The sequence below is a fragment of the Balaenoptera musculus genome, chromosome 3 (genome assembly GCF_009873245.2).
Source record: "Balaenoptera musculus isolate JJ_BM4_2016_0621 chromosome 3, mBalMus1.pri.v3, whole genome shotgun sequence".
NCBI classification, from domain to species: Eukaryota; Metazoa; Chordata; class Mammalia; order Artiodactyla; family Balaenopteridae; genus Balaenoptera; species Balaenoptera musculus.
This window is the reverse complement of record NC_045787.1, coordinates 61,864,779-62,153,136: the sequence shown is the minus strand read 5'-3', so window position 1 is coordinate 62,153,136 and position 288,358 is coordinate 61,864,779. Positions and strand designations below refer to the sequence as shown.

Genomic DNA, 288,358 nt, shown 5'->3' with positions numbered 1-288,358 from the left:
AAGGGAAATACCCAGCTCCAGCCCACTCTAGCCACTCTCTCTCACCTAAGTGAGGAGAAACAAACCCTGAGTAACACTTAAATTTCCCATAGGCTCACTAAAAGACTGAGACCTAATCCTAGGACTATAGAATGCTTCCCCTCTTCCCATACCTCATCACAACATTACTAAAATCCTGTTTACAGCAGTTGGCTTCACCTTGTACATCATGTCCAGCTAGCAAAAAGAAAAAAGAAAAATAGTGCGAGGCATATTAAAAGACAAAAAACACAATTTGAAGAGACAGAGCAAGCCTCAAAACCAGACATGGCAGGGATGTTGGATGTTGGAATTATCAGACCAGGAATTCAAAACAAATATGATTAATATGCTGTCTCCAATGGATGAAGTAGACAGCATGAAAGAACAGATGGACAATACAAGTAGAGAGATGCAAATCCTAAGAAAGAACCAAAAAGAAATGGTAGAGATCAAAAACACTAAAACAAAAATGAAGAATGCTTTTGATAGGCTTATTAGTAGATAAGCAGATGGACATTGCTAAGCAAAGAATCTCTGAGTTTGAGGATATCTCAATAGAAACCTTCCGAACTGAAAAGCAAAGAGAACAATATTTTGTATTTTGGGACAACTACAAAAAGTGTAACATACACGTAATGGAAATACCAAAAGGAGATGAAAGGGAGAAAGGAAAAGAAGAAAAATTTGAAATAATAATGATTGAGAATTTCACCAGATTAATGTCAGACACCAAACGACAGATTGGGGAAGCTCAGAAAACACAAAGTAGCATAAATGAAGAAAAATACACTGAGGCATATCATTTTCAAACTACAGAAAATCAAAGATAAAGAAAAAAATCCTGAAAGAAGCTAGAGGGGAAAAATATCTTACCTATGGAACAACAAAGATAACAGTTAATCTGACTTCTCCTCAGAAACCATGCAAGCAAGAAGAGAGTGAAATGAAATATTTAAATTATTGAGAGAAAAAAATCCCACCAATCTAGAATTCTGTTCTCAGAGAAATTATCCTTCAAAAGTGAAGGAGAAATAAAGACTGAGACAAACAAAAATTGAAGGAATATGTCGCCAGTAGACCTGACTTGCAAGAAATTTTAAAAGAAATTCTTTAGAGAGAAGGAAAGTGATATAAACGTAGATCTACATTAAAAAAAGAAGAGCACTGAAGAAGGAATAAGTGAAGGTAAAAGAGCACTGAAGAAGGAATAAGTGAAGGTAAAATAAAAACTTTTATTTCCTTATTCCTTTTTTTTGAATTTTCTTTTATTTTTTTAATACAGCAGGTTCTTATTAGTTATCTATTTTATACATACTAGGGTATACATGTCAATCTCAATCTCCCAATTCATCCCACCACGACCACCCTCCTCTCACCACTTTCCCCCCTTGGTGTCCATATGTTTGCTCTCTACATCTGTGTCTCTACTTCTGCCTTGCAAACAGGTTCATCTGTACCATTTTTCTAGGTTCCACATATATGCGTTAATACAGGATATTTGTTTTTCTCTTTCTGACTTACTTCACTCTGTATGACAGTCTCTAGGTCCATCCACGTCTCTACAAATGACCCAATTTCGTTCCTTTTTATGGCTGAGTAATATTCCATTGTATATATGTACCACATCTTCTTTATCCATTCGTCTGTCGATGGGCATTTAGGTTGCTTCCATGACCTGTAAATAGTGCTGCAATGAACATTGGGGTGCATATGTCTTTTTGAATCATGGCTTTCTCTGGGTATATGCCCAGTAGTGGGATTGCTGGATCATATGGTAATTCTATTACTTTTTTAAGGAACCTCCATACTGTTCTCCATAGTGGCTGTATCCATTTACATTCCCACCAACAGTGCAAGAGGGTTCCCTTTTCTCCACACCCTCTTCAGCATTTGTTGTTTGTAGATTTTCTGATGATGCCTATTCTAACCGGTGTGAGGTGATACCTCATTGTACTTTTGATTTGCATTTCTCTAATAATTAGTGATGTTGTTGAGCACCTTTTCATGTGCTTCTTGGCCATCTGTATGTCTTCTTTGGAGAAATGTCTATTTAGGCCTTCTGCCCATTTTTGGATTGTGATATTTGTTTTTTTTAATATTGAGCTGCATGAGCTGTTTATATATTTTGGAGATTAATCCTTTGTCCATTGATTCATTTCCAAATATTTTCTCCCATTCTGAGGGTTGTCTTTTAGTCTTGTTTATGGTTTCCTTTGCTGTGCAAAAGCTTTTAAGTTTCATTAGATCCCATTTGTTTATTTTTGTTTTTATTTCCATTACTCTAGGAGGTGGATCAAAAAAGATCTTGTTGTGATCTATGTCAAAGCGTGTTCTTCCTCTTTTCCTCTAAGAGTTTTATAGTTTCTGGTTTTACATTTAGGTCTTTAATACATTTTGAGATTATTTTTGTGTATGGTGTTAGGGAGTGTTCTAATTTCATTCTTTTACATGTAGCTGTCCAGTTTTCCCAGCACCACTTATTGAAGAGACTGTCCTTTCTCCATTGCATATCCTTGCCTCCTTTGTCATAGATTAGTTGACCTAGGTGGGTGGGTTTATCTCTGGGCTTTCTATCCTGTTCCATTGATCTATATATCTGTTTTTGTGCCAGTACCATATTGTCTTGATTACTGTAGCTTTGTAGTATAGTCTGAAGTCAGGGAGTCTGATTCCTCTAGCTCTGTTTTTTTTCCCTCAAGATTGCTTTGGCTATTTGGGGTCTTTTGTGTCTCCATACAAATTTTCAGATTTTTTTGTTCTAGTTCTGTAAAAAAAATGCCATTGATAATTTGATAGGGATTGCACTGAATCTGTAGATTGCTTTGGGTAGTATAGTCATTTTTACAAAATAGATTTTTCCAATCCACAAACATGGTATATCTCTCCATCTGTTTGTGTCATCTTTGATTTCTTTCATCAGTGTCTTATAGTTTTCTGAGTACAGGTCTTTTACCTCCTTAGGTAGGTTTATTCCTATGTATTTTATTCTTTTTGTTGTAATGGTGAATGGGATTGTTTCCTTAATTTCTTTCCGATCTTTCGTTGTTAGTGTATAGGAAAGCAAGAGATTTCTGTGCATTAATTTTGTATCCTGCAACTTTACCAAATTCACTGACTAGCTCTAGTAGTTTTCTGGTGGCATCTTTAGGATTCTCTATGTATACTATCATGTCATCTGCAAACAGTGACAGTTTTACTTCTTCTTTTCCAATTTGTATTCCTTTTATTTCTTTTTCTTCTCTGATTGCTGTGGCTAGGACTTCCAAAACTATGTGAATAAGAGTGACGAGAGTGAACATCCTTGTCTTGTTCCTGATCTTAGAGGAAATGCTTTCAGTTTTTCACCATTGAGAATGATGTTTGCTGTGGGTTTGTTGTATATGGCCTTTATTATGTTAAGGTAGGTTCCCTCTATGCCCACCTTCTGGAGAGTTTTTATCACAGATGGGGGTTGAATTTTGTCAAAAGCTTTTTCTGCATCTATTGAGATGATCATATGGTTTTTATTCTTCCATTTGTTAATATGGTGTATCACATTGATTGATTTGCATATATTGAAGAATCCTTGCATCCCTGGGATAAATCCCACTTGATCATGGTGTATGATCCTTTTAATGTGTTGTTGGATTCTGTCTGCTAGTATTTTGTTGAGGATTTTTGCATCTATATTCATCAGTGATACTGGTCTGTAATTTTCTTTTTTTGTAATATGTTTGTCTGGTTTTGGTATCAGGGTGATGGTGGCCTCATAGAATGAGTTTGGGAGTGTTCCTTCCTCTGCAATTTTTTGGAAGAGTTTGAGAAGGATAGGTGTTATCTCTTCTCTAAACGTTTGATAGAATTCACCTGTGAAGCCATCTGGTCCTGGACTTTTGTTTGTTGGAAGATTTTTAATCACAGTTTCAATTTCGTTACTTGTGATTGGCCTGTTCATATTTTCTTCTTCCTGGTTCAGTCTTGGAAGGTTATACCTTTCTAAGAATTTGCCCATTTCTTCCAGGTTGTCCATTTTATTGGCATAGAGTTGCTTGTAATAGTCTCTTAGGATGCTTTGTATTTCTGCAGTTCCCGTTGTAACTTCTCCTTTTTCATTTCTAATTTTATTGATTTGAGTCCCCTCCCTCTTTTTCTTGATGAGTCTGGCTAAAGGTTTATCAATTTTGTTTATCTTCTCAGAGAACTACCTTTTAGTTTTATTGATATTTGCTATTGTTTTCTTTGTTTCTATTTCATTTATTTCTGCTCTTATTTTTATGATTTCTTCCCTTTTACTAACTCTGGGTTTTGCTTGTTCTTCTTTCTCTAATTGCTTTAGATGTAAGCTTAGATTGTTTATTTGAGATTTTTCTTGTTTCTTGAGGTAGGATTTTATTGCTATATACTTCCCGTTTAGAACTGCTTTTGCTGCATCCCATAGGTTTTGGATCATCGTGTTTTTGTTGTCATTTGTTTCTAAGTATTTTTGATTTCCTCTTTCATTTCTTCAGTGATCTCTTGGTTATTTAGTAATGTATTGTTATCCTCCATGTGTTTGTGTTTTTTACATTTTATTCCCTATAATTTATTTCTAATCTCATAGCATTGTGGTTGGAAAAGATGCTGGATCTGATTTCAATTTTCTTAAATATACTGAGGCTTGATTTGTGACCCAAGATGTGATCAGTTCTGGAGAATGTTCCGTGTGCACTTGAGAAGAAAGTGTAATCTGCTGTTTTTGGATGGAATGTCCTATATATATCAATTAAATGTATCTGGTCTATTGTGTCATTTAAAGCTTGTGTTTCCTTATTAAGGTTTCATCTGGATAATCTGTCCATTGGTGTAAGTGAGGTGTTAAAGTTCCCCACTATTGTTGTGTTACTGTCGATTTCCTCTTTTATAGCTGTTAGCAGTTGCCTTATGTATTGAGGTGCTGCTATGTTGGGTGCATATATATTTATAATTGTTATATCTTCTTCTTGGATTTATCCCTTGATCATTATGTAGTGTCCCTTCTTGACTCCTGTAACAATCTTTATTTTAAAGTCTATTTTATCTGATATGAGTATTGCTACTCCAGCTTTCTTTTGATTTCCATTTGCATAGAGTATCCTTTTCCATCCCCTCACTTTCAGTCTGTATCTATCCCTAGGTCTGAAGTGGGTCTCCTGTAGACAGCATATATATGGGTCTTGTTTTTGTATCCATTCAGCGAGCCTGTGTCTTTTGGTTGGAGCATTTAATCCATTCACACTTAAGGTAATTATCGATATGTATGTTCCTATTACCATTTTCTTAATTGTTTTGGGTTTGTTTTTGTAGGTCCTTTCCTTCTCTTGTGTTTCCCACTTAGAGAAGTTCCTTTAGAATATGTTGTAGAGTTTTTTTGGTGGTGCTGAATTCTCCTAGCTTTGGCTTGTTTGTAAAGCTTTTGATTTCTCTGTCGAATCTGAATAAGATCCTTGTTGGGTAGAGTAATCTTGGTTGTAGGTTCTTCCCTTTCATCACTTTAAGTATATCATGCCACTCCCTTCTGGCTTGTAGAGTTTCTACTGAGAAATCAGCTGTTAATCTTGTGGAAGTTCCCTTGTATGTTATTTGTCATTTTTCCTTTGTTGCTTTTAATAATTTTTCTCTGTCTTTAATTTTTGTCGATTTGATTACTATGTGTCTCGGCGTGTTTCTCCTTGGGTTTATCCTGCCTGGGACTCTGCACTTCCTGGACTTGGGTGGATATTTCCTTTCCCATGTTAGGGAAGTGTTCTACTATAATCTCTTCAAATATTTTCTCAGGTCCTTTCTCTCTCTCTTCTCCTTCTCGGACCCCTCTAATGCGAATGTTGTTGTGTTTAATGTTGTTCCAGAGGTCTCTTAGGCTGTCTTCATTTCTTTTCATTCTTTTTTCTTTATTCTGTTCCACGGCAGTGAATTCCACCATTCTGTCTTCCAGGTCACTTATCCATTCTTCTGCCTCAGTTATTCTTCTATTGATTCCTTCTAGTGTATTTTTCATTTCAGTTATTGTATTGTTCATCTCTATTTGTTTGTTCTTTAATTGTTCTAGGTGTTTGTTCTTTAATTCTTCTAGGTCTTTATTAGGCGTTTCTTGCATCTTCTCAATCTTTGCCTCCATTCTTTTTTCGAGGTCGTGGATCGTCTTCACTGTCATTATTCTGAATTCTTTTTCTGGAAGGTTGCCTATTTCAGCTTCATTTAGTTGTTTTTCTGGGGTTTTATCTTCTTCCTTCATCTGGTACATAGTCCTCTGCCTTTTCATTTTGTCTATCTTTTGGTGAATGTGGTTTTCGTTCCACAGGCTGCAGGACCATAGTTCTTCTTGCTTCTGCTGTCTGCCCTCTGGTGGATGAGGCTATCTAAGAGGCTTGTGCAAGCTTCCTGATGGGAGGGACTGGTGGTGGGTAGAGCTGGATGTTGCTGTGTTGGGTAGAGCTCAGTAAAACTTTAATCTCCTTGTCTGCTGATGGGTGGGGCTGAGTTCCCTCCCTGTTGGTTATTTGGCCTGAGACAACCCAGCACTGGAGGTTACAGGCTCTTTGCTGGGGCTAATGGCAGACTCTGGGAGGGCTCACACCAAGGAGTACTTTCCAGAAATTCTGCTTCCAGTCACCTAGTCCCCGTGGTGAACCACAAACACCCCCCCACCTCTGCAGGAGACCCTCCAACAGTAGCAGGTAGCTCTGGTTTAGTCTCCTATGGGGTCACTTCTCCTTCCCCCTGTGTGCTGATGTGCATACTACTTTGTGTGTGCCCTCCAAGAGTGGAGTCTTTGTTTCCCCCAGTCCTGTCAAAGTCCTGCAATCAAATCCCTCTACCTTTCAAAGTCTGATTCTCTGGGAATTCCTCCTCCCATTGCCGGACACTCAGGTTGGGAAGCCTGACGTGGGGCTCAGGATCTTCATTCCAGTGGGTGGACTTCTGGGGTATAATTGTTCTCCAGTTTGTGAGTCACCCACTCAGTGGTTATGGGATTTTATTTTATTGTGATTGCACCCCTCCTACCATCTCATTGTGGCTTCTCCTTTGTCTTTGGATGTGGGGTATCTTTTTTTGTGAGTTCCAGTGTCTTCCTGTCAATGATTGTTCAGCAGTTAGTTGTGATTCTGGTGCTCTCGCAAGAGGGAGTGAGCACATGTCCTTCTACTCTGCCATCTTGAACCAATCTCTTATTTTCTTATTCTTAATTGATCTAACAGAAAACAGTTTGTTCAAAATAATAATAGCAACAATGTATTCAACTATGTATGCTTTTATATTTATATCTTATGTGCCTATATATATAATATATATATATATATAAATGAAATGAATGACAGCAACATAAGGGACAGGAGAAAGGAGTTAGAATTATTTTGTTATTAAAAGGTATGTACACTACCCATGAGGCCTTATAGGGTTTTTAAAAAGTGGACTTGGATTAGTTGTAAATGTATATTGTAAACACTAAGACCACCATTAAAAAAAGTAAAAAAAAAAAATTATAGCTGATATGCTAAGAAAGGAGAGAAAAATGGAATCATACAAAATGCTCAATTAAAATTACAAAAGGCAGAAAAAAATTACAAAAGGCAGTAAAAGAGTGGAGGACAAAAACAGGAACAAAGAACAAGGGCAACCAGTAGAAAACAGTAACATATATGGTAGATTTTAATCTAACAATATCGAAAATCACTATGAATGTCAATGGTCTAAATGCACCAATTTAAAAACAGGGATGCAGAAACAGATACACAGATGTAGAGAACAAACATATGGACACCAAGGGGAGAAAGTGGGGCTGGGTCGTGGTGGTGGGATGAATTGGGAGATTGGGATTGACATATATACACTAATATGTATAAAATTGATAACTAATAAGAACCTGCTGTATAAAAATAAATAAATTAATTACTTAAAAATAAAAAAACCAGGCACTGTCAGAGTGTATCAAAGAACAAGATCTGACTATATGTTGCATACAATAAACTCACTTTCAACATAAAGACTCATATAGATCAAAAGTAAATGGATGGAGAAAAATATAACATGCTAACATTTCAAAATTTCAGAAGAAGACAGGAGTAGCTATATTAATTTCAGACAATGTAGACTTCAAAACAAGAAATGTTATCAGGGATAAAGAAAGGCTTTACATAATGATAAAGGGGACTATTCGCCAAGAAAACATAACAATCTTTAACATGTGTGTGTCTAACAATAAAGTACCAAACTACATGAGGCAAAAACGGATAGAAATGCAAGGAGAAATAGATGAATCCACTATAATAATTCGAGACTTCGGGCTTCCCTGGTGGCGCAGTGGTTGAGAGTCTGCCTGCCGATGCAGGGGACACGGGTTCGAGCCCTGGTCTAGGAGGATCCCACATGCCGCGGAGCGACTGGGCCCGTGAGCCACAAGTGCTGAGCCTGAGAGTCTGGAGCCTGCGTTCCGCAACAAGAGAGGCCGCGATAGTGAGAGGCCCGCGCACCATGATGAAGAGTGGCCCCCGCTCGCCGCAACTAGAGAAAGCCCTCGCACAGAAACGAAGATCCAACACAGCCAAAAATAAATTAATTAATTAATTAATTTTAAAAAAAAATTAAAAAAAAAAAAATAATTCGAGACTTCAACACTCCTGTAGCAGAAATGGACAAATCCAACAGACAGAAATTGAGGAAGGATATATTGTACTCAACAACACCATTAATCAATTAGATATAATTTATATCTATAGTCTACTTCATCCAACAATAGCAGAATAGCATTCTTCTCAAGGTAACATGGAACATCCATCAAAATTGACTATATTCTGGGCCATAAAACACACTTTAATGAATTTAAAAGAGTAGAAATTATACAATGTCTCCTCCTAGACCACAGTGGAATTAAACCAGAAATCAATAACAGAAAGATAACTGGAAAATGGCCAAATGAGTGGAGAGTAAATACACACTTCCTAATAATGCCTGGGTCAAAGAAGACATTTCAAGAGAAATTTTAAAATATTTTGAATTAAATGAAAAATGAAAACACAACTTATCAAAATTTGTGGGAGGCAGCAAAAGTAGTGCTTAGACGGAAATTTACAGCACTGAATACATATATTAGAACAGAAGAGAGACCTAAAATCAATAATCTAAGTTTACACCTTAGGAAACTAGAAAACGAAGAGCAAATTAAATCAAAAGTAAGCAGAAAGAAAGAAATAATAATGATTAGAGCAGAAATCAATGAAATTGAAAATAGGAGAAAATCAACAAAACCAAAAGCTAGTTCTTTGGAAAAAATTAGCGTACAGAAAACCTTGCTTGTTTTTCATCTCTCAGTAGAGAGAATCAACAAAACCAAAGCTAGTTCTTTGTGGGGGGGGGGGAAGCAATAAAATTAATAAGCTCTATCCAGACTAACTGAGAAAAAAAGAGAATACAAATTACTAATATATGAAATGAAGGAGGGAAGATCACTACACATCCCACAGACATTAAAAGAATAATAATGGAATACTCTGAACTACTCTATGCCCCTTGATTTGATAGCTTAGATGAAATGGACCAATTCTTTGAAAGATACAATCTACCAAAACTCACACAAGAAGAAATATACAATCTGAATAAGCCTACATCTACTAAAGAAATTGCATGATAATTAATGACCTCCAAACCAGAAAGTACAAGGCCCAGAAGGTTCACTGGTGAATTCTACCAAACATTTAAGGAAGAAATTATACCAATTCTCTACAATCTCTTTCAGAGGATAGAAGCAGGGAATACTTCCTAATTCAGTCAAAGAGAACAGCATTAGCCTGATACCAAAACCACACAAACACATTTTAAGAAAACTACAGACCAATATCTCTCATGATCATAAATGCAAAAGTCCTCAACAAAATATTAGCAAATCAAATTCAAAAAACATATAAGAAAAATTATACACCACAACCAAGTGGGATTTATCCTAGGTATGCAAATCTGGTTCAACATTCAAAAATCAATTAATGTAATCATCATATCAATAGGCTAAAAGAGAAAAATTATGTGATCATATCAATAGATGCAAAAAAAAAAAGCATTTAACAACATCCAACACCCACTCATGATAAAAACTCCTCAGTAAACTAGGAATAGAGGGGAACCTACTCAACTTGATAGACTACAAAAAAACCTACAGCTAACATCATACTTAGTGGTGAGAAACTCGAAGCCTTCTCACTAAGATCAGGTACGAGGCAAGGGTATACCCTTTCACCACTTCTTTTCAACATTGTACTGGAATTTCTCACAATGCAATAAGAAAAGAATAAGAAATTTATACGAATTGGGAAGAAAGAAGTAAAACTGTCTTTGTTCATAGATGACATAATTGTCCATGTAGCAAATCTGAAAGAATCAACAACAACAACAAAAAACTCCTGGAATTAATACGTGCTTACAGCAAGGTTGCAGAATACAAAGTTAATATAAAAAAGTTAATTGTTTTCCTATATACTACCAATGAAAAAGGGAATTTGAAATTAAAAGCACAATACCATTTATATTAGCATTACAAAAATGAAATACTTAGGTATAAATCTAACAAAATACGTACAAGATTTATGTAAGGAAAAGCACAAACTCTGATAAATGAAATCAAAGAAGAACTAAATAAATAGGGAGATATTTCATGCTCAGGGATAGGAAGAATCAATACGTCAAGATGTTAGTTCTTCCCAACTTAATCTATAGATTTAGTGCAATTCCAGTGAAAACCCCAGAAGTTATTTTGTGGATACTGACATACTGATTCTAAAGTTTATTTGTAGAGGCAAAAGACCCAGAATAGCCCACAAACCATTGAAGAAGAAGAATAAAATTGGAAGACTAATACTACTAGACTTCAAGACTATACTATAAAGCTACAGTAATCAAGACAGTGTGGTATTGGTGAAAAAATAGACAAATAGACTAATAGAACAGAAAAGAGAGCCCAGAAATAGACCCACATAAATATAGTCAAATGATCTTGACAAAAGGTAATACAATGGAGCAAAGGTAACACAATGGAGCAAAGATAGTCTTTTCAACAAATGACATTGAAACAACTGGACATCCACATGAACAACAACAACAAAAAAACATAGACTTTTAACTCAAAATGATCATAGACCTAAATGTAAAACAAAACTGTAAAACTTTTAGAAGATAAAATAGGAGAAGACTTATATGGCCTTGAATATGTTGATAACTTTCTAGATACAACAACAGTATAATCTATGAAAGAAATAATTGATAAGCTGGACTTCATTAAAATAGAAAACTTATGCTCTGAAAAATATAATGCCAAAATAATGAGAAGACAAGCCACAGAGAAAATATTTGCAAAAGACACATCTGATAAAGGACTGTCATTCTAAATATACAAAGAACTCTTAAAATTCAACAATAAGAAAGTGAAGAACCCAATTAAAAAATGGACAAAAGACCTAAACAGACACCTCACCAATGAAGATATACAAATGGCAAATAGCATATGGAAAAGATGCTCCACATCAGATGTCAGCAGGGAAATACAAATTAAGACAACAATGAGATACAATCACGCACCTATTAGAATAGCCCAAAATCCAGAACACTGACGATAAAATACTGGCAACAGATGAGAGCTCCCGTTGCTCTCTAATTCATTGCTGGTGGAGATGAAATTACGTAGTCATTTTGGAGGACAGTTTGGCAGTTTCTTACAAAACTAAACATACTCCTACTATATGATCCAGTAATCACACTCCTTGGTATTTATCCAAAGGTGGTGAAACTTATGTCCACACAAAAACCTGCAAACAGATGTTTATAGCAGCTTAATTCATTCATAACTGCCCAAACTTGGAAGCAACCAAGATATCCTTCAGTAGGTGAATGGATAAACAAACTGTAATATATCCAGATAGTGGATTATTATTCAGCACTAAAAAGAAATTAGTGCTTAAGCCATGAAAAGAGACGGAGGAAACATAAATGCATATAAACAAGGGAAAGAAGTCAATCTGAAAATGCTATACACTCTGTGATTCTAACTATTTGATATCCTGGAAAAGGCAAAACCTTTGAAACGGTAAAAGATCAGTGGTTGCCAGAGGTTGGTGGGGGGTGGTGGAGAGGGATAAGCAGAGGATTTTATTCATCTCTGTGAAGACCACAGAGGATTATTAGGGCAGTGAAAATACTCTGTATACTATAATGGTAGATACATGTCATTATACCTTTGTCCAAATGTATAGAATGTACAACACCAAGAGTGAACCCTAAGATAAACTATGGACTTTGGGTGGTTAAGATAAGTCAATGTAGGTTTATCAATTGTAATAAATGTTCTACTTTGGTGGGGATGTTGATAATGGGAGAGGGGGGTATATGAGATATCTCTACACCTTCCTCTCAATTTTTCTATGAACCTTAAACTGCTGTAAAAAAAAAAAAAGTCTAAAATAAATTCAAACAATAATAAAGTGAAAATCACCTGTAATTCCCCCTCATGAATAGAACAATTGCTAGTATTTGTACACTCACACAATTAAAATGGGAATGATATGAATGCTTTTTTGCTACTTATTTTCTTATTCAGCAATGTGTTGTAGCCAAAAATAATATGGATCAACATCTTAATTTTTAATGGTTGTATATTATTCTGTATGTGGGGAATATACCATAATCTGTTTTAACTATCTACTAATAGATATGTTGCCTCTATGTATGTATATGGATGTGAGTGTGTGTAGATATGTGTGTGTATATACGTATATGTATACTTGTCTGATTATCAACATATTATAAATTTCTGGAAATGGAATTAGTGAAAGGGAATGCCCATGCACCATTTTAATACATAATGCCAAATTTCCCACCAGAAAGTTTTTGCTAATTTACACATCCAACACTGTTAATAAGAGAGTTCACTTTTCCAATACTAGGTATTGGAAATCTTTTTTATCTTTGCCAATCTTTTAGGTAAAGAAATGATACCTCATTATTTTTTTTTCCTTTCCAAAGACTAGTAGCTCTACCTGCTAGTTCTCTCTTTTATTGTTATTTTGTTTTGTAAAATATATCTCAGTATTTTAAACTGGCATTTTTTTGTTTCCAGAAATGTTGCACCTATTTCCATGTGTATATACGCCATTTGTGTTATCTCTTTTAAAATGTTCTTGTCTGTGTGCTCTGTCATTTTTTTCTGTAGGGATTTTAGTCTTTTCTCACTGATTTATTAAAACTCTTTGTAGGTTGGGAATATTGATTCTTTCTCCTGAATAGTGCACAATGATCTCATTTAAATATAATTTTCAGGAAGTTGGTCTATAACTTTATTTATTCTCTTCCCACTAGGTTTGTTCAATCCTGGAACATTCTATGCAAGCTCTGTAAAATGCCTGTTGCTCGCTGCCCTGGGCATATTTTCCTTCTGTGTATAGTATTGTGTTCTATATCTTTAAGTTTGCCTACATTCCTCAGTGATGAGAAGGAATTTATGTACTTAGGCTTTTTGGTGAAGAGAGATCATCTTCCAGTTTTATAATTATCTGGAAAAAAATTCCATTCCCTACCTGTGCTCTAAGCCCTACACTCTCATCACATTATTAGTCTTGATGGCATAGCCAGCCTCCATCCTGAGCCATCTTGTTGGTGTAAATTTAGTTGTGGCCCGAGGGGCCCACCATGAATAACAGAGACACTTCTATTCCTAGGAAAATTCCAAAAATTTAGAGGTTGTCTTCCAGGAACTAGGGAGAAAGGCCAGCCACATTTTTTTATTATATAACAATGGTAATGATGACGATGATATAATTTCTAGTGTACCCTACTTCTCCCATTTCAAGAAACATAATGCCCTAGCCCAGTGAAACTCCTATCTTTTAAGAGAATGCTTAAGAAGTAAGTCTCACGGGGAAATCTGAGGTACAAGTGTGGATCTGCATTTCAATTCCTGCTTTGGTATAGAAGAGATTCATGGCCTCAGCTTCAGGTAAGAGGCTTACTGTTGGTTGATGCTCCCTAGCACGTACTCTGAAATCTCATCAAACTGTTAATTTCCTTTCCTGTGAACACTTTTCTTGTTAACCAGCCCCTGGGCACTTTCCAATGGAAAATGGAGTTGTTGGCTTTCTCTGGCTCCTGTTTATAGTCCAGTGAATTGAAAGATGGATCAAGTAATTACCGTATTCCATACTGATAGAATACAGATGGAGGACTGAAAACAGGAGAATGTCATGTAGTCCATTTGGGTCCATTGGGGCCAGTGGAGGGAAAGAAAACTGAAAAGGAGAAATACGCTGAGACAGAAACAGCAGAAGACACAACATTTAAATAGCAGCCGTCTTAATGAGACTGTGTCACCTCAGAGCCAACAGATGTCAGCAGATGGGATGCACCTGTCCCTTGAGAAACTCACAAAGCAAAGTCAAGTACCAGAGCCCAAAATGGAAACAGGAAAACCAAATCACACTCCCAGATATGTGTTAGCAAATAAAGTCTCGGCTCCCCAAACAACAGGTGTTGCTCAGAGGGGGTGCATCTAACATTCCTGCACACCTCTACAGCGTCTGAGAGAAGAGCACTCTTCAGGGAATTTTAGAGCCTGCTTCTTTGGTCATTCTTAGAGTGATCGATTTTCACCATCAACACTCGCTCATCTGTAAAAATTAAGTCAGGTTGCTTTGGCTATAAAGAGCAGCTGGAGTTAGACCAGCCCAAGTCTCTGGGGTCTGTTTTGCAAGAGGATAATTTTAACTCAGGTGATGAATTCACTAGGATTTTGGAGGATGGCAAGAGGAAATCGGGTAGAGTTTTTTTTCCAACTGTTGTTAAAGACGGGACCCTGGAGCTCTTGGAACAAAGGAGAATCAGGAGATGGGTTGGCTGGTATTTCACAGCGTCCATGTTAGCCTAACTTAACCCCCAGTGTGCAGTGCAAATACTTACTGAGCTTTTGCTAACTGAGGAGGATGGTTGGTGGAGGAGAGGTCTCTACATGAGGCTGCTAACCTGATCATTCAGGCCTCTCCCTTCCTCCCCAGTACGTTCGTGTTAATTCTCTACTTGTACCAGGGAGGAGCATTTTGGAGGCCTTCATGATACCCGTTGTGGCTCACTCTCCACTCCCCTCTTGCAGAATCGCTGCTCCTGGGGCTGTGTACAGACATGAAGGGAAAGGTTATTCCAGAAATATTCCATTTCAGCTTCTAAAGGATGACGTTCCAGGGACAGGTTTACACTTTCTGAGTTGCTGCTCATCGAGACAGAAGCCAATATTGACTTAAGGAGAGAAGCTGAACCATAATAATAAGCAGAGGCCAAAATCAGAGTGAAGGGTTGGGGCAGGCTTCCCACTCAGTTTCTAACTCCTTTCACTCCAACTGGGCGAGGGCCTTGCCTTTGTTGATATCTTTGTAGCTACAACAAAGGCTTTCCTTTCCCCACCACTCCCCCCATCTCCACATTCCCCTCCCTGCAAAGATGTGGCACCTCTTATAAACCCCGGGATCGTGCTTTAGTCCCCCAAGAGATCTCAAAATTACCGTAAGGGGAGGCACACTGTTCCTTGGCTTTTCAGGTTGATGTTTAGTCGCAAAGATCAATGCTATGAAGAAACAACAACAAAAATAAGTGTGGCGGCGTTGGGGAAGTGGGCCTTCAGACTGTGTTGATGTTCCCCGGGGTTGGGTGGGGTGGGTGTGCAGTGGGGTGGCAGAGACACATTTGAAAGCAAGTAATGGAAAGGATGGGAAGGACATTTTGGTATCCTTAAGAGTGTCCTGGGTGGAGAGCCTCAGGCCTTCAGGCCAGATCAGCCCCAGGAAAAGATGTGAAGGAAGCAGCCTGACCTCCATGGCTCCCTGTTCCCCATGCGATTTCCTTCCTTTTTCCAAAACTTATTCCAGTGCTGAATCGTGTGACCCATGGTGCTTGCTGATTACCCCTCCCAGAAGTACTTGGGTATGATCCTTTCATTAAAAAAAAAGTATTTCTAGCCTTTGCATTTTCAGTTTCATTGGGTGATGAGGACATATTTGAGGGCAGGCTACGAGGAACGGGGATGTTTAACCACTTGTTCATTCAACAAATAATTATTGAGTACCTGTTATGTTCTGGACCCTGGCAGGAGCAAGATGGAGGGCCCTTCATGCCCAACATCAATACCATGGCTGGTTTCCTCCTAAATTACCCAAGGGCAGTATTCACCACAGTGAATATTGATTTTCTTTTAAAGTCAACATATTCTGTTCTCAATGAGGAAAGCATTAAGGTTTTAAGAAACATTTGACCTTTCCTGGGTCAAATTGTATTGCAAGGGTCCCAAACTTAGGTGAGAATGGCTCTATATGAGTCATGTGCAGTCGGCTCCAAATTTAAATTTCTAGATTTCTCTTGAGTTCCATACACATACCTCCATTTGCTTGTTAATCAGCTCTGTTCATTTTTCCTACAGGCACCTCAAATTCCACATGTCCAGAGTCAAACACCCTGTCTTCCTGAGAAACTTGCTCTCCTCCTCCTATGACCCCTGTATCACTGAACATCTTCTTCCCCTACTGGTTACCCAAGCCGGCAGCCTGGGCATCATTCCTGAAGATTCTTCTTTGCCCAATCTTTCAAACCAATCACCAAGTCCTGACTATCCTACCACTTACAGAAGAACAACGCTTTGTCATGTATTTAGATCAGAATTGGCCGAAGGCATGTTTTAATTTCAAGCAATTTGCAGGGAGAAGACTAAACTAAGCAGTCAGGTGCTTTCTGTCTAATATAATACATTGAGTGGTAGATTAATAAGTATCAATATGATTACTGAGATCACTTACAACTTAAGCAAGTAAATTCACTTTTCCATAACAAACACACTTGTGACTTAAATAATTTCTTAAAAGAATGCATTTTCCTCTGAGGTCATCACAAGACTTTAATGGTTATTCTGAGAAAATAAATAAGAGCTTTGTAAATAGTTGTGGATCTTGGCAAAACCCTTTCTCTTTCTTACTGAAAATCTTAACCATAGAGAGGAACTGGCATCATGATTCAAGATGCAGAACATGTACATTTTAATCCTATTTCAGACCTTTGCCCCACATGGGTTATTTTTTAATTATACTCGTGTTGTCACTAGAATGTAAATATGGAATATTCTGTAAACTTTTCTTCCTTATTTTGTGGAGAAGGGCAATAAATAACACAGCACTTAATTTCTTAAAGTACTTATGTCAACAATATGAGTTTTTTCTTGTCTTAGTCTGTTTGGGCTGCTATAACAGAATACCATAGACTTGGTGGCTTAAACAACAAACATTTGTTCCTTACAGTTCTGAGAAGTCCAAGATCAAGGCACTGGAAAATTCAGTGTCTGGTGAGGGCCCACTTCCTGGTTTATAAATGGCCGCATTTTCCCTGTTTCCTCACATGGTGGAAGTGGGGAGGAAGCTCTCTGGGGTCTCTTATAATCCCATGCATGAGGGCTCTACCCTCATGACCTGATCACCTCCCAATGGCCCCACCTCCAAATACCATCACACTGAGGATTAGGTTTCAACATATGAATATTGGGGGGACACAAACATTTAGCATTTCTCTTTACAGAGCTTCTCAGAAAATATCATGGTGACCTAAGTCTTCAATTTTAGCTGTGGTTAATCAATGTTTGAGACATAATTTTTCACACCATATTCTTAAAATTCTCTTGTACCTATCCTCTACCTCACCATCTCTACTGTCATCACCTGAGTTTAGGCCCCATCATAATTTGCTTGGAGGACCAACCAACAATCCCTAATGGGTACCCTCTTTCTAGCCTTGATGTCTTCCCACCTATTCCCTAGACTGAATGATGTTTCCAAACTGTGCAGATATGCCCTTGTAATTCTTCTGTTTAAAACTATTTATGGGCTTCCCTTTGCTTATGGATTAAATAGAAACTATTTACAGTGGTATAATAGGCCCTGTATAGAAAATAAATGAAGATCTGTGATATTGTGATTTATAATAAGAAATATATATTTGGTCTTTGTCCCTGTTTCTGGCACAGAGCTCCTAAAACCCTTGGAATTTTCTAAATGATAAGAGCAATAAAGGTGTCTTGATATTCATAACAAACTCCTTTCAACCACACCTGAGTTTATGGTAACAAAGGTGACTTTTGGAAAGCAGGAAGGATGGGGCTGGTTGCCAGGGGAACCAACCCTGTGATTGAAGGGTTGGAACTTTCAGTCCGACCCCTGACCTCTGAGGGAAAGGGAGAGGGGCAGGAGGCAGAATCAATCACCAATGGCCAAGGATTTGATCAATCATGCCTAGGTTATGAAGCCTCCATAAAACCCCAAAAGAACCAGTTCTGACAGGTTCTGGTTGGTGAACACGTGGAGATTTCACACGTGAGGATTTGGGGAGAGTGGCATGCTCAGAGAGGGCATGGAAGTTCTGCACTCCTTCTCACTTACTATACTTTGCCCTTTTCATCTCTTCTATCTGGCTGTTCCTGAGTCATATTCTCTTACAAGAAACTGGTAAACCTAAGTAAAGTGTTTTTCTGAGTTCTGTGAGCTGCTCTAGCAAATTAATTGAACCCAAGGCAAGGGTTGTGAGAACCTTCGATCTACAGCAGTTGGTAAGCCCAGGTGACAACATGAACTTGTGATTAATGTCTGAAGGTGGGGGTGGGGAGTCTCGTAGGACTGAGCCCTTAACTTGTGAGATTCGATGCTATCTTCATGTAGATAGTGTCAGAATTGAGTTCATTTCTTGGTGATGTGGAAAAACACACACACACAAGATTCCTCCCTGAAATATCCCCTTCATTCAGTCAGTATTCAAAAAGAATAAAAGAAACCACTGTAGATCTTTTATGCAGAAGAGGATTGGTATGGAAAATAGGTGTTTACTAAAGTGTTGGGAGAGCTTTGGGTATAACCAGATCTCCAAGAATGCCATCACAACTGACCTGCCAGGGAGACGGTACCTTTGCCAAAATTGGGAAGGTAGGGAATCAGAACACACTATAATGGCTACAATCCATGTGCTAGGAAACTGCTACCACCACCAAGACAACTGACCAAGCATGAAGCTATCAACTAGGCACTGGAACACTGCTGTGGAAAAGCTCCACAACTTCAACAGAAATCAGCCAAGAGCATCAAGACTATGTAGCCTCTGTCTCAGCTCTAAACCTTCTAAATCTTGAGTAGTACATGGAATTTCTGGAACCTAATTTGCATCCAGACCTCTGGTTGCAAGGGAATCTTGGAAAAGAAGTTTTTAGCTGTCCAGGAAGACAAATAGAACAGAAAGAAGGAATGGGCACTAAGTGCCCATTGACCACACCCAACACACCATTCTCTTGCCTTCTGTTATGACACAATATTCTGGTTTTCTCCATAACCCTGTGATGCCTTATCTTCTACCTGTTTCTTACATGTTGCTGTTACTCAGGACTCAGACCTATCCTTTTCTCACTCTATATTCCCCTTCTGGGCAATTTCATGCACTCAGTATGTAAGGATTCCAAAATCATCATCTCCAGTCAGGTTTCTTTCACACATGGTACCCACATCTCCAGCTGCCTACTGGATCTCTGCCTAGATATGTCACAGGCATTTCAAGCTGAACATATCCAAAATTAAACTGATCATGTCCTCCTTCCTCAGACCTGTTCTGTCTCCTGATGTCCCTATCTCAGTAAATGGCAAGATAAACTATCTCACTTCCCAAGCAAGACACCTAGGAGTCATCCTTGACTCCTCCTCTTTACCTTCCATGTCTAATTTATCCCCAAGTGTTGGGAATTGTACATATTAAATATCTCTCACAGCTACCCATTTCTACTATCATCTCCAACCCGAACTCTGGCAAGGGTGTCTCAACTGGTTTCCTTGTCTCCAGTCTTGCCTTCCTTCAACCTGTCCTCCAACTGTATTCAGCAAGCTTTGTCAAAATCATGCATCAGATCTCTTAAAGCCCTTGTAGCTCTCCATACCCTTAGGATAGAGTCCAGAGCCATTAATATGGCTTTCAAGGTCCCAAGGCTAATATACAGCTGGTGTTTACCTGTACAACTAGTTATCCTGGCTTTTTTTTTTTTTTTCTGGCTGAGTTGGCTCTTCGTTGCTGCACACAGGCTTTCTCTAGATGCGGCAAGCAAGGGCTAGTCTTTGTTGCGGTGCACGGGCTTCTCATTGTGGTGGCTTCTCTTGTGGAGCACGGGGTCTAGGCACTCAGGTTTCAGTAGTTGCAGCACGCAGCCTCAGTAGTTGTGGTATGTAGGCCCTAGAGCATGCGGGCTTCTGTAGTTGTGGTGCGCGGGCTCAGTAGTTGTGGCACACGGGCTTAGTTGCTCCGCAGCATGTGGGATCTTCCTGGACCAGGGCTAGAACCTGTGTCCCTTGCATTGGCAGGTGGATTCTTAACCACTGCACTAAGGGAAGTCCCTTGGCTGTTTAAATATTGAAATTCTCCCATACTTTGAACCTATCTCCCCTACCTCTGCACTATCCATCAACAGAGTTAATGCTGAATCTGTTCTAATTAGTTGATGCTTATGCCAGTCAGTACCCCACAAAGTACAGACTACTGGGCACTGCCATTGGCTTCCACCATAAGAGGGTTGATACAGGTCTGTGTCTTGGTGCTCCCTTCCCCTCAACCCCTGGTAGGTGTTGCTTAGGGATCATTCTGGTTTTCTTCAGCACACCAATCCAATATGCTTCCCAAGCTCCTTTCCTTGTCCCAGTGAAGTCCTCTACCAGAGTGTTCCCAAGAACACTCCATGGTCAGGGGATGGTGTTGGTCTTGGTGGACATGCTGGCACCCCAGGTCTCTCTGAGACTGTGGCCAACTACCACAGGCCAATGCTCCCTCAGACTCACCTTCACCTGGCCACATGTGGGAACTTCAGCCTCTGTTGGACTTGAGTTCCCAGAGAATGGGATGAAAAGTGGGAGAGCAGATGGGTAGGTGGTTAAAGATTCCTACAGCTCACTGTTTGGCACCAGGCAGAGTTTCTTCAGGAATGATGAACACTCCTGAGAAAGGTGGGCACCCATAGGGATGGTTTGGGGACTAGTGTGAAATTCATCTCTGTTAAATTCCTCTTTTATTTATTGGAAGGACTTGGTTAAAACCCACCTGATGCCCATGTGTCTTGGGAATTTACAATATTAATTTTATTACTAAATATGGGAACTAATGAGTGTATAGTACCAGCTCTGTTCCACTCTAAATGTATATTAATTCACTTGAGGACTATGGATGTGATAATCTCCATTTTCTGGATGAGAAAACTGAAGTACAGAGAGGTTATTTAAAACCTAAGTGGCTGGGCTTCCCTGGTGGCGCAGTGGTTGAGAATCTGCCTGCCAATGCAGGGGACACGGGTTCGAGCCCTGGTCTGGGAAGATCCCACATGCCGCGGAGCAACTAGGCCCGTGAGCCACAATTACTGAGCCTGCGCGTCTGGAGCCTGTGCTCCGCAACAAGAGAGGCCGCGATAGTGAGAGGCCCGCGCACCGCGATGAAGAGTGGCCCCCGCTCGCCGCAACTAGAGAAAGCCCGTGTGCCGCAACGAAGACCCAACGCAGCCAAAAATAAACAAATTAATTAATTAATTTAAAAGCCTTAAAAAAAAAAAAAAAAAAACCTAAGTGGCTGAGCCAGGATTTCAACTAATGGTTCAGTATTTATCTACCAACTAGAGCCTCTCATCTAGTCTGAAGGATTAGGTGAGACCAAAGTATGTCACTCCAATAGACAATTTTCATAATTAAGTCAATATAGAGATATTGAATAGATAAAAATCTAAAACAGTATTATATGAGCTAAGAAATTTTGTCAACGTAATTGCTGTTGATTCTACAAATGCCGAGAGAAAATTTAGTGTCTTGAAAAATATCACTGAAGTTAAGTGAATTCTCCTCTTACTGAGTCTACATGTTACTTAATGTCCTGCAATTTAATGGGAAAATCTTTGGAAAAGTTTTATCTTGACTCAGGGGCATCATTTATCTAGTGGCAGGTACACCAAACACAAAAATTACATCTTTGAACAATTTGTACCGTTACTTAAGTCTCTTAGTAAGCAAGAGAATAATATCTATAGTTTCTCATATTTAGAGAATAAATTAGGATATATTTTTAAAATGGAATATATTTTATAAATGGATTTATTTTATAAATGGGGTACATTTTAAAAATTAGAGTTATGTAATTATTGACTAATTTATATTCATGTCTCAGTTGTTAAATGTTTTTATCTTACTCCCACAAGGCCTGCACATTCTAGACCCTGCCTTCTTTTATAATTCTTCCTCTCACTCTGTGTTCCAGCAATTCTGGAATCTTCAGTTCCTTGGAGTCCTCCCCTCTTCTTGGAACCTTCTCCTCCTGACAATCTCAATTCTGAGCAACAGCTTAAGAATCAATTCCTCTGGGAGTTCTTCCCTGCCCTCTGGGGTCCCCTGGTTATACATTAGCAGAACCAGCTAGAATTCCCCCAGCAAAACCTCTTCAGCTGTTACTGTGATCACTTATTCTGGCCTGTCCTTCTTGCCAGGCTACAAGCCCAGTGAGGGCAGGGCTGCCTGCTGCATCTCCAAGGTCTACCAGATGGCCCTAAACATCATAGCTACTCAACAGCTATTTGTTGAATGAATGAACATCTGTATGTGGTCCCTCAAAGCAGTTTGCATTTACCTTTAAGGTAACAGATGACATAGATGTTTATTTTTAAATTGACTACTGAAATTTTGCAGAAAGTTAAATTCAAAGTAACTTCTAAGGGGGTTAAATTGGGATTGAGAGGTTTCTGACTGCCAGGAGTCTTTCTCTAGGGCTGGTTGTTTAATTGACTGAGCAAGACCTCTCATTATTCTTAGATTTTCCTTTGTTGTCCAGGGTACCTCTACCCACAACTCACCACCTTCAGAACCTCCAAATGTAAGCCTGGGCATGCCCCTCATGTTGGTTTGACTTGGATGGCATTTTGACCACTAGACCTTTGTTTGCTGTGTTTTTTGTTTTTTGTTTTTAACATGCAAATATTATGTTTGGTTGATCTGGTTAAACACTTCTTGAAAGTCTCAGACCTCAGCTTCTTGGTGATCTCATAAAGTTTCCACAGACTGTGTGTCACTCACAACCTAAGTATCTGGAAGGAAACCCAACTTTAAAATGCAGTTCCCTGAAAGGTGATATGTCTGTTTTTCTAACATCTCCAAGTCACTGGAATGTGCATTGGCAATATTTCTAGACCAGATTTCTGGGGAACTGGCTCACTTGTCTAAGAGACACAGTTAATTTAAAGACACTAAAATCTCAACAAGCCTCTTGGCTACTCCATTGCAACTACACAGATGGCTGAGTTGGAGACTAGCATATATATTAGCTGAGACAAACAGGCATTTGTCCTGAAAGAAGAGTATTGTCCATTCTAAGAATGCCATTGAGAAGATCATAAATGCTGTATGTGGTCAGACCATTGGTTGATAAAGCTCAACATTCCTTCCTTCATTCATTCACTCATTCATTCAACATGTACTTTCTGCATAGGGCCTATGGGCCAGGCTCTGTGCTAAGCCCACATGAAATAGACACAATATCTGTCCAGTTGGATAAACAATTACAGTGCACTGTGGAGTTGTTCCCCTGGTGGAAGAGTGACCAGCCTTGCCCTGGAGGAGTTGGGGGGACTTCCTAGAAGAGGCTCCACTTGAATTGGGTCTGGAAGTGGTAGTTTTCCAGTCTTAGAAGAGAGTGGCAGGAGAACCTCAAGAAAGTAAGTGTGACAAAGGCATGGCAATAGAGAAAGAGCAGTCTCTGTTCTTAGGAACTTGGTGAGCCCAGAACACGGGCACCAGGAACATTTCTGTGGGAACACGGTGACTTGGTCTTCATAGGTTGACCTTCACAACATTTCTATCTAATATCCAGGAATTTATCTGACCTCTTCTTGGATCCATTTTTAATTTTCATCTTGAACACCTTATGGGGGTAACATGTTCCATTTATAGGCCACAGGTTGTTAAAGATATACTTCCTTTTATTTGTCCTAAAATACTTCTCTGAATGATCACCAGCAGGGTCAATTTTTTCTCTTTTTATAATTGTAGCACGTTGGTACTCCTACCTAATCTCCAGGAGTCACACAGATAAAGAATGGATTTGAAAGGCACTGTTGAAATCCTGACTGGGGTAACTGGGGCCACCTAAAAGCCAAAATCCACCCTCCTCACCTTCCACATCACACCCACACAGGCTACATGTTGCTTTTTTTGTAACACTTCCCCTCTTTGATGACCTCCCTCGATGTTAATGTTCTTTTATTTGTTTTGAAAATAAAACCAGAACACCAATTTATTAATGGCAATGAGAACTAGATCTGCTGAGTGACTTATGGTAGCCAGAGCAGGACGTTCTCCCTGTGCAGCTGGGAGGAATCTGAGCCTGGGCTGATGGTTGGAAGGATCTAGATGCTGAAGGGCACCAGGTGCTGATAGTCTGTGGTGTCCATCTCCACAATAAAGACTCACCTGGGCTACACTGGCCAAGTCTGAGGCCTGGGATGGGCCCTCCCAAGGTGAGACTCTGGAGAGCCACTTGCTTCTGTTACCATAAGGATAAAAATGTTCCCGGAAGGGAAAAGTCCTTATAAATGGAATAAAAGATGGCTTTGTGAACAATGTTCCTCCATACCCCAGCACCCTTTGGGATGCTGTCCTGAAACAGGATGCTATTATCCGGAGCCATTCTGGAATTTTAAAAGGAAGGGACGGAATTCTAGTCTTGAACAATCCCTGGAGTAAATTGTTAGCTCCTTGTGTGTGACTCTTCTCCTTCTACTGAGAAAACCAAACTTGTACAGCTCTGCCCTGGACCCTTTCCCCTTGGTTTCTCTTTGCTTCTTGCTCAGCTTACCTCAGCCTTCTCACCCTCCCTGTGTAATGTCACCCACTCTCACGGCAGCCAGTAGAACTGAGGGGCTGGATAAGGAGCACAACGCCAGTCTGAACCTAAGTGAAGGAGAGAGGGGAGGAAGGGCGGGTGGAAGCATCTCGAGCCACCAGCAATCTAAGGAAGTTTGACAAGCCTGCGGGGGTATCCTCGAGCCAAACTGCCACCAGAAGCGTCCTGGCCTCCAAGGAACAGGCTGCCTTAACACCCCTGCCATGCTCAGTCACTGGCCGGAAGTGCATGTGGTAAGCATGGCCTTGGTGCATGGTGATAGATTTCAGAGAGCAGCAGCTGGACCTTGGGCAGTTAAGTTCCCTGAACTTGGAGGTCTGTGAGACTTATGCTTATGGCTGCCATACTTGGAGTCCTCCTCACCTTGTCCCCACCCACCCAGCTTCTGCCACCCTTCAGATCTTAGTTGAAACATCATTTCCTCAGGGAAGTCATCTCAAACCCTTGGATTGGCCAGGCTTCCTTGCTCTCTGCTCCCACAACACATAACTTTTCTATAAGTTCCTGTTCAATTACCTGACTCCCCAGATGCACTCTGAACTCAGAAGGGCTGGAACTGTGTCTATATTGTTCCCCACTGAATCCACACTACGTGGCAACACCTGGCCCCTGGAAGACAATAAGTGTTTGTTGAATGAACGAATGACTAGTCGCTGATGCAGCTGAGATAGCTCAAATTGTGTGACAATCTTCGTTTCAGGGAATATGCTTATGAAATTGCTCGTTCTCAATAAAAGCTTCACATTTATGTGGTATTTTCAATTTTCAGGCTGAGCTTTCAGAACAATTTAAGAAACCCCTTGAGGGAAACATTTCAAGTTAGAGCAATGCTCCTGAGTCACGGTGGCTATTTCCCAATTCCATCTTGGAATAGAGTCTGGGGCAAAAAGAGATGGAGACAACAGGTTTCAGGAGAAACCTAAATCCTCATACTGATTTGATCACTAACAGGATCTTAAGTTTCTTCTCTGGAAACTTGTGATCATACTTCTTTTCCTTCTTGGGTTAGTAAGAGCCCTAAAAGACATAATTGATGTAAGAATGTGTTGGCTAGTTCTGATGCCAGCCCAACCTGGATTGTATTACTACTGCTATTCTTTATGGACTATAGGTCAGCGTGACGGGAGTACGGAGGTGAGCGAGTGAAGGGGAGGGAAGGTGTAGATCAGGATATCAAGACTCCCCAAAATATTTGGGGGATAATTTGTGCCTTGGAAAATAACACGGGGGTTCAGAGAAGACAGAGTTTCCTGAAAGGACACCAGACCTGTCTGAAAAGTAAGGAGGGATGTATAAGCCATGGAGACCCATTCACATGACTGTGCATTGGGTGTAAAAATAGGACCCTGAGGTTGCCAGACTCTGAAATGATTGCCTTAGTTCTAACTAATACTCTTAACTGGGAAAAATGTGGGCAGTTCCGTGGTATGAAGCAGCACTTCCTGACAAAGAAGTCTGTCGATCCATTTAAGATGTTCCGAACAGTGTCCCTCAAGATGTCTAAAATGCCTCAGCCAAGTTGGCCAGAGCCTTAGGAAACATTACATGCTGCTGAGAACCACGTCGGTTGGCAGAAGCTGCTCTGTGCACAGACCAGTTCATCCTCAGCCCACCAGGGATGAGCCACTGGGGCCCCTCCCTGCTCCCAGAGCACCCAGTGGAAGCACCTAGGGATACGAACCCCTTTCTGGTTGTTCCTGAAGTTGCATGGCATGCTTGGAATGAATACTGGCATCAGAGAACCCAGAGATCTGGGTTCAAGCCTTGAGGTCACCAAATCAGCTCTAGGACCTTGGGCTATCTCCTTGATGATGACTTTTTCATCTATAAAATGGAGCTATAGTAGCAGCCTTCCTCACAGATTTGGTATAAGAATTTCATATAATGTATGTCAAGTATCTGGCACACAGTAAATGTTCAGTAAATGAGAATTATTCTTATTTAACTTAGTCAGGAGTGGAAAACAGACCTGATTTGGACACTGGTTTTGCTATTTACTAGCTGTGTGATCTTGGGCAGGTTACTTAACCTCTGTGAGCCTCGTTATTTTCCTTATTTGTAAATTGGGAAAATACTACTTAACCTGCCATGGTGTTGTAACAATTAGAGTTAATTTAAGAAAGATGCCTAACTAAGTACCTGGCACATAGTAGTAGTACTCAATAAAAGTTATTTGTTAGGATTATTTGTAGATCAAAGAAAGAATAAAAATTCTTGATTTGGTTTGTACAGAGCAAGTATGTGTAAGGATAACAAGCCAATTTGAATTGTTCTGTGGAAACAAATTGTCTTCTAAGACAGGCTGCCTTATTTCCTCAGGTTGGACCAGTTCTGAACCTGTGGGCAACAGAGGCAGAGGCTGGGGACTGGCCCCAGGGCCTGGAAGGGTCAGACCCCAGCCCCCTCCTATGGGGGCCTCCTTCATCTGTCAATTTTCCAGGAAACATTCTCGCCTCCAGCCGCAGGTGCCCTGAGGAGAGGTGGAGCATTAGGTCACCATTACTTATACTGCCACAGAATTTTCAGACCATGACACTCCTATCTCTCCTCAGGCTGGGCTGGCCCATCCCCAAGAAGGAAGGAAGCCAGGAGGTGGATGCGGTTACAAAACCATTTTATATCTGTTCTGTTTTTAATTGATTTCACAGTGTGGGAAGAAAAATCGGAATCCTTCTTACATTACCTTTCAATGCAGGAGTCCTCCTCTGGTTAGGAAACCCATCTGGGAAAGAGCTGGACTTGGTCTTTTTGTGGTCAGCGTTCCTCCCTGCAGCCTGCAAGCCCGGGCAGCGCCAGCCCTGCTCCCATCAGTGGGTCCCCAGTGCGCCACCCCCTTTACACGCTGGTTTGGAGAGAGGGGGAGCCCTGCCTCTGCCCTGGGCTCCAGAAGGGCCCAACTCTTTTCCACTTAGTGTAGCCTCCCTGTCAGCTGGGACCTCCCAGACCCTTATATCCAGGTACCACAGGCTCTGTGGAAGCCTAAGTCCTCCTGGGATTTTCATGGATTCCTGGGGGGATGCAGGGGTGACTAACTTTTTACAATTATCTTTGGCCTCGCAGATTTTTTGCACCTTGTGGCAAGAAAGTTCTCCCCTCCCCAGCACCCCTGCAAATGGTGTGTGATGTGTTCTTTGTCAGGATTTGATGGTTTTAAGGAGTGGTCACATAATGAGCTACAGAGAAATCAGTGAACACATGCATGTTTCAGACTTCCATTCTTATAAGGCTGTTCAGCCATCCAGCCATGCATGTGGGAGGACGGGGATACATCTGCATTTATTAACTATTTTTTAATATAAACTCTGCCTTTATGGAGGGAAACTAAGTGACTGAAGAACAAGGAGGTGGGAGATTTTGCATATCTTTTAAACTTTTTAAATTTTGTACCATTTATATGTACAACTATTGTGTGCCTACATGAGCACACACATACACACACACACACACCAGACTAACCACACACACACACACACACACACACACCCATCCCACATCCCTCATTCTTTCTCCCTATGCCATCTAAAATGCTCTAGCCCCTTCTCTCTACAGAGCTAATCCTTCAAGGGCTGATTTCAGAAAGTCTTCTTTTCCCAACTACTCAAGTCCTCAGTAGTCCCTTTTACCCTCTCTGAACCCTGAATTTCCAGTCAGTCTTGCTAAGGTTGGGACCTACTGCACAAACCATCTCATAATGTAAGAGTGTAACATAGTGTCAGTTTCCTGAGAGCTGTGCTTATCTCTAGTCAATTCCTTCAAGGTAGAGACCAGCCACAGCTTAGTTTCTCTGGATCTCTCACAGCACATAGCTGAACAAATGAACTAGAGGCAAAGGCAAAACTAGACAATTCTGAAGGAAAAAGGCATGGCTAAACCAAAATGCCCTTTGGAACCTCTATCATGTGCCTGGTATTAGCTCTTACTGCTCCCAGAACCAGTGGGGATGATGGAAGTGAGAAGCTGCTGTCACTGGACCCTGTCTCTGTTCCGTCGCAATGAGAACAGTTGGGTCTTTTCAAGGGGATGTGTTTTGGATGAACGTCCCCATATAGGAACATACATGCTTATACAACATATACCTCAGCAGGTAGTAATGTTTTTGCTGATAGAGGGTCTTGCTTCGATGTTGATTGCTGCTGACTGATCACGGTGCTGGTTGCTGAAGGTTGGGATGGCTGTGGCCATTTCTTAAAATATGACAACAATGAAGTTTGCTACACTGATCGACTCTTTCTTCCATGAATGATTTCTCTGTAGCATGCAATGCTGTGTGATAGAATTTTACCTATAGTAGAGCTTATTTCAAAATTGGAGTCAATCTTTTCAAACCCTGCCACTGCTTTATCAACTAAGTTTATGTAATATTCTAAATCCTTTGTTGTCATTTCAACAATCTTCACGTCTTCACCAGGAGTAGATTTCATCTCAAGAAACTACTTTCTTTTCTTATCCATAAGAAGCAATTCCTCATCTGTCAATTCAATTTTTATCATGAGATTGCAGCAATTCAGTCACATCTTCAGGCTCCACATCTAATTCTAACTCTCTTAGTATTTCCACCACATCTACAGTGACTTTCTTCACTGAAGTCTTGAATCCCTCAAAGTCATCCATGAGGCTGGAATCAACTTTTTCCAAACTCTTAATGTTGATATTTTGAGATTTCCCCATGAATCATGAATGTTCTTAATGACAACTAGAAAGGTGAATCCTTTCCAGAAGGTTTTCAATTACCCTTCTCAGATCCATCAGAGGAATCACTACCTATGGCAACGATAGCCTTGCAAAATGTAATTCTTAAATAATAAGACTTGAAAGTTGAAATGACTCCTTGATCCGTGGGTTACAGAATGGTTGTTGTGTTAGCAGGCATGAAAAAAACATTAAACTCATTGTCTCCATCACAGCTCTTGGGTGACCAGGTGCATTGTCAACAAGTACTAATATTTTGAAAGGAATCTTTTTTTTTCAGAGTAATAGTTCTCAACAGGGGGCTTAAAATATTCAGTAAACCATGTTGTTAACAGATGTGCTGTCATCTGGGCTTTGTTTATCCATTTATAGAGCACAGGCAGAGTAGATTTAACATAATTCTTAAGGGCCCTAAGATTTTCAGAATGGTAAATGAGCATTGGCTTCAACTTAAAGTCACCAGGTAAGGGCTTCCCTGGTGGTGCAGTAGTTAAGAATCTGCCCGCTGGTGCAGGGGACACAGGTTTGAGCCCTGGTCCGGGAAGATTCCACATGCCATGGAGCAACTAAGCCCATGTGCCACAACTACTGAGCCTGTGTTCTCAAGCCCACAAGCCATAACTACTGAGCCCGCATGCCACAACTACTAAAGCCCACACAGCTAGAGCCTGTGCTCTGCAACAAGTGAAGCCACCGCAATAAGAAGCCTGCACACCACAATGAAGAGTAGCCCCGGCTCACCACAACTAGAGAAAGCCCGCATGCAGCAATGAAGACCCAACGCAGACAAAAATAAATAAATAAATAAATAAATTTAATAAAAATAAAAAGGTCACCAGGTGCACTAACCCCCAGCAAGAGAGTCAGGCTGTCCTCCGATGCTTTGAAGCCAGGCATTGACTTCTCCTCTCTAGCTATGAAAGTCCTAGATGGCATCTTCCAATAGAAGGCTACTTTGCCTACACTGAAAATTTGTTTAGTGTTGCCACATTCGTTAATTATCTTAGCTAGATCTTCTGGATAACTTGCTGCAGCTTCTACATCAGCATTTGCTGCTTCACGTTGCACTTTGTTGTTAATGGAGATGCCTTCCTTCCTTCAACCTCTGCTAGCTTCAAACGTTTCTTCTGCAGCTTCCTCACCTCTCTCAGCCTTCATAGAATTGAAGAGAGCTGGGGCCTTAAGCTTTGGCTTAAGGGAATGTTGTGGCTGGTTTGATCTTCTTTCCAGATCAAGGAAACTTTCTCCTTATCAGCAATAAGGCTCTTTCATTTTCTTATTTTTCATGTATTTACTGGAGTAGTAATTTAATATCCCTCGGGAACTTTTCCCCTTTGTGTTCACAACGTGGCCAACTGTTTGGTGCAAGAAGCCTAGCTTTCCCCCTATCTTTGCTTTCAACATGTCTTCCTCACTAAGTTTAATGATTTCTAGCTTCTGATTTAAAGTGAGAGATGATGTAAGACTCTTACTTTCACTTGAAATCTTAGAAGCCATTATAGGGTTATTAACTGGTCTAATTTCAATATTATTGTGTCTCAGGGAATAGGGAGGCCTCAGGAGAGATGGGGGAAGGCTGGTTGGTGGAGCAGTCAGAGCACACACATTTTGATTACTTTTGCTGTCTTATTTCTCCAAAGAAGACATACAGATGGCCAATAGGCACATGAAAAGATGCTCAACATGGCTAATTATTAGAGAAATGCAAATCAAAACTATAATGAGGTACCAACTCACACCAGTCAGAATGGCTGTCATTAAAAGTATAAATAACAAATGCTAGAGAGGGTGCGGAGAAAAGGGAACCTTCCTACACTGTTGGTGGGAATGTGCATTGGTGCAGCCACTGTGGAAAACATATGGAAATTCCTCAGAAAACTAAAAATAGAATTACTTATATGACCCAGCAATCCCACTCCTGGGCATTTATCTGGACAAAACTATAATTCAAAGGACACATGCAACTCTATGTTCATAGCAGCACTATTCACAATAGCCAAGACATGGAAACAACCTAAATGTTCATCAACAGATGAATGGATAAAAAAGGTGTGGTCCATATATACAGTGGAATACTACTCAGCCATAAAAAGAACAAAATAATACCATTTGCAGCAATATAGATGGGTCTCAAGATTTTCATACTAAGTAAAGTAAGCCAGACAGAGAAAGACAAATACCATATGATATCACTTATATGTGGAATCAAAAATATGACACAAATGAACTTATCTATGAAAGAGAAACAGAATCATGGACATAGAGCACAGACTGGTGGTTGCCAAGGGGTAGGGGGTTGGGGGATGGATGGAGTGGGAGATTGGGGTTAGCAGGTGTAAGCTTTTATATATAGAATGGGTAAATAACAAGGTCCTACTGTATAGCACAGAGAACTATATTCAATATCTTATGATAAACCATAATGGAAAAGAATATTTTTAAAAATGTATATATATATGTGTGTGTGTATAACTGAATCACTTTGCTGTACAGCAGTAATTAACACAACATTGTATATCAACTATACATCAATTTTTAAAAAGGTTTGCTATCTTATCTAGTTGTAGTTTGTGGCACCTCAAAATAATCGTAACATCAAAGATCACTGATCACAGATCACCTTAACAAATATAATAATAATGAAAAAGTTGGAAATATTGTGAGAATTACCAAAATGTGACACAGAGAAAAACGTTGTTGGAAAAATGGCACTGACAGACTTCCTCGATGCAGGGTTACCACAAACCTTCAGTTTGTAAAAAATGCAGTTATCTGCGAAGCACAATAAAGTGAAGTGCAATAAAACGAGCTATGTCTGTATAGACTATGTTTTTCCCTATAAATACATACTATGTATAAAAAACTCATAAAGTTTAATTCATAAATTAAGCACAGTAAGAGAATTTCTGAATTGGCAGCATCACTCCACTTGTCCTCCGAGGCCATTATCAAGTAAAATAAGGGTGACTCGAACGCAAGCACTGCAATATCGCGACAGTTGATCCGATAACCCAGATGAACGCTAAGTGACTAATGGCAGGATATGCTGGACAAAGGGATGATTCACTTCCCAGGCTGGATGGAGTGGGATGGCACAAAATGTTGTCATGCTACATAGAATGGCCCACAATTTAAAACTTATGAACTATTTCTGGAATTTTCCACTCCATATTTTTGGACAAGTTGACCATAGGTAACTGAAACAGGGGTAAGTGGGGACTACTGTACTCCTCACTTTTGAAAATGGAACCCGAACAGAAGAATGCCTCCCTCCTACAGCTGACCCCCACTCCCCAGGAGGGACGGGGAGGAGTAAGGAGGTCCCACCACGCAAAGCCCTAGAGGCTCTTACAGTGCTCCTTCCCCTCCCCTGTTTAGCATGAATGGTGATGACCCTCAGCTGGTGCTCCCTCAGGGAGCAGCCAATCCCAGGAAGCTCCAACCCAACAGACCCAGGCCTGCGGGCCCTGCCACAGTTCCTCCGGGGCAGTCACAGTTCCATAAAACTCCAGGCACAGAAGGCAAAAGCCTTCATCCTCCTTGCCTCAGGCTTTCCAGAAATGCCTCTCCCAGGGACCAAGACTCCGCTGCCCTCTGCGATGCAGCTAAATGCCAGAATTAGCCAGACTCCTCTCCCGCCATCACCTTCCACAGCCCCTTCATCTCTAAAGCCTGAAACTCGGACGTCTGCTTTGGGAGCCCAAAATAAAGTCTCATTTCCTTTCAAGTTCAAACTGCATCTGCCTGGGATTAGCAGAACAGCTAGTCTGCCACGCGGTGTCTCCCTCCATTTCTGGAAATCCCTGAAATATGCAGCCCGGTAAGCGCTTGTCTCTCCATCTGCCACTTGTGGTGCCACCATGGCAGTCTGAGCCCCCGGTTCACCTCACGCCCTCTTGTAACTCATTTCTCCAGGATGAGCTCTTTTACACATGTAGACTCACTGCAAGTAGGCGCAGGACACCTCCCCCACCCCAGCCGCCCCCCTTGATCCCACACAATTTAACTCCCCAGTCGAGGACAGAAGGCAGTCGAGGACAGAATATTCAGTTTCCTGAATATTTGGGAGCTAAGAAAAGTGGATAACTGTGTTCTTCCTGGAGCTCACAGGCCCAAAAGCTCCAACCTCTAGGCCATGTACAGCTCCCAACAGGCTCTCCCACCCTCAAGAATCTTTAGATCAACACTGAGTCTAGATCCCCTAAGACCCCTTTCCAGAGAGCAGGGGGCATTGTCCCCTTCTCCTGGCCTATGGCCGACTCATGCTGCACCAGCACAACTGGCCCTGGGGACCTCCATTTCCTTCAAGAGAAGCCCCATCTCTGATTCCCCAGGGCCCAGATAAGACAGCTGCACTACTCAACCTTGCATTGCCTGTGTTACACTAACTTAATGTGAAGTATGGTATGCAGTATAATGGCCACCTCCCTCTACCAAAGATATACACATTTTAATCCCCAGGACCTACGAATACTGCTGGTTACTTGGCAAAGGGGAATTAAGGTTTCAGACAGAACTGTTTGCCAATCAGCTGACCTTGAGATAGGGCGATTACCTGCAGTGCTGGCTTGGACGCTGGAGGAAGGGGCCATGAGCCAAGGAATGTGGGTGGCTTTGGAAGCAGAGAAAAGAGCTCTACAGCCTCCAGAAAGGAACACAGCTCTGCCAGCACCTTGATTTTAACCACGTGAGAACCATGTCAGATTCTGACTTAGAATACTATAAAATCATATAAATTTGTTTTAAGCTGCTAAGTTTGTGGTAGTTTATTATGGCAGCAACTAGGAAACCAATACATGGAGGATACCAAGAATTCAGTCTAAATTCTAACTTCAGGAAAAACTGTTCTAACTCTTCACCACTTAGCATCTAAATCTGCAGCTGTCATACTCAGATTCATGATGTCTTCACCATTTGCTTCAAGAATAACTTGCTTTACTTTGGTGTAAATAGACAGTTTATCCTGGTGACTTCCTTGAAAACAAGAGAATCTGTTCCAAAGTTTCAAGAGCCCGTCTCCAGAAACCCAAATGGCAGTTCTCTTTTACAATCCTCAAATGGCATTTCCCTTACTAAAATATAACATACTTTAAGTTCTTCTTCTCTTGGAATCCTGATACGTAAATCACAGGTATCTAAGTCATCTTCCCTCCATTTCAATTGCTATTAGTGAGGTTCAAGGCCAGCTCTATCGCTTGCTTGAAACACTGTGAAGGCCTCACTCCACCCCCATTCTATTACTCAACACTACAGTGGAGGGATCTTTCTAGAATCTGATCATCCTCCTGCTGATAAACCTTCCATGGCTCCCCATTGCTCTCAGAAAACCACACATGGCTTCCAAGCACATGACTGGCCCCTGCCCATGTTCCTGGCCTCATTTCCAGCACATGTAGAACCAGCACCAGGGTGGTTCTATCAAATGTGTAGTCACAGAGCACTGAGCGTCAACCTATGGAATGGACTGTGCAAAGCAGATCCCCACACTTTCACGGCATCGAGCTTGTACCACACAGCTGTGGCTATGATGGTTTGAACTGTGTCTTCCCCAAACTCATGTCTTGAAGTCCCAGCTTCCAGGACCTCAGAATGTGACCTTAGTTGGAAGTAGGGTTTTTACAGCTGTAATCAGTTAAAATGAGGTTATACTGCAGAAGGGTGGGCCCCTGTTCCAACATGACTGGGGATTCTTATAAAAAGGGGCAAGTGGACATAAGCACACATGCAGGGAGCGTGCCATGTGAAGATTGGAGGTACGTGGCCAGGAGCCAAGGAACCACCAGCAGCTAGGAGAGAGGTCTGGAGCAGATTCTTCCCTGGTACCTTCCGAGGGAGCATGGCCCCAATGACACCTTGATTTTGGAATTCTAACCAATTGAACTGTGAGGCAATAAACTTCAGTTGTTCTAAGCCACCTAAGTAGTGGTATTTTATTACAACAGTCCTAGGAAGCTAATATAGTGGCCCCACCGGCTCCTCAGCTTCAGACTTCTCCAGCATTTGCCAGCAGTGCCCATGGCTCTCTGTGTGGAAATGTGGACACACAGTAGGACTGTGAAGTAGTGAAGGTCACATTTTCAAAGATCCACAAAACTCATTACTACAAAAACTGAGAGGCCCCTGCCCTTTACTCTCTCACTGCTTCTCAACTTCGTGGAAACCAGTGGCTAAGAAGAATTCATTAAAGGAGAGCATTAGTCAGTTTGCCTGCAGTGGCTTGGTTTTGTTCTCTTCCTCCTTAGAGATAATGAGGAGTCACGAACAATTCAATATTCTCAAAACATCAAATGTTCTGGTGAGATCAAAGCATGGCTTTCATCTCTTACCTTTGTTCCTGTTTCTTACTTCCACACAGTTTACTCCAAACCTTGTGTTCTCTTATTTTTTTTAATACATTTATTTATTTATTTATTTATGGCTGTGTTGGGTCTTTGTTGCTGTGCGCTGGCTTTCTCTAGTTGCAGCTAGCGGGGGCTACTCTTCGTTGCAGTGCGCAGGCTTCTTATTGTGGTGGCTTCTCTTGTTGCAGAGCACGGGCTCTAGGCGTGCGGGCTTCAGTAATTGTGGCATGCAGGCTCAGTAGTTGTGACTCACGGGGTCTAGAGTGCAGGCTCAGCAGTTGTGGCACATGGGCTTAGTTGCTCCACGGCATGTGGGATCTTCCCAGACCATGTATCGAACCCGCGTCCCCTACATTGGCAGGCAGATTCTTAACCACTGGGCCAGCAGGGAAGTCCCCATTGTGTTCTCTTAACTAAAACCAAAATGGACTTGACTTTTCAGTCCCAGTTAATAAGAAATTCCAGAAACTGCTCCGAACAAGATGTACACGCAAGAGAAGACTGTGCCAGGGAAGAGCAAACACAGTAAGTCACCGCCCCTTCCTGGCAGGACTACTGTCTTCTGTGTGGGACCCAGGAGGCTGATTCTCAGGTAGGTCCCACCATCTCTGGGAAGAAGACTAACTGGACACAAGGGCCCTACTTGGAGTGGGTGAGGCTGGAACAAGGGGCCAGAAAGTAGGTTGGGGACTCACGCCAGATTTGCTCCTAATCTCTAGGTGGAGAAATGTCCATAGGCAAGGGTGAGGAGGTGAAGGCCAGGCTTGAGGAGGAGGAGGAGAGGGAGAAAGGAGAAAAAGAAAGGAGAAGGAAGGACTAAAAGGAGGGAGGGAGAAACTGAAAAGAAAATGGTTTCAGGGCTGATGGAGGGAGAGAGCCTGTGTCCTGTGGTCAGGCCCAGAGACTGTCTGTAGGTTACTTGGCCCAGTCCTTGTCAACTTGGCCCACCAGAGGTGAGCCTGTGCCCCAGGCAAGGCTGCCTTCCCACACAGGAGGACCATGCAGTGCCATGTAAAGGGCATCCGTAAAGGCCTACCCACCCCCAAATGTCTTCCCCATAAGCCTGACATTTGCCTCAGATTTCTTTGCCATTTGTCCCTGTGGATTAAATCTTTGTCTTGAAGCAAATAACTAAAGCTAAGACTTCTTGAGTGTTTACATCCTCCAGGCACTGTTCTAAGTGTCGTATATGTATCAGCTGACTTCACCTGTAAAATAGCTTCCCAAGGTAGGTGCCATGATAGTCATCACTCTCTCCACATTTCAGATGAGAAAACTGAGGCACAAACTAGTGGAGCAACTTACACAATGTCATCAAGCTGGTAAGCGGTAGAGCCAGGATTTGAACCCAGTCTGGCTGGTTCCAGAGTCCACATTCTTCTCATTGCACTACACTTATTCCCAAAATGAAAACCATCAGGAACTCTCCCACCATGGCTTTCAAAGCCATGTGTTGCTCCTTAATTGGGTTTTTTAGGATGAGAGATTGTTTTGAAGATAATTAATGAGAAACATTTGGAACCATGGCCTCTGAGCACCTCTCTGTAGTCCTCCAGCTGGGTTCACTAACAATTACTGTTCACAGCCTCGTGCCTTCCCCCCCACACACCCCTGAGCTATGACTGGAAAGCAATAGACAGGCTCCACAAATCATAAAACTCAGCCTCATTACCTCATAATATCATGTGTAAAGGCAGGTCATCAGGCTGGCAAAGCTGTTACATCAAGTAGCATTACTTAATTTTTGGAAGCCAAATGACAACACTGGATGATAGAAAAACAAGTCTGCTTGTCATTTGAGTTTATTGACACTTTGCTCTCAAGAAAAATACAACCTAAGCTTCTAAAGGCAGTGAGATTATGTAACAGTATTATTATCAAAAACAACAATAACAACCATCACAAAAATAGTCCTCTTAGGCAAATTTATCCATTAGAATGGAATGGTAGATCTGAAAATTACCTGATTTTACAGTTGAGAACACTGAGGCACAAAAGGTATACAGGTTTCAATGATTTACTGAAGGTCACATGTAAGTCAGTAGTTTTTAATCCTAACAGTACAGCAAAATCACCTACAGAAGCATCTAAATATGCAGCTACTTGGGAACCACTCCAGACTTGCTGAGTCAGGACCTCAGATGGGTGGCATCAAAGGGCAGCTGGACAGGTTTATTAGTGACAAGAACCAGGAGCCAAGGGTCCTGACCCCCACACATTCTCTCCCCCACCCCCTGTTGTCTGCTTTCCCACTCTCATTATTCCCAGAATATATAAAAGAGAAAGACATACACACAGGCATCTCTGTTTCATACACATACACAAAACCTTTAAGCAACATTTCCCTGTAATTGCACAGCACCTACCTCTATTTTGGTACTTATCATAGTGCATTAAAAGTATCCCCTGGGGCTTCCCTAGTGGCGCAGTGGTTGAGAATCTGCCTGCCAATGCAGGGGACATGAGTTTGGGCCCTGGTCTGGGAAGATCCCACATGCCGCGGAGCAACTAGGCCCATGAACCACAACTACTGAGCCTGCGCATCTGGAGCCTGTGTTCCGCAACAAGAGAGGCCGTGACAGTGAGAGGCCCATGCACCACGATGAAGAGTGGCCCCCACTCGCCACAACTAGAGAAAGCCCTCGCACAGAAATGAAGACCCAACACAGCCAAAAATAAATAAAATAAATTAAAAAAGAAAAAGTATCCCCTGACCCTGTGCCATAGAGAGTGATGTCTGACAAGGAAGTGCCTTCATTTTCTTAAGTTTTTTATATCCTGATAACAATATAAAGGAATAAAAATGAGGACATGTGGAAAGCACTGAGTGTGTACGTGAATAGGGACAATTAGAATCTTTTACTTCATGAGGTCCAAGATATTCTGAGAATAAGTATGTGACAGGAAAGGACATGTGTCAGAATTACTTAAAGACCATGAGGAAATCTTGGTCAGCAGCACAGATTGAACCAATGTGGGAAGTTTCTCATTACGCTCCAAGCCCACATAAATTCTGGGTAAAATATAACAACAAAATGTTATTGTTGTTGTCATCATTATTACTGTCATTTCATAGCCAAACTCAAAACTAAGCAAGGAAAATTCCCAGGTACCAGGAAGGAAGTAGAAACTCAAACTCATAAAGTTGAGCAGGGGCTAAAAGCAAACTGTCCACAGGGACATGAGAAACAGGTGCTGGCAGAGAAGATGTGCGTTAACAGCCATGGGAACAGAATTAGGCTTCAGGCCAGCAGGTGGTAAGAAGTAGAAACTGACCTCTTTGAATAAAGCTAAAAGCCAGAAAGAGATGTTCCTTCCATGAAATAAGGACTAGAAGACTCTGCCCACTGGTCTAAGGAACAGCAGGAAGCTGACCATCTGCCCAACATTGTGGGTGGTGAAAGAGTAGACCTATAGAAATCAAACTTCCAAAATTGTACCATGTGTAGGTGTTAGTCAGAATTTCTCCAAACCATAACCAAAGGAAGTTATACTCAAAAAATAAACATAAAAAGTATCCAGGAATGAACTCTGCAAAGGCAAATGCGAACCAAGTGATACAGATGCCTGCACAATACAAGTTCACAGAGCTCTAACAGGAAACTTTACCTACTGAAGATGAATTCATGGTAAATATGTCTAATTCTAGGAAGAAAGGAACTATCTTGAAATATAGTCAACAGATGAGATAGTTGGGAAAATTTGTACCCCAATAAACTACACATAATGGAATAATATGAAAAGATTTTTTAAATGAGTATGTCTAAAATATTCAAAAAGAGTAAAAGATACAAAGTAACATGAAAAAGACACATGTTACTTTTTCGTAATATCAGGGCGTTACGAAAAAGTAACATGCAAATACAAGAAAGCAGTATTTTCTGATATTATTATATATACCTGAAAAATATAAGCAAATGAATGGGAAACAATAATGGGACACAGTAAGGTGGTTAGGACAAGGTTAATAGAGAAATCAATGATCTTCCTATATAAAAGCAATAGCCCCTTAGAACATAATAACAAAAGATCACATTGATAATAAACACAATAACCAAAACATAAAATACCTAGAAATAAATATGAAATATTTAAGATCTATATGAAGAAAACTTTAAAATACTACTGAGATATGCAAAAGATGACTTGATAAAATGTAAAGACAAACCTTACTTGTGCATAGGAAGATGTGATATCAAAGAATGTTAAATATCCCTAAATTTAATCTATTCTTGCTTATTTATTTTTCAGAAATAGAATTTGAAGGAATAATGGCTAAAATTTTCCCAAACTTAGTAAAAACTATATACCCACAGGTCCAAGAAGATCAGCAAAATCCAAGCAAGTTAAAGACAAACCACACAAAAATGTATCATAATCAAATTGCTGGAAACAAGAAACAAAGATAAAATTTTAAAGGCAGTCAGACTAAAATAAAGCAAAAGACATTACACATAGGAGAACAAAATTTAAAATTCAATTAACTGAGCATTAGAAACAATGGAAGCGAAAAGAAAAGAAAATGACATCTTTAAAATGCTGAAAGAAAAAAAAACCCAAAACTATTAGTCTAGAATTTATATCCAGCAAAAATATTCTTAAAAAGCAAAGGTAAAATAAAAACATTTTCAGGCAAACAAAAGCTAGGTGAATTCATTGCCAGCAGACTTGCACTAAAAGAAATAAAAGAGGATATTTTTCAAGCTGAAATACCAGACAGAAATTTGCATCTGTACAAAGGAATAAAGAAAAATGGTAAATATTTAATATAAAGTAATTAAATATAAAATACTTCTAATTTTTAAACTTCTTTAAAAAGACATTTGGTTGTTTAAAGCAAAAATAATTTATCGTGGGGTTTACAACATATGTAGAGGTAAAATGTGTGACAAGGATAATACAAAGGTTGGAAGAGAGAAGTAGAAACATACAGATGCCATGTGATATAATATGTGAAGACAGGTTGTGATAAGGTGAAGATAGATATTGTGAATTCTACAACAACCACTATGAAAATAAGTTAACAAAAGGAAGAGCTATAGTCAATAAACCAATAGAGGAGGTAAAATAGAATATAAAAAACACTCAAAAAATTCAAAAGAGGATAGGACAAGATGAAAAGAAGGAACGGAGATCAATTGGGACAAATAGAAAACAAATAGCAGGTGGGGCTAATGGTGGACTCTGGGAGGGCTCACGCCAAGGAGTACTTCCCAGAATTTCTGTGCCAGTGTCCTGTCCTCACGGTGAGACACAGCCACCCCATGCCTCTGCAGGAGACCCTCCAACACTAGCAGGTCACTGGAAGAATGCCAAGGAGAGGGCAGACAGCAGAAGCAAGAATTACAATCCTGCAGCTTGTGGAACAAAAACCATATTCACCGAAAGACAGACAAGATGAAAAGGCAGAGGACTATGTACCAGATGAAGGAACAAGATAAAACCCCAGAAAAACAACTAAATGAAGTGGAGATAGGCAACCTTCCAGAAAAAGAATTCAGAATAATGATAGTGAAGATGATACAGGACCTCAGAAAAAGAACGGAGGCAAAGTTTGAGAAGTTGCAAGAAATGTTTAACAAACATCTAGAAGAATTAAAGAACAAACAGAGATGAACAATACAATAACTGAAATGAAAAATACACTAGAAGGAATCAACAGCAGAATAACTGAGGCAGAAGAACGAATAAGTGACCTGGAAGACAGAATGGTGGAATTCACTGCTGCGGAACCGAAAAAAGAAAAAAGAATGAAAAGAAATGAAGACAGCCTAAGAGACCTCTGGGACAACATTAAATGCAACAACATTCGCATTATAGGGGTCCCAGAAGGAGAAGAGAGAGAGAAAGGACCAGAGAAAATATTTGAAGAGATTATAATCGAAAACTTCCCGAACATGGGAAAGGAAATAGCCACCCAAGTCCAGGAAGCGCAGAGAGTCCCATACAGGATAAATCCAAGGAGAAATATGCTGAGACACAAAGTAATCAAATTGGCAAAAACGTGTATTGAAAGCAGCAAGAGGAAAACGACAAATAAGATACAAGGGAACTCCCATAAGGTTAAGAGCTGATTTCTCAGCAGAAATTCTACAAGACAGAAGGGAGTGGCATGACATATTTAAAGTGATGAAAGGGAAGAACCTACAACCAAGATTACTCTACCTGGCAAGGATCTCATTCAGATCCGATGGAGAAATCAAAAGTTTTACAGACAAACAAAAGCTAAGAGATTTCAGCACCATCAAAGCAGCTCTACAACAAATGCTAAAGGAACTTCTCTAAGTGGGAAACACAAGAGAAGAAAAGGACCTACAAAAACAAACCCAAAATAATTAAGAAAATGGTCATAGGAACATACATATCAATAATTACCTTAAACGTAAATGGATTAAATGCTCCAACCAAAAGACACAGGCTTGCTGAATGGATACAAAAACAAGACCCGTGCTTCCCTGGTGGCGCAGTGGTTGAGAATCTGCCTGCCAATGCAGGGGACACGGGTTCGAGCCCTGGTCTGGGAAGATCCCTCATGCTGCAGAGCAACTAGGCCCGTGTGCCACAATTACTCAGCCTGCGCATCTGGAGCCTGTGCTCCGCAACAAGAGAGGCTGCGATAATGAGAGGCCCACGCACCACGATGAAGAATGACCCCCGCTTGCCACAACTAGAGAAAGCCCTCACACAGAAACAAAGACCCAACACAGCCATAAATAAATAAAATAAATAAATAAAGATACATGAAATTGCTAAAATTAAAAAAAAAAAAACAAGACCCATCTATATGCTGTCTACGAGAGACCCACTTCAGACCTAGGGACACATTCCGACTGAAAGTGAGGGGATGGAAAAAGATATTCCATGCAAATGGAAATCAAAAGAAAGCTGGAGTAGCAATACTCTTATCAGATAAAATAGACTTTAAAATAAAAAATGTTACAAGAGACAGGGAAGGACACTACATAATGATCAAGGGATCAATCCAAGAAGAAGATATAACAATTATAAATATATATGCACCCAACATAGGAGCACCTCAATACATAAGGCAACTGCTAACAGCTATAAAAGAGGAAATTGACAGTAACAAAATCATAGTGGGGGACTTTAACACCTCACTTACACCAATGGACAGATCATCCAAAATGAAAATAAATAAAGAAACAGAAACTTTAAATGACACAATAGACCAGATAGATTTAATTGATATTTATAGGACAGTCCATCCCAAAACAGCAGATCAAACTTTCTTCTCAAGTGCGCATGGAACATTCTCCAGAATTCATCACATCTTGGGTCACAAATCAAGCCTCAGTAAATTTAAGAAAATTGAAATCAGATCAAGCAACTTTTCTGACCACAACACTATGAGATTAGAAATGAATTACAGGGAAGAAAACGTAAAAAACACAAACACATGGAGGCTAAACAAAACGTTATTGAATAACAAAGAGATCACTGAAGAAATCAAAGTGGAAATCAAAAAATACCTAGAGACAAATGACAATGAAAACATGACGATCCAAAACCGATGGGATGCAGCAAAAGCAGTTCTAAGAGGAAAGTTTACAGCAATACAATCCTACCTCAAGAAACAGCAAACATCGCAAATATACAATCTAACTTTACACCTAAAAGAACTAGAGAAAGAAAAACAAACAAAACCCAAAGTTACTAGATGGAAAGAAATCATAAAGATCAGAGCAGAAATAAATGAAATAGAAACAAAGAAAACAATAGCAAAGATCAATAAAACTAAAAGCTGGTTCTTTGAGAAGATAAACAAAATTGACAAACCATTAGCCAGACTCATCAAGAAAAAGAGGGAGAGGACTCAAATCATTAAAATTAGAAATGAAAAAGGAGAAATTACAACAGACACCGCAGAAATACAAAGCATCCTAAGAGACTATTACAAGCAACTCTATGCCAATAAAATGGAAAATCTGGAAGAAATGGACAAATTCTTAGAAAGGTATAACCTTCCAAGACTGAACCAGGAAGAAATAGAAAATATGAACAGACCTATCACAAGTAATGAAATTGAAACTGTGATTAAAAATCTTCCAACAAACAAAAGTCCAGGACCAGAGGTCTTCACAGGTGAATTCTATCAAAGATTTAGAGAAGAGCTAATACCCATCCTTCTCAAACTCTTCCAAAAAATTGCAGAGGAAGGAACACTCCCAAACTCATTCTATGAGGCCACCATCACCCTGATACCAAAACCAGACAAACATACTACAAAAAAAGAAAATTACAGACCAATATCACTGATGAATATAGATGCAAAAATGCTCAACAAAATACTAGCAGACAGAATCCAACAACACATTAAAAGGATCATACACCATGATCAAGTGGGATTTATCCCAGGGATGCAAGGATTCTTCAAGATACGCAAAACAATCAATGTGATACACCATATTAACAAATGGAAGAATAAAAACCATATGATCATCTCAATGATGCAGAAAAAGCTTTTGACAAAATTCAACACCCATTTATGATAAAAAAACTCTCCAGAAAGTGGGCACAGAGGGAACCTACCTCAACATAATAAAGGCCATATATGACAAACCCACAGTAAACATCATTCTCAATGGTGAAAAACTGAAAGCATTTCCTCTAAGATCAGGAACAAGACAAGGATGTCCACTCTCGCCACTATTATTCAACATAGTTTTGGAAGTCCTAAGGCATAGCAATCAGAGAAGAAAAAGAAATAAAAGGAATACAAATTGGAAAAGAAGAAGTAAAACTGTCACTGTTTGCAGATGACAAGATACTATACATAGAGAATCCTAAAGATGCCACAAGAAAACTACTAGAGCTAATCAATGAATTTGGTAAAGTTGCAGGATACAAAATTAATGCACAGAAATCTCTTGCATTCTTATACACTAATGATGAAAAATCTGAAAGTGAAATTAAGGAAACACTCCCATTTACCATTGCAACAAAAAGAATAAAATATCTAGGAATAAACCTACCTAGGGAGACAAAAGACCTGTACTCAGAAAACTATAAGACACTGATGAAAGAAATTAAAGATGATACCAACAGATGGAGAGATATACCATGTTCTTGGATTGGAAGAATCAATACTGTGAATATGACTCTACTACCCAAAGCAATCTACAGATTCAATGCAGTCCCTATCCAATTACCAATGGCCTTTTTTTACAGAATTAGAACAAAAAATCTGAAAATTTGTATGGAGACACAAAAGACCCCGAATAACCAAAGCAGTCTTGAGGGGAAAAAACGGAGCTGGAAGAATCAGGCTCCCGGACTTCAGAATATACTACAGAGCTACAGTATTCAAGACAATATGGTACTGGCACAAAAACAGAAATACAGATCAATGGAATAGGATAGAAAGCCCAGAGATAAACCCATGCACCTATGGTCAACTAATCTATGACAAAGGAGGCAAGGATATATAATGGAGAAAAGACTGTTTCTTCAATAAGTGGTGCTGGGAGAACTGGACAGCTACATGTAAAAGAGTGAAATTAGAACACTCCCTAACACCATACACAAAAATAAACTCAAAATTGATCAGAGACCTAAATGTAAGACCAGACACTATAAAACTCTTAGAGGAAAACGTAGGAAGAACACTCTTTGACATAAATTCAGCAAGATCTTTTTTGATCCACCTCCTAGAGTAATGGAAATAAAAACAAAAATAAACAAATGGGACCTAATGAAACTTCAAAGCTTTTGCATAGCAAACAAAACCATAAACAAGATGAAAAGACAACCCTCAGAATGGGAGAAAATATTTGCAAACGAATCAACGGACAAAGGATTAATCTCCAAAATATATAAACAGCTCATGCAGCTCAATATTAAAAAAAAGAACAACTCAATTCAAAAGTGGGCAGAAGACCTAAATAGACATTTCTCCAAAGAAGACATACAGATGGCCAAGAAGCACATGAAAAGCTGCTCAACATCACTAATTATTAGAGAAATGCAAATCAAAACTACAATGAGGTATCACCTCACACCAGTTAGAATGGGCATCATCAGAAAATCTACAAACAACAAATGCTGGAGAGGGTGTGGAGAAAAGGGAACCCTCTTGCACTGTTGGTGGGAATGTAAATTGATACAGCCACTATGGAGAACAATATGGAGGTTCCTTAAAAAACTAAAAATAGAATTACCATATGACCCAGCAATCCCACTACTGGGCATATACCCAGAGAAAACCATAATTCACAAAGACACATGCACCCCAATGTTCATTGCAGCACTATTTACAATAGCCAGGACACTGAAGCAACTTCATGCCCATTGATAGATGAATGGATAAAGAAGATGTGGCACATATATACAATGGAATATTACTCAGCCATAAAAAAGAACGAAATTGGGTCATTTGTTGAGACGTGGATGGATCTAGAGACTGTCATACAGAGTGAAGTCAGTCAGCAAGAGAAAAACAAATATCGTATATTAACGCATATATGTGGGACCTAGAAAAATTGTACAGATGAACTGGTTTGCAGGGCAGAAATTGAGACACAGATGCAGAGAACAAACGTATGGACCCCAAGGGGGGAAAATGGTGGGGGGTGGTGGTGGGATGAATTGGGAGAGTGGGATTGACATATATACACCAATATGTATAAAATGGATAACTAATAAGAACCTGCTGTATAAAAAATAAATAAAATAAAGTTTTTTTCAAAAGAAAAAAAAACCAAACAGCAAACTATTATATTTAAACCCAAGTGTATCAATAATTACATTAAATATAAATTGTCAAATACTCAAAATAAAAGTCAGAAACTGACAAATTCGATAAGCCCAACAAGTGTTATCTTCAAGAAAACCCACTTTATTTTTTTCAACTTTTTAAAAATTTATCTATTTTATTTATTTATTTTTGGCCCCATTGGGTCTTCATTGCTGCGTGCCGGCTTTCTCTAGTTGTGGCGAGCTGGGGCTACTCTTTGTTGTGGTGTGTGGGCTTCTCATTGCGGTGGCTTTTCTTGTTGTGGAGCACAGGCTCTAGGCATGTGGTCTTCGGTAGGTGTGGCAATGAGGGCTCAGTAGTTGTGGCTCTTGGGCTCGAGAGCACAGGCTCAGTAGTTGTGGCACAAGGGCTTAGTTGCTCTGTGGCATGTGGGATCTTCCCATACCAGGGCTCGATCCCACGTCCCCTGCATTGGCAGGCGGATTCTTAACCACTGCACCACCAGGGAAGCCCCAAGAAAACCCACTTTAAATACAAACACTCAGAAAAGTTAAAGGCTGGGATGGGAAAAGATATACTGGTAAAACAATCGTAAGGAAACTGGAATGGCTATATTTATATCAGATGAAACGGATTTCAAGACAATGATTATTGTCAAAGGCAAGAGATATTCTGAAATAATAAAGTGGTCAAATCCTCAAGAAGACATAATCCTACATGTGTACACATCCAAAAACAGATCTTAAAAAAATACAAAAAGCAAAAACTAACAAAACTGCAACAAACTTTTAAGACTTTTTTCAGTTATTGATAGAACAAGTAAATAGAAAATCAGTAGAGATATAGATCAGAACCACACTTGGCCTAATTAACATTTACACTTGACCCTTAAACATCGTGGGTTTGAACTGCATGGGTCCACTTATACATGGATTTTTTTTTCAGTAAATATCTACTACAAAATTAGTGCAGCCACTGTGGAAAATGGTATGGAGGTCTCTCAAAAAACTAAAAATAGAACTACCATATGACCCAGCAATTACACTCCTGGGTATATACCTGAATGAAACTAAAACACTAATTTGAAAAGATACGTGCATCCCAATGTTCATAGCAGCATTATTTACAATTGCGAAGACATGGAAACAACCTAAGAGTCCATCAACAGATGAATGGATAAGAAGTTGTGAGATACACACACACACACACACACACACACATACATACAATGTACACATACACATACAATGGAATACTACTCAGCCATAAAAAAGAACAAAATTTTGCCATTTGCAGCAACATGGATGGACTTGGAGGGCATTAGGCTAAGTGAAGTAAGTCAGACAGAAAGATAAATACTGTATGATATCACTTACATGTGGAATCTAAAAAAAAATACAACAAACTAGTGACTATAATGTAAAAGAAGCAGACTCGTGGATACAGAGAACAAACTAGTGGTCACTAGTGAGGAGTGGGGTGAGGGGCGATATAGGGGTGGGGGACTGGGAGGTACAAACTATTGGGTGTAAGATAGGTTCAAGGGTATATTGTACAACATGGGGAAGAGAACCAATATTTTGTAATAACTGTAAATGGAAGGCAACCTTTAAAAATAGTATTAAAAAGAAGAAAAAACCTACTACAGTCCTACACAGTCCACAGTTAGTGGAATCCTCAGATGTGGAATGGGGGATAAGGAGGGCCAACTGTAAAGTTATCCGCAGATTTCTGACTGCACGAGTGTTGGTGTCCCTAACCTCCGTGTTGTTCAAAGGTCAACTATACAGACCATCACACCCCAAAAAAGCAGAATAACATCTTTTCTTTTTTCTTTTTTGATATTTCATGCTGGTGATTTTTCTTTTTTAAAATGTAAGCCACTAAGTTTTTAAGAAAAAATTTTAAACCAAAAGTTGCATATTAATATTATACACGAACTGAAACATAAGTGACTTTTAGCACAGTATATTCATGCTTACATAAACTCAAATATTTATACGTTTAAAACAATTTCCATTCAACATATGAAATTTCTGAAATACATAAAAGCATTAATACTTTCTATAAAACTACAATTAAAACATCAATTTGCTATCAAGTGCTTTCTCGGAGTTTCAAGTCACCTCTTTAAAACGAGATCTTGCTTGCATATAGAGTCTTTCTTCAATAATCAGTGTGAACTTTTTTTTTCCCCAGGAGGTTTATTTTCCAGGTACATTATAAGCTCAAGAAAACGGGCCCAACAATTATGCAATGTAATTATGTCATAACAACTTAATTGTACATAATGCTTTAAAGTAGGTTTGGATGAAGTTCTCAAACTCTTTGGTATATGTCCTTCAGGGACTTCTATTAGAAAAAGCAGGAATTATAAGTCCCTTCAATCCACATTTTGCTTTAAAGTGGACAAGTCTTTGGTTAAAGTTCTACGTTTTGGGCATTTATTATTAATTAAAATGGTCCCCATACCAATAAATGGGGCTGATGTATTATTAGTTCACAAGACTTCATTTAACTTGTTCCTGATGCAGTGGGAGGCTATAGATATTCATTTATTATAACATGTCATTGATAGTTTCAATCTTTCACTTTTAAGCAGAGAAATCAATAGGTTTAGTCAGTATTTCTCGTTCATTTTCTGTTATAATCTAAACGAAACAGAAGTTTGCAGTAACTATAGATACTGTTCCACAGTATATGTGATTATGATTGGAAAGATGTATAGAATTAAATTTAGAGTTACTCAGAATAAGTCAATATTAGACTGTTCAGTAATTCTGCATTAACTGTAGTAGGTTGTCAGGTAATGCTTATTTTAAAACCCCAAACTATTCCATTTACAAGAGAAATTGTTGCAAGTGTATAAAACAGCAGGTATACAAGGAGAACACCAAACATACTTTATTTTGCACAAAAAAAGCAGCCATAACAAGGCACAGCAAGCAGAAACATACATTAGCAGTCAAAGGGTTAGTGTTGCATACAAATGTGTTTTTGTGTGTGTGGTCTTGGCGATAGCCATTGGGATGTAAAGTAACCTTCTGTAGCAGCAGGTAAGGAAACTAAGGAGCACTCACCAGTGGTACAGAGCATGTTAACAAAAAGACACAAGAATGGATTCGACTACTTTCATGCAAAATGTCTAGGACGAACAGTAAATTCAGTTCAATACTAAGAAGCAAACACTAGAACTTGGTATTACTTCCAAAATGGCTCACTCAAGTAGTATTGCATACTATTCTAAGTGACAAAAAGGTGCTAAGTAAAGTTATTTATAGATACAATGGTTGTACAGTTAACTTAAAACACATTGGGAATAGCTGCTGTGTGATTTTTTAAGTTGACATGTGCAGTCGAATCACAGATTCATTAAAGTTGAATCTTTTTCTATGCCTGTGATGACTCTGTGAACCATGAAGGAAATGAGACTAGAAGATTCCCAAACAAGTCAGATGATAACTACAGTGGTTGCTGATTGTTGAGATTATTGCTAAACTGTAATTCATAATTTGGATGGCAGTATTTATCTCTCTGCTGTAAACCCTCATAGCTGAATTGCTTAAGTACAAGTTATAGAATTTCAGCACACTTAATTTTTAATAGAATAACATCTTTTCAAGCATACATAATCAATTTATAGACAATGGCTCTAGGCCATGAAACACGCCTCAAGGCATTTAACAGGATTGAAATTATACTTAATGTGTTCTGTGATGACGTAAGAATTAAGCTAGAAATCACTAACAAAAAATATATAGGCAGGGGCTTCCCTGGTGGCGCAGTGGTTGAGAATCTGCCTGCCAATGCAGGGGACATGGGTTTGAGCCCTGGTCTGGGAAGATCCCACATGCCGTGGAGCAACTAGGCCCGTGAGCCACAACTACTGAGCCTGCGCGTCTGGAGCCTGTGCTCTGCAACAAGAGAGGCCGCAATGGTGAGAGGCCCGTGCACCGCGATGAAGAGTGGCCCCCACTTGCCGCAACTAGAGACAGCCCTCGCAGAGGAACGAAGACCCAACACAGCCAAAAATAAAATAAATAAATAAATAAATTTATAAAATTGTTGCCGTTCTTACTTTAAAAAAAAAAAATGTATATATAGAGAGAGAGAGAGAGAGAGGCAGAGCCTCTAAATATTTAGAAATTAAACAATGCACTTCTAACTATCCCATGGGTCAAAAAGGAAATCACACAGAAAATTAGAAAATATTTTGAACTGAAATATTATGGAGATACATCATATTAAAATTTGTGGGATGCAACTAAAGCAGTACTTAGAGGGAAATTTATAGCTTTAAATGATTATACTAGAAAAGAAAAAAGCCTCAAATCAATTATCTAAGCTTTCATCTTAAGAAGCTAGAAAATGAAGAGAAAATCCAACCAAACACGGGAGAAAACAGACATGGGCCAAGATGGAGTGAGATGATTACACTGACAGGCTGTTACACTGATATAAACTAAAATACTGGACAAAATACTAAGGGAACTACCTGAGAACTCTGAAAAGTAAGGAAAAACAGGCAGATTGAGGAGTCAAAATATGAAGAAGCAACCTACATGGGGGTGAGTTTCCAGGGTCCCCCCGCCCCCTTGTTTTGCTTGTGCTTTTGACCCAAGGGTGGGCTGTAGTCATGGTACCCATGGAGTCTCCAGTCATTAAGGAAAATCAAAAGAGTTCTAAAAGAAATGCTAAAGGAAGTTCTTCAGGCAGAAGGAAGATGTTATCAGAAGAAAACTTGGAACTTCGGGAATGAGGAAGAGCATCAGATATGGTAAATATCTGTACTAATAAAAACTATTTCTCTCCCCCTTAAGATATGTATGACTATTGAAAACAAAAATCATAAGATTGTATGGTTCACATTTCCATGTATGTAGGTGTAGTACATTTGACAGTTATAACATAGAGAGGGGAAAGTAAAGACCAATAGGATTTTAAGTTTTCTACATGTTACTTGAAGCAGTAAAATATTACCTCCAAGTAGACAAAATTTATATATATAGTATATCCTAAAGCACCACTAAAACTAAAACAAACAAACAAAAAAAACCCCACAAAAAAACAGAAAAATTGAAATGGAATACTTATAATTCAAATAGAAATTAATCAATAATATTAAATGTCTAAATAATCTAAAAGAAGGTGTGAAATAGAAAACAGAGGAACAAAAATTAGAGTGGAAATCAAGACATAAGAAATCCACTGCAAACATAAAAAAAGAGATAGGTCACAAGTAAAAAGATGGAGAAAAATATACCATGCTGGATTGGCTATACTATTAACAGACAAAGCAGATTTCAGAGCAAGGGCTATTTCATAGATAAAGAGGGGCATTTCATAAAAATAAAGAGCTCAATTCTCCAAGAAGACATAGCAATTTTAAATGTGTATGCCCCTAACAACAGAATTTCAAAATATGTGAAGCACAAACTTAAAGAACTGAAAAGATAGACAGATCCATAATTATAGTTGGAGATTTCAACACTCTTCTCTCAGTAATCAATAGAACGAGTAGACAGAAGATCAGCAAGCATATAGAAGACATGAACAACAAGATCAACAGCCTTGACCTGAATGATATTTATATGGAACACTTTACCCAACAGCAGCGGAATACACATTCTTTTCAAGTGCACGTGGAACATTCACCACAATAGATCATATTCTGTGCCATAAAGAAAACTTAGCAAATGTAAAATAATTGAAAGCAAGCTCTATTCTCTGAACATAATAGAATTAATCTAGAAATCATTAACAGAAAGATATTTGGAAAATGCTAATATTTTTAATCAGCAGAGCATCTGTATGTTTACATATTACTTTTCTGTTTTGTATACTTAAAAATTTCACAGTAAGAATGTAAACTAAAACTTTAAATGTTTAAACTAGTACAGAAGGATAGCTTGGTGAGAGTTAAAATAATGAGAGCCCCTCCTTATGACTAGATTGTTCTCAGAGACTCTGATAAAACTCGAAGGAGGGAGTGGGGTGGATGGAAGAAAAGTAAAGACCCCTCCTAAACTACAAGGAAAAATCCGTAATAATCAAGAACACCGTAGAGTTGTCAATAGCAAATGAAATCTGCAATGTAAATTGTTAAATTGTGAAATGTAAGCCGTGGTTTTGTTTATTCTGTGACATTTGGTAAAGGTAGAAAATAAGATTCAGAACCTGCTGTCCCTCCAGTAGCCTCTATTTGCCACGCCTCCCTTTGTCGGCCTCCCTTGTCTGCCACCACCAACTCTTTTCAACTTCAGAATCCCAGGCAGAGATTAGACAGAGTCACAGCCTTTGGGTTTCATGAGCGATGTCGATTCAGGCCATGGAGAACACCCCACTCCTCTCCCCTCAACATAAAATAGTTTGGTCAAGCTCCACCTAAGCTTAGCAGACACCACTATTTCCAGGACGTGGCAATGAGAAGACCCTGAGTCTCAACTGTGGGAATTTGGGCATGCCACCTGACTGCCTAGCCTTGGTTTCCTTATCTGGGAACTAGAGGTAATTAACCCACCTCACAGGAGCTGTGAGGATGAAATAAGATAATTGGTGTGAAAGTGCTTTGTCAGCAGGAAAAGCGCCTCTCAAATGATTTACTGCTAAAGACACCAGCCTCAGGATCTGGAGGTGATGCTCACCTGGGGTAGTGATCAGTTTCTCTCATCCTCCTAGAAATGGTGTGACCTGAGTCAGTGAATCATCCTGTCGTACTTACTAGAGGGAAGGCAGAGATGGCCAGCTGACCACTCAAATCCCTGCTCCCCCTCCCAGGGTGCAGAGTTGGCGCTAGAAAGTGGCTGACCGGCCAGAAACTGCATTTCCCAGTGCCCTTGGCATCCATGTGAGACCTTGCCCCTGGAATGTGAGTCACAGCTTTACGAAGCAGAAGTGCTTTCTTGTTGCTTTTTTCTCTCCTTGCAGCTAGCTAGACGTGTAGGAAAACGATCAGACCCAGCTAAAAGGCAGCCACAAGGCAGAAAGAACCCGAGTCCTGAATCAACACATGGAAGAAGAGAGGCATCCAGTCGCAAGAAACACCTGCCTGGGGCCATTACATGAGAATGAAATAAAGATCTATGATGGATGTTTAAGCAATCATACATTTTTGGAATATGTGATAAAGCAGTTGGCATAACCTTAACAAGGAGGGTACATAATGCTTCTAGGTTTAATTCCTTGCTCTGTCAAGCTTTTGTGACCATGGCCATGGTCACCTGCTACCTATACTCTTTATACCTCAGTTACCTCACCAATAAAATATGGGTGATAATAGTTCTTAATGTGAACTCTGGGTTGTTGTGAACGTTAATTGATGTCACGCACACAAGGTGACAATAATGATAAATGTTCAATAAATGTTGGCCACTATTATTATTAAACAGCGTAGAATTACCCAGCCTTTTTTGAAAGTTCATTCATTCCAGAAAAAAAATTCTAACTGTAGCTTGTCTCCAGGTGACTGTGGCCATTACACGCATATCAAATATTTTCCAAAGAAATTTTTTCAGGGCCTTAGCATTTTTCCTGGACAGTTTTTAATCTTTATTTGAACACAGTTAACTGGCAAATCTCCAAGACTAAAGCTTAAGGCTCAGCTTATACCTGAAGGGTCATGTGTATTGACTTAATGATAGTTTGTGACTTGACCAACAACTTCTTAGAAGCCTCACGGACCTGCCCTCTCCAGGGTGCGGTCAAGAAGCCAAGGATGCAGTTGCCTTACAGCTGCAGGTCCGACTGTAACCAGCAGAGGGCAGTGCTGCATACACACCGCTGCAACTTTTGAAGATGCCCGGGGCCTTTCCATTATGAAGTATTTTTTCTCCCCATTTTCATTCCTTGCCTTTAGAACAATGACCATGATATTTCAAAAAAATCTTGTTATCCTCGGTTGAGCTCAGTTTTTATAGATCTTCTGAGTCTCTTGTGTGGTCACTGGCACTGGTGTGGTTGGGAGAGGCGTATTCCCTGAATGTAACAACAGGAGACCCCGTGCTCTCCCGGATCTGCCGGCCCAGCCACCTGTGCTCCTTGTCCTCCTTTCCTGAGTCACTTGACGCCCACCGGTTTCTGCAAATGATTCCCCCCCATCCTCTCCCACCCATGGCAGATTCCAGGACTCCAGCCTGTCACCTCAGTCATTCTCAACTGTGTGTTGGAGAGGGGGTGGGAGGTTATGATGCATTTCAGAGTCTCCTATATGAAGTGTTCTGAAAACACACGTGCCCGGGTCTCACTCCAGAGCTCCTGAATCCGAGGCTGGGGTGGGTGAGGCTTTGAAGCAGCTCCTGGGGTGATCAAGGTCTGACAAGCACTCCCACTGCCACCCGGCATGCCGCTGGCGTAGTTAATAAGGACCCAGATGAGGCAAATGGCAGGCGAGGGAGAGGAGGGCCCAGCTGGGGGTGGAGTTGGCATGACTCAGTGATTGATTGGTGCTCTTACTCTCCCCATTTTTCCCCAGAGGGAAAATCTGAAACCCACTCCCTCCCAACAGGTGATTCACCTCTTTCTTAACTGAGAAAATTAAAGCTCTCCAACAGTTCTGCCCTCCTCATTAACACTCCGAGTTCTCATCCACATTCTCCATCCTTCCTCCCCACTGGGTGCTCAGCCTGTCTTGGCCTCCGCAGGTGTCTGGAGCCTGCCCACCTTCCCTTGGCTCTCTGGGGACCCCTCTACTCCATTATCTGCACCCCACCTGCACCTTTGGTTCTCCCTCTCCGGGGCTCCTTTCCTCCCTCCACAGCCCCATCGCCTGTGCTCAGAGCTTCCCTGTTACTCGCGCTCTCATCCAATCATCACCAGTTCTATGAGTTCTCCCTGCTTCTCATGATCCTTCCACTTCATCCCCTCTTCCCTGTCCTTGTGCTGACCTCTGTCACTCCTTCCCCATGACAACAACACATCCACTGAACTGGCCCGTCTCCACAAAGCTCACTCCCCAGACTGATTCCAGAGAGATTCTTGTAACATGCTAATCAAACATACTTTGCCCTGACTGCAAACTTTCACTCTCCCCGCCCACCACCACTGGACAAACCCCCCCCCCCCACCTCACACACCACACAGGCCCTTCTCCATTTGCCCTTCCCCACCCCTGCACTTCTCACTATGCACCCGCCAGCCTCTTAAGGAATCTTTGCCTTTGCTTAGTACTCCTTTCCCCATTTGGCTTCCTGAAGCAAACTCCCATTCATCCTACAAAACCCAGCTCGGTACCATCTCACATGAAGAGCTCCCTGATACCCTTGGAGAGATTTCATCCTTCTCTCTTGAAAGATAACTCTGAGCTAATATCAGGCTCTCACTGGTGCCCCTTCCCTCTCTTCAACGTTGGAGTCATTAAGTATTCCTTCTCTGCATACTCCATTCATTCACAATTCTCTCTTCCTTTCCAAGCTGTCAGCTTCTTGAGGGCATAGGCTGAGAATGACTCATTTCAGCCCTCCTAGTGCCTAGCACAGCGCCTCTCTCAGTAATTGTGGGGATGGGTTAGAGCTAGCCTCTCTGCTTCCTTTCACAGATCAAGTTCTTTAAAATATCAAATCCCTGCCTCTTCGGTATTTCCACTCCCACTCACCCCTGCACCCCCTAAAATCTGTTCTCCTCCCATGTTTCTGATCTTTTAAAGAAACTAATGACTCAGCCACGTGTCTAAAGTACACTGTGCCCATTCCCTTCCCACCTTCTTTGACCTCTGGGTCTTCTGACCCTGGTGACTACCACCCGCTTTGACATTCTTCCCTTGGTTTGTGTAGTGGAGTGTCATTGTTTTGGCTGTATCCATTCTATCTCCCTCTGGGAACAACGCCCCAATCCCCCTCTAGTCAACTGTCCCTCCTTCATTCTCAGTCCATGTGGTTTGGATGCCTCCATTCGTAACTCGAGATGGATGTTGACTTAATTCTAAACAACAGAGCATGACATCCCATTGGCTTAGAAATGGGCATATAATGGGCTACACCAGAGTCAGACTCATTCAGAGAACTTCACTGAAACTGTCTGGAGGAGAATTGCTCTTCCTGATGGAGAAGATAGAATGGAGCTCCTGGCAGCTGTTTTGTCATCATAAGGACAAGGTTCCTGGGCCAACATAGGGAAGAATAAGGTGAAAAGAGTAAAAACAAGTCCCCAAATCACTGAGCCCCTGAATACATCTGAGCCTGGACTACCTTGGGCTTACCTGTTACATGAGTCAATATACTCTTTTATTATTATTAAACCAATTTGAATTGAGTTTCCTATCACTTGTAAAAAAAAAAAATCCTATACACTACTATATATAAAAGAGATAACCAACAAGGACCTACTGTATAGCACAGGAAACTCAATATTTTGTAATAATCTATAAGGAAAAAGAATCTGAAAAAGAATATATATATATACATATATATAAGTGAATCACTTGGCTGTACACCTGAAACTAACACAACATTGTAAATCAACTATACATCAATTTTTAAAAATCCTGACTAATTATGGTTATTATGATCTGTAGTATATGAGGCCTCCCACTACATTCTCTTTTTCCTTCACTGGTTTCTCGTTTTCCTCCTATCTCACACATGTAATCCTGATGCTAACAGAAATTTTCATTTGCAGAAGGTTTACAGCTCACAAGCCACCTGGACAGAGCCCTCCCCAGCTTTCACACACACTCTCCCTGTTGAACACACCAATTCTGTAGCTCCGGTTTCCCTATCTGTAAGATGACCCAAATTCTCATCTCCAATTCCAACTTCTCCACAGAACCCCCAGCCTCACTGTTCTAACCACCTGCCATTCATTAGCATCCCACCAATTCCTCTGAATTGCCTGAAACCCAATTCTTCCTTTCCAATTTCTCTTTTTCCAAAACGAGTGCTCTTTCTGATTATCTTTTTTTTCTTTTTTTTAATTGAAGTATAATGGATTTACAATGCTGTGCCAATCTCTGCTGTACAGCAAAGCGACTCTGCTTTACACATATAGACATTTAAAAAATATATTCTTTTCCAGTATGGTTTATCCCAGAAGACTGGATATAGTTCCCTGCGATTATCTTAATTTTGGTCAAGGTATTAAACTTTTCCAGTTTCCCCTAGTCTGAAACCCAGAAGTTATCCTTCATTATTCCTTCCCTCTTAGCTTGGGAATCAGCCCTGACTCAAGCTGGGCTAAAGAGAGTGCCCAAGACTAGTAGGAAAAAGATGCTCTCTCCTTCCTGAGTTCCAGGCTGGCAGGAGCTTTGAGTTGCGGGGGTCACCGTGCCTGCCTGAGGATGAAGCCAAGCCTGACGGAAGCAGGGCTGAGAGAGGGAGAGGGCAGAAGACTCCCAATGGTGCCATCTGAACCCCTACACCCCGCCTTGATTGAAGCCAGACCTAAGCCCTGGACATTTCAGTTATATGAGCTATTAAATTACCTTTTTTGCTTCAGCCAGGTTGCCTGTTTTCTCTTATAACCCTCTTGTAATACTGACACAGACTTTGTCTGTTGCTTGTCTCAAGGATGCCAGAGCTGACTGCAGATATTTAAGAAAGGTCAGACAACCACTGGCTAGTTAAGGCTCTCATGAGGGATCTGGACGGGATGGCCTTAGATGTCCTTCCAGACTCGGGGAACCAGCGCTGGGTTCACTTGCGAACCTTCTCCCTTTTGGGAACACAGCCCCTCCCTTCCCAATTCTTTCCTGCAGGCAAGTCTCACGTTCCGCCCTTCATCAGAGCTGCTATTGCTGCCTTTTCCTGTCTTCCCTATTAATGCAGGACCTCTTTGAGGGGATGTGGAGGCTGTGAGCTTTTCTTCTTAGTTTGGTCAGTGTTTACGGGAAAGAAGGGAGGGAGGAAAGGAGAGAACGGTACAAAGGGAAGGGAAAGGAAGGCAAGAAATCTACGGTTCACAGTATTCTAAGCACTTAATTGTGAAGCTCCATCTAGTCTCTTAATTATTGATTCAAAATCCCTCCTTGTTGTATTTGCTACTTTTTAAAATCTGAAATGTTCCTTTATGCTTTCAGGTCGATTTAAAAAATACAATCCATAGAGGACAGTGCTATGTAGCAAAGACATCTGCAGCAAAGACACTTTCATTCTAAACTCCAGTGTCACCCTCTCTTGACCTCGTCTTCTTGCTCACCTCTCTTTTTTCTTGTGATTTTCTTAGTTTCCTTCTTTATCAGAATGAAGTGCCCGGACCCACAGCTGATACACTGGCTCATAATGGTGTATGGGGCATAGTTGCCAAGGATCCTTCCAGAGATATTTAGACAAGTGACACTATTGTCTAACTTGTCAAAGGAAAACTAGATAATGAGATAATCCTCCCCAGCAAGTTACAGAAGCAAATAATCTAAGATATGTCCTCTCTGTTTTCATTATCAGAGGTTTGACACCTCCCACCAAAAAAAAAAAAAAAAAAAGGAAGAAAGAAACACCCTAGACACCTTCTACTTTCCATTGTCTGGGAAGTTTTTCCATCCAGACATTTCTTAAGTGGTTAGAATGGCGCTGAGTGTAATTGTGGTGATGGGTCCAGCTGGCCCAGACTTCCCTACAAGGACCTCTGCATTGCAGTATGTTTACAATAATAGTCACTGCCTCAAGTGGATGAGATTTCTAAGCGAATGTTACTGTTTCTCTATGCACCCAAGAATTCATATTTAAATGCTTACTGAGAACCCACTGTGTACTGCACTCTGTTAAACTGAGGGAGGAGATGCCAAAACAGGGAGGCACTGTCCTCGCTCCCTGGGTGTCTATCATCTAATTAGAGACAGGCTACATCCCCACACCTACAGATTTCACTTCAGCTGAGAACCTGAATCCAGGGGTTCTCAACCCTGGCCGCACATTAGTGTCACCTGAGAAGCTTTATGAGCACTGTTGATGCCGTGCCTCATGCTAAACAATTAAATGAGCGATACCTGGGTAGAGCCCAGGCATGTGAATATTGTTAACCCCTGCCTCGCCCACCCTCTCCCCACCTCCCGGCAAGTCTAAGGTGCAGTCAGATTTGAGAAACTTTGGCCTAAATGCTACCTCTTCTTAAACACAGAGATCAGTTTGTCCTCCCTGACTGCCCCAGCCAGAAGGAATAAATATTACTGATTCTCAAAAGTCCAAGTGTTTCCATCAAAGAAACACTCAGGAAACTTCAGGCCAAGTCCTCTTTTCCAGAAGGCACAGGAGGAGGAGGAGGTGGCAGGACAGTCGACATGCTGTAGCCCTTGCCCGCACTTGGAAGGTTTCTTTGCTCAGTACTAACAAAAGGCAGGGCCAATAAGCCAGCCTGGGAGATCATGGAGGTCAATCCAAATACATCCCAACTCCTGGACTAACCGTATATTTCTTTGCAGCCACTTGACTTGCTGGAAGGTGCCTACATTCATAAACTCGGGGTCTGGCAGTTCTCTGGACCAAATGAGCAGTATATTTCAAATCATAAAACTGGAATCTTCAGAGGCAACAGAGATTGACCTAGATTTTTCTCCTCCTAGGCCTCCATCTCTGACCACATTCCTGGCCAGTGCAGGTGCAGCGTCCCAGCTAACAGAAGCAGGCCGGGCCTTAGTGTCCCAGAACAGACATTCTTAGGCCCTGACTACAGCTGCCTGGCTGGGAGATACGACTTAGCCTTGATTAAAGTAGTCTTTTATTTCCCCTGAGTGAGCCCATTCAGCCAACATGAATCCATTTGTCCAACTGATTCTAACCTAATCGCCAGCACAGCAGCCAAAACCTCTAAGGCCCTGACCTCTCTCTGTAATTGCTCTGACCAACATGTCTGCGTCCTCTCGCTGACAGTTCAGACGAGCTGGGCTCCAAGCTCTACCTCAGAATGTGATTCATCCAGAACATCAGAGCACGGGAGACACAGACTGGAAAATTTTATGTTCTACGGGCAAAAATAAAGCGAGACTGAGCAATGGAGATGTAAGCTTCCATTTTTATAATTGTTTCTTAAGGGTATGGGTAGGATGCTTTGTTCAGAAGGTGGAAAGTTTTACAAGGCTCCAGAGGGGCTCCTACTGCCGAGGAGGAAACAAGAGCTTTCTCACCAGTAGGAAAATCCAGCCTTGAGCCCACTTGGACACCCAGTGTCAGGGTGGTCCGGGCCTCCCAGAAGAAGACTGGCATCATAAAATCTCACTTGATCACAAGCTGTGGTTTCTGGGAAGCAGTGACACCTGTGGCTCTGGTCCCTCAAGTGCCTCCCCCAAATGTTGGCCCTGCCCTGAGGGGTAAGATCAGGCCATTTGACCCCCTTTGGCCCTCAGCCCTCCTGCGTCCGAGTCTCCAAGTATCACGATCATAAATGTCACCTCAAGACCATCTCTAGTCAATTCTCTTCTTCCCAGCCCTTATTTTGAATGAGCTTGGAGGGAGAGTGGAAATGCCCACCTCGAGCCTGTGTTCACAGAGGGCATTTCTGCAACAACAGCAACAGGAGGTGGGACCTGCTTTCCTGGGGGAGGCCCCTCACAGCACCAGCTGCATTCTAATGGTTCATTCTACCAACATTCACTCTGTTTCTACTACATGCCAGGTAAGAGATAAGCTGCACACTATACAGGATGCAAAGCTGAGCACAGAGTAGCCCCCAGGGAGCTTCTTCTCTAACAGAGAGAAGGGAGGCTAGTGCTGCTCCGGATTCCTGGGGAGGGGCAGCAACATCAGGTGCTGTGATACTGATGTTGATCTAAAATGATATCTCATAGCTTCATTCAGGCCACTTACAAAAGGGGAAATTCCTCATCCTGATTCCATCTCAGAAGGAATTTGGAAACGTATCCCCTGTTGTCTCAGAGCTCCTCACTGAGACACTGTTGCTAATTTTCTGCTGTCCTGGCTGGGCACCTCCACAGGTGATTCATGTGGATTTCTGTATGGCTGTCCTGTTCATCACTGGTCATTGTTCTTCTTAAGAAGAGAGCAGCCTTAAGTATTCTACATAAGAATACGTGTGTTCCCTTCTGAACTTATTCTATGAGGCCAGCATCACCCTGATACCAAAACCAGACAAAGATGTCACAAAGAAAGAAAACTAAAGGCCAATATCACTGATAAACATGGATGCAAAAATCCCCAACAAATAATTAGCAAACCAAATCCAACAATACATTAAAAGAATCATACACCATGATCAAGTGGGATTTATCCCAGGGATACAAGGATTTTTCAGTATCTGCAGATCAATTAATGTGATATACCACATTAACAAACTGAAGAATAAAAACCATATGATCATCTCAATAGATGCAGAAAAGGCTTTGACAAAATTCAAAATCCATTTATGATAAAAACTCTCCAGAAAGTGGGCTTAAAGAGAACCTACCTCAACATAATGAAGGCCATATATGACAAACCCACAGCTAACATCATACTCAATGGTGAAAAGCTGAAAGCATTTCTACTAAGATCAGACAAGGATGCCCACTCTTGCCACTTTTGTTTAACACAGTTTTAGAAGTTCTAGCCACATTAATCAGATTAGAAAAAGAAATAAAAGGAATACAAATTGGAAAGGAAGAAGTAAAACTGTCACTGTTTGCACATGACATGATACTACACGTAGGAAATCCTAAAGATGCCACTGGAAAAATTACTAGAGCTCGTCAATGAATTCAGTAAAGTTGCAGGATACAAAATTAATATACAGAAATCTGTTGCATTTTTATATTAACAGTGAACTGTCAGAAAGAGAAATTAAGGAAACAGTCCCATTTATCATCACATCAAAAAGGATGAAATACCTAGGAATAAACCTACCTAAGGAGGTAGAAGACCTGTACTTGGAAAACTATAAGATGCTGATGAAGGAACTTGAAGATGGCACAAACAGATGGAAAGATATACCCTGTTCTTAGATTGGAAGAATTAACATTGTTAAAATGACTATACTTCCCAAGGCAATCTACATATTCAGTGCAATCCCTGTCAAAATACCAATGGCATTTTTCACAGAACAAGAACAAATAATTTTAAAATTTGTATGGAAATACAAAAAACCCTGAATAGCCAAAACAACCTTGAGAAAGAAGCACAGAGCTGGAGGAATCACATTACCTGACATCAGACTATACTACAAAGCTACAGTAATAAAAACAGTATGGTACTGGCACAAAAACAGACACATGGATCGATGGAAGAGAATAGAGAGCCCAGAAATAAACCCATGCACTTATGGTCAATTAATCTATGACAAAGGAGGCAAGAATATACAATGGAGAAAAGACAGTCGCTTCAATAAGTGGTGCTAGGAAAACTGAACATCTACATGTAAAATAATGAAATTACAACATTCTCTAATATCATAAACAAAAATAAACTCAAAATGGATTAAAGACCTGAATGTAAGACCGGATACCATAAAACTCCTAGAGGAAAACATAGACAGAACACTCTTTGACACAAATTGTAGCAGTATTTTTTTGTAACCTGTCTCCTCAAACAAAGGAAATAAAAGCAAAAATAAACAAATGGGACCTAATTAAACTTAAAAACTTTTGCACAGCAAAGGAAACCATCAACAAATTGAAAAGACAACCTACTGAATGGGAGAAAATATTTGCAAATGATATGACCAATAATGGGTTAGCATCCAACATATATAAATAGCTCATGCAACTCAACATCAAAAAAAATCAAACAACCTGATTTTAAAATGGGCAGAAGAACTGAATAGACATTTTTCCAAAGAGACGATGCAGATGGCCAACAGGCACATGGAAAGATGCTCAACATCACTCAACCTCAGGGAAATGCAAATCAAATCCACAATGAAATATCACTTCACACCTGTCAGAATGGCTATCATCAAAAAGAACACAAATGACAAATGTTGGCGAGGATGTGGAGAAAAGGGAACCCTCATACCCTGTTGGTGGTAACAGAAACTGGTGCAGCCTCTGTGGAAAACAGTATGGAGGTTTCTCAAAAAGCTAAAAACAGAACTACCATGTGAACCAGCAATTCCACCCCTGGGTATATATCCAATAAAAACAAAAACACTAATTCAAAAAGATACATGCACCCCAATGTCCATAGCCACATTATTTATAATTGCCAAGATATGGAAGCAACCTAAGTGTCCATCGACAGATGAATGGATAAAGAAGATGGGGTATATATACACAATGGAATATTACTCAACCATAATAAAGAACAAAATCTTGCCATTTGCAGCAACATGGATGGACTTGGAGGGCATTATGCTAAGTAAAATAAGTCAAACAGAGAAAGACAAATACTGTATGATATCACTTATATGTGGAAACTAAAAATACAACAAACTAGTGAACATAATAAAAAAGAAGCAGACTCACAGATATAGAGAGCAAACTAGTGATTACCAGTGGGGAGAAGGAAGTGGGGTGGGGCAATATAGGGGTATGGGATTAAGAGATACAAACTATTAGGTATAAGATAAGCTACAAGAATATATCATACAACACAGGGAATATAGCCAATATTTTATACTAACTATAAATGGAGTATAAGCTTTAAAATTTGTGAATCACTAAATTGTACACCTGTAACTTATATAATATTATACATCAAATATACTTCAATTTAAAAAAACTAAAAACCAATTTTTAAAAATGGCAACCGGGCTTCCCTGGTGGCGCAGTGGTTGAGAATCTGCCTGCCAATGCAGGGGACACGGGTTCGAGCCCTGGTCTGGGAAGATCCCACATGCCGCAGAGCAACTAGGCCCGTGAGCCACAACTACTGAGCCTGCGCGTCTGGAGCCTATGCTCCGCAACAAGAGAGGCCGTGACAGTGAGAGGCACACACACCGCAATGAAGAGTGGCCCCCACTTGCCGCAACTAGAGAAAGCCCTCGCACAGAAACGAAGACCCAACACAGCCAAAAATAAATAAATAAATTAATTAATTTAAAAAAAAATGGCAACCATTAGCAACAACAGGGATGGACCCTGAGGGCATTATGCTAAGTAAAATAAGTCAGACAGAAAAAGACAAATACTGCATGTTCACAATAGATACCTATACCAAATCATTATATTGTACACCTAAAACTAACTCAATGTTATATGTCAATTATATCTCAATAAAAAGATAATTTAAAAAATTTAAACAAAACAAAAAAGAGTACATGTGTTCCCTCAGCTAATTCTCCCCACCCGTAACGCAGAGCGAGGCAAAGAACCACATGAATTGGGGGATATAGTACCCTTCTCCCAGCGCTCAAAATAGTTCATTTGGAATAAAGATTAATTAAGGTAAAAGTGGGGAAAGTGTTCTTACATTCAGCTCTCCAGCAAAGTCCCATGGCAGTTCAACCAGAGAGAGCGCGGTGTCTTCAACCACGACAGGCCCTGCCCTGCATTCTGACCTCTTGAATCACCCCCAGCTTTTGTTCTCAATCTCTTTTCCAGGAGAAGGTTTTGCGTGGCCATCCCCCATCTCATTGCAGCTATTTCGGTACATCTTCCTTTCCTAAGTCAGCCTTTTTGGGACACCTCTCTTAAACCGGGCTTCTTAACCTTGGCAGGGGGCTTTAAGTACTGATGCCTGAGCACAGCCCCAGGGTTCTGACTGGGTTGGTGTGGGGTGGGGGCCAGGCATTGTGCGTTTCAAGCGCCCCAGGTGATTCTCATGTGTTCTTAAAGGGCTGTGCCTTTGGTTTTCTCTTGCCAGGCTTTTTCTTACACTTTGTATTCTATGTGCTCATTGTTATAAAGAGAGGGCTGAAGCCAGGGCAATAGCTCGGTTCTGGAAGTTCAACATTACACCACTGAAGGAACTTACCTCCCTTGTCTTTGGCCAGAGCTAAGAGGCCTCTGGTTCCGGGGTCTTTAGAAATTTTATCCTCAATGTCACCAGTTCCCAGGAGAAGTACTCCCCATATTTCTGCTTGTATTTGTGGAAACCTAACCACATCTTTATAACCTAAAAAGCCACACAATGGGGCTGTGACTCCATATAAGTCGTGGCCATGTGTGGCACTCTGAGTGTCTTTTTCCATTTCTTTTTGTCTCTACTTTCCTCTGCCCCTCAGTTTTTTCACCTTTAAAAAAATCTTTGAATTATTATAAAATATAACTAAAATCCTTAATTTTTTCATGTTTATCTGAGACAAATTTTTGACCTTCATTCTTATTTGTTTTAAGATACATTTCTCTCTGAAAGAAAAATAAATGCATTGCTACTTAGGTGGCCTCCCTCCAGTTTGTAAAGGCCGGATGGGGTGGGCAGAGCACTGTCCAGGGGTGACTAGAAGGCCCAAGCTTGCCTCCATCATTCACTAGCTACGTACCCTGAGATGCAAGCCACCAAAACATTCCTCTCTTCTCTCAGCCAGAAAATGTAGGATAACATCTTCACGGTCCATATCCACAGCCCACAACCACGGGTCTTTATGAGAATCAAATGAGCCAGTATTTGTGAATAGTCTGAGGGGGAGGAAATGATTCCTTTTCATCAGGTATACTGTGAGCTCGAATCTTTCCGCAAGAGAAATTTTCCATGCTCATTTCGATTTCTTTGGAAACCTTGCATTCAATCGTGTGATCAGAGCCCTTGCTGGTCTATAGGAGGCTCTTCTTTTTCTGGGAAGGCTGATCTGCAGTCTGTCTGCTGTTTTCTGGAAGTTCCATTTCAGAAGGCAGCCCTGGGGAGGCTCCATCTCGACATCTGCAAATCACATCCACGGGGAAAATGTGACTCACTTGAGTGACTGTGTTAAGTTTTCATGGGTATTGTTCAGGGAGTAGGTGTTGTCTTTGGGCCAAATCACTTGAAACCATCAATGACATCAGCCCCATCACTGAAAAACCGACTGTGCCTGCACAGGAAGCAGAGAAAAATGTGGAGGCTGGGAAGCAATGTTACTCTAAGAAGAGTCGCTTTCCCAGCCCTCTGAAGTATTAGAGATAAGGCAGTCAACAAACACAACAGAGCACCCTGGGTACAGTAGGAGAGCAGTAAAGCGTGACCAGCCAGTTCCGGCCCTCTCATAAATAACCCAGTACAAACTGAAACAGCTAAGGTGACTCAACTCCCGTGAACGAGGAGAGACGCAAACAAACCACAGTTGAAGCTGCACGGGTGATGCGTATATAAAACTCCCACTCCCCACTCCCTTTTTTGGCTACATCTGACGTCACTAATTGGTCATCACATTGTCTGCAGGTGACCCTCGATGCAACTCCAGAATCCTTCTCGACTCAGTTTCAACAGCTGCTACCAGTCAATCCAGGATGTCAATTGCTATGAAACTGTTGGACGTTCCCAGTGAAAAGGTTTCAATTACCAAATCAATTCATGCGTGTCACTAGGTCGGACACTCAGATCCCAGCTTCCTCCTTCTCATCTTCATCATCAATATCATCACTGTACCTATCACCGTAAAGCGGATGAGAAGAATAGCCCCCTGAGGGGCCTGCAGGGTTTCTGGCCTGCAAACAAACAGGGGACCCAGCCCCCCCCTCCTCTGGTGCAGGCTCTCCTAAGGCAGCTTAGCAGGCTCTGATAATGCAGCTGTCAAAGCTGGTGGTCCAGAGACATGGCCACCTGCCCTCCTGAAGAAGATTCATGGGCATCTCTTTCCACTGCAGCCAGATGAAGACTTCTACCCTAGGGTCATCCCAAGGCTTCTCCAGTATATAAGCTGGAAGAGAATATGTTGTTAAGGTATAGGTGGAGGGTGAATGTAGGACAAGATGAAACTTTAAAAAAATTACTTTTAAAGAAATAGAATAAAAGCCCTAGATTGTTTGTAAGTCATCACTTAGAATTACCCTTGAATTCAGTGCTGGAGAGATATAATGACCCAGTCAAATTAGAGAAACCCAAGAGGCCTTAATTCATCAGGAAACACAGACTCCTGTATGGAAATGAATGAACTCACCACTGAGCCCTCCAGCCACTCCCACTGGGTAGCCAGGCTAAAGTGCAGCTGAAGCATCAGGGGCACCAACCACATGTGCTGTGGGTGTGTGATCACATGGGGGGCAGCTTGGTCGAACACACACCTGAGGGAACAGTACAAGGCTCTTATTCAGACACACCTGTCATCGCCTGGTCTCAGCAATCACTGTGGGAAACAAAAGATTCCCAGGGCAGTGAGTCACAAAGGCCAGAAAAATCAGAGAGAACAGAAGTTACCCAATTTCAAGACTGACCAAGGAGCAGGCTGTGAGTAGACTCCCACTGAATATCCAAGGTCCTTCCCCTAGAACCTGAAAGATGGATGTGAAGGAGGGGTTGGAAGTCCTGAGCTTGCTCAAGAGCTGCCCAGTGAGGGTAGATATGGACATCAGACTGAAATCCTAGGCCAAAAGGCATTAGGACCCCCATTTCCAGCTTCACCGGGCTCTATGTTCTAGATGTGATGGAAATCAAGGCTTGAGGTGTGATAAGAAAGGAACTGAAATGATCACCTGTCTTGTGATGGGTCAAGATCCTTACTTATATTTATGTTTTTAGAGGTGGGAAAGAGGAATGTAGGATACAGATGGGAGGGATGAAGCTGATGAGAAGGGAGTAGAAATGCCATTAACCTTTCCTCATTCTGGAGCAAAGGGAGTTTGGCGCTGTAAATAGCTTTTTTACCCCCAGTAAAACCAGTCATCACACCCCAACTCAGCCTGGGCCTATAATTTCCCAGGATAGTGTTACACCGTATATGACACTGTCATCCTCTGTTAATTCCTCAGCAACGCTACGGCACCAAGGTAGGTAGATACCCCCACCTCTTAAGGAAATACTTGTCTCAGTCTCCCTGACCAGGACTGGGTGCATCATTTGACGTCCTGTCTTAAAGGAAGCCTTCCCTGATTTCACCGCATCCTCCCTCTTACCCTCTAGCCGATATGCCTCTCATTGGTACTCCACAATATCTTGCCCACTGTGTCTCCATCCCATTAGAATGTGAGATTACCGAGGGCTGAAGCTCTATCATATTCCTGATACGTCCACAGGGTCATATTACGGTCCATTAAATGTTTCTGGAAGAGAAAAGGGGGATCAACTGACCAACTTGCCCAGGTTTGCTGGGACCTTCCTGATTTTAGCATTGTAAGTCCTGTGTCCTGGGAAACCCCTCAGACTTGGGCAAACCGAACAATTGGTCACCCTGCCAGAAGGGAAAAAGGGAGGGAGGGAGGAAGGAAGCCAAGAAAGAGGGAGGAAGGAGTGGGCCCGGGGCAGGAGCCTGGGTGTGCTGACTTGCTGGCATGGGAGTGGCCCGCCCTCCTGCCCAGGAGGTGTCAGCTGGGTAGCAGGTGAGCTGCTGGGGGTTGCGGGCCACTCCATGAGCTCAATCCTGTAAAGGAGCAAAGGGACAAGGGGCCAGCCGTGATCCAGTCATAACTAAATTCTGAAAATAGACCTATTATATTCCCTCAGGGAGCATCTGTTGAGCACCAACCCTTTGTCAGGTTCCAGACGCTGAGAATATGGAAGAAGTAAGGACAGGCCCTGCCCGCCGGAAGCCAGAGGAGGCCGGACACGCTGAGGGAACGTGCTGTGCGAGTCCTGTTTCATCCCGTGGGTAGAGCTCTGCACACACAGCTGATGCACACAGTCACAGTGGGCAGTGTGTCTGCCAGGTTGGCAGACACACTGTCTACCTTGGGAATCCTAGCGGACACTGTTACCACCTCTAGAACAGAACTTCACCACGCATTCCCTCGTCTGTAAAACCCACAGTGTAAGAGGGCTATTGGCTGCTTGGTTTTTAAGCAACATGCAGGTCTTCTCAGAGGGTTGTTAAGAGGATCACCAGGCCCCTCGCTTAAATTAGACTTGATGTCACGGCCAACAGACATGAGGTTGCCAGGACCAGCTGGGGGCCAGGCACTGCGAGGAGGCCCAGGGAACAGAAGGATGCGGGTTTCTGCTGAGCTCAGGGCTGATGGCGCTAATCCCCAGGTATCAGCCCCGCCTGCTCCTTCGGCCGCCCTCCAGTGAGCAGCCCCGGGGCCAGTGGCCAGGCAGCTGCCTCCGAGCCCAGAGACATGGCACAACCAGGCCTGTGGAACTGGACACAATGTCCTGCCCTCTTTTTCTTTACTCCTGATTTTACGTTCTCAGTCCCAGGTTGTGGACCAAGAGGACTATTGCGGTGACTTTCTATCACGGCCCACGGAAGAGAGACACGGCAAATGTAGAGTGCAGCTAACCATCTATCTCTTGGTTGGTCTCCACCCTATCCTGAGCATCGACCTCCACAGATCTGGCACTGTGTCTATTTGGCTCTTAATAACAGATGAATGATTTTTGTCCCCGAACTCCCGCCCCACCCTGATCCCCTACAGTGCATTCTGAGAATGGATTGGTTTATGGAAAAAGAAATATCACCTCTCTGAGTTGTTTCAGAACTCAGAAACATTGTGCAAGGCATTTTGTTTTACAAATCAGAGGGAAACAGACATGGAATAAGTCTTGGAATTAAGATAAAATCACCAAGCCAATAAATGATTTCTTTCCCTCTCCTCTTATCTGTTTATAGAATTTCTCTTCCTTCCTTCCCTCCCTTGTTTCTGGCCATGAGCTGGGTGTATAACAGGAAAACTGGACATGTTTTTCTGCCTTCTGGGAATTCACATGTAATTGGAGTTTATTACTATCACAAGGCAAAGACTTGGAGTTCAGCTCCTTAACAAGCAGGGTCATAGATGAAGCCCTCCCTCAATCTCCTGCCCATTGCATTTATGTTAATAAAGTATTTAAACACAGTATGCTCAGCAAAGAGGGATTAACTGGTAGGGCCGGAGGGGAGAGAGGAAGGAGTAATCAGAAAGGCTTCACAGAGGAGTTGACATTCAAGTTGAGATTTGGGGGATGAATAGGAGTGTATTATGCAGTTAAACTCAAACACAAATTCTCAGCAATCCATGATTAGGATAAGTCAAAAACATGAAAAAGGAAGTTCATAAGCAGAGATTTTGCTTTCAGGATAAACAAGGGGGTTCTATGTATATTTCACCCAGGCTGGGACACCTCCTTCCACAGACTCTCCAGCGTGCAATTGGTGTTCATGTCCAGACTGCTGCCCTTTCAGGTGCTGTAAGATCCCATGTTCCCCATCTGTAATGGAGATAAGAAAGTGAACTAACACTCTGTAGAAAGCATTTCTAAATTACGGGTTAAGACAAAGATTTTGGCTCCATTTGTATTTAACTAGAAACTTCCATTAACCAAAATGTGCCATTCCGCAGGCCAGCTGGCTAATGGAGGTTGTGGCATTTCTCTCTTTGTTTTGCTTTCTTCCTTCTGCTGGCTCCGAGGCCCTTCCCTTCACTCTGGGTTCCTGTGCTCCTGTCTCTGCAGCAGCATCTTCTTCCCTTCCTCTCTCCTCTCCGCCCTCTCACTTGTCAGTGCCTGACTCAGCGGAGATGTGTGGGATCGGGTGGGGAGTGAATCAGTGAGTTGAGATGCGGAAGGAGATTCACTGTGCATTTACTCTTCACTTGCTAAGGTACACCTAGTGCCTCCCCAGCTGACCACTCTCGGTGAAGCTATCTTTGTGGGCGAGGCCATAATCCCAGACTCCAGACTAAGTATAAAAAAGCAAAGCTCATGGGATGGATGGTCAGAGAGATTTATGCTTCCGAGGGAGGAGACTGGAACCCTGACAAGACACAGCTGGCTGAGGGAGTGAGCTGGAAGACTCCGCCCTGGGGTGAGGCAGAAGAGGGGGGCGGGGGGTCTTTAAATAGCAGGTGGCTTCACTGTTTCTATAAGTGAAAACAGTATGTTTTCACTGAACACTGATTACGAAAATGGTCTTTTATTAGATAGCTGCCTCAACCCAAAGGACAGCCCTGGAGGTGCTGGCTGGGGAACCTTCCCTGCAGTTCATAAACATGGTTGACTGCACCTCACCATGGCGCCAGGAGTGTTTGTTATTTCTTTCTGCTCAAGGACTCTGCACAGGCCAGGAATGAGGGACCCGTGAGGGTATACAGGCAGTAATAGTCCAGGGCTTTGCTTCAAGCGCCTGCCAGATGTAATTAGCCTTGCCATTTGTGTATTTATCTGAGAGTCATTCATCCTTCTTTTGAGGAGATTGAAAAAGAGACCCACATGTTCTGCCTTGGGGCCTGGGGGAGGGCAGGGAGGAGGGTGCTGGGAAGAGCAAAGCTTGTAACGACACCACTGAGTCTTCTCTCCACAAGACAGAGCTGAATGTAATTGGTCTCTCCTCTCTTTAATTAACCGAAAAAGCCCTTCTGAAATGGCAGAGTTGGCAAGAGACTGAGGAGCACTGAGTAAATTACCTCTGAGTAAATCACCTGCCTTCTAGCCTCCTTGCTTTGAGGAAGCTGACCCCAATGTCTCATGGCAGGTTGGGGAAGCCCACTCCACTTGCCAACTCCTGGGAAAAACATGGCGGTCCAAGTGGTCGAGAAACCACAGTCAGGGATGAGTCCAGACCTCACCACCAAGTCCCCATGCTAAGCCAGGGGGTCTGCTGGTATTTCCCAAGAAGGAGTGAATAATAACAGCTGACATTTATTGAGCACATACTATGCGCCAGGCACAGTGCTAGATGTTTTATATCCAGGAACTCATTTCATTCTAACAACTCCATGAAGCAAGCTCTATGTTCAGATGAAGCTGCCAAGAAGAGAGGAAAGGACCTGCTCACAGAGACACAGCTGGTTAGTGGCAGAGCCAGGATGCACACCCAGGTTGGTCAGAAGCTTAACGCTCTTAACTACCCCACTACACTGCCTCTCTTCATGCTGCATAGGGAAGCTCAGAATATGCCACCCCCAAACAGGCCACTCTGGCACATTGACTATTTTGAGGTAAAGGCACTTGAAAAACAAGTACAAGAAAAACACTCTGACCGTCCTTCTTTTTCTTAGAAGCTGGAGATGAAATTCTCGCGTGAAAGATGTCTTCGCCATAGAAAACAAACTTACGGCTACCAAAGGGGAAAGGAGGGGAAGGATAAATTAGGAGCTTGGGATTAACAGATACACACTACTACATGCAAAATAGATAACCAACAAGGACCTACTGGTATAGTACAGGAACTCTGCTCAATAGTTTGTGATAACCTGTAAGGGAAAAGAATGTGAAAATGAATAGATATGCCTAACTGAATCGCTTTGCTGTACACCTGAAACTAACATGACATTATAAATCAACTACACTTTAATAAAATAAAAAAATAAATAATAAAAGAAGAAAGATGTCTCCCCTATACCAGAAGGAAAGTAACATTCATATCACCAAGGATAAGTTGAGATCGAGAGAACTCTATGCGAACAGACCTCGTTCAAAGAATTCCTATCTTCCTTTTGACTCCCCACGTAGTTTAGTCACTTTACAATTGCCTCTCTTTGCTCAACCTAATATAAAAGCAAGTAGGCTGCACCATTTCTTCGGTCTTCATTTCCTTATGAGGGCTCCCATGTCACATAAAACTCGTATTAAGTAAATGTGTATGTTGTTCTCCCGTTGATCTGCCTTCTGTCCATTTAATTCATAGGCCCAGCCAAAAAGAACCCTAAGAGGGTAAAGGTCAAAATTTGCCTGCCCCACAGCTGTTCCCTTCCAAATTCACCCTGTTCTCCCGCCCTCATTTTATCTACTCATCTGTCTTCCCAGACTTTCCTAGGGACAGGTGGCATTGCAGTGGGGACTCTGTAAATGTCAGGTTTCCTTGGGCAGGTTTGCTTAGTGCGGGACTTTCTGCCGAGATATAGCAGGGATATTACCACTTTGGATAATGCAAGCAGAAGTTGTGTGCGACCCATGTGTTAGGTGATGAAAAGAAATGCTGAAAGGCTACCTGGTCGAACCTCCCTCTTTAGAATCCTGAGAGGACAAGGAGGCCATAAGTGGAGTCAAGACCCCGTCGAATCTAAGCCCTTCCAAGAGAGAGCATTGTCCAGAGGCACATGATTCAAGAATATCCTACAGAATGAAGGCCTCTCTCAAACGTACATGTTGTAAAGCCATTTCAGCCAAGTGAGGAAGACTGATTTCTCAACATGGAAATGTAGTTTTGACAGCAGCCCTGGAAAAAACACTGGGTCTCGGACACTCAATTAAATAAATTAACTTGGAGGCTCAGCTGGATTCCCCAAGCAAAGAGCGTGCAGCTTTGAAAACCCTTCTTCTCCCCCTCAGAGGGACGGTAAGCAAACAGACACCCAAACGTTCCAGGAGCAGGCCTCGCAGGCCTCTTGTGGCGTGTCCGGTCCCCAGGGGGTGCAGAAGGCAGCTCATCTACTTCCCAGATGGCGTGTTTTGACAGGGGCTGGCTCTTTCCCAAGCCCTTTCCTGATTGCCTGACTTTGGCTTAGGGACAAGGGTGGAGGCTGCGGCTCTGAGAAATGCATTTGCTCTTCAGTTGCAAAACATCTCCGAGTGACTGATGAACCAGCCCCAGGGAAGAAGAAATAAGTCACCAGCACCTGAAAGACAGCCGCCGCTAGAAGAAAATATTTCATCCTTTCAGGAAGCCCCCAATCCACATGGACATGAATTAGAACAGAAATGAAAGAGGATCAGATTCCGCTGCAGTTGTAGGGGCGATGGGCAGGCAAACAGAGGAGCCGTGGTCCTCGTAAGAAGATGAGAAATGTAATCACTATAAACCGTGACCTTTGTTTTCCCCTTTGGCTAAACGTCCCTAGTATCAGATCCAGCCTCCCACGGGGTCTATAACTCTTTCTCACCAGATGCTGTCAGCCAGCCCTAGGAAACCAGTCTGCATGTGGAAAGGTGGCAGACCCTACTGGCCAAGGGCACAGGGCTGGCTCGGGGCAGAGCTGAGTTCAGAGCTCTTCCCTCAAGGAAACCACCAGCCTTGTTCAGGACAGATCACCAAACTTGGTGTCCTCATTGTGTGACCTTGTGACAGCAAAGTCACCTCTCTGGGCCTTTGATTCTTCTTGTATAAAAGGTAGGGATCAGACTAGAGATGTGTTTTCACACCTTTATGAGCAGTGGAACCCATTTTATAGACTAAATACTATAAGACACCCAATAACACATAAAACAAATGCAAACAGAGCTTCTTCAAGGTTGGTGTCATGTGATGGTGAGGAGTTTTATCATTCACGTTTCAGCTCTGTCACTTACTAGTTGTGTGACCTTGAGCAAGTTGCTTATCTGCCAAGCCTTAGTCTTCTCATCCGTAACATAGGAATTATAATAATACCTACTTCATAGAGTGATTATAAGGATTGTTGAGATAATGCATGTACAGCACTTCCCATAGAAGGGTTGGCTAAGCATTTGTGACTACTATTCACCATTATCAGATTGTAGTGGGTGGCGAGGTCTCAAGTTTCATCCATTCAATCCTTCCCCTTCATTTGCCTGCATCCTTCTGTAGCTCCAAAGAAGTGTTGAGAGACCTCGGGGCTCTGTGGAGCTCAGCCCAAAAACCACTGGATGGAGAGATAAGTGTTTCCCTGACTTTCTGAGATCGGTGTCTCCAGAGGTGCTTACCAGATACCTAGGGGACCAGACTTCAGGAGGTATGTGCAAGTCCCAGGGCTGTGTGCTTAACCTGCACACAAGGTGCTTCTTATGTTCAAGTTCTCTAGGGGAACACCAGAGGATGATCCCAAGAGTCCCTTCAGCTCTAGTACGCCCGGATTCCACTTTGTTCTTTGCCTCTACCAGGCTGGTTGGGAATGGCCTGAGCCCAGCTCTGGGGCACCTGCTAGAAGAGATGGGGCTCACCCTCTCACTGACCTCCAGGACTCTGGCCTCTCACTCTAAACCCGTGGCCCTTGCCCGTCCTCTCAGCCTCAGCTGACTTTCCTGGCCCTCACATGTGCCTGCCCAGAACCAAGGTCTCTGCTTGACCTCCCCTTGGCCTGCCCTGTTCCGTTATTGCCAGCATCCTGGTGGGACAATTTCACGGGTGGAATCAGACTGCATTACATAAGAAATTACAAGAGATGCTATTTTCTGCCTAATCTGTTTTCTCTCCATGGGTCAATTTGGTTGCACTTTTATTTTGAAATAAAAGAACCTAGAAACAAATGAGCAAACACCTTATTATTGAGAACCATCTGCAGAAAATCCCACGGAGCAGCTCCAAGGTCAAAGCTTATCTGTTCTGCTTCATACACAAAACAGCCAGCAGGCAGGCAGGATGGGAAATCATAGTATCGTAAGAAGTCTGGGTAAAAGCAAGTATCTTCTTTTCATTTGAATGTAAAAGTAAGAGTTCTCTCTGCAATCCAAATCTTGAAACTAAGAGCTTCACAGAAACAACAATGATCCTACTGAGTTGGCTGGGGGGTGGGGGTGGGGGTCAGGGAAAAATCCACAGCAGCCCTAAGACTCACGCTTGGCTCTTTCCTTCTCTTTGATCTCAGATTTTCATTTTTTTTAAAAGTGCCATCTGTTCTTTCTGTCACTTTCACATTGAAGAAAAATAATTTCAATTCTTGAAATTGTGTATCTTCTGACTTTCTTTCCCCCAGGCTGGTTCCCTCTTTCGGCATAGGTAAAGGTAAGGGAGGGCATCAGAACTGAGTTTCTATTAATAGTATGTGTGACTAACTCCCACCAGAAAGGACGAGCCCTGTAAAGCCAGGCTAGTGAGCAGTGTTCCGAGTAGACACACAGTAGGGTTGGCTTGGCTTTGCCTAATGATGGAAACATTCTATATCTGCACTGGTCTGTAGAGTGGCCACTAGCCACATCTGGCTCATGAGCTCTTGAAATGTGCCTAGTGCAACTGAGGAACTGAATTTTAAAATTTATTTCATTTAAATTAATTTAAATCTGAAGTTAAATATTTAGATATGTGACACAGTTTAGGGGATTCGTTTTGTGTGTGTGTGTGTGTGTGTGTGTGTGTGTGTGTGTGTGTTTATTAGGGGAGTCTTTAGGGGAGGTAAGCCATGCTAGGATGCTACAGCGGCAGGCCTTCACCCCTTCTGTCCTCTCTTGGTCTTCTCTTGGTCCATGGCCCTCCCATGCACCACCACCAATTGCCCCCCAAAATATGGCTGACTTGGAGGTGCATTTATTAGGTTGTTATTGAGTTATTATGGTTCATAGGACTTCTCTGTTACCAGTAGGCTTGGGGAAACTGGGTTACACAGTCATAAACAGAAACACAAAAGTCTGCAATTAATTTTAAAATGTGATCTCAGCTTTTACAAAGGATCCTTCCCTGCTCAGGCAATGTGGTCAGACCTGCAGTATGATTTGAGGCAGAAGAAAGCCAGTGAAGGAAGTAAAACAAAGCACAGCACTTTTACAAAATGCTCACCTGTTTGCAGAAAAATATGTTTTCAAAGTGAAGGGGGAAAAAAAAAGAAAGAAAACACCTGGGTGTCTTAGTAGTGAGCCAAGAAGAGACCCTGGAGGAGCAGGTATGGCTACCAGCAACAACAACTAGCCCAGATCAGACCTCGTGCCCTTGTGGGGCACAGCGAGGCCAGGGGGTCTGGCCTCACTGCGTCTAGGGAGGCTTGCAGGCCTCCAAACACAGGATGCTCAACAAATACTCGTTAGCTGACTACCTAACTTTAAACTCTCAGGCACTTACATTTTTCAAGGAAATTTGGCAAAGGAAACCAAGTAACTATTTTTGGTTTCGCTTTAGGTTACACTTTATTCTGCACAATTTTGAGCCAATACAGTAAGAATATATAATTACATATGGGGTAGCTTTAGCAACTTTACAGAAGATGAACTTCCTGCCACTGGTATTTATGTTCTGGTGCAGAAGACATCAAAAGGAGGTGTTAGTGAACAGTTCACAGTTCTAGACATTTTACCCTCAATCTATATTCTCTTTTCACCCATTTCCATGTCTTCTTTTCCTGTGAGAGTGGGGCTGAGGGTTGGGAGCACAGCCCAGCAAGATCGAGGGCTCTAGAACATTCCTTTCCTTCAGGGCCTCTCGTATAGGGAGGGTGAACCAAGGAGCAGGGTCAGCACAATCCAGGCCTGTGGGGCAACGTCCAGGACAAGGAGGGAAAGAGGGGCTCTTGACTTCCTGTCACCTGGCTCCTCACCCCCCAAAATAAATGGCACCCCTTGAAGTGCTGGCCACTTCCAGGGAGAAGCTGTGTCCACAGGAAATCGCCTGATCTGTGTCTTCCTCATCCCCTTTGTCTTTCACCCAACTCTAAATTTTAAAACTCTTCATTTTCACTCTATCCTACCTATGTATATTTTAATTTTATATAGTGTTTACAAGTCCCATGTTATCATTAGCTTCACTTACTAACATGTTTTAAAATTCTCACCTCATGGCTTTTGGGTTTGATTTTAATCATGTATCATTTCGTTTTTTATGTTTGTAATCCACTATTGGAGTTCAGCCATTTGTCTTATTTTAAATCTCGTCTAGTTGGAGTGCCTCTTCTGGAAAAAAAAACCTTAATATTCTTTTATCAGAATTATAACTTTTCTTCCAATTTCCTAGACACAAACTTTCTTAAATCTTATTTTATGAACTTGAAGACTTATTTCTCTCATTTTTAAACAATTTATTTTAATTATTTCTTCTTCCTTTATGTATTTTGAAATTTCAAAGCGCTTATTTTTAAACTTATTTTGACATAACTTTGTGTTTAATATGTTTGATTTTAAGCCCGTCTTAATATTTTAGTCTTCCTTTGTCTTTTGAAATTAAATCCTCAGAAAGGTCATAACCTTTCTGTTCTTCATATATATAATATGTATATATGTGTATATATATATGCATGTGTATATGCATATATATGTGTGTATATATATATATTTTTTATTTTACATGATTTGTTTTCCAAATGGACAGCAGAAGTTGTAGCCCCAGGAGTGTTAATAGCGGGGAGTTCCCCATAGACAGGTTGGAGGTCACCTTCGCTCCTGCTGCCCCTGAAGGCTCCCCTCTCTTAACAGAGGAACCGCCCCAGTTCAGTGCTGTTTGACAAAGACCCTCTCCTCAACCAGCTGGAGAGCTCTAAATGTTAAAGCCCACCAGCCCTCAGGCAGTAAACCTCATTGTACAGATGGAACCTTAGGAAAAATAATCCTGTGGGCCTCCATCCATTTCTGCCTCTCTTGTGCTCTGAGGATCTTCGGGGCCTGCCTAAGATCTGTGTGTCTGACTCGAAGCTTCCCCACTCTTCTCTGCTCTGCCATGGGGAACAGGATGCCATTCCGAGGAGATTAGCAGACATCAGCATGCCCAGGATGCCTGGGTCAACTCTCAGAGCCCCACTGGATTGATGAGATGCTGACACTATGTAATTTGCCTCCAAATCCCCTTGGAGTCCCGTTGGAGGAGCCCCCAAGGGGGGCCGTCTTCCCAAGATGGGGTCTGCCCCACTACTGCATACTCCGCAAACTGTGTTCCCGCCTATTTGGTGAAGGGTATCTTCCTTACACCTTCCCTGACAGAGATTGGCCATCCCAACTGCCCTTCTCTCCTGTCCCTGATGGTGCCGTCCCTAGTGGTGCCCCTTGAGAATGCTCCGCTGGCTCTGTTACTGGTGAGCTACCCCAGTGTAGAAGACATGGCTCAGAGAGCCTGCGAGCCCCTTAATTCCAGAAGGTGTCTAAACATAAACTCTCGTAGCTTGGAGGAGTTTGGCCCACCAGATCTGATGAGCCGTCTTACCAGGAAAAGCCCAACCAAATTCCACTCTAAAAAGCTGGACCTAAAGTCTCTGAGTATCAATTAAGAGAATCAGGTGGAGAAGCAGGTAAAGAATTCAGTGTGATTTGGGTATATTTAGGCCCAAATTTAGGCTGTGGAATTCTCTACTTAACCTGCGTAAAAATTGTCCTGTTGAGGAATATTCACAGGATCCACTTTGTTTGGGTACATTATTCTCTGGGGAACCAAGAGCTGAAAAAAAGGGTTTTTTTCCCCAGGAAATATGCCAGGTTTGCATTCGCCACAGTCCAATCTGCTTCTTTCTGTAGTTCTGTACCCAGAAAAGTCTCCTGCCTGTACCCAAGGAGTGAGCAGATGGGTCGGGGTGGGGTGGGGATCCGTGGAACTGGTGCCATAAAAAGCTCTCGACAGGAATAAAACCTTGTCTTTCCTACCGCACTTAATACTGCCTTTCCTGCGGCGGATGCTTATTAAAATGTGTTGCATGGCACCAAACCCAGGCCACAGGCTTCCCTTGCTGCCTCTGGGATGGCTAGATGGAGACCTCCACATGAGTGGTGCTTCCTGGCCTCCAGAGGAAGCTCAAGGTTCCTCCAATCCTGAGCCCTGGGGTAGAGAGAGGAGAGAAGGCGGTGCGGGGAGGAGCCTCAAGCAGCGTGCTTGAGGCATCAGGACAGCGCTTGGCCCACCAGCTCCCTGGGCAGTGCTTGGCCGTGGTGCCACCTTGCCACCGGAGCTGTGAGTGTGGACAGAGGGGAAAGGAGCTGTGGATGCCCGAGGCCAGTCGGGGGTGCCTCTCTCCCCCAGGTACTAGGTGGGGTGTGGCAGCAAAGGTCTGTGGCAACAGGGAACCTGCATGTGCTCATCCTTGTCCTGTGTACTTGTTCTGCTTCTCCCAGGAGACTCTGGGCTGGCCTGGGAGGGAGGGAGGGAGGGAAAGACGGAGGAAAAAGAGTGACAGGATAAGCACTGAGGACTGACAATCTTCAAACTCAGAAAAAGACCATCCACCTGATGACAGTGACCTATAATATTCAACGCTACTGGCTACGCTGAAGGATGAGCGCTCTGACGATACTAATGAAGGCTAAGTTGGATAACCTTTTTGAAGGACAATATGATCACAGGAAACCAATGCTTTTAAAAAGTGAATATCCTGAATTTGTGGACCAACCCTTAAGGGGTGAAAAATCATATTTGGAGCAAAGACTTAGGTACAAGGAAGTTTATCACAACATTATCTACAATCCTAAAAAAACAAAGCAAACCAAAAAACCCCACAACTTAAATGCCAAGGGGTAGAGCTTAGTTAAATACATTCTAGTACATTCAGATGATGGACTATTTTGCAGTCATTATCAGTCAGATCCTCACTACCTATTGACACAGAAAGTTGCTCTAGTATAATCCCTATCTTTAAAAAACAACAAAAATTTGCCATATTTCCTCATTTTTAAGATACTAACAACTGAATGAGGCACCAGAGGCTTAACAAAAGTCTTTTAGGGAGAAACAATAATAGGACACTAAACATATATCAACTGTAAAATACATCCCAATTTAAGGAACATCAGAAAGTGAGAAATATATGCCTTAGAATAGAAGAAATATATCTCTGGGATTACTGCTGATTTTTATTTTATTCTTTATACTTTTTTTGTATTTTCCAAATCTTTAACAGTAAACATAATTGGGCTGTAGGAACGCCTGGACCCATGTCTGATGTTTTCTGCCATGTGAAGGCAAGTACCACTGCAGTTTCTCCCTGCCCTGACTCCCTCCATTCAGGGAGACCAAAGGAGTCACCAGATTGGTGGGTTTAGAAGGGACACTGAACTTCCCAGCTCCTGCCAATCACCTTCCTTCATGGAGCCCACCTACCAGCCCAGAGCACATCCTCTAGATCGCCCCAGCTCTTGGGAGGAAGGTTGGAGGGGCTGTCATTTGGGGGTTCAGTTCAGCTCTGGGAGTCAATATTAGGAAGCCCACTTGCCTGCAGATATAAGCCCCATTCTCTAATATCAACTTTATCAGTGAACTGGTCATATTTTTTTGTCTTTTGCCTACTTTTTTGTCTTATTTCTCAGTTCAAAACCGAAGCATGGAAGACGGGTGCTATACTGAACCCTCTCAAAACTTCCAACAAACAGGCTGAATTTTATAGTCAGATAAGATCATTGAGCAAAGAAGAAATCCAGTTAAGCATAGCCAAGCCCCTTGAGGAATGATGTTTCCCGCACAGTGAGTTCTGCGTGGGCTCTAGGGAGGGGACAGGGACCAGGGCATTCAGGGCAGGCCTCTCTGGAGACCAGCGAACAAGCGGGAACCCTAGGTCAGAGGTGCCTCTTCTCTTTGTGCTTCCGCATCTCAGTTACAAGATGCCACTGAGAGAAGAATCTTCTTTTCCTCTCCTTGCAGCATCTCTTGGTTGCTAAGCAGATCCCTTGGGTAACTATGTGGGCACAAAACCTTTGCAGAACTGCCAGGAATCTGCTTCACCCAATTGTCAAAGTGAAAAATGAAATCATTCCTCTCACCTGTCACTACTTTGCACAAAGCTTCCATTATTGAATGGTGATGGCCCAGAATGTTATTCTCACCTACTTGTGGGAATATAAATGAGTTTTGCATATTTTACCCCCAAGAGAGTGGGAGGGGAGGAAGGGGGTGTTGGGATCTCTCAAGTTGATACTCTTGTGAGTTAATGATCGCAGAGAAGCAGGTGGAACAAATCAGCAGTGTCCTCTGCCCTTGGAAAAATGGTGCTTCAGGCAGGTGAATACTATTCTGATTTAGAGGATGCTCTCCTTAGACCCAGAGATGCTCATGAACCCCTCTGATGACCTCCTGAATTAGAGTCAGAATCTCTGAAGAGGAGGACAAGAAATTTCTGCATTTTAAAGAAATTCCTTAGATGATCCTTATGTGCATGGTGCACTTTAAAGTTTGAAAACCACTGCTTTCTCTAACATGGATATGTATACAAACAAGTGCATTAAGAGGTGTTATGATAAATGTATGTCCTGGAAGGAGTGAGACACTATCGGAGGGAGGGTCCATTTTAACCGAGTGCAAGGAAAGTGTTGTTTTGAGTCTTGAGCAATGAGTACACGTTGTCCAGGTAGAGGAGGAAGGGGAAAAGGACATCTTAGGCAGAGGAGAAATGCTAGCAAAGATACAGCTGCCTGAGGCTGGCCTGATGAGCTAAGAGTAATAAAAGCTTGAATGCACAGTGTTAGGAGGGGAACCACAAGCAAGGGGATGACGGAGGGGAGGATCTGGAGGTTAAGGAGTTTGGAATTTAACCTGTGGCCTGTGAGTTGCCCCCAAGAGTGGTATGTTCAGATTTGCATCTTAGAAAAGTCACTCTGAAGACTGGCACAGAAGATGGGTTGGGAGGGGCAAAACAGGAGGCGGGAAGACCACTAGAGGCTGTCCTAGCAGCCCGAGCCATGCCCAGGCTGGGTATGAGGGTGGCAGCAATGAAGCCACTTTTCTTCCTTGGCCCTGATCCACTCAGCCACCAAGTGTACAGCACCAAACTTGAACCACAACACTGCTCAAATACCCTACCTATGTATTGGAATAATCAAAACATACGGAAGTATTGTTTAAGCACCAAATATGATGATGATACCGCTTTCCAAATACTTAAAAATACAATTTTAAATCCTCTCCTGAAACAAGCTGTAATTCTTAGGCAAGTCGATTAATCCGGTGCTTCTCAAACCAGGGTATGATGGTGCTAAGGGTTACCAGAAGCCCCAAGGTCAAAAGAGTGTATCTTCTAGGAGCATACAACTTCTTTGAAGATTGAGGGGCATTATTTTTTATTAGTTCAAATGCAAACATACTATACTGTGGCGCACCAGTTTGGACTCTGATGGCTCATTCTTCTCAGCTATTGGCACATCTGTAAAATGCAGGGTTTGGTTTCCATGACCTCTAAAGTCTTTTCACGCTCCAATATGTAATTATTTTTTTCCTAACTAGTTAACATCGTCATCCTTTCCCTCTAGATCTCAGAGATAGGTCATTTTTTCCTATTTCTGTAAGGTCACCCTCCTTAATTCGTACTCCTGCTGTTGGCAGCTCTTCACCCAGTTCTCAGATCCTTTTAAGCATGAGGTGGGGCCTCTCACCCTCCGCCCCTGCAACGCTTGCTCAGCCAGAGTTTCTTGATCTCCCTCCATCTATCTTCTCTAGAGTTTGTCACCTTCCTCATCTCTAATTTAAAAAAGGAGGAGTGGGGGAGGCAATAAAGACAGAGTAGCCCTTTCTTCTGCACAGGGAGACTTCCATCCTCCTTTTGACCTTTCCCTCAATTACTGCTGGTTTGACATTTTTTCCCTTTCATTCTAAGAAGTCCCTCCTGAACTCTCATTTGGAGTTTGAATTATTTTGCATTCAATGACTTTTTCAGGTTTCGGTTTAACATTTAACAACTTTGCCTGTCAACCTCCCTTCTTTTTCCTCCAAAATGCTGAAATGCAGTAAAAGAGCAGAAAGGACTTTCCCTCACTTACAGTCATCACATCACTTAGAGTAGAATTTGGCTGAAACTTGAACCAAAATGTGATTGGTTTCATCAAGCAAGGAGTTAAGGATGTAAACCTGATGTCGCTAAGTTCATAATCTGCATTTTCCCAAACTTTTGATGTAATCACACACACACACACACACACACACACACACACACACACACACACCTCACTCCTAAAAACTGTATTTTTAGGGATTTGGTTGGAGATTGGAAAATACTGTCATGAAGAGAACACTGGTTTAAGACAGAAAACAAAGGCTAGGGATAAGTAAATTGATCTTTCAATGGAGAAGGAACCACAATAAAGTTTCTAGGGAACACTCATTTAAATTTTAAAAATTAAATGTACAGTAAGAAACACTTACGAAACCTCCAGCTTTCAGAAGTCTTTTCAGGTTATTAAATGATAATCTGATTAGGGCAAACCACAGAGTGGTCTCTCAATGATAGATGAATGGACGAGAACCTTGATAAAAGATCAGGGAGAAAAAGTGTTCAGTTATATATTTAGGGAGAAAGAATTTAAATTATACCTGTAAAACAATATCTGAATTTTCTATTATGTCCCAGAAAGTGTACAACATCATAAAGAAATGCAAATTAAAACCACAGTGCAGGGGGGCTTCCCTGGTGGCGCAGTGGTTGAGAATCTGCCTGCCAATGCAGGGGACACGGGTTCGAGCCCTGGTCTGGGAAGATCCCACATGCCGCAGAGCAACTAGGCTCGTGAGCCACGATTACTGAGCCTGCGCGTCTGGAGCCTGTGCTCCGCAACAAGAGAGGCCGCGATAGTGAGAGGCCCGCGCACCGTGATGAAGAGTGGCCCCCGCTTGCTGCAACTAGAGAAAGCCCTCGCAGAGAAACGAAGACCCAACACAGTCAAAAATAAATAAATAAATAAATAAATAAATAAATTTTAAAAACCACAGTGCAATAACTCAGTACATGAACTATGCTAGTCAATATGGAACCTAGGAGTCATCGTAGGTTTATTAAAGAAATTAACCTGGTTCAATTGCTGGGGCTGAAACTAGAGTGAATGCTTTTGTATATTTAATGAGGATGTTGGAAACCAGAGTATGTGTGCGATAATGACAATGACAATAGTAGTGATGATGACAGCAACAATAAAGGGTAGAAGAAGCTACTCTTTATTGTGCATACATATGTGCCAAAGAAGGCATATTAGGAATTGAAACAATGGGGCAAAAAAACACTAAATAATTTTTTGAAGTTTCTGGATAGGGAAGAAACAGAAAAATCAAGACTTCTCAGTTTAAAGAGACAAAGACCAATGGGATTTTATTAGTTTGCCAAACACTGATAGCGCTAATTCCAACTAACTCCAATTGATCTAATTGCATAGTTTCCAATCAATCTTCCAATAATAATTTGGCTTTCCACATGGATTTGCCTATAGAAATATAAGTGCTGCTCCTGTGACCCGGCCTCTCCAGACCCTTGCCCTGTTCCAGCTTTGGGACTGGCCAACTGCAGGACCAAGTTCAATCATTGATTCTTTCAGGGATGCTTTCCCATCATCTATAAAATGAATGAGGTCTGAAAGGAGGAAATAGTTCTTTAAGCACTCTGAACTCTTGCAAATGAAGGTGCCATATACATGTAGGTAGAACTTAATATAATTTATCCTCCAAACTGGAATACTTTTGAAAGCACTATTAATAATTAGGCTGGGCAACAGGTATACATAAAGACTATCATTCTGCACCACCATTGTGAGCAAGGACATGGTTTCCAAATGCTAGCTCAATGACCAGGGGAAATTTCCATTATCCTACTGCAAAATCAGAGAAATGAGGGTCTGAAATAAGTTTTTCTTAAATATTACAAAATATTTCATGCAAACAAAGAAGATTTGCAATTTATGTGTAAGGCATAAAGAATAAAATAACAGATGAAGTCTTTATAAATTTCTTCTCAATCACATTCCTCTCCCTCTTCCCTAGATTTTATCATTATTCTGAATTTGTTTATCCTGAATCTTGAATTTGTGTTATCATTCCCTTGATTTTCTTTATAGCATTACTAGATACATGTGTATCTCTAAAAATATTTAGTTTGTAGGGTTTTTTAACATTATGTAAATGGAATAATCATTTGGTAGGTATTTTTATAGGATTTTTTTTTCCTAACATCTTATGTGTCAGGAAGAACACGGCATCACTTCTGCAGTATTCCTACCAAAAAATCTCAACCTGAATCAAATCATAAGGAGACATCAAGGAACCCAAATTGATTATTCTACAAATGACTTGCCTATAATTTTCAAAAGAGTCAAGATTATGAAAGTCAAGAAAAGACTGAGGAATTGTTCCAGATTGATGAAAACTAAAGAGACACAACTAAATGCAACGTGTGATTCAGAACCATATACTTTTGCTATAAAGGACATTTTGGGGACAATTAATGAAACTTGAATGGGGATCTGAGAATTAGATGATAGTAATGTATCAGTACTAACTTTCTGATTTTGGTAGTTTTATCATGGTTATATAGGCTATCATTCTTGTTTGTAGAAAGTATAAATAAGAAATTTGTAGTATCTAATTTTTTTCCCAATAGCTAAATGTTCCAGTACCATTTATTGAATAGGTATCCTTTCCACACTAATATCAGTGCTAGTTCTATGGCATTTCAAGTTTCCATACATACTGGGTCAGTATCTGGGCACTCAAGTCCATTCCATTGGCCTTTCTGTCTGTCCCTGAGCCATAGAATCATGTTCATTTTTCCTGAAGAACATTTGGTATAAAAAAATTAAAATCCACTTACAATCAATTTTTACTATGATGGGGCCACCAGTCTGAATTGCTTCCCCCAGCCCCTCCCCCCCACCTTATATCTCACATGCCAGCCACTAAGAGGCTGCTGGCTTTCTGTTTCTCGCACACACACCAAGCCTGTGAACCTGGACGCCATTTCTGGAGGAGCAGCCCCAAGCCCTTGGCTTCACCCCACGCCTTGGCGCCTGCCTGTAGCTTTTTTGATTGTGATGCCTCCATTGCTTGGTTCTGGACACCACCCTCCTCCCCCAACCCCGGACATTCTATGCTTGGAAATGAAACACCAGAGATTTATTTTTTCAGCATCTTTGGAAAGCAACGGTGTGCTTTGGAAAGAAGTAGCCCTCAGTTAAAATAGGGCTCACTGATCAGCTCGGTGCTTTGTGTTCACCTAGAGGGGTGGGATAAGGAGGGTGGGAGGGAGACGCAAGAGGGAGGACATATGGGGATGTATGTATATGTATAGCTGATTCACTTTGTTATATAGCAGAAACTAACACACCATTGTAAAGCAATTATACTCCAATAAAGATGTTTAAAAAAAAAAAATAGTGCTCACTGATGAGGAAAGCATGCGAGCAAGGAAAACAGGTTATGAAGGCCTCTTCCACATGGGAGCTGTTAGGCCCCAGCTCACAAACGAGGCTCTTCCTTTTGGAGCCCTACAACAGCCTCAGGCAGCGGCTCTCAAAGTGTGGTCTCCTGATCATCAGCACCACCACCACCTAGGAACTTGTTAAAAATGCCTCTTCTCAGGACCCACCCTTGACCTAACTGAATCAGAAACACTGGGCTTTAGGAAACCCTCCAGTAATTCTGATGCACTCAAGTTTGAAATCACTGGCCTAATGAATCTTCAGCCTGGACAAAAGTCTCTTCCCCCAGCTCTTGGGGTTACACAGGTGTGCTCAAATGTATAAAATCACTTTCTGCAGCAGAGCCCCAAGAAATCATCTGTCCGCACAATCAGCAAATGACTCATTGCACAAGTCTTGTCTCCTGAGCCAAGCTCAGGTTTCTAAGCACCTGCTGGGAACCTTCCCCACAGCTGTCCTCCTGGGATGTCAGGCTCAGTGTTTCTTCTCCCTTAACCATCGCCAGCTCCTGTGTAGATAAATGGCACTACTATTCCCTAGCCTAGAAACCTTGATACTTTCTTCAAATCCTCCCTCATCCTTGCTGTTCACATGCAATTACCAAATCCTATAGATTCTAAAGTCTCTGCTTTTCCATGTATAAGGGCTTTCTAGGTGTACTGCTTTTTGCTAAGCATTTTACGTGTTACTTTATTTAGTCCCCACAACAAACCATGGAAGATAATACTACGATTATCATCCCCATCTTACATGGAGGAAACTGAGGTTTAGAGAGGAAGAGGAACTTCTCCAGAATCATCCAGCTATAATATTTCAAAGGCAGATATTTGAAAGGCAGATATGTCTGTCATACAACTCAACAACAAAAAAACAGACAACCCAATTGAAAAATGGGCAGAAGACCTAAAGAGACATTTCTCCAAAGAAGAAATACAGATGGCCTATAGGCACATGAAAAGCTGCTCAACATGGCTAATTATTAGAAAGACGCAAATCAAAACTACAGTGAGGTACCACCTCATACCAGTCAGAATGGCCATCATTAAAAAGTCTACAAATAACAAATGCTGGACAGGGTGTGGAGAAAAGGGAACCCTCCTACACTGTTGGTGGGAAGGTACATTGGTAGAGCCACTATGGAAAACAGTATGGAGGTTCCGCAGAAAACTAAAAATAGAATTATCATATGATCCAGCAATCCCATTCCTGGGCATATATCCAGACAAAACTAAATTTCAAAAAGAGACATGCACTCCTATGTTCATAGTAACACTATTCACAATAGCCAAAACATGGAAATAACCTAAATGTCCATCAACAGATGAATGGATAAAGAAGATGTGGTACATATATACAATGGAATACTACTCAGCCATAAAAAAGAACGAAATAATGCCATTTGCAGCAACATGGATGCAACTAGAGATTATCACTACTAAGTGAAGTAAGTCAGAAAGAGAAAGACAAATACTATATGGTATCGTTTATACATGGAATCTAAAATATGACACAAATGAACCTATCTATGAAACAGAAGCAGACTCAGACATAGAGAACAGTCTCGTGGCTGCCAAGAGGTAGGGGGTTGGGGGAGGGATGGAGTGGGAGGTTGGGGTTAGCAGATGTAAGCTATTATATATGGAATGGATAAAATACAAGGTCCTACAGTATAGCCCAGAGAACTATATTCAATATCTTATGATAAACCATAATGGAAAAGAATATTTTAAAAAGAATGTATATATATATATATATATATATATATATATATATGTATAACTGTATATATGTACACTTTGCTGTACAGCAGAAATTAACACAACATTGTAAATCCACTATACTTTAATTAAAATAAGTAAATAAGTAAGTAAATAAAAAATAAATAATAAGTAATAAATAAATAAATAAATAAGAAAGGCAAATATGTCTGAAACTGAAATTAAATTCTGGATTTTAACCACCCTTATCTCCTTTTTCCCAAAAGAGCTCTAAAATCATCATTACTCTCCTAGTGATGGTTTCTAACTGGTACCTGGTCTTCAATTAACCCTTAATAACGCCTTCAGGGATCTTTCTAGGAAGAGGGGGCATCCCATCACTCAAATCTTCCATGGAACTTCACTGCCTAAAGAATAATTCTAAACCCCCTAGTGCCTAAGGCCCTCCACACCCAGGCTCCACCTTCTTCCCCAAGCTTGCCTCCCACCCCCATTCCTCCAACCTAAATTACATCCTGAACTTTGCATCTATTGCTGCTCAATTCAGGCAACCTGAAAGACCTTTAACCATCCAGGCAGTGGTACTTATCACTCAGATTCTCCCACTGTTTCAAAGGCATATAAACGTCCCACCAGTACGTGTAAGTTAAGGTGGTAATTTTACAACAAAATTGAGAAATAACTCCCTCAGTGACCAAATGTGGCAGATTGTATTATTTTCCACAATTATCTCATACTATTCCCTGGGGGAGGATTATCTTTTCCCTGTACCACCGACAGCAGACTTGGCCATATGACTGACTTTGGCCAGTGGAATTGTAGTGGAAGAGCCTTAGATGACTTCCAAGCAGAAGTTTGAAAAGCTAACAGGTGGTTCACTGAACTCCCCAGCAGGAAATAGTAATGTTCTAGTTAGGGCCTACTGCATCAGCCTCAGTCCCAGAGTAGAGATAAGATGGGACAGAGCCACAGCCAACTCACAATAGACATACAGCAAAAGCAAGAAATCAAACTTTGGTTTATAAGCTATGGAGCTTTCCAGGGTGTTGTTGTTGAGGCACCGTCCTGACTAAAGAAACAGAGATTTTTTTTTCTGTCTTCTTTCAATGGAACCGATTAGCTCTAGTCTGCATCCCTGACATCAAAAGAAGTAGAACTTGGCCAATAGGGTGGGTGTGTTCTGTGTAATAAGAAGATGCTTGACCTGACTGTCTTGGCCTTTCCCTGGGGCAAGTGAATAGATAGAAACTCAGCCCAGCTGCACCACAATCTAGATGGGTAATTACTATCCCACCCCCTAGTGCCACATATAGGAGATGAGCATCAGCTGCGAAAATGCCCTAACATAGGGGAGGGTGGAAGAGGAGAGCTGTGTCTATGTTCCCCACTTCCAACAGGCTCCTGCTTGAGGAACCTCAGTGTCAAGAACTCAAAGCCATTGGCTCAGGTGGCTCAGCAGTTGGAAAGAATTGGGATGCACCCCTTCCTCAACCTGAGCCAGTTCATCCCAGAAAGGTCAGACTCAATGCTGAACCAGATTAAAGCCAGGGGACCAAGAAGAACCTCCCGGTCACCCCACACACCTGTCTTGGTTGATGAGGCCCTATACACAGACTGGGATTAAGCTCAGGACAGACTGGAAGACTCCTCCTGGCTTGGGGGCAGCTTATATGCTGCCTTCCTCAGGAGTGACCACTGTGCTTTTCACCTCTGATCCAGTGATCTCCTCTGCCCTTTCTGTAATAACTAACCCAGGGTTGCCTGTGACAACATTGGACTTGTTCCTGAAGGTCAGCTCTGATGACACTTCCTCCACAAAGCCTTTCTGCCTCTGACTGTCAACTCTCTCCTCATTCTGGAAAGCGGTGGGTACTGTGCCAGACTGATTGAATTCTACATCCCATCGTCCACAGCAACATCCTTGAGTAGTCACAATATTTATCATAAGGGAGCAAGAACACCCCACACATTCTCTCTTATTTTTTAAGCCTAGCATTGATTGACCAAAACCAATATAACAAACAATTTCAAATGAAGCATGACATTGGCTTTAAGATTAGTTGCTAAGAGATGACCTCATTGTAAGTTCAAAATCCACAATCTCATATTAACCTGCTTGATTCAATGTAAACTTTGTACCCTTAAGAGAGAGACAATCATCACTAAGACTCAGGCTTATAATCAGTGTTTAGGGAGTGAAGAGTGAGAATAATTGTACTTCAATCACTTTTTAAAAGTATTTATCTGCTGACACGAAACCACATACAGTACTGAACCCTGTATATACTATGCTTCTTCCTATACAGACACACCTATGATAACGTTTAATTTATAAATTAGGCATGAAAAAGAATATCTGAATTGCCTGCATCACTATTCTTGCACTTTGGGCCGTTATTAAATAAAGTATTACCTTGACAGTTGATCTGATCGTTGTCACGGGAGGGATAGAACAGGATGGCATGAGATTTCCTCATACTATGCATAATGGCATGCAATTTAAAATTTATGAATTGTTTATTTTTGGAATTTTCCATTTAACATTTTCAGACCGCAGGTGACCGTGGGTAACTGAAACCACAGAAAGCAAAAACCGCGGATAAGGGGGAGACTGCTATATACTTATTCCTAAATCACACATTTAAAGATTGTTACGACTGTAAATGTATGTTATATGCTTTTCACCAAAATTTTTAAAAAGTTAAAGTCCAACTAGATCTACATAATGTGCCTTGGAAGGTCTCAGCGCCTCTGAATCCCCCCCCCCCCCCCCCGTATGTGACGAGGGTAAGTCAAGCTGTAAGGGAATGCTATAGGCAAGAACCATTCTGTAGCTAAGTGCAGTTCTGTCTTTGCTCCACCCGCATATTTGCTCAGATCTCCTGTGTCACTCACCACAGCAGGGGTGCTTTAAGCCCCACGGCCTGCGCATGAATGTCCTGGGGCTGCCATAGCAAATTCCCACACACTGGGAGACTTAAAACAACAGGACTGTGTTCTCTCACAGGCTGGAGGGCAGAAGTCTGAAACCAGGGTGTCAGCAGGGCCTTGCTCCCTCCTAAGCTCTAGAGGAGAATTTCTCCTTGCCTCTTCTGAGCACCCGGTGGTTGCTGGTTGCCAGCAATCCTTGGCACATCTTGACTTTTAGATGCACCACTCCAACCCCTGCCTGCGTCTTCACATGGGCCTCTTCCCTGTGGGTGAATCTCTCCACTCACTGGATTTAGGGCCCACCCGACTTCAGTTGACAACATCTGCAAAGACTCTATTCCCAAATAAGGTCATGTTCATAGGCACCAGGCTTAGGACGTCAACGTACATTTTTGAGACACAAGTCAACCTACAACAGTCTGAAACTATTTTTTTCTTCAAATTTCTTTGGCCAAGACAAAAATCTTTCTAAAGGGACATTATGAAGAAAGTAAACACAAACAAACAATAGCAACAATAACAGTACAACAGAAAGTACAAAGGCATGAAAATGGAGATGTTTATTCAAAGATTGTTGAAGTCTGGCCATGGTTTGACTTGTCTGTCAGAACGCATGAAGCCCCCTGGGGAAACCCTCCCCAAAGCATCCATTTCCTTCTCTTCCTTTTAGGGTTCCAACTCCTACAGGCCCAGGTGCCTTCCCAGATGGTCAGTGGAGGTGGATGAGCCCCTCCTGAAAGGTATACTCGCCTCCAGTTCCTCCGGGAGCTCTCAGGCTGCCCCATCACCTTCCTCAGTCAGAAATGTAAAAGAACAGTTTCCTCCCCAGTGCTTATAATTATTACCCAACCACCATTGTTTTAGATCCAGCACAAACCACACAAGGGCCCTTCCTTTGGGGCCAGGCAGATTTCTCTGGGCCAGCCCAGGAGGCAGCGGCAGACTTGCAAGTGTTAGAGGGTCAGGCACTGTCGCTGTGGCTTACATTCCAGCCGGCCCTTCTCAGCCGTCCAAATCTACTCACAAAGACCCTGTTCCTGAACCTTAAGGGATACAGTTTTGACTTTGCTTGGAAGAATAAATCCCCACCTTTGTGAAGGTAAGTCAGAGCCCTCCCACTAAACCCTGCATCACCATGGCACCCGAGAGTCCCCTTCTCTAATTCAGAAGGGTCTCTTTTGTGAAACTCTGCAGAAATAGCCATGGTGGCACCTTTGGCTCAGTCTGCTAGGTCTGAGCAGAGGTGACTACAATTAGTGTGCAGTCTTTCTAAGTCTTTCATAATCCCTTTAGAGTGGGAACTCCACCTCCCCTGATGCTGCTTCTCCTTTCCTCCATCTCTCCTTTCCTCGAAGAATTGTGGGCTACGGTATTCAGGAGCAGTTTCCTACCACCACCTCTCCCTTCCCCCCGCCAATCAAGTCCTCCATGCCTCCAAAACACCGTATTATGTCCATGCCATTCCTGCATCCTCTATAGCCTACGAAAGAAAAGAAAATGGCAACAGCAAAATAAAGGAAAAAAGGACTCTATGAACTGAAAGAGACAGCAGGGATACTGTTATGAATATAAGGACTACCTGCTCCCATTGCTTGCATTCTAAGCTTCAAGTACTAGAAATAAATAGGCAGGCTTTTATGTTGAAATTTTTTTGTATCCCCAGACAGCCAATCTCACATTTAGGGCAAGTAATTTCCAATCTGCTGAATTCTATTGTCATTAGGAAGGTAAATAGTAGAAAAAAATCAGTGAAATTTATTAGAAAAAAAGTTAAATAAATACATTTGTATTTTAAAGGTGGTATTATCAGCTTCTCTACTGCAGGATTACAGTACTTTAAAAGCACATTGTCCACATGCTTCTTTTTTCAGGTTGTGTTTAACTCTATGTTGATTTGGCAGTATCTATCAAAAGGCTTTAAAAATTTGTACATTTTAACTCATAATTCCATTTCTAGAACTTACTGAAAGAAAATAATGAGATGTATGTGCAAATATTTATAGACAAGGATACTCATTTTAGAATCATTTACAATAACTACAAGTTGGAAACAAATGTCCAACATCAGATTATTGGTTAAATAGATGATGCTACATCATTATAATGGAATATTTACCACATATTAAAAATTATACTCAATGAATATTTAAGGATATGAAGGAAAATATTGCATACACACTCATACACATACATCAGATGGGATTCTCTGGCTGCTGGTAACAACAAAAAACAATTTGAAATGGCTTAAGCTGACAAAGGTGACTTTGCAGTGCATTGGGGAAGGGATGATACTTCATGAATGGGACTGGATCAATTCTTTGTCCATGAGGGAAAAACTGCATTTTGATTTCTACCTTATAGCATATATGAAAAATCAGTATCTATATATGTAACCTAAATGTGAAAGCTAGAATAAAACAGGAAAACTTTTAAAAAGAAACATACGAAAATCTCTCTATGACTACAGGGGTAAGGTAGGCAAAGCTTTCTTATACTGAACACAAAAACTAATGGTAAAGAAAAAAAGATAAATTGAATTTTACTAAAATAAACTTTGGTTTATCAAAAATCACTAAGAGAGTGAAAAATTAAGCTACAAAACGTTGGGGGGCTTGCAAAATATATATCCAGCAAAGAACTCATATTCAGAATATATACAGGAATCCTACCAAACAAGCAGACAGACAACATAATAGAAAAGTGGGCAAAAGATTTGAACAGAAATTTAAAAAGATACCCAAATGGCCAATAAATCAATAAATATATACAAAGATATTCATCTTCTATAGCCATCAGGGAAATGCAAATTTAAACCATAATGTGGTACCACTATATAACCAACAGTTAAAGAGAAATAGACAAATAATACCAAGTGGTAACAAAGATATGAAACAACTGAAACTCTCACACAGTGCTGGTTGGAACTCAACTTTGGAAACATTTTGGCAGTGTCTACTGAAGCTGAACATAGGCATGCCACAACCCAGCAATTCTGTTCCTAGGTATTTACCCAGCAGAAAGGGTAAACATACTCACTAAAAGATAGGTACCAGAATGTTCATAGCAGTACCATTAGTAATAGCCCCAAACTGGAAACAACTCAAATGTCCACCAACAGCAGATGAATAAATAAATTAGTGCATTTATAAATTGTACTACTGTATAGCAAAGAGAATGAACAAATAATGCTACAAACAACAGCATGGATAAATCTCACAAATATAATGTTGAGCAGAAGAAGCCAAAAACAAAGAAAAAAATATTATGATTCCATTCACATGAAGTTGAAAAAACTAATTTATGGTTACTTGCAGATACTGGTTACCTAAGGAAGTGGGAGTGACTGGGAATCAATTATTGTAATGGTCTTTTTCTTGATATACATATATTAGATGTCTACACATGGATTAATAGCATACATGACTATACGCATATCGGCTTTGAAAAAAATTCATCATGCTGTAAACTTGTGATTCATTTTCTGAATGTACTTCAAAATGAAAGCTATTTTAATGGCTTAAAAGGGTAGAGGTTTATTTAACTCAAGCCACACAAAGTTTAGAAGTAGGCACTAAAGAATGGGAATGTTGTCTCAACAATGTTGTTGAGGATCCCGGCTCCCATTTTTATGCTCCTTCATGCTCAGCATGTGAATTTCATCCTCAAGGTTGCAAGATGCCTGTGATACCTCTAGGCATTGCATCTGCATTTGAGGAAGGCAGAAGGCAAAAGGCCCAAAATCAAAGAACCTACCAACTGAGTCTAGATCTGTGGAATTGTGCATACTGTTTATTTTAGTCATCATTTTCCATAGTTTCCAAAAGTTCCACAGTGATAAGTATTAAGGTTATTTTTAAAAAGAAAGCTCTATACATGTAAAAGAATGAAATTAGAACACTCCCTAACACCATACACAAAAATAAACTCAAAATGGATTAGAGACCTAAATGTAAGACCGGACACTATAAAACTCTTAGAGGAAAACAGAGGAAGAACATTCTTTGACATAAATCACAGCAAGATCTTTTTTGATCCACCTCCTAGAGTAATGGAAATAAAAACAAAAATAAACAAATGGGACCTAATGAAACTTCAAAGCTTTTGCACAGCAAAGGAAACCATAAACAAGACGAAAAGACAACCCTCAGAATGGGAGAAAATATTTGCAAACGAATCAACAAAGGATTAATTTCCAAAATATATAAACAGCTCATTCAGCTCAATATTAAAGAAACAAACACCCCAATCCAAAAATGGGCAGAAGACCTAAATAGACATTTCTCCAAAGAAGACATACAGACGGCCACGAAGCACATGAAAAGCTGCTCAACATCACTAATTATTAGAGAAATGCAAATCAAAACTACAATGAGGTATCACCTCACACCAGTTAGAATGGGCATCATCAGAAAATCTACAAACAACAAATGCTAGAGAGGGTGCGGAGAAAAGGAAACACTCTTGCACTGTTGGTGGGAATGTAAATTGATACAGCCACTGTGGAGAACAGTATGGAGGTTCCTTAAAAAACTAAAAATAGAATTACCGTATGATACAGCAATCCCACTACTGGGCATATACCCAGAGAAAACTGTAATTCAAAAAGACACATGTGCCCCAATGTTCATTGCAGCACTATTTACAATAGCCAGGTCATGGAAGCAACCTGAATGCCCATCGACAGATGAATGGATAAAGAAGATGTGGTACATATATACAATGGAATATTACTCAGCCATAAAAAGGAACGAAATTGGGTCATTTGTTGAGACGTGGATGGATCTAGAGACTGTCATACAGAGTGAAGTAAGTCAGCAAGAGAAAAACAAATATCGTATATTAACGCATATATGTGGAACCTAGAAAAATGGTACAGATGAACCGGTTTGCAGGGCAGAAACAGAGACACAGATGTAGAGAACAAACGTATGGACACCAAGGGGGGGGAAAGGCGCGGGGGGGTGGTGGTGGTCGTGGGATGAATTGGGAGATTGGGATTGACATGTATACACTGATGTGTATAAAATTGATGACTAATAGGGACCTGCTATATAAAAAAATAAATTAAATAAATTTAAAAATTAAAAAAATAAAATAAAAAGAAAGCTCTAATTGAATGGGAACAAACCAAAAATAATTTTCCGATTTTGAACTTCAAGCCCCGTAGAGGTAACTCACAGGGTTTCCCATTGGGCTGAATAACTAGAGACTCATTTCTATGCCTATAGAGGCAAAAAAGTAGCCCCGAACTTATTCTTGGGAGAGTGCAGAACAATGCACAGCTCCCCACTTCTCACATCATAAGGTGCACGCAAAGACTTTGTGTGGGGGCCCCCTAAATGCTACTCTTTGGGAGCAGAGGTGTTTCTGACCTGAAATGACTTGGGGAAAATGGCAGCATCCCACACAGCCAGGGCTGGTGTGTAGGTGTCTGCTGCTGCTGTTCAACGCTCAAATGCATATTTTATCCATTTTCTGGAGCTCTGCAGGGTAGAACTTAGCTCAGAATAATTAAGGAGAAATGCAGATCAAGAAATAAGCTTAGTTATAGTTTAATTCACTGAAAGAAGACAAGTAAAAAGCATTATAAATATTTCAACAGAGGTGATTTCCTGAAAAATGCCGTTGATCAACATTTTTTCCTTAGAGAACGACCTTTGAAATAGCTTGTGTTTTGAACGAGTCAGGTTTATTCTCCCTATCTGGGTGATAATGCTTGACCTTGAGGTTTCAATCCTTCACTCACCTCCAGTCATTGAGAAAACTAGGTGACCGGCAAACAGACTCTGTTTGGAGCTTCTGCTTGAAGAACCCAAACGTTTTTCTCCTTCTGACTTACAATCCAAGGACTGTTTGGAGACAGCCCTCAAATTTTCAGGTGGAGAGAAGTAGGAAGTTGACACACAGTGATTCTGAATGGTGAGAAGGGAAATTGTGTTAAAGAAGAACCAAAACTCTATATGATTTTCAGACTTCACTTTCAACATTTATTTACCACCCGATTTGTACGGGGCCCTAAGCTAAAACCTAGGGTCTTCAGAGACAATCTCTCCCCCACAGGAGCCCTCCACTGCCATGCCCTAGAGTCATCCCCAAAGCCACTCCTTCTGCCTCCCTCCTTCCCCCCATCCCCAAGAGCTACACTGATCTTTGAGTCCCTCTCAGGCATCAGGCTATTTCTCACCTCCTCACCTTTACTCTATGTCAGGCACACTCTCCTCTCCCCTCCTCTTGCCTCCATAACCCACTCCCTTCAATCTGGCCAACTCCTATTCAGCCATCAGGTCTTAGCGCAGGCATTTCTTGTAAGAAAGCCCACCTAAGCCCTCCCAAGTTCCTCTGCCTACACTTTCACTTAGAACTTCTTTCCACTGAATAAATTTAAAAAGGCACAAGGAGACAAAAATAAAATATCTTTTATGACTATACCTCTGGAGTCTTGCTTATTCAACACTCTAGTGTGTAAAACTAATATTACTTGGTCACAAGATATGTTCTCTCCCTGCTCTGTACCCCATGATTCTTCAGCCTATATGCTCATTAGATCCTTGTGCTCCTGCCCTGGCCTCCTTGAAGGTGGGGATTGCGTCTTACTCATCTTCGTTCCCAGCAGGAATCAGTATGGTATCTTGATATGGTAGATGTTAAAAAATACATACTCAAATTGAATATAGTTAAATGTAATATATTGAATTGACTCTAAATAAAGCTGGGCACTAAGCTTGCACCATCAAGGAGTCTCTATTCAGTCTTCCCAACTGGGTTTATACAAACTGGTTCAAGTTCACAGTAAATATGGAAACAATACACAATTTCCCGTGACAAATTCAAGAAAAACTCTAGGCCACATAGTGAAGTTGGTGCCTTTAAAACCAGACTTTTATAGAAATGAAAACTTGGAGGTCTATTGAATACCTATCAATAATGAACTGGTTGAGTAGTCTATGATCCATCTTTCCAGTGGACTACATTTGGGCATTAAAATAGTGATGTGAATCTGTTTGTTGATGTGAGAAGATGTTCATGACATAGCTTTAAGTAACAAGAGCAGACTATGTAACAGTGATTTTATTTACATTTTTTAAAGCGTGTGTGTGTGTGTGTGTGTGTATGCGTGCGTGTATGCGTGTGCACACGCGCGTACGAGGGAAAAAAGAGAAGAGCCTAGGAGGACACACACCAAATGTTAACGTTGCTTCCCTCTGAGTGGTGAAATTAAGGATAATTTATCTTTTGCTCTAAATACTTTCCCTGAATGTTTGCAATGAGTAAAAACAGGAAAATATTAAACTTTCATTGGAGATACAATGGCCATGCATAGTATGCCATGGAGAGCATGCCAAGGTGTGTGTGAGGACACTCTGCTTTTCTGAGGGGTACACTAGGCTCTTTGATTGTAGTAAGTCCCTGCATTATAGCTGAATTAATAACAGCTAAAATCTTTGCTATTGACATATGCCGGCACTCTGCTAAGAATTTTACATACGTTAATTCTTTCATTTACATGACACAACAACCGTTCCCTGGTTTAATTTTTTTTATAGCACTTATCACTTTCTGATACTAAACAGTTTACTTATTTATCTTCTTTATTGTGTGTTGTTCCTCTCACTAGAATGTGAACTTCCTGTGGGCAGGGCTATTTGTTTTGCTCACTGCTGGATCCCTATTACCTATGGCAGTGCCTGGCAACTTAATTAGTACTCAAATAAATGAATGAATAAATGAACAACCTTACGACATAATAACTAGTACTGTTCCTTCCTTACAATGAGGACTCTAAAGGAGGCTAAACAATTTGCCCAAAGTCACACACTGTGAAGGAGCAGAGCCATGTCTCTCTCAACACAGATCTACATGATGATCTGTGTTCTAACCCACTCTCATCAGTTACAACAAATCCTTCAATGAGTGTCCTCCTCCTCCCCCCACATGCAGTCAGTCCACAGGAGAGACAGTGAGATGTCACATAACAACTTTCAAGTGTGGTTTCCTTCTGACTATTAAATTGGTAAGATCTTGACATAATAGAAGATGTTCTATCATTTGCAATGGTCATCTAACAGGCATGATATTTTTTCAGATCAAAAGCAGGAGGAACAGGGCCTAGAAATCTAATCAAGTATTCACCAAATGAAAAAAAAAAAACACTAGAGCCTGGAAAATGCCCTTAAGGCATCTTCTTTTTTTTTTAAATTGTGAGTATAAGAATTTGGACTGAATAGATAAAACCCCCAAAGGACAAGGATTTTCTCAGGGAAAAATCCTCAGGGATGATGCAAGGAGAAAGTACTTGGAGCAGCAAACCCAAATATTTGGGCCCATGGCTGGTCATGGCAGTTTAATAATGCTGACCATTAAGATCTTGCACATAACTTGCCTTGCTTTCCACATAACCAAACAATCTTTTGACTTACACAGAGCTTCCCATGTAAAAATCTGTCAGTTCTCCTGAACATGTGGGATTTGAGAGGTAAAGAGCCACAGGTAATATGTGCAGCCCAACACTGACCATGGTGGGTACCCGCAGGTCTTAGAGCTCAGGGGCCTAGAGAGAGAATCCTCTGACCAGAGATGTATGTTCTCCAGCCCCTTTGGCAATTTGATTTCTCACTATAGATTAAGCAATTGGCATCCTAAATTATCAATCAGTCTTCTGTGGGCTTGATTAATGTGGGTGAATCCCTGTGGACCTGACAACCTTTGGGAGCTCTGACCAATCCAGTTCCTAGATCTTCAGTGGGAAAACCAGCCCTGAATTGTAATGACAATTCTAACCTGGGAAAACCAGGCCCTTCCCCCCATACACACACATGCCCACACACACATACACACACATATGAAATATGCACAACATACAGATGCACACACAAACACACTCACATACACACTTATATACACACCTGTGAGGCCCTGTTTGAGGCCCCGTTTGGCCAGGTAACTCCCTGGATGACGTCATTATCTCATTTCCCTGTAACTGCAAATTCATGCAGCTGAAAAGACATAAAACATTTCCTTCAAATTTGCTTGTATTTCTCCATCTTTGGTGGTTGCCAACTTTTCATTGAGGGTAAACAGACTCAGGTCAACACAAAGTCAGCCTAGGTACAATAGCAGTTTTTCCCCACAGTTCTGCACGAGGCTGGTTCTAAAGGCAGCTAGTCAGCAGGGCTGCTCCCCTAGAAGCAGGGAGCGAGCAGGGCCCCAGGGTTCCTGGACAGAGCTGAGAAGGGCACAGAGAACACCTTTTCTTCTCTCCCACCCACACCAGGCCCTTTCTTTGCAGGAGCTGAGAGCTGGCAAAGGCCAGCCCAGGGGACCTTTATGAAACATCCTGTTTAATGCTGAAAAACGCAATACCCAAACAAGTGAAAAGCCAGTTCTTTGAGACTGCCATTGCATTATTCCTCATACCTGTTACTTCTTGTTAACTCACCCAGAATACAACCTAAAGTCCTTACTTGGCCTTTAAGGGCATTATGAACTGGTCCCCAGCTACTGTCTGCAACCATAGCATTCTCTCCTCCTTGATTATTCCACTCCAGTCCCATGGCCTCCTCACTGGTCTTTTAACACACCCCCATGCTGCTGCCTCAGGACCTCTACACTTGCTGTTCTTTCTGTGGGGAATACTATTGCTCTGCAGATATCCACATGACCTGTTCCCTCACTTTATTTAGGTCTTTATTCAAATATCACCTTACTAGAGATGCTGTCCCGTCATACCTACAATATATAGCAGTACCTGCCTCCTTTTACTCTTCATTCTCTTACCCTGATTTATTTTTCTTCCTAATTCTTATTCCCCACTGACATACTATGTATGTGTTTATTGTCTGTCTTCCTCCACTAGAATATAAGCTCCTTGCAAGCAGGCATTTTGTCTGATTTGATGACTGCCATTTTGCCAGGGTCTAGAATAGCACCCAACCCATAGTAAGTACTCAACAAATCTGTGTTGAATGAATGAAATGTGCTTCTCCTTCCCCATTTTCCTTTTTCCTATTTATTTTTCCTGAGGCCTCCAAAGTTACAAAGTCCTCAAATAACATGTTGACTCTGGAAGTGTATCATTCTCCCTGAAGTGCCTAACATGTAGTAAGGTCCTCCATGGTGTCGGGCAGCCCAACACGAAGTCTGGGAGCTCGGGTTAGGTTGAGAAAGGATTTTCAATTATTAGCTAGTTTGTACAGAAATCCACGAAAGGGAAGATACTAAGGGATTCTAAAACCATTCTAAGGAGTAATGGCCAAATTCATCTTTGGAAAAGAAGTTCTCTTTGGTTCAGGGAATTGCTTTTAATGGACCTTTTAGTTCTGCAAAGAAAGGCCTAAAGTCTGGGCAGGATAGAAGAGGCTGATATAGGAGGGCACAATTTTGCTCTCAGTCTATTACAAATGTGTGTACATTGGTAAGAGAAATGTTTTTATTTTTATGCTTTCTAGTTGCACTGGCTGATCTGAAAAAAAAACAAAGTTTAAACAGAGCTAGAAACTTAAAGAATAAAGTAGAATGGAGAGGTTTGTCTGTTCAATATGTCTGGAAGACTGCGCTGAAGAAGGTATCAGAGGGGGCTCCTGGCAACATGAGATGCTTCACATTCAGTTTTATTTTGTCTCATAATCTATGAAGAAATTTCCCTTATTAACCCCAAGTCTTGAACAGAAGCTATGTTAACCGCTACCAATGTCAGCCTTGTGTTAGCACTGCCTTAAGGAATCAATGGAGACTATGTCAATGTTTTGGATGGTGAAGGTCAAATGGGACCAGGGAAGCATGAAGAAGTAGTGGGGAGGTGGCTAGAGGTGGTGGAGGAGAATTTGGAGGACAGAGATGTCAACAAGGAGAATGTAATCATTTACAGAAATTCTTGGAAATTTGACATAGGAATCAGAATTTCTTGCAATCAATATAATATCAGTATTTGGATAGTAAAAGAAAAGGGACTCGGAGAGAATGAGAGATTTAGGGACTTTGGGGTCCCTAAAGTGAATTCTGCATCACAGAATTCAGACTTGAATCTCAGTGGTTATCTACTTTTAAAACTTTATTTAACCATAGAAACCTGTTCATCAAATAAACTATTATATAGAACCCAGCAGGTAAAACAGAATAAAACTGAGCCACTGTGATGGAAAGGGACAGAGGTTTGAATTTATGCCCACTTGGCTTTCCCATTGGATCCCACGTTGGCCCTCAGGCCCCTCTGGGGAATCCCAGTACCCCAGGAACATAGTTTAAAAACCATGGATCTGGAACTCAAAGCAAGAATATACTCTTTAATATTCCAGATGGTTGATCTTTCAGCCTGACTCTGAGTGCTCATTACCTGCTAAGCAGCATGTCTCTGAGCCAGCTGTCATTGATGGGGTGTTCTCCCTTCTCTTGAACCAAATTCCTCAGCCCTGGGACTTCTACCCACTGGTCCTGGAAGTAAAAATCAAAATAAGCCTATTCCTTCCATATAACAGCCCTTCAAGTCTTTGAAGACCTCTTATTTCCTTCCTTAACTTGTCTTTGTTCCAAGTTAAACATTCTCAATCCTTCAACTATTGGCAAAGTATTCTCACAGTTCATATGCTATTTGGGCACCTGAAATTACTGATATTGATTACAGAAAACAAACAGCATAGATAGAGTTAAGATCAAAACAGGGGCACATAAAAGAGGGGTACAACCACACACACTATGAGGGTAGTAAAGGAAAATGAGAGATGTTGATCTGCTACTCTGAAAACTGTACAGAAATATGTCCTCCCCCCTACCCAACACTGCCCGCCCCTGGCACTGTGAAGTGGGCTGGAAATCAGGTCGAACTTCATTCAGCTCAGGGCTGTGCCCTGGATCACTCCCTAGTAGTCACCAAATCAGAGATACGAGGGGACGGCTATCGACAGCGGAGGCACTCAGCTCTTACTATTATTATTTTGAAAACATCCCCCAGCAGCTGGGCTCCGGAACTCAGGCCAGTAAGTGCCTAGCATGGGTTCATTCCCACTAGTCTTAATTGACCACGTGTGTATCCACACAGTTATTGATCCTTGCCTAATGCCATGGACTCTATTAACTAAAAACAAGTGACATTCTGTAACCATGGATCCATCCTTTGTTTCGGAGCAGGATGTTATCAGAATGTCAGCATCGTTTAGTGGTAATTATTGGATTTATCTTAGGCACTGGCTTTGGTGGAGGCTGTAGGGGTCAGGGAGGTGAGCTGCAACACTTAGGGCTAGTTGCACAGCTAGAAAGTATGCGACCAGCTCAGTATGAGGGCACCCCACCAACCTCCCTGAAACAAAACTTCGGCTTCCTGCTACCGAGGCGCTTCACACACACCCTATTGGTGGCTTGAGGCTTGGAGACACATGCATGTTGTGCATACCAGCAGTGGGCAGACAAGGAAAACTGCACTTGACATAGGAGGGTCCTTTCAGTGCCGATCCTGCCTCTGTGTGGCTGGACCATATCCTTTGCCTGTGATAAAGCTCTTCCATGAGTATAAACTGCTTCAGTCCTGTGAGTTCTTTCAGAGATGATTAATGGGTAGTTAACACAGCAAGGGTGAGAAGGGACTTCAGATACAAGCCATTCTGCGGCCTGAAGGGTGCTTCTGATGGGAGAGTGTTAGTGCTTGGTGCTGAAAGCACACAGTTTTGTAAGTGGGTGTGATGAAGTACAATACTTAGTTCTGTTGGATGTTAGGGAAGCACGTCCAGAAAAACAACAGGCACGTGCTCTGGTTTGCTCCAACAGAAAAATATTTCTAACTTTGACAAAGAATGTATCCAGCCAGAGTTGCCAGGTATGTATGCAAACAGATAGAGAAGGACCACAGTGTTCATCCTCATTTTTTTTCTTTTTCCCACACGCTCCTTTATTTTGGCCCTGTACCTGTTAGGGGCAACACTGTGGTTTCATGTATGTGATTTCATGTATGTGGTTTCATGTATGTGGTTTCATGTATGTGATTTCATGTCTTTTTTCCACAAATAGAATATTATACATGCTTCTGAATCCTAAATAAGGTCATTGGTATTGAAGAAAGAATCAAGGTATCTCACGTCTGCCAGAACTATGACAGCACTGACAACAAAACAGAGGCTTGGGAAGGAAGTCAATTCAGGAGGGAAGAGGATGTGTATATATGAATGGATGTATGTGTGCATACATGTATATTCATATGTGTACGTGTGGTATGTGTGTGAGAGAGTATGTATACACACACGTAATTTTCACACACCACGTATATGTAGAAAAAATGATCTGTGATTAAAAATGAAACAAAATATAATCATTTTATTCTCTTAGCTCAGGATCTGAGCTATATCTAAATCCGGGCTCTGCCACCTGCCGGCTGTGACTATGTAAAAGTCAGTTAACTGCTCTGAGACTGGTTTCCTCATCTATAAAATGGCCATTTTTATTGTGCAAGGTTCTGACGGGGATTAAAAGAGATAATGCATGGGCTATACATGTTATTAACCATCAACAGATTTCCAGAAGAGAAATTTTGACCAAAATTTGCTAACTTCCTTTCTTTTCTCTGAGGATCTGTGTTGTGAGAAGAGGAAGGGCAAGAAGGGAATGGAACTCAGAGAAGAAGGAGCAAGGAGGAGGAGGACATGAGGAAATGACATTAACTTCACTCTGCTTGTCTGCACTGGAATAATCCCCTAGGAAGCAACCAGGAACTCGCCTATCAGTCAACTGACAAAGGCGGCTAAAACGTGATCTCTTGACCCCACTGTCCTCCCTGCCACCATCCACTTGCTATGGAGTCAGAGACAGGAGGCCACTTACCGGGGAGGCGGTGGAGGGTTGGCCACAGAGGGTCTCCAGCATCCCCTGTCAGGATGTTTTATAAGCTAAAAATGCTGTGCCATTTCACATGCTTCTTTAATCTCATGTTTACAATTATCCTGAGAAAAAGACATCACTAAAGCATCTGAGTTGTGTAACGTGCTGACCTATAAGGGCTGAATCACGATTTGAACCTAGTTCTTCCCATTACTACACGGCTTCCTCCTCGATACCAGAGCTGCTTCCAACTTGATGGTGGGCGCTGCTGGTGTCCTGTCCCATTCGCCCCAGCTCACCTGAGTGCACCAGCAGCTGTATTAGAGGGTTGTCAGCCCACTGTCAACTGTGTCAGGCACCTATGTTTCTTGTGCCCTTGGAGGGTTTTCTTGTGACCACAGGAACTTGCAAGGAACACAACCTGGAAAGGCAGGGAAAGGGAATTTAATGTCCCCTAGGGTCCCCTAGGGCAATGCTCAGCCAACTGGGGTTGGAGAGGAGCACTTACATTTCAGCCTCTGGCATGTTCTGAGTGGTTTCTGGGGGTCCCCCCAGCATGAGCGAGCCCCAGGTGTTAACAGTGTAATAATCCACCCATAAAACATGTCCTTCATCCGCTCTTGCCCCTTCCTGTCTCACTTTCCCCACTTCCTCACACGTGCTTCCTCGGACACCTCCTGTGTAAAGAACCCACGCTAAATCTTTACCTAGAGATCTACTTTTGGAGGAACGCCAACTGAGTCAAATTCTAAATTCCATGTGGTTGCTGCCACTGTTGTTACTGTTTTGAATTACACTACATTCCCAGCAAAAAAGTAATAATGACCGTGGGTTGCTGATCAGTCAGAACCTCATTAACACTTTTAAGCCTTGAAAAAACTGAAGATAGTGTTTCCCATAAAGCAACAAGTTATTCCTCCTGTTTCACTAAGTACCCTTCTTCCCAGCAGCTGCTCCAATTTCAAAGCAGGATGATGAAGGCTTTGAAGGTGCTCTGTTAATGCAGTTACAGATCCAGTTTGGGTACGCTAGCTATTAAACAATGGATTTCAGGATATATGCCAAAAGTAGGACACTGTCTCTCGACGTAAGAAAACTGAATTGGTAATGTTAAAAAAAAATCTGGGGCTTCCCTGGTGGCGCAGTGGCTGAGAATCTGCCTGCCAATGCAGGGCACACGGGTTCGAGCCCTGGTCTGGGAAGATCCCACATGCCGCGGAGCAACTGGGCCCGTGAGCCACAACTACTGAGCCTGCGCGTCTGGAGCCTGTGCTCTGCAACAAGTGAGGCCGCGATAGTGAGAGGCCCGCGCACCGCGATGAAGAGTGGCCCCCGCTTGCCACAACTAGAGAAAGCCCGCGCACAGAAACAAAGACCCAACACAGCCATAAATAAATAAATAAATTAATTTAAAAAAAAAAAAGAGCCTCTTATTAAAAAAAAAAATCTGTAAGTATGATCAAAGTATTTATATTATGGAGAACAAGAGTAATCATCTCAACATGGCATTCTAGATTTATCAACTCTGCACACATATTTTAGGAAGATTTTGAGAGATTTCAATACAATATCTAAAAATGACCCACCATTTTATTTTTAGCAAAAAGAGATTCTCAGTTTCTGGTAGTTGTCTGTAACTATAGGCTGAAAATGTTTTGATTTTAAAACATACATGTGTAAAATTCTCACATGAGAATGAGCGGTAGCACAACCCACTGCAGCATGATGGCTCTTTATTCGCAGTTTGTCCCGTCCAGAGATGCCAGACTCACAAGTCACATGCAATAAGTTCACATAACATGTTTTGTTTTATAGACTCTAACCATTTATTTAACAAAATGGAAATTTCTAATATCTAGCACTTTTCTACATTTAAAATTTCAGGGAAAAGAGACTCGTGTTCTACAGTATATAATGATTACAAAAGAGTTCGTTATCAGCTTTGAATGGTTAAAACACTTTCTCTGCTGATTTGGACTCCGCATCCTTTAGTGAGGTGAGGTGACATTTTTCTTGTGGAAAAGGCCAGCGTTTCTTGTCGGAGAAGATGTACCACCAGCACAGCCTTCCCTTCACTCAGACCTGTCTATCTGAGGATTTCTTCTACCAGGGAAACAGGTGGGAGTCCATTTCACTATTTTGATTCCCAAGTCAGGTATAAATCCTTTTAACTTAGGGAAAAACTCAAACGTATATAAACCAAAAGGCGGAGGTTGCTTTTTCCATCCTCTTTACTCACGTGACGCTCTGGAAAGTCACAGTTTTCTTGGTGGTTTTGCTCGCGTGCCGACCACGGTGCATGGAGCTATTACTAGCGCTAATGTGCAGAAGACGTTTTGAATAATGTCTAGCACCCACAGGAAAGAACCACGGAGCCCCCACATTTGAATTTTGTTCTTGCAAACTCTAAAAGCCAACGATCACTTGTGCCTTGCAGAATCTGGGGGCTCTATTCCCAGGTGCAAAGTGCATTTTCCGGGTTTCTCCAGAGCAAAGGCAGGGTGGACGCCCTCATTAAACCTGTGCCTGATGATGAAGAGCAACTGTCCAGTCTCAGAGTTTATAAACAGGAGCCTTTGGGTGGTGTAGTCCAGTAGGATGCCCACTCTGGCGGGACGCTCCGTCACGTGGACATCGCTCACAATGCCACTGTAGAAAAATGTGTATCTGAAATGGAATGGAATGGGAATTGAAAACTTTGGAAATCTTGAAGGACCATGATAAAGAAAATCACTTGGAGAAAACCGATTTTGCAGTTGTTCACCTCAATTCACAATGAGTTGCAATAACATTGTCCCAAATACTTTAACCAGATCCCTCCTAGATGCTAAAATGCATAGCTCTTCCCAACAGACGCGTATTTTTAATAATTTTGCTCCTTCTACATTAGGAGGCAGTCCCAGAATAACCAACATATGCCTCCCTTGTGATTTTTCTCAACATTTTAATTCTTTCCCAGCTGCCCACGTGTTTTAACTACCGCATTCATGGTATGTCATTCTTTTGAATAAAACTCCTTTGAGGCTGCTATGTACTTTAAAAAGTACCGCGGGCTTGCCTTCCATAAAGTGTATTAATTTTACCATTTAAAAATTTTGTAAGTAACTTACATAAGGACCTTTATGAAGTTTAAGAAATATTTCATTATTTTTGCCCAACTTCATCTTATGTACACTCCCACTGCCCCAAATCAACTTTCCTTTTCATCTTCTCAGTGTTTTCTGCACCCTTACAGCCAAGGGAGGTTGCCTTTGATTTCTTTCTTCAGTTCAAACAAATTCAGTTCAACATGTAGTCATTGGGCATATCTGTGTGTCCTGTACTTTGCTAGACCTCTGCACCTCTGGGGGATATGCAGACCATAGCATACTGTCCTTGCCCCCAGGGAACCCATACTCTGCGGAGCAGGAACGAAAATTGTTGATGACTTAAACATGGGCTGGGGCTGAGACTCCAGCTTAGAGCACAGATTGGTAAAGTGTTTCCTCACACATTTAATGGACCTGGTTTAGTTGTGAAAGGAAAGGTTCAAGGCCAGGCTAGCAAGGAGAAATTGCTGAACAGAAGAAGTTAAATTGCTCTATGCAAAAAAGTAACACAAGGTGGGAGTTTTCTCCTGGTAATCTTAGAAACAGAGGGTGGAGCCCTGAAAGCAGGAGAAGAGAATAAATGAGAGATGGAAGAGAAGAAAAGAGATGAGGGACAGATCTGTGGATATGATAGGTCTGAGGGTGGGAGTGACACTGGGCAGACTGGGGCCGGAGAAACTGGGTGACTCTGGTGTGGCTGAGAAGGACAAGGACCTTGAAGACCTGTGACATCTCTCTTAAAGGCCCAGAAGCTTGAGTGCAGGAATATTTAGGAAATGGCAAGTTAGCAATTTCCTCGCTGAATGAAGCTCATGTGAAAGGGCAGAGGTTCACGGGGATGGAAGGTAAGCGAGACTTCCACAATGATAAAGGACCTCTTCAGTGCCTTGCTAATGTGAAATATGGCAGAACATTATGAAGTTTTAGAACCTGTAAAGCACACAGAGGCTGCAGGTGGCAATGATGGAGAACAGCAGTGGGCTGTTGTTGGGCTGCCCAACTTCATCCTTGGAGAACAGATGGAGAACAGGCTGGGGCTCTTACAAAAGGGGCTTGGGGAGCAGATGGGCTCACATTCAGCCAAAGAAGAATGGTCAGGACTGGATGGGGAAAAAAGGGAGAAGGCGATCCAAGCCGTCGGGGCAGCAGAAGCAGTGATGAGGTGGCAGAGTAAACCTGTATGCCATGGAGAACATCACCATCTGATTGACGGGTTAGGAGGGGACATGTGAATGACTTTGAGGATATTACCTGGGTAGGTAAGTCAGAGGCCAGGCTCTAGACCTGCCCTGTCCAATATAGTAGCCACCAGGCACATGTGGCTACTTAAATTAAAATTAAGTGAAATTAAGTAAAATTCAAAATTCAGTTCGTCAGTCCTATCAACCACATTTCAAGTGCTCAAGAGCCACATATGACACCATTTTTCTATTTTTGCAGAATGTGTGATTGCACAGCACTGGTCTAGAGGGTTCTGAATGCCCATATAAGCCATTTCCCTACCCTGCTTGGAAGGTCCCCGGTTCCCACAGGCCCAGCCCCGGTCAGTCCCTGAGCTAATCGCTACCATGGAGGTCAAGGAGGGAAAGACATTCCTTGAAGCCTTGGACCCACCAGTTCTACAGGGCCTGGAATTCGTCCTGTCTTGTTTCTGCCTCCATTTTCTACTGAGCACATCACTTCCTTCTCCAACCTGCACTCTGGCCTGAAACCAAGCCTATCTGCTGCGGCCTGACTCCCTCCCTATCCTTTGGACTGCTGGTCCCTGTTCAAACAAAGGTCATCCAGAAGCCTGATTCTTGACATCTGCGTGACCCTGGAACTACCTGTGCGAGGTTTCCCACCTGGGTGGACCACCGCTGTGAATCTCACTGATGGCCCAGAATGAGCCCAGACTCCTCTCCACCCTGGTGGCTACTCGCCTCAGGACTCCTCATACTCCAGCCTGGTCACATTCTTCCTGGCTCCCCCCTTCACTGTGGTCCCACCTGAGTGTCGACACCACTGTAGATGGTTGTAGATTTTTGAGCAGAAAAGGAAAGGACGTGATGCAAATGATGTTTGAGAAATATTTGCCAGTTGTGACACACAGAATGGCTTGGAGTGGGTGGAGACTGGAAGAAGAGCACAGGCATGTTGGCTGTGGATGAAACTAGTAAAGGAAACAAAGCCTTGAACTAGAGAAGTAAGTTAGGAACAGACAGGATGAAATACCGTTGATTCTTTCTCCTTAGACTCTCTTCATTTCTCCTATCCAGTTGTGACATCTTAAAGCCTGATGCAAGTAGAATCAAGAGTAATACCACTTGGTTTAAATCATGAAGCGAGAAAAATGGAAAAACACAGGAGGGTCTGCTATAGCAGTACTCTTAGTAACCTGAAGGCCAGGGTGCTCTAATTTGGAACACGAAATGAGGCACTTAAGACCTGACCTCTCTGTGCGGTGACCACACACGGCACACTCCTCCTCCCAGAATCTACAGAACCTGCCCTGGGCCCACAAGAGCCAAAGACCAAAGTTGTTGAACCTGCTGAATGAAATGAACAGTTCTGTTTTCTAGAGTCTAGAACTTTGTATTGGACTCTAGTCTTTGGTTTGGGTTCTTAAGGGTTCAAGTGTCTAAGGAAATTTTCATGAAATCAATACCTAGTTCCAGCTCTAAGTCTACCAATTATAAACTCTGGGTTTGAATGATTTTTCAGCTCTAGGAGGAGGCTGAATATCAATTAATCATCATGGCTCTGCCTTGATGGGATGTGACTTTAAATAGCTCTTGGAGATGGTGTCCTTATGAACCATGTCAGAGAATCAAACTCTATCAAGTAGGATGCAGGGAGAGATGTGCAGCCAGAAATATGCAAAATCCCAATCTGTGGGCCTTTTTCTGGGAACTTGCGAGCACTGCTTCCTTTTTAAGCATTACATTTGAATAATTCCTCACATTTGATTCTTTACGATTTCTAAGTTCTTCCTTGTACCTGACTTCATGTGATGCTCACAACCCCAAAATGTAGCAGACCAGGCATCACTGTCCCCTGACAAGACAGATGAGGCACATCAGATCTGCTCATTAGATTAACCAACTTCTGGTGAGTAGTCAATAGGAGGCTAGTAGAGAATGGAGCCAGGACTAAAATCAGGTTCCTGGCTCCAGTCTCATGCTCTTTTATTAGACTATCTTGTGTGCATATTCAGTTCATAACATGCTCGCCTTATCTAACACAGGTTAACAGCTTTTTCACGTCAAGCAATTAAACAATACTAATGAGACAGGCTGGGACCTGGGACCCTTTACTGCGGCACTTGCACCTGGACAAATGTCTTCTTGAGCAACAAAATACAAAGAAACTATAAAGGACTAAAAATAACTGCATGCATGTCCAGTTGGGGCAAATTATGAACAACAAGATACAAAAAGGCCAAAACCCAACTCCCACTTCTGAGGTGCTGGGAGCAAAAGCAGGGTACTGCTCATGATCCGTGCCCATGGCACCGCCAAGGGGGTGGGCGGACCACCTAAGTCACCCCTCCCGCCTGACCCAGCAATCCTCCCCTACCTTCAGCCCATATAACGGACCAGCTCACTCCCCCTCAGGGAGTGAGCGTGGGTACCTATTACTTGTTTTCGCTCTCTCCTGCTGCAGCACGAGTCCCAATAAAGCCTTGCTTGCATTCCTCATCTGGCCTCTTATCAATTTCTATTGATTAAAGAGTCCAAGAACCCAGGTCGGTAACACTAATAATATAGACCAGAGGTTAGTCAACTTTGTCTGTAAAGGGCCAAATAGTAAATATCTTAGGCTTTGGGGCCAATCTCTATTACAACTAGTCGAGGTGACATTGTAGCACAAAGGCAGCCATAGGCAATATGTAAACAAATGAGCTTGACCGTGTTCCGATAAAACTGCATTTACAAAAAAGGCAGCGGGTCATATTTGGCCTGTTGGGCTATAGTTTGCCAACCCTTAATATAGACCAACGGCAGTGGGGTAGGGGGGTGGTACTGGGGACCTACTTCTTCCTCAGTCCTGTTGACTCCTCTGTGGAGGGAGCCCTTTCAGCCTTACCCTTGTGGTCTCTCCCCACCCTGGGGTGAGCTCTGAAGGAAAAACTGGCCATGCATGTGTTTCCCTAACTCTTCCTGACGAGTTTCCTGAGGAGATGCACATCCTTCTCCAGGAACCTACTCTGCCCCGCAGGATGGGAAGGTGGCCTGGCCAAGGCTCTGCGTGGGTACAAGTCTGTCTGTTGATAGGGTGCAATATAAGAAACATTCTTGCTTTCACATATGAACCACATTCTCTAAAACCGGCTTCCTCAGTAATCAGAGTAGTAGTTGAATCTCCAAATAGTTGAGTCTTTTGTTTTCTTTCTCAGCTGACTCAGAACTTGGGCAGGGAAGTGAGAGGTAGGTTATTTATTAGGTCCCTCAGAGCCCTCTGCCTAGACATCAACTCATGACACTTTGATTAAGTGGGGAGGGGCAGGCTCCGGCTTACCTCTGCGGCTCAGAGCAGTGCATGTACCACGCGGTCTCTCCTCGTCCCAGGGCACCGGCCTGCACTGCCGAGCTGGAGCAGACACCCAGTCGGTAGGCTGGGCAGTCTGTGACAGTGGTTTCCCAGTAGTGCTGGCCACAGGCAGGCAGCTCCTCACCCAGCACTGATGGGATTCTGCAGGCAAAGTTGATCAGGAATTGCCAGGCTTTATCTCATAAACACCAACATTCATAAATGTATACACAGTTTAAGCAGGATTCTATCCTTGGAAACTGCTGGAATTTGACTAAAGACATTCATTGTTCATTGTGCCCCCGACCTTGACCTGATGGCCACAGAATTCCCCAAACCATCAACATGCATTTAACGCATTTCTACTGCCACACTCAACACACATGTATTACACATAGCATCTCTTGGAGGGACTGGGAACCAAGAAATAATTAGAATAATGGCAGGATAAAAAGAAATGGCACAATCTCTGCTTTCAAAGAGAGTGAGGAAGTATAAGGGAGGCAGGTGGAGAATTCCAAGAGAGCATGACTTGCAAAGTTTTCTTCCAAAACTTGCACATACACAAAAAGGAGTCTCTAAAACCTTCTCTCACAATGAGTTCCAGCGTCTGCTGACTTTCCTGGGCACAGAGACCGGAAAAGGTGCTGCTCCTGAACAGCAAGTGGTCTGGGGAGGCCAGAGCAGAGCGGAGTTACACCTGGATGAACCAGGTGTAATGCTTGCGCTCCGCAGAGGCTTGTGGTCAACAGTCTTTGGGACTCTGGCCTCTTTAGATGGTAGCAGGTACACCTGAGAGGTTGTCGAAAGGTCTCTTTTTGTCTCACCTCAGCTATTTTTGTAACAGACATGGTGAAGTGAACCAAAGCGCTTTCCACTGCGGATGGGTGACCTTGTTTGCATGAATTACTCAATTTTGCTTTGAAATGGCTGAGACAGCAAGGAAGCATTTTTAATTTAAGCAGCGTTAATATTCAGTCAGCACCTTCTCCCTCTCCCCTTTAACAGATGAGAAAGTGATTAATGCAAAGGAATGTACTTCATTTTCTCGTGTCTTTACCCAACCTCATTTCAGAGAGGGGGCTACTGATGGGTCCTTGCTCTCTGGAGCAAAGCCCAGCTGCCTGATATTTATGAGCTAATTTTCAGATTAATAATAAATAAATAAAATTCTATCAAATACATTACAGTTATTATCATCAGTTATTATCTATGAACTCTTACCAACCTCCAATCTATTTCTTTTCTCTTTGATTCTTCTGAGAAATCCAAAAGAGACAGAAAAGCCCAATTTATTTCTTAAATCTTTTTTTCCCCTGAATTCACTCATTTGTACACGTTTAGCATCTCCAGTATTCTGGGCCCCAGGCTAGATTCTGGAGATTAAAGATGCGGAAGACGAGGCTGTTGCTTGAGGACTAGTCAAAATGGAGCATCTGACAAACGACTCCACCAGAGCTCAGACCTTTCTGCGGATAAGATCAAAGGGTGCCAGGGCCCAGAAAAGGCTTGGTCATTTCCAGGAGCTGGTAACACCTGAGCTGAGCTACTGACAGATGAATAGCAGCCTGAGAGGAAAACAGCACAAGTCGCCGTTGGTGGGCTCAGGGCTATACTGTGAGAGCACCCCGGGCGCATCAGTGCCAACAGCAGCGTGTTTCACATGGGTTACAGTTTTCAAAAGCCTTTCACTTGCTTTCTCCCATTTGACCATTTTGACCCTCAAAATAAGCACGAGAGAGTGCAGGCAAATTGCAGAGCAATCTCCCCACCGTGCCCTCAGTTTTCGGATTTCTTTACTTTGCTGCTTCCTTTTGTGGGAGCTTCTGGGGGATGGTGGGGGGTGGGGGGGTGGGCAAGATCCTGAAAGTCCTGCATGTGGCCAGAACCAGAAACTCAACAAAATGTCATTCTCCTCTATTCCTTTTCAAGTGGATAGATTCAAAATCTGGTCTGCTGTTGAAATAATAGAAGAATTAACCCAGGCTCTTTTTTCATTGAACCAGAGATAATACCTTAAAACAGCCTATGTGTTAAACAAAACCATCTGTGCTTATATTTCCAATAAAGATATTGACACTTGCTACAAGTCTGAACGATCTCTGTCACTTTCCCCCTAGTAAGGAACCATAACTGAACTGTATGTGTGTGTACCAATTTACACTTGATATCACACATGCCAGGCATGTGCACTAAACCAAGAATGTGCTCAGGTGAGGCCACACAGAGGTGACACCCTCAGAAGACTCTCCTGCTGAGGCATCTCATGCTTTCTTCTCCTACTTACTCTGTCAGCCGCCTCCTCTCAGCGAAGCTGATCACCGTCCCATCTGAGGAAATCTGCAGAGCGGGGTGAGCCGTTTCCCTCAGCAGGAGAAATCTCGTTCCTATTGTAGTTAGAAAATAGGATTATAACATGACTGCAATGTCGAGCGCTATCCCTGGGCCAAGCCCCGCATTTCAGATCGTAGTCTCCCTTGCTTCTAACATCAAAATCCTCTGCTCAGTGTTTTCAGATCCACAGCAAAATTTCATCCGTGATAAGGACTAGTGAACACCAGTGGCTGGTCACCTCACCCGGTGTGCTTCTCCCGTACTAGCGCTCACTCTATTATGCAAAGTATGCTCCCTGCACCAGCAGCACCTACCTACCTCACCTGGAAACTAGTTAGAAATGCAGAATCTCGGGCCTGCCCCAGACCTCCTGAACCACAATCGGTATTTTAACAAGCTCCTTGGGAGATTCACGCGCACATTGAAGTTTGAAGATGCACTGGTCTAACCTCCAGGAGTGGTTCTAACAGTGGATGGTACAGGCACCATTTGGGACTGCAGGGAACACACTTCTGGACAGACAGCCCTCATGCCCTCGCTTTATAAACATCAGGCTGGCCCTAACCACATCACACCCAAGGTGCGTCCACAAGTTTTTGCTGGTTAAGCAAATCACGTAATGTGTCACCCTCAATCTTGCCATCTTTGGGTCTAGCGTAAGATAATAAAATGATCATTTTTCCACTCCTCATTTCTTTTCACAATACTTGAGAACAGCCTTGCATTTTTTTTGTTGGCACCATCAAGGGTATTTTCCCCAAAATGCCCTTGAACAGTTTCATCACTTTCTTGAGTTGCTCACTCATTCATTCATTCAACAAACATGAATGGGCACAAACCATGTGCTAGGCATGGAAAATAAACAGAAGAATAAGACTAGAAGCTTGTTCATAGAGTTCACAGTGTAATAAAATAAGAATATCCTCATCCTACTCTTCCCCCAACATACACACACTATCAAAACATACCCACAAACTATAGCACATTGTGAACCAAACAAGAATCATCTGAGGAGATTTAAAACACTTGTCAGAGCCCATATCCAGGTAACTTAGACCAGGATCTCCAGGAGTGGGATCCCCACATCAGTATTTTCTTAAGCACCTGGACTGATTGCTAATGGGTGGCCAAGGTTGAGAATGTCTTAAACCAGAAGAACGAAAGAAACACCTTGACCTTTGGCCAATCTTGGGTCCTCATGCCAAAAACCTAGCCCTGCCAGCAGGTTGGGAGCGTGAAGAAGTGGCCCTCTAGGATATCTTCTCTGGGTTGTAGAAGGGAAGGAATGGGAATGCTTGGAAATAGTTCTCTGTGTGCAAAGGAGAAGGTACCTCTGGTGGAAATGAGGGCAGCTTCACTCTGTTCACTTGTCCCAAATGCACTGATGGCTTTCACGTAGAAAAAGTAATTGTCATTGGGTTGGAGGTTAACTTTCAGTTGGAGTCCTTTAATTCCAGAGAAAGATCTAAATATGAAGGGAAAATAATAATTTTAAATATAACCCTATATGCTAAACAACTCATCATATTTCAATCCTGTAGTGAATGAACATCTTTTATTGACAACAAATCACTTATTTTTCCCTTTTTATGACCACTGAGTTAGCAAGCCAGATTTTATAAAATGGCCATTGTCCACTAAGTTTACTTTATCAAATCATTTCTACCTTGGTCAACTTTTGTCCAATATTGTGCCTTCCAGAATGCTCTTTGCAATAGAGCCAACCAAACTTTTTTTTTTAATTCAGAAAATAGACTAATTCTGTGGTTAATGAGTCCCCAAGCATATATTGTTTTCTTTATCAAATTTTGGCTGAGAGGGCACTTGTGGATTAAGATATTAAACCAATCTATAATGCAAAAGACACCATCTCATTGACAGATCCTGAATAGTGGAAAACTTAAGGTGAGTGTTGATTTTGTACATGGTCATCATGCCAAAGCCAGCCAAGTTATAGAAACTGAAGATCTCTAAAGAAGACAATATCCTTTAGAGCAAACTTAATCCTGGAGAGAAAAGAGAATTCTAATTGCCAAATAAAATCCCCAAAGCTGCTGTTCCTAAACCTCCCATTTACATTAAAAGAAAAGTGCTGGTCGTGGTATCTAAATGGCAGCAGGCTTGGCAAGAACACTGTAACAGCCCAACCATTTAAGCACAAATGGACTTGTTGGATTTGAAGATTGGAGCTCTGAACTTGCCAATGAGCTGGAATAATTTTTGTGCCTCTTTTCCATTCTCTTGTATCTGCTTGATATCATGTCCTAGAGCATTTATACAAATAAAGTATACAAGTGCTCTTTCTTTTAGCCTCCATTTGGAGAGGCTTTGGAGAGAGTTACAAGTTAGGCTCCTTGCTAATAAAAGAAGTCCTAATCGGAGTACTAAAGAATCAGAATCCTGTTCCTGTTAGATGTGCATTGGATACTAGTCATTGAAAACAATAGTACAATAGCTTTCAAGTTCATTCTCAGAGGGAGATGCGGGTTTTTTTTTATCTGTTTGTTTGCTTTGTTTGTTTTTTATTTTCTTTGTGTTTGTTTTATTATTAATGAAGGTACACAAAGTCATTAGAATCAAAGAGTGGTCAGTGTTCATTCTCAGATTGATTTTTGTTTTCAGGTTATTTCTACTTCTGTTGACTTACTTCATTCTCAGTACCTACCTTAGAGAATACCATGGAGAACCAGGAGAAGGAAAAAGTATCATTGACCCAGAAAACAGAAGAACTTAGACTTTTTAGAAGCAGAAAATCTGTACAGAGTAACAGTCCCTCCCCCATCAAAGCCCCATGTCTAAAAGCACAGAAAACTCACAGTGTGTTCCTCAGCAGGAGGGGGCAGGGAGGGGAGAAGCCTGGGTCTATTTGTATATTGGCTATTTACTGCCTGCATCTGGAAAAGGTCAGTACAAACTCCTCAAACCTTACTGGTTGTTATTTCAGAACCTACCACCTGAGCAGGTCCTCAGAGAGTACTATCTTTAGATGCATGGAGGATGCATGGATTGAGCCACATGTCCACTGACAACTAATAATGCTTCAATTTATTAACAAAAGAAACCAGGTCCTATGACTGAGAATGCATTTCCCAACTAATATCTAGATTATTATTCTGGGGTAGATGTATTGCTGATCTTATTTGCATTGATGACTGAAGAGATGTTTTCAATGTACATTAATTATAACAGGCTTATTGTCTCAATAAGCACACTCAGATCTGAACTGAATTTCAGACTTCATCCACTCATCAAATAAATATTTATTGATCACTTATCATGTGCCCAGGCCCTGTCCCTGCTTGAGGGGTAAGTGACAAGGAGAGGTGAGGAAATTTCATCTCTAAAAACTGGACAGAACATATGGGTTTCATTTTGTGATAATGCAATTGTTAAATGCCAAGGATGCTGTTTTTGGGGTAAGTTTTGCTCTTAAATTTTATGAAGTCTGTCAAGGAGGAAATTCCATATATATAGTCAATTGTATGCTATGTCTTATTAGTCATTTAAAGAATAAAAGTTTACATGGTAGAGAAGCCAATATATGGGATAAGATCTGCTTTCAGTGCGTGAACATGTCATGCAGACGTGACAAATATGCCTAATGCCCTCGCTGACTCTATAAAAGCACCAGGCATGAAAATGAAAGTAATATGAAATATGATAGTTTTATTGTTTATAAGTTTCTGTCTTATGCTCAAGCACCAAGAACAAAGCAAAAAAAGCTCAGCTACGAATGGTTCATTTCCATGTCTATTTATTGTCTGACCTCACTTGAATGTCATAAAAGCCTTCATGTCAGCTGTCCCTGCTGTTTAGCCAAATGAAAACTTCAAAAATTTTGGAATTTGAAATCTGAAGAGTGGCACTCTTCCATAGATTATGATATTTTTTATTTCAAAACCAAAAACTTGTCATAATTGCAACTGAAACCACATGAGTTATAATAAGTTTTGCATAGTTTGGAGTAGAATTCAAATTCACAGAATATCCAAACTGAGGTAAGTGATTAGACAGCAAATGGAACCACAGCAAGTTGTTGATGCTTAGGTAAGAAGAGATTTCAGCTTTATCAATAATGTGACTAACCTGACGATGTTAGAAGTCTAGAGCCAGTAATAAAATTCAAAAGGCAATAAGAAATTTGACTCAAAGGGTCTCACTTTGGGTCAAAAGTGTGGGATCCTCCCTACAAGTATCATAGTGCAATGGAAAGGGAAGGCTTTATATGTGGAGGTTCCGGGAATGTGAGGACAAGGAAGCATCTAGGAAACCTGACACAGCAAATTAGCTGATTGCTGGTAGGGCATAAGCATGCTGTGGGGTTTGATCACAGAGCTCTGCACCCAGCAGGTCTTCAAAGGACTCTTGGCTTCCTCATTGGTAGGACAAAGGACATTTGTTAAACTCCAATGCTGTAAGGCAGAGAGAAATGATTCAAAGGAGACCCACTGTCTCCTCAGAAGTCTGAAGGGCTGCAATGTAAATGAGAGTGGTCTCCTCTTCTGCTGTTTCAGAAGGAAACGAGTGGAAGCCCCCAGGAGGCTGACGTTTGTCCAATATAACAAAGGCCTCTCTAGCCTGAGCCCTTTCCTTCTTTAATTTTTGCAAGGAATGATTGAAAAGTTTGCCACAACTAACCATAGACAATGGGGCAAGAATTATTGATATTTCACATGGGAATTGAAACGGATCTTTATGAAGAAAAAACCTTTAGGGACTTAATGCTTAATGGGAAAATACTAAAAGCATTCCCATTAAGTCAGAGAGACAGACATGAGGTTAAAAAAAATTGGGAAGTAGGAGGTAAAATTATTACCATTTGCAGATGATATGACTGCTATCTAGAAAACCTAAGAAAATCAGACAAAAAACTCAGAATTTAGTGGAATAGCTAGATGTGAAACTAATATAAGAAATCAAAATCGTTCATATACAAATAACAACTAGATAGAAGATAAAGCAAAAGAAAGATCTTATTTAGAATAGTGGCAAACATAACAAAAGTATATAAGATTTATATGAAAAATATTTTTGAAAATGGTACTGAAGGAAAGCACACAAAAGACTTGACTAAAAGGAAAGGCATATCAGTTCTTGGGTACAAAATGCAACATCACAAAAATTTTAAAACTCCCTAAATTAATCTATCAATTTAACATGATCTCTAAAAATACCAAATTGTCAGGGGCAGGGGAGTAGAGGTGACTACACAGTCTGATTCTAAAGATCATATGAAAAATAAACTAGCAAATAGCAAAAAAAAAAAAAAAAGTCATGAAGGGGCAACCTAACCTACATGAATTCTAAAATTATAAAGCTATAATAATAAAAACATCATGGTACTAGGGCATAAATAGATGGGTCAATGGAATAGATTATAAAGGTGAGGAATAGAGCCAAATACATAGGTTCTTTAGTATATAATAATGGAAGTATTTCAAATCAGAAGGGAAAATGATGGGTTTTCTTGCTGGCACAGCGGGATAGCCATAGTAGAAAAAATAAAGTTGGATTCCCTACTGTATAATTCCTCCTGAAAGTAGAACTAAACTAACGTTAACAATAAAAAATACGTATGGAGAGGAGCTTTAAGATGGCGGAAGAGTAAGACGTGGAGATCACCTTCCTCCCCACAAATACATCAGAAATACATCTACATGTGGAACAACTCCTACAGAACACCTACTGAACGCTGGCAGAAGACCTCAGACCTCCCAAAAGGCAAGAAACCCCCCACGTACCTGGGTAGGGCAAAAGAAAAAAGAGAAAACAGAGAGAAAAGAATAGGGATGGGACCTGCACCAGTGGGAGGGAGCTGTGAGGGAGGAAAGGTTTCCACACACTAGGAAGCCCCTTCGCGGGCGGAGACTGCAGGTGGCGGAGGGAGGAAGCTTCGGAGCCGCGGAGGAGAGCGCAGCCACAGGGGTGCAGAGGGCAAAGCGGAGAGGTTCCCGCACGGAGGATCGGTGCCGAGCAGCACTCACCAGCCCGAGAAGCTTGTCTGCTCACCCGCCGGGGTGCGCGGGGGCTGGGAGCTGAGGCTCGGGCTTCAGTCGGATCGCAGGGAGAGGACTGGGGTGGGCTGTGTGAACACAGCCTGAAGGGGTTAGTGCACCACAGCTAGCCGGCAGGGAGTCCGGGAAAAAGTCTGGAGCTGCCGAAGAGACAAGAGACTTTTTCTTGCCTCTTTGTTTCCTGGTGCGCGAGGAGAGGGGATTAAGAGCGCTGCTTAAAGGAGCTCCAGAGACGGCGTGAGCCGCAGGTATCAGCGCGGACCCCAGAGACGGGCATGAGATGCTAAGGCTGCTGCTGCCACCACCAAGAAGCCTGTGTGTGAGCACAGGTCACTCTCCACACCGCCCCTCCCGGGAGCCTGCACAGCCCACCACTGCCAGGGTCCCGTGATCCAGGGACAACTTCCCCAGGAGAACGCACGGCACGCCACAGGCTGCTGCAACGTCACGCCGGCCTCTGCCGCCGCAGGCTCGCCCCGCCTCCTCTGTACCCCTCCCTCCCCCCACCCCCGGCCTGAGTGAGCCAGAGCCCCCGAAGCAGCTGCTCCTTTAACCCCGTCCTGTCTGGGCGGGGAACAGATGCCCTCAGGCGACCTACACGCAGAGGTGGGTCCAAATGCGAAGCTGAATCCCAGGAGCTGTGCAAACAAAGAAGAGAAAGGGAAATTTCTCCCAGCAGCCTCAGAATCAGCGGATTAAAGCTCCACAAACAACTTGATGTACCCTGCATCTGTGGAACACCTGAATAGACAATGAATCATCCCAAATTGAGGAGGTGGACTTTGGGAGCAACGACATATACATTTTTTTCCCTTTATCTCTTTTTGTGAGTGTGTATGTGTATGCTTCTGTGTGTGATTTTGTCTGTATAGCTTTGCTTTTACCATTTGTCCTAGGGTTCTGTCTGTCTGTTTTTGTTTGTTTGTTTTCTTTTGTTTTAGTATAATTTTCAGCACTTGTTATCATTGGTGGATTTGTTTTTCGGTTTGGTTGCTCTCTTCTTTCTCTCTTTCTTCTTTCTTTTTTTATTACTTAAAAAAAATTTTAATAACTATTTTCTTATTTTAATAACTTTATTTTATTTTATCTTCTTCTATCTTTCCTTCTTTTTTTTTCTCCCTTTTATTCTGAGCCGTGTGGAGGACAGGCTCTTGGTGCTCCAGACGGGAGTCAGGGTTGTGCCTCTGAGGTGGGAGAGCCAACTTCAGGACACTGATCCACAAGAGACCTCCCAGCTCCACGTAATATCAAAGGACGAAAATCTCCCAGAGATCTCCATCTCAATGCCAAGACCCAGCTCCACTCAACGACCAGCAAGCTACAGTGCTGGACACCCTATGCCAAATAACTAGCAAGACAGGAACACAACCCCATCCATTAGCAGAGAGGCTGCCTAAAATCATAATGAGGCCACAGACACACCAAAATACACCACCAGACGTGGACCTGCCCACCAGAAAGACAACATCCAGCCTCATCCACCAGAACACAGGCACCAGTCCCCTCCACCAGGAAGCCTACACAACCAAATGAACTAACCTTAGTCACTGGGGACACACAACAAAAAAAACGGGAACTACGAACCTGCAGCCTGCGAAAAGAAGACCCCAAACACAGTAAGTTAAGCAAAATGAGAAGACAGAGAAACTTATAGCAGATAAAGGAGCAAGGCAAAAACCCACCAGACCTAACAAATTAAGAGGAAACAGGCAGTCTACCTGAAAAAGAATTCAGAATAATGATAGTAAAGATGATCCAAGATCTTGGAAATGGAATGGAGAAAATACAAGAAATGTTTAACAAGGACCTAGAAGAACTAAAGAGCAAACAAACAGTGATGAGCCACACAATAAATGAAATTAAAAATTCTCTAGAAGGGATCAATAGCAGAATAACTGAGGCAGAAGAACGGATAAGTGACCTGGAAGATAAAATAGTGGAAGTAACTACCACAGAGCAGAATAAAGAAAAAAGAATGAAAAGAATTGAGGACAGTCTCAGAGACCTCTGGGACAACATTAAACACACCAACATTCGAATTATAAGGGTCCCAGAAGAAGAAGAGAAAAAGAAAGGGACTGAGAAACTATTTGAAGAGATTATAGTTGAAAAATTCCCTAATATGGGAAAGGAAATAGTTAATCAAATCTAGGAAGCACAGAGAGTCCCATAAAGGATAAATCCAAAGAGAAACACGCCAAGACACATATTAATCAAACTATCAAAAATTAAATACAAAGAAAACATATTAAAAGCAGCAAGGGAAAAACAACAAATAACTCACAAGGGAATACCCATAAGGTTAACAGCTGATCTTTCAGCAGAAGCTCTGCAAGCCAGAAGGGAGTGTCCGGACAAGCTTAAAGTGATGAAGGAGAAAAACCTACAACCAAGATTACTCCACCCAGCAAGGATCTCATTCAGATTTGACGGAGAAATTAAACCTTTACAAACAAGCAAAAGCTAAGAGAGTTCAGCACCACCAAACCAGCTTTACAACAAATGCTAAAGGAACTTCTCTAGGCAAGAAACACAGGAGAAGGAAAACACCTACAATAACAAACACAAAATATCTAAGAAAATGGTAATAGGAACATACATATCTATAATTACCTTAAATGTAAATGGATTAAATGCTCCAACCAAAAGACACAGGCTGGCTGAATGGAAACAAAAACAAGACCCGTATATATGCTCTCTACAAGAGACCCATTTCAGACCTAGGGACACATACAGACTGAAAGTGAGGGAATAGAAAAAGATATTCCATGCAAATGGAAATCAAAAGAGAGCTGGAGTAGCAATTCTCATATCAGACAAAATAGACTTTAAAACAAAGACTATTACAAGGGACAAGGAAGGACACTACATAATGATCAAGGGATCAATCCAAGAAGAAGATATAACAATTGTAAATATTTATGCACCCAACACAGGAGCACCTCAATATATAAGGCAAATACTAACAGCCATAAAAGGGGAAATCAACAGTAACACAATCGTAGTAGGGAACTTTAGCACCCCACTTTCATCAATGGACAGATCATCCAATATGAAAATAAATAAGGAAACACAAGCTTTAAATGATACATTAAACAAGATGGACTCCGTTGATATTTATAGGACATTCCATCCCAAAACAACAGAATACACATTCTTCTCAAGTGCTCATGGAACATTCTCCAGGATAGGTCATATCTTCGGTCACAAATCAAGCCTTGGTGAATTTAAGAAAATTGAAATCATATCAAGTATCTTTTCCGACACAACGCCATGAGACTAGATATCAATTACAGGAAAAAATCTGTTAAAAATACAAACACATGGAGGTTAAACAATACACTGCTTAATAATGAAGAGATCACTGAAGAAATCAAAGAGGAAATCAAAAAATACCTAGAAACAAATGACAATGAAAACACGACGACCCAAAACCTATGGGATGCAGCAAAAGCAGTTCTAAGAGGGAAGTTTATACCAATACAATCATACCTTAAGAAAAAAGAAACATCTCAAATAAACAACCTAACCTTACACCTAAAGCAATTAGAGAAAGAAGAACAAAAATACCCCAAAGTTAGCAGAAGGAAAGAAATCATAAAGACCAGATCGGAAATAAATGAAAAAGAAATGAAGGAAATGACAGCAAGGATCAATAAAACTAAAAGATGGTTCTTTGAGAAGATAAACAAAATTGATAAACCATTAGCCAGACTCATCAAGAAAAAAAGGGAGAAGACTCAAATCAATAGAATTAGAAATGAAAGAGGAGAAGTGACAACTGACACTGCAGAAATACAAAGGATCATGAGAGATTACTACAAGCAACTATATGCCAATAAAATGGACAACCTGGAAGAAATGGACAAATTCTTAGAAATGCACAACCTGCCGAGACTGAACCAGGAAGAAATAGAAAATATGAACAGACTAATCACAAGCACTGAAATTGAAACTGAGATTAAAAATCTTCCAACAAACAAAAGCCCAGGACCAGAGGGCTTCACAGGCAAATTCTATCAAACATTCAGAGAAGACCTAACACCTATCCTTCTCAAACTCTTCCAAAATATAGCAGAGGGAGGAACACTCCCCATTCTACGAGGCCACCATCACCCCGATACCAAAACCAGAAAAAGATGTCACAAAGAAAGAAAACTACAGGCCAGTATCACTGATGAACACAGATGCAAAAATTCTCAACAAAATACTAGCAAACAGAATCCAACAGCACATTAAAAGGATCATACACCATGATCAAGAGGGGTTTATCTCAGGAATGCAAGCATTCTTCAATATATGCAAATCAATCAATGTGATACAGCATATTAACAAATTGAAGGAGAAAAACCATATGATCATCTCAATGGATGCAGAGCAAGCTTTCGACAAAATATAACACTGATTTATGATAAAAACCCTCCAGAAAGTAGGCATAGAGGGAACTTTCCTCAACATAATAGAGGCCATATATGACAAACCCACAGCCAACATCGTCCTCAATGGTGAAAACCTGAAACCATTTCCACTAAGATCAGGAACAAGACAAGGTTGCCCACTCTCACCACTGTTATTCAACATAGTTTTGGAAGTTTTAGCCACAGCAATCAGAGAAGAAAAAGAAATAAAAGGAATCCAAATCAGAAAAGAAGAAGTAAAGCTGTCACTGTTTGCAGATGACATGATACTATACATAGAGAATCCTAAAGATGCTACCAGAAAACTACTAGAGCTAGTCAATGAATTTGGTAAAGTAGCAGGATACAAAAATTAATGCACAGAAATCTCTTGCATTCCTATACAGTAATGATGAAAAATCTGAAAGTGAAATTAAGAAAACACTCCCATTTACCATTGCAACAAAAAGAATAAAATATCTAGGCATAAACCTACCTAAGGAGACAAAACATCTGTATGCAGAAAATTATAAGACACTGATGAAAGAAATTAAAGATAATACCAACAGATGGAGAGATATACCATGTTCTTGGATTGGAAGAATCAGCATTGTGAACATGACTATACTACCCAAAGCAATCTACAGATTCAATGTAATCCCTATCAAACTACCAATGGCATTTTTCACAGAACTAGAGCAAAAAAGGTCACAATTTGTATGGAAACACAAAAGACCCTGAATAGCCAAAGCAATCTTGAGAAAGAAAAAAGGAGCTGGAGGAATCACACTCCCTGACTTCAGACTATACTACAAAGCTATAGTAATCAAGACAGTATGGTACTGGCACAAAAACAGAAATATAGATCAATGGAACAGGATAGAAAGCCCAGAGATAAACCCACACACATATGGTCACCTTATCTTTGATAAAGGAGGCAAGCATATACAGTGGAGAAAAGACAGCCTCTTCAATAATTGGTGCTGGGAAAACTGGACAGCTACATGTAAAAGAATGAAATGAGAACACTCCCTAACACCATACACAAAAAGAAACTCAAAATGGATTAAAGACCTAAATGTAAGGCCAGACACGATAAAACTGTTAGAGGAAAACATAGGTAGAACACTCCATGACATAAATCACCGCAAGATCCTTTTTGACCCACCTCCTAGAGAAATGGAAATAAAAACAAAAATAAACACATGGGACCTAATGAAACTTAAATGCTTTTGCACAGCAAAGGAAACCATAAACAAGACGAAAAGACAACCCTCAGAATGGGAGAAAATATTTGCAAAGGAAGCAACTGACAAAGGATTAATCTCCAAAATTTACAAGCAGCTCATGCAGCTCAATATTAAAAAAACAACCAACCCAATCCAAAAATGGGCAGAAGACCTAAATAGACATTTCTCCAAAGAAGGTATACAGATGGCCAACAAACACATGAAAGAATGCTCAACATCATTAATCATTAGAGAAATGCAAATCAAAACTAAAATGAGATGTCATCTCACACCGTTCAGAATGGCCATCATCAAAAGATCTAGAAACAATAAATGCTGGAGAGGGTGTGGAGAAAAGGGAACCCTCTTGCACTGTTGGTGAGAATGTAAATTGATACAGCCACTATGGAGAACAGTATGGAGGGTCCTTAAGAAACTAAAAATAGAACTACCATACGACCCAGCAATCCCACTACTGGGCATATACCCTGAGAAAGCCATAATTCAAAAAGAGTCATGTACCACAATGTTCACTGCAGCTCTATTTACAATAGCCAGGACATGGAAGCAACCTAAGTGTCCATCAGCAGATGAATGGATACAGAAGATGTGGCACATATATATACAATGGAATATTACTCAGCCATAAAGAGAAATGAAATTGAGTTATTTGTAGTGAGGTGGATGGACCTAGAGTCTGTCATATAGAGTGAAGTAAGTCAGAAAGAGAAAAACAAATACCGTATGCTAACACATATATATGGAATCTAAAAAAAAAAAAAAAAAGGTCATGAAGAACCTAGGGGCAAGACGGGAGTAAAGACACAGACCTACTAGAGAATGGAGTTGAGGATACAGGGAGGGGGAAGGGTAAGCTGGGACAAAGTGAGAGAGTGGCATGGACATATATACACTACCAAATGTAAAATAGATAGCTAGTGGGAAGCTGCTGCATAGCACAGGGAGATAAGCTCGGTGTTTTGTGGTGACCTAGAGGGGTGGGAGGGAGGCTCAAGAGGGAGGAGATGGGGGATATAGGTATACATATAGCTGATTCACTTTGTTGTACAACAGAAACTAACACAACATTGTAAAGAAGTTATACTCTAATAAAGATGTATTAAAAAAAAGAAGAAGAAGAGATTAGGACACAGACAGACACAGAGGGACCATACGAAGACACAGAGAAAAAACAGTCATCTACAAACCAAAGAGAGAGGCCTCAGAAGAAATCAACTCTGCAGACACTTTGATCTTGGATGTTGAGCTTCCAGGATTGAAAATAAATATCTGTTGTTTAAGCCAAAAAAAAAAAATACATATGGCAAAAAATTTTTAAATTGCAACTCATATCATAGATGAAGGCTAATGTTCTTTAAAAAACAAAGAGCTTCTACAAATCAATAAGAAAAAAATACTACACTCTAACAGGAAAAAATGGGTAAAGGAAATGAACAGTTCATAGAAAAGGAAGTACATGGGTCTGAAACAGACAAAAAGATGTTCAACCTAATAACAGAAATGCACAATTAAACTATAATAAGATTCCATTTTCTACTTATCAAACTGTCAAGTTTTATCACACTCTGTGTAGGCAAAGGTATGAAGAACCAAGCACGCTTACATGCTGCTAGCCAGAGTGTAAACAGCTACAGCCTCCATGGAGACAATTTGGTAATATCTATCAAAATTCAAAATGTTCATACCTTCTAACCAATCACGGTACTTCTAGGAATTTATCCTACAGATATACCTGCACATGTATGAAATGATATATGCACAAAGTTTTTTCTGCAGCACTTTTTGTGAGAATGGAAACAACTTAAGTGCTTCTCAACTGGTCAAATAAATTAATTATAGTCTTAGACTACAATGGAATTGTTTTTTAAAAAACTGATGCAGTTCCATTTGTATTGATATGAGATACCAGGAAATATTTTTACACAAGAAAAGTAAGGTGGTAGAAATATATATAGTATGCTACCATTTGTGGAAAAAATATAGATGCTGTGTATGCACAGACTATCTTAAAAGATAAATATGAATCAGATAACAGTAAATTTCTCTGGGGAGGAGAACTAAGTAAATGAAGTATAGATAGAAAGGAGACAATTTTCACTGTATTCCTTTTTGTATCTTTTGAATTTGTACCATATGTATGTATTATCTATCCAAAACTAATTAAACAATTTACTAGTAGAGCTATATTACAAGTTCAGGAGTTGGTTGAACGTGTTTGCAAAATGCAAACATTAGTTGGAACTCTGTAAAGTAACTTCTCTCGGAATTTTATAATTCAACAATTTGTGTTGGATGGAAGGAAGGGGTGTACATGTGCTCAAGGTAAGCTGAGGGGCTGGTCACCACAAGCAGTGGCTATCCTCTGCACTGCCATGTCTAATACCTGGGTCTAAACATGTTTTCTCCCAGGAAAAGGGGGCAGCATGTGTACAAACAATATGGAGGAACCCAGTGCCGTGACTCCTGGAAGCAGCCTACAGATGGTGCTGTCACTGCAGTGCACAACAGATGGCTAAGTATGAATTGTTTTTTAAAAACACAGTGGGCTCTTACTGTTGGCAGCACCAACATTCAGCCAGTCAATCAACACCATTTAATGTGAACTGTGAACGGAGCACACTGCTGGGCCCTACGGGGATCAGCTAGTAAAGTAGTGTTCCCCATACCTGCCTGGGCACAGTAGGCCTTCTGAATCAGAATCTCTTAAGAGGAGCCCGTGAATATAAACTCTAACAAGCATCCCAGTTGTTTTTCTATGATCAGTTAGGTTTGAAAAACATAATCATAAGATAGTGTGGGGTGAGAAGGGGTGGGCAGGAGAAACAGGAAAAAAGAAGAAAAATCCATGAGAACATAAACAACATGAAATACAAGAGCAGCTAACTAGATAGTTTTAGCTATTGGAAGCCATTTATAAAACCTTAACTAACCATAAACATGGAATTTTTTTGTTTAAGATGAAAAATTTTGGTTAAATCAAGATTAAGAAGAAAATTCTTTATATACTGACTTCTGGGTTTTTTTTAAACTTGGTAGATAAAAATTTTTGAACAGGACTATTTTTCATTTGATAAATGAGGATATTATGAGACTCAGTGTTAACTAAACATCACTATTAGTTCATAATAGTATAGAAACATAACATGAGGGCTGAATCCTGCTGACCCACGGAACTTAGGCTTTCCTGTAATTAGAATCTCTCACAAAATCAAAGAGAGCCAAAGGATTCCAGCAGAAGGATCCTGGAGTTCTGTTTTCTCTGTAGCTAGTTACCCTCCAAAGTTTGAATGATACCATTTATATTTCAGGCAGAGAATCCCAGGAGCCTAGTAACATTCATTCATTCTTCTGGATTCTCTAAGCTCTCCTTTACCACTCAAAGGTCACATAGGTGGACAATTACTTGAGGTCCCATAGAAATGCCTGCACAGAATGGCGATTTAACATTGTGCTTTCAGAGCCCATTTAAAAAATGGTTACATAGGGAATGTTTTTGCATCTTTTGTAAAACTGCTCTTAAAGACAATCACTATTATCTTGTTCAATAGCCCTTATATAAAGATCTACGTGAAAAATTCATCTTAGAACTGAATGTCAAGAAATATAATTGTCTCTCTTAGTGAAGTGCTGTGTTTCCTTTTTTTAAAAAAAAAAACATGAGTTATGTAATCTCTGTCTTTCTCCCTCTTGCTCTCTCCTCCACTCTCCTGTTTTCACTGCAGCTGCCAGGAAGTTCATATTTAAATTGCATGTTCCGTTGAGGTACTGTTCTTAACCTATGCTTTCTGATACAACCTCCTTCTGCATTATCTGGCTCTTGCTCTTACAGGGTTGTTTTTGGTGGCTCTAGCATGCCTGGGTCTTTTACTGTGAACTAGAATACTTTTGGAAATTGACAGATCATAAGTTAGAAGTGAAGGAATAGGCTGTTTTTCCACTGAAAAACTGACTGAGGTTTTACTATACAACCAGGAGGTGTATAGGATTTTAAATGATCAAAGTTAAGTCAGATTCATTTGGGAAGAAAATTCATTTAGAAAAAGCTGAATGCCAAGAATTTCAGTGGGAGTGGGGGATGGATTATCTTCCGGTAACTCCCTCTCCCAAGGGCTCCCTGAAGAGGAATATTACAACTTGGGTCAGGATAACAATATCATATGAAGATTGTCTATTACCTCTTAATTACTCAACGCATTTTCCCCCAGTCATGTCAGTTGGCCTTCCTGTCACCTTGTGAAGCAAGCACGGGGCAGGAATGACTGCCTCTTTTACCCATAGGTTGTGGAGAAGGTCAAATCATTTGCCCTTGACCGTATGGTCAGTCCTCACCTCTCCAGCTGAAAGCTTCGTAAAAACTTTTTAAAAAGAAAAAATTCCGGGATTCTTCATCTCCTGCTCAGGCACTAAGTTCATTAGGAAATTCACCCTTATTTGTCCTTATTATATGGACAAAGTGGCAGTCGTCCCCAGCTAGAATACCCAGCTGTGACAGACAATCCTGTTCCTGTCCCATCACGTGTAACCCCAAAAGCTAGAAGCAGGAAGAACAGGAGCTCACGAGTCCAGCACCCAGAGCCCCACCCACCCTGGGGAGGCTCCCAGGGAGAGTGGCCCGGGAGGGTCTCCCTGCCCACAGTCTTGGCCGGGGCTAGGGAGCAGGAAGTTCACTACCAACCACTTCTGTGGCGTATTGAGTCTCACAGATTTGTCATTCAGTACACAGCTTCTTTCTGCACAGCCTACACAGCTAAGCCCTGTACTATATTTCTCTCAGTTTTCCCTCCTCCACCCACAGTTCTGCTGACTTCTTTCCACACAGGAGAGACAGAACAGCTGAGGAAACAGCAGAGCGGTGGAAATTTTTTGAAAGTGTTTTGAGCCCACCCAACCTGAGGAGAGCATTCAAAGAAAAACAGGAAAGGGTGAGTAGGAGCTCCCTCAGCCCCCGCACACAAGCCGGGGATTGTCACTCCCGCCCACCCCCAAGCCCAGTAGAGGCCGACTGCTGGGACAGAGCCGCGGTGCCCACACACCAAAATATGCAAATGTGTCTTCTGTGAGGATGATGGAATGGAGGCAACTGCTCGGCTATTTCAGACACCACATCACAGAACTCGGGAGCACAGGAGGCACATTGCATTCAAACACCTACTCCGAGAGGTTAACCAGCAACTTTGGTCTTAGATTGGAATTTCTAGAGGCCGTCATACGGGAGAGTGAATGCAGGTCCGAAGATGGATGTGTTTCTGTTCTGGCAACCAAACTTAGCCTCCCTAATCTAAAGGGTAATCAATGCCCTCCATGTGTGTATGTGCAATTTCATATTACGCATCCTTTTCTCCCTTTTCATTTCCTTTCAACTTCTCTTCCCACTCCAGACCAGAGCTTTTAAGGCTGTCTGTCTTTTCAGGGATTGAGGGTGAGAAAGAGATGTAAATTCGTTTAGTTCTTAGTCCTGTTGGGTTCCCCATCTCTTCTCTGCTAGAGATTCCAGCCAGTTAGAGGACTTGGAGTTGGCAAGGGCAAAAGGAGACCAGCTAATGCCATCATTCATCTACTCGTTCACTCATTAAATAGACCTTTAATAAACAGCTGCATAGATAAGGTTCCTGTCCTTACCCAGTTTTTTGTGGGGTTTCTTTTGTGTTTTGTTTTCTTTTCTTTTTGCATCTGATTTAGAACAGGGGTTTTGCATAGAACCTAAAATGTATGTAAGGGTTATGTAACCAATGGATCAACAAGATTATCAGTGTCCTTCCCTATAAGTGATCCATGAAAAGGCTTCTGGTCCACAGGTTAGACTAGTCTTATCTCCTAGTTAAGTATCCAAGCACTAAAATTAACTCATTCACCATTCTTCTTTACTTTGTTGGCACAGTTTATTTTTTTTTTCCCATTGTGAATAGGAGATTATCCTCAAAGCTGACCTAACTTTTTTTGTTGGTGTCAGTATTATGTGTTCGATGTTGATGATATTTACCCATTCAGGTAACACATATGTATTGAGTAGCTACAATATGCCAGACGCTGTCTCAGGCACTGACGCTGCCACTTTAAATAATAATCCCTTCATGGAGCCAACAAGTGAGTGGGATCAGACAATCCTTGGCTTGCTGTTCTTTCCAAGACACAAAATAACTTTAATTATGTACTGCTATGCAGAGAAACAAAGTGAAGAATGTGGTTCTAATAGAATGGAACAGTAGGGTTTGTTTGCCTTTGTTGGCTAGGGGTGATCAAGTGTTGAGGTTCTTTGTTTATCAATTCTACTGTCTGACTAGCTGTCTATAACTGACATCCTAGAGATTGGGCAATATAGATGATAGTAAATAGTTAATGTTCTGTAGGGTTTTGAACCATCAGACATTGTAGGGAATGTTTTAAAGTTGGCTGTAAGAACCAGATGGTCAAAGACCTAAGACACATGGCTACTCCAGAAGAGTAGAATTTTCCTTCCCTCCTGAACTCTTAAATTGGAGAACAAAAGAGATACAAATGAGTTTTGCAGCACTGGGACTCTGAAATTAAGGATGAATTATTTCACAGTCTGTTGATGCCAACCAGAGGTATAAGGTATTGAGGTTTCTTGTATTCGTGAGGGATCACAGGGTAGTGATTTGTGGCCAACACAATTGTGCTTGCCTCAAAAAATTATCTATTGTAAGATTCAGCAGGGATCCAGAGAGGCTGGAGAGTCATCCCTGGGCTGTGGATTGAACATACCATTCTACCTCCTGGCACTGAGGGGTCTTTTAGCACCTAATTGGAAAAGAGCTCCATCTCCAACACAGCCCCGAACTGTCAACAAGCTTTCTGCATGTGGAATCTCCCTTCACTTCTAGCTTGCTGGACCACATCCATTCAATAACAAAGGATTCTTGTAGTGTTCCATAACTTCTACAAACTTCTGCTTATCCAGCCTCTCAAATGCTTTCCTTTGGCAAGAAAAATAAAAATGAACCCACTGGCAAAGTCTCAAAGGGATAAACTCATGACAAGTCATGTTTTAATAAGCTCAACTTTTGTCTTAATGAAATTGGTGGATGGCCATTTTTTCCCTAGAAATGGAACCGTCAATGATTTCTCTGGCTTTGATGAAGGATTTGTTTGGAATGCATTGTTCACTGTTGATATCAAATGGACTTTTTTTTTTGAGGGCCCCAGGATGATCAGAGAAATGAAAAACTTTAATTAAAGGGGTTTTCAATGGTACTGTATTCTCTCTTTACATCTATGTTTTTCATGTGACAAAGGAAACCCAGGATACACAATAACTTCCAGTTGTCAGGCTGTTAAGGTATGCTAACTCAGTCTGTGTAATGACACAAGTTTTAGAACTAGTGGAAAGAATAAGACAAACCTGAGTGTGCATCCTGACTCCAAACTCTCACTCTGTCATTTAATACCTTGGCCAAATTATTTAACCTCCCTGAGTCTCATTCAATGGAAGTCATGACCTCCCTCCTAGAATTGTCGAGAGGGTTAGATGAAATTTAGCACAGTTCCTGGCATGTTGAAGGCCCTCGGTGATGCCATTCCCCCTTCCATCCCCCCATTCCCTTCTCCCTGTAGCTGCATTTATGAGATGACATCACAGTTCCCTCAGTGAGATGGCTACTAGGTCTCAGGGTTTCTCTCAGATTTCTGCTGATTTAAGAATCCAACTGTGCTGGTATTATTTATGCAAATGTCAGCTGGGGACCGATGCTATAACAAGGATGAGTCACTTCAGAGCATTCCTTCACAGTCTCATCTTGCCTCAGAAAGAACTGGGCTTTCCTCACTGATGGTGAAGAATGATGGGAGAGATTGCCCTGGGACTCAGGCACTCAAGACCAAATGCTCTCCTAGCATCAAGAGTCTTTTGCAGAGAATGTCCAGGACTCTCCTGGGTGACATTCAACAGTGGTTAGCAGCTTGGACTGTGAAATCTAACAAAACAAGGTTTGAATCCTGATTGCCACTCACTAGCTGCTAGCGTCTCAAAGCATATGTTTTCTCTCAGAGTTCGTTTGAGGATTAAATAAGGCAACATACATAAGGCACTTAGAATAGTGACTTGGCACATAGTAAATGCTCAATAGAAGCCAGTTATAATCTCTCTCTCTTTGTCTCTGTCTTTGTCTCCCTCTCTCTCCCTCTTTTCTCTCTCTTCCTCTGTCTCTCTGTTTCTGTCTCTGTTGGTCTGTCTGGTCTGTCTGTCTGTCTGTGAGTTAACCTCTCGGCTATTTGCTGATCATTGAAGCCTGCCTTCTAGCAATTGGCACATTAACAGAGATGTTGTTTCTTGTACATTTACTACGTTCTCACTCCTGCTGAAATGTCTACATCCCACCTATACACACTCCACTCAACATTAATTTGTCCTTTGATCATTATTTTGTGAAGCCTGCCTTCACATACTTGAAAGAAACTATAATTATTGCTCAGTCATATGAAACCTCACATCATAACTAAATAAATAGCTGTTGATTGATAATGAAAATAATCAAGAGCTTAAATAATATACTTTATTAAAAAGCTATCTAATTTCATACCATTATTTCCAAGTTCCATATCCTGCCAAAATAGTTTATCTCAGTAAATTCGGTTTTAAAAAAATCTCTATCAAAATATGAATATTAATAATAATGATCTGAATCTTCATCATGGAACACAAAGTTGCCCTATTGCCATGGATTGGAGGTTAATAAGTATATGAAGTAACATTTACCAAAGGTCCTCTGGATGCACAGCCCTTTATTGATAAATTGTAGCTTCGTAATTTTAGTGAGAGAGCTTTACATTTCTTTTTTCCAGAAAAAGTCTCTAGATTCTTCATGCTCTTGAAGAGGCAGGTATATCTCTGTGATAATATATATGTCATTAGGTCCTTTATATTACCAATATATCATGGAGACATTCAAATTTACATTATATACAAGCTCGCTATTAGTTTCCTGAGTTAGGTGGTACCTATTCTGATCTAACTACTAAAAAGCAGATAACATATGCATATATCCTGTCTAATGACTCAAATTAAATATATCTCAAAGAAAGTTCTATCTTATTAAAATTCACATATATTTTTCTTACAAGGGAGTGATTATTCTGCATTGCAGCATGTGTTTATTACAAACTTAGAGTTCATGGACGAATAGTGATGGAGTTGCAAATCAAGTCAACGGCTTAATTAGCTCAGGAGGATTTTAGGAAGCTTTTCTCCCTCTGTGAGCATAAGCTTAGAGGTTAGCTTGGAGGCCTGTGCTGGGTTCCCGGTACCCCAGGCTCTCCCCATGGAGACGGATCTTTACCTGAGGCCCTCGCCCTCGGGAGAGTGCTGTCTGCAGTACTCCAAAGTGTAGGTCTCAGTGGCCTCTGGGTTGGCAGGCCGCCATCGGATGGTGGCCGTGTTCCAACACACAGTACAGTCCTCGGTACAGATCACAGGGGTGGAGGGCGCTGCAGAGAGAGAACCAAGTCAATTGTGGCTCACGCTATGGCAGTTCTGCTTCCCTGGTACTCTGGGAAGAATGCTTGGGCATGATTTTATTTTAATTTTTGACTAAAAAATACATTCTAGGTCGAAAAATCCAAAAGATATAAAAATGTATACAGTGAAAAGTCTCCCTCTCACCCCTGCCTTCCAAATTGCCCAGTTTTCACCCATCTGCAAACAGCTTCTAAAAGTAGCTTCCTATAAATCCTACCAGAGTTTCTTCATACATATACAAGTAAATAAAATTATTCTTGTCCCCTTCCTTTACACAAAAGTTAGCCATGATCTTGCCATCAATAGGTGCTCAATAAATACTTGTTTTAAAAGGCAAGAAGAAAGGATAAACCAGTGGAAGTAAGTTAACTGCCTCAGAGGGGTATCCAAGACAGGCCAGGGCAGGGACAGTTACAATTATCTTAAAGGCAATGCAAACTCGGCTTATCCTACACCTGCTTCAGCCCCCTGTGAAAAGGTTCCATCATGGGAATGCATTCCCAGCTGAATACCACTGCTGAGAAACCTTTTGGGGGCTCCCAGCACCTATATGAGGAAGCCTGAGCTTCTTACCTTAGCAAATGTGAACTCTATACACTATACCTTTCTCATCTCATGTCTCCCCTCTCCTTGTTTTTAAGTCAAAGAAATAATACCAAAATTCTTGTTGTATCCTGCACACTCCATACTCTTTCTTACCTGGGCACCTGTGCTCATTTGTCTTCTTCAAATGGAATACACTCCTTTAACACATTATTCCTACTGATCCTTTAAGGATTCCATTCAGACATCAGTTCTAGGGAGCCATTCCTGACCCTGTCCCTGCCCTGGCCTGTCTCGGATACCCCTCTGGAGTGTTCTGGATCACGGCCCTTACCACACAGTTTTTATAATCTTTTGTTCTGTGTCTCCCGCACTTGAGTATGAGCTTTGTGAGAAGAGCCCAGTCTTATTTCTTGTTGTAAACCCAGCACTGCACAATACCCAGCACACAATAGGTGCTTAACAAATGCTTATTGGTAGATCTTAATAGTCTGTGAAGAATTGAGTATTGCCTCCTAACACCCCCTTAACATCTCTTTACCTGTTCTAAAAATTGCCCTTTCGCTGGGCAGGCTACATCCGGTGAAATTCACAGCCATTACCCATACTTGATAGCATCGGTCAGGTTCTAAATCTTCAAAAACGCAGTAGCTTTCTTTCACGGTCACTCTGTATTCTTCTACCAAATCTAGCATAAAACACAATCATAAATGCTAGGGTATCTTCCTAAGTTAGTTGAAAGTTACAGTTATTGGAAAAATAACACATTTTTCAGTGGGAAACACAAACTGATAAACTTACAGATACTACTGTGTGATAGATAGCACTTTAGAACACTTAAAGCAACAGCATTCTGAAAGATATTTAGAATGACATAGTATTACTTGTGAACACTTACCAGAAAATAATAGCATATTAGTAAGATCCTGAGCTTCATATTCCGCAATTAAAGTAACTTATTTCAATAGCAAATACTAAAATTGCAGAGTTTATGTTAACTTAAATCTCAGTAATACATTCTCAAGAAAATTCTTAAGAAGCAATGCCTATATTTCAGGAGAGTATGTAATAAAATAAGGACAATCCCACGTTTTCTAAATTTATGATGTTAAAAAGCATCTTTACAGATTAGTAAAGCATTTTAGTATTCAGTATGATTTTCCAAGTTTCAAATCCTGCTTCCTTCTCATGAATTCCAGAATCCTTTCCCCTAGAGATTTCCACAATTTATAGAAATACTTAAACACCTTTGATAGAGAATAAACTATTCTAAGAAATAACTTTGTTTACTCAAGACATTTCCTAAAATTACTTATATTATTTTCAATATGTTAGTAGTAAATATTACTCAATAACATTCTGAACACCTGCCCCTTGGGCCAATCTGATTATTCTTACTGAAATTTTCTCTCCTTTTAAAAGAACAATTTTCTTTTCTAAATTAGCTTATGGTAATTCCAGTTATCCTCTCTTATTACTCCAGGATGTTACATCTTCAAAACCCCTCCAGTTAAGAAACCCAGATTGTTCCCTTTTAAAGTAAATTTAAGAGATCTTCAACTCAGAAGGTTTCTTCAATTGCATCTCTCTTTCCCAACGAGCTATACTTTCTGCGCAGAAAGTTTGGCTTAAATAATATCATAAAGACATATACGCTGAAAAACATTTCCCCATAGCCTAGAACTTGTGACTGCAGTTTTCAATGGAATTATCATTTTAGGCTAAGTCCTGTTAGCCTGGTACTCCTTTTAACAGAGCACATAGCATATGTTACTGGAGACCTATTACACACCGCATGGTATCACAGTCTGGACCATCAGAATAATGAACTGGCATCAGCAGAGTTCAAGGCATTGAATGAATGAGACACAGCACAGGTAAGTGGGGCATGGTGCGGGGCGTCGGGGGGTGGTGGCGGTGAAGCACTTTTAAAAAGTACTCCAGGAAATAAACAGTTGTTAAGAGGAGTCTTGGAGAGGCATGAAGTTCCATGATATAGCTGGATAGACACAGTGAAGTGTGGTATAACAGAACAAACACAGAGTCAAGCAAATAAAAACGTAAGCTTTGGAATCTGAAAGATCTGTATTTAAAACCTGCCCTGGTCCCAAGTAACTTGTGTGGTCTTGGGCAAATTATTTAATCTCACATCAGTTTTCTCATTTGCAAATGCAGATAAGAGCACTTTCCTTGTTGTGCTGTGACAGGTATATGGTAATAGGTCCCCAATAAGATAGGAGTTCTTATAGACAAACTTAGCCAACTTTACAATATGCCTATGGTTGCTTTCTTACTTTTTTTCTAATTTATATAAGTATCACATGACATCTGAAAAGACTTAAATACTGGTTAACAGTGAAATACATTATAATTCATTCCTTATTACAAATTGGGTTCCTATGCCATGTCAATCCTGTCACATGCTCATTTGATTTCCAAAATAAATGGGTCTATCTTCAACAAGCAACACAGAATGCCAGCACTCCCAGCTCTGATTCATCAGGAAGTACAACCTCAAACTGCCTGGCTTCTAGGTCTTATTAGAGGTCCTAGAGGTATCTACAGAGGCTCAACTATATGACGTGCCACCCATTCACCCTCCTAAGCACTTTCACCTCTATCTTCGCATTAATTTGGGACACCAGAAGACTACACCATACAGTCTTCTCATGCCTTGAGAAGTGTGAACTCTGAATTTACCTTTATAGTTTGTTTTCAGCTTTTATCAAAGGTGGATCTGAGAAATGCCAACCATGACATCCAATGCTGCATTTGCACTAAAATTACTGTGGAGGACAGCGTCCTATATACAGCTCATTTCTCCTCTACAAAGTGGCACACTTTATACTTGTCTTTTAGACTTCAGTTCTGATTGAAACTTTGTTTTCAACACTTTGGTACATTACCTCCTGCCTGAAAATGAGAATCACTTAATTTCTCCTGTTAACCTGAGAACTCAAAGCCAAATTTGAATTTCAAGTACAGTATTCATGTTGATCATTAGGATGATATTTACGCATTTTTGTTTTCCTTGATCCTGATTTCCAAATTTTGCTTACATGTTATTTCATTATATGATTGTTGGTTCATTGTTGTTTTATTAAGTGTCTACACGTGCTTTGTGGAAAGAGCCATAATATGTATATGTTTAAATACTACACATTAAGATATAGAAATGTACATATGCACCTGAATTTGTGTTAGCAATCCTACCATTTACTTCCTGGTCATCTTGTGGCTCCTCCATGCAGTAAACCTGGAATGAGTCAATGACATCTTCCTTGTTCATGCTCCAGTAAACTGCAATTGTTGTGCTAGTGGCAGAATTTGGTTCCTGAGGTTCTAATCTAGGAGGCTGTGGAACTGGAATATAAGCAAGATTTATTATCAGTAATGCTGCTTTTATTGATTGATTTCTTTTTCTTTTTGCAAAAGTCACTTGTACTTACTGATAAAAATGGAAACAATACAGAAGTACATGGAGTAAAGCTGGGAGGACTACCTTGTTCCCAACAGCCCACAACCCCAAGGATATTCCTTGGAGGCAACCACTGTTACAGTTGAGTGTGTCTCCCTCCAAAATGTCTTGTCTGCATGTGTACATATATACATATAGTATACATAGAAATAAACAAAAAATGGATCTCCCAATGGGATCACTTGATAATATTCTTCTGTAATCCTATATTTAGAGCAATAAACTTATACAAGTTAGAGGATTCATCAAATGATTTGGTTTTCCTTCAAAACAAAACTTTGAGAACACATTGCTAGATAACCAATGTTGTATCCTTCTACATCAGTATAGAAACTATATTCAAATAGAGACAAATGAAACCCTTTTTAGCTATAGTTGCTATATCATCAAGGCTGAAAAAGACTTGCATGAATAAAATACCAAAATACACTTTCTGAAACGACTATCCCATTTTTTCCATCTCCAACATGACTATACCTACAACTTTTTAAAACAAAATGTAAAAATTACATGGGGGAAAAAGTACCCTATTAACTGATTCAAATATAAGGTTTAGATATCTAGTATAAATCCATTGTTCTGAATTTTAAAGACAACAATATTCTCAAGTGTTTTACTAGAGATTTCAAAGGTTTATAATTATGCATATTGAACATTAACAGCATATACGACACCATAAATCAAGCTCCTATACAATTCTCCTCTAAAATTTTTGAGATATAAAAGCACTGAACATAGTTTACAAATTAAAGGAAAAGGTTATTCCCATAGTTGAAAAGATGTCCTGTTTTTAAATTTATTTGTGTTGTTATTTTCCTGTCAACAATTTCCTGAGAGATGAGCTTGCTGAATAATACAGGCCAAATTTTGTGAGATTACTTTATTAAAAGTCAACACTGAAGGGAAAGAAAACAAAGTTTAGTTCAACAGGAAAGTGGAAATTAGAAGAAATAAATGGGTCTAAATTTAGTAAATGGAACAAAAAGAGACACATTGAAAAGATTCAATAAAGAGATAAAGACCTGAAGAAATACACAGTTATGAAAAATGAGAAGCAGGATAAGAGACTGGGCAAGTTCATGGGTTTTGGAGCAGAGAGGCTGGCCTAAGGTTAAATGCCAGATCCCCCACTTAGGAGCTGTGTTATCTCAGCTTCAGTTCCTCCATCTTTAAAATGGGAAAACGACAATAATACCATTTCCTCCCAGGGCTGTTTTAAAAAGCAAGATAATGTATATTAAGTGCTTAGCAATGTATCTGACACATAACCGGTGTTAACATTCAGAAAGCAACATGGCCTTTTGCAGGAGCACAGAAAATGGAGGGGAGAAGGCAGGAAGCCCCTGAAGATGGGAGCTGAAGTAGAGACCCATCATCTGGTAAATCACAGAGGGAACACAGAGGTAAGACATGCTGGGTGCCTGCATGATAAGGCAGGAAGCCTGCCTGTCAGAGCACCTCCCCAAGGACTGATAGTGGTTCAGAGACTCTTACACTATCTTTGACTTTTCTGTCTTCCCAGCAGGAAATCAGTGTCACATTCTAAAGGAGTCCATCCAGATAAATGTAGTTCAGTAAATTTTCATGTTGCCCAGGTTTATGGAAGAGCCAAGCAGATTGATTATTATCAATCATCTTTGAAGCAGTGCTGGAGAACTTCTTAAGGCATGAACAACGAAAATGCAGCTTTTTTCTCTATGAATTATAAATTGCGCTATAGCTGCCTTTTTAAAAATGGCAACATCTTTTCAAAAATCTCTCTCTCAGGTAGCTTAACAAACTTAAAATTGATAACTGACCCCAAAATCAACAAATTTTAAGGAATAAGCAGTTGTAGGGAATTAAGCAAAGCATGTAGGCTAGAAATAATTTTGTACTTAATCTATTCCTGTAAAAATATTAAAATTAAAACATCTTTTTTCAAAACAAGAACCACTTTTGTTCTTCAAAGTATTCTAAAATTAAGAAGGGAGTATGACTATTCCATAGATGTAATCTAATAACAGTGGCTGGATTTACAATTCCTGTGTGGCAAAAGGACATCAGAAGCTCAGATTTTACACGTTAGCAATGCTACTTACACTTCTGTAGTAATAAACTTGAGTAGGAGTAATGCCAAAAAATGCAAAATGATTTTAAGGCTTCTTTGCCAGAGGCTAAGGAACTAGGCAGAGCATCGCCCCATGGATTCCCTCTGCCTGACAGTGTGCCCATAAAGAGCTGTCATGCTTGGCGAGCTAAGCATTAGATCAACCCGCACTTCAGTACCTGTGGTGGATACAGATTCCCACTCAACCTAGCTTTCAAAAAAGTCCTCAGGAGAACAGCATGATTTGCAGTAGCCCAAATGTGAAACCAACCCAAAAGTACATCGATGAGTGAATGGATAAGCAAAATGCAGTATAGACAGCCAATGGAATTTATTCAGCTTTAATAAGGAAGGGCATTCTGACACATGGTACAACACGGATGAACTTGAGGACATTATGCTAAGTGAAATAAGCCAGTCACAAAAAGACAAATACTGCATAATTCCACTTATATGAGGTACCTAGAGTGCTTTAAATTCATACAGACAGGAAGTAGAATGGTGGTTGCCAGAGGCTGGGGGGAGGGGGCGGGAGCAGGAGGAATGAGGAGTTGGTATTTAATAGATACAGTTTCAGTCTTGCAAGATGAAAAGAATTCGGGAGATGGATTAGTGGTGATGGTTGTACGATAGTGGCTTCAACATGGTTAAAATGGTAAATTTTATTTTACGCATATTTTACCACAATTAAAAGAAAAAGTTCTTAGGAGCAGAGTCCAGGAAGCCTTGGATGTCACTAATCTATAGTTACCCCTCCTTTCACAGCAATGCACTCAGCCTCTTTGGTGTAGAGCAGTGGTTCAAGTGCAAAGACTCTGAAGCCAAACTCCATCCGCCACACACCCCCCCCCCACAAATAGCTGTGTATCTAGGGCAATATGAGAGGCGTTTCTCTGTTCCCTTTATTTCCTCACCTGTCAAATGGGAATAACAATAAAACCTACCTCCTAGAGTTGCTGTGAGATTAGCTGACAGTCTAATTAGATAACAGTCTCCACACTGCCAGGCATCATGTAAGCACGGAAGAAATGTTAGGGGCTGCTCTGTTTCTCATCATAAAGGTCACATCCTTTCCTTATTATATCTGTTTATTACAGTGATCAGATTAGCTTTTCAGGCACCCGGTGAGGACTTTATAGCTGAGAGATGTTGTTGGTCACAAAATGAGCAAAAACTATCTAGCAGCAAGTCAACACCCTGGGCTCCAATTCTGGGAAGCAGATGTACAACGAATGCCATTTATATCTCAGAGACCAGTCTCCCCATAACAGTTTGGAACTACTGGGACTGCCACATGCACTGTTTCTCAATGAATCATGAACACTTTACGACAAATTTAACTCTGTGACCTCTAAAATATACAAAATGCCCTCCTATTGCCCATCAGATATTCAAAAGAATAGCCTTCTAAATAAACAACAGCATATAACGAATCCCTTAAAAGCAAAAGAGCTCCTCTGTTGACCAGAATTTCTTGGTTTGCAACCGCTGCTCTATTCAAATGCTTCTTAAAGACATTACAAGAAAATACCCTTTTGTTCTGAGATATTTCTAGAGAAAACCCGTTAGGACAAATGACTGAATTTTTCATTTTATATAGGGTTGATGGGTTTTGCGGGGGCGGGGTGCTTTTCTGTTTTTCAGTTTTTTTTAAAGACACAGTAACCTTTTACTAGTTACTAAATTAAAACTCTTCCCACAGGAATGAAAGTTAATCATCAATTTGAAAACAGAAGTTGTCTTTAAGGTTTGCTTTAGAAGACTATAGCATCTTTTAAGGAGGGCATCTAAGTACATTTTACAGTAAGTGGAACTTGGTTACTTCACTGAAACACAGCGGCTTTGAAAAATCTAAAGAAATGTCATTGTCTTGTTTGTTAAAATAGCACATTAAAAAATATTCTGAAGAGCCGGCAGGATGCTTTTCACAGCTGAGTAGGAGGCTGCTGGCTACAGAGCATGATGCGGAGCTGTTAGTTCTCTAAGTTAATCTGTTTAGTTTGAAAAAAGGAAAAAGAACTCAATTGAAGAGGGGAAAACCACTCAGAAAGAAAAATCTGTTCAACATATATGAAAATATTTGATTTATTTTTCCTTCTATACCTGGCTGCTGGCATGAAGCAAATAATCTCTAGAAGAGAGAGAGAAATCCTCTTTTAAAAGGAAAAAAAAAGGGAAGACCCTTCGATTCCATTGCTACTTCCTTCCACCTCCTCAATATCCCAGCACAGTCATAAAGCTTCAAATGGAAATGCAGTTTATAACTGAAATGGTTTGCTAGTCTCACGCTTTATTTCAGAATCTAGCTTTAAATTTTTACAACTAAGAGTTTTCTTTTTCCAGTTATACTTCCTTACATTCAACAACTTTATAAAACAAATAAGAAAAACTGCCAAATTTCATCAAGGTAAATAATATATTGAAGTTCCTACCAGCCACTTGTTTTAACATCTGGTCACTTCTTGCCGAGCTGTCGTCATAATGTTCAAAAAGCGAAAACGCAGCAGGCATTTTCTCTAAAGAAGCAGTGCTCTCCATTGCAGAAAGCAACCTATCAGGGGAAAATATTTCTATATAAGAAATTATTAGCATACAAAATGAAAGCTAAGAACAGTTATTCAAAATGAAGTTGGTGGTGGTGGTGGTGGTGGTGGTGGTTTCTGTGAGGCGTTGTATCCAAAAAGAATTTAAACTGTTTCAAAATCTGGAAATATATGTATAAAATCTATTCACAGGATTCTTCAGTGCAACTGGTAATATTAGAAACTCCATTCCTATATCCTTAAATCTGAATAGATTCCATTGAATTATACAGTCTTAATTTTGCCTCTATAAAGTTAGTCCTAAAAATGATTACATTTTAGTGATTGTTTATGCTCCCTAAAGATAAAAATGTTCGGAGCCCATCTGGAAATTCACATACTGTGTGATATCTTTGCTGTTTTCAACCGTCACTATTATACATCTCACCATTTAGTCTTTCAAGAAAATATGTTCACCTACTATGTGCCAGGCACTGTTCTGGGTTCTGGGATACAGCAATGAAGGAGGATAAAGTCTATCTATTCTTAAAAGACTAAATAAGCCACAGTATATAAATTAATAGCTTTCTTTATACTCAAGACCGTCTTAGGAGGGATGCCAACAAATACTCAGCATTGGTATCCAGGTGAAATCTGGGCTTAAAATTTAAAAAAAAAGAAAAAAAGGTAGATTCTGAAGAGGGAAAAGGGGAAGGTAGAATTGCAAAAACATTTATCTTTAGCATGAGGGGCCTAAACTTTGGTTAGGCGCTCTCCTCTGTGCACCTCACTCACAGAGGACTGGAATTACCTTCCAGAAATTAAGTCAACCACTAGGAACTCCATCAGCTTCATAATCATGGACGTTGAGGTTTGGGCAGCACAGACCCACCTCTAAGCCTTTCACCTGCTGTTGGAACTTTCTTCTCCTAAATACTTGTGTGGCTCCTTCCTCACTTAATTTAGATCTCTGTTCAAATGTCAGCTCTTCAGAGAGGGCAGCCCTCTCCCTTCTTCTGTTCCTTACTTTGTCGTGTTTTTTCCTCAAACTCATTACAACCTATTTGTTTTTGTCTGTCTACTTCACCTGACTATAATCTACATGCAAAAAAAGGACTTTGCTGGGTTCACTACTGTACTGTAATGTGTTACTTGGCACATAGTAGGCTTTTAATAAATATATTTTGAATGAATAAGAGGACAAGGTTTCATTTGGATGAGAATATCAGGCTCTCAGGTCTGGAAAATTTATCAATATGAGGGGAAAAGATTATAAAATATAACTGAAATATTTAGAGTGCCCACTATGCTTACTTGTGTTAGGAATAATAAAATTCACTATCATCTGATTTGGGGGAGATGTTCCAGTAGGGGCTTCGAAGAGGAGGTGACATTTGGCTGAGTCTTAAAGAATAAGTAGGAGTTTCCTAGGCAGAAAAGATAGTACGGGTGTTGCAGAGAGAAGAACAGCATAAATAAAGACATGGAGTTGTGAAAGAGTATGACACACTCAAGGCCCAGAGGGGATCATGGGCTACCTTGAGAACTGGGAAAGGGAGACAGTTAGAGATGAAATAGAAAGGTGATTTGTGGCTTGACTGGGAAGTCTTTCATATCCACCAAGAGTTTCCATTTTGTCTTTTAAGGCAGGGAGAGCCATAGAAGTGTTTACACAAGGGAAGTTTAGAAGAGTACCCTGGCATGAGTCTGAGGGAGGATCAGAGCAAGTAGACTAGAGAGGTAGTGAGGCCAGTTGGGAGGACCCCATGACGCTCTTGATGAGGGAAGACAACACGAGCCTTAATTAAGGCTTTGGAGATGTAGAGGGTGGAAATGATAGGCTCAGAATGAACAAACAGGGGTGACTAGTGCACATACTAAGTCCTCTCAGTACATGTCACTGACGAAATGGAGGACTTTTTCGTAGCACAGAAGCTGTAGCTATAGATAGAACACATAAAATGTTTGAATTTTCCCTTATGCACTGATCTGTTCAATTTTAACATCAGTGTGTGTAAGGGCAAGCGGACATCTTTTTATGAGCAGGTCCTACAATGGTTGTGACTCGCTTTCATTATTAGAACACAAAAAAGCAAAACAGAGGAAAAAAAAATTATCCTCTTAACAGAACAGCATTTTCTAAGCAAATGTGTTTTTTAAAATATGCAAATTTTGAGTCTAAATATCCTTGACAGCATTCTTTAATTTAAGCATTTTCAGTGTCAAGAAAAATTATTTAATATATGAGCACTGCCTTTAGATATATAATATGATGGCAGGGGAAAAAAAAAGCAGCAAGGGGAAAAAACTAGGACAAAAAGCTAGATAATTAGCATTTCTCATAGAAAGGAACACCAACGACATTGAGACTTTGAGGCAGAAGTTGTCTTGAGAACATGAAAGGCTTCATTTTAGTGAAAAAAATCAAGCTTCCTCATGTGTGTGCACATTTAACAGGATTTTCTTTAATTGCTTATATTGCTTCACCAAATTCTGAATTTTGTTATCTTTTTTCCTTACAGAAAAATAATGGTTATCCCAAGTGTACGCTCCTTTAGGCAACATGCAGCTTCCGCAAAGATTAATTCATTGTCAATTGGACAATGAGATCAAAATTAATTAAAATGACACACAGATGAACAAGTTCAAGCACAAAACCAAAAAAAATGGTATTTAGAATTAAATGCATGTCAATTCGTATTAGCAAGTTAATATTCTAATGTTTAGAAAAGTAAAAATGTGAAACTATAGCATTTTTAAAGGTAAACACATTGCAAATTTTCATTCACCAAGTTTTCTTGCCAATCAGTATCTTCCACGAGTGAATGAAATATAATAAATAAGCAAATATGCCCCTACATTGTCCAGTGCATACGGAATGGCACTCTAAATCCATATACTTTGGGGGTGAAAATAAATATCAATAATACTTAGAAGAAATGTGTAATTTTAAAAAAATAAAGAAAACTGGGAGCAAGGCCTGGATATCAGCTTCCAGATCTGCCCGGTGTGCCTCTGACTCCTGCGTGAGAACTGGTACACGTGCAGGTGCCTGGTCGCACCTGGATTCTCCTGTAGTGGATCCGGGGTGGAGCTCCAGAAGCTTTGGTTTAACAAACTGCACAGGTAACTCAGAAGCCAGTCTGGGGCACCACCAGGCCAGAGGACAGGTTGTTATAAACCAGAGGTTCTCAACCCTGCCTGTGCACTGAAATCACCTAGCAAGCTTTAAAAATACCCTGGCCACACCCCACATCAGTTAAGCCAGAATCTCATGAGGTAAGATTGAGGTATCAGCATTTTTTAAAGCTCCCTGAGTAATTCTATTTATAACAGAGCCACTATAATAAAACTCTTATTGATTAATGCCAATGTTAATATACAAACTATTTTCTTAAAGCATCTTGACAATATTCTGTTGAACATGTTTTTTTAAAGGTAAATAAGATTCATCTGTACAGTTTTCATTATCTAAAAAATCAGGTTTCTAATCCAAACCCATTTTTCTATATTTTAATATATCACAAATACAAATTTCTGATTTTACTTTATGCTATTTCACAATTTGGCATTGAATGAAGTGAACTGAAGATAATATTTACAATTTTAGAAATTTACATTAAAGGGGTAAAAATGATTAAAAAAAAAATTAGGCTCTGACAGGAGGAAAGACCTCAGGCCTGGCTATGAGGCAGAAGGGAAAACGTGCCAGATCAGTATGAGCATTTCACTATCAGATGCTCCAGAAGATAAACATAGCTCTGCTATGTGTTTTTATAGACAACGTTTCCTAATTTCTTGTTGAGTGTTTTGCCTTTTAAATGAATGAAGAACTTCTCTTAGATTGAGTGTTAAAAAAAAAAAAAAAAAATCAAAAGAGGAAGATTCATTTAGGTGAGCTGAACAGAAAAAGAAGATAAATTCATGCCTGTCTTCTGAAGAGAAAATGAGAGAACATTCCATTAAGATTACATAAGTCATCAAATTGCTCAAGGCAGATATGAATGATTCTTTCAAATACTCATATTTAACCAGTAAGTCTAAGTATCTACAAAATGTTCTGTATGCAGTGACAGGAAAGATAGCCTAGTCTAGATTAGGCTGGAAATACAGAATACATCTCAACGAAGCAGTTAAAAATCTACATTATGATAATTGTTATTTAACTAAAGCACATGCAATTTCCTTTCAAAAGCTGTCATTTAGCTTTCAAAAGCACTGTATCTATAATAAAAGTGCAAATCCAGGAGCTCACTAAATGTATGCATTTTTAAACTGGCAGCTCATTTTCTATAAAGCATCAAAATATTAAAATAAAGCATACAGTCATGCTAGTCTCAGTCGCCACTACATTGTGCCATATTTTCTATACCTTTCATTGATTTCCTCAAACGACTTATGGGGGAATGAGAGAGATTGAGAGAGGGGAAGGGAGGGAGGGAGGGAAGGAAGAAGGGAGGGGGGAGGGGAGAGAGAGAGAGAAACTATTAACAACAAAAAGGAAAACCAACCTCGAGCGTTAAGATCACGTATGTTCTAAAAATCATTACTCCTCAGCTACCTTTGAGGCTGTTTCCTTTGGGGGGCTTCATTCCAGGCAGCAAAGGAATTAGTGCTCAGAAGGGGTGGCGGACAGGGTCTGGGATGGAGGGGGCTTTAGTTTTACTCTCTACCATCAGCAAGGCCAGCAACAGTTGCTTCTGCTCTGCTTCTCTCTATTCATTAATAAATGGCTTAGCTTCCAGAATAGAATTCTCTGAAGCAAGGAAAATGACTTAAAATTTGTTCAATGTGGAGATAAAGCAAAATGTAACCAGTAGTTATCTCTGGGTGATACCGCCTCTGTGCTTTTCTGTACTTTCCAAATTTTCTGAAATGGATATATATTACTTTTATAAGCAGGAATAACATGCTTCCTTTTTTACAGCTTGTTCTTCTATAGAGAAGAAAATATTCTTATCAAACCAAGGTAAGGTTCTTAGGAAACACAAAGCACTTTATTAGTGCTAGACTTCCAATGAGGTGCTTAATTTTAAAATACTAAAGCTTTGCCTTAATTAAGCATAAAGCAACTGAATGATTTTCATCCTCCTTTGAGGATGCCATGTCCACCACACCCAAATTTGCACCGGATGGAGGCGTCCCCAAAGGCAAATCAAAAGCCTAACATTGCCCCATTTTGCCTCGTTCTATCTCCAGTCTTTAGTAGAAGGCTGGGAGGATTGAGGAGCTTTGAAAGGGAGGTTCCCACTCATCATAAAATGGTGCTTTTCTCTGGTTTGACAATTAGGTTTAGGATTGCCTTCAGGGAAAACATCTCCATCACTCCTGGTTAATCCTGGCTCCGCGGAGAACCAGTATTCTACTGAAGGTTTTAGGGAATTAGGAGAGCAAAGAGCTGTCTCTGTGAGTAATCTGAGGAGCACCCAAGGGACCCTCTGTCCACAAGGTACTTGTTTGAATTAAGGAATCTGATCACCAGGAAGACCCTTGTAAAAAGATCAACATGTTACCTGAGAGAGGTATCATATCATGTCATCCTTTTGCATGCTGAAAGTGTACCAAAATGCTACTCTCCACTTGCTGAGGTTCAGAGGGAATGGTCCCTATGAGAGGTCATTTCAGATTAGGGAGTGGGAGTGGAGGGGGGAGAGGCACTGGAAGATCAGGCCAGCACCCAAAGGGAGCATGGCATGAATAAAGTTTTCAGGCTGCTTTCCCTCCCTCTCAGAAGGTGACCAATCCATTGTGAAAGAACAGACAGATGGTGCTGCGGCCTGGCTTCCATGTGTCCTTCAACTGGACCTGGGTGTTATGGCTTTAAGGATTGGCTGGGCCTTTTCAATAGGCATGAGGCGTGCCCTAATAATTTTTAAATGAGAATTATATAAACCCCACATAGAGATATAAATCATCTCAGGGAATAGTAAAAGATTAGTTTTTTTAAAGTAGACTTGGGTCAAAGTGGGTTCAAGGTGTCCGGACCTGTTTGAATTGGTGCTTACAGTCAAGAAAATGGTCTCATCAAGCTCCTCGGCTTCTCTCACGATGGTCTCCAGGGTGTCCTTGGCAGTGTCCATGCTCTGCAGAAAGTGGACCATCTGGTCATGTAGGAACTCCATCTTCTTTTTCTTCACTTCCTCAAAGCTCTGGGCTTTCTCATCATACTGCGCTAAAACCTTTTTCATCATTTCCTCATTCTGTTCTTCTAGCATTTTCTCATTTTTACTACAGTTTTCCTTTAAAAACAAACAAAAAAACCCTTCTGAGTGAACCAAGAAGTGTGTGTGTGTGTGTGTGTGTGTGTGTGTGTTTTAAGAGAAATACTAGCCTTTTAAATAATTAACCTCTGGCATCCTGGTAAGAGAATCACAGATTACATGCACAGCCTAAATTTCCAGCCCAACAACCCCCTTTACCATAGTTAGCTTTGCAACAGAATTCACTGTAAGAGAACTATCAAGAAGGATTTAGTTAATGAAACACACATAAAAATGTTTGTAGGGAAGTATTGCCTACCTGCATTCCCACATGATAAAATTTGAAAGTGGCATCATGGTGAATGTAGATCAGGTAGCAGAGAAGGTTTAGTGCCATTTTCACCATTCCACTAAAATCATAGTGTGAGGGAGGGAACAGCCAGGATATTGGACAGGGTGCTACATTCATAAATGCTCTCCAGGGAAGGGGTAGTTTCCGCCAGAGCAGGAGAAACTTTATTGCCCATCTGGACAAACTCAGATGCTTAGAGCGCTAGTGATAAGGTGATCATATTACTTACTGTCTAAAAGGAACACTTTGGTGGCAGTGAGGGGTAGGGGGCAATAACACTAAAAATAATCAACAGGTGTTAACTGATCTACAACAGGAATTAAGCAGACCTCTCACAAGCAAACTGGGATGAGGAGTCACCCGGGTGATGGGGAAACTGTGCACCAGCCTTCCACAGGGGCCCTCTACCAATCCTGACTGACAAGTAAGGGTGCCTGGGCCATGACTGTATATGGATGGAGCATTGCTACCCCCTTCCTTCACTGCAGAGGGAGCAGGGTCAGCATGAACTCATCGAAGACAGTGGTACCATGAGAGGCACTCATCTGTCCTGGGCATGAAACACTGGGCAGTGCTTTAGAGCACCTCTGCAGAGCTAACCCAGTGAAAAGCAGGATGGTAGGGCACGTCAGAACTCAGATCTGAATTCAAATCTTGGCTCGCAACTTACTATAAACTTACTATGACCTTGGTTAATATATTTAACTCTAAGTCTCAGTTTCTTACCTATAAAATGGGGGCAATAATCATAATAATAGCTCCTATTTCATATTGTTACTGTAAGGATGAAATTGGATAAAGCATGTAAAGCAGTTGCCCTATCATAGTGAGTGCCTAATAAATGTGCATGTGTTTTTAAGGGCGAGTCATTTATCCTTAGAAAGTAGTCTCACTGATGAAACAGAGGGAAGACTTAAGGACTTTACTTTCAATGGAACAAAACCAACAATGGCAAACCACATAGGCACACGCAAACCCCAATTCAGGTCCTTTCAGCTTAGAATCATTTATTTGTGATGCCATGAGCAGACCAAGTTAAAGTAAAGAGGATAAGGTAACTTACCTCAATGGTATTAAAAAAGGATTCTATCTCACTAACAAAGGCTTCAATCCTCAAGGATTTTTCTTGTAAATCTTCTAGAAAGTCTGCTAATTGAACCTGAAGAAAAGAATTAAGATATCCTTAGTATATGACATTTGAGAAAAGAACTTCAAGCAGTGAGTTCCAATTTTCTTATAAGTTTAGTATGTTTGGTAGAGATTCACTATATCATGTTCACTAACAAATCAATCTTTAACTTTTCTTTGCTGCTTCATCTAAATTGACTATAGGTAATGTATGATAAACAATTAGGAGGTTTGTGAGTGACAGCAATAGACAGTTTATTTTCTTATGCAAGAGGAAGGACTTCTTGGTCAGCTGGGGAGTTCAAAGCATACTTGTTTTAGTAAACTATGAATTGAATTCTTTCTCCTTAGTTAGGCCTTGATTTTTATATATTGTCATTCCTCTAAGATGGCAGACTTTTTTCTGAACTGGTCCAACATATCTGAGTAGCCTTCTCACATTTGCACCAATGGTTTCAGGTGTTCCTGCCCCACCTGATCCTGAGAAGGTGAACAGAGTGTCACCAGGCCAAATGTCTGGTATACCAAATGATGAAAACTATCTACTAAAGAGACCTTAAGGTTCTAATGACCCTCAAAGTGTTAAAATACTCTCAAGGAGTGACAGCCAACTAGAAAATGTATGGGTGATGGGGGAAGATGGTACCTATTAGTTATAAACCTAGCTGCAATCTATCCTGTGAAACTTAACAAGTAACAACACAGAATAAAAGAGCTTCCATCTGCCTGATTCACTATCCAAAGAATGATGGAGAAATTACATTGAGAAAAGTCCCTTCAGGATCTGGTCTCTGCTTCCCTCTCTAGCCCCTGCCTCTTCTCCACAAGCCCTCAGGCTCCAATCACACAAGCCCCGCCTTTCCTTGGACTCTTTCCCACCAATGTGCCTTTTTATATGGCATTCCCTTTCTCTAGAATGTCCTCCCTGCCCTTGTTTACTAGAAGAACTCTATCTTATTTAAGGCTCACCCAAGCTTCACCCTTTCGGGACACTTTTCCCATCCTGCCCAGTCTCCCTCCACCATTTCACTCCCTCCCAGAGGGTTCCTGTCTCAGAACACTGTGCCCCCACAATGCTGTATGATCTGGGGGAGCTACAAGTCTATCTTCCTTTAGTTTAGTTTTGTTTTCATTCTCTATGATTAGCACAGTTCTTGACATGGAATGGAAGGTCAATAAATATTGAGAAAGAAGGAAGGGAGAGAGTGAAGGAAGAAAACAAATGTCAGATCAAAGATAAGGCACCACAAAGGGGATGGAGTGGCGGGGAGAAGCCAGGACCTGGATAATCTACAAATGCAGCCATCAGTTCCTGAATAATCACAAATGGCCTACTCACAAGATGCTAGAGAATTCTCAAGTGACAACTTTTTTAATTTATTTTTAATTTTTAAAATGTGCCAACCAACTCAATCTTCACAGTTGATTTAATGAACGAAGCAAGTCTCTGGCTTAGTCAATTTGTTTTCCACTTTCTCTTCATACTATATGGAGAAGATCCAGAAAAAAAACTTTAAAATGGTTTTAAAGCAGGAGACATCATATCTCCCTGCTTTTGAAATTTGTTTTAAATTAACAGTACTTAGACAGAATTATTTTTTTAATTTCTAAAACTCATGGAGATAAACAAAACATAATTAAGAAGGCTAAAAAAAATCTAGTCTTCTTTCTACTGACAGTACCCAGTAGTTGTTAGTTAACAAAACCAAGTGTCATCAAAGAATGGGGCATATTTCACTGGTGTTGATGTATCTCAATGCCTGAGATTCCAAAAAGAAATTGACCCATGCCCTACCCCAAACTTGACCAGGTAAAGTTTCAACAAAATTTCACCCTGGAGATATAAAACCAATATCATATAAGTTGAGAAAGATTACTTTTCCAGAAAAAAAAAAAAAGCCAAAATTCTAATATGTTTTCCTACTTAATCAAAATGAGCCTGACAATCATTTATCAGTGACCTAATTGAATAATCATATTGAAAATTGCTACCATTAGGAAGGCACTGAGCAGAGCAACATGGATACACAGTCAAGAGCATGAGCTCTAGCATCAGACAGACGTGGGTACCAGTCCTAGTTCTGTCTTCTATGACCTTGGACTTAAACTATCTGAGCCCATTTCATTATCTGCAAATCGATGACAATGACAGGGTTGTCGTAAGGATTAAAAGATATCTTGTATATAAAGACCTTAACACATTGCCTGGTCCACAGTAAATGCTCAATTCTTGCCATTACTTGCAATTTTAGATCATTCTGGCTACTGTATGGAGAATAGATTGATGAGATAAGAGTGGAGATTCCAGTTAGAAGGCTATTGAAAGGTAGATGAGAATCTTAAAGACTAAATGTTTGATTTCCAATAGTATCTCTGAGGGAGTAGGATACTTATAATCACATACATAAGGATATATGTTGTGACTAACTTTCTAACATTGGGAGTCTATAGACATAGCCAGAAGGAATGCAAAAGTTTTCCACTTCTAACATCAATTTTATAAATAAAGAAGAAATGTGGAGAAAACCAAAATTTAAAATGTCTGTCTTGAGTATTTTATAAAACTTGCAATAAAATTGCTTAATATAATGTAAATGTGTATTTTTAAAGGATGATATTATAGATAACAGAAAATAAATTGTGCTTTATGCTCAAGTGCATATTTTTAAATTTAAAGTTATTTGCCTTTTTTGGATAATGTTAAGGGCTACTGTCATAAGATTCCTCAAAGGCAATGCCCCATGTTATTTATCCTGGTATCTCCAGAATCTAGAAGAATACCTGGCACATACTATGTACCCAATAAATGTTTGTCAAAGTGATCTTAACTGAATAACTAGGGAAATATTCTTAGTTTTTTTCAGACTATTATGCCTAAAGATAAATGTATCAAATATTGGTCATTTTTTAAAATTGAGAAAATGAGAAAGCCAATTAAACGTCTATGTATGATTACACACTTGTATGCTTTAAAATCTATTTACCTTTACAGCACTTATAGCTGTATCAAGCGTTGAAACTTCATGGTCTTTGTGGGTGCCAAACAGCTTGTCAACAGCAGAAATTGGGCTTTTACATGTGTGGCAATATGTGTCAATCTGGGACTTTTTCAATTCCTTTTGTTCCTTCTCGGTTACCAACTCTGACGATAACTGGTCTTGTTCTGTCATCTCTCTGTCCAACTCTTCCTGTTCAGCAGACTTACTTTGTTCCACCTCACTCACAAATTCATTTTCACTGACATGTTCAAAGGATTCCTTTCCTTGAGATAACACATCTTCAGGGGTGGATTCTGAATACAGTTCTTCTGATAAAGTGTCTTGAGTAACCACTTCGTAATTCAGGGATTCAGCAAATTCATACTCATCCTGAACAGGGCTACTGCGGAGCCAGTCTTCACTCAGCTCAGGGGGAACCATTATTTGAGGTTCTTCTTGCAGTGTTTCTTGAACACAAGTTGCACCAGATGCAAATTCTTCCTCTGGGAAGGACACTTGTACTGGGACATTCAGACTGACCTCTGGATTTGCATTTGCTGCTTCATTAGTTTGGCTGCTCATTTCATCTACTCTCTCCAGGACATGATGAGTGTCTTCAAATGGAACCGCATAGCTTATCCTCTGGGTAACCACTCTGACTTCCTCGGTGATGGAAGCTTTCCTCTGCATAGCTACACTGTCAAGAGCCTCCACGTGGCCTACTGATTCTCCTTCCCTGTAAGCTGCTTTCTGTTTCTCTTCCAGACTCTCCTCCCCGCAAATAGTTTCAAACCTCCCCCAAATTTCCCCTTCTGCAATTATTGGTTGGTATGAATCACCCTTACCAACTGGCTTTTCTTCTAGACCTTGGTCTTGGTCCTTTTCAGTTACAGATGTGTCATGGAGAATGTCATCTTTGAGTATGTACTTCTCAAAATATATTCCTGTTCCATCATCAGTGTCAGAATTTCTGCTTGGAAATGATGCTTCAGAATTCACACTGTCACCTTCAGAAGCTGTTTCCCCTTCTTTCTTTTTCTCTCCAACTGCTTCTTCATACAGATCTTTATATAAAAATGCCAGTGCAGGTGGCTCCTCCAGAAGTTCAGGATTAATGGCTTTAGCAGTGGTAGGGAATATCTGGGTTCGTGACAAAACTCCTTCCTCTTCATCAAATAAAGGCATCCCAGGTGACTTTGAGGCCATATCTCTATTTATGCTCTTTGGAGCATCTCTGTCAGCTGATTTTTGGATAACCGAAGACTTTTGGGTCTCTGGGTCAGATAATTTGCTGTAGTCCTTTTCTAGTCCATAAAAACTTTCATCTAATTTCACCAATTCATATTCATATTCTAGGGCACTTTCCTCTGAACATTCTGGGAGAGAGACAGTTTCTCCTGGAACTTCCTTTGACAGCTCTCTTTCAACATTTAATTTCCATGGAGTTCTCTGTTTTTCTGGGTCTGGGGAGATGTTATAATCAATCAGTGTATATTTTTCAAAATAATCCTCTTCACTGGGAATTGCAGGCTGATTAAAGGCTAAATCACCAGTTTCTGAATCTGTGGATATCTCCTCTTTGGTTGTATGAGTTTCCTTTTTTTGGTCTTCTTTCGATGGTGTAACTTTTTTATCAGAATCTTCTAACTTACTCTGTAATGCTTTATGGCAAGCAACTGCCTCACTCTCATCATGGAAGGGTATAGGCTTAAATGAGGCCTTCTCTTCCAAATATTCTAACTTATCTTGGATTTGTTCACTTTCTTCCTCATCAACTGAAGAAATAAATGCAGGAGCATGAATGTTCAATATCTCACAACCTTCAGAAATGATACTGAAGGCACTCTTTTGCTCTTCTGAAAGTCCAGCTGGCTTACTAGTCACTGTAAATTCTTCATCTCTTACATATGTGTCTTCAGGCTCCTTGGAAATCATCTCAGCAATACTGATTGTTGATGCATTAGTTATAAATTGAGCATAGTTGCTGCTCACTGAAGAGCGCGGTTCATTTACATGGGCATCTTCCACAGCTTCCAAGTGGTGCTTTGAAACAAGAACAGATTGTTCAGACATTTCAGATGCTTGATCTTGAGATGTTAGAATAGTATGGACCATATGCCTCTCTGGAGTCAATTCTGACCATGGATCTAAAATCCTTTCAGATTCTTTAGATGGAGATGCTTGTTTACTTTCTTTTGTTGTATCTACTGAGCCACCTTTTGGCAGCTCTGACGCTGTGACCTGTCCCTTTTCTTCATTGTGACTTACCACATCCTTGCTTGACTTGTCCAATACCAGATTTCCTTCCTTCGGTAAAGAGTGATCATTTATTTCATCACGATAAGGAAGATCTACTGGAAGGAAAGTCTTGGTTTTCTCCACCAAAACTTTACATTCTTCTAATGGATGTGGTTGGGTTCCTACTGCCTTTGTTTCCCTGATTTCTGGGTGAGCCTCTGAGATCATGGTTTCTGATTTTTCAGTAATTTTTGTAGTTTTAACTAATGAATATGGTTGAATTTCACCCAAAGAATGACTGAAAGAGATATCTGACTCTTCAGGCATATGCCTGGCTATATTCATGGAATAAGGCTGAATTTCCTGCTGCTCTTTTCCTTCTAAAAATGCATGTGACTGCTCTTCTTTTTCTTCTCCTTTATCCTCCTCAATAATTTTGTCTCTTTCTCTGTGGTCTTCATTTTGATAGACTTGCTGCAGCGCAGTAGCAGCTTTTGGTTCTTCCAATTTAATAGGGCTAGATCCATGTGTAATTTGTGCCTTCCCTATTTCATTACTACCTCTAAGCTCTAATGGGGTCACCGTTTCTTGTTTTTCTGCCAGCACCTTCTTTTCTTCCAAGGAATATGATCTCATTCCCAAGTTACCTTTCTCCTCAGTTGGGCTAACAGATCCGAGTTTTATTTCCTCTTCAGAAATTTTCAAGGAAGTAGGTTTTGGCATCTCTTTCTCTAGTCTGTCTTCACCAAGATCAATTAAACTGTCTTTAGATTCTTCTACTGGCAAAATTATTGACTCCAGCTTCTCTGATTCCTCTGTGATATTCTTACTTGCAAAGCTAGATGAAGCTGATTTTGGCTGTTGTGGCACCTTATCTATTGCATCAAATAAAAAGAGTGATTTTTCTTTTTGATCATTTCCTGGCTCTTCTTTAAGGATAGAAATATTCCATTTAGATGGAGGGGAGATTTCTGGCTTCTGGGGTCTTTTACCATCAGTGATATGAAGACGAACAGCATTTTTGGCTTCTTCCATAATGGATTTCTCACCCATGGGAGAATAAGATTGAATTCTAAGATGTCCCTCACCATCAGCAGAAGTAACTACTGAGTTTAGGTCCATTTCCTCTGAATATTCTAGGACTTCTTTCTTCCCATAATCTTCACTAGATGCCTCAAAGTTGGATTTTGGCTGTGGCAAAACTTCTACATTTGATAACAAGGTGGGTTTTTCTTTAAAGTCTTGACCTTCACCAGATTTAACTAAAGAACCTGTGGATTCTGCAGCAGTTTCAGGTTTGGCCTCTAGCAATAGATGATCCACTGGCTTCTCAGTTGCATGAACGTCAGCTGGAGCAGGATCTCTAGGCTCTATCATGGTCACTACTTTTTCTACAGATGGGCTTGGTTGAGCTTCTAAATCTTCTTTTTCAGCAACTTTGTTATCTGGAGTGCTTGATCGTAAAAACAAACTGGACACACACGATGTGAAAGGTGGAATTCCTTTCTTTCCCTTTTCCTCAGAGAGGCCTGGCTCCACTGCCTTCTGCTGCTTGGGCAGCTTTTGTATGACCTCAGGTGACTCTGGGGGTTGAGGTTCTTCTTTTTCTTGGGTTGAGGAGAGGGGTTTTATTTGTGTGGGTGTTTTCACTTCAGATGCTGGTTTCCCTCTCTCAGCATCATCTACAACCTTTGACTGAACCAGTTTTGGTTCTTCTCCAGGTAAGGGAGATATACGCCTGTGTGCTTCTTTTTCATTGCCCAGTGCAAGTTCTGCCTCTTCTGCCAGGAAATGGGCTGCTTTGGCAAGACAGGGAAGAGTTTCTGATTTGACCTCTTCCACTGATGGGCCAGACACTGGTTTCTGGAGGATTCTTTCAGATGGTGTTTTGATTTCTTCCCAGCTGTCTTCTTTGCAAGGCCTGGAAAATTCTGTGTTTGCTTTCTCCGATACCAAACTTTCACTCCCCACTAAAGAAAGGGTCTGCTTCCCTTCTGCTTCATTTCTCTCCACATTTCCAGCTGGAACTAAAGATTTTGGTTTGGGGGCCAGCTTTATTTCTTCAGAAGAATAAGTTTTAGTTGCTAAGATCTCTACGTTACCACTAGAGGTATCGAGAGTAGACACTGGTTCTTGTAATGATAAGTGAGATTCTTCTGCAGAATGTGGCAGAATTTGCCTTCTGATCTCAGTTGCGTGGTCTTTCTCTGACAGAGCAGGCTTGAGCTGCCCTGTCATCAGATCACTGGTACCAGAGGAACCCAGCTGCACAGATCCAGGGACTGTTTCTTCATGATGACTTGCCAAGTCTCTCTCTGGCTTTTTCAGCATCCAATTTTCATCCTTTGGAGAAATAAGGGCCTCTTTCATGTGTGTTTCTTTAACATCTGTAGGCTCAGTTGTCGTAAATGATTTTGATTCTTCCAAAGGCAAATTTTCTTTCATAGACAAAAATTGTTTAATACCCATATCTTGTTTATCTGCAAAAGATCCGCTTACGTCAGGTAATTTAACAGCTTGGTCTGAATGAAGTTCTTTTTCAGGCTTCTCTTCTTCCACAAGGAGGTCAGAAGAAGCAATCTTTGATGGCTCTGTTATACTCTGGGGTACCTGAAATGAATTTGGTTGGTCAGTTTCTTCATTTAGTTTAGTTACAGTATTTTCTGTCACTTGTGCCTTCAAATTTCCTGTTGGTAGTAACAGGCTTATTTCTTGTTTTCCTTCTTTTTTAAAGTCAACTGAATGGCTCAACTCTCCTGATAATCCTTTTAAAGAAAAAGTGTATGGCTGAAGTTCTTCTGGGTTGTCTCCTTCAACTAGAGAGGTAAATGCTTCCCTTGATCCTAAGCTAACTACATTAGGAGAGAAAGATTTAATTTCTTCAATCTGAGGTTCCTCCTTAAGGCATGATGAAACCTCTGAAATTTCAGGCACTGTAGTTGACACATGAAGTCCCCTGTTTTCTTCTTTTCCTTCTCCTCTGCTCCTAAGTTCAGCTAGGCCCTTTTCTAAGACAGAATCCCCTGTTTCAGTTATGGGAGATTTTATTTGTTTTGTATCTATGGATTCACTTTGCCTACCTAAACCACCAGTGAATTCAGAGCCAGAATTTGGTAATTCTGATACTTGATGTGGCTTGTCTTCCTTCTCAGGTTCCAAAGTGAGCTGTGCCAGAGCAAGATCTTGTTTTTCTGACAGGAAATCTCCCTGAACTATAGAAGGTGTCTCCATTGCCTGTTTGCTCTTATCACCACAGAGGGTTGGTAATGTTGAAGCTAAATCTTCTGATGCTAAACATTCTAACTCAAGAAAGGAACTTGCTGTTTGCTCATTTTTGCCTTTTGTAACTATATATTTGAGTGCAGGTGACACGTTCTGTGAGGAAGGAAGTTCAGTTTCTGTTTTCTTTATCTCACCACCTAGGTTGAGCAAAAGCACATGGTCAGGTCCTGACATCTCTGAGGCAGACACAGAATTTTTTTTCTGTGATACATCCAAATATTCAGAGTCAAGGACTGTAGAAAATGAAAGATCTTGTTTGTTTTCCACCCTTGCTTCCTTTGATACATCTGAATGCTGAGAAGACAATGTTTTGGTTACTGCCAACCCAGGTTTAATGTCTTCAGTTTCTACCTTTGACAAAACAGAATGCTCTGGTATAGAGGATATGCTTGCAGGTAAATCAAATTTAATTTCTCTCCCTACTTCTGACCAAGCCAGACTTTGGGATGCAGCAGTTTCAGTGGGAGAAGAACTAGCTTTAATTGCTACCTTGTCTTCTTCTTTAAGAAGTGAATGCTTGTCTACAGATGTTACCACCTGAAGTGGCAAACCAATTCCTAATTCACTCTTTCCTACTTTTGTTAAGACTGGATATTCTATAGGGGTGGTAAGAGAGAAATCTGTTGGGATTTCTTCTTTTGCTAATTTGGTTAAGCTTGAATCATGCTTTGTTACAGATGTCGTGGTTATTGAAGAACTGGGTTCGATTTCTTTCTTTATGTCTTCTGATAAAGCTGAAAATTCTGATATGGGTGGTGCATGCTCAACTTCCTTTTCCACTCCTGGTGACGCTGAATGCAGCACTCTAGGTGTACCAGTTATTTTAGAATCATGTTGCACTTCTGTTTTCACTACTGATGAAATCTCAGGTACAGATAAAGATGTTTCCTTTAGAGGTGAATATGGCTTTATTACTTCAGGCTCATTCTCTGACAACCTTCTCTGTTCTAGTTCAGATGTCACATTTGGAGCTAAATTGGGTTTGACATCCTTCTTTGGCTCATCTACCAAGTCAGGCAGAACTGAATCTTTCATCCCAGACTCTGGAACATTTGGAGGCTGAGGCTCCATTTCTTGATCCCGTAATGCATGTGCTATAGCTTCTTGAGAATCAGGCACAATTTCTTCCTTACTTTTAACTTTTAACAAAGCCATCTGTTCATCTGCAGATTTTGGAGTGAGTGATGTTTTGGGTTCTTGTTCTTTCTTAATTGCATGGACTGAATCAGGTGAAACTGAACACTGAGATACAGGCAAAACAGGTTTGGTTTCTTCCTTTACCATGGACAACTGTGCAGGTGTTGCAGCTAGTGATGAACTAGTCTTAATTTCTCCCTTCTCTGAATCACTGGTTAAACATGGCGGAATCACGTCTTCAGACTCAGGTTCTAAATATGCTCGAGTTCTCTGCTTCTGTACCATAATGAGATATGCAGATACAGTTGTTGATGTTGTTTGAGCATCTGGTTTAATCTCTCCTTCATTTGTTGAAGGGAGCCAACGCAAGTCTTCAGGTGCAGACATCAAAGGAGAAGTTTCAGTTCTTTGCTTCTGTGATGAACTCAGATGCTCGGGTACAGGTGTAGCAGTTGGTGCAATTTCTTCCTCATCTGCTTCTGAGAAGCAGGAATATCCTGACGCAGCCATTGCAGTTAACAGTGAATCAGGCTCAGTTTTCTCCTTATTTGTTTCTGGGATCCTATATGGTGGGATGGAAGCTTGTGATGCTGAGTCTGGAGAAAAAAGTTCAGCTTCTTCGGTATCTTCATCTGACAAAATCGTGTGTTCAGATGGTGATGTTAAACATATTGGAGAATCACACTCAAATTCTCTTTTCTCTGTCTCCTGAGTTCCATAGGGTGGAAATGAGAATTCTGACACAAATGCAGAGTCTGGAGAAAAAGGTCCAATGTCTTCTTGCTCTTCTTCTGAGAAATTCATGGGTGAGGAGGCACCTTTTAGATTTAAAGGGGAGCTGTGGACAATTTCTTCCTCCTGTGACTCCGGTGTTGCATATGGTGGTACTGAAAATTCAGATGCAGAGGTGGAAGAGGGTGTGTACCACTCCATCTGTACTGTCTCTTCTTCTGAGAGGACCACATGTTCAGATGGGGTGGCTGAAAGTGGTGGGGCCTGGCATTCAGGAGTCCCCTCAGTTGTGTATGGTGGCAGAGAGCATTCAGATACAGAGGCCACCTCTGGGGGATAGAATCTGGTGTCCTCCTTCTCTTCTTCTAACAGAGTCTTGTGCTCAGAAATACCTTTTGATTTCAACAGGGAGACATCACCAATTATTTTCTTTGGGGATTCCTGTGTTACATTTGGTGGGACTGCATATTGGGAGGTCAGTGTTGAATCTGGTGTGAAACGCTCATTTCCTAGGTTCTCTTCTTCTGATAGGACAACATGTTCAGATGTAGCAGTTGAAAGCAGTGGTGACTGGCATTCAGAAGTCCCCTCAGTTGTGTATGGCGAGAGAGAATGTTCAGATACAGAGGCCACCTCTGGGGAATACAGCCTAGTGTCTTCCTTCTCTTCTTCTGACAGAATCAGGGGCTCAGACACACCTTTTGATGTTAATGGGGACTTATGGTCAGTTGTTTTCTTTGGTGACTCTTTTGTTGCCCATGAGGGAATTGAATATTCAGAAGCAGATGTGGAATGTGGTGTGTAACGCCCATTTTCTGAAGCCTCTTCTCTGGACAGGACCATGTGCTCTGATGTAGCTGTTGAAAACAGTGGGGACTGGCATTCAGGAGTCTTCTCAGTTGTGGATGGTGAGACAGATGCAGAGGCTGAAGCTGGGGAATAAAGCTCAAATTCATCATTCTCCTCTTCTGACAAAACTGCATGTTCAGATACAGGTTTTACATTAGGTGAAGAAACTGGCTCAACTTCTTGCTTCTCTAGTTCATAGTTCAAATCCTGTGGGACTGAATACTCCGATATGAAAGCAGAATCAGTAGAAACAGACTCATTTTCCTCTCTTTCTTCCTCAGACAAGGTGACATGTTCAGGTGTTGATGTCGTCAGTAATGGCAGAATGGTCTCCTCTTCTTTCTGCTCTACTTCAGGGGCCAAGCATGGTGGGAAGGGCTCCTCAGAAACTGATGGACTTTCTGGGTAATCAAGTTCTATGATCTCCTTTTCCACTAAATTAGAATCTTCAGGTTCAGGGGTAGCATATATTGGTAGAGGTGTTTCTATTTCTTCTTTCTCTGGTTCCTCTAACACTAGAGGTTCAGAAAGAGAAATGGATGGCTCGGGCATGTTTTCATCCTTCTCTCCTTTGACAGTGAGATGAGGAGGGTTCAGTTGTTCAGAGACTGGTTTTGCCCTTTCTGGTGAAGTCAGATCCAGTTCTTCTCTCTCTGGACCAAAATCTTCCTGGATAGAGGCTGTCAGACCTGGTGAAAGTGTTTCCAGAGAACCCTTCTCTGCCTCCAGTGGAATGGAACGGTCAGCAGGAGTTACGTCTTCCCTCTTTACCTCATCCACTAACGGCGGTGAGACTGAAGAGTCATGCTCTGCAGTTACCATTTCTCGTGAATCAGCCTCAGATTCTTCCTTTGCTTTTTCCAGGAACGCAGGCGCAGATGTATTAGGTGTAAGAGAGGAAGGCTCTATCTCACAGGGTTTTGCTTCATCAGCTGGCAGCTGTGGCACTGACTGTGGAGCGCTGAGCTGTGTTTCTTGTTCTGCTGTGTCATTACTTGTATAAGAGGAAGGTGTGTGCTTGGTAGTAGATGCAGCCCTTAAGGGAGAATCAACGTAAATTTTCTTTAGATCTTCATGACTGAATGAGGTCAGGGACTTTGATCCCTTGGAAACTGCACCTCTCCAGGGTGGAGCAAGCTCTTTTACTTCATCATTGTCTATGCTTTGGGCTACTGATTTGCCTGTTTTGGAAACTACGTTAGAATCATGATTGACCAAATCTGGCTCTAGACTAATGGACGCATCTTTCCCCTTCCTATAATGTATTTCTTTAATTACATAACCCTTTGGCAATGTTCCATAAAATTGTAAAGGAATTAATTCTTCTTTAACAGAATTAAACATCTTAATTTTATATTGTACTGTTCCTATGTAGACTGGCTTTAACACTAACGGTTTGTGTTCTTTGTATATGGCCCTAGTAACAGGAGGTGTATTTGAGGTGGTCTTCTTTTTTCTCATCTTATCATAAATGCCAGTAGATGACTTCTCTTTCTGGGTCTTTAGTTCCTGGCTTTCTGAAATTAAAGGATTACTTGTTTTGTTTGCTGGAACATCTTGGGATTCAAAAGAATTTCTTTTTTTGTTGCCTTTCCGACGCAATGATGGTGAGCCATGCTTTGACTTTGGCTTTCTTTTCCGAACTTTTTTAACTTCATCCACGATAAAGGAAACATTCCCTGGAGGAGACTTCAGAGTTGACCCTTCCAGACTACACACACCAGAGGTCTGACTTTCTTCCAAGGCCCAAGGAGTGGAAGACCTACTTGAATTGGTCTCCCAGGTTATTCCACTATCTTCCCGTTGAACTGTTACCATGGAAAAGGAGGGGTCAGATATGATACACTTCTGCTTAGTCTTGCCCTCTTCATTCTGGTCTGATAACCTAGAGTAAATAATGATATTATTAATAATTCTTCATATATTAATAATAAAAATAACATATTTTTAGTTAAATTAATTAAATTAAATTAAATTAAATTAAATTCATTAAATTCAAAATACTTAACTCTCTGATCCCTAGCTGACATTCTTTCCAAGTACCCACTTCCACCCTACCCTTACATGGTACAGTTCTGTTTTAACTAGATAATTATGTGTTCAGTAAATATATCATGGAAACTCTGAGTCAGGGCCATGAAGGGATAGTAGTGAATATAGAGAGATCACACAAAAAAAACAGCAGCCTACTGTGCTGTACTTAACTCATCTGTAAACCAGGGATCATAATAGAACCTACTTCATGGGACTGCTGTGAGGGTTAAATTAGCTAATACACATGAAATGCTTAGAAAATGTGCCTGGCATGTAATTAACACTCAATAAACATGATCTGTAATCAGGTCCTCCATATAATCCTTGAACTAGAGATCAAAGGAGCCTGGGCATGGTCATTTTCAATGGCTAAAGAGGTTTGGAAAGATGGTCTCCTTGGACTGCTCTCATATGCCCTCAAGAGATGGCTGGCTTTGGCTGTCCCTTTCAATTGCCACTGGGCCTTTGTCTCAGACTCTGCAGCACTCTTCCCTGGAATTTTCTTACACTTTCTCCTCCCCTGTGCTCATGCCATTCTTCCACTTACAATTCTTATCCCCCACCTTAATCTACCTTTCCTGCATATTTAAATTCTATCTACTCTTCAAGGCTTAGTTTTAAAACCTCCAGTGTTACCATCCCTGACCAATTCAGCAGGCATATTTGCCTTTAAGTTCAAGACTGAGATAAATACAGAACTATTGACTGACTTACACACTTTTCTACAACAATAAAAACAAAACAAAACAAAAAAATCTATGCTAAAAAACCACTAAGCATAAGTATTCAATTAAGGCACTTTTAAAAAACATACAGAGTTAAAATTTAGGTCCCTAACCAATCATTTTTTTTATCATCAGTCACTGCTTATATTAGCAGTCCTTAATTCTGGATACATTTTAGAATCATCTGTAGAGAGATTTTAAAAAATACTGATGCCACCCTATACCCCTTCCCACAGAGACGCTAGTTTAATCGTACTAGGGTAGGAAGTTTTAAAAGCTTCCAGGTGACTCCATTATGCATCCAGAGTTGCAAATCACTGGCCTAAACAATCCTAGCTATGAAACTTAACTAGTACATGCCTTTCTAGCTTACCCTGAATGCTTTTTAGTTTGCTAGGTTAGGCTGAAAGCCAAGACCATAAATCTTTGCAGGTACATTCAACTCCCCTTTCTGAAACTTCAGAGTTTCCCCAGCAGTCAGCAGCAAAGGGCTTATGGAGTGCTGAGATCCTGATCTCCTTAGATCTCACCCATGACCAAGTCGAGCCTGGGGCAGCCAGAACCCCTGGGCCACTGGTCTTCGGAAGCAAGCATCCTCATCCATTTACCCCAGGGTGCTGAAAACAATTTCATTTTCTACACATGCAGTGAGTGAAAATGGCTGGAAAGCGGTGAAAAGAACTGGTTTCTCCATTTCCCTGGTAACTCTGCTCTCACTTACTTGCTTTGGTATTAAACTACTGAACTTAATTAGCAATTAATACCTTATCTTGTTTCTGAACTGAATCTTATTTTTAATGTTTTTTCAGGCTCCTTTACATACCTAATTAAACTTATTCCTTGAAATTTTCAATTCCTTCTACCCCTTCTCCTTTCTGTTTAACTTAAAAAGGGCAGAATGAAATTAAAAATTAAGATTATAGCATGCAACTGAAAAGTCAGCATTTCGAATGCCCATCATTGTAGTAGTATTACAAAAGCAATTATAATTCAATTTAAAGTTAATTATTGATTGTAAATTCAATGTACTCAACCAGAGAAGTTTTCATTACTCATTAGAATGAGTTCATGAGTGCTTAGCAGAATACCCAAATGTTGATCATAAAAAGATAGAGGCCTACTGAGGTGGGTTCACTCAATCATTTACTTATTCATTCACTCATTTATTTCTTCATTTAATAAAATTTTATTGAGTTTAAATACTAGGAATACAAATATAAAGACACAGAATCTTCTCTCAAGAAATTAAAAATCTAACAGGGAGACAGAACTAAACATTTTAATACAGTGTGGTAAGTTCATTTACAGAAGATAGGCAAGATACAGTGAGAACATAAAGAAGGGAAGACCTCAAGAGGAAAGATAATTGCACTGGATTCTGAAGAGGAAATAGGAGTTTGCCAAATGGATGAAGAGTGGTGGTGGTGTGAGCATGGGAAGCTCATTCCAGGAAAATGTCACAGGATATGAAAAAAACATACACATGAATAAATCAGTCTGGCTCACTGAGAAACCCAAAGTATTTGGGGATGTCTGGATTATTGGACAGGAGCAAAGGAATAGAAGAATAACACAGCCAACAGGAATCAGAGAATAACTATATTAGCATGTGTAAAGTCATAGCCCAAGTACTCAAATTACACTCAGTGTAAAGAAACCATTTTCCTTAATAGAAGACCAATGATCCCCCTAGAGTTCAGAAGTGTTTCTTACTCAGGAACACAAATGTTCTCATCTATGCAAAGATGTATACATCAACTTTCCATAATTAATGGATATTGGCTATGAACATGATCTTATTCATTCTCCTCTGATTCTCACAAAGCAACCTTCTGATTATTACTTGGCTTCCCATGCAGATTTATCTGAGAGTGAGGAGAAACACTTCTTGATGACCTGGTGAGCTCACTTCCTTCCTCCTTTCAGAATTGGTCAAGGAGAAGGTTCAGTAGATTTGAGTTAGATCCAGGAAAGAACAGACTGATCGAGTTGAGTGCCAAAGACTTCTTCCTTTTGAGGATAAACTTTATCTGATTTCCTTCTATTCCTATTTATTAAGAGAGATTTTTAATAATGAATGAATACTAAATTTTATTATATAATTTTTATGCAACAATGAAGATGACCATATTCTTTATTCTGTTAATGTGGTGAATTATGATTGATTTCCAGATATCAAACCAACCCTGAACTCCTGAAATGACTTCAACATGGTTGTGATGTATTATATTTTTTATATTAAAAAGCTGGATTTTGTTTAGGAATTTTGCTCCTGTGTTCATGAATAATTGTCCTATAATATCCTTTCTTACAACATGCTTGTCAGGTTTTTGTATCAAGATTGTGCTGCCTCTTGTAATAATCAGGGCAGGCTAAACATTTGCTATACTAAGACCATGCATGTGTCCCCAGACCTAGTTCTTTCCCAAGGTCTGGTTTTGTAAATGCTGAGGATAAACCAAAAAAGAAAAACAAAACAAAACAAAACAAAACATTGTGCTGCCTCAAAGAACAAATTGGGAAGTGTTCTCTCCTTCACTATTCTCTGGAAGAGTTTGTAGAAGATTGTACTATTTCTCCCTTGAGTGCTTGGTAGACTTTACTGGTGAAGTCATCTGAACCTGTATTCTTCTCTACAGTAAGGTTTTAATTAGCAGTTTAATTTATTTAATAGTTATGTGACTATCTGAAATTTCTTTTTGTGTCACTTTTGATATGTTGTATTTTTCTAAGAATTGACATATTTAACCTAAATTTTAAAAAATCATTGGATTAAATTTGTTCATAGTATTCTTTCAGGATCTTTTAAGTTTTTGTAAGATCTAAAATTATATCCATTTTTTCAATTCTGATATTGGTCATTTGTGTCTCCTTTTTATGTTCTTCATCTTTATAAAAATTGGCAGACATTATCATTTGGTAATCTTTTCAATAAAGTTTGGCTTTATTGATGTTTCCTATTTCATAAATGTCTGCTTTCTATTATTTCGTTTTTCAAATTTGAGTTTAATTAGCAAGTATTTTTCTACCTTCTTGAGATAGATTCTTATATCATTAATTTCTACCTTTCTCCCTTTCTAATATTTCTCCTTTACTATAACTTAAGACTAGGCATTTCTCTTTAACCAAAGATTTTGATGCATCACATAAAAGTTGGTATATAGTATTTACATCATTATTATTATTAATCTCAAAATATTTTTGAATTTCCATTGTGATATCTTATCTGACCCAGAAATTATTTATTTCTTTATTACTTCTTTTTCTTCCAGGTTTATTCAGGTATAATTGACATAGAACACTGTATAAGTTTAACGTGTACAGCTTAACAATTTGACTTCTATACATCATGAAATGATTACAATAAATTTAATGAACATTCATCATCTCATATAGATATGAAATAAAAGAAACAGAAAAAATTTTTCCTTGTGATGAGAATGCTTAGGATTTACTCTCCTAACAACTTTCATAAAGCTAATTATATTTATCATGTTGTACATTACATCCCTAGTACTTATTTATCTTATAACTGGGAGTTTGTACCTTTTGACCACCTCCATCCAATTCCCTCACTCCTTGCCTCTGGTAACAACAAATCTGATCTCTTTTTCTAAGAGTCTGTTTGTTTGTTTGTTTTTTAAGTATAACTGACCTATAACACAACGTTAGTTCCTGGTACATAACGTGGTGATTCAATATTTCTATACATTTCAAAATGATCACTATAGTAACTCTGGTTACCATCTGTCACCATACAAAGATATTATATCATCACTGACTGTATTCTCCACACTGAACATTTCATACCTCTGACTCATTTATTTTGCAACTAGAAGCTTGTGCCTCTTAATCTCCCTCACTTATTTCTCTCCTCTCTCCGTTCCCCTCTCTTCTGGCAATGACCTCTTTGTTCTAATGACCTCTTTGTATCTATAACTCTGTTTTTGTCTTGTTTGTTCATGTGTTTTTTTTTTTAGATTCCACATATAAGTGAAATTATACAGTATTTTTCTTTCTCTGACTTATTTCACTTTAGCATAATAACCTCTAGGTCTATCCATGTTGTCACAAATGGCAAGATTTCATTCTTTTTTATGGCTGAGTAAAATTCCATTGTGTATATATGTGTGTGTGTAGGTTGCTTCCATATCTTGGCTATTGTAAATAATGCTGTAATGAACATAGGGGTGCAAATATCTTTTTGTATTAGTGTTTTATTTTCTTCAGATAAATATTGCCGGATTTATGGAGTGGAATTGCTGGATCATATGATCATTCTATTTTTAATTTTTTGAGGAACCTCCATAATGTTTTCCATAGTGGTGGCACCAATTTACATTCCCACCAACAGTACACAAGGGTTCCCTTTCCTCCACACCCTCACCAACACTTATTATTGTTGTCTTTTTGATACTAGCCATTCTGACAGGTGTGAGGTGATACCTCATTGTGGTTTTGATTTGCATTTTCCTGATGATGAGTGATGTTGAGCATTTTTCATGAGCCCGTTGGCCACCTGAATATCTTCTTTGGAAAAAGTGCCTATTCAGATCCTCTGCCCATTTTTTAAGTAAGTTGTATGGTTTTTTGTTGTTGTTTTGTTGTTGTTGTTGTGGTTGTTTTTGATGTTCAGTTGTGTGCTTTCTTTGTATATTTTGGATATTAACCTCTTATCAGGTATTTCATTAGCAAATATCTTCTCCCATTCAGTAGGCAGTCTTTTCATTTTGTTGATAGTTCTCTTGCTGTGCTTTTTAGTTTGATATAGTCCCATTTGTTTATTTTTGCTTTTGTTTCCTCTGCCTGAGGAGACATATCAAAATATATTGCTAAGATCAATGTCAAAGAGCACACTGCCTATGTTTTCTTTTAGAAGATTTATGGTTTCAGGTCTTATAAATTCTTTAATCCATTTTGAGTTTATTTTTGTATATGGTGTAAGAAAGTAGTCCAATATGATTTTTTTGCATGTAGCTGTCATTTTCCCAACACCATTTATTGAAGAGGCTGTCTTTTCCTCACTGTATATTCTTGCCTCTTGCGTCATAGATTAATTGACCATATAAGTGTGGGTTTATTTCTGGGCTCTCAATTTTGTTTCATTGATCTGTGTGTCTGTTTTTGTGCCAGTACCATACTGTTTTGATTACTGTAGCTTTGTCGTATAGTTTGAAATCAGGGCACGTGATACCTCCAGCTTTGTTCTTCTTTCTCAAGATTGCTTTGGCTATTCAGGGTCTTTCATGGTTCCACACAAATTTTAGAATTATTTTTTCTAGTTCTGTGAAAAATGCCATTGGTATTTTGATAGGGATTACATTGAATCTGTAGGTTGCCTTGTGTAGTATGGTCATTTTAACAACATTAATTCTTCCAATTCATAGGCATGGTGTGTCTTTCCATCTGTTTGTGTTGTCCTCAATTTCTTTCATCAGCATATTATAGTTTTCTGAGTACAGGTCTTTCATCTCCTTAGTCAGATTTATTCCTGGGTATTTTATTCTTTTTGATGCAATTGTAAATGGGATTGTTTTCTCAATTTCTCTTTCTGATAGTTCATTATTCATGTATAGAAAAGCAATAGATTTCTGTATATTAATTTTGTGTCCTGCACTTTTACTGTATTCACTGATGAGTTCTACTAATTTTTAGTGGGTCTTGAGGATATTCTGTGTATAATATCACATCATCTGCAAACAGTGACAGTTTTACTTCTTTCTTTCCAGTTTGAATTCCTTTTATTTCTTTTTCTAATCTGATTGCTGTGGTTAGGACTTCCAATACTATGTTGAATAAAAGTGGTGAGAGTGGGCATCCTTGTCTTCTTCCTGACCTTAGAGGAAATGCTTTCAGCTTTTCACTGTTGAGTATGTTAGCTGAGGGCTTGTCATATGTAGCCTTTATTATGTTGAGATATGTTCTTTCTACACCCACTTTACTGGGAGTTATTTTTTTAATCATAAATATATGTTGAATTTTGTAGAAAGCTTTTTTTGCATCTATTGATATGATCATGTGATTTTTATTCTTCAATTTGTTAATGTGGTGTATCATACTGATTGATTTGTGGATACTGAACCATCCTTACACCCCTGGGATAAATCCCACTTGATCATGGTGTATGATCCTTTTAAAGTATGGCTGAATTTGTTTGCTAGTATTTTGTTGAGGATATATGATTATTTTAAGATGCTGATCTCTTAATGTCAATCACATTTTAACAATCTTGCCTTTTTACTCCTCTCCTCCCACACACGTTTAATGTTTTTTACATCATATTTTATATCTTTTTTTGCATCTTTTGTATCCCTTAACTACATATTGTGAATATTGATGATTTTACTACTTTTGTCTTAAAGCCTTCCTACTAGGTTTATAAGTGGTTGATCTACTACCTTTCCTGTATATTTGTCTTTACCAATGAAATTTTTCCTTTTGTAATTTTCACATTTCTAGTTATGGCCTGTTTTGTACACTCAGAAAATTCACTTTAATGTTTCTTGAAAAGCTGGGGGTTTTTTTGTTTGTTTGTTTTTTAATTTATTTATTAAAGCTGGTTTTTTTGTTGCTGAACTCTTTTAGCTTTTGCTAGACTGTAAATCTCTTGATCTCTCCTTCAAATCTGAATGATAGCTTGCCATGTAGAGTATTCTTAGTTGTACATCTTTTCCTTTCATCACTTTAAACATATCATGCTACTCCTGGCCTGCAGAGTTTCTGCTGAAAAGTCATCTGATAGCTTTATGAAAGTTCCCTTGTACGTAACATGTTCATTTTCCCTTGCTGCTTTTAGTATTCTCTCTTTTTCTTTAATTTTTGCCATTTTAATTGTAACGTGTCTTGGTGTGGTCCTCTTTAGGTTGATTTTGTTTGGCACTCTCTGCTTCTTGGACCTCTTTGCTTCTGTTTCCCTTCCTTGGTTAGGGAAGCTTTCAGCTATTATGTTCTCTGCTCCTTTCTCTCTCTCCTCTCCTCTCCTTCTGGGGCCCCTAAAATGTGAATGTTAGTATGCTTGATATTGCCCTAGAAGTCTCTTAAACTGTCCGCATTTTTAAAAATTCTTTTTCCTGTTTAGCTTGACTGATTTCCACTACTCTGTCTTCCAGTTTGCTGATCTGCCCCTCTGTATCATCTAAACTATTGTTGATTCCTTCTAGTGTATTTTTTATTTCAATTATTATTATTATATTCTTCAGCTGTGTTTGGTTTTTCTTTACATTTTCTAACTCTTTGTTAGAAACTACTGACTGCTCACTGTGTTCATACATTCTTCTCCCAAGTTCTTTCAACATCATTATGATCATTACCTTGAACTCTTTGTCGGATAGACTGCTTATCTCCACTTCACTTAGTTCTTCTTCTGGGCTTTTATCTTGTTCCTTCATTCAGAACATATTCTCTGTCACTTCATTTTGCCTAACTCTCTGTTTTTATTTCTATGTATATGGCATGTTGATTTCATTTTCCAATCTTAGAGAAGTAGCTTTAAGTAGGAGACATACTATACGCCCCAGCAGCACACTTCCCTTTGGTCACCAGAGCTATATGCTGCAGGGGTGCCCTCTATATGGGCTGAATTGGTCTTTCTGCTGTGGCAGGCTGACTGCTGTGGGTGCACTGCTAGGTAGATGTGGCTGGCCCTCAGCTCAATTGGTTGCCAAGCCCTGCCTAGTCAGAGATTATCTTAAAACATATTCCTTAATTTCAAAATACATGGGGATTTCCTAGTTATCTTTTTTGTTAATGCTTTCTAGTTTAACTGCATTGTCACCAAAGAATTTATTTTATAGAAGTTATACTTTGAAATTTATTGAGATTAGCTTTATGGCTATATGGCCAAATTTTGTTTGTTTATTTATGAACACATTTATGTGTTCTGGAAAAGAACATGTGTCCTGTGGTTTCTCAGTATTTTTCTATGTATGTCAGGTAGGTCAGACTTATTAGTTGTGTTATTCAAATCTTTTTATTATTATTTTTTAATATTACTATGTGCTTTACTATGTGTTGCATAATTCTCATCCAACAATTCCATAAGTAGATATATTAATTTACCAGATGAGGAAACAGCCCTGGGGGATTAAGTATTTTTTGCAAATCAAATCTTTTTATCTTTAATGATGTTATGGGATTTTAGCTCCCTTGGCCCACAGCAGTGAAAGTACTGAGTCCTAACCACTGGACCCCCAGGGAACTCCCACAAAGATTTTTAAAATCAACTCTGGCAATTTAAATGGAGCACTTAGTCCATTTAAGCTTAATATAATTACCAATACAATCACCATATATTTGGGGTTAAATCTTCCATCTTATTATGTGCTTTCTATTTATACTACCTAGTCTATGTTCCTTTTTCTCTCCTTTCTTAACTTGTTTTAGATTGAACATTTATTATTATTCTATTTACCCCCTTTATTAGCTTGGCAGTTATATTTTACTATTCTCTTAGTGATTATCCTAGAGATTTCAATATGCATCCTTGAATCATTAATGCCTAACATAAATTGTTATTTTTATCTCTTCCAAGAAAACACAAGGACCGTAAATTATAATTTCAACTTACATGCTGTTATAATTGTACATTTTAATTCTGTAAATGTTTTAAAATCTCATAGCCATAATTTTATTATTGTTTTAAACTGCAAACATTCATTTAGATTTCCCTACTGAATTTTTTAAATTAATTAATTAATTAATTAATTAATTATTTTTTTTGGCTGTGTTGGGTCTTCGTTTCTGTTCGAGGGCTTTCTCTAGTTGTGGCAAGTGGGGGCCACTCTTCATCACGGTGCGTGGGCCTCTCACTATCGCGGCCTCTATTGTTGTGGAGCACAGGCTCCAGACGCGCAGGCTCAGTAGTTGTGGCTCACAGGCCTAGTTGCTCTGTGGCATGTGGGATCTTCCCAGACCAGGGCTCAAACCCGTGTCCCCTGCACTGGCAGGCAGATTCTCACCACTGCGTCACCAGGGAAGCACCCAACTGAATTTTTTAAAATTGCGTTTCTTTCCTTCCTCCACCTCCAATATTCCATCTGGAATCACTTTCCTCTGCCATAAAAAATTTGCTTTAGTATTTCCTTTACTGTGAATTTCCTGGTGGTAAATTCACCCTACTTTTTCCTTAAAAAGTGTTTTTACACATCCACTCTAAGAGTCTTTTTTCAGGGTATAAAATTCTATATTGGCAGGTATTTTTCTCTGAAGACTTGATTCCACCATGTTTAACCAGTATTTTCTCTCAATACTTTATTTATTTTTTAAATTTTTACTCAAGTATAGTTGCTTTATAATATTGTGTTACTTTCTACTGTACAGCAAAGCGAATCAGCTGTATGTATACCTATATCCCCTTTCTTTTGGATTTCCTTCCCATTTAGATAACCACAGAGCACTGAGTAGAGTTCTCTGAGCTATACACTAGGTTCTCATTAGTTATCTATTTTATACATAGTATTAAGTGTCAATACTGTATATATGTCAATCCCAATCTCCCAATTCATCCCATCCCCCCTATCCCCCAAGGTATCCATACGCTTGTTCTCTCTGTCTGTGCATCTATTTCTGCTTTGTAAATAAGATCGTCTATATACATTTTTTCAGGTTCCATATATATGCATTAATATACAATATTTGTTTTTCTCTTTATAACTTACTTCACTCTTTATGACAGTCTCTAGGTCCACCCACGTCTCTAAAAATGACCCAATTTCATTCCTTTTTATGGCTGAGTAATATTCCATTAAAAAATGTCATTACAAGAGGGCAGACAGCGGAAGCAAGAAGAACTACAATCCTGCAGCCTTGGAACAAAAACCACATTCACAGAGAGAGAGACAAGAAGAAAAGGCAGAGGGCTATGTACCAGATGAAGGAACAAGATAAAACCCCAGAAAAACAACTAAGTGAAGTGGAGATAGGCAACCTTCCATAAAAAGAATTCAGAATAATGATAGTGAAGATGTTCCAGGACCTTGGGAAAAGAATGGAGGCAAAGATCGAGAAGATGCAAGAAATGTTTAACAAAGACCTAGAAGAATTAAAGAACAAACAAACAGAGATGAACAATACAATAACTGAAATGAAAACTACGCTAGAAGGAATCCATAGCAGAATAACTGAGGCAGAAGAACGGATAAGTGACCAGGAAGACAGAATGGTGAAATTCACTGCTGTGGAACAGAATAAAGAAAAAAGAATGAAAAGAAATGAAGACAGCCTAAGAGACCTCTGAGACATCATTAAATGCGACAACATTCGCATTATAGGGGTCGCAGAAGGAGAAGAGAGAGAGAAAGGACCAGAGAAAATATTTGAAGAGATTATAGTCGAACACTTCCCTAACATGGGAAACGAAATAGCCACCCAAGTCCAGGAAGTGCAGAGATTCCATAAAGGATAAACCCAAGGAGAAACATGCCGAGACACACAGTAATCAAATTGGCAAAAATTAAAGACAAAGAAAACTTATTAAAAGCAGCAAGGGAAAATGACAAATAACATACAAGGGAACTCCCATAAGGTTAACAGCTGATTTCTCAGCAGAAACTCTACAAGCCAGAAGGCAGTGGCATGATATACTTAAAGTGATGAAAGGGAAGAACTTACAACCAAGATTACTCTACCCGGCAGTGACCTCATTCAGATTTGATGGAGAAATCAAAAGCTTTACAGACAAGCAAAACCTAAGAGAATTCAGCACCACCAAACCAGCTCTACAACAAATGCTAAAGGAACTTCTTTAAGTGGGAAACACAAGAGCAGAAAAGGATCTACAAAAACAAACCCAAAACAATTAAGAAAATGGTCATAGGAACATACATATTGATAATTATCTTAAACGTGAATGCATTAAATGCTCCAACCAAAAGACACAGGCTTGCTGAATGGATACAAAAACAAGACCCATATATATGCTGTCTAGAAGAGATGCACTTCAGACCTAGGGACACATTCAGACTGAAAGTGAGGGAATGGAAAAAGATATTCCATGAAAATGGAAATGAAAAGAAAGCTGGAGTAGCAATACTCATATCAGATAAAATAGACTCCAAAATAAAGAATGTTATAAGAGACAAGGAAGGACACTACATAATGATCAAGGGATCAATCCAAGAAGAAGATATAACAATTATAAATATACATGTACCCAACATAGGAGCACCTCAATACATAAGGCAACTGTTAATAGCTATAAAAGAGGAAATTGACAATAACACAATAATAGTGGGGGACGTTAACACCTCACTTACACCAATGGACAGATCATCCAAAATGAAAATAAATAAGGAAACAGAAGCTTTAAATGACACAATAGACCAGATAGATTTAATTGATATTTATAGGAGATTCCATTCAAAAACAGCAGATTACACTTTCTTCTTAAGTGCGCACAGAACATTCTCCAGGATAGATCACATCTTGGGTCACAAATCAAGCCTCAGTAAATTTAAGAAAACTGAAATCATATCAAGCATCTTTTCTGACCACAACGCTATGAGATTAGAAATGAATTACACGGAAAAAACCATAAAAAACACAAACACATGGAGGCTAAACAATACGTTACTAAATAACCAAGAGATCACTTTAGAAATCAAAGAGGAAATCAAAAAATACATAGAGACAAATGACAATGAAAACACGAAGAATAAACATGCTGCCGAACCAAGATGGCGGAGTAGAAGGACGTGCTCTCACTCCTTCTTGAGAGAACACAAGAATCACAACTAGCTGCTGGACAATCATTGACAGGAAGACACTGGAACTCACCAAAAAAGATATCCCACATCCAAAGACAAAGGAGAAGCCACAATGAGACAGTAGGAGGGGCGCAATCACAGTAAAATCAAATCCCATAACTGGTGGGTGGGTGACTCACAGACTGGAGAACACTTATACCACAGAAGTCCACCCACTGGAGTGAAGGTGCTGAGCCCCATGTCAGGCTTCCCAACCTGTGGGTCCGGCAATGGGAGGAGGAATTCCTAGAGAATCAGACTTTGAAGCCTAGTGGGAATTGATTGCAGGACTTTGACAGGACTGGGGGAAACAGAGACCCCACTCTTGGAGGGCACACACAAAGTAGTGTGCACATTGGGACCCAGGGGAAGGAGCAGGGACCCCAGGGGAGACTGAATCAGACCTACATGCTAGTGTTGGAGGGTCTCCTGCAGAGGCGGGGGGTGGCTCTGTTTCACCGCGGGGACAAGGACACTGGCAGCAGAACTTCTGGGAAGTACTCCTTTGTGTGAGCCCTCCCAGATTCTGTCATTTACCCCACCAAAGAGCCCAGGTAGTCTCCAGTGTTGGGTTCCCTCAGGCCAAACAACCAACAGGGATGGAACCTAGCCCCACCCATCAACAGTCAACTGGATTAAAGTTTTACTGAGCTCTGCCCACCACAGCAACAGTCAGCTCTACCCACCACCAGTCCCTCCCATCAAGCCTCTTAGATAGCCTCATCCACCAGAGACCAGACAGCAGAAGCAAGAAGAACTACAATCCTGCAGCCTGTGGAATAAAAACCACATTCACAGAAACATAGACAAGATGAAAAGGCAGAGGGCTATATACCAGATGAAGGAACAAGATAAAAACCCAGAAAAACAACTAAATGAAGTGGAGATAGGCAACCTTCCATAAAAAGAATTCAGAATAATGATAGTGAAGATGTTCCAGGACCTTGGAAAAAGAATGGAGGCAAAGATCGAGAAGATGCAAGAAATGTTTAACAAAGACCTAGAAGAATTAAAGAACAAACAAACAGAGATGAACAATACAATAACCGAAATAAAAACTACACTAGAAGGAATCCATAGCAGAATAACTGAGGCAGAAGAACAGATAAGTGACCAGGAAGACAGAATGGTGGAATTCACTGCTGTGGAACACAATAAAGAAAAAAGAATGAAAAGAAATGAAGACAGCCTAAGAGACCTCTGGGACAACATTAAACGCAACAACATTCGCATTATAGGGGTCCCAGAAGAAGAGAGAGAGGAAGGACCAGAGAAAATATTTGAAGAGATTATAGTTGAAAACTTCCCTAACATGGGAAGGGAAATAGCCACCCAAGTCCAGGAAGCGCAGCAAGTCCCATACAAGATAAACCCAAGAAGAAACATGCCGAGACACATAGTAATCAAATTGACAAAAATTAAGACAAAGAAAAATTATTGAAAGTAGCAAGGGAAAAATGACAAATAACATACAAGGGAACTCCCATAAGGTTAGCAGCTGATTTCTCAGCAGAAACTCTACAAGCCAGAAGGGAGTGGCATGATATACTTAAAGTGATGAAAGGGAAGAACCTACAACCAAGATTACTCTACCCGGCAATGATCTCATTCAGATTTGATGGAGAAATCAAAAGCTTTACAGACAAGCAAAACCTAAGAGAATTCAGCATCATCAAACCAGCTCTACAACAAATGCTAAAGAAACTTCTCTAAGTGGGAAACACAAGAGAAGAAAACAAACCCAAAACAATTAAGAAAATGGTCATAGGAACATACATATCGATAATTACCTTAAACGTGAATAGATTAAATGCTCCAACCGAAAGACACAGGCTTGTTCAATGGATACAAAAACAAGACCCATATATATGCTGTCTAGAAGAGACGCACTTCAGACCTAGGTACACATACAGACTGAAAGTGAGGGGATGGAAAAAGATATTCCATGAAAATGGAAATCAAAAGAAAGCTGGAGTAGCTATACTCATATCAGATAAAATAGACTTTAAAATAAAGAATGTTACAAGAGACAAGGACACTACATAATGATCACGGGATCAATCCAAGAAGAAGATATAACAATTATAAATATATATGCACACAACATAGGAGCACCTCAATACATAAGGAAACTGCTAACAGCTATAAAAGAGGAAATTGACAGTAACACAATAATAGTGGGGGACTTTAACAACTCACTTACACCAATGGACAGAGCATCCAAACAGAAAATTAATAAGGAAACACAAGCTTTAAATGACACAATAGACCAGATTGATTTAATTGATATTTATAGGAGATTCTATCCAAAAACAGCAGATTACACTTTCTTCTCAAGTGCACACGGAACGTTCTCCAGGGTAGATCACATCTTGGGTCATAAATCAAGCCTCAGTAAATTTAAGAAAACTGAAATCATATCAAGCACCTTTTCTGACCACAATGCTATGAGATTAGACATGAATTACAGGGAAAAAACGTAAAAAACTCAAACACATGGAGGCTAAACAATACGTTACTAAATAACCAAGAGATCACTGAGGAAATCAAAGAGGAAATCAAAAAATACCTAGAGACAAATGACAATGAAAACACGACGATCCAAAACCTATGGGATGCAGCAAAAGCAGTTCTAAGAGGGAAGTTTATAGCTATACAAGCCTACCTCAAGAAACAAGAAAAATCTCAAGTAAACAATCTAACCTTACACCTAAAGGAACTAGAGAAAGAAGAACAAACAAAACTCAAAGTTAGCAGAAGGAATGAAATCATAAAGATCAGAACAGAAATAAATGAAATAGAAACAAAGAAAACAATAGCAAAGATCAATAAAACTCAAAGCTGGTTCTTTGAGAAGATAAACAAAATGGATAAACCATTAGGCAGACTCATCAAGAAAAAGAGGGAGAGGACTCAAATCAATAAAATTAGAAATGAAAAAGGAGAAGTTACAACAGACACCACAGAAATACAAAGCATCCTAAGAGACTACTACAAGCAACTCTATGCCAATAAAATGGACAATCTGGAAGAAATGGACAAATTCTTAGAAAGGTATAACCTTCCAAGACTGCACCAGGAAGAAACAGAAAATATGAACAGACCAACCACAAGTAATGAAATTGAAACTGTGATTTAAAATCTTCCAACAAACAAAAGTCCAGGACCAGATGGCTTCACGGGTGAATTCTATCAAACATTTAAAGAAGAGCTGACACCCATCCTTCTCAAACTCTTCCAAAAAACTGCGGAGGAAGGAACACTCCTAACCTCATTCTATGAGGCCATCATCACCCTGATACCAAAACCAGACAAACATACTAGAGAAAAAAAAATTACAGACCAATATCACTGATGAATATAGATGCAAAAATCCTCAACAAAGTACTAGCAAACAGAATCCAACAACACATTAAAAGGATCATACACCATGATCAAGTGGGATTTATCCCAGGGATGCAAGGATTCTTCAATATATGCAAATCAATGAATGTGATACACCATATTAACAAATTGAAGAATAAAAACCATATGATCATCTCAATGATGCAGAAAAAGCTTTTGACAAAATTCAACACCCATTTATGATAAAAACTCTCCAGAAAGTGGGCATACAGGGAACCTACCTCAACATAATAAAGGCCATATATGACAAACCCACAGCAAACATCATTCTCAATGGTGGAAAACTGAAAGCATTTCCTCTAAGATCAGGAACGACACAAGGATGTCCACTCTCACTACTATTATTCAACATAGTTTTGGAAGTCCTAGCCATGGCAATCAGAGAAGAAAAAGAAATAAAAGGAATACAAATTGGAAAAGAAGTAAAACTGTCACTGTTTGCAGATGACATGATACTATACCTAGAAAATCCTAAAGATGCCACCAGAAAACTTCTAGAGCTAATCAGTGAATTTGGTAAAGTTCCAGGATACAATATTAATGCACAGAAATCTCTTGCATTCCTATACACTAATGATGAAAAATCTGAAAGAGAAATTATGGAAACACTCCCATTTACCATTGCAACAAAAAGAATAAAATACCTAGGAATAAACCTACCTAGGGAGACAAAAGACCTGTATACAGAAAACTATAAGACAATGATGAAAGAAATTAAAGAAGATACCAACAGATGGAGAGATATACCATGTTCTTGGATTGGAAGAAGTAATATTGTGAACATGACTATACTACCCAAAGCAATCTACAGATTCAATGCAATCCCTATCAAATTACCAATGGCATTTTTAATGGAATTAAACAAAAACCTTAAAATTTGTGTGGAGACACAAAAGACCCTGAATACCCAAAGCAGTCTTGAGGGAAAAGATGGAGCTGGAGGAAGCAGACTCCCTGACTTCAGACTACACTATAAAGCTACAGTAATCAAGAGAATACGGTAATGGCACAAAAACAGAAACATAGATCAATGGAACAAGACAGAAACCCCAGGGATAAACACACGCACCTATGGTCAAGTAATCTATGACAAAGGAGGCAAGGATATACAATGGAGAAAAGACAGTCTCTTCAATAAGTGGTGCTGGGAAAACTGGACAGTTACATGTAAAAGAATGAAATTAGAACACTCCCTAACACCATACACAAAAATAAACTCAAAATGGATTAGAGACCTAAATGTAAGACTGTACACTATAAAACTCTTAGAGGAAAACATAGGAAGAACACTCTTTGACATAAATCACAGCGAGGTCTTTTTTGATCCGCCTCCTAGAGTAATGGAAATAAAACCAAAAATAAACAAATGGGACCTAATGAAACTTCAAAGCTTTTGCACAGCAAAGGAAACCATAAACAAGACAAAAAGACAACCCTCAGAATGGGAGAAAATATTTGCAAACGAATCAATGGACAAAGGATGAATCTCCAAAATATATAAACAGCTCATGCAACTCAATATTAAAGAAACAAACAACCCAATCCAAAAATGGGCAGAAGACCTAAATAGACATTTCTCCAAAGAAGACATACAGATGGCCAAGAAGCACATGAAAAGCTGCTCAGCATCACTAATTATTAGAGAAATGCAAATCAAAACTACAATGAGGTATCACCTCACACCAGTTAAAATGGGCATCATCAGAAAATCTACAAACAACAAATGCTGGAGAGGGTGTGGAGAAAAGAGAACCCTCTGGCACTGTTGGTGGGAATGTAAATTGATACAGCCACTATGGAGAACAGTATGGAGGTTCCTTAAAAAACTAAAAATAGAATTACCATATGATCCAGCAATCCCACTACTGGGCATATACCCAGAGAAAAACGTAAGTCAAAAAGACACATGCACCCCAATGTTCATTGCAGCACTATTTACAATAGCCAGGTCATGGAAGCAACCTAAATGCCCATCGACAGACGAATGGATAAAGAAGATGTGGTACATATATACAATGGAATATTACTCGGCCATAAAAAGGAATGAAATTTGGTCATTTGTTGAGACGTGGATGGATCTAGAGACTGTCATACAGAGTGAAGTAAGTAGAAAGAGAAAAACAAATATCGCATATTAACGCATATATATGTGGAACCTAGAAAAATGGTACAGATGAACCGGTTTGCAGGGCAGAAATTGAGACACAGATGTAGAGAACAAACATATGGACACCAAGCGGGGAAAGTGGCGGGATGGTGGGGATGGTGGTGTGATGAATTGGGCGACTGGGATTGACATGTATACAATGATGTTTATAAAATTGATGACTGATAAGAACCTGCTGTATAAAAAATTAGATAAAATAAAATTCAACAAAAATTGTCATTCCACTGTTTTCTACTTCCATTGTTTCACCTAAATCAGCTGTTAGTGTGTTGTTGCTTTTCTGAAGGTAATCTGGGTTGTTTCCCCGTCACCACCCCCCAGCTGTTTTTAGGATCTTGTTGTTGTCTTTAGTTTAGTTTTTTCTTTTTTTAACATCTTTATTGGAGTATAATTGCTTTACAATGGTGTGTTAGTTTCTGCTTTATAACAAAGTAAATCAGTTATACATATACATATGTTCCCATATCTCTTCCCTCTACCATCTCCCTCCCTCCCACCTTCCCTATCCCACCCCTCTAGGTGGTCACAAAGCACCGAGCTGATCTCCCTCTGCTATGCGGTTGCTTCCCACTAGCTATCTATTTTACGTTTGGTAGTGTATATATGTCCATGCCACTCTCTCACTTTGTCACAGCTTACCCTTCCCCCTCCCCATATCCTCAAGTCCATTCTCTAGTAGGTCTGTGTCTTTATTCCCATCTTGCCACTAGGTTCTTCATGACCTTTTTTTTTTTCCTTAGATTCCATATATATGTGTTAGCATACTGTATTTGTTTTTCTCTTTCTGACTTACTTCACTCTGTAAGACAGACTCTAACTCCAACCACCTCACTACAAATAACTTAATTTCGTTTCTTTTTATGGCTGAGTAATACTCCATTGTATATATGTGCCACATCTTCTTTATCTATTCATCTGTTGATGGACACTTAGGTTGCTTCCATGTCCTGGCTATTGTAAAGAGAGCTGCAATGAACTTTGTGGTACATGACTCTTTTTGAATTATGGTTTTCTCAGGGTATATTCCCAGTAGTGGGATTGCTGGGTCATATGGTAGTTCTATTTTTAGTTTTTTAAGGAACCTCCATACTGTTCTCCATAGTGGCTGTATCAATTTACATTCCCACCAACAGTGCAAGAGCGTTCCCTTTTCTCCACACCCTCTCCAGCATTTATTGTTTCTAGATTTTTTGATGATGGCCATTCTGACTGGTGTGATATGATATCTCATTGTAGTTTTGATTTGCATTTCTCTAATGATTGATGATGTTGAGCATTCTTTCATGTGTTTGTTGGCAATCTGTATATCTTCTTTGGAGAAAAGTCTGTTTAGCTCTTCTGCCCATTTTTGGATTGGGTTGTTTGTTTTTTTGCTATTGAGCTGCATGAGCTGCTTGTAAATTTTGGAGATTAATCCTTTGTCAGTTGCTTCATTTGCAAATATTTTCTCCCATTCTGAGGGTTGTCTTTCTGTCTTGTTTATGGTTTCCTTTGCTGTGCAGAAGTTTTTGAAGTTTCATTAGGTCCCATTTGTTTATTTTTGTTTTTATTTCCATTTCTCTAGGAGCTGGATCAAAAAGGATCTTGCTGGGATTTATGTCATAGAGTGTTCTGCCTATGTTTTCCTCTAAGAGTTTTATAGTGTCTGGCCTTACATTTAGGTCTTTAATCCATTTTGAGTTTCTTTTCGGATATGGTGTTAGGGAGTGTTCTCATTTCATTCTTTTACATGTACCTGTCCAATTTTCCCAGCACCACTTATTGAAGAGGCTGTCTTTTCTCCACTGTATATGCTTGCCTCCTTTATCAAAGATAAGGTGACCATATGTGTGTGGGTTTATCTCTGGGCTTTCTATCCTGTTCCATTGATCTATATTTCTGTTTTTGTGCCAGTACCATACTGTCTTGATTACTGTAGCTTTGTAGTATAGTCTGAAGTCAGGGATCCTGATTCCTCCAGCTCCATTTTTCGTTATCAAGATTGTTTTGGCTATTCGGGGTCTTTTGTGTTTCCATACAAATTGTGAAATTTTTTGTTCTAGTTCTGTGAGAAGTGCCAGTGGTAGTTTGATAGGGATTGCATTGAATTTGTAGATTGCTTTGGATAGTAGAGTCATTTTCACAATGTTGATTCTTCCTATCCAAGAACATGGTATATCTCTCCATCTATTTGTATCATCTTTAATTTCTTTCATCAGTGTCTTATAATTTTCTGCATACAGGGCTTTTGTCTCCTTAGGTAGGTTTATTCCTAGATATTTTATTCTTTTTGTTGCAATGGTAAATGGGAGTGTTTTCTTAATTTCACTTTCAGATTTTTCATCATTAGTGTATAGGAATGCAAGAGATTTCTGTGCATTAATATTGTATCCCGCTACTTTACCAGATTCATTGATTAGCTCTAGGAGTTTTCTGGTAGCATCTTTAGGATTCTCTATGTATAGTATCATGTCATCTGCAAACAGTGACAGCTTTACTTCTTCTTTTCCGATTTGGATTCCTTTTATTTCTTTTTCTTCTCGGATTGCTGTGGCTAAAACTTCCAAAACTATGTTGAATAATAGTGGTGAGAGTGGGCAACCTTGTCTTGTTTCTGATCTTAGTGGAAATGGTTTCAGTTTTTCACCACTGAGGACGATGTTGGCTGTGGGTTTGTGGTATATGGCCTTTATTATGTTGAGGAAAGTTCCCTCTATGCCTACTTTCTGCAGGGCTTTGATCATAAATGGGTGTTGAATTTTGTCAAAAGCTTTCTCTGCATCTATTGAGATGATCATATGGTTTTTCTCCTTCAATTTGTTAATATGGTGTATCACGTTGTTTGATTTGCATATATTGAAGAATCCTTGTATTCCTGGGATAAACCCCACTTGATCATGGTGTATGATCCTTTTAATATGCTGTTGGACTCTGTTTGCTAGTATTTTGTTGAGGATTTTTGCATCTATGTTCATCAGTGATATTGGCCTGTAGTTTTCTTTCTTTGTGACATCTTTGTCTGGTTTTGGTATCAGGGTGATGGTGGCTTCGTAGAATGATTTGGGGAGTGTTCCTCCCTCTGAAATATTTTGGAAGAGTTTGAGAAGGATAGGTGTTAGCTCTTCTCTAAATGTTTGATAGAATTTGCCTGTGAAGCCATCTGGTCCTGGGCTTTTGTTGTTGGAAAATTTTTAATCTCAGTTTCAATTTCAGTGCTTGTGATTGGTCTGTTCATATTTTCTATTTCTTCCTGGTTCAGTCTCAGCAGGTTGTGCATTTCTAAGAATTTGTCCATTTCTTCCAGGTTGTCCACTTTATTGGCATAGAGTTGCTTGTAGTAATCTCTCATGATCGTTTGTATTTCTGCAGTGTCAGTTGTTACTTTTCCTTTTTCATTTCTAATTGTATTGATTTGAGTCTTCTCCCTTTTTTTCTTGATGAGTCTGGCTAATGGTTTATCAATTTTGTTTATCTTCTCAAAGAACCAGCTTTTAGTTTTACTGATCTTTGCTAGTGTTTCCTTCATTTCTTTTTCATTTATTTCTGATCTGATCTTTACGATTTCTTTCCTTCTGCTAACTTTGGGGGTTTTTTGTTCTTCTTTCTCTAATTGCTTTAGGTGCAAGGTTAGGTTGTTTATTTGAGATGTTTCCTGTTTCTTAAGGTAGGATTGTATTGCTATAAACTTCCCTCTTAGAACTGCTTTTGCTGCATCCCATAGGTTTTGAGTCATCGTGTCTCCATTGTCATTTGTTTCTAGGTATTTTTTGATTTCCCCTTTGATTTCTACAGTGATCACTTCGTTATTAAGTAGTGTATTGTGTAGCCTCCATGTGTTTGTATTTTTTACAGATCTTTTCCTGTAATTGATATCTAGTCTCATAGCGTTGTGGTTGGAAAAGATACTTGATACAATTTCAATTTTCTTAAATTTACCAAGGCTTGATTTGTGACCCAAGATATGATCTACCCTGGAGAATGTTCCATGAGCACTTGAGAAAAATGTGTATTCTGTTGTTTTTGGGTGGAATGTCCTATAAATATCAATTAAGTCCATCTTGGTTTTTTTTTTTTTTTTTATTTTATTTAATTATTTATTTATGGCTGTGTTGGGTCTTCGTTTCTGTGCGAGAGCTTTTTCTAGTTGCGGCAAGTGGGGGCCATCCTTCATTGCGGTGCGCGGGCCTCTCACAGTTGCGGCCTCTCTTGTTGCGGAGCACAGGTTTCAGACATGCAGGCTCAGTAGTTGTGGCTCACGGGCCTAGTTGCTCTGCGGCATGTGGGATCTTCCCAGAGCAGGGCTCGAACCCGTGTCCCCTGCATTGGCAGGCATATTCTCAACCACTGCACCACCAGGGAAGCCCCCATCTTGTTTAATGTATCATTTAAAGCTTGTGTTTCCTTATTTATTTTCATTTTGGATGATCTGTCCATTGGTGAAAATGGGGTGTTAAATCCCCTACTATGATTGTGTTACTGTCGATTTCCCCTTTTATGGCTGTTAGTATTTGCCTTATGTATTGAGGTGCTCCTATGTTGGGTGCATAAATATTTACAGTTGTTATATCTTCTTCTTGAATTGATCCCTTGATCATTATGTAGTGTCCTTCTTTGTCTCTTGTAATAGTCTTTATTTTAAAGTCTATTTTGTCTGATATGAGAATTGCTATTCCAGCTTTCTTTTGATTTCCATTTGCATGGAATATCTTTTTCCATCCCCTCACTTTCAGTCTGTATGTGTCCCTAGGTCTGAAGTGGGTCTCGTGTAGACAGCATATATACGGGTCTTGTTTTCGTATTCATTCAGCCAGTCTGTGTCTTTTGGTGGGAGCATTTAATCCATTTACTTTTAGGGTAATTATCAATATGTATGTTCCTATTCCCATTTTCTTAAATGTTTTGGGTTTGTTATTGTAGGTGTTTTCCTTCTCTTGTGTTTCTTGCCTAGAGAAGTTCCTTTAGCATTTGTTGTAAAGCTGGTTTGGTGGTGCTGAACTCTCTCAGCTTTTGCTTGTCTGTAAAGGTTTTAATTTCTCCATCAAATCTGAATGAGATCCTTGCTGTGTAGAGTAATCTTGGTTGTAGGTTTTTCTCCTTCATCACTTTAAATATGTCCTGCCACTCCCTTCTGGCTTGCAGAGTTTCTGCTGAAAGATCAGCTGTTAACCTTATGGGGATTCCCTTGTATGTTATTTGTTGTTTTTCCCTTGCTGCTTTTAATATTTTTTTATATTTAATTTTTTTTTTATATTTAATGTTTGATAGTTTGATTAATATGTGTCTTGGCGTGTTTCTCCTTGGATTTATCCTGTATGGGACTCTCTGTGCTTCCAGGACTTGATTAACTATTTCCTTTCCCATATTAGGGAAGTTTTCAACTCTAATCTCTTCAAATATTTTCTCAGTCCCTTTCTTTTTCTCTTTTTCTTCTGGGACCCCTATAATTCGAATGTTGGTGCGTTTAATGTTGTCCCAGAGGTCTCTGAGACTGTCCTCAGTTCTTTTCATTCTTTTTTCTGTATTCTGCTCGGCAGTAGTTATTTCCGCTATTTTATCTTCCAGGTCACTTATCCGTTCTTCTGCCTCAGTTATTCTGCTATTGATCCCTTCTAGAGTATTTTCAATTGCATTTATTGTGTTGTTCATCGTTGCTTGTTTCCTCTTTAGTTCTTCTAGGTCCTTGTTAAATGTTTCTTGCATTTTGTCTATTCTATTTCCAAGATTTTGTATCATCTTTACTATCATTATTCTGAATTCTTTTTCAGGTAGACTGCCTATTTCCTCTTCATTTGTTAGGTCTGGTGGGTTTTTACCTTGCTCCTTCATCTTCTGTGAGTTTCTCTGTCTTCTCCTTTTGCTTATCTTACTGTGTTTGGGGTCTCCTTTTCACAGGCTGTAGGTTCGTAATTCCCGTTGTTTTTGGTGTCTGTCCCCAGTGGCTAAGGTTGGTTCAGTGGGTTGTGTAGGCTTCCTGGTGGAGGTGACTAGTGCCTGTGTTCTGGTGGATGAGGCTGGATCTTGTCTTTCTGGTGGTCAGGTCCACATCTGGTGGTGTGTTTGGGGGTGTCTGTGGCCTTATTATGATTTTAGGCAGCCTCTCTGCTAATGGATGGGGCTGTGTTCCTGTCTTGCTAAATGTTTGGCATAGGGTGTCCAGCACTGTAGCTTGCTGGTCATTGAGTGAAGCTGGGTCTTGGTGTTGAGATGGAGATCTCTGGGAGATTTTCGCCATTTGGTATTACGTGGAGCTGGGAGCTCTTGTGGACCAGTGTCCTGAAGTTGGCTCTCCCACCTCAGAGGCACAGTCCTGATGCCCGGCTGGAGCACCAAGAGCCTTTCATCCACACGGCTCAGAATAAAAGGGAGAAAAAATAGAAAGAAAGAAAGAAAGAGGATAAAATAAAGTAAAATAAAATAAAGTAAGATAAAATAAAATAAAGTTATTAAAATAAAAAATAATTAATAAGAAAAAAAAATTTTAAGTAAAAAAAAAAAAACAAAAAACGGACGGACAGAACCCTAGGACAAATGGTGAAAGCAAAGCTATACAGACAAAATCTCACACAGAAGCATACACATACACACTCACAAAAAGAGGAAAAGGGGAAAAAATAATATAACTTGCTCCCAAAGTCCACCTCCTCAATTTGGGATGATTCGTTGTGTATTCAGGTATTCCACAGATGCAGGGTACATCAAGTTGATTGTGGAGCTTTAATCCGCTGCTTCTGAGGCTGCTGGGAGAAATTTCCCTTTCTCTTCTTTGTTCGCACAGCTCCTGGGGTTCAGCTTTGGATTTGGACCTGCCTCTGCGTGTAGGTCGCCTGAGGGCGTCTGTTCCCCGCCCAGACAGGACGGGGTTAAAGGAGCAGCTGATTCAGGGGCTCTGGCTCCCTCAGGCTCGGGGGAGGGAGGGGTACAGATGCGGCGCGAGCCTCCAGTGGCAGAGGCCAGCATGACGTTGCAGCAGCCTGAGGTGTGCCGTGCGTTCTCCCGGGGAAGTTGTCCCTGGATCATGGGACCCTGGCAGTGGTGGGCTGCACAGGCTCCTGGGAGGGGAGGTGTGGAGAGTGACCTGTGCTCACACACAGGCTTCTTGGTGGTGGCAGCAGCAGCCTTAGCATCTCATGCCCGTCTCTGGGGTCTGCGCTGATAGCCATGGCTCGCGCCCGTCTCTGGAAGTCCTTTAAGCAGCGCTCTTAACCCCCTCTCCTCACGCACCAGGAAACAAAGAGGCAAGAAAAAGTCTCTTGCCTCTTCGGCAGGTCCAGACATTTTCCCGGACTCCCTCCCGGCTAGCTGTGGTGCACTAACCCCTTCAGGCTGTGTTCACGGCGCCAACTGCAGTCCTCTCCCTGCGATCCGACCAAAGCCTGAGCCTCAGCTCCCAGCCCCCACCCGCCCCGGTGGGTGAGCAGACAAGTCTCTCCGGCTGGTGAGTGCTGCTCGGCACCAATCCTCTGTGCGGGAATCTCTCCGCTTTGCCCTCCGCACCCCTGTTGCTGCGCCCTTCTCCGTGGCTCCGAAGCTTCCCCCCCTGTCTTTAGTTTTCAAAAGTTTTACTAACATGTGCTTAGGAATCTTATCCTGCTTGGAGTTTATATGGCTTCTTCAATCTACACATTGATGTGTTTCATCATTTTTGAGAAATTCTCAGTCATACTCTGTTAAAATATTACTTCTGTTCCATTTTTCTCTTCTCTTGTTCTGAGATTCTAATTTTTCATAAATTAGAACTTCTCACAGTGTCATTTCCGTGCTTCATTTGGATGTTTCTTCCAATCTATCATCCAGTACACTAATTCTCTTTTCAACTGTGTCTAAACTGCTACTAAAATCATCAAATATGTTACTTTTTGTTATTGTATTTTTCAGTTCTAGGATTTCTATTCTACTAATTGTTTCCAGTTCTCTGACAGTTCTCAATCTTGCCTTTTATATCCATGTCCCTACAAATAACTTAAGCATGACATAAGCACAATCCCCCTCCAGGAGCCCTTCCCTTTCCATAACAGTTCAGCTATGCCCTAATAAGTATGACTCTTTGTGAGATAAGAACTTGAAGGAATTGTGTGCTATGCTATTTCTTCATTTCTAAACTTCCCCTTAATAAGCCCTATATTTGTATTGTGTGACATAGTAGTGTGTATATGTCCACGCCCCTTTGTATAGTAAGGCTGGAATGTGATAACTCCTTAATGGTGTTTTGTTATGCTTGCCGAAATATCCTTATATCCCACTGTTAAATTGACATTATATTTTCTAAATTTATTTTGAGTTGTATTAGTATAAATCATTTCTCAAAAGATGAATTTCTTTAAATGTGCTGGAAAAATCTAACTTCTGAAGTTCCAAAATGGAGGATAAAGTCCTGGAATATGACCATGTCAAAAAGGTCCCTGTTTCCTGTTTAAGCAGTTTCACTTTAGCTGAAACTGAATCTAGTAACTTGTTGAAAATTAAGTAATTGATCATGAATGGAAAGAGCCTTGTGGTTTTATAATATTTCTTATTTTATAAGTGAGGGAACCAAAGAAAGGTAATACATATATATCCAAATTGAAATTTTTAAAGAAGAAAATGACTACCAAAGAAGAGCTACCAAAATAATAATTTCCCTTATTTTATCATCATCTTTGTTTTGAATTGGCACTTTGATTTTTTACTTAAAGAAAAAAAAAAAACTACACTTCTGAAGAAGTGAAACAGGTCCTCAAACTATTTTTATCTGAAAGCTAAGATTTATAACTATTACATTTTATTTTTCTTAGACTAAAGATTTGTATTTCAGGAACTGGTAGTCCTGTCCTCTGACTAGCAGTTAAAGTGACATTAAAGTTCCTTATAGGAATATAACTGTGAACAATACCTTAGCTTTTTGTGCTGTCTTATTCTACACTCAAGCAACCACAGTGCACTAACGGGAAGTATATCAAACAAAAGAAGGTAATGGGTAGAATTTTTTCCTACTAAATCTGCCAAAATGCATTTAGTATCTATTATAACACAGCAATGAAGTCATATATAATCTTGCTTATGTTGCAAACTTTGAAAACATGTTTTTAAAGCATAAAATGCTAAGCAAGCTTGTGATCTTATGATTTGTTAGTATTTTACGTGGGCCCTAAAAAAAGAACCAAGAGGTCTTAAAAGCATAATCACTAATTCTACAATTAATATTTCACCAAGAATTAATTGAATAACCATGTCCTTCACAGAAACTTAATCATATGCATTGCTGAACAAAAGTAATATAAAATAGCTTAGGTTAAAAGGAGCTTATAAGCCATTAGAGAGTTAAGAATAAAACCATGAAACTATGAATGAAAAAATTATTATAAGGATTATCATTCCCTAATATAAAGTGCTCATTTTGTGGGTATAATAAAGACCACTCAAGTTCATTGTGGATGAGAAGAATAAGCATCGTATTGTCACAGTGACCAGACATTTCATAAGCCTGGAAGTTAGGGCCCCATACTATTTGAAACCCAGTTATCTTTCTAGCTTTACCTTGTGCTCTTCCCTTTCATGAATCCTGTGCTCCAGCCAAACATCGGCCTTACCCCTCATGCTTTGCTTACATACTTCTCTTCACTAGGAATGAATCATCTCTGCACATTCTAACTTTACAGCCTCAGAGACCAGCTCATATATCAACTTCTCCAAGTAGCTGTCAATGACTCTTCAAGCCAAAAGTAATTTTCTTCCTCTGAAATTCTAGAATCCTCATGTAATCTTCTCCTATGGCATTACCACCGTACATTAGAGTTATTTTGTCACATATCTTAGCTACCCTACAAGGCTGTAAACTACCTGTGAGCAGGGATCATATCTTTTAGTGCTTCTTTTATGGGCTTTCCTCTTGCGAAGTCTTTCCAAAACATTCACCTTCATTTTCAGAGGAACAACTCTTTTACTTTTGCACTCATTTCATCAGCTTTGGTAATATTTAATTATATCATGTAATAACAAGTGCAACCAGGATAAAAAGGTTTAGAATAATCACAACTGATCCTTAGTAAAAATGCAACTCAAAATGATGGGTATTATTAGATAGGAGCCTGCTATGAGGAGTGGTTAACTTGCCTTAGGCATCAGTCTGTTTTACGGAGAAAATGGGGAGCTTTGGTTACACCAGCCAATTAGGTTTAGTGGAAAGTAATTTTAAAAAGCTTATATTCCTTTCTCTTTCATTTCTAGTTTCCATTCATTAGCATTTATACCCATAAAATTTCTGTTTCAGATAATTTCAAAACTATGAAACTTCAACCATCATTGACTTTCAACTGATCTCACATTGAAGCCCAAGGTCAAGATTCATTCATCCAACAAGTATTTATTGAGCTCCAATTATGTACTATTGAGCTCCAATTATGTACTAAGTACTATGTTAGACATGATTTTTTACAGCAAGACAGCCATTTGCTGCAAATTTTCTAGAAGATCTTTACAGTCACTTTAGATTAACCAATTTGGTCTGAGCTATAGATTTATGGTAGAACTGTAAATTAACTTTTCCTTATTTTGTTCTTTTGAAATCTAAGGTGATTTCAATGTTGCCACTAGAGGCAGTTCAACAGTAAAGCAAATTAGGTGCTTGCCTCGGCCCTCACCCGTATAAGAGCATCACTAGATACACTCAGCATTCTCCCAGCCTAGCTTGAGAACACTCAGTGTGTGAACATTTTCCTGCTTCATCCATACAAGGGTGTATGAAGAAACTCCACTCACACCTTTTTAGCCTTTTTAAAGGACTTTCCTAATCTGTAAAATATTTTTAAATACATGCTAGCAATTAATTTAAAATTATTAGCTGGGACATTAATTTCTCATTCCAGGTGTTTCTTTCCATGTGGAAGGACATCTATTAGTGTAACACTCCTTCCTGGCTAGCTTCCCTCTATCTCTTCCCCATTCTACTCTGTTCCTTCTACTGTTAAGTACACAGGTATGTTCTCATGTGGAGAGGCCTGTAGGTCTTCAGAGATCATGACTGGGTATATAAATCTGTCTGTTTCTGAGATTTGGTATGAGAAAGTACATTGTGGTCCTATACCTGAGCCACATTCTTTGATATCAGGTTTATCAGTAATAATTGATGTTTTGATCTCTATCTGCTATTCCTTTGATTATCTATCAATTGTTTCAGAACTTAGGCAGGGAAAAGAGGTAATTATACTTGCCAAAGCCCAATCTAAATAAATGGACACACGTACAGCAGTTGGTAAAGCCCAAAGGACATCACTTGACAGTAAGAACAGATATGATAGCTAACCTACATGCTTGTGATTATCCACCATAAACTGATATGTGGACCAATCAGACCAAGAGAAATTCGCCAGTCAGATTCAGTAATGCCCTGATGACATAGGGGTCTCCTTCACAAACACACAGGCATGTGTCTCTTTATATGCACAAGCTTTAAGAACCGCATAACTACAATGGTTGAAACGATGCTTTGTAAGCAACATAGACCAATTTTAAAAGTGTACTACCCATGGTCAGTGATAAATAATAGTATATCCATGGCAAAAATGTCCATGAGCTGGAAAGAATAAGCGTTGACAATTTGAGTCAGAATATGCAAAAAAGATAAAAGTTGGTATTCTTAAGTGCCTCAGGTTACTTTGGCTTGGGGCCATGCTAGCTCTAAGACTGATTCTGCTGCCACCAGCTAACAGGAAGAAGGAAACCTGGATTCTAGTGCTTGCTCTGACGCTTACCCACTGTCTGGTTTTCAGCATGTAGACAAAACGAAGTCTCTGCTCTCATGTTGCTTAAATTTTATTAGAGGGGAAGACAGAGAATGAATAAATGTTGGGTGGTGATAAGTGCTATGAAGAAAATGAAACAGGATAAATGGGATAGAGGGCAACGGTTATGATTTGGGGTGCTATATTACATAAGGTAGTCAAGGAAGAGCTCACAATTAAAGAGATATTTGAGCAGAGATTTGAAGGGAATGAGCACGCAAGTATTAGGAGAAAGAGCATAACAAACAATAGTATTAAAGTCGCTGACGTGAGACTGCTTGGCAAACACAAACAGCAAAGATGGGAGTGTACTGGAGTATAATGAGAGAGAAAGGTGAGGTCAGAAAAGTAGCCAGGAGCCAGTTCACTTGGGCTTATAGGCCACAGGAAGGGTTTGGATTTCACTCCAAATGAGATGGTAAGCCACTGGGCTGTCAGTCCTGCCATCTTCGAGGAGCTCAGAGATTGGCAGCTACTCAGGCTAAGCTGGTTGGGGTTCATTTACCCCCCTGCTCTACCTCAATCAGGAATTTGAATCTTAAGTAGAGTGACTGGAAGGCTGAAAATCCATGGCGCTCAGGCCAGATAATCAGTCCTTCTTGTTCCCTGGACCCCACCCAGCACTCCGCTGGTTCCTGCCTAGTTCTCCAGCCTACCTGTGAGCTCTTTAAAGTTCTTCTAATAGATTCCATTTTCTGTTTGGTATATAAAGAGTTATTTCTTCGCTCGCTATTAGAGATGGCTAACTTACCACTGCTTATTTCTCATCTTCGGGGGCTTCCGGATACTCTCAATTTCCCAGCCTCCCTTGACATAGGTGTGGCCAGATGGCAGTCAAGTGATGGATTTCCAGCCAATGGAAGGTGAGCACTAGTAATGTTTCTAGGCATTTCTAGGCATGGATCGCTAAGATCTCCCAGACGTGATCCTCTGTACTTTTTCCCACGCATAGTTTGAAGCACAGCAACCTTAAATGCCACATACTGAAGAGGGCAGAGCCACAACAGCTAAGGTGCCTCAGTCACTACTTGGAGGAGGCCTGCCTAATGAGGAATACCTGCATAGGACTTTTAATCAAGCTCAAGAGAAACTTTTATCATACTAAGTTACTGAGATTTGGTTTGCTACAGCAGCTAGGGCTATCTTTTTTTTTTTTTTAATAAATTTATTTATTTATTTATTTTTGGCTGTGTTGGGTCTTCGTTGCTGTGCGTGGGCTTTCTCTAGTTGCAGTGAGCGGGGGCTACTCTTCGTTGTGGTGCATGGGCTTCTCATTGCAGTGGCTTCTCTCGTTGCAGAGCACGGGCTCTAGGCGTGCAGGCTTCAGTAGTTGCAGCACATGGGCTCAGTAGTTGTGGTTCAAGGGCTCTAGAGCGCAGGCTCAGCAGTTGTGGCACACGGGCTTAGTTGCTCCACGGCATGTGGGATCTTCCTGGGCCAGGGCTCGAACCCATGTCCCTTGCATTGGGAGGCAGATTCTTAACCACTGCGCCACCAGGCAAGTCCCTAGGGCTATCTTATCTAATACCTTTCATTTAAACCCTAACTACACCTCTCAGTCATCATTAAACATCTCACTCCAACATTAAACATCTGTACTCCTTGACACGGAAAACATTTTTTTTGAGATATATATAAATATAATGTTAATTCTGATTACACAAGTAAATGAGAATATTCTTGTTGTAAAAAATTAATCTAACATTGATAGGCAATATCTCCCATAACTACCACAACCCCCATTTCTGTCCCATAACTAGAGATAATGCAGTTAATTGATAACATTTTGCAAAATAAAAAACAAAACAAAAACTGAGCCTAGTAAAATAAATAATGGAAATTCCACTTTTAAATTCTAACAAGTACTCACCATGTGCAAACTAATGGGAATCTAAGAAGAATAAACACAGTGCCGGCCTTCCAGGAGCTTAGAGCTAGCATGTAGGAATATCTGCAAACAGATCATTATAATACAGTGCGACGCATGTGAGAACAGAAAGAATGTGCAAAAGGCATCAGACATGGATGTACAGAGACGGAAATTTTTTAAATTTTGGAGTGGATTCAGGCAGGCTGTGTGAATACATGTGTGAAAGGAGGGGTCTGGAATATAATACAGAGTTTAAAAGGCTGATGTAAGGTTTTGCAAGATGAAAATAAGTTTTCCAGGAGGACCAGGTTGGGGGTAATTCAGGTAAAAGGAACAACATAGGCAAAAGGAGGGAGGTGTGACACCATACGGTATGTCTGGGGATACTTTGGGGCACCTTCAAAAATGTCTGTAATCTCCTTAAAAATCAAAAGACTCAGTGGCACATATGTTAGTATTAGGTAGATGCTTCCAATGCTACTCCAACCCCAAGCAGATTGGGAAATACCCATCACCCTGTCTTTCCCAGGGCTTTAGAACAGTCCTGATAATTAGTTAATGATGGGCTGCACATGTATTTGCTATTAACGGCTGAGATAACTTGAGTCATTGAGTGCCTAAGACATGTGCTTGACCTTACAACCAGGACTAGATGAAGAAGTGATCCATTTGAAAGTACAAGGTTTCAAAATAGTGACTATCTTCCTTCTTTCTTACTCCCACCCCTCCCCAACCAAATTATTACATGTGGACCACATGCTTAAGCTTTTCCATTTACTTCAAGTAAGAAATGTCTACCTGCTAGTGGATAAAGGTGTTATATGACCCATAAGAACAGTGAAATTATAGGAGTTAGTTATCTGCCCAGAGTTAAAAAGAGTAATTTGAATTCTGGACTGAGTAATCAATTTATAAATACTTAGGGAGTGGGCTTCCCTTGTGGCTCAGCAGTTAAGAATCTGCCTGTCAATGCAGGGGATACGGGTTTGAGCCCTGGTCGGGGAAGATCCCACATGCTGCAGAGCAACTAAGCCCGTGCGCCACAACTACTGAGCTTGTGCTCTAGAGCCTGCGATCCACAACTACTGAGCCCACGTGCCACAGCTACTGAAGCCCACGTGCCTAGAGCACGTGCTCCGCAACAAGAGAAGCCACGACAATGAGAAGCCCGTGCACCGCAACGAAGAGTAGCCCCCGCTCGCCGCAACTAGAGAAAGCCCGCGCACATCAACGAAGATCCAGCACAGACAAAAATAAATAAATAAATAAATTTATAAAAGAAAAAAAATACTTAGGCAGTATCTATCCATTCAGGGCCTGGCCATGAGCTGGGGGCTATGTCTCAATTGAATAAATTGCAGGCAGACGTCTGAATGCACCAAAGAGAAGTATAAAAACTCATCCACTAAATTCTCCACTATTATAGAAAACTAAAGGCAAAAGATGCCAGGTCTAGAGAACCAAAATAAATGACCTATGTACGGTGTGACAGGGCTAGTTCATAGCTTAGTGCCTACTACAGAGCAAAACATGGGCAAGTCAATTATTTGTGGTCTTGGGAGCTCCTCAACGGTGGGAGTTCCTCAGTGTCACTATCGACATTTTGGGCTACATAAATTCCTTGCTGTGGGAGCTATCCTGTGTGCTCAGTGGCACCCTGACCTCTACCTACCAGATGCCAACAGTACCCTACCCCTAGTTCTGACAACCAAAAATGTCCTCAGAATTATACTAGTTGAGAACCACTGGTATAGATATACCCAAGAGTGAAAGAGCAAATGAATAGGTAAATAAGTAAGTAAATAAATAAATAATCAACCACGGGCAACATTAACCTTGGCTGAGGATATAAGGAAAAACCACGGAGGATAAGAACATTCCATGTTCTGGGATTCCCAGCTGAGGAGTTAAATACAGACTTAGCTCTTTAGCACTAGAATTCTTCAACAGCTACTGAGTATTAGCACAGAACAGAAACAGTACCCCAACAGCCACTGCTGTCAAATTCCTGTGAAAGTTAAGTGGTGGTTACTAAGAGACAGAGTACTTCATCTGAATAGAATGTGTCAGGCTGGGATCTTTTAAAATAAATCAGTGAGTTGGGACAGACTTCTCCCCTGCTGTTCCACAGACTTTTTTTTTTTTTTTTTAACTACAATTTTACTTCCATAAAAGCACAGAGGATTGGGGCCAATTGATCCAAAAAGTAGGAGAAATTTGACCAAGTTCCCTCATTTCCTTAGTGACCCTCCTGCAATTTTTCTTAAGTTTGCAACAGAGAAAGAGCCATTAAATTGTGACCTTGAAAATAAAAATAATACATTTAAAAATGAAACTCAGCTCCTCTATTAGATGAAACGAGGGTTTGTCCACATGCCTAGTATATAATGGCAACAGTTTTTCTTTTTCCTGTTGTTTTTTAAAGGAAATAATAGTAATAAAACACAACTAAAGATCCCGCATACTGCAACGAATATCCTGCGTGCAGCAATGAAGACCCAGTGCAGCCAAATAAATAAATATTAAAACACACACACACACACACACACACACACACACACCCCAAAGCCTCACTCCAGCAGATACTAGAGAAATGAGCAAGGCTGGGTGAAAATCCTCCCAGCCCTGAAGCTTCCAGAGGGAGGACACTTCTGCCTGTGTCAGCAGAGAGGCTTTGGGGCCAGTGGGTTGGCTGTCCTGGGGCTTTCTGGATCAACCTCACAGAGCTATACCACTGGAGGCACAATGAGGGCGCCCTCCAGCTATGGAGAGAACATCCTTGAGAATCTTGTGTGCTACATAGAGAGGAGTACAAGATGGACAGGGGAGAGGAGTTAGACCAGAACATTCTGACTGACTGACAACCACACACCTTCTCTTTAATTTCCAAGTGCTCCTCCAGGGACTTTTGATCTAGTCCCCAAACTAATGCTGCCAATAATCCCTCAAGGAAAATTAATCCTAATGTTACAGTTATTGACAAATCCTCAGACATTTTTTGCTAGATCAGCTCTGGACAATAACTCATTAACATCATTAACTGTGTGGTTTCTGCAAGTACGGTACTAGGAAGTGTGTTCTTTTGTGCACACATAAAATGTTTAGAAGATTTTCTAATCTCCATTTTTTTTCTTTATTCTCAAATCAATGATCTATAAAGGTTGTGTGGGATACTTTATCTTTCTAAAAAATGCATTTTTTATTTCCCTCTCCAATGCAGCCTTAATACTGGAGAATTGCAACCTGAAAGATTCATCTCTCAAGAACACAGTTTACAAAGTCTGGTCATAAAATCTACATTGATAACTAAATTTTGTATCTCTCCTTTTCAACTTTCCAAGCAATTGTCTGGGCATCTTACATTCTTATACTCATTCTACCTTTAGCGGTTATTACACTTTAATCAAACTCTGTCACGTTAGGTTGGCGGCAGGGGTACCTGATTCCCACAAAGTTGAAAGCACATCAGCAGCATCCTGGCTAGAGCCAGCGGGTGAGAAACTCCAGAAGACCTATCTGATAGCCTCCTCATCAGGCTCAAGCACCACCGCTAGGAAGAAACAAGGAATATTTTACCTACAACAAAATGCAGACAGCAAAACCAACACCATAAAAGGAAGTATCTCAAATTCCAGAGGGAAAAAGAAACAAAGATATTAAATAAAATTCCTGTTGATATGTATTCTAAACTCACACAAGAGAATGAAAGTGGAAAATGCAAATCTTAGTACTACAATGAAAATAGTTTTGCCCTTGAGGATGCCCTGAAATGGGACCACACTTTGAGAACCACTGTCCCACAACCTCCTATTTAATGGTTAGCCTAGCATTCTACCCCAGGATATAACACTTTATCCAACACCATGTTGTGGAACATTTAGACTGTTTGCAGGTTTTTGCCATTATAAAAAAAGCTACAACAAACATCCTTAGAGATATCTCTTTCTGCACATTTGTTTCCTTAGAATTAACACCTTAGGAAGTAAAATTTGAGAGTCAAAAACAAAGTTATTTTGTCAGGCTTTTTATACACACTGCCAATTTTCCCTCCAGAAAGGTTTATTAATTTGCATTCTTATCAGTGGCCGGTGCAAGTGCCTTCCATCCTTACCCACATGCCTATCAACACCAGGTACCATGTAAGCCCTGTCCCGAGAGCTGTTTTTAGAAAATCGAAACGTGACTGAGCTGGCTGTTAGTGAGCTCTGTCTCTTAGATGAACCACAATACTTGAGATTTACTGGAATTCTCTGCTTGCAGAGTACTTCTCTGATAATTCTACCAGAGTGTTTATTTACTGCTACTTCGAATTAGTACATTAGTATTACCATGTGTTTTCCACTTGACAATAAGTTTCTTGACACAGAAACCATGCCTCATTATCACAGAATATACCACAGTGCTGAGCCCGTGGGACAGAGACTGCACTGGGTAGTTGTGGAAAGAGCACTTTTCACCTCAGTGAGACAGACCTGGGTTTAAATCGTGGCTTCCCACTTACTAGCTGTGCAAGTTTGGGTGAATTACTTCCCCTTCCTTCCCTGAGCTTGAATGTCATCATGGTAACAGGGAAACTAATACTTATTTCATAAGACAGCTGTGTTGAAATGCTGTGTGTAAAATGCATCATACCATACTAGGCAAATAACAAATGTTCCATTTGTTTGTTCTCTCCCTTTTCCTTTCCAACATTGAACTAACCTTGTGAAATCCAAACTCTGAGGATCTACAAATTCACTTTGATTTACGAATAAGCCTATAATTAATGAAGACAGCAGGCATCTCCTTAACAATGATTACCTCTGGGAAGTGTAACTAAGCAAAATTGACGAGCATTCTAATTATTCTTCCTTGCATCACTCAATCGTTACTCAGTCTCTCAGTCAGTCAATATCTATGAGTGTGTACCGTGTGTTCCAAAGACAGATTACACCCAGTCCCTAAACAAAACAGAAATGTAAAATGAAATCCTTTTTAGTGTCAGAATGCTAATTCTCTGATCACACTGAAACCTGAATTCAGAGAGAAGCCATTCAGAAAGTTATGCTGAGAGAGCTGTTCTAATTGTACATCTCTGTGGCTGCAGGAACATCACCCCAGGCCCTATTCTGGTTCAAAGCTGACACTTATTGCAGTGGGGCTTTAGGACTAGAATATTTTAATGTGACCCTGAAATGTATCCAAATATGAACAAGAAGGCTTTGACATTTTCTGATAACCCAACCAAGGAAATTAGAGAAAAGACACTAGTGAGATAGGTGCAGTCCAGGTTGAAGTTCACTCCTGGTTTTACCTCAAAATTTAAACAAAGCACAAATCAAGGAGATTTATCTGTGCATCTGGAAGTACACCCCAACTAAGGTGTAGGGTGAGGAGTGTTCTCTGGGGAATAGCATTGCTAGAGATGGCAGTATTAACCCACAAAAATACTCAAGCCAGGGTATTTATACTGAAGGAAGGGAAGGGGAACTGACACTCATTCACGCTCCACTCTGTTCCAGGCACACGTGATTTCCTAGTGCATTCATATTCTTGTTTACCCCACCCCACTGACACCTACATCTTTCAGAGTCTGAGGCTCAAAGAGGTCAAGTGGTCCTCAGAGGTATATTCTGGAGAACTGTGTGTGCTCAGGCTTTAACAACTCCAGGAGAGATGTAAAGAAACTCTGGGACTCTGATGCTTGAGGTCAAACTGAGATTGATCAAGAACTTTTTGCTACCAGCACCTGAACGGTATATGCTAAAGTTGGTGTTAGTTCATCAGAAACTTCTCTTCAGGTCTATAACTCTATGTTCAGTAGACCTTAAAATATTGGCAATGGGAAGGCATGTGGGTGGGAAGGATTAGTTCCTTCAGGTCTGAGACAGGTTTTAAAAATATGCTGGTGGCATGCTGTGGTCATGATATACCAATGGCAGCTTTGGGTTTTGATAGTGTGGCTATCGATATTCAAAAGATTCCTGATGGTGGGGGAAAAAAAGTATTTCTTGAAATGTGGGGCATGAATCCAGCTTTAGGGGGTTCTTTTGACTAGCCCTGAGGAAGGGCACATGTGTAGCCAAGGTCTGTAGGGGAACAAGAATGTTAGAAATGTTAAGAAGAGGTGAGGGACTTGTGGTATTAAGAAGCAAATGCCCTCAGGCTAGCTTAAATAGAGGGATTTATCTTAAGGAAATAGAGAAGTCTCCTGAAACCCAAGGGCAGGCAGAAGGGGTATCCAGGCCTCACAGGGAAGAGAAAAAAGGAAAACCACCAGGAATCAAGGGATGTGTCTCTCTGTCTCTGCGTATGTGTCTCTCTCTCCTCTAACACAGCTTCCTCTGTTTCTCTTGCACATGGCTCAACAGAGCTGCCACCAAATGACACCTTCAGTCCCAGAGTCTACAAAATTCTCTTGGAGTTCTTAGGGGTTTTTTTGGTAACAGACAATTCGTTCCCAAGGAGATTAAGCGATACACCAAAAACAAAAGCAGAGGCACCTGCCTTTCTGAAAAGGTGTTTTATTGCTTCTCCCTCTTCCCATCTCTAGATTCCAGAGAACAAAGAGACAGGGATGGGAAAAGCGACACAACCTCACCTCTGGCTGTTGGCCTAACCTGCCTTGATGAAGGATGGAGCCCTTGTGGGTGACAGGACGGGTTCAAACAGCTTTCTCTCTCTTACAGATGGGTAGACAGTAAGGTGTACTCACAGAATTCTGAGCCAGTCATTCCTTGTAGGTGCTCTGTTTTGGGTGGATTGTTTTAAGGTTTTAGAAACTCATTTGGGTGGTCCTGCATTCAGAGTCTTAGCCTTCCCCTCTGTATAGGGTCTCCTCAAAACCCGTCTTCTATACAAAAGTCCTCCCTTATTCACAGTTTCACTTTCTATGGTTTCAGTTACCCACAGTCAACGATGGTCCAAAAATATCAAGTGGAAAATTCCAGAAATAAACAATTCATAAGTTTTCAATTGCGTGCCATTCAGAGCAGCGTGATCAAATCTGGCACCATCCCGCTCCATCCCACCCCACATGGACATCGTCTGCTCCTGACATCCAACCATCGACATCACACAGGCTCCACGATCCAGATCACCCAAAGCTGATGGTCCTCCTACTGACATACTGTGAGGTCAGTAGTAGCCTAACCCTACATCATAATGCCTACGTTATTCACCCTTTATCTCATCACATAGGCATGTTACCATCTCACAGGACCACAAGAAGAGTGAATGAAATACAGTAAGATATTTTGAGACAGAAAGCACATTCACATAACTTATTATAATATATAGTTGTAACTGTTCTATTTTGTTATTAGTTATTGTTGTTAATCTCTTACTGTGCCTAAGGGTTCAGTACTACCTGTGGTTTCAGGCATCCACTGGGGGTCTTGGAAAATATCCACTGTGTATAAGAGGGGACTACTGTACTCTGGGCTCCCTGCCCTGACAGATAGCTTTTATTTAGCATTAAATAGCAATTTTTTCTGGATACCATCCCAGATACCAAATTATGCTCAGCAATTTTAGCTAATGTTCTTCTTGGACAGATGTAAACTTAAAATCTTTTTTTGACTAACAGAAAAATAAACTAATAATTTTCGAAAGCATGACAACCAATATTCTATGACAAAATATTATTAAAAAGATCAAAATAACATTGAATAGATCTCCAAAAAGTCGAGACCTGTCCTCAAACCCTTCTCTTCTAAAACTAGCTAAACAGAATTCGTGTCTCCATTTCTAAGTTACCAGAAAAGAGAATCTGACACTACTTGAGTCTCATTTCTCCCTGTGACCAGGGTCAGAGCAGCCCACCTTGTGAGCTGCAGCACAATTCTCCACAGGAGGATTGACCTAGGTATACAGACTAAAAGGATTAGAAGGCAATTGATTTTCTGATAATAGCAAACAGATAGTTAACAGATTTTGATAAGGCTTTGAAACCCCAAAGCAGAGATACCAAGGTATGTAAGATAGGCCATGCTGAGACCTAAATGAAAGACTTGTTTGTTTTTATCATAAAATGTAAAGTCAAAGCTAGAATAAACAGGGATAATCAGATTCAGCAGATATTTAATGGGAAAAGGTACTTCAGCCTTATACAGTTGTATTTGGTCATTGCTCTGTGTTGTATTTTCAGTTAAATTCCTTATGGAAATATTAACTAGTTGATTTGCTCCATTGTTTAAATAAAGTGTTGTATATCCATAGAATAAGCAAAATCTACTGCATCATATGTTAAAAATCCTGAGGATCAGGTAACACCTGACAAAAGCCTAGCCCAGTGCCCCATACTGTCCTAGTGGACATCTGACATCCTTTTTGACTGTCCAGCATCTGACCTCTCTTCCCATTTGGTTCATTCCCCACCTTGTGGGTCCTGGAGGAGGTAGATCTGACAGTGCCAGATACTCGTGATGACCTTCACACCCACTCCAGACTGACTTGAGAGCTACTGATGGAAGAAGAGGAGGTGGGGTTCCTCACTCTCTCTGAAGGTAGCGGAGGTTACAGCTGATGCCATCTTGAGCTGCTGCTATGGAAGTGGAAATAGTATAAACTATGACATCTAGCGCCCAACAGTAATGACAACTGTTTCCTTACCAGAGAACTTTAAAAAAAAAAAAAAAACAGCTTTATTGCGATATAATTCACATACCATACAATTCACCCACTTAAAGTGTATAATTCACTGGCTTTTAGTATATTTACAGAATTGTGCAACCATCACCACAATCAAGTTTAAAACATTTTCATCACCCCAAAATTAACCCCACACCCCTTAAACAACATCCCTTAATTCCTCCCCCTATCTCCCTCCCAGCTCTAGGTAACCACTAATCTACTTTCTGTCTCTAAAGATTTGCCTATTTCTGGACATTTTATATAAATGGAAATATACAATGTGATCCTTTGTGTCTGCCTTCTTTCACATAGCATACTGTTTTCAGGGTTCATCCATGTTGTAGCAAGAATCAGTATTTCATTCCTTTTTATGGCTGAATAATATTCCATTGTATGAATATACATTTTTTTATCCATTCAATAGTTGATGGACATTTCCATTGTTTCCACTTTTTGGCTATTATGAATAATGCTGCTAGGAACACTTGTGTACAAGTTTTTATGTGGACATACATGTTCACTTCTCTTCAGGATATACCTAGGAGTGGAATTGCTGGGTCATATGGTAACTTCGTTTAACTGTCAGAGGAACTGCCAGATTGTTTTTAAAAGCAGTTGCACCATTTTACATTCCCACCAGCAGTGTATGGGGATTCTGATTTTTCCATATCCTCACCAACACTTGTTATTATTTGTCTTTTGATTATAGTCACCCTAGCAGGTGTGAAGTGGTATCTTACTGTGGCTCTGATTTGCATTTCCCTGATAGCTAATGGTGGTGAGCATCTTTTCATGTGCTCATTGGACATTTGTATATCTTCCTTGGAGAACTGTTGATTCTGATCCTTTGCTCATTTTTAAATTGGGTTATTTGTCTTTTTATAATTGTGTTGTATAGTCCACCAGACCAGTTTTGAGGCATGGTTTTAAGAGTTGTTCCTGGCTACAATAAACTTACTTTTCAACATTTCTCACAATTCTGTGAGCTATCGACATCTTTTGCATAAAGTCATTTTCTGCTTAAATCGGTCACAGTTTCTATTGCAACTCAAAACACTGACTGACACAGACTCTGGAACCCAAGGCAGCACCCCTCACCTAGAGAAAATCACTTACATATGGCTCTACTGGCAACTAGAAACCTGTTCAGTGTCAGTATTGTTACTAAAGCTTGGGTTTCTGAATTCATGATTCTAAACTCTTAATCTATGCAAACTCAGTCCATGGGAATTTATGGGATTGACAAGTGGAAACTTTGGCAGGTTGAGCAGCAAGTAGGAACTGGAGCAGAGAGAAATAGAAAACTCTTAGGAAGTGGTTGCCATTTCTTGCCATTTTCCTTCAAGATAAAGTAGGTCATTGATTCTTGTTATTCAGATGATAAGGTGCTGACTGATGCTGGCAGTCCTCTCTCTGCCTCGGTCCTCCATCTCCCTGCCAACCTCGGGTGCCACACAGGGAATCCACCAGGATTTTCTTCCAAATGGTCAAATATGTAAATAAAGTAAGAATCCTAATTCTATCAGCCTGAAACAGGAGGGAACAGGGCAGGGCACGATCTTTAAAAGAATGACACAACCCTTGAGGATGCGACATAAACTGGTTAGAACCAACTAGGTCCAAGATGGCAGAAGATTCGACTCCCAGTAGACCTTGAGCCTCACTATATGTTCACTGTACTACATTAGCATGCTAAATGACACACTCACCAGCGCCCTCACAGTTCCGAGGCGGACCATACTGGGCATATACCAATGCAATAGAAAACCATAATTCAAAAAGAGTCATGTACCAAAATGTTCATTGCAGCACTATTTACAATAGCCAGGACATGGAAACAACATAAATGTCCATCAACATGCTGGTCCCTGTCCAGCGGATAAAGAAGATGTGGTACATATATACAATGGAATATTACTCAGGCATAAAAAGGAAAGAAATTGGGTCATTTGTAGAGACATGGATGGACCTAGAGACTGTCATACAGAGTGAAGTAAGTCAGAAAGAGAAAAACAAATATTGTATATTAACGGGTATATGTGGAATCTGAAAAAATTGGTATAGACAATCTTATTACAAAGCAGAAATAGAGACACAGACATATAGAACAAATGTATGGATACCAAGGGGGAAGGAGGGGGTGGAATGAATTGGGAGATTGGGATTGACATATATACACTATTGATACTTGATACTATGTATAAAATAGATAACTAATGCGAACCTACTAGCACAGGGAACTCTATTCAGTGCTCTGTGGTGACCTAAATGGGAAGGAAATCCATAAAAGAGGGGATATATGTATACATATAGCTGATTCACTTTGCTGTACAGTAGAAACTAACACAACATTGTAAAGCAACTATACTCTAATAAAAATTTTAAAAAAACAAAAACAAAACAAATAAAAACAAAACAAAAAGGGCAAAAAGTGGGCAGTGGCCAAATCCTGGAAATCTCCGCCCTTTCTCCAAGATAGGTGGAATAGTCCTCCCATTCATTAGCCTATGAAATTACCCAGCCCATAAAAACCCCATATTTTGGGGTCTCTCTCACCTTTTGAGATGGACTGCATTCTGTCTATGGAGTGTGTATCTCTCTCAATAAATCTATTTCTTACCTATAACTTTGCCTCTGGCTGAATTCCTTCTGCACTGAGACATAAAGAACCTGAACTTCAGCAAGTCCTGAGACCAGGTGTGCAATCTCAACTAAAAGACAGTGGGGGACTTCCCTGGTGGTGCAGTGGTTAAGAATCTGCCTGCCAATGCAGGGGACACAGGTTCGACCCCTGGTCTGGGAAGATCCCACATGCCACAGAGCAACTAAGCCTGTGCGCCTCAACTACTGAGCCTGCGCTCTAGAGACCACGAGCCACCACTACTGAAGCCCACGTGCTGCAACTACTGAAGCCCACGTGCCTAGAGCCCGTGCTCCGCAACAAGAGAAGCCACCACAATGAGAAGCCCATGCACCACAACGAAGAGTAGCCCCCGCTCACTGCAACTAGAGAAAGCCCGAGTGCAGCAATGAAGACTCAACGCAGCCAAAAAAGTAAATAAATAAAAGACAGTGGGTTCAAGTCCCAATCTGAGTTTTGGCTGGGTTTGAGTCCCGGCCTGTGGGTTCAAGACCCAGTGTGAGTTGTGCGGTTTCAGGCCAATTGAACTACACATTTGGTTATCAGGCAATTTTAGTTCAGATATCAACACTGTTAACTTTGTGTATGCTTTCTCCCCACCCCCATGCCTCTTTTGTATCTTGGATTCTCTAAGAAGTCAAGGAAATAAGAATATCACTGCCTCCCAGGGCTGTTAGTGATCTGAGGCCAAGGGTTTGGAGAAAGTTGTTTTCTGCAGTTTCCTAGGTAATACCCTTAGCTCCCTCCTCTGTGCAGCATAGATAGGGGTGCAGCTATAGTGCCAGTCTGCCCTTAGTGCCCTCTCACTCCTCTTCTAAGCACTCATTTCCCCTTCCACGTCCCCTCTTCTCCCAGGAGAGTCTCTTAGAGCCTATATTTGAAGGGATTTGTTCCAAAGGGAATTCAACCTAAAACAGATGCTGATAGGTTTAAGCTATTAACCTTCTCAAAGGCATTTACATTTCAATGTCATTAATCTCTCTCTGTTGACTTGCATTTTCCAAATTCAAAGACCACTTTCAGTTCTCATTCTCCATGTCCTTGCTTTGGTCCCTAAGAACAAGGTGTTGAAGAGTGGTATTGATCTGAGAGAAGGAAACCTGAGATCCTAGAATGAAACATTTTGTGTTGCAATCCAACCACTTACGCACTTAACCATTTCTTAAGCACCTACTGTGTGCCTGACACTGTGTTCTAGCTGCTGGAGATGTAGCAGAGAAGAGAAGCAAGGCCCCCGCCCTCATGCATCTTCCACTCTAGTGGTGGCAATAAACAATAAATACATAAAAAGATACCATTTCAGATAGTGATAGGTTCCATGAAGAGGAATGTGAAACAGTGAACAATGCGATAGTGAAAGATGTGAAGAAAGCCCATTAGGCAGGATGGTTGCAGAAAGCCTCTTTAAGAAAGTGGCATTTCCACCAAAACGTGAAGGGTGGATTTGGGGAAAAAGTGTTCCAGGGAGAGAAAACAGCAAGAGCGAAGACCTGGATGCAGGGACAGGCTTAGCACAGCACACAGGAGGTTCAGAAAAACGCCAGTGTGGCTGGAATGTAGTAGAGGAAGGGTATGAGATGAGCTGAGAAGTAATCAGGTCAGGTACGGCCTTGGAAGCCATGGTAAAGATGCAGAGAGGCTATCTTGCCCCAAGTCACACAGTTGGTAAATGGTAGAGCCAGGATGATAACCCAGGTCTTTTCAATCCTATCAAGTGTTTTTGCATTGTAATCTGGTTTATGCCCAAAATGGTGCTAGATAAAGAGAGACTTTACTGGACATTCCAAAACTGTCCTTCTTGGACATTCCAAAACTCTAAGAAGAGACAGACTGTTATTGCACTCTCTTCTCTTCATTCTCTCTTTAAAAAAAAAAAAAAAATACTAGATATGAAAACTTCAGAGTGTACCATGCTAAATCATACAAATTCCGTCTTTTAAACAGAGGATCTGAATTTTATAGATATTATAAGTAAATACCTATTGAACATTTATCATATGATCCCATAGAGCATGCAGAGAAGTTATTTTGGTGTTGCTATGTTTGACCTTATTAAAATTCAAGCACACAGGATTGCCTAACACCTTTTTTTTTTTTTTTTTACCATCTATTTTTAAACATAAGACCTACTCTCCCTATTACACATTAGGAAACTTAATATAGCTGAGGTGCTGGTCAGGATTAGCTACTACATAGATTGTCTGGGGCTTTTATGTTTTGCTTTTAAAATCAGAAATAAATCAAAATAATTGTTTTTTAAAAGTAAATTTATGCTCAATAAAAGAAAGAAATTGGCTAATAAACACCAGATGTGTGTTGGATCTGGTGATGAGCCCTGAACTCATGAGTGTTCCAGGACTGGCTCTGCCATTAGACTAGGGTTAGAATCCTAGCATACTTCCTAGCCATCTGACATTAGGTAAATTACTCAAGATTGCTAAGTCTCCATTTTCTCTCCCATAAAATGGGAATGAAAACAATGCATATATCATAGAGCTATTGTGAAAATAAACCAAACTAACAAGTGACCATGCTTGGAATAGACTAGCTATTCCTTGAGTTGATGTTGGTTTCCCTTCCTTCTCTGGGTCTCTGTTCACTCATCAGAAGCATAAACAGGTCAGGGAGATGATGCTAAAGTCCTGTCTAGGATAAGTGTCATCAGCAGCCAGGCCTTCCAGCAATATTTGGACCACAGGACAGTGAAACCTCCTGTTGTAGGCAGATAGAGAAGTTGCTAGCAAGATGACATGGAGACTGACAGAAAACTCCTAGAGGAAGGAGCAAGGAGGCTTCAGAGACTGGCGCTTGAAGGACTGGGATCCTAGCAGAACCCTGCCTCTGCTACCCAGGCCCAATTCATCTTACCAATGCATTTGCTTCAACTAATTACTTGTGAGATTATTTGTTTAATGCCTGCCCTCTCCAGAGACTAAACTCTAAAGATTAGGAACTCTGTTTTCTTCACTCATTCTAGATTCAATTTACTTTGTTTTGCACACAGTAGGCCCTCAACAAATATTTATTGAATGAATGAGCCTCTTTTCTTTTAGTAGGTACATTTCTGAAATTGGAGGTGTCTCGAATTTAGCTAAGCAACATGGTGGCATTGCTGCTCTGGCACTCATTTTGTTGGACCAAGTGGCCTGCAGGGGCCTTAAACTGACACCAGCCTCCTCATGCAAGAACATGTCCCGGAGACAGTCCTCATAGTAAGCTCCTGATATGACTTCCCCAGCAGTTTTTGTGATCAATAGTCTCCCTCACCTTCCATCGTCTTCCCCTTGTGCGCCCCTTAGATAAGACCCCTGTGAAGTTTACCAAAATCCCATGCATTTTGGTTTGAATTGACTGATCCAGACTTAGCCCAAGAACCCCCAAGAATTCCACACATAGACCCTAATAAAGGCATGTGTGCCAGGTTCTGCCTCTCCCTTTGCCTGTACTCACTCTGCCTTGACCTCCCTGTATGGCCCCTTGAGGTACGCCGTGCATTTCCTCCAGGACTTGTGAGTAGTAACCTTCTCTAGTTCAATTTCTCTTGTGGTCTTTTGTTGAACTGCTGCTCATGCTCACCATCCGGCACCCTGTGTTCCACTTAATAAATGTTAATTTAATGATGTCATAACAGGAGGAAATTCATTTTATTTACAAATCAACAATTTTAAGCGCCCTAGTGAACTCAGCCAATAAGAGGAAATTTGTGATGAAAATTTCTGTTTAGCTGTGGATTTTTTTTTAAAGAGAAGTGTACCCAAACTAAGAAAGCATAGTAATGGCTCCATGAGAGGGCTTTGAGCATTTAGAGTTTGGTAGCATCAATTAACCCTGCCACATATCTTGGATTTTATCAGACTAGGATGTAGAGTTTTGGAACTGAATACACTCCAGTTGCCTTAATAGAGGACTTTTCTCTGGGCAAAATGCAAAGCCTATTCTTATCTGTCCATCTATGATCCGCCTCAAGGGTCAGTCTAGGGGAGGCTTCCCAATGAGTCACAGAAGGTGGGAATGATAACCACAGACATCCTAATTGAAAAATCCCTCAGTACTTATCACTGTCCCCTCCGAGCTGTTGTGTTTCCAGAGTCCCTGGCTATTGTCAATCCCTGGAAAATGAATGGTCAGCAACTAATGAAATTCTACCTAATCTAACAGGTTCAACATCCCAACTAAATTTGCTTCTCAAGGGAATCTGGATGACTTGACATTCACCTGCTCATTCATTCACTCATTTATTCACGCCATTCACTTATTAATTCAACAAATATTCCCAGTCCTGGAAATACTGAGTGATTCTGGATGAGAAAAAGAAAGCTTAAACAGAGCGGTAATTAGCACAAGAGCTGGAACCAGGAACTAAAGAATATCTAATCACATATTGTGTCTGGAATATCTTTCTGCCCAGCTGGAGTATCACCTCTGCAAAATCTTTCTAAATTTCATTTTAAGAAGAATATACTTCTTTTCTCTGTTCCCTTGTTAATATCCTTAGTATAGTACTATGACATTATGTTGGAGTTAACTGCTTCCCCTCACCAGACTGTGAGCTCCTTAAGAAGGAACTGTGCCATCCAACCACCCTTATGTCTCTGGTGCCTTGCATAGGGCCAAGCATACAGAACTCATTATCAGTGGAACAGTTCTCTGCATTCCAGTGAGTTAATGGATTTCTAGGTATTATCAGGCCTGTATTGTCCAATATGGTAGCCACTAGCCACATGAGGCTATTGAGCACTTGAAATGTAGCCTGGGGGTGGGGAAGAAGAATTGAGACGTACTGTAAATGTAAAACACACATCAAATTTCAAAGACTTTGCACACAAAAAAGTTGGGGCTTCCCTGGTGGCGCAGTGGTTGAGAATCTGCCTGCCAATGCAGGGGACACGGTTTCGAGCCCTGGTCTGGGAAGATCCCACATGCCGCGGAGCAACTAGGCCCGTGAGCCACAACTACTGAGCCTGCGCGTCTGGAGCCTGTGCTCCGCAACAAGACAAGCCGCGATAGTGAGAGGCCCGCGCACCGCGATGAAGAGTGGCCCCCGCTTGCCGCAACTGGAGAAAGCCCTCGCACAGAAACGAAGACCCAACACAGCCATAAATAAACAAATAAAATTTTTTAAAAAAGTAAAATATCCCGTTAATAGTTTTATATTGATCATATGTTGAATTGGTAATACTTTGGATATTGAGTTAAATAAACATATTATTAAAATTAATTTCACCTGTTTCTTTTTACTTTTTTAATGTAGCTGTTAGAAAATTATAAATTATATATGTGGTTCACATTGTAATTATTTTATTATCCAATAGAAATATTGGATAATACTGGGCTAAATCAAAGATTACTATTTCAGGTACAAACCACACCCAGTCTCTTATATCTGATTCTCTCTTTTGGTAGGAAGGAAGGGGAATTTGGTTATATCGTCCGAATTGAGTCAAGGCTTTCATTGAGCCTAGGTTCAGAATATCCAGGGAATATAAGACACTTTTTTTTTTTTTTTGGCAAAATTCTATCGTTAATATGTCCCACATTTTGGTAGGTTTGCTGTTTTAAAGAAAAAAAATCCAACTCCTGCTATAGTCCCCTATACAGAGTCAAAGTCTCACCAAGGGCATGTAATACCCATGCAGCCAACACTTAAATAGCCCTTCAATTCCTGGCTCCAAGAGCCTCTGCTTTATCTTCTCTCCTCCCTCAGTCTCTGGCATCCTAAGCAGTCACCCCTCCCATCTCAGCTTTTTCCACTGACCTCAGAAGAGGGCTGTCTCAAATAACACCCTTGTCAAAACACCTAGGTAAGCACAGAAGTGGGAGACATCATATAAATAGACATATGGCAACACAGTGCTCCATACTGATAACAGAAACCACTTACCAACTCCCCTCACCTTCCAAGAGGTTTCTTTCTTACAATGATTAAACGTAAATGTCACTAATAAGTTTAATTCTATCAGCTTAGGCAGACCTTTTTTATACAGGCACTGGCAAAGCTGCAAATGAACATGATTTTTAAGATTTGGGCACTGTTGTAGCAAAAACCTCTGTGCTTAAACAGAGAAATTAAAATTGACCAACAGGGGCTTCCCTGGTGGCGCAGTGGTTGAGAATCTGCCTGCCAATGCAGGGGACACGGGTTCGAGCCCTGGTCTGGGAAGATCCCACATGCCACGGAGCAACTAGGCCCGTGAGCCACAACTACTGAGCCTGCGCGTCTCAAGCCTGTGCTCTGCAACAAGAGAGGCTGTGACAGTGAGAGGTCGGTGCACCACGATGAAGAGTGGCCCCCGCTCTCCGCAACTAGAAAAAGCCCTCGCACAGAAACGAAGACCCAACACAGCCAAAAATAAATAAATAAATAAATAAATTTAAAAAGGAAAAAAAAAGAAAAAGAAAAAATAAAATAAAATTGACCAACAGAGAAGATCCAAAACAAAAATTCTGAAAAATTTCCAAGTGATCTGTGGGAAAGACCAAAAGAGTCAGGCTTCGCTGGACTACAGTCAGAAAAATACAAAAATCATGGATGTCTATTTACGTATCTTCCTCCATACAGGAGACCATAAGCTTGAAACATTTAGTACAGTGTTGGGCACGCAATAGGTGTTCAATGAGTATATGAGAGTATAGGCGCTTAATAGTTAATGGGATAATGCAATCACCATGGTTTTCTTTTATTTTTTTAACCCTGAGTGGTATGGTAGGCAGAACCCAACTTCCTATTTTACTCTGAATACAATCGGAAGCCCTTACCACGGCCTGCAAAATCCTACATGATTTGCAACCCACCCACTTCTTAGACTCATTTCCCATCACTCTCCCTTATTTGCTCTCGAAACCTGATCTCCTTGTGTTCCTCAAATAAGCCACACACAGTCCGGCCTCAGCGCCCTTGCACCAGCTCTCCTCTTTGCCTAGAATACTCATTCCTTCAGTCTCTGCTCAAATGTCACCTCATCACAGAGGCTTTCTTCACCACCTGATCCAAAACAGTATAATCCTTATCTGCTGTACTTGTCCTCATATCACTGATTGCCACCTGACATACTACATATTTGTTTGTTTACTTGTCTCCCCAACCTGGAAAGCCACTCCCAGGAGGGCAGGGACTTGGTTCATTTTGTTCACTGCTGTATCCTTTGTGCCTAGAAAGTGCCTGACACATAGTAGGAGTTCAATAAGTAGTTGTTGAATGAATAAACAAATGAACATAGATTGGAGTCCAGACACCAGGATCTAGTCCTAATTCTACCGCTAAAAAGTTGTGTGACTTTGAACAAATGTCCCCTGACACTCAGTTGCTGAATCTGTAAAAGGATTGGTTGGGAAAAGATGTTTCTATAGCCTCTCCCAGCTCTCAAATCCTGCAGGTTTTATAGAGATGCTTTTTACATACAACTTTTGTATTAAGTTTTAGCAACATGAAAATCTTTTTCTTGTATCCACAAACAATGAGCCCTCTGGGCACTTCATTATGATTGAAGACCCTACTCCAAAGGCCCTGGATGAAGTCTTCCCCCATCCTTCCAGACAGGATAGACCCCAGGACTTCCTGCCTACTTTGAGGTGTTTCATACAGACCTTTTCTTCCTTAAATCTCTTATAACAGTTAATGACATAATTACATTTTTCTGTTTCTCCACCTAGAATGTGACTATCTTGAGGACAGTAATGGAGTCTTAGTAATGTTTGTATCCCCAGCATGGTCCTTGGCAATTAGTAGGCATTCCATGAATGTTTAGGGAATGAAGGAATACAGGAAAGCCAAAGTGGAATAGGACCATTTCTCATACTGAAAATGGAGACATCACTCTCCCCTCATTGATGAATGGTGGGCAGAAGGTAGCCCGGCTGCTAGTAATGATTCATCTGAAGGGATGTAAAGAAATTAAAACTTACTGGTAACCTACTAAAGGCCAAGCACTCTTACACATGTTCACATAGTTTATTTAATCCTATGACAACCTATGAATTAGGAATTATCACTAATTATTCCTTTTTATAAATCTGTAAAATTATCCTGATTTAGAGATGAGAAATATGGAGCTCAGAGAGGATGGGGAATTTGCCCATGATGGAATGGCAAACAGGGTTGCCACTCAGGCCTCTTCATGCCAATGATATTCATATCACTGAATGATACATCAGAAGGGTAGTTCTCTAATCTAATACAAATACTGGCATGTATAATGGTGAGCTTCCCTGCACTTTACAATTAAAGGTGATTTTTTTCCTTGATTCAGAAAGGTGGCTATAGATAATTCTATATATTATTGCTGGAAGAACAAAGAAAAGATGCACAAGCAGATGACGCTTTGAACCTTTTGAGTTTTTAAAAGTGAGGTTTTTTTCTGATAATAAAGTGCACTGTCTGTTCATTATAGAAAAACCAAAAAATATAGTTAAAGAAAAAAGTTTAGTCGACCATTATCCCATCACTCAGAGACAACCACTATTAACCTTTTTTTAACCTTAAGGTTAATAAAAGTTACTATAACCTTTATTATGCTAAGCTTTGTTAACCTTTTAAGCCTTTTTCCAATACATACTTTATTTTATAGTGAGATCATTCTAAATTATAAAATGAACTTGTTTTCAAATTCAATATATGCACTTCCCATAATGTTAGAAATCTTCATAAATAACATTTTAATAATGGCTTAATAATACCAAAAGAGATGCCATAATCAATCATTCCGTTATTATTACTTAAGCTATTTCTATTCAGTTACTTTCATGTGCCTCTCAATTAAAAAAAAATCAGTCTGTAATTCAACTTCTGCAAATAGTTCTGATCTTTGAGGAAACACAGAGACAACTTTTCCATTCAAGAAGGGGAAAACTCCCATTATTACTCAGAATAGTGAATAAAAGGTCTTCCATTTTCCTCCAATAACCCTTCCATATAGAAGTTAGTTGGAGCCATTCAAGTTTCCCCTACAGTAAGAAAGGGTCTTTCCTCCAAAAGAAGGGAGGTGTGGAAGTCTAGCAGTGGCTGGGAGTAAACAGACCGAGGCTCACATCTTGGTTCTTACATCTACTTGCCGTATACCCTCAGTAAATTATGTAAAGCCTCGGTTTCCTCACGTATAACAGGACAGTTACCTCACAGCGTTGCTGGAAGGGTTTAAAACGAGAACTGAGCCTGGCACGGAGTGAGCCCTCTTTTAACTGTAAAACTTGGATGGAGGAGCTGAGGGGAAGAATGTCTCATCATTCTTCGTTCCCATAAATAGAGAATATTCGAAGCTCTCACCTCTAGTCTCAGAAGAAAGAAGAACTTTAGGCCATAATTGTAAACTCACGCCCACCAAAACGGTTTGGTTTCTGATCACACTTTGAGGTTAGAAGACATTCAAGAACTCCCAGTTCCCAGAGGAGTTCCTGCCAACAGAAACCTCTCTCCTGAAAGAGCCTACAGCTGCCACCTCCTTTCCCCTTGCCCCACCATGGAGCAATCTCTACACATCTCCCTTCCTTCTCTCTGCTGCTGCCTCTCTGCTCTGAGCCCTCCCCAAACACAACTTTCCCATCTGCCTGTCAGTCTCCTTTCTCAATGACACCAATCTGTTCTCCTAAATCCTCTCCAGAAGTTTACTGATTTCTTGTTACCCATGTCATCAAATCCAAAATTTTTTAAATGGGATGGTTTTCAAGGCCTCCACCACCACCATCTACCTCTTCCCCCATGTCTCCCTCCACTCTACATTCCGACGCTCGGCCTGGTGTCCACCTTATCATCTGTAGTCAGAGCAGGCTGACGTTTACTGCAGATAAATCATGCCTTTACCTGAAGATCTTGACCTTTGGCAAAGGGCAACACAACCCCAAAGTGGTATTTTGAATCTCTATCAGCTGCTCACATTTTAGAGTAAACGAGTTTTCAGATTCTTGGGTGGCAGGGGTGCAAATTTTGCTTGGGCAAAAGGATATGAGGATTCTGGATGCCATTAAGGGAAAAGGCTGGATTGACAGACTTCCCCTTCTCAGTACTGCCCAGGAATCACAGGTCCCTACTCCTGTTCTGTCTCCCACAGGTGCCTTCTCTTCTGCGTCTCCTTTCTGCAATTCTTGCCCATTCTCCAGGGCCTAAGTCATGCCCACTACTTTTGAAGGCAGCCGCAGATCTACACACTCTTCTGACCTTCCACAGTACCATGGTCTGTCCTTCCCTCCCCTCTCGTGTATTCAGCACATTGTCTCATGGTCCCCATATTGCTTCCTAACTTCTTCCGCAAAGCCTTTGAGGGCAGGGACTGTGCCTGCTCCCCACTTGGTAAGTATGTGACCGATATTCCAGACTTATCTGACTGACAGTTCACCCTAATCAATGTCCCGCTGTGGGCCGTTTCAGCTTCAGCTCTGCTATCTTTGGTTGGGCGGCACGTTTAACTTTGGGTAAGATGGGCGCTCTGCAGGCTGCACAACCATCTGTCACCTACAAAGCCTTTCTACTGACATTAATAGATTTAGGAAGGGACACAACTGACTAACAAACCGAAAAACAAACAAAAAATCTAAAACTAAAAACAAACACCTTACCCCCATCCCCATACTCAAAGAGAACAAGGAAAGGTAAAAACAAATCCAAATCGAGAGGAGATGATTCCTGCTATTCTCATTTTAGGGCCTACAAGAAAGAAGGGAGGCAGGGAGACCCATATTTGTGTATAGTTATTACCTAATTGTATTCACATGTAATGTTGATGTTTGAGATCAAAAAAAAAAAAAAAAGCAGAATTTTAATAACAGGGGTGACTGAAATTCATGCTTCTTTTCTCCAAAGAATGTATGGGCGTTTGTACCAAAATTAAGTCCTCTTCTAGCAACCTAGGCCAGTGCTGGGCATCCAGGAGACTTTCAGTCCTTTGAAGTTTCCAGAGCGGCTTCTCGGCCTCCACCCCACCCCATACCCTCTTCTCCTCTGGCTCAGGCTTTCAAGATTGTTCCTAGGCTTTGGACCAAATGTAAGCATTTCTGCACAACTCTGCAGTTCGGCAGGACCCGAAGTAAATCCCCAGGAATAAACAAGAGCAGCAGCAAGTCACAAGGAGCCGGCTGGGGGGAGGGGGTGGTAGTGAGGGGGGGAGGGGTGGTAGTGAGGGAGGAAGGGGGGATGGGGAAGGATGAACTTTGCTGCTCCAGCCGGGCCTGTCACTCCAGCTGACAGCAAGCACCTGCACCTTCAAGTTCTTCACAAGGCAGCGCCCCCAGAGAGAAAGTGCTTAGCTCGAGGGAAATGAACCCCAGCGCTTAAAAAGAGGGAAAGGAAGGGTGCGGCGTTTCCCCCGCGCAGCACCCGCCCAGCCCCGCTGCCGCCCTCCCGGCCCGGGCGGCGCGCGTCTGGCTGCGGGCCCAGAGCGAGGGGCCCACGCTACCTGGCGTCCGGCTCCGGCTCCGGCTCCGAGTCCGACTCCGCGGCCGTCCCGTCCTCCTCGCCCCCCGACTCCTCCTCAGTGTCCGGCCCCCGGGTCGCCTCCTCGTCCGCGTCGGAGCCCAGGGCGCTGTCCGCGGCGTGGCTGCTCTCGCTGCTAGCCATCGCGCCTCTCCCGGGCCGGAGCTGGAGCCGGAACCGCCCGCGCCGCGCCTGGTGTTCTCCCTCTGACGGCGCCTCCGGCCCAGCCCGGCCCTGCCCTGTACCGGCGGGGCGGCTCGGGTTCCCTCCCGGGGGCGGGCGAGCCCCGTGACTTTAAATAGGCGTCAGAAAGTTTCACCACCGAGCTTCTGGGGCCCGGGCTCGGCGTCTCCTCTTCCCCGCGCGTCTAACTTCCCCCAGCCCTCCCCGCCCCAATTTAGGCGGATCCCTGGCGGGCCCTTTGGGCAACTGGAGAGCACCACTCCGAGGGGCGCAGGCTCCCGCTGCATCCGGGAGTTGGGAGGAGGAAAGGCACACAGCCCCGCTGCTTCTCTTCCCTCTAGAGTGGGTTAGGTAGGCTTCAGGTTTGGAGCAGAGCTGAGCTACTCGATGGGCCCTTATCCCAACCAAATGACTACTCTCTTTTACAGAGCAGAACACTTACTACTAGTTCAGGCACTCGTAAATTTTTACCCTCACAACTCTGCTGTGGGTAGGTTAACTAAGACGCTCGGGTTTATAAATGAGAGGGAAAACAGGCTCAGAAGAGCTTGGGTACCTAGCGTGCTCAAGGTCTCCTTTTGCTAGTAAAGTGACCCAATGGGAAACAAAGGTCTGCCCATGCAAAGTCCAGTTTGAAACCATTGTCAGTACTGGCTCCTTTTATATTGCAAATCAATATGGTGTATCTCTCCTCAGTGACTCCTGGATTATGCAGCCGAAACTTTTATCTCCACAAATCTTAAACTTTGAAGAGGAATAATTTTCCCTACATTGGCCAAAGTCTGTTTGTCTGAAATCAACCCAAAGTCCCAATCAATGCAATGCCCATGTTTAAGAGCCCTCAATGCTTCCACTGTTCTAGGACTAAGCACAAGGTCCCTTGGGAGATAATATGCTACAACCCACATCTTAGCTGTCTGGTCTTGTCTTTAGAAGTCAGGAGTTCTAACATTTATCAAGTCACACCACTGTGCCTTTATGTACACAATTCCTTCCACCTGAAACGTTCTTCCCATCTTTATTTACCTGGTTACTCATCATTCAAGATCACACCTTTCTCTGAAATCCCCAGCTTTAGCTCAATATCACTGTTTTAGGTTCCCACATTATCCTACATTCAAATTACGTTTGTGTCTCTTTCCCCAGTAGACTCTAAGTTTGTTATCTTTGTCCCACTATCCCCATCTCTTACAAGCGCAGAAGCTTAGCAAAGTACTTAGCACATAGTAGGTGCTTAATGAATGGTCCCTGCACTGAAGAGAACAGGCCTATGTAAAACAGGTAGAGATATCTTCACAATACATAAAGATCTTTTTTTTCATAAGGATGATTTTATGGCTAGAAGAGCTAACACTGATTTTTAATTACAGCAAATTCTATTCACAGAGTTGTTAAATATGATAAATGTAAATTAAGTAGTATTCCCCAGTTACAGTTATCCCTAGCTCATATGTGTGCATTAGGTCTGTGGGCAAAGAACTGCAGGTAGTTGAGGTACAGTACAGAAGCATCAGCTAGGGGGCATGAGAGGGAAGACAGCAAGAGTCCAGCCTTCCAGGGTTCACTAAACCAGGTTTAACATCAGCAGTATGCATTCTCTTACAGCAGGTAGGCTTTTGCATTAGTAATCCCAAGTGTCTGCTCACTAGGACAAAAAGGAATCAATTGCAGCTGTGGGATCTATTAAACACTAATCAAAACTACAGGTATATTCCCTCCATTTAACTCAAAATTTCTTAGGAACACAAACTATAGTCAACAAGATTTGTGAAGATCCTAGCTCAAACCAACCCAAAATTTAGAACTGCAGTACAGATTGCACATTTTAAACTTTCTAACACTACTTTCTTGAGTAACAACATAAATAGAAATGGCCAGATCAATACAAATAGAAAATAAAAGAATGTATTATTCACAACACAAATAATTCATATTGAAAATAATTTAAAAGCCTAAAAAATTCTCTCATATATTGACAGACCACTTATCTGACATATTTAGCAGTCACAAAGTGCATAATCTTAGGTTTCAGTCTACTGATTTACAACTGTGTGTAAATTTATTAACTTCTTGATCTATCTGTTATAGCGATACGGCTGAAAAGCAGCAACAGTGAGATAGGGGGCCCGGTGGTCATTGAAAGCTGAGAGAACAGTGGCATGAAAGAGTCCATGGTAAATTCTGGGGCTTTATTAGGAAATGTCATAATACTGTAGAGGTAGAATGCCCCAGACACTTACCCATGCCTGACAGCTACACAGTATTACTATGGAGTACTATGGCTATTATTTATTCTTTATAATTATTACCTGGAGTCATTACTAGAATATTACTTATACTCAACACATTCTGATAAAGAAGAGTTGCACAGTGTAAAATACACTTTAGGGAAATTTCCAAGAAAAAGAACTAGTATATAAAGCTTAATTGCTTCAAAAGCATTAATCATCAGTAAACTGAAAAATTCACCTGTGTGGAAAGCGTCATTCCTAATAATGCCAGAGAAACAGGGTGCTGATGTGGCTAGTTGGCTTAAAGAAGAATGAACTTGAATCCAAGATTCTCTGCATAATCTAAATAATTACGCACAATAACCGGATTCAGTTCAGCTCCAGATGATAACTAGAGCCTCAATCTCATCTCAGAAGTAAAGACTTTCACAGAAGAAAGAAAAAAGAAAAAAAGCAAAAAACACATCGACAATTTCCATATATAAACTTTATTCCATTTGATCATACAAAAATTTAAACTTAAAGAAAAAAATGAAAATATGCACCTTTTACGAGTCAAAAAGCAAAAGTCTTGTTAGCATTTGAATTGGTCTGCAAAAAAACCAAATACATTAGAGGTACAAACTGTGCTACAGCAGGTCTAAAAGAAGTTGTACACAGTCCTTTTGAAAAAGTTAAAACTGTTTTTAAGATTATTTATATTTAAATTTACAGGCACTGACCAATTTACAAATATTTACATAAACCAAAAACAACCTTAATAAACACTGTAGCTTTTTTAGCAGCCACCACTATTTCTTCTTGTGGAAAAGAAATGCTAAAAAAGATATCTTTACAAACATTAAGCTTTTATTTATAATAATGTTATGTCTTATCTAGAATATTTTATAGTGGCTTACTGCCTAAAAATTCCAGTTTAGATTACAATCCTATAATTATACACAGAAAAAACTCTGATACTATCAATAGGATATAATCTCAACTTTGATCTTTCAGTTTCTGTTGCTTCATGTCACAGGAAAAATAAAAGCAGGAAAACGGGAAGTAAAGCAAAAGTGCAAATTGCACTAAGTTATAAAGCACAGAGGACTTAATCTTTTCAAAATGTCTACACTGAACTGATTCTTCAAAACAATTCCCTAACTGCTGTACAATACAGAGTTAGTGCTCATATTACTACAGTGCAAAATGTAGTTGTTTCAACACAAAATTTAAAGCAATCGCGAGTACACCAAAAGCATGTGAGGTACTAATGAAATGCTAATATCGACACAAAGCCTCAGTCTATCCTGATGAGTCAAGTGAGGACTTTAGGCAATTGTCCAGGATTTCATGCCTCCGCAGTGATTTCACTGAAATAAAAGATTTCATTTTGCTTCAAGTAACTGAATAACTGACTCGAATCTTCACTTCACTAGAACAGACTCAGGCAACAAACCATCTACTGACGGTGATACTTTAAGTATGTATAAATCAGACCCTTTCCAAAAAAGTTCACACATCTCTTCAGTATTAGCATGTGGTACAATTAATTACAGTTATAGCAAAAAACTTTTATTTGATAATTCCCAAAAAAATATTTTATTTGATCTCCTGAAAATTCATGCCATAATATTACTAATCATCAATGTAAACATTTTCAAAAATACATCTTCAAATCAAAGGGTTTTATTAGGAAATGTCATAATAAAATATGCATATATAAGTATGTCCTCTTAAGAATAAAACATGAAAACAAGAAGAACAATTAAAAAGAAACCATGATGAAGGTAAACAAAATGCATTATGATGTTACTACTGTTCTTTATTAAGAAATAGAGGCCAGTTATCTTTTCAGGATAGCAGTTCTTAACGGTAGTATACTGTTCAAATCTTGTTTGTTTTTCAATCTGTGCCATGACTGGAAGAGAAAGAAAAATCATTCTTAAAACCTAAAATATATGTGGAACAAAAGACTGAAAGAGGAGTTACTAGAATGTTAACAGTGATTTCTCAAGGCAGTAAAATTTGGGGTGACTTTTTTGTGTCTGTGTTTTTATCTCCCAAGTTTTTAACACAGTAAAAGTATTGTTTCTGTCATCAGAAAGAAGATGTTATTTAAAAACTTTACACCTGTGTAGTTCCAATTCATTAATAAAGAAATGAGCACATAGGTGGTACAAAAAGATGCAACTGACAATATTAACATTTATTCACCGATTTAGATAATGTCATTTAAAACAGCAAAGTAATTAATACAAAACCTTTGGGTTTGAGAGGGTAAGGAAAGATTACTTCAATTATTTGATTGACTATTTTGTATCTAGAAAGCTCTTTCAATTAAAAACTGTATTTATGAAGAAGAGAGTAAATCTATAATAAAGCACTTTATACAATGCATCTAGAAAAAAGAGTGAACAGAATTTTTAAGAAGAGAAAAAAGAAACTGAAATTCTCGTTCATAAGCTAAAAATCTGGCCCACTACCAAAAAATCTGGCTGCAGATCTCTGCAGTTTGTTCTCACCTCAGTTGTTCAACTGACTAAAAGTATTGGTTTTATAGCTAACAATCATAAATGAAAGCTCACCCATCAGTAAGAACAGCAATGTAGAAATGCTATTTTTGAGTTCTCAATTTAATCTGATAGAGAAAAATATTCCCTCTTGGATACTTGTTTTGCCCTGCAGAATTCCATTTCATTTTAAATTTTCTATTCTGGTTGACAAACTGAGAGGGCCTAATTTGAAGGACAGCCTGTAACATGATACACTTGCATTTTTAATAATCATCAAAATAAAGTCTACTTGGACATCTCGGTAATGAAAAAACATGCCTCTAAAATGATCTTCATAAGTTCCTTGATCTTTTTATTCTATGAAGTATTCTCTCCTATATGTCTCATAATATTACTATACATATTTCTATCAATGTGTTTCTACTCTGTACTGTTGAATAACTTGAAGCTAGGAATCAAACCTAGCAAAATCACTGATGAAAAAATTCATACTGTGGACTAGAGAGCTAAGGAATAAACTCCAGTTTACACATATATGACTATTTATATATATAAAATGTGTGTGCACACAAACACATACATTCTGTTTAACTTCTCAGAATATAAACAAAGATAAAATGGAGCTCTAGTTCCTTGTTACAGTGGGGTATACAGAAGAAAAATATGGAACAGACATGGCTTTCTTCTAAGGCTACAAGTTCCCCAATATTTTAAGGAGGGAAAGGAGTCCTTTAGGTTTTATTCATTCATTTTGAGAGCTTAATAAGCTCACTGTGAAAATGCTTATTTCCACAAAGTGAAAGCCATGTGAGTAAAGGCGGAGTCAGATCTCTCTGAAGGAGTATTTCTAAATTCAAGTAATAAATTCCCTATTGTGCCACATTAATTGTTTCACAACACAGGAACCAGAGCTGTTCTTTCCTACTACCTATATGTTTTTTTAATTTTCAAAGCACACTAGTGCACTAATGCTTCTAGAGTCAATCTGATGCATTGTTTACCTTTAAAAATTGATCCTTGATCATGTCAAACTTCTGCTTTTCATGCACAGCTCTGGCTGTATTTGTTCCATCAAAAGGTTCTACAATGTTAAATGCACATATAAACAAGAAATTATTAAAATGAGAACTTCAGTTTTTTATTTGGTTGAATTATATGAAATTGCCAATATTTGACAGTTTCTGACCTACACAGTAGCAATTGCATGTGGTTTAGCCTAACATTAGATTTATGTGTATAATAAATACTTTTATAATAGCTATGAGCTGTCTAACAAGGTAGATAAAATTCAAGTGAGAAGATATCTAAAAATGAAGTAATCAGCATAGGTATATTAAGTCTAAATCATAAAAAATAGATAAGATTTCTGAAGAATCATAGAGTCAAGAACCTACTGTGAGGGACTTCCCTGGTGGCACAGTGGTTAAGAATCCGCCTGCCAATGCAGGGGACACAGGTTCGAGCCCTGGTCTGGGAAGATCCCATATGCCACGGAGCAGCCAGGCCCGTGCGCTACAACTACTGAGCCTGTGCTCTAGAGCCCGCGAGCCACAACTACTGAAGCCCGTGCACATAAAGCCTGTGCTCTGCAGCAAGAGAAGCCACCGCAATGAGAAGCCCACGCACTGCAACGAAGAGTAGCCCCGGCTCGTCACAACTAGAGAAAGCCCGCACACAGCAATGAAGACCCAACGCAGCCAAAAATAAATAAATAAATAAATTTAAAAATAATAAAAACCACTGATTTGTCTAGTAGGAGAAGGTCAATGCCTTTGAAAGTAGAGGTTTAATACCGGGGAGGATGGAAGACAGTACAGAGAACTATGGTGTGACTAAATGGCTTAAAAAAAATACAGTGAGAACGGTAACTTGTATTAGAAATTTGGCAGTGAAAGACAGAAAAACAGGATAGAGAAAAAAGTGGACGAGACAGGAAGAGAACAAAAGCAGAGATTTTATGTGTGTGTCTCCAATATTACTTTTCATGTCTTTACCCTCACCCCACTCACCCTTCACCCACAAAATAAGAGAGAAGAGTTCATATATAGAGACAAAGAAACTGATTCTATATAAGAGAACGAGGAAACTGAAGGTAATAGTGAGAAAAGAAAGATAACTAAAGGCATTAGGAGTGAGATGGAAGCTGAAATAATGCCAGCAGTAGGTTAAAATTACTGGAGTTGAAGAATTTTGGTGTAAAAAAGAGAAAAAAAAAGTACTCAGAAAAGCCAGTAGGATCAAGTCAAGAGTATTTTTCAAGGATGAGAAGACCTATGTGTGCTGTAAAGCTGAAAGAGAGAGACTAGAGAGAAAGAGAATGAAGTTGCTAGAATGAGGGGAAAGACCTCAAAAAAGGTGTGAAAGAATAGGAAATTTGATGGAGATGTTAACTTTAGATTTGTCATATAATCTAATCAGGCCCATAATTTTAAAAACTCCTTTTGTTTATTTTTTTATTGCTCAGAAAGGCTATTTCAAAAGAGTTTATTGTCACAGTACTTTTCAAAATAAAATAACGCCATATGCCAAACTATCAGATTACACAGTGCGTAGCACTTTACAACTGTATTTAATATTCAAAAGAACCAAGTAACTAAAATAACATACACACACTGTGCAATTTAGCAAACCAAACACCAAAGCAGGAGATTCAATTTCACATTTATAAACTCTTAAGATGTTGCATTATAATTCAAGATTAAAATACTCTAAATTTGATGTTTTCCTGCAAATGCCAAATCTCAACCCTTTATGTTACCTCAAGATTTACAAAAGTCATCAACTTGGCATCTGTGAGAACAATATTGCCTCTTGAAGTCAGTTTCAACGACTTAAGAAATATTCAACTACATGTAAATTAATTTTAGAGAACAGACTATCTGCAGACCATTTAATTTTTAAAGGAAAATCAATTTTATATTCATAAAAATCTAGCTTGTATTAATTATCAACATTTAAGTATAAAAGAACTAATTTTATTTCAAAGAATCATTTTCTTCTACCTGTAAGTCATGAAACTAAATTTCAACCAACTACAAGCATGAGAGGTGCGTGAAGACTGCTCAAATCTTACTGACTGGAAAGATTCGACACCTAAATTCGTGTTTATTATTTCTTACAACTAAAGAATTTTAAATTATTTTTTTGAATTAAAATCTTACGATTAAAAGACTTATAAACCACTTCAGAACATAAATGTATTACTTTTAGATAAAATATAAGCTGAAAGTATTCAAGTAATTCTCTCAGTACCATGATGATAGTTGGCTGGAAATAGAGAGTAGTTGTGGGAAAGCTACCTTCTACACAGATGTATTTATTTCTCCACTCAATACCATCAGGCCTGGGAATGGCTTTGGCTTCACGAACTGAAATCATCTGACTGTTCCAGCTATCAAAAGAAAAACATTAATCATGTTAACTATTTTAACTTCCCTTTTATTATTTTTATTATATCAGTAGTTAAGCTTACTCTGATCTTCTCATAGAATTGGAATTTGCTTCAACCCTCTGCACCTCGATCCCCATTTCCCCTTCTCTACTTCGTTTGTCTCCACAGCACTTACATTCTAACAATTTGCTTATTTATTACGTTATTGTGTGTCTCCCCTAAATAGAATGAAAGCTCCAAGGTGCTGAGCTATTTGTGTATTTTTTTTTTTACTCTTCACCTAGTTGCTCAGCATAAACTAGGTATTCAATACATATTTTTTGAATAAATAAAGTAATATGAAAACTAAAGTGTAAGTAAGCAAAAAAACTATGTTCCTTGTTAACACCCCAGTTAGAATTTTTTATTTGGTAAAAGAGAGGTAATCTTCTTGTGTTGTTTTCTGGCATCATTAAATAATTTCTGTTCAGGTGCACCTCTACTGATATGATTTACGGTAGAAAATTTTTAAATTTTCCAGTAGAAGCAAGAAGATGCTGTTTTAAGGAAAAAAAATAATAATACTCTATGAAAACATACCGTTATTGCTGTATATCAGATGTAGATGTTAACAGTGAAGTTTTATTCAAGTAAAACAATTTTATCAGCATGCTTGAAGGTAAACTGTCCAGTCTTTAGTATATCCTAAACTTACACTGTTCTTTTAAATTTATAATAATTTTGTACAAGTTCAAATTATAATAATTTTATACAAGTACAATTTTCCTTTTTTCAAAAACATTTTAAAAACACATGACCACTCAGCTTGTATTCAACAGAAAAATGAGTTTGGGGTATAGCTGATATCTTTTTTTTCAGCTATATTTAGCTTTCTCCATAATTTCAGTAGGAGAAAGACCATGGTTTGGGACATTCCAAATGCAACACTCGTCCTACTCTGCCTCTATTTATTAGAGAATCCATAAGGATATAATCGTGGGTCCAGTATGGCATTTGTTTCTGGAAAACTAACTAATTTCTATGTTAAACATGCAAGAAAATATTGCATCTTGTGAAGTTTGATAACTGAAAAGAATCCTCGAAGTATGATTTTCTATTTTTTCTTACCAAGAATACAGTTTAGAAATAGTTTGCAAACACAGCTTTAAGTTCTTTAAAAATATATATCAGAATTTATGTTTTTTAAAAATAAGTGGGTTGTCAAAAAGAAATACTTAGGATTGGTTACAGTAAGATGTTTTAGATCCTTCATGTACAGCAGCTCCGTTAGTTTGGACTCCAAACAGAAAAGAAGTACACTGCTCTACTGGTCCAAGTGTGTTACCAAAATTTTCTTAAACATAACAATGTAAAGGGGAGAGTTATATAACCACATTGCTGACCCACACAAAATTACAGTAGAATTACACTTTGTGCTACTTCACTTTATATGGCATAAGACAAATTTCACTAATAAAATGAACTTTTTCCTGAGACTACTTGTTTCTAATTTCAACTTGTAGGACAGTGGAATCTGCAGTAGAATTAAAATAGGAAATATTATGTTAAAAGGGGGTGGACTGATTTTTTTCTCTCAGACAAGTTTAAAATATTGAAATACTGTATCCTGCTGTTAAACTAAACCTTTTACTTTCTTAAATCAAAGGAACTCTCCTCACCACTATATTTCTATTAAATCCAATTCTGAATTTATATTACATGCCAGTATTTGATTCTAAACTGGATCACAGAAACATATGTGACACATCCATATTCACTTTTTCATCCCTAACCAGATAGTGTTTAATCTTCAACCTATAATCAACCCAAACAATTCAGTTATTTAAATGACTATCATTTGAAGTACTTCATAGAGGAATAAAAAAGAATATTTGAACCACTACTATTTGGACTGATTCAATCTACTGCATTTTTGAAGAACTTTTAAATATTTGAAATTATTAAATATTTCAAATCATAAACATGATACATAACTTATATACTACTTTTAATCTTAGAGGTGAATTTAAATGTAGAATTCAAATGGTAATTTAGAAATATTTTCCCTACACATTTCCTTCTTTAAAACAGGCTCTAAACTAAGCCTTTTATCATACCGTATTTCTCTACCATAATTTGCTTTTCCATGTGAAAATCTGTCATTGTCACTCAATAATTAAAGTATAAAATAAGATACAATCTATAAAAGAGGGATGTTTCAGAAAAGACTAGAACAACAGATATGGGACTTAATCTAAAACAGATCTGATAATGTATGATAATCTTTTGAATATAAAACAGATTACTGACTATATTGGTAAGATGCTCGCTTTTTTTCTTCAGTAATGATAATGAGCTGGTACTCATTCATTAATTCTCTTCTAGCCATTCTTTTTGTGACAAACAAAGTATTTTGAGACAATTGATTAAATTGGAAATGCAGACTTCAACAACATTACAAAGAAAATTTAAGTCTCATAAAGACAAAATTATGCGTCCACATGGCTGCATATATGCTAAGAATAGTCAAAGTAAGTGAAAAAATTGTATATTTCTGTTCTATTACTAAGGGTTGGGAAGCAAACAATCAAACAAACAAACACTTTGTTAGGGATTTCAAATCTTGTAAACAGAGAAAAAGCCTGACTCTAATCCTAGAGTTTTGTTTTGTTTTGACTGGCTCCTCTTCTGCCTGACCCTTTAAATGCTGGTGTCTATCAGGACTTTGTCTTTTTCGATCTTTTTCAAATGCTAGAGCACTCATCCGGGCTTCAGTACTCTGATGTTTCTTTCCCAAATCTTCTCCTCCAGCCACTAAGCCCCACGCCAAAATTTACAAGTAACTATTGGAAACTGCCACCTAGATGTCCTGTAGGCAACACTGTGCCCATTTTCACGACTGAATTTAATATGTCCTGTCCATTGTCAATTATTAAAATCACTCCCTTGCATATCCCTCCACTCTCTTACCTGCTCTTGCTGCACTGAACTTACCTGGCTGATAAAACTATAATTAAATCTTTGTTTACTCCAATCCTTTCCCAAGCAGCTAAACAGCGCTGGAGAAAAAAATGCAACCATATTGACCTTTCGATTTATGATCACTTTAAATTCATGATGACTTAGCTCAAAAGGATCCTAAATGCTACTACCCACCAATCATACTATATTTCCATAGTTAATTCACTCCTTTACTCTTCTACATGACAATTCATACCTTCTCCTCACTTCTCAAGTCTACTCCCTCACAATCCTTCCCAGCTGATGTCCATGCTTCATTTCACTAAAAAAACTAAAACAATCAAAAGATAGTTTCCTCTAGTTCCCACCACATCAACCTGCATTTGTCTGTATCTATATTCTTTTTTTTTCCTCATTATTATTAATGAATTGTCAGCGCTTCTATTCCACTTGTGCTCTAGATTCCAATCCTTCTCTACTCAAACAAGTAGACTGTTCAACAATTTACTACAATTTTTCTGGTATCACCAATTTTGCCATAAAGATGGCAAAATTTCTCCTTTCTAAAAACAAAATCTCAACCCTGCTTAATCCTCCAATTGCTACCCGACTTATTCTGCTCCCTTTACAAGTACGTAAATTCCCCTGGAGAGTTAGCTACCCTACCTAAATCCTCCCCTCCTTTTCTCTCTTTAGCTCACACCAATGACACTTTTTTTTTTTTTTTTTGATAGGTAAGAAGTGGATTTATTTAGAGAGAAACACACTGCACAGACAGAGTGGGGGCCATCTCAGAAGGTGAGAAAGGCCCCAATGACCCTTTTTATCCACATTATTCCACAGAAACTGCTCCTGTCAAGGGTCCAGTAGCCTCCACATGGACAGATGCTTCAATGGTCAGCTTTTAGTTCTCATCTTGTACTTGATCTATCAAAACATGTGACGCACATAATCACTCCCTCCTCCTCAAAACGTTTTTCCCCCTTGGATTCCAAGACACCACATTCTATTGCCTTTCCTCCTTTCTCAATGATTCTTCCTTTTTTTGATTACTATATATTAGTTCCTTCTCATACCTAATCTATTTTTACTTCATCTCTGTATTACGACATTTTTCAAAGGGAAAAATGAAAGGCATAAAACTTAAAAGCAGTGCAACAGTGGTTAATATTTTGCCACATTTGCTTGTGTGTGCGCGTATATGTGTATGTTTTGAACTGACCCTTTTGTTAAGCTGTAGACAGAGTGAAACTTCATTTCTTTATCCTTTGGCATATATCTAAGAATAAGGCTATTCTCCTTTGTAACACCAACAGCATCAAGAAATTAATGTAACTCAAATGTCTTTTATAATTTTTCCACCCTCTCTACAATCCGATTGTAATCAAGGTTCATCCATTGTATTTGATTGTTCCATCTCTTTAATCTGGAAATGTTCCCTCCACTTTTTTTTTTTAAGATAATTGACTTTTTGAGAGACTAGGCCAGTTGTTTCACAGAATATCTACATTCTGAATTTGTCTTTCTCTCTTCACTGTCATTTAAAACACTCTTGTATCTTCTGTATTTCCTGTACCCCTCTTAACACTGGAGTATCTAAGGGTTTAGTCTTTGGACCGTTTCTCTTTTCTATCTATATTCCCTTGGTTTTCTCAAAAAGTTTCCTAGCATTAAATACCATCTACCTACTGACAACTTCCAAATATAAAGCTCTAACTGTGACCTCGCTCCTGAACTCTAGAGTTGTATATCCAACTCTCTACTCAGTATCTCTACTTGAATATTTTGTGGGTATCTCAATCTTAAAATATTCAAAATCAGTAATGTTCCTCCCTTGTCTTCCGCATCACACCTAATGGCAACTCCATCCTTTCAGTTGCTCAGGCCAAAATCTTAGAAGTCATTCTTGGCTCCTCGCTTTCTCTTATGTCACATCTAATCTGTAGCAAATCAAAATGTAAGTGGAATCTGACCACTTCTCATCCACTTCCACTGCAACCACCTTTACCCAAGCAACATGACTTCTCTTAGATTACTACAATACCTTTCTAAACAGTCTCCTTGCTTCTGCCTTTGGCTCCCCCTTCACTCTATTCTTATCCACCAACCAGGATGCGCATGTTATAAACTAAATGAGATCACGCAATTTCTCTACTGAAACCCCTCCAGTGGTTTCCCGTTTTACCCAGAGGAAAAGCCAAAGTCATCAAAATTAACCACAAGACCCTACATGACATGAACTTCCTTAACTCTCAGACATCATTGACTTCTACACTCTCTTCCAGTCACACTGGCCTCTTTGCTGTTCCTTGAACATGTTAGGCAAACCTCCACCTCAGGGTCTTTGCAGTTGTTTTTCCTTCTGTTTGGAAAGCTCTTCTCCCATATAGACACATAACTCACACCTTCCTCTCCGTTGGGTCTTTATTTCAAAGGTCACCTTTTCGGTGAGACTGTCTTACCATGCTAGGTATTAAACGGCAATACAGGTATTAAAATTGCAACAACTACACACACCAGAATATCCTTTCTTGTTTTTGCTTTATTTTTTTCTACTTACCACCATCTAACATACTGTACATTTTATTTGTTTACTGTCTATCTCTCCATACTACAAGATAAGCTCCATAAAGACAGTTTTGTTAACTGCTATATCCCCACTGCATAGAAAATAGCTTGGTATAGAGTAGGCGCTCAATGATTTATTGATGAAATAAAATGAGGAAAAAATAGTAAGAAAGGAGATAGAAAAATTGTCCTTTGTATTTCCTTTTTCAAAAAATATATGTATTTAGGTATATAGGTATGTATTTTTAATTCAACAGATAAACTAGCAGTAATGACATGTGATTGGGCATCCAGAAAATAAAGAGAATTATAAAACAGATACCTTTTAAGGTTCTTAGAATCTCCAGTATCTATGAGTCTGTAAGATATTTAGAATTTAAAATTTTCTTTTCTTTTCTTTTTTGTTTTTTTGCTAAATTACAAAGTGATTAAATTCTGACTGTATGTTTTTCTAGACTCCCGGAACCACCTGATCCTTTTTTTTCCTATTTTGTCAGTTCCTCGTTCCTAGGTACATTTCTAGAAACCTGGCTTCATTTTAAGAATTTTCAGCAGCAAGGTTTAAGGAGAAAGCTGTGAGTGAAGTAGGTAAGAAAATCTTTTTAATGGTAATTTTTAAATGGCCATATAAAATTTCTGTACCATTCATACCATGTACACAAGCATCCTTTCACAGGCACTTAATTCTCTGTCTTCAAGTAAAGGGAATTTTTTAATAGTATCTCAAAGTTCAGAAAAAATCCTTACAAACACTTCTAATGGCTGCCAGAATTCTTCTGCACAGCACCTAGTTCATTACCATGACTACACTCTTGGCTATGCTCCCTACAGTCAAATTTCTGAAAATATCTGGTATGAAACAACAATGCACTATATGATGAAACAGTAGGTGAAGATGTCACCTAAATCATGTATCATATAACAAGTGCGCCCAAAAGTTCAAAACCTCTTAGCCAGATTCATTTGGCACAGCAAGCTAGTTTCTGTTAATACTAAACTAACATACAAACCTGCACATCTACCATTTTGTTTCAGTCCAACAAAGCAGATGATTTTCAAAGTATTTCTCTAGATGCTCTAATCCTAAACTCTACATGGCAGAAAAATATCTTTCTTCTATGAACTTCCCCCAATATCTAATTTACATGACACAACAGACGATGCCAATACAGTCTAACAACTAAGAATGTGGTTTTAGAGTCACCTGAATTTGACTCCCAGTTCTCTGGCTATCTAACTGTACGTTATGGGCAAGTTTCAAGTTCACAAATTCCCGAAGTTTGAAAGGGGGTTACTGTGAGGATTAAATGAGATAATACATGGGATTCACTCAGTATACTGCAGGACACTAGGTAAACATTCACGAAACATTAGCTATTATCATTGCAACATCTTAAAAAATCTTAACTCTAGAATAACCTTTATATTTTCTTATCTCCCGTGTCTCATACAGTCTTAAATCTTTCCTCATCTTTATATAAATGAAAGCTCTTTCCTTTTTATCTTTGTTGCCTAGACTTCCATTCAGATCCTGGTCATTTTTAACCTGGATTATTATAACTTCATTCTTATTGAACTACTTTTCTTCAGCACTTTTCTTACTCCTTTTGTTAACCTAATTCAGTAATTTGTAAGTCACCTTAAGGATCTCTGACTCATATCCATAATCTTACTTTCTGCTTCAAAATTATTTATCTATAGCAAGTATTTTTCAAGTACCACTACCTGGCATTGGGCTAGGTAATGGGGACACAACCATAAACAAAACAGGCAGTCCGATAGAAACTTTACTTGGAGGAATGTAAAGAACACTTCTTCCTTCAGGTCCTATGTTTCAAATCATCTTATATGAGTCAAGTTTCTTTAGAACTCCTGTATGATAGCAGATAATATCAACATTTCAGTAAAGTATCATAGTTAAGAGAGTGAATTTTGCAGTCAAAACTATCTGAAGTATTCCCCTTACTACCTGTGTGATCTGCGGGCCAGTTTCCTCACCTCTCTATATGCCTCACTGGCAAAATGGGCATAAAATAATACCAACTCATTTGGCTATTACGTAAACTAATGAGATAATACAATCTGCTTAGAACAGTTTTTCCCACCAAGTAATAGCAATTTATTAGGCTTACTATTATTGTTCCCCTCTCCAAACCTCTTCAAACTGGTACCCTATGATCATTGTTCCCTCCTCCTCTAACTGTACAACTCCTAAGTTCTCTCATTCTCTCCTTCAGGCTTTTCCAAATTGATCAGAAGAGCTGCAAACAACCCCTAATCCCACTCTATCTGGACTAAGAACTCCCATAAGAACTTTCAGTTATGGCCAGCCTGACTATACACTTTACTGTTTCATGTTTATATATCACCCTCACCAAAAAAAAAAAAAAAGGAAAAGGAGTATTCCTTGATTTGTATATCATACAAACAACTATTTATTCAGATATCAAGTATTAAGTAGAACTTTTTCCAAGTTTGTTTTAGCTATGTTTTTTTATTACAAATTTTAAGTTCCTGGAAAATAGATGTTCCATACTATACAGCACCTACACAGGACCAACACAAACATTTATTCAGGCCCTACAGTGGAAAAGAGGTGGCTAAATATAAAATGGGATCACTACTGAAATCAACTAAAACTGGACTTATTGAACTATAATTTTTTTAATTAGCTAGAAACAGGAAAGCTATGTAGTTTCTAATAATCATTAGATATTAAATTTTATAAACTACACATTTTTGGAGTAGTTTACAACAATGAAATTGATAAATACAGTTTATGACCCAATTTGTAGCATTCACTTATTTACAAACGAATAAACACAATTTGAAATTTCACTTACTCAAATTCTGTAGCATAATATTTAAGAAAGCCCAGTAAGAGGTCCCCAAGATTTGATTCATTCTTTGAGAGGTAAGGAGGAACATTACATGGAGCTTGATGTACAAGGTGCAGCTGTATAGCAGGACTAAAAGATTCCTATCAAAAAGAAAAAGGGAAAAATGTGAGGCCATTTAAAAACACACCAAAAAACTTTATAAATCCTAACATAAGGCTGTCTGAAGAAGAGAGAATTTTCTTTATTTGGCAATTTGGAAATCTGAAGATTTTCTTCCAGTAAAGGTTTCACCAATGTTTGGAGTAGGCCAGAAAGGACCTGAAAAACTAAGATATTCTAACCCTGACTGAGGTATATCACTCAGTTAACCAAATGAATTCCTATGGTAGCAAAAGATTTTCTAATTCATAAATAAAACCTTACTGTACATACCAAGATTCCATCCAATAATATTTAGATTTCTATAAAGAGCAGTTGTACTTTCTGAGGTGTATCAAGGACAAGATGAGAGCTTTCTCCAACTGTCACTTAAAATTTCTCTCAAAGGCCATGTAAGTAATTTTAATACATAAATAGTACTTATGCTGATTTTAAGATTTTTTGAAATTTTATTTCATTTTTGTATTTTGTATCTTAGAGGGAACAGAAATAATGATGTTCAACATGAATTGAACTTGAAAAGACAAAGAAGGCAGGGAAAAGAAGAAAGATAGGAAACATACCAGCAAGCAATATTCAGCAATTTACTTTTAGCACAATATGCATAAAGGAGGATATCATCTGCTTGCAATCCAGGCCCAAGCAAGATACTTATTAGAAAGAATACTAATGAGTACTTATTCTTTTTGCCTATGGTATGCCATTCATTTTCATATCTGATCTTTCCTCTATTAGTAGCAAGTTATGGCTCTAAAATAAACTAAATGAACTATAGAAATTCTCAAATAATACATATCTATTACATTAGAAAATACTTTTTCTCAGGTAATTTTCACAGTGCCCTCAAGAAAGGTTTTCTATATTCCCCTTTGCCATCAGAGTAGAAACAGATTTAAAAAACAAACAAAAAAACCCAATTGGTTAAGACAGCAGAATGATAACTACACTTAAGGTTCTCAACTACCCAACAGATCAACTTTGGGTTTATAGATATTAATTCAATTAGTAATATCTGAATAACTCCAATATTTAAAAAAATAGAGGGTCCCCAAATAACTAAGTGGTAATACCGAGAAATAGGGTAGTGCATCTATTTAATGACAGTCCTCAAAAAACATCAGTAAAAACAAAGAGCAAGAAAATAAAAATATATTCTCTCCTGCCTCATTACCTATAATTCTATCAACAATTTTTAACTACCAAGAAGTGATTACCTTTCTGTCAGAAGAAAAATTCTACTCCAACCACAACTCACAAAGTTGGCATTCCTAAATGTGGGGCTCCCCTTACACTTCTAACAGATTTAGTATTACATTACATGACTCAAGTAGAAATCTTATTTGTCTCTAAGACTAGGGGGACTAGGAGAGAAGCACTAATTTGTAATAAAGAGTTTTAAAGGCAGAAGAGCGAGCAGGTTTCTTACTTGTCTTGCTCTTACTTGTTAAGTGTAAAATTGGACTTAGGATAACATTATTTAAAACTGTAAAACTGGCTCCAGCTCTGACGTCGCCTGTGCTCCTTGAGGAGTGACGATACCACGGAACCGGAGCCGTGACTGAGGCTGATGTAAATCTGAAGGCCTACCCTCTTGCAGATGCCCACCTCACCAGGAAACTACTGGACCTCGTTCAGCAGTCATGTAACTACAAGCAGCTTCACAAAGGAGCCAATGAGGCCACCAAAACCCTCAGGAGAGGCATCTCTGAGTTCATCAGCCGCCAAGCCCCTGGAGATCATCCTGCACCTCCCACTGCTGTGTGAGGACAAGAATGTGCCCTATGTATTTGTGCGTGCCAAGCAGGCCCTGGGGCGAGCCTGTGGGGTCTCCAGGCCTGTCATCGCCTGTTCTGTCACCATCAAAGAAGGCTCACAACCGAAGCAGCAGATCCAATCCATCCAGCAGTCCACTGAAAAGCTCTTAGTCTAAACAGGTGGCCTCTGCCACACTCCCTGCTGACTCCTACCCCAGGGGTTATGTATCATTTGTCTGTTAGCATATAGTATTTCGAGCTACCTTCTATTGTTATAAAATATTATAGTGCTCAAAAAAAAAAAACTATAAAATTTAACTAATATTCTCTAGGGAATTAAACAAAAAGGTTTAAGTTCAAATGACAGGGAAAAGAAAAGTGGGTCACTGTTTAATAGTTTCTGCTCTGAAAGCTTCTTATTTTGATTTCTAGCACCTAGCACAATAAGCATTCAACTTATGAAATGATGCTGAGACAGAGCAGCCATTTTCTTACCTTAAGTTTAAAACTGTTTGAACCCCCTTTAAAAATTTTATTTTGTTCAGTAATTTAAAGAAACACATCAGTAATTGTGAGAGTAAAACTATAGAGTTGTGAGACCTACTATATTAAAATACTGAATGACCCTGAACCAACAGTTTGGCCAGTGTTCTCTTAGCTTCAGTGTTCTTTTTCAAGGTCATATATAAAAAGGGCCATGTCATACCTATTGAGGGAGAACTGAAGGAGAAATCCAAGCAAACAAACAAAAAATAGGATCCAACTAAAAGAAGCTACAAGTAAATAGGAATTCTATTTAACCTTAAGTAATCCCCATTTTTGGTAATCATTCATATTACAGAAAGATTTTCTGCTTTAAGAAAAACTTCACTGAAGAATTTTTTTAAAAGGAGTTCCCCAACTGCATTTATATATTGAAGAACAATATATGTTACTTCAGATAGGATGAGGGCACGTAAACAGCAATCCAAAAGCCAAAGAGATAAAAGCAGCCTTTAAAATTACAATCTGAATCCAGAGAAAAACAATTTAACCAATACAATATAACATCTATTTCTTAAAGCAATTTTTCCTTTGGATTACTGATATTTACTAGTTTAATTTTTTTTTAACTTAGGGAAGATATCTCTATTATTTTTTTAAGGTTATATCTTATTTTGGGCTTCTGATATCCAGGTATGTAATGACTAAATCCTGAAAACATCTTCCAAATGATATTTAAATACTGAAGACACATATCTTCCATTTCTCTTCACAATGCCAAGTTAAGAAAAATTTAAATAAGTAATCTCTTGAAAAACATTTGAAAAGTCTCACTGTTTTTGCCCATATAATTGCCTAGCAAAAACACCTTTTGCCAGACTCCATGATCTTTTGAGGCTGTGTCATCATATCTTACTTTACCTTCAAAGTTTGAAAATTTGGACAATTAAACACTTTCTGGACTAAATTAGACTGGCTGAACTTTTACTTGGTAACTGTTCTTTAAAATGATGTATAGCTTAAATGAAAGAAGACTGTTTTCCATTTCTAGGCAAAGAAATTTAAGTTGCACAATTTTCTAACAATATGAATTTTTAAAGCCTAGAAACGTTGAGGAAGATCTCAAAGAAAAGGATAACTGATATGGAGCATTTAAGTGGAGTTCTACCTATATAGAGAAAGAACTAAATGATACATTGAAGTTCTACCAAGACTTCTTAATTATATGCAGATCACCACTAATCTAGTGATGTACATTAAAGACTGATCATTAAATTACCTTTAAACTATATCTGATATGAGTGAGATCTTTAAAGTTTTGAAAGGAATGTAAGTAGTTAACACAAAGTAGAAGTACTATTATGAAGTGGTTAAAAGCATGAGCTCTGGAGTCAGACCTAGGTTTGCAACCTTGTTCTTCTATAGCTATGTGAACTTAACCAAGTTATCTAGCTTTCCAAAGGTTAAGCTCCTTCATCCATAATATAAGTAACAGTATTCATAGGGTTGTTATACAAATTAAATGATACAATGTATGGAAAGCATAGTAGCAATATTATCTATTTATTAATTATTCAGTATATGCAAGGCATCATGATTATTTTAACTATACATTTACAACACAGTATGTGGTTACCTCCTGCAACTTTCAATGCATTATTGTGGAATTATCTTTGGCTTCTGAGAATAGGAAGATACCACTAGGGAAGGAAACAAATATAAGTTGTCTTGATAAATCTACCTAGCATAAATCTAGGTGAATCTCATAATATGCTTGCATTAAAATAAAGATCCCTTCATTCGCCTAATCTGAGTTTATATATTTAAACCTTCTCAACTTCATTTCTTTAACTCAACAGTAAATACTCTGTCCTCTATCATTTATGTTGCTTTTTCAGTCAATAGTTAAGTAGTAATAATCGATAATGCTACATATCATGATATAGTTTTCAAAGATAAAGATGTTTATAATCTTTCATCCTTTCCTTTCATAATTTAATAACAACTGAATTGAAACACCATACTAATTTTTTAATTGAAAGTTTTTTTATTACTGTAAAGTTTTAAATCATTCTCAAACTTATTTATCAAGCTGAAATTCTGTCATATCAGCTTTTCTTAAAGGTATATAAATATATCTGTATAGGAACAATCAGATATACACAAATAAAATGTAGTAAGCCATGCAAATTAGATGAAATGGTATCTTAGTGACAACTACTATCATTTTGCCTTCCATAAGCAGCATAGTCTAATGGAAAAAATACCAGTTGCTGCATCCATAAGTTGTGACTAAACAGCCTGGATCAATCATGTAATCTTTCTAACATTCAACTGTGAAACAAGGGGAGTACTTTAGAAGTTTATTTGCTTAGGATTGAAGATACTGTATATAAAATTTATATGTGCTGATATAAAATAAATACTAAATAAATGATAGTTACTGCTAGTAATAAGAAACAAGCTAATTTGCTTGTTCCATCAGATGGACCACTGAAAAAAGCACTCCACTGATCAGTTTACAGGTTTCATACAAAACAAAAAAACCTGCTAAGAGGGGGTATTAAGTCCTTATCCATGTAAGTATCAATCTTATAGTAAAGATAATGTGGTTTAAATATTTATGACAATGTAAGCACACATGAAAGCAAATTAAGACATTCTTAAGTCTAGTAGGGCTTGCTATTAGTACTTTTTAAAGCCTTGGGGCTGGGCAGGTATTAAATCTATTTCCTGGTTACAGGTGTAGAAATAAGATTATTAGCAAAACAGGGTGGAGAATATAGGCTTAGAGGTAGTACATGTGAACAGAAATCAGGACCCTGTCATGGGAGAAAGCTAGGTGATTAGAAAAATGAAACACAGAAGTAAAAATGAGGTTCTTCAAACTAGAATATACTAGTAAGAATCTGAGTATCTTATAAAAGTAATACCTCTGTCTCCCAGCATAGTGCTATTAAACTGAAATTTCATCAGTATTTTATATTAGTAAAAAGAGTTCCAAGTAGTACATGGTTTTAAGTGAGATTTCTGTAGAAGCATCTTTTCAATACACAATAATAATAGATTCTTTAAAGGGTAAGTTTAACTATTAGATCCTTTGTATGTTGAAAAATATATGCAGCTCTTTCTACACTGAAACCTAGGTCTTAAAGAAAAATAAAGTTGAGACAATGCAATGAAATAGTAAACACCCAGTCATTATCTTTGACCATTCAGTATGAGCTAAAGAATAAAAACTATAGAGGGAGGAAAACATTCAAGAATAGGCCCAAAAGTTCATGTTATTTTCATTTCTATACTTTCTGATGCTTTCATTTATCATAATGCTTAAAAAAGCATAAATACTTATACCTAGCTATACTGTAAACTCATTATAATAGTTCTTCACAGCAGAAATTTGTTTTTAAAAGGAAGACGATAAGATAGCCAGATTCCAAAAGGTTCTTGTGTTAAACAGTCTCTTCTAGTAGATGACACCACAAACTGGGAGGCCCCCACTACAGCAAGACTCTATTTACAGTGAACCCTTTATTATCCAGTACCTCACATGTGTGCATTACAAGAATAACTGATGTTCAAAAACAAGAACATCAGTTCTCAATCATCAAAGATTAAATTACATTTAATTTAGGTTCCATATCAATATATTTATTATATTTTGTCTGATACATATAAAATAAATAAGTTCTTTGAAAACTGATCACTCAAGATGGATGTTATGTTTTCCTTTGTAATATGACTATTTAGTAAGTTTAGAAAACATCTCTTCTTATAAGTTTATGAACAGGTAAAAAATTATGTGGTTTCAGAAGGTTGGTCAAACATTCTAAACAAGCTGCCTAAATATTATTTCCAAAAAAAACCAGGAACAAGAATGACTATGGAAGAAAACAGAAATGGTAAGACTATAAACAAAGAAACAGCAAATTCTGGAAAAAAGAACACAAAAACTAGAAAAGAAACAAAAATACTCATATAGATTATGAATATGTACATTACCCTAGGTTTCTCTAAACTCAAACTGAGTACACACTAAACTTTTTCTAGTAGGCGCACTTCATTTCTTGAGTGTTTCCGATTAACTTCACCAGGATTCTTAATAGTATACGCACAAGGATAGTGTACTAATGTTACCTCTTAGAATATTACTTGGTAAGATCAAATGAAAGATAAAAAGACTACCTAATTGTTCATCATCTTAATTTTTTTCCCTGATTTCAAATTATACATATGTTAGGCTATAAAACTTCTGAGTTACTAACTAAAGATATGTTCTAAACATGAAAAAAAGTAGCAAGAAAAAACTGGTAGCATGAAAAAAACTGGTATGTGTCCAAATGGGCCTTCACCAACTAAGTATATTTAATTCCCATTAGTGATAATCATGAGCATCACACAAAAAGTTCCACCATTAATATGAATGACAAGATTGTCTGCCAATAACCAAATAAAATAGCAGAGTCTTCTGAAAAATTATATGAAACATTTTTGCATTCTAGTGGCCAATGCCTCAGTCTATGTAGAAAATGTTATCATATACTTAGAAGGTAATTAATACTACTTTTATATTCATGTTAATACTGCACATAATAGTTCCACATATACTTGTCATAACATGTATTGTAATAATTTATAAGGAACACTTACTGGGTAAATTTTTTGGATGGATGGAAGGATGGGTTCAGGTAGGGCTATAAAAAGAAAAAGTTTAAAGCTTCCGTGATTCACGTAATTCATTTTACAAAGCAATAATTTGTCAGCTACACCCCAGGTATGAGACTATATGGGTTTATGCTAAAATTCAACAGCTTTCATATACTTTGTGAAATTAATTCTGATCCCTAAAAATTTAAATTCAAAATATATCTAAGTTGACAATTTAAGGTCTGTTAATAAATTACATATATTTCTATGTAAACCAATGTTCCTTACATGGTTTTAGAATAACAGGTCATCAATAAATGGACACATATCATTTGGTCCAACATCAGACACACACACAAAATAAGCAAGACAACTGCTGTGCTACAGATATTAAAAAGACATTGTTAAGATGGATGTAGCTATCAAAAAAAAATTTTTTTAAGTACAATCCAATGGCACTACATCATAAGAATAATAGCTCTATCATAATTGTCCCTTTATTATTTAATCTCTTCTAACAATAATACCAAAATTGAGATAGTTCTGGGAAATTGATCTATTAGGGAAAAAAACTGAAAAGATCTTCAACTTCATTAATATATTTTTAAAAAGAAAACCTCAGCAAAGGTTAGAATCTAAATCAGGAGATTTGTACCAATCTGCTATATAATAAATAAAATTTCATACAAAAGAATCATTATCGTCATATGCCACTGTATTTTTTTAACTGCCATTCTGCACCCTTCAACAGCTTTACCCAAATCCAACCTCATTAAATGTGCTAACTGTAATCTCACATCATTATAATGTAGATCGAATAACATGAAAGGCAAAGTGTTTAATATTCACAATATAAGAAGTAACTGTAAAATACAGTGTATTGAATATGGTAAGATACAAATAACACATTTTCAAGATTTCTTTAAGATTAAAGACCAAATATAGTACCGCATGATAAACTATATATTTAAGAATTAGAAATACATTACATATACAGTCGACGCTTGAACAATACAGGGGTTAAGGGCGCCAACCCCTGTGCAGTCCAAAATCTGCATATAACTTTATAGTTGGCCCTCCATATCTGAGGTTTCAAATCTACAGATTCAACCAGCTGCAGATCATGTAGTAAGTACTGCAATACATATATACTGAAAAAAATCTGTATATAAGTAGACCCGCACAGTTCAAAACTGTGTTGTACAAGGGTCAACTGTAATTAAATAAATTCAGTAACAAAGAATCATTACTTCACTTTTAATTTGCTATTTAGCAAAAGAATTTTTAAGTGACTCCTGGAATACATTAATGAACACATAATCAACCATTATGACCAATTTACATGGTTTCCAACTATGATTATAAATGTATAAATTTCTACCACATAGTACAAAGTAGGATGCTTCACTTAAATATCTCTTCATCATGCTTTATTCCCAAGTTGAAAACTGGAAACTGGAATAAAATAAAATTCCATGATAGTATGGAACGTTCACAGTGTATGAGTAAGAATATTAAGGGAAAAAACTCACTCATTACTTACCAGAATCACTCTCAGGAAGTAAGGATACATATTTTTTTCCCCAAAGGCATTCAAATGCTAAAATTCTAGAAGACACTACAAATAAACTCAAGCCCCAGTCACTTAATTCTAAAAGTCTCTATATCTGTATAACATTTTTAATGGCTTTTTAATAATTTTCACTATAATATAGAAGTCAAATTGGAAACTCTTATTAGAAATTAGTTTAATTTTTAAATCTAAAAACCTGAGTTCTATTCCCATGGAACACTGCTAGTAAAATAAAATTATAACTTAAAAAAGGATGAAGAAAAGACTGTAGAAAATTCGAAAAAAAATATTATCTCATTCTAGTTATCTAGTTATCTCATAACTAGAATGCTAGGAGAGAAAAATAAACACAAACCACTGGTATAGGGTCTTTCAGTAGATAAAGAGCCTTTAGAACTAAGCAATTTGGAAGCTTTTGGGGGCAAGGTTATCATTCAAAAAATCCCCTGCCTTACAACCTTACAGATTTAAAAACACTCGTCATTAGAGAAGCAGTTAGTGTACCCTGGCAATTATTTATCAATGCTATCCTGATAGTAACCTCAAAACATTTAGTAGTTTTTCAAATGTTTACTTTATTCCAAACCAACATACACTCTTTGAAAGAATCTCTCTGTAACAACATCTCTTTTGATTTCAAAATTTTGGACTTCAATCTTTTAATTTTCTCTCTCAAAAGCAAAATAAGACAAAAGTTTATTATTGCAGGATATGATCAATAGATAATGCCTTGAATATATTTAATCTATAAGATTTTACTTTGCCTGTAGTTTGGATGAGAGCTTTCTGGTCAGGCCTTCACAAATTTATACACATAAAAGTTACATACTAATTCATCAAAAATGAAACTAAAAAAAAAAAAGCAGACCTTCAACAACACTAAACAACCACTAATTTTGAAAACGCAAGAACAATTTTTTTTTTTTTTTTGGCAAGAACAATTTTAAAAATGCCTAAGAGATATTTCTATACCTGGTAATACGGTAAACATTCCATGAATATTCATTCATATTGTTGTTTCTAACCAATTGACACTTTTGCCTTTATTATTAACTCATAATCTTAGATTGCTATTAAACTCTCTTCTCAATAGGTTTTTCCCTTCATGATTTCATCAGTCACTTTTTCAAGCATATGTAGTTTGTAACTGACTGTTGAAATTCATTCTAGGAATGCTTTAATCTTTTCAACCTTTCTACATAAAAAGGACCTGTTTCCCTTCTCTGTTCGTGGCAGAAAAGATATTAAAGTATTTAAAGTTAAACAAAACTTAAAGGTCATCTAATCCAACCATTAGTGTTACAGATGAATATTAGAGCCAGAGAGGTAGAATAACTTGGCCAAAATCACACAAACTCGTTCACTGTGGCAGAGCTGGAACTGCTCAATACACCTTGCAGACTCTTGTATGACAAGAAGAGCAATTATTAACACTTATTTCAATCTCTGTAATTTCTTCTGTGGAGGAGTAGGTTAAATCTGCCAAAGTACAGAACTACACAGTAGGTCTGGTTAGCTGATGTCTTTTAACAAATACCTAGAAATGGCTGATGAGAGTGCCATTAATTACTAACCATCTTAGTAAACAGCACCACTTTATCAAGAATAAAATGTTTAACAAAATCTAAACCAAATTTTAACATGATTTCATTACACTGGTAAAATACTAACATTTGAATTTTTAACTTGCTTACAAAACCACCAATGGGCATCTGTGATTAAACTACATTTTCTAAAAAAGCAATCAAATTAAAATTTCTAATGTAACCCAAAAGAATGGAGAGATAGGGCACATATTATGAATGTTCATGCATGTTATATGCTTTAGTCAAATCTAATGTTTAAATCTCAACTAAAACTAAAAAATGAATAGACACTAGGTGGTAGTACATGAATGTTAGTCTTATTCTTCTTCATATATTTTATATGTATTTTACAAGAAATATTTCTAATCTATTCAATTTTTAATAAAAGTGAACTGCAATCCACAAGATTGGACAGAGTTCACTAAAAAAGCATCGAAAGTAATATATGTTTCAGATTGAACTATAAAATTGGACAAAAATGATCAGTGATATATAAAGAAGTATCTAAAGCAGCCAACATCATGTTTCAAATCCTTTTGGAAGGACAAATCAATCATCAAATTAGTATATATCCAAGACTGTTCAGCAACAAAAATACATGTATTATAATTAGCTTGAAATTCTTTAACAACAAAGAGGAAGATTATCTAACCTTTCTGATGATTACTGATTCACAAAATTTTGGTCCATTTAAACTATTTTAAGTCTCTCTCATTAACTCAAAAAAAATTCACCTGATTCCATTGTTCACATAAAAATATACTCTCTTATGTAATATATTATAAAATATCTACAAATACAGTAATATATAAAGAAAATGAATCCTACTGTCCATAAGTAATAACCCCTGATAAATTTTTGGCACATACCTTTTCAGTATTCGTATACATATGCATATATACACACTCAAGTATAGCTGTCTTTTAAATAAAATTGGTATTATGTTGTATATGACATCGTATCATAAATATTTTCTTATATCAATAAATATCTTTAAAACATGATTTTTAGAATCTGTATAAATTTCATATTAGGATATATCATAATTAATTTGACCATTCCTCCTACTCTGAAAAACTTAGATTTCTAATCTTTCATTATTCCAACAAACACCATGAAAAACAGCCTTATATAAATTCATATATACATTGCTGATTATTTACCTTAGGATAAATTCCTAGAAATGGAATCATTGAGTCAAAGAGTATAAACATAAATATTACAATTGTTTTCTAAACTGTGCAATATTAACCCACAACTTCCTGGTAAATGGTCTTACATTAATATCAAGTCTTTCACCCAATCTCCATGCCAGTTCATAGGATATAAAAGCTTCTTTAAACCAACAAGAAAATCATTTAATTCCTGTCTCAAGTGAAAAATAAAAAACACGATGAATGGTGCTTGAGCAAGATAATGGATTCACAATACAGTGGTGAAAGTTCTTTGAATACAAGAGTGAATACAGGAAACTGTCAAAAAATAAAAACACAGTGAAACTTCTTTATAATGTTTTCCAGGGGTAACATTACTAAAACATTTGTTCAAAGCAACAAAATAGGAAATGTGGTTGTATGTGCCTTAGAGAAAACTTTTTAAAACAATGATATTTGAATATAAGGTCAACAGGGAAGACACCATAATGAAGTTTAACTGCATTTCCGTTTTAAAAATTGGGAAAAACTCCACAATACTTACTTTGTAAATAGTGCAAAACCATCAATACAAGACTATAGCTGCTTAAAGTACCACGACTGGCATCATTTATCTCATGGTGACTCGCCCACTTCTTAATCACCAGTACTAATGGACGAACTCGATTTTCAACTGAAAGTAAAATTAAAACTTAAAAATGGTAAGAAGATTTTACAGTTTCTTTGAAAGTTTACATTATTTCCGAACTCCATGCCAATAGAAAGAGCAATGCCTCCTGTTATTAAACACTGTTCACCATAAATGTGTCTTACTTCTAAAACGTACTTCAGTTACCTTTTAAAAATGACCAATTATTAAAATTCATTTTATTGACCTATAACTCTGGTAGTATGTGATTTTAGTGTAGCAACATATTATGTATATAAGAAAATGAGACACACTGTACATAAACACAAAGAGGTATCAGTATTTACTACACACATCTTTATGAAGGAATGAAGAATGAAGGATAAATACAGAAGGTGTTAATTGTTTGGAAATAAACACAAAACTTACGGTATGCATACGTTCTGAGAAGGAATGTGTTTCTTATTCCAACAATATTGTTTACATTCAAGTCGAACTCCACACAACTATTTTAAAAAATGAAAAAAACTTCAGCTCAAATACAAAATAAACTAACTCCCTAGTAACTAAATTCATATCCATCCATCCATCCAATGATACAAAATAGCATAGGCCCAAAGACCTTAAAATGAGACAGTACAGAAATAAGAATGAAAACATACTTTTAGTATGATCGGGGGTCTATTAAAGATATAAAATAAGATTACTGTTGAAAGATCCATAATGTACTAGTAAGGCTCCAACTATTCTTAACAAAAAAAAAACAAAAAAAAAACTTTTAATTTTGTAATTTTTTCCAGATAAACAAAATTATATGGCCAAACACATTTCTGGGCAAGTTATCCCACTAAGTTATATATTCTCAATCAATTTTGAACGACAGCATCATTTGCTTTAAAATAGGAATGAAAAGCCAAATAAAGTACAGGTGAAAAAATAAAAGCTCTGTCTACACTTTATATTCCCTCCAAAAGGGTTGCTAAATTATAGTATCATGACAACTTTGGCTACTGACATCTAGGAAGAACTATAACAGCCAAACATATAACAGAAGGGACACTTCTTTGAAATCAAAGATATCATGCAATTTACAATTTAGAAAATACAGCAATAATGATGGGATACATAAAGAATGGCTAAACTCAAAATAACAGGACTAACTAATGCATAAGTAACAGAACCATATATTATCAGGTCCAACTTCTGAACAATGAGTCTTTCTGTGAAAAGTGCCTAAAATACAAACTTAACGAAAGTCCTTTCTATAGCTTTTAACTGTAAAATTTGAAATTTACCTTTTCAGATTTTCTAGTTATGGGAAAAGAAATCCTATAATCTTTCAATTATCCATGCACGTTAATAAAAATGGAGAGTGAAATTAACACTTCAGATATATTTGGCTTTGGGAAGCTTACGGTAACAGTAAAGTTACATTCTTTGTGTTTGTACAAATCTAACACTGAAACCAGTTTGCACTCCCTCTATATAACTCAATAAAGAGGAAAAAACACTTAGATGGAAACTAGTGTGCAAATAAAAACTTCCAAAAATATGAATTCAGAGCTTTAAAAATATCCACAGTACTTGCTTCAAATTCTACTTCTGGAAATACTGAAGTAACCCTTAATATGGAAAGAATTTTATGCACAAAATGCTTATTTAAACAGGGAGTGGTTAAGTTAAAGTCAATAAATTTACACAATGAAATACTGTAAAGCAATTGAAAATGAAGCCAGAAGATAGTCAATGATAAAAGCAAGTATTCATGATATACTGTTAAGTAACAAAGTATGATTTCAATTTTAATTTTAAAAGCTTTTATGCACTCATACGCATAGAAAAGGGTCTGAAAGGCTTATACCAAAACATTAACATCAGTTATCTTTGGATGTCAGAAGTGCAGTTGTTTTTTTCCTTAATGGTGTGTATAGAGAAGAATTATAAAATGGTGCTTATATAGAATACTTAACAATGAAAAAACTTTGTATAATAATCTTAAATAGAAAAAGAATTGTTTATATAACTACATTTTTTAAAACAATTATAATTAGCTAATAGTTTTACTTACATTTACTTTGTTTTATCTCTCTATATCCTCATGCTTTAAAAAAAAAACTTCACCATTAAAAAAAAGAAAACTCCACTGCTACTTGATAGAAATTCAGTAAATATTTATAGATTAGATGGATGTTTGGATGAATGAGGGGGAAAGTTTGAGCCAGCACTTATCTAAAGATTTGTTTAAAATATATATATTCAGTCAATTCTGATTATTCACAGTAGTTATGTTCTATATAGTTGCTGCAAACACTGAACCATCGCTCCTAGGGGAAACAAAGGATTAGGTTTCTAGGAGCCTCCAGTCACATTTTCATCAGCGGATCAATATGTCTCCAGTCACATTTCATTGGGTTGGCCAAAAAGTTTGCTCGGGCTTTTCTATCACATCGTATGGAAAAACCCGGATGAATTTTTTTGGCAACACTATATTTTATTTTTTTGTGGCTGCACTGTGTGGCATGTGGGATCTCACTTCCCTGACCAGGGATCAAACCTGTGCCCCCTGCAGTGGAAGCACACAGTCTTAACCACTGGACTGCCAGGGAAGTCCCTCCAGTCACATTTTCCTCAACTGATCAATATGTAATTTTGTTTTATGTATGTTTCAACTTAAAGACACCTCATTTAATATACTGTTCATTCAATAACAGTGAAGTCATTGCAAAGAGCACTGTACTCTACTCGTGCTTGAATGAAGCACATCTAACACACATATTTCCTCCATAAGGCACATCACAGCTTTGTGCAAAAGGACCCTAGACAGTACCTCAGCACTATGTTCGGGACTCACTTTAAGCAGCAAAATCAAGCACAAAAGCACAAAAATGTGAAAAACAGCACTAACTAGACTGTGAAAAGGACATGTTTATATATGAGAGCTGAAACAAGAAAACAGAGTGTCACATTGTTAAACTCAGTTGGGAACACCTACATCAGGTGACTCAAAATTTTCCCCACTCTGTGTATGTCTATGAATAATCATAAAAGTGTTGCAAATGTTAATTTTGGGGGTTACAAAATAAATTTTATCAAGTATGCAAATTCATAAATATGGAATCCATGAATAATGATCAACTGTGTATATACTTATATAATTTCAGTATTACTTTTATAAACTGGGCTAGAAAATCTGATTTATCACAATCCTATATATTTTTTAGAAAATCTTTTTTAAACAATAAAACAAACACCTATTTACATTTTATAAAATGTAAATAGATAGATATTATATAAAAGATTCTAATTCCAATGCCTATAAGAAATTCAGAACCCAAACTAGTAGAATATGTAGATAGATATAATTATATTAGTAACAACCACTTTTGATATAAATATACATCAAATTTCATCAATTAAGATATGTTCTCAAGAGCACATTACATTTCCAAAAGGCAAGAGGATCATTTAAAACTCTAAAGTATAAATACGTATATATTCTTTCAATTGGATAGTCCCAAATACTCAAAACGTCAACCAGAATAAGTACAGTTAAGCATGAACAACTGCTCAGACTATTTTAAAAAATCATTTCAAAAACCAAATCATTTCTAAATGAAGATAAGCTATTACGTGATAGCATACACTTCTTAATTATCTACCTCAGAAGAATACCTAAAAATTATCTAAAGCAACTTAAAAAAAAGAACTCGGGCTTCCCTGGTGGCGCAGTGGTTGAGAATCTGCCTGCCAATGCAGGGGATACGGGTTCGAGCCCTGGTCTGGGAAGATCCCATATGCCGCGGAGCAACTGGGCCCGTGAGCCACAATTACTGAGCCTGCGCGTCTGGAGCCTGTGCTCCGCAACAAGAGAGGCCACGATAATGAGAGGCCCGCGCACCGCGATGAAGAATGGCCCCCACTTGCCGCAACTAGAGAAAGCCCTCACACAGAAACGAAGACCCAACACAGCCATAAAAATAAATAAATAAATAAACCCAAAGTTTAAAAAAAAAAAAAAAGAACTCAATAATTACTGACCTGACTTTATCCCTGAACTTCACAATTGGCACTTTTGCTCGAATCAGCTGAGGTCTCTCAATGTAACCAGCTGAAGGATAAAAGATAATATGGATATCTGTAAATGTTTCTCAAATTCATAGTGTTCCAATGCACATTTTTAAAAAGTAGTATTTTACTTAGCTAAAACAATTTGAGAAAATATAGTCTTTGAGACAGAAAGCAAAGACAAAAGGACATTATCAAATTCTTCTAAGTTTGGAACTTCCAATACCATGTAGAGGACTTTATATATTAATACGTTATTTTCAGAAATGTGGTCTAATATTTAATAACACCTATAAAGAATTTCGTCAGAGCATTATAAGAGAAGTATCTAGGCCAGCAGCAGGGGGATAGCTAAATTCTGGTACAGCACATGGCAAGATATTATGGCAGCCATAGAAATCATATTTATAAAGAATCTTAAATGAGGAAATGTTGGCAACATGATACAGGGGGCAGTGATACCTTCAAATAAGTATGATCTGTAAGAGGAAAAACACATACATACATATTTTTTTATTCCACCAAACTTAAAAAAAAGTTTTTTGTGAGTTGAAATACATGTTCATTGTAGAAAATTAGGAAAACACAGAAATGTATAAAAAAGAAACTGTGAACTTTCCCCAAATGAGCAATTTCCTAATGTTTTAACTAAAGAAAAACATAATAACATATTTTAAAACTAAAAATTTTCTGTTATAATGCTTCTAACACCAAAATCATAAAATACATCAAGCTTGAAATAGAATTATGTGCAGGAATTCAGTGAGGTTTAATGAAAAATAAGATTAAGAGTTAAAAGTTCTGAGTTCCAAGTACAGGTTCAGACACCAACAAACTATACTCCTCGGGCAAATTACTAAGCCCACTGATCACCACTTTCCTTAATTATTAAAAACACTAATTAAAAAAAAAAACTTTCATTTGAATTATATGATCTCTTAGGTCCCTTTCACTTTTAATATTTTATGATTTTAATAATAGTTATTAAAAATTCACTTATGGTACAAATTACTCCTTTATTTTACAGATGTGAAATTCAAGTCCACTGAAATAAATCTCTTGATTTGTTTCTTTCCTACAACTGATATGTTATTCAAGGGCAATAACTCGTTAAGTGACTTTGTATTTTCCAGCTCAAAGCCTGACACATACGGAATATTTGTTAAATAAACAGACAAACTATCTTTCCAACATCACAGTGTGACTTCAAATGTCCACAATATTCTGTGTAAGTTTAAATAAATTATTTGAGATGGCTTAACATGTGGATTAAAAACTGCTTCGTCAGCTTATTCAAAGAATAAAATCTTACAATAAAATGCCCTAAGTCGATAATTTTGCTTTCTGTTGGAGTAATATATCTGGGCTTCATGTTCAGTGATCATGTTTTTAAAACAAGTAAAGATATATGTCATTGCAAAACAGATGAAATTCTCTCTTCCTCACATGAATACCTATAAGACTTCACCTGTATACTTCTTTTGGCTTGTCAGATACTCTGCATTACAGCTATTTACATTCATGCTTTAGCTTCCCGAACGGTCTACAACCTTTTGAGAAAGAACTGAAGCTTACATATCTTTGAATTCCCCACTACCTTCAGTGGGACAGCTTACAAGTAAACTCAATAAAGATTTGTTGAATTATACATTTCTGTGTTGAATGGTTTACTCTTCTTTTTAATCAAAAGTTAAAAGGAATTCATTTGGGAAAAAGGATCTATATTATACCTAACCTAACCAGAAAATAAACAATCCTTACCAGAAAATAAATATAGTGAGAGACATTTTAAATAAATAGTTGTCAAATGACATATGAACGTGAAGCATGTCAGACTTACAAAGTCTAGTACAGAAGTGTTTATGGACTAAGGTGAGGATATGCCGTGCTTCAGTCTTCTGATTTACCTGAAAAAAACACTGAAAAGTTAAAAATAAAGTGTTTTTTCATTATCTTTCTAAACTTAGTGTTTTATTTTCTTAATGTATCTCAACAAAAAGAAAACATAAAGTATACTTTTCATTGGAGTTGTTTTTCAATATACAGTAACCTACATTATTTAAAAGTCAACCTTTATGCTATCTTTTACATCAATATTTCTAAATCAATTTCTGATTTTAAACTTAAAAGCATAATTTTAAAAGAAATACTGAAACAGCCATATGTCATTTTTTCACTTTAGTATATAAATGTAAAAAAACAATCTTCTCCAAGAAAAATAAACAGAATTTTAACTTTCTGTAACATGTTTTATTTCCCTATCTAGATTGTGAGTTGCTTAAAAATAAAATTCAAATCTATGGTGTTTCAGTATGAGTTGTAACAACATGATTCAGACATGTGAATAAGACTAGAGGATTAGTGTGATGTACCTAAGTATAACCTAATTGCATGGGAGAAAGTTTTAATTAAAACTCTAGTATTCTCCACTATGTTTATTATTTCTGGGGGATTTTTTTTCTTTTTTTTTTTTCAGTTTTCCTTTATATGATTTCAAAGCCTAGAAAAATATCAAGAGTTTCTTTCCTGGAATAAATCTCTTTCTGATTTGCAGTAACTAGAAGTCAATTTTGTTAGTGGACTAATAGGAATAGTAAAAATATATATTACCATTCAACAGAGGTTTTTGTATTTTTTAAGAGGTGGAATATAAGGCATATTAAAATTACACTGAAATTAACTTAATCTTTGGTAATTCAGAAGAGACTTCATTCAGCATATTAAAGAGGCTGCTCAGGTCAGTTTAATGAACAACAATTATTGTGGAATTAAGGATACACACGAGTATCAGTTAACAGGGAATTCAAATAAACATAATACTAAATAGCAAAATTTGGTTGCTAAATAAGAAGAAACAAAGTCAAAATATCAGAGACAATTATGTTAAATCACAGTAGTCTTACTTTAAATTTCAGTGAAATCTCTCTTTTTGAATTCCCAAAATAAGTACTCCAAATCCCATAGTACTTTCAAGGGGAAAATAATAAAGATTAAAAATAGAATCACTGAGAATAGAAATGGAAGGAAATATATCAAGATAAAGACAAGCTCTTCCTCTTTGCTGCATCCTGGTAACATACCCAACCTAATAACATTTCAAAACAGAGCCAGAGCTCCTTAAAAACACAGAGTGCAACCACCTCACTTTAACAGTTTAGAAATAAATTAATGCTAGAATTTGTTACGTTTATTGTGTACATGCCTGAAAAAAAAAAAAAAAAAAAGAAGCAGCATTTCCTGGCTTTCCTTGAATTCTTATGAACAGATAATTCAAAGAAGCAATTAAACAAAACAGGTTTTTTTCCTCAATGACTCTTACATGAAATTTCTTAAATGACTTAACATGAGAAACACACTTGGAATAAATGTTTCATTACTTACAGGTTCCTCTTTAACAACTAGACATAAATCACCATCACTGCTCCGAGTACCAAATCCATTTAAAGAGGACCCAACTAAAAAAAGTCTGCTTTCTAGAGAAACAGAAGAGAATTATAAGGTATTATTTAAAATTTAAAATTGGGATGCATGTACTTAAAGGGCATGCAAAACAAGGAAACATACGTGGAAATATCAGCTGAATTTCTCTCTGCAGCTCTGTTCGACAGAGTTCTTTCTTCTTTAAATCACTTACTTGCTGCTGACATGCTTCAAATAACTCCAGTATCTGCTGACTCAACTTGGATGCACCACAAAAAAAGAAGTAAAAATTTTGTTCAGAAATGTAAAAGTTATTACCGTATTGAGAAGTATAAAATTACTGACAGTATTTTTAAAATATATATTATCTCCTTAACACATTCCAATACAAAACTACCTTTATTCAAGTAACAATAATTACTTAGTAACTGAAATAGTTACCAACTTTTACATAGTAAAGTATCACTGACAAGTCACAGAGAATTCATAATGAGTATAATTCACGGGTCATCAAACTACAACCTTCAGTTACTGCCTGTTTTTGTATGGGACTTGAGCTAAGAATGGTTTTGACATTTTTAAGGGGTTATAAAAACAAACAAAAATATGCAACAGAAACCATATGTGAGTGGCAAAGTCTAAAATATTTACTATCTGGCCTTTTAAAGAAGAAGTTTACCCAACCCCTGGTATTCACACCACAAATACCAAATACAACAGACTTTAGAAGAAAAGTCCCTGGTTGTCTATGCTCATGCAAACCACCCTCTTCCCCATTCTTACAACACTGCCTTGAACCCTGCCTTCTTGTGGCCATCTATGGACAGATCTCCCTGTTTATCTACCTATCTGGTTCACACTTTCCCCTCCAACTGATCTCTTGCCATCACCACAGGTGACACCCCTACCTAAAATGGGCTAAGTATCATAACATACTCCCAGCATTTCTGAACTTCTTTTACTCCAATATTTTTTATCAGTGTTACACTCCCAGAGCCATAACATGGTCTTTACAATAAAACAGATCTTCTTTAGCTCTGAAATTTTAAATTCCAATATACTATCTTGGCTTCAATCTCCTGTCCAATTTTCACTTTCTTACCCCCCTCATACCTTCTCTAGAACCACACAGACCTGGATTCTCTTGAATCCTTCCTTTTCTCCCAACCCAACAGCACCTGAAATAGCATGATTTCCTTCTCTACGCAGTCTATACCCCACAACGCATCCCTTGAACCACTCTTTTTTATCATGCCTTAACAACATTATACCCTTGTCATGCTCTAACAAAATCCTAATTTTAGGTTCACTACAACTACCTTCTCTGCTCTTATATTTGAGTTGCTAACTTAAAAAAAAAATCACAAAATTGGTATCTTTCAAATTTATAGTTTAAGAACAAACCTAAGATTGACCCTTCACATCTCTCAGCAATTACTTCCATGTCTCTGGTTAGATATTGCTTCCTTTTTTCACCATCAGCATTCCAAAATGTTTACACCTTTCCTCAAGTTCCCTATACTTATCTCACTTTCTTTAGCAGATAACTTCACATTAAAGTTTACTAAGAAAATTGAGGATACCAAATGTGACATTCCTCAGCTTCCTAACTACAAACTTGCAAACTACTATCTGTATGAAATCTCATCTCCTTACCTCTCCTGTCAAACTGTCCTCTTCCTTGGTTCAAAGTTAATCCCTCTATCAATACTTCTGTATCCATCCCTTCTGGTAGCCTCTAGGGCACAAATATTCCATCAGTTTTTTTGTCTGTCTTTTGCAGTTTCAACCTCTCCCTCTCTAGGCCATTCCCCAAGTCCATGCCCAGGCACAAGTCTCACCCATCATTTAAAACAGTTTCTTTTATCATGTTTAGAATACTCATTTTAAGAAGGCAGAGGCAGTCTGGGCAACTTGGCAGTGAAAGAGACATAATTATTTAATATCCCTGAGTAACCATCCCCCCCCCCCCAAAAAAAAGACAAAGCAACTAGGAAAATAAAACAAACAGATCAAACCAAACCAGAACAAAATAAAAATGGCCAACGAATACAGCACAATTGACTATAAATTACTCATGAACCCTAAAATACTGGCAGTTAGGACCCAACACCAATAGCAGCAAGACCCACACGGTATCCGAACATAACAGAAAGAAGATGAAAGGGATCTGGGACAACCCCAAAGCCAGAACATCCAGAAATCAAACTGCCTAGAGGTACTACTTCCCACCCCCTTCCTTAAATTGGCAGGTCCAACTTGGTGTGGAATAGCAACCAAAACTGGGAGGGAGCTTCACAGGCTACAACTCACAAGTAAATGCAAGAGGATCACACAAAGATCAGAAATCTCAAAACTAAGTGAAACTCCCTTCTAAAACACAGCAACACACCAAGGAGAAATTGCCAGTAAGAGAAATCTAAACTAAGTAGTACAGAGACATTAGGTGTAAAGGAAAGAAGTCTAAAACTAGAATGATTCTGACTTCCAGAGGACATCTGACAATGTCTGGAAACAGTTTTGGTTATCATATTTGGGGGAATGGGTACGACAGGGTGGTCACTGGCAACCAGCAGGTAGAGGCCAGGATGCCACTGAACATCCTACAATGCACAGGACAATTCCCCGCAGCAAAGATTATCTAACCAAAAACGTTAATATTGTAGAAAGTGAAAAACCCAATCTAGATAAAAGCAGAGAAGGAGAAGAGAAAAGGTCTCAGAAAGTATATTTTTGAATACTACATAGCAACAGAAGAGGATTCCTACAGCCACAAACCTAGCAAAGCTAGCTTATCCAACTCTCCTCATCTAAAAGTAGTATAGGAAAAGTCACCTCACTTAAACACAAATAACAGAAAAGAACTGGAATCTCAAAAAGAGAGGTGAGGATGGGAGGACAGAAAAAAAATATTTGAAGAAATAATGTCTAAAAAGGATTCTAGTCAATTCACATACAAAGTTTTTATAAGAAAAATGAGAAGAGTAACATTCCTACAGATAACGAAGCATACCAGAAAGATACGCCCACAAAACTAATGAACATTTTAATATAATATGTAGAACCAAGGTTTTTTCTCTCACGTTTTAATTTCCTAAAAAGATAACTGACTATAAAGTATACGTACCAGCAAAAAATAATTGGGAATTTACATTTTTTAAATTATCAAAAGCAGTTAAAAGTATGAAATACTTGGAAATATATTAAACAAAAGATATACAAAATCTGTACACTGAAAATTATAAATATTGATGAGAGAAATTAAACACCTAAATAAATGGAGAGATAGAAGAAAAAAGTTGAAGGATTTACCATACCTAACTTCTAGACTTAACCATACAGCTACAGGAATCAAAACAGTATAGCACTGGGAAAAGGACAGACAAAAAAGATAACAAAACAGAATACTGAAATATTTATGAATGAAATGATATGATACCTGGAATTTGCTTCAAACTAATAAGGGAGGGAGGTATAGACAAAATAAGATTGGTCAAATGTCAGTAATTGTTAAAGCTTGGTGTTATGAGGATTTATAACACTATATTCTATTTCTGTATATATTTGATACTTTCCATAATAAAAAGCTTTTTTTTTTTAAAGCTTTTTTAAAAAGGCATCTATCTTTACAAAAAGACTTGAAAAAGGTTTCCAGTTAAAGTGGTTAATATAAAATTTTAAATGGCGCTTGAATAATTAAGTTTTATCCACTCAGAGCAGGGTATTAGTATTAATTAGTATTAATCCACTTAGTATTTGGCCCTGTAGGCCAAATACTGCCTCTGGCCTGTTCTGTAGGGCCAGCAAACTAAAAATGATCCTTACATTTTTAAAGCATTGTTTAAAAAAGAAAAGAAAAGAAAATGTGACAGGGGGCCCATGTAGCTCACATGTCTAAAATATTTACTAACTGGCCCTTTATAGAAAAAGTTTTGCCAACCCCATGATCTAGAGAATCAGTTAGGCAGATCAAAACTGCTACAAGTCAGAGTAGGTACTCAACATTTGTTGAATAACAAAAAGAAATAAATTTCTTGGGAACTCCCTGGCAGTGCAGTGATTAAGACTTGGCGCTTTCACTGCAGTTGCCCAGGTTCAATCCCTGGTCCGGGAACTAAGATTCTGCAAGCCGCACAGTGTGGCCAAAAAAAAAAAGAAAGCAAGAAAGAAATTTCTTTACAGCAATGCCCAAATGAATGTTATTACATTTAAAAAATTTTTTCGTCTGAATGATCATGTTCATGTAGAAACATTCACATATGAAAAAATTTATGATTAGGTTGAAAATATGAAATTCCACATATTTGCTCCTCTTCTTTTTTCTACATTCTACATTCATAGAACATTTCTTCTCTCTCAAGTACTACTACAATGGAGACCTAGTAGACTGTTATACAAATAAAATTTCCTCCCTATCTAGCCGCCTTACTGATTATCCTACACCAGACATATAGAGTCCAAATAAGACAAAAACTCAAAAGAAATGCACATATATGCTGAAACAAGACTTCTCTTGCTTAAATTTAGAGAAATATTTCAGAAGATGGCTCAATGGTCTTATAATTCTGGAAAAATAGAGGAATGCATGATATGAAATCTCCTTGGCTGAATATTTAGATCATATATGTAATAAGCTGACTAGGCATAACGGCATTTCAAGACTTTGTTTTTGTTTCATTCGAAAGTAAAATTTTCCTAATCATTAGTTTAAAAAAAATAAAACTATTGCAACAAAGTATCTGTAAAATACATTATTCTTAAAGTTGTTTAAATCTCTACAATACTACCAGTTTAGGCTGCCTGCCAAGATCTATTACTTTAATTTAAAATTAATTGTAGAAGATATCTATTTCTCACTGTATGTAAAAATTATATCTTCTCAAAATTGTATAAAAAATAAGATTTACATAATAGTTTAAAATATTAAAATTAATATTTGTTCCAAATATAAATGTTGCTTTTTCCTAAAAAATATTATAACCTGTCCTCAAACTCAGGCTCAAACCAAATTACCAATAAAGTTATCATTGTCTGAGATCAACACAAGCCATTAAAGACAAGTTAAGTATGGATTTAGATTCAGAAAAGTTTTTAAATGTGTCAGTAAATAAAGCTTCAGGTATAACTTTTGCATGGTATTCTCAGCAGATTCTCCATTTGTCCCTGTTAGCTGGGTCCCCATGTAAGAGAAAGTGAAAAAACCTTTCAGCTGGGAGTATCAAGACCTGATCACTTACTATAATACATGAAAATTGCTAACAGGGTTTGGGCTAAATATAAGTGCTATCTACAAACAACAAACACAAATTAGCAATGAGCTTTCAAGACAGGAGAAATAAAATTAAATATGGTACGGAAAATAGGTCATTAGTTCACAAACACTTCAACAAAAACTAGCAATTCCTCAGGCTCTCTCATTGCCACAATCTTTGTTACACATGTAACTGTAGAAAAAGTTAGTACCAATTACTCAGTAAAATAAAGGTAGTTATGAAATAAAAGTTTAAATTCATTCTTGCTACTGAATTCCCTTTCTCTTCAAATTAAATAAAATAGAATCAGGAAAATGTCATGCTGAAAACAACCCACTCTTTATTAATGTGTTAAATTACTATGTTTTTGTGTGTGTGGCCACAATGTAGAGCCTTCGTTGGCTTACAAGATAATAAGCCAATTAAGATAAGCCTTCATTGGTTTATCTTAATCAAGATAAATTAATCTCTTGATTAATTTATCAACTGGTACACTGATTAGGCAGTTTGAATTACTGATTTTTTTCCCTGAACCCTGACTGCTTTTAGGCACATACTATTACCTGAACTTAGCCAAGAAAGAATTGCCTAATAAAAGGAGGATGAAAAATAACAAACAAAACAAGCTTTCATTTGAGAATCTCTTGTGCTGAGTCTGGTCTAGATTTTCTACATGAATTTGCATCTCGTGGCTTTAAAAACTTTTTTGACAGACACATACATTATAAAGATAGAGCCCCAAGAATAAATTTAACCAAGGAGGTAAAGATCTGTACACTGAAACTATAAACACTGGTGAGAGAAATTAAAGACTACAAATAAATGGAAAGATATCCCATTCATGGATCCGAAGAATTAAAATTCTTAAAATGTCCACAGTACCCAAAGTTATCTACAGATTCAATGCAATGCCTATCAAAATTCCAGTGGCATTTCAAACAGAAATAGAAAAAGCAATCTTAAAATTCATATGAACCACCAATGACCCAGAATAGCTACAGCAGTCTTACGCAAGAAGAACAAAGCTGGACACATGACACTTTCCGATTTCAAATTCTATTACAAAGCTATAGTAATCAAAACAGTATAGCACTGGCATAAAAATGGACACACAGACCAATGAACATAATAGACAGCCCAGGAAAAAACCCATGCACATATGGTTAACTAAAAGGTGTCAAGACTATACAATAGAAAAAGCATAGTCTTCAACAGTGTTGGGAAACCTGGATATCCACAGGCAAAAGAATGAAAATGGGCCCTTACCTTACACCATACACAAAAATCAACTCAAAATGGATTAAAGATTTAATTGTAAGACCTGAAACTGTAAAACTCATATAAGAAAACATAAGGGGAAAGCTCCATGACCTTGGTCTTGACAATGATTTTTCAGATTTGACACCAAAAGCATAGGCAACAAAACGAAAATCAAGAAGCGGAGCTACGCCAAATAAAAAAGTTTCTGTACAGCAAAAGAAAAATCAACAAAATGAAAAAGCAGCATAAAGAATGGGAGAAAATATTTGCAAACCATGTATCTGAGAAGGGGTTAATATCCAAAATACATAAGAAACTCATACAACTCAGTAGCAAAAATACAATGACCCAATTTAAAAATGGACAAAGGACCTAAAGAGACATTTTTCCAAAGACATACAAATGGCCAACAGGTACATGAAAAGATGTTCAGTATTACTTAGCATCAGGAAAATGCAAATCAAAACCACAATGAGGGGCTTCCCTGGTGGCGCAATGGTTGAGAATCTGCCTGCCAATGCAAGGGACACGGGTTCGAGCCCTAGTCTGGGAAGATCCCACATACCGCGGAGCAACTAGGCCCGTGAGCCACAACTACTAAGCCTGCGCGTCTGGAGCCTGTGCTCCACAACAAGAAAGGCCGCGATAGTGAGAGGCCCACGCACCGCGATGAAGAGTGGCCCCTGCTTGCCACAACTAGAGAAAGCCCTCGCACAGAAACAAAGACCCAACACAGACAAAAATAAATAAATAAAAAATAATTTAAAAAAAACCACAATGAGATATCGCCTCACACTTGTTAAGATGGCTATTACCAAAAAGTCAAAAGATAAGTGTTGGCGAGGATGTGGAGAAAAGGGAACCCTTATACAGTATTCATAGGAAGTACAACCATATTGGAAAACAGCAAGGAGATTCCTCAAAAAATTAAAAATAGAACTACCATATGTTCTAGCTATCCCACTTCTGGATATATATCCAAAGGAAAAAAGTCTCTATCTCAACAAGGAATCTGCACTCCCATGTTCACTGCAGCATTATTCACGGTAGCCAAGATATGGAGAAAACCTAAGTGTCCACTGATGGATGAATGGATAAAGAAAATGTGTGTGTGTGTGTGTATATATACATACATAATGGAATATCATTTGGCCTTAAAAAGGAAGGAAATTCTGCCATTTGCAACATGGATGAACCTGGAAGACATTATGCTAAATGAAATGAGCTAGACACAGAAAGACAAATAGTGCATGACCTCACTTACATGTGGACTCTAAAAAAGTCAAATTCACAGTAGCAGAGAGTGGAATGGCAGTTATTAGGGGCTGAGGAGTAGGATGAGGAAAGTGGAGAAATATTGCTCAAAGGGTACAAACTTTCAGTTATAAGATGAATAACTTCTGGAGACATAATGTACAATTACAGTGAATACGTTCAGTTAATAATGTATTGTACACTTGAAATTTGCTAAGAGAGTAGATTTCAAGTGTTCTCATCACAAAAAAATGTAACTATGTGAGGTGATGAATATCACCTTAATTATCTTGATTATCGTAATCATTTCACAACGTACACATACATCAAAACATCATGTATACCTTAAATATATACAATTTTTATTTGTTACTCATATCTCAGTAAAGCTGGAAAAAAACTGATAGGAGATGTGGGCATATACATTTGTTCTGTTTCTAAATAAGGTGGAATATTGAAAATTTTAAAGATAGAGCCTCTGAAAAATCTGCAAAGTAACTGTCCCCAAATTGTTCCTCCTAGGGTGCCAAGAGGGTCCATAAAATTTGCTCCTTTCCAAAACTGAACATTACACAAGAAATCTTGAACAATTCATTCATAATCATCTTTTTACTTTATACTCAGTACCAAGAAAACCTCAACCTATCCTCATCTCAACTCAAAATTCAAAATCAATTACTTCAATTCACATAATGTCTTCAAACTACCCAGAATTTTCAAAAAACAGTTATTATAGATGAAATCCAGGAGTTGAGATAATTCTGATTCCTCTACAGCCTCTTTTTTGTCCAGGCAACCATATCTTCACCTAAAAGCTAGAGTGAAATGAAAGTTAAAATCCAGAAAAGTACCTCAGATTTTTTCCCTGAGAAGAGTTCTGTTTGCTAATATAACAACTTGAAAAACAGAGAAAAGACTTCAAAATGGCGGAAAAATTTAAACTCAGAACGTACTCATTTTCAAAAATTTAATTTTTTATGTTTAATTCTCAAACTAATTAAAACTTCTACTAACACAATATTTCCCTGGAACTTACTAAAGCAGCTGACTAATTTATTATTAATAGTAAATTCATTATTACCAATGTTAAGTGAGCTCTTTACACTACCCAGCAAATACTGTTTCAAACCTTCTCCACTATTCTTAAACCTCAGACATCCCATTTCATCTTCTCTACTGTCAACACATAACCTTGCATAGTAATTCAGAGAGAAAACATGAAGAAGCCACTCAACTATGGAAACTCCGTTAACTTCTCCATACCATATCTACAAATCTACCTATCTTCCTTTTACCTACACCTATCCTCTCCTCCTATATCCTCCAGTTCCAAAAAGCTTTTCTCTAACCTAAAGCCAATCACTCCACCTATAGGCAGGACCCATGCCCTTTCCACCTTCTAAGGAATCTTTCCCATAAACATTTATATGTGCTTAAAGTTTCTTCCACCTCAAAAACAAAACAAAAAAACTCCTTTGTTCCAGCTTCCCATCTTTGGCTCCTCCTCTTCACAGCCAAACTTCCCAAAACAGTTGTAAATAAGCTTAGTTTCCATATCTGTTTTCCTACCCTTTCCTCAACCTATTTCAATCAGTCTTGGATCCAGGCTCACCACTCCCCCTAGACAATCATACCCATCCTCTTGGCTTCAATTATCATCTACATGCCAATGATCACCAAATGTACTCTTCTGGTCAATACCTTTCCTCTAAATTCCAGATCTATATGTATTTTTTTTAAATTTATTTTTATATTTATTTTTGGCTGTGTTGGGTCTTTGTTTCTGTGCGAGGGCTTTCTCTAGCTGCGGCAAGCGGGGGCCACTCTTCATCGCGGTGCGCGGGCCTCTCACTATCGCGGCCTCTCTTGCTGTGGAGCACAGGCTCCAGACGCGCAGGCTCAGTAGTTGTGCCTCACGGGCCCAGTTGCTCCGTGGCATGTGGGATCTTCCCAGACCAGGGCTCAAACCCGTGTCCCCTGCATTGGCAGGCAGATTCTCAACCAATGCGCCACCAGGGAAGCCCCAGATCTATATGTATTAAACTATCAACTCTAAATATCTAATTTGATGTTTCAAATGCACATTTAAGACAACATGTCCACAGAACTCATGACATCCCTGCTCACCCTTCAATTCCTATTAAATACACATACTCCTAAAACTTGCTCCTCTTGCATTTTGTTCTGTCTCAGTGAATGGTACCACCATGTATCCAGTTATAGAAGCCAGAAATTTGGGAGTAATCTTCAATATTTTCTTCTCTATCTAAACCAGCGGTTCTCAACTAGAGGCAATTCTGCCCCCCAGGGGACATCCGGCAATGTCTATAGACATTTTTAGTTGTCATAACCAGCGATAAGTGGCATCTAGTGAGTTGAAGCCAGGAATGTGGCTAAACATCCCAGGATGCAGATGCTTAGATGACCTAATCTCTAATCCATCAACAAATCCTATCAATTTCACTTCCCCCAACACAGCTTAAATCCAGTTTTTCTTCATCTTAACTACCAGCACTTCCTAATTCAAGGCACCATTACCTTTCACCTAGTACCCAACCATAAATTCCCTACATCCACACTTGTTCAACTGCTTAAAATGAAGTCAGAATAATTTTAACTCATCTCTTTCCTGCTTAAAAAACTCCTAAACCAATCAAACTCTAGCCACCTTGGCTTCCTTTCAGTTCTTTGCATACTCCATGCTCCCTTCTACAATTTTTAGGACCCTCAAATACGCTGTTCCCTCTCCCTAAAGCATTCTCTCCACCCCCACTACTCTTCCACTAGTTAACTCCTACTCACCCTTCAGATCTCAGCTCAAACATTACCTCCTCTAGACCATCACTGAAACTTCAAATTCTCTTACCACTCTGCAATTTTCCTTTATAGCACTTATATAAATAAAACTGCGATTTGCATGATTATTTTTTAATGGCTCTCCCTCTCACTATACTGTATGTACATGTTAAAGAGACCATGTACGTTTACCAAAATGTTGTAGCACAACATTGTAGCATATAGCTGGCACTCACAAATATTTGCTGGATACTAAAAAAATACAGAATCTCATCTACTTCAAGAGTTTCAATTGTCACTTCTATTTCAGGTGACTTCAGGATTCATATCTCTGTCCCCAGGCTTGCTTCTGAAATATATATGGCCAGTTCAGCTACAACATGTTTTTCTACAATACTGATTAGCTTACAGACAATTGGTAAATAAGGGAACAGTATCAATTTAATGTATTAATTGGGTTGATTTGTATGTGGAGCTGAAATTGTGGAATTATAACCTTACAAGGAAAAAAAAAAAAAAAAGCCCTCAGCTTGGCTGCTCACAGGCAGGAGTCCTTATAGATCTAAGACAACTAAAAATAAGCATCCATATCCAGGGTTCCCACTTGATAAGCATACGCCCAGACTCACACAGCTCTCTGCTGGTGTATTTCCTTCTGAGTCTATCTTAACAGCAGACTCACTGACTCAGAGCGCCACTTTTAACTGCCTTGTCTCAGGGCCCTCCACAAGCCAGCATATCTCAACTCTGTATTGTGTATTTTTAATATCCCATGCAGCAGCATCCAGCCATGCTAAGCCACCTACCTGGTCTGTCCAAGTCATTTCCTAAGATATCGATTATTATTCTTGATAGTGTTCTGGTTACAAAACTGTTTAGGTTTTGAGTAGTGTCCTCCAGCCCTATTTCCCCATAGCCCTATATTCTTAGTGTGCAATCTGCAGAACATGAGGTCTTTCAAGAGCACAAACGTTACAGAAGATTTCCCCATAGTTCCAAATAACTCTTGACTACTTCCTCAATCAGCTTATACACCCAAAATCTGGGTTCCTTATCTCTGTTAACAGTCCAGAATCAAATCATTAAAGTTACTGATATCTCTCTCTCTCTCTCCCTCTCCCCCCTATATTCAATCATTCCACACATCTATCAATTTTTCTTATGCACGGTCTCTCACATCTTTTCCACCACCATCCACCATAACTGAAAGCTTCAGCACCTCTCATCTGAAAGAATTTGATAATTAATAGCCTTCAAGGTAATCATCCAACTTCCAGGCCCTCCTTATGCCAAACCAAACTCCACTATACTCTAAGAACTATCTTCCCAAAAATGCAAATCTAATTGGGCTAGTCCTCTACTCAAAAACCTTCAACGGCATTCTACTGTGCATTCAAAGCCTCAAACTACTGCTCCACTTTTATTTCTCACTGAACCTCCCACTCATTTTACAATCCAGCAGAGATAAACAGAGGTAAACCATACAAACTACTGAGCACACTGCTGGCAAAGAAAGACACTCAGTAAACATTAGCTATTACTGCCACAGATTACCAGCTATTATAGTCAGTTCTAAGAATGTCATCTCCCTACTCTTGATTTTAAGCATCTTAAGTTCCTCCTGTTTATATTATTAGAGATGAGGGTCAAATCTTGTTTGTGTCACTTACTAGCTGTGACCTTGAGCAAGTTATTTAGCTTTCTGAGCCTCAGTAAAATTAGGATAATATCCATGTCATGGGGTTGTTGAAAAGACTAAATAACATAGCATATGTAGAATGCCTAGAAGAGAAGAGACATCAATAAATGTTAGTTTTCTTAAAAAGTGTTCACTTAAAGAATGGACACAGAACTAACTACTTGCCTTCTTTCTCCCACAACTAGGCAAGTACAGAGTAGCACTCAAAGAAATTGGTTTAACAACAGAATATTATCTTTATCCCTTGAGATAAGTGCTTATGCCAAAACCATAAGATTTAGGACAATCTTTTTCTACGCTACTAAGCAAAGAAAAATTTACTGATATGGAACCATACTTTACTAGATGATTTATACTGACTAATGTGAATCATGTTATTACATTTACTGAGACTCAATATATCCTTGATCCATATGCAGAACTAGTAGTTATTTAGTTAGTTCTAAGAATTAACTATTACAAACATACAAATAAATACATGCAAAAATAGAGAGCTTCAATACTCATGCATAATATATTCCATAAAAAATGGCCCTATCTGCATGTATATATCAAAAACCTACACATAGTAAAAGGTTGTTATATCATCATTCAAAGAATTGGTCTCATGGGATTTATACCACAGGCTTTCACAATATAGTATTACATGAGTTTCTTTAAAATGAGAAAGCAAAGAAAGGACAAAGAGTCGAGGCGGGGTGGGGAGGTACCAAAACATCCCAAGTTAGTCACTCTGCTTTTGCCTTCCTCCCACTGGTATTGCCTAAATGCTTTTCCTACTTCACAGTAAGAAAAGTATGACAGCCTTTTTCTTAAACAGTGCTGGGACAACTGGACCAAGAGCAAAAAATTAAGTTAGATCCCCTACTTCACACCATATATAAAGATTAACTCAAAATGGATCAAAGACCTAAATCTAAGAACACTATAAAACTCTTAGGATAACATGGAGGCATTAATTTTTGTGACCCTGGATTAGGCAATGGTTTCTTAGATATGCCACCAGAAGCTCAAGCAACCAAAGAAAAACAGACGGGACTTCATCAAAATGAAAAGCTTTTGTGCTTCAAAGGAGACCATCAAGAAAGTAAAAAGACACACCACAGAATAGAAGAATATATTTGCAAATCATCTATCTGATAAAAGTCTAGTATTCAGAACATATAAACAACTCTTACAACTCAACAAGAACAACAACAAAAACAATTTAAAAATGGACAAAGGATCTGAATAGACAATTCTCCAAAGAAGATACACATTCCAACACACAAATGAAAAGATGATCAACATCATTAGTCATTAGGGAAATGCAAACCAAAATCACAATGAGATACCATTTTGCACCCACTAGGTTATAACCCATCTGGTTATAATCAAGAAGACAAACAATAACAAGTGTTGGCAAAGATGTGAAGAAACTGGAACACTCACACACTGCTGGTAGAAATGTAAAATGGTGCAGCCACTTTAGAAAATACGTTGGCAATTCCTCAAAAAGTTATACATAGAGCTACTGCATAACTCTGCAATTTCACCCCTAGGTATAGACCCAAGAGAAATGAAAACATGTCCACACAAAAACTTGTAAACAGATATTCATAGCAGAATAGTCAAAAAGTGGAAACAGCCCAAAAATCCATCAACTGAGGAATGCACAAATAAAATACTGTTTATCTATATAATGGAATATTACTCAGCTATAAAAAGGAATAAAGAACTGAGAAATGCTACAACATGGATGAATCTTGAAAACATGCTAAGTGAAAGAATCAAGACCACATATTGTATGACTCCATTTACATGAAATGTTCAAAACAGACAAATCCATACTGATAAAAAATCGATTAGTGGTTGCCAGAGGCTGTGGGAGAGGGGCAGAGATGAGAAAGGAACTGCTACTGGGTACAAGGTGTCTTTTGGGGATGATGAAAATGTACTGGAATTAGACAGTGGTAATGGCTGCACAACCTTGTGAATATAATAAAAACCACTCAATCATACACTTTAAAAGAGTGAATTTTACGGGGACTTACTTTCCTGATGGCACAGTGGTTAAGAATCCGCCTGCCAATGCAGGGGACATGGGTTCAAGCCCTGGTCCGGGAAGATCCCACATGCCGCTGAGCAACTAAGCCCATGTGCCACAACTACTGAAGCCTGTGCACCTAGAGCCTGTGCTCCGCAACAAGAGAAGCCACTGCAATGAGAAGCCCGCGTACCACAATGAAGAGTAGCCTCCGCTCGCCCAACTAGAGAAAGCCCGTGTGCAGCAACGAAGACGCAACGCAGCCAAAAAAATAAATAAATAAAATAATGAATTTTATGATACAATTACATCTCAATTAAAGACAAAAGGAATGATAGGAGAATAAAAAGCAGCACAACTAAGGAATGAAGCAAGTGTTCCTTTTTGACCCAACATTTTCTGTACACTTACTATGTTCCAGACCTATGCTGGTTGCTAGGAACCCAAAGATGAGTAAAACAAAGTCACTACACTCTTTTCAGGCTCCTTCTCCTTAGCCTACAAATGTCATATTTCTCCAGAGTAGAGCAGCTTTGAAAATGCAAAAACAACAAATATAAGCCACAGACAATTCAAGAGAATGCAGATATTTACATTATAAACTCTTCTAAATTACCCAGAATTTTTTTTTTAGGTTTCACTAAATATGGGGAGAGAGAAGAGATATGCTTCTAATACTGGTATTAAATAACTCATTGTTCCCCAATGCTGATAATGTCATTTCCCAAGAATTATTATTTTAAGAGCTTCATTTCATTTATTTGAAATTTTTTTTTACAAATAATGTTTTTGATAAATCTTTCCTGATCATATCCCTTTGGAAGTATTACTTTCTCACTGACTCCTGGGTTCTCTATTTTTGACATTAAAAACCTCATGATAAAAACAAATATCCCAAAAGATGCTTTTTAATACTTTACTACAATATCCATATGAAAGCTTGTTTTTCTGTAATAAGAATAGGTAACGACAGAATTCTCTAAACTAAGAAATCAAACATTTTAGGCTTTAATCCCAGATTTTTATAAATCACAGAAAATCTGATATCCTGATATGAAAGCTGCATTTCCAAAGAAGAACAGCTCACAAAAATCAAAGAATCAAATTTAGACAGAAAACTGAATAGTAGTTTAAATAGTGCAAAAAAGGGCATGTTCTACTTCATCCAAGACATTAGATATTTCTGATACTTTTAATACACTATTTATATTAACTTCCCAAAAGATAAAACTAAAATCTACATTAAAATTACCTTATCTTTGGCCTCAGGCAGTGTGATTTCTCTAGGTTCTAAAAATGGTATTTCTCGAAAAGGTGGAACACCTCTGACTATATCTGGTACATAGTGTGTATGAAACAATGGCGGCATTGAGTATCTTCTTTCACCTGATAAAGGCACTATGTGGTTAACTATAGTTGGCTCTTGGTGAGGTGAATGGAAACGTTGTCGTTTACCATCAAGAGGAAGATTCTTTTCATCGCTTAATCTCCTGAAAACAAACAATATACCTTAGTGATTAAAGATATAATTTTCTGATTACAAATAGAAAACACTAAAAATATATAAATAGATGACAATACTGACTTTTTCAGTGAGGCCACATTATTAGCCCTAAATGAATCTTAAAATATTCATTTTCGGCATAAGAGATGCCTTAGAGAACACCTTAGAAAAAATGTGTAATAATGATGCACTTTTTAAAAAAACAAACCACATATATACATTAGGGTTGGTCTCCTGCATTTGAACTACCACAATACTTCATATCAGCAGCAAAAACTTGGCAGGAGAATTTCTATTTATAGAATCACTAACAATAAAAGATCCAAACTCTAACATAAGGAGGATAAGATTAACTGAACTGAGTGCTATATATAAAAAAGGGCTCTTTGAGAACACCTATGTTCTGGTTTATCAGTAGGAAAGACCAAATTAAGAGACAGTTACTTTTTAAAAAAGCTTTATATAAAGACATTGGACAACTAAAGAAATCTGAAAATGAACTGCATTTCAGATAACAGTATTGTATTAATGTTAAATTTCTCGGGCATGAACAATATATTTTTGGCTATACAAGAGAATATCCTTGTTCTTAGGAGGAATGCACTGATGTGTTGCGGAGTAAAGTGCAACGATGTCAACAACCTTCTTTCATATCACTCAGAAAAAAGTAGGGGTAGGGAAGGAAAAAGGCAGAATAAAACAAATCTCGCAGAACCGATGAATCTAGGAAAACCACATACAGGTGTTCATTGTACTACTCTTCAAATTTTTCAGGAGGCTTAAAAATATTCAAAACAAAAAGGGAAAAACAATTTAAAAGTAATTATTTGAGGGAAAAGAAAGGTATTTACTTTATTAAGTTGTTTACACCATAGGAAATTATCCAATTCCTTTTGAACTCTAAAATTTTATGAGTCATAGCCACCTGAAGGTTTTTATTTTAATACTCTTGGGATTATGTCAATTACTCTCTCCTTGACAGACCCACAAAATAACTGGTACTCCTACTCACAGGTAAAGATGCTAAAAACATAAGTTTAGGGGGCTTCCCTGGTGGCGCAGTGGTTGAGAATCCGCCTGCCAATGCAGAGGACACGGGTTTGAGCCCTGGTCTGGGAGGATCCCACATGCCGCAGAGCAACTAGGCCAATGAGCCACAACTACTGAGCCTGCGTGTCTGGAGCCTGTGCTCTGCAACAAGAGAGGCCGCAATAGTGAGAGGCCCGCACATCGTGATGAAGAGTGGCTCCCACTTGCCACAACTGGAGAAAGCCCTCGCACAGAAACGAAGACCCAACACAGCCAAAAATAAATAAATAAATAAATAAATTTTTTAAAAAAAACATAAGTTTATATTTTATTTTTTTTTATTGTTTTTTTAAATGTATTTATTCATTTATTTTTGGCTGTGTTGGATCTTTGTTGCTGCGTGCGGGCTTTCTCTAGTTGTGGCGAGCGGGGTCTTCATTGTGGTGCGCAGGCTTCTCATTGCGGTGGCTTCTCTTGTTGCACAGCATGGGCTCTAGGCGCATGGGCTTCAGTAGTTGTGGCACATGGGCTCAGCAGTTGTGGCTCACGGGCTCTAGAGCGCAGGCTCAGTAGTTGTGGTGCACAGGTTTAGTTGCTCCGCAGCATGTGCGATCTTCCCCGACCAGGGCTCGAACCTGTGTCCCCTGCATTGGCAGGCGAATTCTTAACCATTGAGCCATGAGAGAAGCCCCTTTAACACTTTTTAAACATAAAATTTAGAGCTTTATATGCTGAATATCTTCTATTGAGAATGTCAATTTTAGTTTTAAAAATACATACGTATAATTATGAACTAGTGGAATTTATTTTCATTCATGATTCACAAATGGGCTAGCAAGGCAACTTCTAAAAAATGAAAATTTGAATAAAGTCAATAATTTAAGCATCATTATATAGTTTTCCACAATGACAACTTTGAAGAAGAATTCACAGTGCTTCTAAGTATGGGATGTAGAGCCAAACCACCTGGTTTCAAATCCCAGCTATGCTACTTCTACCTGAATAACCAGATCATTACTTCTGTGCACTTCAGCTTTCTCCTCAAAAGAAGAGGCGTAACAGTACTTACCTCATAAAGTGCTGTGAAACTTAGTCAAACCATTATTTGCAAAGTCCTTAGAACAATGCCTACTACACATAGTGAGTGATCAATAATTCTTAGCTAGTGTTATTTCTAGTTGGACATAAAAGTTACGGAATGTTTATACAGACTATAAATAGCAATATCTTGCAAATATTGCCAAATTTTATTTTAATAATTACCCCTAAAGTTCTATCATAATTACCCCGTGACACATCAATTTCTTTTAATCAAATTGGTTAAAATGAATTGATTCCTGACTTCTCTATAGAAAGCTTTATGTAAAAATTTTCACTATAATAATATTTATCATGGAACCTTACCTGTGTAAGATAAATCAAATAGTAAACTTTACTAGAAAGAAGGTGTTATAGGCTGAATTATGTCCTCTCAAAATTCATATGTTCAAGTCTTAACCCCTAGTACTTCAAAATGTGACTGTATTTGGACACAGGGCCTTTAAAGAATTAACTGAGTTAAAATGGGGTCATGAGAGTGAGCCCTAATCCAATATAATTAGTGTCCTCAGAAGACTAGATTAGGACACCGAAAACACAGAGGGATGACCATTTGAGGAGAGAGAAAGAAAGCAGCCATCTATAAGCTAAACAGGGAGGCCTCAGAGGAAACCAAACCTGCCAAAACCTTGATCTTGGACTTCTAGCCCCCAGAATTTTGAGAAAATTAATTTCTGTTGTTTAAGCCACCAAGTCTATTGTACTTTGTTATGGCGGTCCTAACAAACAGATACAGAAACCCAACTGATTTAGTTAAAAATCTCAATTAAAAGTAGTTATCTGGGGCTTCCCTGGTGGCGCAGTGGTTGAGGGTCTGCCTGCTAGTGCAGGGGACGCGGGTTCGAGCCCTGGTCTGGGAGGATCCCACGTGCCGCGGAGCGGCTGGGCCCGTGAGCCACAGCTACTGAGCCTGCGCATCTGAAGCCTGTGCCCCGCAACGGGAGGGGCCGCGATAGTGAAAGGCCCGCGCACCGCGATAGTGAGAGGTCCCCGCACCGCGATGAAGAGTGGCCCCCGCTTGCCGCAACTAGAGAAAGCCCTCGCACGAACTGAAGACCCAACACAGCCAAAAATAAATAAATAAATAAATAAATAAAGTAGCTATAAAATTAAACAAAAAAAGTAGTTATCTGAAGACAGTTATCCCTAAAATTTTTTAAATACTTTGAAGTTTTAAAATTCTGTTACAGGACTGATCTGATCACACAGGTCCCAGAAAACAAAATGTAGGGCATAGTGTCCATTCAACTTAATACAAGATACAGTGTTAAACAGTTCCCCAAAATGCAAATTTTTCTTTTAAAATAAGTAAGAAATACTTACTTCCTTCCTCGAAATAATGGGGAAGTTGAGGTCTGTATTGGACTGACATTTCCATATGTCAACTGCTGTAATGATACAGCTCTAGACAAGCTACCAAAGACAAAGAAAGAATAGTAGTAGTATACATTTTTTTCCTTAAAAACAAAAAACTAATTTCAGAAAAACTAAACAGTTCACTGATCAAAAGAAAACAAGACATGATGACATTTTCTCTAGCTCCAAATGTTTCATACAAAAAGGATTTGTGTCAAGTAGAAAATGACACTTACAAATGACATGGGCCAAAATAACACCGTACTTACTCTGTATTCTGAAAGTTGAACTGTGCATCTATAAGCTGCTGGTGTGAATAAAGACTTGGTGACAGGGTGAAGAAGTTATTATGTTGTTGATGGTTTGGAGTGAAAGGCGGGCGACCCAAAATTGAGTTTGGGAACATGCTCTTGTTCACTAAGAGTAAACATGTATTCTTCTACCTAGAATAGTTTTAAAGATAATTTATTACAGCTTAAAGACATTGAACTCTTTGGTAACTAGCATCTGCTAATTAATAAACAATTTGTTACCAAGTTACGAATTTCATTTGCAAAGTTCTTTTTTTAAAATTCAAACAGATCTCTTAAGTCACACCATAAGTAACAAAAAAAACTTACTAATAATAAATTTTAAATCTAGATTAACCACATTATTCAAATGAGACTAAAATCTGTGCGCTTCTAATTTTATGATGAATTTTCCCTAATAAATTTATCCTAATATCAACAAATCTTTTAGAATCAAGTTAACACCACTATACTCTGATAATAAAAAGAAACAACCCAAGTGAGACATTTAATGAAATCCTACAATTTCTTACATTTATTCCCAATCTAATTTATTCAAAGGTATAAGCTGTCATGACAACCTGATTCCCAGGATTTAGATCGTACAGATCTGATCAAACAAGGGATGGAATTTGTATCACCTAATAACTATTTATAAAATTCTGAGATTCCCCTCAAAGTCTAAACAACTTATAAAAAGAACTTCCAATAAAAGAGTTTGTTCCACACAAATGGGGAAAACCTAGGTACAAAGCAATCAGAATCGTTCACTGCCCCAAGCAGAAGACTAGATATTTATTCTTTGCAATGACTGACCCCAAGAGGCTATAAACTTACAAAGAGTAGGGTAAGAAAACAAACTGAAAACAAGTATTAAGTGAAGTCTACAAAGTAAAAATAGGATCCCCAGCCTGCATTCCCAATTCAGGCAATTAGAAAACTCATCTATGGAATAATGGAACAAGAAACCATATAATACAGTAACCAAAGAACCTGTAACATAGGAACAGTCACTCACCAAGAAAAAGTTAAGCTCGCTGGCAACCTACAATGAAGCCTACTATTGAACTGCCTACCCATGCACATAAGCTTCCAATTTAGATTTCTAGTTAGAAAACAGACATCCATGGATTATCAAAAGTTAAAAAAAAAAAAAGGCCTAGGAATAAACAGAAACAACACCTGCAACAAATGAAAAGTGAGGAGAAAAAAAAAACCCTCCATAATTAATGAAAAAACATTGCATATGTAAATAAGAATGTGTTTTTCAAAAAGCAGAAAGGGCTCTTGGAAAATTAAAAGCAGAAATATCCAGCAGGAAGCTAAAAGATAACATTGAGGAATGAACAAAAAGGAAAAATTGGTGAGGGCAGACAGGAGGCAGGACAGTAAGAGAAAAAAATATAAGAGAACCAAACTATGTGGTCCTACATCCAATACAACAGAAGTTCCAGGAGGAACAGAGAAAACACAGAAAAGGAAATTACCAAGTAAATAAAACAAGAAAATGTTCAAGGCTGAAGAACACCAAGCCTTAGACTGAAAGGACCCAATGAGTATAAAGCACAACTGAATATATATATATATATATATATATATATATATATATATATATATATATATATACGCACACACACACACACACATATAAAGGTATATTACAGTGAAATTTCAGAATATCAGGTAAAAGAAGCTTATAAATATTAGAGAAAGAAAATGTTATAAACAAAGGGATGGTATGGATAAACAACAAGGTCCTACCATATGGCACAGGGAACTATATTCAATATCCTGAGATAAACCATAATGGAAAAGAATATAAAAAAGAATGTATAACTGTATCACTTTGCTATACAGCAGAAATTAACACAACATTGTAAATCAACTATACTTCAATTAAAAAAAAAAAACACACCTAGGGATGGTAATCAAAATGGCTTTGACCCTCTCAGTAGCAACAGTAGAAACAAAACAAGGAAGTGAATGCCTTCAAGGCTCTGAAGGAAATGCTTTCTAGCTATAATTTTATACCCAGCTATACTATCAGTGCAAAAGGAAAATAAAAACATTTTTAGACATGTAAGGTATCAAAAAAAAAAACAAAAAAAAGAAAAGAAAATCTGGGATCTAGGAAAAGGGAGATCTGACACAGGGCAGAGACAAATTCCCCAGGATGATTGTGAAGGGAAGCTAAATAAACAGCTTAAGTTAGAACACATAGAGGGCTTCAAGAAGATATCCAAGGAGGAAAAAGATTAACTGGTAGATTACCTTATATATTTGACCACAGAGAGGAGTTCGGCTAACAGAGCAGAAGTAATTATAAGAACAGAAATGCAGCAAGTTAAAAATAAATTACTAAACTACAGACAAAACACATTCAAAAGGTCATATAAAAAAAGAAATATAATCAGTCACCTACTTGGTTCTTACAATAACATGAACATTGAACATACTGATTTAAACAGAAATTGTAATATATTTATTATATATTTACTGCACTGTATTTATTTACAGATTACATATACTATATGCTACATATATTTACATGTTTATACACACACATAAATCTCACAATTTATGATGAGAGAGGGTACATAAAAGTGGTAAATCCTCATTTTCAGTGGATGTCAATCCAAAAAACAAGCTTTATAAAAATTTCTGCGTTTTTTTTTTTTTTTTTGAAAAAGAGGAAAATAACGTATAAGCTGCTAAAAGAAATGGTAATTGCTTCTGGGACTAAGACGAGATGGCTGGAAAAATTAGAATAGGAGACAACAAGAGAGAAAAGAGAAAGATCTGGGAAGAAACAATAAGTTACTCACAGAAACTTTATTCCTTTTCAATTCTGTAAGATTAAAATTTCCTAGACTGGCCAAAGAGTGAGATTCACCAGTCCAAGGTTCATAACAGATTATGGACAATAGTCTTGGGCCACCATCAGATCCCATCCCAAGTGCCTGACTCTAATTTGGACCAGAGACAAGGTGTTACCTCCAGAAAACAAGAGTTTGTCAGCTTTCTTCAGCAGGCCTTTATCTCTTGTTATAGGAAATTGATTAAAACAAAAAATCAATCCTATCAAATCTGCTAAACTGTACCCTCTGATGTTCACTGATCAGAGTAAATACCTTCAACCAAGCAGGATGCCGGAGAATTCTTTATTAAAAGTACACTCAATAATTGTAGAATGCCAGATCTAAGGCTGTCAACTAATGCCTTCTTCTCCCTTTGCCTGGGTTTACACTCCTTCTTGGCTTCCTTGACTCTGCTCCTCTGACTCAACTCCCCATAAAACAATTACTATTTCATAGAATTCATGAGAAAATGACATTAAATACAATTCATTATAATGAATTTTGCTTGATATTTAATTTTGTTGTAACAGATACTATAGATCTGATCAAACAAGAGAAGGAATTTGTATTCAGAAAAACTAGAATTAAAACACTCTATATTCAGATTTATTTAAATCAGTTCATAGCTACAATTCTAGACATTTTGTTTATACCTATAAATAATATGCTTTTGTTTTTCTTCAGGCTTGAGACCCAAAATGACATAATAGCCCAGACCTCACCTAATTTCTATTGCATTACATGGTCAGACTCAAACTTAAGAATAAGTCAAAAGATGTCTTGTAGCCCAGAAGTACTCCTCAAACGATCAAATTATCCACGGCTTAAAAGCTGAGAATGATTCCATACTCAAAAGTATACTTTAGGGCAGTTATCTAAATCAGCCTATCCTTAATTCCCAGATAAGCATCAAAGGTTTTCCAGCGCCTCCAAAAACGGGTTCTCCGCAGGATGAATTTTTGGCCCTCAAGTCTGGCTCCTAACCAGGCCAGCCTTCAAAGTGGGGAGGATCATTCCTAGGGAATGTAATCAATGACATTCAATGCTCTCCAACACAAGTATTCTGCATGCCCATCTAAAGATAAGGAAGTAAACCAAAAGCCCATGAATTTCAATTCCTCTTTCTAATATTTCTCCTAATACATTCCAACACTAATTTTGATGAAGATAAAAATGACACCAAAATAATAACCTATTATAATAAAACAATATAAGGGATCATTTTTAAAACACAATAGAGTTTCTGAGAATAAAATCCAGCAAAACTATTACCATACCAGATTTAAGGGGACCTCTACAAAATTTTAAATCTTTTTCTTTATATTCTGAATGAAAGCCTTGTTCACCAAGTAGACAATGATCCATAAAAAAAAAATTACTCCACATTAACCACGGTAGCAGGTTTAAGAAATTTTATAAGTAAAATCCAGATATTGGTAGTATCCTATTTTTCTTAGTTTGAAAATTATCAATTTCTCAATCTGTACTTGACTCTAAAAAAGAATAATCTGGGTAAATTTTGAACTGCTTTAAAACTGTTGCATTGGTTCTTGCCTTAAGGAGAGAATCTTAAGGATTACTTCTTGACTAAGGTTGCCCATTTGGAAATTACACAGGTTTATTTGTAAATAATCATATATGAGACAAGGCAGTAATGGAGTAGTTCACAAAGTAATTCCTAGTGATATAGCATTTGGTCCTATAACTTACAACCCGGAATTTCTGTCCTAAACTTGACCTCTCCTCCAAGGAATTAGAGAACACTCAAGGTTACATAATTCCTTCATCAAGATTCCCTGGAAAGTGGAATCTACCTAGTATAAAAACCAGAAATGTAGTAGCAAATCTAGTTATCTGTCCACTTTGTCCAAATGCCTTTGATCCCCTAAACTCACTTTTTTTCTCCACAATGCAAAAAGTCCAACTCCCAAATCCTGCTCACCCTCTGTCAAACCACCCACAGGTTTTGAAAAAGACATTCTTTTTAAATTAATTTTTATTGGAGTATAGTTGCCTTTACAATGTTGTGTTAGTTTCTACTGTACAGCAAAGTCAATCAGCTATACGTATACATATATCCCGTCTGATCAAGAATTAGATCCCATCCAAGTATTAAAAAATAATCTAGCCACGTGATTCCAAATGGACATTTCTAAAATACCTATTTCACACAGAGCCTGTTACACTTCCTGATCAGACAGAATTGGGACTATTCACACCAACAGAGTAATGTTACTATTATTTGGCTATTAATCAGTACATATTAAGAGTCTTCTAGCTGTTAATGCCATGTTTAAAGCCTTGTGGTAATAAAGCGTACAATATGAGGGTATTTACAAAAGTAGTATGTCGCCTGTAATTCAAATGCACAGACTTAGTGTTCAGTTCTGATCCTTCCCCACAAAACCATACACCACACGTTTGTTACGTTGCCAATGTAGCTTGAGTTTGTTTCATTTTCTTTTTTGTTCATCGTATTGGTATACCAATGTAAATAAACGACTGCTATTTTAAACGAAGAGCTGAGAGAGGATCAAACAAGGCAGGGAACTTGGATAGTAGAGAATTTATGAGACACAGAAGCCCCCCGTGTTCTGACCTAGAAAGAGAGATGGAGAACCTATCTACAAAGGCTGAACGGTGCAAAAACAAAGGGGATAGACAACAATCTGACAGTCCTAACCTGTGCAGTTTCCTGTAAAGCTAAGAACTGAGACAATTTCACAACCACTTAGTGAAAAGTCTTAAATTTTTAATTATTAATTCAGATATTTACCTTAGTTCTTCACCACCCTTTGAAACCCCATGCAGGGTCCCAAGACAGTCTTCCTCGTTTGGTCCTAGACTGAAGACGGGGCGCGACAAAGACAAACGAATGGGAAACGTTTAAGAGTTCCTAAGATTCTTCAGAAAGTACCGCAGCCTGGGGACCGCCCGTACGTCTGGGATATCACAGAGATTATGCCGGAACCTCCCACGCAAAACACTACAGTTTCCGAAAAAGCTCCCGGCGCCCCGCCCCCCACCCGGGCCTACACTGTTGCTTTCCTCTCCGAAACCCCCTAACTCACAAGTGTCCTCAGGGAAGGCTAAGCAGGAGGATCTACCGGCACCGCCAGCCCAGGAGCTCCAGAGCCGGAGCAGGGACGGCCCGGCGCGCTCGGTCCTAGCTTTCTCCCGAGCCAAAGGAGTTAGTGCCCGAGCGGAATGGGTAGGCCCGGCTCCGGCTCCGGATTGCGATCTAATTCCCGGGCTCGGCGGCCGGGGAGGAGCGACACAAGAAAAGGCAGGGCCAGCAAGGGTGAGGGAACTCGAGGGCGGTGGCAAGAGACGGAAGACGAAAAGGTAGCCGGAAAAAAGCGGCGTAGAAAGCCCTGTCGGAAACACCCGGAAGACCGACGTGACCCCGGATGGAAACGGCGAGTAGGGGGACGGAGGTCATACTTCCGGCAGCCGCCTCGCTCTCTCCTGCGAGCTCTTCACTCGAGTGCGCAAGCGCACGGCTCCTGGGGGCCCGGCTGGGAGGGAGTGGGACGCTCAGCAGCTGCGAGAGCGAACGCGAGCGCGTAGGGGAGGGGCTGGGACTGCCCTGAGAAAGGCGGAGCGGCAGACGTAGGAGGGTGGGCGGCGGAGAGCTACCCTGCCCCCGCTCCTCAAGCTCACATTCTGATAAACATTTTTTTACTGGTCCTTCCTGTCTCTCAGCCGGGTGACTCCTCCCCAGAGAAGCTTTTCCTGGCCAAGTTTTCCCTCACTCTTCTGCACCGATCAGTATTAAGCTTTGTTTTTCCCCGTTAATGAACTGAGAGCTGCTTGGGGACCCTTATTTATCTATAAAGCCCGGACTCAACTCCCTGCCTTAGTAGCTAACATTCACCAATAAAACAAATATTTAATATTTTTTCTTGAGTGAGCTTTAATAGTTGTGAAAATATAAGTTGTTGAATTTATTCGTGTAAATCTGTTAACAATATTCCTTTATTGTCCTTTTTATTCCTGAAATTGGGAACTTGTGTCTTTTTTCTTTTTTCCTGATCGACCTGGCAAGAGGCAATATTAACCTCACTGATTTCAAATCTCAAAGTCAACTTTTGGTTTCATAGATTTTCTTTATTTTTCTTTTCTCTTTCATTGATTTCTGCTGTTATGTTTATTTCCTTTATTCTTTGTTTTTTTTTTTTTTTTGAAGTTTTTAAAATTAATTTTCCAGTTTCTTGGAAACTGAGGTCTTTGATTTGAGATGTTTCTTCCTTTGTAATATAGGCATTTAGTAGTATGAGTTTCCTTCAAAGTACTGTGTTAGCTGTATCCCACACATTTTAATATATTGTGTTTTCATTTTACTTCATTTCAAAATACTTTCTAATTTCCCTATATGGGTTTTTTTTTTTTATTTGATCCTCAGATTATTTATGTTATTTAGTCTCCAAGTATCAGACTTTCCGGATACCTTTCTGTTACTGATTTCTAATTTAATCCCATTATCATGAAAGAACATACTTCATATAATTCGAATCATTTTAAATTTATTGAGACTTGTTCTGTGGCCCAGAATATGGTTGGTCTGTCTTAGTAAGTGTTCAGTGTACGTTTAAAATAAATGTGTATTCTGTAGCTGTTGGGTGAAATGCTGTACAAATGTGAATCACATCAAGTTGCCTGATATTATTGTTCAAATCTAAATCCTGGGGGGGATTTAGAACATACTGATTTTCTGTCTACTTATTTTATTAATTATTAAGGGAAGAGCACTGAAATCCCTCACTATAATTATGGATTTTTCTAGTTTTCCTTGCTGTTCTATCAGTTTTTGCTTTATGTGTTGTGAAGCTCTGCTGTTAGTTGCATAAACATTTAGAATTGTTTTATTATTTAGGTGAATTTATCTTTAATGAAATGAATATGAAAATTATTATGTCATTATGAAATGATTCACTTTATAAATGACCCTCTTTTTTTCCTGATAATATTCTTTGCTCTAATTGTACTCTGTCTGATGGTAATACAATCACTACAGCTTTCTTTTTTATAGCGTTAACATGGTTTATTTTTAAGGGAAAAAGTTATTCCAGTTCTACAAAAGTCTTCCAGGAAATTGAAGGGTAAATACTTCCCAGATCATTCTATAAAGACAGCATTACTCTGATACCCAAACTCAAGATGTTCCAAGAAAAGAAAACAATGGGCCAATAGCCTCATAAACATAGATGCAAAAATTCTTAATAAAATTCTACCTATTTTTGTTCCACAATATATAAAAAATATTATACATTATGACCAAATGAGGGCTTATCCCAGGAATGCTAGGCTGAATTAACATTGGAAAATCAAACAACATAATTCACCATTAGCTAAGACTAAGAAAGAAAAATTGTATGATCATTTCAATAGGTGCAACAAAAGCATTGGAAAAATTCAATACCCATTCCTAGGAATATAAGAGAAAACATACAACTTGATAGAAAGCATCAATAAAAAGCAGCACACTTAATGGGAAAGAACTGAATATTTTCTTCCTAAGATCAGGAATAAGGCAAGAATTTCTGCACTCACCACCTCTTCAACATTGTACTGGGGGAGTTCTAGCCTGCACAATAAGGCAAGAAAAAGAAATAAGAGGCATCCAAATTGGAAAGGAAGAAGTAAAACTGGCTTTATTTACAGGTGACATGATATATAGTCAAAATTCTATAGAACCTAAAAAAAGCTACTGGAACTCAAATGAGATCATCAAGACTACATTATATAAAAATCAATATACAAAAGTAAATTGATTTGTATTATACTAGCAACAAACAATCTGAAATTGAAATTAAAAATACCAAATGCTTAGAGATGAGTTAATAAATAAATATACATTTATTTATTTATACAAATTGTACACTGAAAACTACAAAATACACTGAGAGAAATTTAAGAAGACACAGATAAACAGAAAGATATATATCATGGGTTAGAAGACTCAATACTGTAAAAGTGTCAATTTCCCCTCAAATTGATCTATAGATTCAGTACAACCCAAATCAAAATCCCAGCAGGCTTTCTTAAGTAATTGACAAAGTGATTCTAAAATTTATATGGAAATGCAAAGGACCTAGAATAACTGAAACAATTTTAAAAGAGAAGAACAAAGTTGGAAAATTTACACTACACTACCTGATTTCAATGTTTATTATAAAGCTACATTAACCCAGATAGTATAGAACTGATATAAAAAGAGACAAACAGATCAATGAAACTGAATAGTGAGGTTTTTAAAAGTCACATATATCTCTATGGCCAAATGATCTTCAACATAGACCAAGGGCAATTCAATGGGTAAAAGAAACACTTTTCAGCTAATAATGCTGGAACATTTGGATATCCATATGTAAAAAATCAATCAATCTATCTATCTCATACTGTATGTGAAAACACAAAACGGATCATATATCTAGCTATAAAACTTTAAACTTCTGGTAGAAAACAAGAAAAAATTATTTGCAACCTTAGGCTAGGCAAAGATTTCTTAGGTATGGTATTAAAGCACTATCCTTAAAAGAAAAAAAGTGATAAACTGGACTTTATCAAAATTAAGTACTTCTTTTCAAGACACTGTTAAGAAAGTGAAAAAGACTAGGCAAAAAACAGAAGATGCACCCAACCCCCAGCTTTGGGGCAGAGTTAGGGAAGAAAGAAGAAGCAGCAGAAAGGGACTTGGGGTTGTTTTGATGATGTGGTTTTTGTGATTGTTAATTTTATATTTGGCATGTGATTGGCAACATGAGCTCTTCTGTGATGTGGAGTCATCTACAACTTCTAGGTTTGGATGTAGCAATGTGGAATAGAATGGATGTAGCAATGTGGAATAGAATGGATACAAATAAGGACTACTATTGTATTTTATACCTATTATATGCCATCTCATTTGGGGCATCTTGGGGATGGAGTAGTAAACAAAATTAACCCAGTCTGTTCTCTCCTGTAGTTTACAATTCAGAGAGAATAAACTTTCCAAATTTAGAAAACAAAAATCTAATTGTATTTTTTTTAAACTGGTGCTTCTGAAAGGAATGCCCTTTATATATATATATATTTTTTTTTTTTTTTAATTTGGTTGTGCCAGGTCTTAGTTGCAGCAGGCAGGTTCCTTAGTTGTGGGAGGCAGTCTCCTAGTTGCGACTTGTGGGCTCCTTAGTTGTGGCATGCGAACTCTTAGTTGCGGCAGGCATGTGGGATCTAGTTCCCCAAGCAGGGATTGACCCCGGGCCCCGTGCATTGAGAGCACAGAGCCTTAACCATTGCACCACCAGGGAAGTCCCCAAAAATCTAATTTTAATGGTAGTAACTAAGAAAAGGAAAAGCAAATAACCAGGGGATCTAACCGATCATGAAGAGCACTATGGCTAAGAATGTGCGCTACTCAGATCTCCTGTGTGCGTAGCATAGCTGACTGACAACCCCAGCTGCTGCCTCTCTGGATCTACCACCACATTTGGAACCGAGGTCATGTCCCTGCTGAACTGCAGCCAGCCAGTGACTGAGCACTGCAGAGATGCTAGAGCCAGGCTTCCTGCAGGACAAAGGACCCTTCTAATGAGCAATTCTGACTTGGGAACTCCCCATTTGCCTAGCCAAAAACTTTCTTAGAAGAGTGCTGCAGTCTTTTCTAACCAATTCTCCTTCCTTCTCCTCCTTCAATAGATGTCAGACGTGCCTTGGAACCTGAGGCTTTCCCTGCTTACTCTTGCTTCCTCCTTTTTATCTTCCACAGGATATCCTCTAATAATCTCTTGCATGTCTAATCCTGTCATGGCATCCGCTTCTTGGAGGACTCGAACTAACACAGAAGCTTTCCCTGTGAAAGTGCCATTTAAGCGAAGACCTAAGGGAGTAGAAGTTAGATGAAAATTTGAAGGAAGAAAGAGACAGCCCTGAGTTAGACAGGAGCTTGGCCACAGGTGCCTGGTACATGCTTAATACTCAATAAACATCGCTTGACTAAATGGAATACAAGTGCTTTATTAGGGCCAGTAATATTCCTCATAAACAGTTTACAAAGGGAGTTCTTTTATTATCCCTATTATGACAAATGACAAAACTGAGGACAAGAACTGTAAAGTACCTTGCGCAAGGTGAGGCAGCCGTTGAAAAGCACAAACTAGGATACAAACTTAGGTTTGTTTGTTTCCAAGCTCGTTATTCTTAACTGCTTAAATATCAAGTTATACTGGCTCCCCTCAGAGGATTTGAAAGTGGGCTTTGAAAAGAAAATGTGTATAATATAATTTTTTAAAATTCGTAATCCATCTAAAGGCCACTGCCTCTTCTAAAAACAGGGCAAGAGATATCATGAATGGAAAAAGATATTCCATGCAAATGGAAATCAAAAGAAAGCTGGAATAGCAATTCTCATATCAGACAAAATAGACTTTAAAATAAAGACTATTACAAGAGACAAAGAAGGACACTACATAATGATCAAGGGATCAATCCAAGAAGAAGATATAACCATTGTAAATATTTATGCACCCAACATAGGAGCACCTCAATACATAAGGCAAATACTAACAGCCATAAAAGGGGAAATTAACAGTAACACAATCATAGTAGGGGACTATAACACCCTACTTTCACCAATGGACAGATCATCCAAAATGAAAATAAATAAGGAAACACAAGCTTTAAATGATACATTAAACAACATGGACTTAATTGATATTTTTAGGCTATTCCATCCAAAAACAACAGAATACACATTCTTCTCAAGTGCTCATGGAACATTCTCCAGGATAGATCATATCTTGGGTCACAAATCAAGCCTTGGTAAATTTAAGAAAATTGAAATCGTATCAAGTATCTTTGCCGACCACAACGCCATGAGACTAGATATCAATTACAGGAAAAAATCTGTAAGAAATACAAACACATGGAGGCTAAACAACACACTACTTAATAACCAAGAGATCACTGAAGAAATCAAAGAGGAAATCAAAAAATACCTAGAAACAATGACAATGAAAACATAACGACCCAAAACCTATGGGATGCAGCAAAAGCACTTATAAGAGGGAAGTTTATAGCAATACAATCCTACCTTAAGAAACAAGAAACATCTCAAATAAACAACCTAACCTTACACCTAAAGCAATTAGAGAAAGAAGAACAAAAACCCCCAAAGTTAGCAGAAGGAAAGAAATCATAAAGATCAGATCAGAAATAAATGAAAAAGAAATAAAAGAAATGATAGCAAAGAT

The 288,358-nt window shown here is 39.3% G+C and overlaps 2 protein-coding genes, 1 non-coding gene and 1 pseudogene across 8 annotated transcripts; 2 read left to right on the top strand and 2 right to left on the bottom strand.

The window, feature by feature from the left end:
* Window positions 1-107,374: 107,374 nt before the first annotated feature.
* CMYA5 (cardiomyopathy associated 5) lies at window positions 107,375-220,828 on the bottom strand. 2 transcript variants are annotated; one of them, XM_036846162.1, is made up of 13 exons: window positions 220,567-220,828; window positions 156,023-166,139; window positions 152,974-153,069; window positions 151,364-151,597; window positions 149,731-149,753; window positions 145,269-145,387; window positions 140,459-140,632; window positions 137,811-137,957; window positions 136,548-136,695; window positions 116,925-117,058; window positions 115,547-115,646; window positions 113,248-113,421; window positions 107,375-108,325 (listed from the first exon to the last, which is right to left on the bottom strand). In XM_036846162.1, the coding sequence occupies exons 1-13, from the start codon at window positions 220,725-220,727 to the stop codon at window positions 108,079-108,081; spliced, it is 11,874 nt and encodes a 3,957-aa protein (XP_036702057.1). In that variant the 5' UTR covers window positions 220,728-220,828; the 3' UTR covers window positions 107,375-108,078. The 2 variants fall into 2 exon arrangements, with proteins under 2 accessions (XP_036702057.1, XP_036702058.1); XM_036846163.1 differs by having other exon boundaries at window positions 140,483-140,632; window positions 220,567-220,827.
* Window positions 169,344-169,472, top strand: LOC118893709. The gene has a single exon (XR_005019558.1). It is a non-coding gene; the product is annotated as a small nucleolar RNA SNORA72 (small nucleolar RNA).
* A 2,636-nt stretch (window positions 220,829-223,464) lies between the features above and the next one.
* Window positions 223,465-282,629, bottom strand: TENT2 (terminal nucleotidyltransferase 2). 5 transcript variants are annotated; one of them, XM_036846103.1, is made up of 16 exons: window positions 282,194-282,545; window positions 281,899-281,967; window positions 276,244-276,417; window positions 275,942-276,031; window positions 272,240-272,477; window positions 256,845-256,959; window positions 256,662-256,753; window positions 255,121-255,187; window positions 253,254-253,323; window positions 249,645-249,721; window positions 249,132-249,260; window positions 244,278-244,321; window positions 237,235-237,371; window positions 228,792-228,883; window positions 226,494-226,573; window positions 223,465-224,897 (listed from the first exon to the last, which is right to left on the bottom strand). In XM_036846103.1, the coding sequence occupies exons 3-16, from the start codon at window positions 276,378-276,380 to the stop codon at window positions 224,823-224,825; spliced, it is 1,443 nt and encodes a 480-aa protein (XP_036701998.1). In that variant the 5' UTR covers window positions 276,381-276,417; window positions 281,899-281,967; window positions 282,194-282,545; the 3' UTR covers window positions 223,465-224,822. The 5 variants fall into 5 exon arrangements, with proteins under 5 accessions (XP_036701998.1, XP_036701997.1, XP_036701999.1 ...); XM_036846102.1 differs by lacking the exon at window positions 282,194-282,545 and adding an exon at window positions 282,567-282,629 and having other exon boundaries at window positions 223,478-224,897; window positions 255,121-255,199; XM_036846101.1 differs by having other exon boundaries at window positions 224,781-224,897; window positions 255,121-255,199.
* On the top strand, window positions 237,991-241,246 carry LOC118891936 (annotated as a pseudogene).
* Window positions 282,630-288,358: the final 5,729 nt, after the last annotated feature.

Coding starts and splice junctions, on each gene's coding strand:
- TENT2 (XM_036846102.1), bottom strand. CDS start 276,380: ATGTTCCCAAACTCAATTTTGGGTCGCCCGCCTTTCACTCCAAACCAT. Junction 256,754..256,844: donor AATTCAGCTGATATTTCCAC/GTATGTTTCCTT, acceptor CTGTTTCTCTAG/AAAGCAGACTTTTTTTAGTT. Junction 253,324..255,120: donor ACACTTCTGTACTAGACTTT/GTAAGTCTGACA, acceptor TTTATCCTTCAG/CTGGTTACATTGAGAGACCT.
- CMYA5 (XM_036846162.1), bottom strand. CDS start 220,727: ATGGCTAGCAGCGAGAGCAGCCACGCCGCGGACAGCGCCCTGGGCTCC. Junction 137,958..140,458: donor GATTGCTAACACAAATTCAG/GTGCATATGTAC, acceptor GTTTTATGCTAG/ATTTGGTAGAAGAATACAGA. Junction 115,647..116,924: donor TGCCCTCATTTCCACCAGAG/GTACCTTCTCCT, acceptor TAACTACAATAG/GAACGAGATTTCTCCTGCTG.